This window comes from Glycine soja, chromosome 2 (genome assembly GCF_004193775.1).
Source record: "Glycine soja cultivar W05 chromosome 2, ASM419377v2, whole genome shotgun sequence".
NCBI lineage: Eukaryota > Viridiplantae > Streptophyta > Magnoliopsida > Fabales > Fabaceae > Glycine > Glycine soja.
The window spans coordinates 7,232,749-7,519,333 of record NC_041003.1 but is presented as its reverse complement, the minus strand read 5'-3'; the positions used below and the strand labels follow the sequence as shown (position 1 = coordinate 7,519,333).

General features: G+C 32.5%; 28 protein-coding genes and 2 long non-coding RNA genes across 45 annotated transcripts; 12 read left to right on the top strand and 18 right to left on the bottom strand.

Annotated features, from left to right (window-relative positions):
- The first annotated feature begins 28,687 nt into the window (after positions 1-28,687).
- Positions 28,688-31,891, top strand: LOC114384738 (pentatricopeptide repeat-containing protein At1g31430-like). Its single transcript, XM_028344498.1, has one exon. It carries the CDS (start codon positions 28,941-28,943, stop codon positions 30,714-30,716), a length of 1,776 nt encoding a protein of 591 aa, XP_028200299.1. The 5' UTR covers positions 28,688-28,940; the 3' UTR covers positions 30,717-31,891.
- Positions 31,892-32,590: 699 nt separating this feature from the next.
- On the bottom strand, positions 32,591-33,849 carry LOC114370677. The gene is made up of 2 exons (XR_003657905.1): positions 33,678-33,849; positions 32,591-33,171 (listed from the first exon to the last, which is right to left on the bottom strand). It is a non-coding gene; the product is annotated as an uncharacterized LOC114370677 (long non-coding RNA).
- Positions 33,850-40,251: 6,402 nt separating this feature from the next.
- LOC114384715 (histidine kinase 4-like) lies at positions 40,252-48,265 on the top strand. 4 transcript variants are annotated; one of them, XM_028344462.1, is made up of 12 exons: positions 40,252-40,932; positions 41,636-42,053; positions 42,255-42,488; positions 42,569-42,738; positions 43,422-43,640; positions 43,732-43,918; positions 44,008-44,059; positions 44,170-44,399; positions 44,610-44,708; positions 44,968-45,680; positions 46,407-46,892; positions 47,510-48,265. In XM_028344462.1, the coding sequence occupies exons 2-12, from the start codon at positions 41,712-41,714 to the stop codon at positions 47,835-47,837; spliced, it is 3,060 nt and encodes a 1,019-aa protein (XP_028200263.1). In that variant the 5' UTR covers positions 40,252-40,932; positions 41,636-41,711; the 3' UTR covers positions 47,838-48,265. The 4 variants fall into 4 exon arrangements, with proteins under 4 accessions (XP_028200263.1, XP_028200288.1, XP_028200281.1 ...); XM_028344487.1 differs by having other exon boundaries at positions 40,257-40,932; positions 47,603-48,265; XM_028344480.1 differs by lacking the exon at positions 40,252-40,932 and adding an exon at positions 40,963-41,180.
- A 2,042-nt stretch (positions 48,266-50,307) lies between these two features.
- LOC114384709 (probable pectinesterase 29) lies at positions 50,308-54,385 on the top strand. The gene is made up of 5 exons (XM_028344452.1): positions 50,308-50,663; positions 51,079-51,238; positions 52,546-52,755; positions 53,022-53,269; positions 53,877-54,385. The coding sequence occupies exons 1-5, from the start codon at positions 50,431-50,433 to the stop codon at positions 54,034-54,036; spliced, it is 1,011 nt and encodes a 336-aa protein (XP_028200253.1). The 5' UTR covers positions 50,308-50,430; the 3' UTR covers positions 54,037-54,385.
- Positions 54,386-56,017: 1,632 nt separating this feature from the next.
- On the top strand, positions 56,018-58,908 carry LOC114370088 (probable pectinesterase 29). The gene is made up of 6 exons (XM_028327375.1): positions 56,018-56,314; positions 56,881-57,040; positions 57,263-57,287; positions 57,410-57,549; positions 57,721-57,968; positions 58,719-58,908. Exons 1-6 carry the CDS (start codon positions 56,040-56,042, stop codon positions 58,879-58,881), a joined length of 1,011 nt encoding a protein of 336 aa, XP_028183176.1. The 5' UTR covers positions 56,018-56,039; the 3' UTR covers positions 58,882-58,908.
- Positions 58,909-58,978: 70 nt separating this feature from the next.
- On the bottom strand, positions 58,979-60,801 carry LOC114384701 (putative pentatricopeptide repeat-containing protein At1g12700, mitochondrial). The gene has a single exon (XM_028344439.1). It carries the CDS (start codon positions 60,798-60,800, stop codon positions 59,031-59,033), a length of 1,770 nt encoding a protein of 589 aa, XP_028200240.1. The 5' UTR covers position 60,801; the 3' UTR covers positions 58,979-59,030.
- A 3,421-nt stretch (positions 60,802-64,222) lies between these two features.
- LOC114384690 (binding partner of ACD11 1-like) lies at positions 64,223-68,209 on the top strand. Of its 2 annotated transcripts, XM_028344418.1 has the most exons (6): positions 64,224-64,420; positions 65,460-65,543; positions 66,080-66,183; positions 66,288-66,363; positions 66,564-66,647; positions 67,340-68,209. In XM_028344418.1, exons 1-6 carry the CDS (start codon positions 64,415-64,417, stop codon positions 67,916-67,918), a joined length of 933 nt encoding a protein of 310 aa, XP_028200219.1. In that variant the 5' UTR covers positions 64,224-64,414; the 3' UTR covers positions 67,919-68,209. The 2 variants fall into 2 exon arrangements, with proteins under 2 accessions (XP_028200228.1, XP_028200219.1); XM_028344427.1 differs by lacking the exon at positions 65,460-65,543 and having other exon boundaries at positions 64,223-64,420.
- Positions 68,210-69,225: 1,016 nt separating this feature from the next.
- LOC114384685 (cyclin-SDS) lies at positions 69,226-74,879 on the bottom strand. The gene is made up of 7 exons (XM_028344404.1): positions 73,633-74,879; positions 73,307-73,474; positions 71,518-71,684; positions 70,855-70,983; positions 70,342-70,519; positions 69,899-69,943; positions 69,226-69,614 (listed from the first exon to the last, which is right to left on the bottom strand). Exons 1-7 carry the CDS (start codon positions 74,785-74,787, stop codon positions 69,582-69,584), a joined length of 1,875 nt encoding a protein of 624 aa, XP_028200205.1. The 5' UTR covers positions 74,788-74,879; the 3' UTR covers positions 69,226-69,581.
- Positions 74,880-78,728: 3,849 nt separating this feature from the next.
- LOC114370667 (homeobox protein knotted-1-like 12) lies at positions 78,729-80,613 on the bottom strand. The gene is made up of 3 exons (XM_028328064.1): positions 80,395-80,613; positions 79,595-79,711; positions 78,729-79,019 (listed from the first exon to the last, which is right to left on the bottom strand). Exons 1-3 carry the CDS (start codon positions 80,551-80,553, stop codon positions 78,900-78,902), a joined length of 396 nt encoding a protein of 131 aa, XP_028183865.1. The 5' UTR covers positions 80,554-80,613; the 3' UTR covers positions 78,729-78,899.
- A 9,439-nt stretch (positions 80,614-90,052) lies between these two features.
- Positions 90,053-95,063, top strand: LOC114384676 (alpha,alpha-trehalose-phosphate synthase [UDP-forming] 6-like). The gene is made up of 3 exons (XM_028344394.1): positions 90,053-93,005; positions 93,101-93,374; positions 94,401-95,063. Exons 1-3 carry the CDS (start codon positions 90,997-90,999, stop codon positions 94,680-94,682), a joined length of 2,565 nt encoding a protein of 854 aa, XP_028200195.1. The 5' UTR covers positions 90,053-90,996; the 3' UTR covers positions 94,683-95,063.
- A 2,367-nt stretch (positions 95,064-97,430) lies between these two features.
- On the bottom strand, positions 97,431-107,800 carry LOC114384657 (RNA-dependent RNA polymerase 1). Of its 3 annotated transcripts, none has more exons than XM_028344367.1 (6): positions 107,672-107,800; positions 107,174-107,241; positions 103,808-104,358; positions 100,723-102,599; positions 99,148-99,298; positions 97,431-98,483 (listed from the first exon to the last, which is right to left on the bottom strand). In XM_028344367.1, exons 3-6 carry the CDS (start codon positions 104,330-104,332, stop codon positions 97,659-97,661), a joined length of 3,378 nt encoding a protein of 1,125 aa, XP_028200168.1. In that variant the 5' UTR covers positions 104,333-104,358; positions 107,174-107,241; positions 107,672-107,800; the 3' UTR covers positions 97,431-97,658. The 3 variants fall into 3 exon arrangements, with proteins under 3 accessions (XP_028200168.1, XP_028200177.1, XP_028200184.1); XM_028344376.1 differs by having other exon boundaries at positions 107,174-107,238; positions 107,672-107,797; XM_028344383.1 differs by lacking the exon at positions 107,174-107,241 and having other exon boundaries at positions 107,672-107,796.
- A 6,936-nt stretch (positions 107,801-114,736) lies between these two features.
- Positions 114,737-120,327, bottom strand: LOC114384641 (phosphatidylinositol transfer protein CSR1). Of its 2 annotated transcripts, XM_028344352.1 has the most exons (6): positions 120,011-120,327; positions 119,444-119,699; positions 117,287-117,323; positions 116,282-116,399; positions 115,958-116,068; positions 114,737-115,056 (listed from the first exon to the last, which is right to left on the bottom strand). In XM_028344352.1, exons 1-6 carry the CDS (start codon positions 120,080-120,082, stop codon positions 114,907-114,909), a joined length of 744 nt encoding a protein of 247 aa, XP_028200153.1. In that variant the 5' UTR covers positions 120,083-120,327; the 3' UTR covers positions 114,737-114,906. The 2 variants fall into 2 exon arrangements, with proteins under 2 accessions (XP_028200153.1, XP_028200160.1); XM_028344359.1 differs by lacking the exon at positions 115,958-116,068.
- Positions 120,328-121,608: 1,281 nt separating this feature from the next.
- Positions 121,609-126,564, bottom strand: LOC114384604 (two-component response regulator ARR14). 3 transcript variants are annotated; one of them, XM_028344324.1, is made up of 6 exons: positions 126,248-126,564; positions 125,188-125,340; positions 124,714-125,106; positions 124,455-124,531; positions 123,367-124,279; positions 121,609-122,294 (listed from the first exon to the last, which is right to left on the bottom strand). In XM_028344324.1, the coding sequence occupies exons 1-6, from the start codon at positions 126,363-126,365 to the stop codon at positions 122,278-122,280; spliced, it is 1,671 nt and encodes a 556-aa protein (XP_028200125.1). In that variant the 5' UTR covers positions 126,366-126,564; the 3' UTR covers positions 121,609-122,277. The 3 variants fall into 3 exon arrangements, with proteins under 3 accessions (XP_028200125.1, XP_028200114.1, XP_028200119.1); XM_028344313.1 differs by having other exon boundaries at positions 123,119-124,279; positions 126,248-126,563; XM_028344318.1 differs by lacking the exon at positions 126,248-126,564 and adding an exon at positions 125,825-126,035 and having other exon boundaries at positions 123,119-124,279.
- Positions 126,565-127,162: 598 nt separating this feature from the next.
- On the top strand, positions 127,163-128,166 carry LOC114384625. Of its 2 annotated transcripts, none has more exons than XM_028344335.1 (2): positions 127,163-127,716; positions 127,836-128,166. In XM_028344335.1, the coding sequence occupies exons 1-2, from the start codon at positions 127,354-127,356 to the stop codon at positions 128,055-128,057; spliced, it is 585 nt and encodes a 194-aa protein (XP_028200136.1). In that variant the 5' UTR covers positions 127,163-127,353; the 3' UTR covers positions 128,058-128,166. The 2 variants fall into 2 exon arrangements, with proteins under 2 accessions (XP_028200136.1, XP_028200143.1); XM_028344342.1 differs by having other exon boundaries at positions 127,183-127,716; positions 127,878-128,166.
- A 2,993-nt stretch (positions 128,167-131,159) lies between these two features.
- LOC114384594 (dynamin-related protein 1C) lies at positions 131,160-146,280 on the bottom strand. The gene is made up of 16 exons (XM_028344303.1): positions 146,085-146,280; positions 145,930-145,993; positions 145,031-145,138; positions 140,440-140,541; positions 139,734-139,784; positions 139,568-139,629; positions 137,924-138,014; positions 137,742-137,806; positions 137,422-137,616; positions 137,177-137,296; positions 137,016-137,086; positions 135,799-136,024; positions 135,304-135,354; positions 134,467-134,716; positions 133,999-134,138; positions 131,160-131,554 (listed from the first exon to the last, which is right to left on the bottom strand). The coding sequence occupies exons 1-16, from the start codon at positions 146,214-146,216 to the stop codon at positions 131,426-131,428; spliced, it is 1,857 nt and encodes a 618-aa protein (XP_028200104.1). The 5' UTR covers positions 146,217-146,280; the 3' UTR covers positions 131,160-131,425.
- A 1,819-nt stretch (positions 146,281-148,099) lies between these two features.
- On the bottom strand, positions 148,100-149,592 carry LOC114384586. Its single transcript, XM_028344294.1, has 2 exons — positions 149,537-149,592; positions 148,100-149,285 (listed from the first exon to the last, which is right to left on the bottom strand). The coding sequence occupies exon 2, from the start codon at positions 149,215-149,217 to the stop codon at positions 148,465-148,467; it is 753 nt and encodes a 250-aa protein (XP_028200095.1). The 5' UTR covers positions 149,218-149,285; positions 149,537-149,592; the 3' UTR covers positions 148,100-148,464.
- Positions 149,593-151,152: 1,560 nt separating this feature from the next.
- On the bottom strand, positions 151,153-154,814 carry LOC114384566 (probable mediator of RNA polymerase II transcription subunit 37c). Of its 3 annotated transcripts, none has more exons than XM_028344267.1 (3): positions 154,606-154,814; positions 153,072-153,294; positions 151,153-152,961 (listed from the first exon to the last, which is right to left on the bottom strand). In XM_028344267.1, exons 2-3 carry the CDS (start codon positions 153,289-153,291, stop codon positions 151,319-151,321), a joined length of 1,863 nt encoding a protein of 620 aa, XP_028200068.1. In that variant the 5' UTR covers positions 153,292-153,294; positions 154,606-154,814; the 3' UTR covers positions 151,153-151,318. The 3 variants fall into 3 exon arrangements, with proteins under 3 accessions (XP_028200068.1, XP_028200075.1, XP_028200082.1); XM_028344274.1 differs by having other exon boundaries at positions 154,636-154,814; XM_028344281.1 differs by lacking the exon at positions 154,606-154,814 and adding an exon at positions 154,329-154,380.
- Positions 154,815-156,330: 1,516 nt separating this feature from the next.
- On the bottom strand, positions 156,331-161,654 carry LOC114384558 (microtubule-associated protein 70-2-like). The gene is made up of 11 exons (XM_028344260.1): positions 161,084-161,654; positions 160,881-160,966; positions 159,432-159,497; positions 159,174-159,344; positions 158,885-159,055; positions 158,636-158,791; positions 158,375-158,521; positions 158,152-158,223; positions 157,540-158,073; positions 157,245-157,438; positions 156,331-156,891 (listed from the first exon to the last, which is right to left on the bottom strand). The coding sequence occupies exons 1-11, from the start codon at positions 161,283-161,285 to the stop codon at positions 156,852-156,854; spliced, it is 1,839 nt and encodes a 612-aa protein (XP_028200061.1). The 5' UTR covers positions 161,286-161,654; the 3' UTR covers positions 156,331-156,851.
- A 4,297-nt stretch (positions 161,655-165,951) lies between these two features.
- Positions 165,952-178,304, top strand: LOC114384540 (cleavage and polyadenylation specificity factor subunit 3-II). 3 transcript variants are annotated; one of them, XM_028344242.1, is made up of 13 exons: positions 165,952-166,075; positions 166,162-166,339; positions 166,428-166,500; positions 166,774-166,891; positions 167,248-167,321; positions 169,790-169,926; positions 171,057-171,120; positions 171,988-172,053; positions 172,482-172,551; positions 174,261-174,365; positions 175,185-175,326; positions 176,524-176,608; positions 177,463-178,304. In XM_028344242.1, the coding sequence occupies exons 1-13, from the start codon at positions 166,051-166,053 to the stop codon at positions 177,910-177,912; spliced, it is 1,587 nt and encodes a 528-aa protein (XP_028200043.1). In that variant the 5' UTR covers positions 165,952-166,050; the 3' UTR covers positions 177,913-178,304. The 3 variants fall into 3 exon arrangements, with proteins under 3 accessions (XP_028200043.1, XP_028200036.1, XP_028200048.1); XM_028344235.1 differs by having other exon boundaries at positions 176,524-176,620; XM_028344247.1 differs by lacking the exons at positions 176,524-176,608; positions 177,463-178,304 and adding an exon at positions 175,719-175,899.
- Positions 178,305-179,950: 1,646 nt separating this feature from the next.
- On the bottom strand, positions 179,951-181,626 carry LOC114384530 (40S ribosomal protein S2-4-like). Its single transcript, XM_028344226.1, has 2 exons — positions 180,882-181,626; positions 179,951-180,262 (listed from the first exon to the last, which is right to left on the bottom strand). Exons 1-2 carry the CDS (start codon positions 181,548-181,550, stop codon positions 180,104-180,106), a joined length of 828 nt encoding a protein of 275 aa, XP_028200027.1. The 5' UTR covers positions 181,551-181,626; the 3' UTR covers positions 179,951-180,103.
- Positions 181,627-182,962: 1,336 nt separating this feature from the next.
- Positions 182,963-188,115, bottom strand: LOC114384520 (E3 ubiquitin protein ligase RIE1-like). The gene is made up of 5 exons (XM_028344217.1): positions 187,416-188,115; positions 185,949-186,068; positions 184,828-184,960; positions 184,581-184,739; positions 182,963-183,514 (listed from the first exon to the last, which is right to left on the bottom strand). The coding sequence occupies exons 1-5, from the start codon at positions 187,913-187,915 to the stop codon at positions 183,353-183,355; spliced, it is 1,074 nt and encodes a 357-aa protein (XP_028200018.1). The 5' UTR covers positions 187,916-188,115; the 3' UTR covers positions 182,963-183,352.
- Positions 188,116-188,632: 517 nt separating this feature from the next.
- On the bottom strand, positions 188,633-194,259 carry LOC114384510 (probable UDP-3-O-acyl-N-acetylglucosamine deacetylase 2, mitochondrial). Its single transcript, XM_028344208.1, has 7 exons — positions 194,133-194,259; positions 193,635-193,943; positions 191,424-191,630; positions 190,185-190,286; positions 189,893-189,957; positions 189,326-189,470; positions 188,633-189,065 (listed from the first exon to the last, which is right to left on the bottom strand). The coding sequence occupies exons 1-7, from the start codon at positions 194,181-194,183 to the stop codon at positions 189,012-189,014; spliced, it is 933 nt and encodes a 310-aa protein (XP_028200009.1). The 5' UTR covers positions 194,184-194,259; the 3' UTR covers positions 188,633-189,011.
- Positions 194,260-197,857: 3,598 nt separating this feature from the next.
- Positions 197,858-213,777, top strand: LOC114384509 (protein VAC14 homolog). 2 transcript variants are annotated; one of them, XM_028344193.1, is made up of 20 exons: positions 197,858-198,275; positions 198,403-198,516; positions 198,607-198,672; positions 199,921-200,010; positions 200,095-200,214; positions 200,390-200,418; positions 200,532-200,674; positions 200,776-200,870; positions 201,191-201,277; positions 201,431-201,538; positions 201,685-201,776; positions 201,980-202,061; positions 204,851-204,916; positions 210,187-210,302; positions 210,382-210,502; positions 210,623-210,784; positions 210,950-211,078; positions 211,918-211,986; positions 212,798-213,088; positions 213,328-213,777. In XM_028344193.1, the coding sequence occupies exons 1-20, from the start codon at positions 198,186-198,188 to the stop codon at positions 213,430-213,432; spliced, it is 2,175 nt and encodes a 724-aa protein (XP_028199994.1). In that variant the 5' UTR covers positions 197,858-198,185; the 3' UTR covers positions 213,433-213,777. The 2 variants fall into 2 exon arrangements, with proteins under 2 accessions (XP_028199994.1, XP_028199983.1); XM_028344182.1 differs by having other exon boundaries at positions 213,316-213,777.
- Positions 213,778-215,424: 1,647 nt separating this feature from the next.
- Positions 215,425-219,574, bottom strand: LOC114384498 (ankyrin repeat-containing protein At2g01680-like). The gene is made up of 4 exons (XM_028344170.1): positions 219,455-219,574; positions 219,061-219,382; positions 217,793-218,202; positions 215,425-216,625 (listed from the first exon to the last, which is right to left on the bottom strand). The coding sequence occupies exons 2-4, from the start codon at positions 219,356-219,358 to the stop codon at positions 215,756-215,758; spliced, it is 1,578 nt and encodes a 525-aa protein (XP_028199971.1). The 5' UTR covers positions 219,359-219,382; positions 219,455-219,574; the 3' UTR covers positions 215,425-215,755.
- A 9,360-nt stretch (positions 219,575-228,934) lies between these two features.
- LOC114370662 lies at positions 228,935-229,568 on the top strand. The gene is made up of 2 exons (XR_003657899.1): positions 228,935-229,312; positions 229,388-229,568. It is a non-coding gene; the product is annotated as an uncharacterized LOC114370662 (long non-coding RNA).
- Positions 229,569-236,878: 7,310 nt separating this feature from the next.
- Positions 236,879-239,445, bottom strand: LOC114370653 (nudix hydrolase 17, mitochondrial-like). The gene is made up of 5 exons (XM_028328046.1): positions 239,249-239,445; positions 238,576-238,681; positions 238,014-238,097; positions 237,766-237,894; positions 236,879-237,238 (listed from the first exon to the last, which is right to left on the bottom strand). Exons 1-5 carry the CDS (start codon positions 239,320-239,322, stop codon positions 237,134-237,136), a joined length of 498 nt encoding a protein of 165 aa, XP_028183847.1. The 5' UTR covers positions 239,323-239,445; the 3' UTR covers positions 236,879-237,133.
- A 6,590-nt stretch (positions 239,446-246,035) lies between these two features.
- Positions 246,036-248,882, top strand: LOC114384486 (zinc finger protein VAR3, chloroplastic-like). Its single transcript, XM_028344161.1, has 6 exons — positions 246,036-246,575; positions 247,149-247,266; positions 247,408-247,745; positions 247,853-247,984; positions 248,064-248,162; positions 248,260-248,882. Exons 1-6 carry the CDS (start codon positions 246,190-246,192, stop codon positions 248,771-248,773), a joined length of 1,587 nt encoding a protein of 528 aa, XP_028199962.1. The 5' UTR covers positions 246,036-246,189; the 3' UTR covers positions 248,774-248,882.
- A 2,242-nt stretch (positions 248,883-251,124) lies between these two features.
- Positions 251,125-253,141, bottom strand: LOC114370077 (1-aminocyclopropane-1-carboxylate oxidase homolog 4-like; the record flags this gene model as incomplete). The annotated part of the gene is made up of 3 exons (XM_028327364.1): positions 251,125-251,556; positions 252,257-252,631; positions 252,698-253,141. Coding segments are annotated over 3 exons (1,068 nt in total), but the record flags the coding sequence as incomplete, so codon positions are not given.
- A 6,437-nt stretch (positions 253,142-259,578) lies between these two features.
- LOC114384478 (protein MITOFERRINLIKE 1, chloroplastic) lies at positions 259,579-260,979 on the bottom strand. Its single transcript, XM_028344149.1, has one exon. The coding sequence runs from the start codon at positions 260,886-260,888 to the stop codon at positions 259,794-259,796; it is 1,095 nt and encodes a 364-aa protein (XP_028199950.1). The 5' UTR covers positions 260,889-260,979; the 3' UTR covers positions 259,579-259,793.
- Positions 260,980-273,797: 12,818 nt separating this feature from the next.
- LOC114384468 (PH, RCC1 and FYVE domains-containing protein 1-like) lies at positions 273,798-282,905 on the top strand. Its single transcript, XM_028344140.1, has 9 exons — positions 273,798-274,285; positions 276,519-276,605; positions 277,419-277,508; positions 277,642-277,728; positions 277,830-277,949; positions 278,698-280,791; positions 281,056-281,202; positions 281,596-282,128; positions 282,419-282,905. The coding sequence occupies exons 1-9, from the start codon at positions 274,235-274,237 to the stop codon at positions 282,570-282,572; spliced, it is 3,363 nt and encodes a 1,120-aa protein (XP_028199941.1). The 5' UTR covers positions 273,798-274,234; the 3' UTR covers positions 282,573-282,905.
- The last annotated feature ends 3,680 nt before the right edge of the window (positions 282,906-286,585 follow it).

Sequence of the window (286,585 nt, the reverse complement as noted above, 5' to 3'; positions counted from 1 at the left end):
TCAAGTGAAGCAGATGGAAGACTCCATATTCCTCTCACAAAGCAAGTATGCAAAGAACATTGTCAAGAAGTTTGGGATGGAGAATGCCAGCCATAAAAGAACACCTGCACCTACTCACTTGAAGCTGTCAAAAGATGAAGCTGGCACCAGTGTTGATCAAAGTCTGTACAGAAGCATGATTGGGAGCTTACTATATTTAACAGCTAGCAGACCCGACATCACCTATGCAGTAGGTGTTTGTGCAAGATATCAAGCCAATCCTAAGATAAGTCACTTGACTCAAGTAAAGAGAATTCTGAAATATGTAAACGGCACCAGTGACTATGGGATTATGTACTGTCATTGTTCAGATTCAATGCTGGTTGGGTATTGTGATGCTGATTGGGCTGGAAGTGCAGATGACAGAAAAAGCACTTCTGGTGGATGCTTCTATCTGGGCAACAATCTTATTTCATGGTTCAGCAAGAAGCAGAACTGTGTGTCCCTATCCACTGCAGAAGCAGAGTATATTGCAGCAGGAAGCAGCTGTTCACAACTAGTTTGGATGAAGCAGATGCTCAATGAGTACAATGTCGAACAAGATGTCATGACATTATACTGTGACAACTTGAGTGCTATTAATATTTCTAAAAATCCTGTGCAACACAGCAGAACCAAGCACATTGACATTAGACATCACTATATCAGAGAGCTTGTTGATGATAAAGTTATCACACTGGAGCATGTTGACACTGAGGAACAAATAGCAGATATTTTCACAAAGGCATTGGATGCAAATCAGTTTGAAAAACTGAGGGGCAAGCTGGGCATTTGTCTGCTAGAGGAATTATAGCAGCTACTGCTATCTGAACGTGCTCAAACGTCTCACTTAACATTAATAGCACGTTCACTACTAAACCAAAGCAAATTCGACCGTTGCTTCACACGCCCCTCTACATTCCTCATTCAAACTTATATTTTCGTGGTAATCTCGTTTTCAGCATTCCCTAACAGCTCTCTGAGATTTACGAAATCATTCCAAACGCTCTGCTTCTCCATGGCTACCTCACCAAAAGAAACTTCAGCTTCTGGTTCACCCTCTGTACCATCATCTCCGCACCAGGAACGACCTGAATTCAATATCCAGCCCATACAGATGATTCCTGGTCAAGCCCCTGTTCCTGAAAAACTGGTTCCCAAACGACAACAGGGAGTGAAGATTTCTGAAAACCCTAGCATTGCAACAAGTCCTAGGGAAGTAGACCCGGAGATGGATAAGAAGATCCGCAGTATTGTGAGTAGCATTTTGAAAGACGCCTCTGTTCCTGATGCTGAGAAAGATGTTCCAACATCTTCCACCCCAGATGTTGCTGTTCCTGATGTTGATAAAGATGTTCCAACATCTTCCGCTCCAAATGCTGAAGCCCTCCCTTCACCCAGTGAAGAGGAATCAACAGAAGAAGAAGATCAAGCCACAGAGAAGACCCCTGCACCAAGGGCACCAGAACCTGCTCCAGGTGATCTCATTGACCTTGAAGAGGTAGAATCTGATGAGGAACCCATTGCCAACAAGTTGGGACCTGGCATTGCAGAAAGACTACAAAGCAGAAAGGGAAAAACCCCCATCAAGAGGTCTGGACGAATCAAAACTATGGCCCAGAAGAAGAGCACTCCAATCACTCCTACCACATCCAGAAGGAGCAAGGTTGCAATCCCCTCCAAGAAGAGGAAAGAAATTTCCTCATCCGATTCTGATGATGATGTCGAACTAGATGTCTCGACATCAAAGAGGGCCAAGAAATCTGGGAGAAAGGTGCCTGGAAATGTTCCTGATGCACCATTGGACAACATCTCTTTCCACTCCATTGGCAATGTTGAAAAGTGGAAATATGTGTATCAACGCAGACTTGCGGTTGAAAGAGAACTGGGAAGAGATGCCTTGGATTGCAAGGAGACCATGGACCTCATCAAGGCAGCAGGACTGATGAAAACTGTCACCAAGTTGGGAGATTGCTATGAAAGTCTAGTCAGGGAATTTATTGTCAACATTCCCTCTGACATAACAAACAGAAAGAGTGATGAGTATCAAAAAGTATTTGTCAGAGGAAAATGTGTTAGATTCTCCCCTGCTGTGATCAACAAATACCTGGACAGACCAACAGATGGAGTGGTGGATATTATTGTCTCTGAGCATCAAATTGCCAAGGAAATCACTGCCAAACAAGTCCAGCATTGGCCAAAGAAAGGGAAGCTGTCTGCAGGGAAGCTAAGTGTGAAATATGCAATCCTGCACAGGATTGGAGCTGCAAACTGGGTACCCACCAATCATACTTCCACTGTTGCCACAGGTTTGGGTAAATTTCTGTATGCTGTTGGAACCAAGTCCAAATTTAATTTTGGAAACTATATATTTGATCAAACTGTTAAGCATTCAGAATCCTTTGCTGTCAAATTACCCATTGCCTTCCCAACTGTATTGTGTGGCATTATGTTGAGTCAACATCCAAACATTTTAAACTACACTGACTCTGTGATGAAGAGAGAATCTCCTCTATCCCTGCACTACAAACTGTTTGAGGGGACACATGTCCCAGACATTGTCTCGACATCAGGGAAAGCTGCTGCTTCAGGTGCTGTGTCCAAGGATGCCTTGATTGCTGAACTCAAGGACACATGCAAGGTGCTGGAAGCAACCATCAAAGCCACCACAGAGAAGAAGATGGAGCTAGAACGGCTGATCAAAAGGCTCTCAGAAAGTGGCATTGATGATGGTGAAGCAGCCGAGGAAGAAGAAGCAGCTGAGGAAGAGGTAGAAGCAGCCGAGGAAGAAGAAGAAGCTGCTGAGGAAGAGGAAGATGCAGCAGAAGATACTGAATCAGATGATGATTCTGAAGCCACCCCATGATCATCAGACCTTTATATTTTTTGCTTTTTACTAGCTATAGGGGCATGTCCCTTTGAACAATTGATTACTATTGGTCTGTAATATTTGCACCTTAAGTTCATGCATTCTACTTTTGTCAAATTCTGTCTAAAAAGGGGGAGTAATAGTATTATGCTTGCTATTATGCATGATTGATACGATGTATGGCAGTAGGAAACGATGTATGCATGATTCATGATTTTGAGGGGGAGTTGTATGAATATGATCTTGAGGGGGAGACTGCTGCTGCTGAGGATGACTGATGTAAGCTACTAGAAGCTGATAGAAGATGCTGCAGTAAGAGCATGAAGACAGGGGGAGCAGAAGCAGAAAGCTGATGTCACGTGAGATGTCTTGACATCCTGGAAACGATTTGCAACTTACCAATTCCGCTGTGCTTGATTACTCTGATAATGAAAGTTGCTGATCCCACTTGCATAACTGCTCGTACCTGCTCAGGAAGTGTCTAAGTATGTTTTAGACAAAATTTGCCAAAGGGGGAGATTGTTAGTGCTTAGCTCTACGGAGTTTTAAAAGATTGGCTAAGATTTTGTTAAAACATAAGCACTTAGACAATGAAGGAAAGCTGGAGTTGCTGCACATGATGTCCAACGTTATGTCAAGGAATAAGATCGGGCTGCACAATGCACAAGGCAAGATAAAATGTCAAATGAAGAATTGAAGTTGCAGGATCCACGATGTCGGATACAATGTCCTGACATCCTGCCCGAAAATACTGGAGTTGCTGCACAATGCATAAGTCAAGATAAAATGTCAAATGAAGCATTGAAGCTGCAGGATCCACGATGTCGGATACGATGTCCTGACATCTTGCCCGAAAATACTGGACACATAAATCTGTTATATCTTTAACAGATTATTGTGCAGTTAGCAAGAGATTAGATGATCTATCTTTAGGAACGAATTAAAAGATAATTAAAGTTCGAATTTCAAAGTAGAAGAGTTCGTTCAGGGATTAAAGATTAAAGATAAAAACTAAAAGATCAAACTGTATCTTTTAGATCTTTAAGTGCAGATTTTCAGGAAAATGATAGATCTCATCCAGCACAAGCAGTTGCAGCCCAGAAACGCACATTGCTATATAATCATGGAGGCTGCACGAGTTCTGCACCAAGTCCGGGATTGAAGAGTTATTTTGTGAGTTTTGGGACTTGAGTGTTTTGTGAGCCACCTTGATGGTACCCTAACATCAAGTGTTGGACCTGAGTGTGTAGAGTTGATCTCTTGTGTGTAGAGTTGATCTCTAGTGTGTAGAGTTGATCTCTATTGTTCAGAGAGCAATCTCTGGTGTGTCTTTGATTTGTCTGTAAACACGGGAGTGTGATTGAGAGGGAGTGAGCGGGGTTTCTCATATCTAAGAGTAGCTCTTAGGTAGAGATCGCACGGGTAGTGGTTAGGTGAGAAGGTTGTAAACAGTGGCTGTTAGACCTTGAACTAACACTATTTTAGTGGATTTCCTCCCTGGCTTGGTAGCCCCCAGATGTAGGTGAGGTTGCACCGAACTGGGTTAACAATTCTCTTGTGTTATCTTCTTGTTTAAACTGTACACACTGTCAAATATAATCTGCATGTTCTGAAGCGTGATGTCGTGACATCCTGTACGACATCTGTCCCCAGTATCAGAATTTCACTTTGTTTCCTTTTCATTAATTTTGTTATATTTCCGGTGTTTGTTAGATGCCCATATTTGAGAATATCGTACCTTGTAAGAATTCAATCTTATTTATAACATTTGAGGTATTTCAGACCATTGTAGTTTTTTTTTTAAATAAATTATTTATGCTTTAAAGATGTTTTTATTACAATTTGTTTTTGTAACGAAGGACGTTATACCCTAGAAGTTTCATAGTATCCAAGCAATATTCCACCTTCACTCTTAGAGTCAAACTTTTCCAACTTGTCCTTTGTGTTTAGGATAAAACATTGACATCCAAAGGGATGAAAATTTGATATGTTGGGTTTCCATGCTTTCTACAATTCATAGGGAGTATCTTTAAGAATGGGTCTTATTAAAATTTTGTTTTGTAAATAATAAGCAGTATTCACTGCTTCAACCCAAAAGTACTTAGAAGTAGAATTATCATTAAGCATGGCCCTTGTCATTTCCTGTAATGATTTGTTCTTCCTCTAAACTGTGGAAGCAAAGTTACCATGATGATTCACCAAGATGTTTTGATGATGCCAAAGCTCAAAGAGTTGTTTCAAGATTAAAGAATCAAGCATTCAAGATTCCACTCAAAGATTCAAGAATCAAATGAAGAAGTCAAGAAGCATCAAGCCAAGTCAAAATAGGTAGTAAAAAGTATTTTTTCAAAAAACATCAAATAGCACACTTTTTGTTTCAAAAAGGATTTTCTGAAATCTTCTAAGTTACCAGAGTTTTTACTCTATGGTAATCGATTACCATTTGGTATTAATCGATTACCAGTGACCAGGATGGTTTTCAAACTGTTTTCAATGCTTTGCAACGTTCCAAAATGATTTTCAAATAGTGTAATCGGTTACAAGTAAATCTGAACGTTGGGGTCAATAAATTATGTTTTAACCCTTAAACAAATAAAACATTATCAATAGGTGGATATAGAGGTATACCTATCTTACCTATTCCTATTATCATCCCTTGTTTATTCCCTCTAAAAGTTACAATTCCACCATACATAGGGGTCAGGCATTGAAACATATGTCATGTGTTGTGAGCTGCTACTGTTCGGGTACCATGATAGATGTGTCTTTCCTATTGTCAAGGACATTTGCATCAAAATAATCTTGTCCTTAGGTATCCAAATCTTTTTGGGTCCTCTCTTGTTAATTCTGAATGCATTGGATGCACCCTTCTTAGGTAGATCCTTGCACTTGGACATCATATGTCATACTTTACCACATAAATTACAAACAACTACATCCTCATCATGAACATATATGCCTCCTTCATACCCATGACTAGATTTGTTTGTAGGACATCCGCTATATCTTAACAAGTTGTCTTTAAGGTATCAATATCCTTATTAAGTTTTACAACATCTTGAGGTTGATCCTTTAAGACCTTATTCTTTAAAAGCTTGTCATTTAATAATTTCATAAACTTTTTGTCTTTTTCACACTCTATCTAAAGGTCCTTTTTACTCTTTTTCAAGTCCTCATAATCTTTGTATGCTGGTGCACATTCTTTCTAAAGATCATGCCTCTATTTAGTAAGGTGATCTTGAAGTTCATTGAGTTCTTTTAACTCTTTTTTTGAAGAAATTCAATTTTACCTTCGAAAATGTTAAAGTCCTTCATTAGAATATCTCATTATGTGGAGACTTTTTCATTTTTTAGACAAAGCTTATTTTGCAAGGTTTCATAAGCTTCATTGTTTTGAGTAGTTTCTATCAAAGAATTGAGATCTTATCATTGACGGACTTCTTTTAGTTCAGTATGATCTTTGGATAGTTTCTTAAATTCTTTTTGTAAGCTTTTGAAATGATAGATGAGTTTGAAAGTAGTTTATGATAGGTTTGTCTTAATGATTTAGGGTCATCAAGATCTACCTTCTCTTGTTCTGATTCTGACTCTTCAGAAGTTGTATCATCCATCAGACATAGGTTGGCTTCCCCTTCTACTTTTTCATTAAAGGGGGTGTTGTCCATGTCCTCCCAACTGCTCATGAGACTTTTGGACTTGTAATGCTTGTACTTGTCCTTGGACTTCTCTAGTTTTAGGCATTTTGATTTGAAGTGTACAAGCTTCTTACACTCATATCATATTATGAAGCTCTTTTCCTTGTTTTTATTCTCTTTGAACACCTTTTTGGAGGAGTTCGGTCTTAACCCACTCTTGTTCTTCCACATCTTTCAAATCTTTCTTAAGATGAAGGCCAGTTCCTCATCCTCATCAAATTCTTGATAAGAAAATTTGTCCACACTCAGTGCTTTGGACAATGACCAAGATGAGGGTTCCTTGGACAAGCTTCTTACACTTAGTGCTTTGGACAATGACCAAGATGATGATCTTTAAGGTTCCAAAAAGTTCTTCAAGGGACATGTTGTCAAGATTCTTCAAAGATCTCAACATTGTAACATGTGGTCTCCATTTTGTTGACAAACTTCTCAAAATTTTGTCAATATGATCATAATTGATAAAGGTTATACCTGAAGATCTTAGTTCATTTAATATGGTTTTGAAGCGTCCAAACATGCATTGTATGTCTTCACCTTCTTCCATAGTAAATAACTCCATACTTACGCATAATGAGACTCAACTAGTTCCTTTTTACCTATGACGACCCTTCATACATTATGGCCAGTGTGTCCCACATTTGCTTTGAACTTTTGAAGTTGTGAACCTTGGTATATTCCTCTTTAGATAGAGTACACTATAGAACATTTTGAGCTTTGAAGTTGAGCAAAAATCTATTTTTTCTCTTCCTTTTATGGGCTTCTAGTGATCTCATTTTTTCCTAACATCATATGGCATATAGTTTCCATTTCTACAATGCCCCCACACATCAATGTGTATGGACTTGAAGTGTGCAATCATGATTTCCTTCCTGTAGTCATACCTGACTCCTTTGTATAATGATGGTTTGTTGGTGGCATATCCTTATTCCCTTTCTTTCTTTGATTGGATATTTTCCTCTGTATTATTAAATACTCAACCAGTGAGGCCAAACTCTAATGCTTACTGAAATAACAAATATCACACTAGATGGAGGGGTTCAATAGTGAATTACATAAATATAATGTTTTTTCGCAAAAAGAAAGTTTTCACATAAAGATATGATAAAACCAAGTTATTGAAAGTATCATTCAGTGAGTGAAAAACAACCAATGCCTGATAAAACAAAGTTTTCACAAAGATTTTTCAAGTGCAATTTTGTGTGATGATGTGTATCAAAACTAGCACAAGAGAATACCAATAAAATAGCTTATGAAAGAAGTAGAAACACTTAGGTTTCTACTGATTCACTCAAAAAGAGCTACGTCCAATTCTCCTTTACAAACAAGTAAAGGGTTATACTAATCAAAGCTTGATTACCACAAGTATTATGCCATGTTACTCCTAGCTATGACAATATTCTTAAGGTCACTTTTGGCATACCCTTAGACTCTCTTGAATCTAAAACACCCAAGTGTTGGACAAGTGGCCTCAATAACTTAAGAGGGGGTGAATTAAGTTAAAAAATTTATAGTTTTAAATCCCTTTTTAAATCTATATGATAAGAATATTGAAGATGAAGATGAAAATTATATCAATAGAATACTTCAAGTGTGCAAGATAAATAAAATATGCAAGATAAACTAACCAAGATAGGGAAGAGAGGAATGCAAACTCAGTTTATCCTGGGTCTCTCTTGTTTCTAGTGAAGGAAACTGCCTATTCTTTGTCACCGATCTTTGGGTTGGCCTTGGTAGCCCTTGTCTTGACCCGCTATGGAATGGTTGAGGGAAGAACGGATGCTCCTGGTTCAGCTACAGGTTGAACCTTCTTTGCTTTATTAGGAGCAGGTGAGTCAGGAGCAACAACTTTCCACTTTTAGAGGGCCACCCGTACCGGTCCTTCATCATCATCATCATCAGTCTCACTCAAGTCTTTCAACCTTTGTGATTGCATTTAATATGAGTGGATGAGCCAGAGCAGACATGGCAAGCTCATGCCTTCTTTTGGTCAAGTGCTCCCTAGCCAACATCTCTTTTTCTTCTTCCTTTTGGGATTGTTTCCTGGCTTTCTTCTTCTATTTTTCAACCATTATCTTCTTGATTTTCCTTGTAATGCTAATGTTGTCCAGGCGAAGGTCTTTATTAGTAATAGATTTGGCCAATCTCTTTTGTTTTCACTTGTCGATGGCTTCCACGTCAACTTCTAGAGTCTCCTTCAAGGTTTTTTCCAAGGCCACCTTCATAGCCTTCAGGTTAGTTTTGCTAAAATTTTGTTGTTTAGTGACTACTGAACCTTTAACTATTAAGGTATGCTTGGATTCCTCGTCCATCTTGTTGAACACATGATAGACTCCTTGATCCTATAGAAGCTTGTTGATGAAGGTTGCATAGTAGATGTCATCCAGACCCTCTAAGCCCTTGAGATTCCTTAGAATGTTGATATATATTATGTCTAGAAGGTCAAATGCCAGGTTCTCCATCAAGTGAAACAACACAAACTTGTGGAGGCCAGAGAAGGTCATCTTGGAGCTAGCTTTGTGAAGTACACTTTTGCTCAGAATGCTGGCCCAACATTTCACCTTTTCAAACATCAAGTTGTAAGCGATGGTCTTCTGATCATCAACCTTGTCAAAATTGTCACGGTAGAGAGCTATAGTGACATGGAAGTTGTAGTTCTTCTCTTAACCTTCTTGGTATGTACTGCCCTAGCATAAACACTCTGTTACCTTAGCAATGGTGTGACTTGACAGTATGACCTTCACTACCAAAACCTCGTAGGGTCTTCTTGTTGATGAACTCAACATGTCGCCAGAAGATCCTTTATCAGCTCTGGGTAGATGGTTTGGGGTTCATTAAAAAAATTTCTTGCACCACAAAACAACAAGGTTTCATTCAACTTTAGATCCACTTTTGAGTTCTTGAATATAAAAAAAAGTGCTCTATGTGAATGGAAGGTTCATTATCAGTATGTGTGGTGGTCATTTCCATGGTTGGGATGGCTTTAGTGATGGAGGTGTTTGTAGAGACTGTCATACCCTAATTTTGTCCGGGGATGATCATTTGCAAACATTTGGATTCTTGCCTACCGAATTGAGCTACTTAACACCAATTGTCGCGTATTCCATAATATTTTTCGACGTTTCAGAAGCAAATGTGCAAAATACTCAAAAGGAGGGCAAAAGTGTCACTTTGGGGCATTTTTCAGCCCATGAACCACCTAGATAACTTCATAACAAAGTAACTAGCTCGCCTGGGCGAGCAGGGTTGCTTCATTTTGAAGTTATCAGCTCGCCTGGGTGACCTACCTTCATTCCAAGTGTCTTGTTTTGCTATAAATAAGCGTGGGAAGGCTGAAGTAAAGGGTCCTTGAGTTCCCTATGGTCCGAAGGTCCAGAAAGAAGAAGAAAGAAGAGAAAGGAAGAAGAAAAAAGAGAAAAAGAAGCTACAGCGCTACCGAATTGCGACTGCAACCGATTCCTACACCGTTCGTAGTTCATTCTTCGTTCATTCTTTGTTCGTTCATCATTCGTTCTTCATTCTTCATCTGGTTAGTGCTTGCTTTAAGGTTTTGAATTTGATTTATGGACCCTTAGGGGTCCCCTTTATTCTTTGTGCATCTTCATCTCCTTCTTCGAGCATCGGTGATCTTTTTCTTTGTTTAAAGCGAGTTTTGACCGACCGTTCATACCATAATCTCGTTTAGTCACCATTAAAATAAAATTTGACCGATCGTTTGCGTTGTAATCTCACTTAATCACTGTTTAAATAAGTTTCGACCGATCGTTTGTGTCATAAACTCTTTTCATCAATGTAAAATAAGTTTTAACCTGTCATTAGCGCCGCAAGTTATCTCTAAAAAAGGATTGAAGATTAATGAGCCAAAACCAAATAAAACCAACTCATAACCTTCTTCGTTTCATAAAAAAAAAATCAAGAGATCATTTAAAGGTCCAATGCCTTAACGATTCTCTCCTTTCAAACTTGAGAAGATTGTTTCAAGGTCCAACGCCTAAATGACTCTTTCTCCTCTTTTCAAAAATCAAGAGATCGTTCAAAGGTCCAACGCCTTAACGGTTCTCTCCTCCTTTAAAAAAATCAAGAGATCGTTCAAAGGTCTAGCGCCTTAAAGATTCTATCTTTTCAAAAATCAAAAGATCGTTTCAAGGTCCAACGCCTTAACCAACATTCAATTCTTAAAGAACTACATACGTATGATTTCCTCATTGCACCCGAGGATACGTAGGAGCAAGGGCAATACCCCTTGTCGACCCCAAATACATAAAAAAATATAAAAAGGGAAAATACATAAAAAACATATAAAGGGAAAATATATAATTTTGAAGTCATGTTTGCATACTTGATTGAAGGCTGTCGTCCCTTGTGATGGGCGCGTGGGGTGCTAATACCTTCCCCATGCGTAAACAACTCCCGAACCCTCATTTTCAAAATACGCAGACCTTTAACCTTTTCCATTTTGGTTTTTCCGACTTTTTCCTCGAATAAACGTTCGTGGCGACTCCACGCGTTTTCCTTCAATGGAAGATGCACCTTTGGCCCATCCGAGAGGCCCTTTTCGCACCCCCGCAGAAGGGTAGGTTGCGACAGAGGCCATTTAAGAGAGAAGTAAGCTAGGGCTTGAAAAACTTAGAGAGAAGTTGAAGTGTTTGAAAGGAGAGTGTAATCCCAAGAGTTTCAACATAAGTGTGTTTTTATAATATGCTTTTTGGCTTTTTCAAAAACAATCAGTAGGCCCGCTTCTCAAAATTGATTCAACATGAAGTGTTACAACTTTTCACGAAGGAAAATGCTACATTGTAAAAAAATGACATATCGTCCTGAACATTGTGAGTGTGTGGTAATGGCCAGTGGACAACATATCCTTAGATGCACTGATGAACAACATATGGATTTTTTAAATCCATCATTAACCATTCCAAGATGACTCCTTAACATAATCAACCTTTCTTCAGTTAATGGTTTTGTAAAAATATCAGCAAGTTGTTTATTAGTGGGTACAAACTATAAATCCATTGTACCATTTTGAACATGATCTCTTATAAAATGATGTTTAATTTCTATATGCTTTGCTCTGGAATGCAATGTTGGGTTTTTCAAAAGACTTATAGCAGCTCATTATCACACTAGATAGGAATTTTACTGTCATAGACATTATAGTCTTCAAGCTGGTTCTTTATCCACAGAAGTTGGGTGCAACAACTTGATGCTGACATTTGTTCTACTTCAGTAGTGGATAATGCAGTTGATCCCTACTTCTGACATATCCATGTGACTAATTTGCCTGCTATTAAGTGACAACTTCCACTTGTACTTTTTCTTTCGACTTTATCACCAACATAGTCTGCATCGCAATATCTTATGAGCCTAGAATTTCTCTTCTTTTGAACAAAAGACCAAGGTTAGGAGTCCTAATTACATATCTGAATATACGTTTAACTACAGTTAAATGATCTTCCCTTGGTTTCTTTTGGTATCTATCACATAAGCAAACGCTGAACAATATATCAAGCCTAGACGCAATAAGATAGAACAGTGAGCCAATCATTGCTCTATACTGGGTCTCGTTCACCTTTGTTGATTCCTTGTCCAGTCCAAGATGTGTAGTGGGATGCTTAGGAGTCTTCATCTCTTTTGCATCACTCATGTTGAACTTCTTTAATAGTTCTTCTACATACTTGGTCTGATGAATATAAATACCTTGTGGTGTTTGCTTTATTTGCAATCCTAGAAAGAACTTGAGCTCTCCCATCATGCTCATTTCGAACTTAGTTTGCATTAACTTAGCGAAATCTTCACAAAGTATTTCATTAGTGGGACCAAAGATGACATCATCCACATACACTAGTACTAATATAAATTGAGACTCATAATTCTTACAAAAGAGAGTTGCGTTAACCTTTCCTCATTCAAAACTATTTTCTAAAAGAAATTAACTTAGTTTTTCATACAAGCTCTAGGAGCTTATTTAAGTCCACATAATGTTTTGTTGAGTTTAAAAACATGTTGAGAAAGGCTTTCACTTTAAAATCCAGGAGGTTGTTCAACATAAACTACTGCTTTGAATAAGTCATTTATAATTGTGCTTTTTACATCCATTTAATACAACTTCATATTACTATAGGCCACAAATGAAAGTAAGATGTGTATTGCTTCTAAACGTGCAATAGGTGAAAGGTTTTTGTGTAGTCTATACCTTCTTGTTGTGAGTAACCTTTACCAACTAATCTTGCCTTGTTTCTCAAAACCTTACCATCTTCGTCCAGTTTGTTATGGAATACCTGTCAGACCCTAATTTCGTCTGGGGACTATCATTCACTGATATTGTGATTCTCGCTAGTCGAACTACGATGTTCGACACCTGTTACAACACGAAGCAAGGGATCACTCAGTGTTTTGATCAAGAATCAAAAGGATACCATAGAAAGGGGCAAAAAGGTCTTTTTATGGATTTTCGTAGACCCCAGCTCGCCCAGGCTAGCATCTGGCTCGCTTGGACCATGAAATGGCTTCGTGGCTAAGCGGGCTTCAACCACCCCAAAATGGCTTTTTCTCTATAAATAGCATGATTGGGGGGGGGGGGTTTAAGGGGTTGGAAGGTTCAACACTTGAGGGAATAGAGATAATTGAGAGAAGAAGAAGAAGAAAGAGAGAAAGAAGAACAAAAAAGAAGAGGAAACAAAGCTGAGGTGCTATCGAGTCGCGATCGCGATCATTCCCTACGTAGTTTCTTATTCTATCATATGAAGCATATTTTTTTTTATCATTCTTATACAATTACTATGAAGAGCTCTTTTAAGTTTTCAAAATTGAAAAGACATTGACAAACAGTGGCTAATGACTTTAAATAAAACTTCAACATTAATGACTTCAATGAGTGATAGATAGTAAATGTGGAGTGTTGTCTACAGTGATCAACAAGATAATACTATTCATAACCTAAACTCTGGATTCATGGCGCAAGTCAAAATTAAATTCTGGAAACTGTATTTATATATTACTGTGGCTACTAATTACTTAGGGTAAGAAACTACAAATGACAGAGATGACCAAACAAATTGTCAGCAATTTTTTCATTTATGACTAACCTGGTAACAACTAACAAAAACTCAATCTTTATCCTATCAACAGTGCCATTGGAAACAAACTTATATAAGCCCTGTAAAAATGTTTGGACCAACTTATTTTGCATTCAGAAAGTTAATTATTCCAAACAAGCACCTACCTTCCATTATGTCCTCATCAAATGCTTGTTGATAGAAGAAATAGCAAAGGCCATGTCAAAAATAAAAGTGCTTGGATTTTAAAGACCAAACTCTGCAATTCTTTTTCTTTTGACAACTTTATGAAAAATACACTTTTGTTTATCCAAAATTTTGTAGTGGTTTAAAAAGGTACCTTTAAGCTTACACACAAATCATATTTATTTTTGCTTAACTACTCAATCCAGCCACTGCTAGGTTGCTCGAGCTAAACTTTCATTCCACATACTCCATTTTAGGGCTGTTGAAGGGTATTAATTTGCTACTTTTACAACAAATGAAAATAGACCACTCCAATTTTACCCCAAAATAAGAATCACTCAAAGAAACAGAAAATAGTATCCACCAAAATCACAGAGTAATGCTACTGACAATCTCTTTTCTCAAACTGTTAATGAGACTGTGTCTATGTTCAAGTGTTCCTTCTCAAACTTTTTTGCATCATATTCATATGCAGTCATATCACTAGTTTTCACAGTTTGGTGGAAGAGTTTGTGTATGCAAAATTATTTAAACAAAAATATCCACAAAACCAAGAAAAAGAAAGAATGAAGAAAGAAAACTAAAATCCAGGTTTCCAACACCATTCCAAGGCATCAAAGTTACAAAGTTAAGGTTTTGGCACAGAAGTTCATTTAACAAATTTGGATTCACTTTTCAACAATAACATGGAGTAAAATTTACCAAAAGCACTAGAGAATATGTAGCTTATAACAAGACCTAAATAATCATCATGTCTCAATTTCATCACTGGTCAACATCATGTTATCTTTTCTTCTTTTTTTGTAGGTGACTAGAACATGGCCTATCTATTGGGGTTGAATTACACTTTGAGAATGTTATATGACAATCCCACAGGCTAGTTAGTAACAAATAGACAACTACAAACATTACATTGCATTGAACAACATAGAAATTACACTTCATATTTTCATAATACCAAAGAAAACACATAAAGAGCCTCTCATGCATACTAAATAGTTTGAATATACAGCATTAGATTCTTTAATTTGTTGTTGGGACCTCCTAGACATCAATCACAAATTGGGGAGTTGTCCTTCACAAACCATGAATCTCAAGGAAGATTATTCTCCCAGATGTACAGCCTTACAACCTTTATTTACTGGCAAAATAATTCCTCAAACTTTTGTAACCTTTTAAGGAAATAAAAAATTACAAGTTTACAATTATTCATCTTAAAATCAGATGGGTTTTAATATAACACTCAGAGAACCATAACCATAAGTTTGAGAAACTTAGGACTTGCTTGGCTTGAGAAAATGTTTTCTGTTTCCATTTTCGGTTTTTCCTTTCAATTCTTGTTTTCATTTGGTTTTATGTTTTTAAAGATTATATAGAACACAGTTGAAAACAACAAAATTACTAAAACGGCTTACAATTAAAAGTGAAAACAGAAAACATTTCCCAAAGTTATCTGAATATGCTAACTAACAGATTCCTACATTACTCATCTGTTCATTTGACATACTGTCTCACAAAAAAATCTCTTGCAACGGACCAACCACCCAAGGCTTGTTCAAATCATTCATATCAAACAGGTAATTGAAAAATTGCACAACTTCAAAGGAAAGAAGATAAACATCCACCCCCCCCGCCCCCCTCCCCCAATACTAAGTTTATGGTTCAGACTAGGAAAACAAACTTGAAGAGCAGCTAGAACCAAGAGCACATCTAAAATTAGTAAAGCAAATAAAAAGGAAAGACATGATGCTAGTACATCAAATTAAAGAACTCCCATTAATATTTTCCCCCTTAGATCTAATTTTTACACTAAAATACCAACCATAATGCATCTTGTCACTACAAGAACCGCTTCCATAATTAAAAAACAAAATAGAAGCAAACACAAATTCCTCAAATCATCAACCAAAAGTTTTTACTTGGACAAGGTAGAGTGAGCCTCCACTAAACTCCACAACACAAGAGAAGCAAAAACAGACCCCAAAAATAAAAGCAGCAACAAAGCTTCAAAAATGCATGTACGAATTATAGAAGAAAAGTGTGAAACGAAATGCAAGTTCTTTAGGTGAGATAAAAGATGAGTGGAAAGAAAGAGGCACTTACCTAGTACTGTACTATAAAAAAGGGAAAGAATCAGCAGTGAGAAGCGACTTTGGACTTTGAAGAATAGGAACAACACACAAGAGGGGGTAGTATTATACTAATATACTATTATTAGTACTTACATAAAAAAAATTCACCACTATGAAGTGGTGATGAGAGACAAGCTAAAAGGAGATAAGATTACAGAGAGAGAGAGATGGGAAAATAAATAATGGGAAAGCTGAGGAAAGAGAAATGGGGAATGACGAAAGAGAAGTCAGAGAAGTGTCAGATAACATGTACAAACTACAAACACCAGCACCACTTCTTTTGTCCAATTTTGAAGTTTCTATAGGTAGTTCCATTTTCCCTGTGCTTTTTAGCACTTAATTAATAATCAGGGAGTGTCTGTGGGGATAAAAAATAACGACAAACAGAAAGACAAGGAAAATTAATGGGGTGTTTTGTGTGAAGCCCCACACAACCAACCAACACAGCAAGACATGGCCATATATCATATTATAGTGCTTCTGCGGCTTCTACTAAGAAAAAGGAACATTCAATAATAATAACACCACATTTTCAACTCCTTTGGGTTATTAATAAATTTTCTGTTGTTTATATAATTGGAAGATCTTTCTCCATGCCTATCATTAACCTAGCCCCCTTTGTCGTACTCAGATATATCATATGGACCCCCATAACTCCTTCCACCCTTTCTGATTTCCCAAGCTTTTTTATTTCTTTTTAAAATTGTGTTTGCGCCAATAAGCTATAAGCTAGTACTTCTTTTTAGTTCTTTAAAAACACAATAATCTTGCATAGAAGCAAGGTATATCTTTGTGAGCAAATAATTTTTGTTTTTCCCCCTATGATGATACCTCTCAAACTTACAAGTGCAATTTTTTAGGTCCAATTTAACATAAGAACTGGTTAAACAATATAGTGCTTGTTTGAAAATCCGACTCAGTCTCCAAAATTACGTTTGGAACAAAAGTAACATCTTTGTAATTTGTTACTCAACCTATGTTTGTCATTCACAAATGATTTTTCAAATACGCTGATATAATGGATGTTTGATTCTGCGATAAAAGTTAGAGACATGTACAAAAACTGTTGGAAAAAAAACTATATGGACTAGCTTCTACCTTTAAGGTGAGTATTATTTAAACTAACATAAAATCAAATAGGCTGTTAAAGACATTTCTTGTCACTCCTTTAGACGTAGTGATATATCTTTTTTTCAACTTTTATGATAGAAATATTTTTAAATTGATCTTCTAAAAATATTTAGGACATCAATTTGGTTCTTTAAAAAATTTAATATATCCAAATGGTCCTTCATAATATAGAATAAGCACCAATTTAAAAACTAAATTGAAATAGACGTGTGTGTCTATATATATGTGTGTATGTATTAGTAAACTCAACTCAATATATGGTACGTATATTTAAAGGCCAATTTGATTAACACTATAAATAGCAGCTTTAAGTGATGATTTGTGTACTTATGAAATACTGATTTGGTGTTCACAAATGCACAATAAAAGATAGACATGAGTGTTATCCTCCACATGAGTGACACAAATCGTTGCACAATAAACAACTTTTAGGTTTTGTGATTTTGTTATCTTGTGTACATATGGAAATAGGGTGGAAGGAGGAAAGAGATAGAGGGAAAAAATGATTGATGTAACATGTGATATAATAAAAAAAAAAAGATAGAGAGAGAATTGGAAAAGTGAAAGTGAATTGGAAAATAATGAGATGTATAATTATCATATCCAACATCTAATATAAAGTACAAATTTGACTTGTACAGTGAAAAAAATCCTTTAGGTGGGGGGTTATTTCTCTTCTTATCAAAGGTGACAAAAGTTGTCGCTTAAGACCCACCGGGAGGGGAATTGAAATTTGTGGAATGAGGACAAGAGCTTTGTTAGTCTGTATATGGTCCCCATAACTTCTCCTATCCTTTCCAATTTGTCATGTTCTACAATTGTTTCCTTTCAAAAAAAATTTTGCACCAATAAGCTATAATTAAGCTAGCTAGTACCACACTTTTATGTTCTTCAAAACACAACAACAGTGTATATAGAAGCAAATTAAGTACATCTCGGTGATGGACACAAACAGTTACTATTTTTTCCTGTTTTCTTGTGACGGCACCTCTTACACATACGAGAGTAATTTTCTAGTTACCGTTAAACACAAGAACTAGTTAAACAACCGGTTGGATACTAACTAGGAGTTATAAATTTAACTTAATGATAGAAATTAAGAAAAGGAAGAATAAAAAAAGACCGTGAGTTTAACTCTTCTATCAATAAAATACTAATAATTTATAATTAACATTTACTAATAGAAAAGAATGATCGGATCATGCTGACCGGTAAAGGGATCAATAATTGAAAGTTTTTCCTAATATATGGTGGGCATTTGGTTCTGCGCTAATTACAAACTGAGGACCTGCGTAAAAAATGCAAACATCAGAAGTTACTATTGCACTAATTTCTACTTAGACATGGATATTTGATGTGAGTATTGTTTAAACTAACACAAAATAATAATGTAAGAATTAATTATAAGGCTGATTTGGTTGTGAGCCATTAGCAAAAAATTAATATTTGTCTATAAAAATATGTAATAAATATATTTTTATATTATATTTAAAAATATTTTAGCTATTACTCTATTATTGTGTATATTTTGGAAAACCAATTTTATTGACAGTGTAATAAATAGCATCCTTAGGTAGTGTTGATGTGGTGCATGTATATTTTTGGAGTACCAATTTGGCCTCTACAATAAAAGATAGACATGCAATATGACTATATGAGTGTTCCCCTCAACAGGAGTTACACAAATTGTTGGCTTGTTGCACAGTGAACAACTTTTAGGTTTTGTCGTTTTGATATCCCGTGTATATATAAATTAAAGTACAAATTTGGTTTGCACAGTAAAAACATATACAGTTGTGGGGTTATTTCTCTTTATATAAAAGGTGGCAGAAATTGTGGAAGGAGAGCAACAAGAGCTACCTTTTTTTAACTTTTTCTTTAATTTTTTGCATAGAGACTTGTTTTATTCTGTTTTAATGGGAGGAGCAGAATTTCAATACTAAAAGATTTATAACTATTCACACAATCAATCAACTGAATTTAACATCTTAGATAGAGACACTTGTTTTTATAGAAACCAAAAGCATATGTAAGTTGTTAACAAGGTTTAGGTCTTGAATAGGATTATTTTCAAAGAAAAATATTTATGAAAAAAAATCAATTTAATTTGTTTAAAATGTATAATAAAATAAATGTATATGTTTTAGCTTTCAAAACACTAGTTATATTAATTAAATATTTTGATTAAAGTTCTTTATATAATCGAAAGTCACCTTTTATGGTAGTATAAAATGAATATTTACTCCGTGTCAATAAAAGCAAGATATTGTGACTAAACTTGTGGATATTTTGGATGCTATTATTGGATTGCGTTTTGGACAAAAGTTGCGCTGCAACTCTCTTATTGTAGACTTAAAGAAAAGCGTTTCATAATTGACAATGCTCATACGTGAATGTTGCCTCTGTCCAAGATATGGACTTGGTAAATTTTGGTCCATCATGGTCCCGATGATTCGCAACCGTCAGATATAATTTAACGATCAGGATATAATAAAATTATGTCTGAAACCTATACAACCATCGAGGTTAGTTGGCGTCATCCAGATTGATCAAATTGATCATATGTCTCGGGTTCAAGATTTTAACTTAAATATTTATGGTGATTTTATCCGATTCAAATTAACATAATTATTTTCAATAAAAAAATACATGCAATTTATGTATAAGAAAAAAAATGCAACATCAATATTTGTGTTATAAGTATAAATTAACGAGAACAATGGCCGTATCTTATTTAATTTTTTAAAATTATCTTTGGTTTATTTATCCTCACATAGTCACATGTTCTTTTATTACCGATTAGAGAACATTTTGTTGTTGCTAAAAGAAATTAGTCATTCCCAGTGGTACTAAATGATGCTGCTGGTGAGTGGTGACTGACGAATGCAACAAAAGATGAACTAAAAATATTGGTGGGAACGATGAATGGATCAATAAACATTTTTCAAATCAGTGTGTAACATAAGTGTGGCTCAGGTTTCAGGCAACTATAAGTGTTCCCCTTTATGTTTTTCTCTCCGATTTTGTGACAGGTTCAGTGCTACATATGGATCAGTCTCTAGGGTTAAGTGCTAACTTTCAGGGACCATATATATAACATATTTTAAAAATTCTGGATACTGTTATAAAATTGGTAAAAAAAATATATAATGTGAGCTTGGGGGATCATCATGATCCTGCTGTCTAGAACTAGAAGTGCGTGATAGAATTCACCAATCAATCTAAAACCGAAAAGGATTTCGTTTTTCAGTAATTAAATGTTTTCAAAAAATCTTCTCAGATTTCACCTCGGTAGCACCTGCTATAGGACCCACACAACTACTTGTTGTGTTCTCAGAAAACTTCATAAGCACCAGCCCCCTAAGTGTTATAGGACACATACTCTTTCATATTTGGTTCTACTGATTCCACCTAAAGTGTTTTGGCTAACCAGGTTCCTTCTAATAGGGGGTTTGTTTTACCCTCTTCTTTGGCAACCCTTCCTTGGGAGTTGCTCCTTGGAATTTGATCAATTTATAGGCTTGATCAGGAGTTAGTTGTTGGAGGTTGAATTCAACTTTCGAATTGTTCCATGTGTTGTCCATGTTCTTGTAGCCAGTCGTTTTGCACCAATTCAACCTCTGTCATACAACTCTTATGACTTGTTGTGTCTTCATCTATACTCTTGTTTCATTGTTAAAAAGATTGCACAATGTGTTCGTTGAAGGATCCGTTGAGTACTAGCTACGTTGTTGTCTGGGTTTCCTCATGATTTTGAATTTTGAATCATGGAAAGTTTTCTAGAAATTGTTTCTGCAATATGTCTTCGGGAGATGCAATGGTGTTGTAGTGCAATGTGCTACGACCTACTTTCTTCTTGGTTATTGGTTATTTGACTAGGACAATTGTCTTCCTTGAGTTGCTAGAGTTTCTAGTTGTGACTTGGATGTTATCAAGGATCATTAGGAACTCACAGCTTCAGAATCGGTGTTGTTCAAGCATGATGCATGTCTTAACTGAATGGTATATGTTTTTGGATTGGGAGACACGTCTCTCATCACATTCTAATTTGCAGTGATGATCCTTAAACATGTGTTGGCTCAAGTTATCCCCATCATCATGCTTCTAATATCTCTCCGTTGGCTCAAGTTATCCCCATCATGCTTCTAATATCTCTCCTTCTAGTAGTTTTACTTTTGATTGTAGAATTTATGTCTGAAAAACTTCCACTGCAAGCAGGGGCAAAACAACAGAGATGGGATAATTTTTTTTTTTCAAAATTATCAAATATGAGTAAAATTTATATTAATACCCAGAAAGGGGTAAATCCTATTGAAACTTCTGGATTGAAAGTTGTAAACTGTGATACAACTTTTTTCTTCCTTTTTTTATTGAAGTCATAAAAAAATTTATGACTTTAATTTTTTTTTAACACGACTTTGAAGTCGTAGGAGAGTTATTATTTTTTATTAAAGTCGTAAAATATTTTATGACATTAATTTTTTATTTTTTTTAATACAACTTTAAAGTTGTAGGAGTATTTTTTCTATTTTTTAGTTTTTTAAAGTCATAAATTATTTACAACTTCAGAATCGTAAATAGTTTTTTATTTTAATTATTTAATGAATGTATGTTTTCTTTTTTAACTTTATTTAATATTTTCTATATATTTTTATATGGTTTCATTTAATGTTTTATATTTTTTATTTAACATATTTTTATATTTAATAATTTTAATACTTTTACTAATTTTAAGGATTATAATTCATTTTGTAAATTTAAAAATAATACAAAAGATTTAAATTTAAATGAAAATGTTAAAATGTTCATACAAGTAAGTTGTCGGCTAGTATTGTTTCTAAATAATTGTAAAATTAAAAAACAAGATTGTAGTAATTATATATACAAGCAAGTGGATGGCTAATATTATTTCTACTATTTAGTTTTATACTTGTGTTTAATTTATGTTATTCATTTTATATCAATGTATTATTCTATTTTTACTTTAACAACTACTTTTATTACTAAATTATTTTTTGTTGTTAATATTAAAATAATTTATAAAATAAAAATTAATTAATACTGCCATACAAAATTATTAATTTACTTAATGATAACTACAAAAATTAATTATTTTTTAAAAAAATAATATTATTTGATAAATTATAAGTTAATATTATTTTTTAATATTAGTAACAAAACATTTTAATATTTTTTTAAATAAAGTACATTTTGATATTTTTATTTAAATTTAAGTTTTTTGTATTATTTTTTAATTTATAAAACAAATAATAATCCTTAATATTAGTAAAAAAATATATAAAAATATTAAATATAGAAAACATATTAAATAAAAAATATAAAAAATATTAAATAAAGCTAAAAAATAAAACATACATTAAGTCGTTAAATAATTAAAATAAAAAATATTTACAACTTTGGAGTTGTAAATAATTTACAACTTTTAAAAAACAATACTCCCATGACTTTGAAGTGGTAAATAATTTACAACTATTAAAAAATAATACTCCCACAACTTTAAAGTCGTACTAAAATAAATAAATAATTAAAGTCATAAAATATTTTACAACTTCAATGAAAAAAAAAACTCTCATACGCGTTTAAAGTTTTGTTAGAAAAAATGGAATCATAAATTTTTATGATTTGAATGAGAAAAAAAGTCGTAATATAATTTATGATTTTTAATTTAGTATGATAATTTACGACTTATCCATTAATTTAAATTTTACTTCCATTTAATAATTTTGAAAAATATCACTCTCTTTCTAAGGTTTTTCCATGAGTAGGTGTGTTCATGAACCCATCAAAAATTGATCAAAAATCAAATAAAACAAAAATAAATGAATCAAAGTTTAAAACAACCAAAAGACAATTATTGATCTGGGTCTAATTTTTTATTTTATATTAAAACTCAATCTAATCCAATCCAAACCAAAGTTATATATACATATATATTTATTTCTTTTTATATATTTATTAAATTATCACATGCCTTATATTTATTTGTGGAAAATTTATTTGATTGAAGATCATTTTTATTAAGTATTTGATTAAAGGTACATAATTATAGTTATTAATTAGTCATGTAAATTTACTTTTAATAGTACGTATTTGAATAGTTATATTACTATTAATTGTTTGTTGACTTATAAAGAAAATATTTATTATCTTAAAGTATCTTATACTATATTTATTATATATATTATTATTTATTTAATATTTTCTGCAAAGAAAAATAAAAATAAGACGAAAACCAAAAACCAGTCAAATTCAAATCTCTTTAAATTAAATGGAATTTAATTTTTCAATCAAACTCAATTAATTATATTAATCACATTGATTGATTAATTAATCAATATTATTATAAGGAAAATATTTTTAAAAGTCAAATCCAGTTAGTCAAACACCTTATCGTATATTTCATTTTTTTTTTCAATTTGTTTTTCAAATCCATTCTTCTTTTACTTTTTTTGACCTTTTCTTTTCTTCTTCTTCGTTAAAAGGGACAAAACTATTAAAAAAAACGTAAATAATTATATTAATTACATTTATTATTATTATTATTATAAGGAAATTGTTTAAAACTTAATTATGAATATTAATTTATAATATAAAATAGATACAAATAGTATACCAATTTATTAGATTTACCAAAAGTAAAACAAATAAAATAAAAGTGAGTTTCCTTCGCTGATTAGTTTGTTCTTTCAAAAAAGAAAAACAGATATAATCTAACCATAAAAATCAAAACGCAATCAAGCCACGCGCATTTCACCATTCTATCCGATAATGGGGGAAAAAAAATTCTATGATCTGAGAAAAAAATGAATAAATCGTTATTTTGAAGCATAATAGAACAATAACGGATAAAAGAGGATGAAGTTATTAAAAAAAACATTTTAAGAGAGTTATTCATTATCCTTAATTATCATTCATTTTATAAGAATAAAATATAATTATATATAATAAATCATAAAATTATTAATTTACTTTCTTTTCTATCAATAGTTAAAATCTTGCATTATTGTTTCTTTCAAAAATGAACTCTCACACTTTAAATGAGTCAATTTTTTAAAATAAATATTAAATACTTATATATATATATATATATATATATATATATATTTGACATAAAATTAAATTTAAGAATAACAAGTGATTGAGAACAAATGATTAATGTGATGAAGTTAAGATTGAAATCATTTGGTTACTACATGAATTTGATCTTTGATAAAAATAATTCTTGATTAGTTAATCTTTGCTTCAACAATATCAATCTAGAAATTTTATTAGGCATTAATTGTTTACTTTGTTCAAAAAATAAGTTAATGACAATATTTAATTTATAAGTGACATAATTACAGTATATCTCAATAAATTGTATTTAATAATGATAAAAGCTTAAAAAAGCAAGCAAATAAAAAAATTATTTTGTTGTTTACTTTAATAATAAATTTAATCAAAATAATATTAGAGGAAAAAGTAAATTTAGTATGAGAAAATAATCTATACACTAATAGTATAAAGAAATTTTGCAGTATCATTCAATAAAAAATTATCATGTAAGATAAATTTATTAATTTTTACAATTTAAAAATAGTATAATCATCATGATTTATGATTAATTGATAGTATAAATTTTTGTACACTAACAATGCATAAAAATTAAATTCACTTAGTATTAAATGTGTTTCTTTAATCACCAAAACCTACATGGTGTCTGTTAAGATAAGTGTCTCTTAAGATAACCGACTTCTCTGTATCTCGGTACTATAAAGTTGGGCTTTGCCTGTCTCCAAATATTATAAATTCAACCATGAGACTTGGTTATTGTACATTCGAAAGTTGAGAAAATCTAATTATGTTTTCGAAGGCTATGGAGAATGGAGATTCCTTCTTCCGTCATGGTCAACCTACAAAATCAACTTTGGGTAAGCACTCACAAAAAAATATATATACACCCATAGATATGAGTTTTTTTTGTATAAATATATCTTTGCAAACTTACATGATTGATAACTATATGTTAATTAGTTTCTGTCATTCTCAACTAGGATTCTTTTTCTTAATTTCTTTTTGAGTTTGCTTTCTATCGTTGATATGCATAACTTTGATATACAAACATCACAGACACGTATTTGTTATTGTACTTCTACTTGTTTTTTGAAAGAAGCATGTAGGTTACAACTTTAATTGTGTAAAATACACCAAAAATTATAACTTGTTAAAAAAAACTAAAAAATAAGTAGGTGTATATTAGCAATAATGTTTATTAAGGTGTTTAGCTTAACTTTTTTAGTTTGAAAGATAAAGATTAGAGAGGGAGAAAAGAAAATGTTTAATCGTCATTTTGGTAACTTCATGTATCATAATTGTATAGTTTTAGTCTCTCGGGTTTCAATTGTGTCAATTGGATCCTCCAAATATTATAAATGAGTGATTTTAGTCCCTCCCCTGAGTTCTAATTAAGCCAATTGGGTCTCCTAGGTATCACAATTGTGCAAGTTTGAAAGATAAAGATTGGAGAAGGAGAAAAGAAAATGCTTAATCGCCATTCTCGTAACCTCATGTATCTTAATTGTGCAGTTTTGGTTTCTCAAGTTCCAATTATGCCAATTGGATCCTCCAAATATTGCAAATGTGTGATTTTAGTCCCTCCCCCGAGTTCTAATTAAGCCAATTGGGTCTCCTAGGTATCACAATTGTGCAAGTTTAATCCTTAGGTATATGTTATTTCATATATATTAACAAAAATCATGTTGGTCTATTATATGAAAGGGCTTAAATTTGCATAATTGCAATACCTAAGGACTCAATTGGCTTAGAACATAAGAACTAAAATTGCATATTTGGGATACCTAGGGGACCTAATTGAAATCTAAGGGGGTCAAATGGCACAATTCGATACATGAGGGACTAAAAGTTCAATTTGGCCAAAAGGAGAAATTATTTTTAAAAGTCATTTTTTTTATTTTATAAAAACATAAGGTTCTTTATTTCTTAAAAAATGTATTTGGTTCAATTTTATAAAAAGAGAAAATAAAAAATAAGTTACATACTAGTGGCCTATTTGATACACATTGATATTTTGTGTAGCAATATGCAAGGGCAAAAAATGAATGACAACAAAAAATAAACCCTAAAAATGTGTCATCCTCTGTCATTCTTGAACCCTTTGGCTTCGCCTCTCTATCCAGATCTCGTGGCTATTGTTCACCTACCTTATCGACATCTAGATTATCCCCCTTACCCATCAGAGAATGAGATAATCCAACTTGAACACCCCTCACCAACATTCTTGATCTTCACACAAATCATTATAAGACAAGCTTATATGTCCCCCTTTTCTCCATTGGTCGCCTCACCCTTTTCAAATCCCTTCACAACACAAATTGCCTAACGTGCTTGATGGTTGTTTTCAAGAAAGACGGAATCTTTTTACGAGTGAGGGAGGTGGAGTAGTAAGATTGGTCGATTAATCATGAGAGAGGGTAAATGAGGGGAAAATGAATCAAAAGGTGGACAATGACAAAGGAAAAGGTGAAAGAGGGAGAATATGATGGGAAGGATCAACACAAAGGGGAGAAGGATAGGGTGAGTGATAAAGGGAAGTGTCAATAAAAGAACATAAAGAGGAAGAAGAGGGTGATGAGGACGGTAACGAGAAAGGGGTAAGAGAAAAAGTTTTTTATTTTTCAAATTTTTACTATTTGAAAAGGGTGGGTGATAGGATGAGTGTCATATTTGACTCGTGTAGAATGTTTCATATTATATTATTACATGTTGTCATATATGTATATTTACTATTATACTTATGTCCCTTTTGATTTGTACATATTTTTTTCGTATACAATGATTTCATTGATGTTAGAACCTACAACCCCATGTGTACTCTCCAATAATGGGTGTCTTGATAGGTCCAACAATAATCACTAAGATGGGTTTTGATACCATTTTAGAATTTAGGTTTGGCGTAATTTGATCCCAAAAGTTATTTTAAGATATAAGAATTATCCTTCACTTGTATACTTTATTTTCATTATATCACTGGTCAATATGTAATCTCCAACAAATTCTATGTGTATGTAAAACATATATTGGAAGATGTTAACTCCTTAAATAAATTACCTTGAGATTAGTCTCTGCCTATAGACTAAGATACCCTTAATCAACGAAAAAAGTAAGTCATAAACAAAAGAAGAAGAAGAAAACGAAAAGACAAATCCTTTTCCCCCACTATTTGATACAATTTTTTTCCCATTTGTTTGATACAAAATTGTTATACTTCTCTATATAAATTCTTAATGTATTGAATAATGAAACTCTTACTTTGGTTTGTTCAGGTTCAATTATCCCTTTTCAACAAACAGACACCTATGCAAACACAACAATTCAACCACCAATCAACTCAAACAATGGTGGTCCAATTCCTAGTTTGGTTCTGCGAGATAAGAGTAAGATGCCAATTACAAATGTGACAAAAATCACAGGTCAGATTCTTCCAAATAATGCAAAAATTTCATATGATGCCATGGATATGATTCAACAAGGTGCTACAAAGTACATAAACTTTGTAACGAGAAAAGCCAAGGAGCAATGCCAAAGTGAGTATAGAAAGATTATGAATGCAGAGGACCTATTATGGGCCATGAAGAAATTGGGCTTTAATGACTATGTTGAGCCTCTCACTGCTTTTGTCCAACGCTATCGTAACATTGAAGGAAGTGATCTCTTCACTAGCCATAAGGAGCCCATTCCTCACATTGAAAACAATGAGCCTAGGCCTAACCCTATGCCCACTTTGGAGATACTTCACTCTCCAGTACCACCGCCAGTTCATTCTTCTAAGCCATACTTTTCCATTGACACCAGCCATAGGGAGCTCATTCCTCACACTGAAAACAATGGGCCTAGTCTTGGGCTTGAGCCTAACCATATGCCCACTTTGGAGATGACTCCACTATCACCATCAGTTCATCCTTTTGAGTCATACTTTTCCATCGATCCTGACACAAATTTAGAAATACTTGACCCAAATGACATCAATGAGATCTACCTAGATGAATTTGGTGTCGGTTGTTCAAATGATGCTTTCAACAATGTTGATGTTTCCGCTCTCTTCAAACATGATCAACCGTGAAATGATAATGGAAGAGATTCAAGTGCAATTTAATAATTATGGCAATGAACTATGATACATGTAATAAGTAGTAAAAGAACATGTGCTTTTGCTTGTCATCACTTCCTTATCTATGATTTAAAACATAGAGGAATTATGGGATAATGTTTGCTTGCTTTTTGATCATTTTAGTTTTATGAGGTTCACAAGTAATCGTCTATGTTTCTAAACATACAAAATAGTACCTGAATTGTCATTTTCATTATCCAATTATATATAAAATTAATTGTTTGTTGGGAAAAAATAAATTGTTAAAGCTTTTTTTATCGATCAAAGTATTTGATATGATTCTGCTAAGTTGTTGTCTCGTATTATGATTCCACCTTCTTAGTTGTTAGTAGTAAAATTCAAAATAAATAGATAAAATGTTTAAAGTTATTTAAAGTCAGGCTTTTGTTATGGATGTAGACAGATTGGTCCAGTACAGTTGGGTGAGCAATTCATTCATGTACAATCTTTTACAAAGTTTAAACCTAGGTAACAAGGTGTTTGTGTTGTAGTTTAATTAATTAATTATACGCAGTTCAATTTTGAATGAAGCCATGACAGTTTACGGATCAATAGCGTGAAAAAGGAGGAAATGAAATTGCAGCCACCGTACACCAAAATCTACACGCGCCACCTTTCAAACATCTCCATATAAATATATGTAACTTCAAATCAGAAATTACCAACACAATGCAGTGTTCAAAACTACTGAAGGGAACATACATTTCTCTTCTCAAAAGCTGCAAATCCATGTCCCAATTGAAGCAAATTCAGGCCCACATATTCTGTTTTGGCCTTCAACAAGACAGAGACATCCTCAACAAGCTCATGGCCTTTTCCATGGACTCATCCCTAGGGGATTTTAACTATGCAAACAGAATCTTCAACCACATTCATCACCCCTCCTTGTTTATCTACAACCTCATGATCAAGGCCTTTGTGAAAAGGGGTAGTTTAAGGAGTGCCATTTCTCTTTTTCAGCAGCTGAGGGAACGTGGGGTGTGGCCCGATAACTACACCTACCCTTATGTTTTGAAGGGTATTGGTTGCATTGGGGAGGTTAGGGAAGGGGAAAAGATTCATGCTTTTGTGGTTAAGACTGGCCTTGAGTTTGACCCTTATGTGTGTAACTCCTTGATGAATATGTATGCTGAGTTGGGCCTGGTTGAGGGGTTCACACAGGTGTTTGAGGAAATGCCTGAGAGGGATGCGGTTTCTTGGAACATCATGATTTCGGGTTATGTCAGATGCAAGAGGTTTGAGGAGGCTGTTGATGTTTACCGGCGGATGCAGATGGAGAGCAATGAGAAGCCCAATGAAGCCACGGTTGTGAGCACTCTGTCGGCTTGTGCGGTATTGAGAAATTTGGAGCTTGGCAAGGAAATCCATGATTACATTGCAAATGAACTGGACCTTACTCCTATAATGGGGAATGCTTTGTTGGACATGTATTGTAAGTGTGGGTGTGTGAGCGTGGCCAGGGAGATTTTCGATGCAATGATCGTGAAGAATGTGAATTGTTGGACCAGTATGGTAACTGGGTATGTGATCTGTGGTCAGTTGGATCAAGCTCGGTATTTGTTTGAGAGGAGTCCAAGTAGGGATGTTGTTCTTTGGACAGCTATGATTAATGGGTATGTGCAGTTTAATCATTTTGAAGATGCAATCGCATTATTTGGGGAGATGCAGATCAGAGGTGTGGAACCAGATAAGTTCATTGTGGTTACTCTCCTTACAGGTTGTGCTCAATTGGGAGCTCTGGAGCAGGGCAAGTGGATTCATAATTACATAGATGAAAACAGAATTAAGATGGATGCTGTGGTTAGTACTGCCCTTATTGAAATGTATGCTAAATGTGGTTGCATAGAGAAATCTTTGGAAATTTTTAATGGATTGAAGGATATGGACACGACCTCATGGACTTCAATTATTTGTGGGCTGGCCATGAATGGTAAAACAAGTGAAGCACTTGAGTTGTTTGAAGCAATGCAAACATGCGGATTAAAACCTGATGATATTACTTTTGTTGCTGTTTTAAGTGCTTGTGGTCATGCAGGATTGGTCGAAGAGGGCCGCAAGTTATTTCATTCCATGTCAAGTATATATCACATTGAGCCAAATTTAGAGCACTACGGGTGTTTCATTGACCTTCTTGGTCGAGCCGGACTTTTACAAGAGGCAGAGGAGTTGGTGAAGAAGTTACCAGATCAAAACAACGAAATAATAGTTCCACTTTATGGAGCTTTGCTAAGCGCCTGCCGAACTTATGGCAATATTGATATGGGTGAAAGGCTTGCTACAGCCCTAGCAAAAGTTAAATCCAGCGATTCAAGTCTTCATACACTTCTTGCTAGCATTTATGCTTCTGCTGACAGATGGGAAGATGTGAGAAAGGTGAGAAGTAAGATGAAAGATCTAGGAATCAAAAAGGTGCCAGGATATAGTGCCATTGAGGTGGATGGCTAGTGGCAAGAGGTTAGGTGAGGGCCCTTTCCCTTTTCCGGAGAAAAATTGGTCTTGGTACGGGGGATAGGTAATCCACAATTGATTTTTAATTTGAATCATGAATTTTTAACTTGTAAATGCAATATGGCAGTTTCACAATTCAAATGTTTTGTTTAGACCATGCAACTATTCAATTCCATAAACTTTGCCTACAATCCCTGAATACTCAAAGTTCCATGTTTATGGACTATGGAGGAAAATGAATGAGGCTACTAACTATTGGGGTGAATGGAGAACTCAAATAATGCCTGCTATCTTACTACTAAGAATCTGATATTGTAGGTGAAAGTGCCAGATTTGAACATAGGCTCCTATTGTTTTATACTTCACTCTTCTTGCCTGGAGTAAGCTTATCTCCAAATGTTAGCTTGTGTACTCGGCAAATACCATCCTCAGTTCCACTTTGGCATTATAACACAGACCCCAGTGTCTTCTTAAACAGGGTTTATGCTGAAGATGAAACATGCGAAAGTTCACCTTTGACATCAATAAATGAGGTACCTTCCATAAATTGATACAGATTCTCAGGATGATGAAGCAGAGTGACGTTGAACCTCAACAAGAAAATTCTGCATCAGAACTTGAGAAGGTTTTCCTTGCTTCTGATAAAGCAAACCCCCCTCAATCCAGGAATGTTGTCCATGTCTCATCATTTAAATTCAGTTTCCTTCACAAGCATGTATGATACAGAAGTTGGTTAAGCATGCGTGTGGAGCCTGTGCTTCCCCCTGCTGTTCCTAGATTTCCTCTATTTTACAGAACCAACTATACTTTTCACATGAAACATAGCTTTACTAAAGGCCAAACCTATATATCAGGGAAGCCAATGATGCCAATTCAAATGTGTTCAGAGAGCATAACTCTTTATCTGAGGTAGGCATGGCAGATAAAAATAAGGTAGATGAAAATTTTGTTGAAATCAAGGAAAGTTCCACAAAAAAAATTATTTCTGAATCTTAGGTCCGTGATAGCTGGCAGATATTGCCCAGTTTCCTAGTGAAATCTGTCAAGCAAAATATGGATTCTGTGGATGAATCCTATCTCTCTTTTTGTTTATCTTCTTGTAGAAAGTATTGCAAAATAACGAGAATAGCATCAATCCTCCAGTTTAAGATTTTTTTGTTGGCATGATATTATTATATGTTGCAATATTTGTAAGCCTGTACATTTAAATATTGTTCTCTCTTATGATAAGGACTCAAATTGAGCTTATTTTCAGCTAGACTCAAAACTATGACTTTGTGCTAAAATAGAATCGACCACGATAATCAGCGAACTTAAACGATATATTTTTATTTTATGCATTGAATTGAATATAATTCATCATGTTTATTTTTTTAATAAAAAAAAACTAAAATATAAACACAGATAACTTTTTTAAAATATAATTGTGTGTCAAAAAAATATATAATTAGATTTTTATTTTTTTATCAGCAAATATATAATTAGATGACTAAATTAAAATAGACTAATTCTAAATAACTTAAGTAATATGTGTGGATATACATATATGTTAGAGATTTATACATGAATATTATTTTTATTATAAGAGTAATAAAAGTAAAGCAATTAAGATTATTTTTTAAAAAGTTTTTTTTTATTTTAAAAAAAAAAGTAGTGTACAAGATTAGAGCCGATAGATCAAAATATATTTAATTGCTCCCATACCCAACCCAATACCAAAAAAATAAAAAATAAAAAATAAAACAAACTTCTCTCTTAAATAATCCTTCGTTAGAGTTCCAAGTTGAAGAGGAGAAACCAATTTCCAATTTCACATATAACTTACCAACGACAGGATGTTAGATTACCTAAGAGATGGGAATTTACCAAAGTTTGATCATCAAAATTGCTGTACATAAGATTATACAATAACAAAGTCTCTTATCTCACCATGTGGGGAGGGGCCATGGGTAATTTTAAGAGCACCCAAAGTAAGAATCATACAACTAAAGACCACATGTGCTAATTATCCATTTTGATAAAAACATGTAAAAAAACAAATTATATTTGAGTAAACAAAAACAAAATATGGAAATTTCCTTCTGAAGTTCATGCACACAATAAACTTCACGAGTCCAACTCTTTAAACAAGGGATACCAAATGGTAAATGGCACAAAAGTTTGTTTGTGTGATTACCAATGAACTCAACCTGTGTCACTGTACCCATGATTTTCTCCATGATCACCATGACATCTAGCATGGTTTTGTTACTTTGCAGACTTCAAGTGTAAGGGTAATACACGCCACAGCTTTGGCATTTCACATACAGCATAACATGGTGTGGCAAAGAAGGTATACTTCAACATCAAATCTATTTGCCTGATTCATTTTTTATGCCTGACTCGGAGAATTAGATGCACTTGCTTTTTGAAAATGGACCTTAGCTCTTCATTGGCTTCAATTCCTATTCTCCTGTATTAAAGAAACATCAATAAACACAAAAGTTTGCAACCTCATCATAATGAAACCCAAATAAACTATTCATCTGAAGGAAGCAGGAAAGGAAGAATGAATCCAAAGCATACACTGCCTCACACGAGATGGATAAGGGCATGCAGGTGGAGATTCAAACAATAAACTGAAATAAAATAGGAGGTCTGTCCTAAGATGAAAAGGAACAATCTACAGAAAATGGAAATTTTCATGCATAAGAAGCTTATTGATTCTATTGGAAGAGAATCATGATGAACCTATCTAATCTAAATACTCAAAACTTCAGCAGATAGAAAGCAGACAACTAAATCTCAATATATAACAACACATAAGAAGATGGAGATACCCCCAGTTTTTCTCATATGCTTTGATTGAATTTAAACCACAGCATTCCAATCTTGTCATATTATATTCAAAACAGGAGAAATTGAGAAAATAGCAATAGCAAAATCTGGTTATCTACATAAAGGAAAGGCTAAAAATACAAGTTATCCAATTTTTGAGCCATTCTTCCCCACAAGAATCTTGCATTGACTTAATTTGCTAGTGATGAAGTATTGTTCAATCATAAGAGAACCATCTCGTAACTCTTTCCGGTCAATCAATCGATGCTGAACATCATATGGAATTTTCTAAATTGATAAATATGCTTGTCAATATATAAAATATTGTAACACTATTAGCCAAAAAATATATTTCTTACAAGTTTTAGTTATATATTAGAAGAATCATTGGATTCAACAACTACCTGATCTACATGGTCCAATAACCTTTCATGCACAACTTCTAATGCTATCGTCTTGGTAATTTCCTCGCTCATGGTAATTTAACTGCCTATGCATAAGAAACAATTAAAAAGTTAGAATTAAGTCAGGGACCATCTAATCAAAGATGTCTGCAAGAATTATAAAAAAAATGTAATTGTAAAAGAAAATAAATGTAAATATGCATGGAAACAAAAACAAAGCAATTATGATCGTAAAAGTAATAACTAAGTTTTATCCCACCAGGTGGTACAGTGGCAGTCTCATTCTATGCCCCAAAAAACACACTGTTGATTCCTTGGAGGAACCATTAAATTATTTTTTTACACCTAGTAGAAAGTAGAAGTTGAAAGATCCACGCCTATTTCATCAAGTACTGATTCGTCGCCTTTCGCATTTCTAAACAGATTAATATTTAACTAAGATGAATAAATAAAAAATAAAATGAGCTCATTATATATATATATATATATATAATATGATTTGATTTAAAAAAATAATTATATAATTTGGTGACTCTAATCAATATTTAAACAATATATTTAATCTTAGAATAGAATTACATTTAAATTTGGTAATTAACTCAAAACAGTATTTAAAGTATAAATTTTTTCATGGATATATCTCCTAATTACGTATGAGAAAAAAACATTTTGGCATTAAGAAAAAAGGGTCATAATAAGTATGATAATTTAGCCATTCATTCAATTTAGTAGACTTGAAAGGCTTACGTGGCTCAATAACAAGAAGTTCAGGGGACCACACCAATTTTAGGGAGGGAACATCCTCACACAAAAGAGACACCTGCCCCATGTGAAGGAGGCTACTTAGGCATGGACAAAGAAACACACTTGCTTGCTTTCTAAGATGTGCTATTTTAACCACTAGTCTACACATGACCAAGGCCACCACAAATGTTGAAATACACGCACTTTAAGTGCTACATATCATAGTCCTTAAAAAGTCTAATTCTTATAATAAGAAGATCTGGTTTGATTGTTTGAATAGTACATGAATTGTTGAGAGTGTTACTAATATTCATCTTATTATAAAATCTCTTATGACCTAAATTTAATTCTTAAAGATAAAAAAAAATATATGTTGGTGTTAGTCATGCAGAAACAATCCGGTTTTGTCGTCCCAAGATGCTTTCCTTTTTCAGTCAAGATTCATACATTTGTCTCAAAACTTGTCAATTTTGAGCCGGGACCCATTGCCTTTTCACTCAAAGGCATTGATACTGCCTTGACTACCCGTTGCAATTTGCAAGTGCATTCTTTTTCTACCTTTTGCTATAGCAAGGATTTGACCCATAAAAATTGACAACCTAAACAGTAAAATATTTGAAGTGCTAACTAAAGTAATGATAAAGTGCAGTAAAGGATAAGAAGAAAACAAAGGAAAAAACAACTGAACAATCCTTAACCTTACCTATGACATGCAAGTTTACTATAGTCTACAGTTTCTTGAGCTACTAAAGATGAACAATACGCTCCTCTTTTTCTTGCAATAAAAATAAGTTTCACATATGTATTATGTTTAGTTACACCTTCTTATCCCAACAAATCTTTGGATAACTGATTGGTAAAAACAAGCCCTTGGTTGCTTGGTCAGGAGTTTGTTCTCCGAAAAAAGAAGGGGGTTTAAGCCTTTTTAATCTCAAGGACTGGAACCTTGCGCTTCTTTCCCGTATCCTGTGGGACTTTCATTGTAAGAAAGATTCTCTATGGGTTCGGTGGGTTCACCATTACTATTTCAGAGGGAGCGATATGTGGAATTACAATACTTCTTCATCAGATTCAGTTTTGATAAAGAAAATCATTCAAATAAGGGACTTTATTATCTCTAAAGAGCTAAGTACGGAAGAGGCCAAAAAGAGGATTCAATCTTGGAGCACCAATGAACAATTGCTTGTTGGCAAAGTCTATGAATACATTAGAGGTGTCAAGCCTACTATTAGTTGGTGTTCTGTTATATGGAACCCAGCAATCCCCCTACGATGTCTTTCATTTTGTGACTTGCTAAAAGGAATCGGCTGCTTACTTTTGACAAAGTTGCTTTTTTGAACAAGGGTTCCATCTGCCCTTTATGTTCAAATGAGCCTGAGTCAAATGCTCATTTGTTCTTTTCTTGCAGGAAATCTCTTCAAGTTTGAGCTCACATTCGTGATTTGGCTCCTTTCCGCAGGCGTTTCACTTCTTTACAACGTATTACTGACTTTTTAATTAGGGGCAAATCCACATCAGGTGTTAAAGGAAAACTACGTTGTCTGGCTATAACAATTACAATCTACTGCATTTGGCTGTCTAGAAACAAGCTGATTTTTTAAGATTATCAATTTTCTGTAATAGAGGTTATTAGCAAGTTTAAGTTTCTTATGTTTAGACAAACGCACCTGTTGCATTTGTTTTAACATCTTCATATAGGTCTTCTTGTATTATGGAGACTTTTGATTTTCTTTAACTGCGGGGTATACCCCGTTTATTATTGTATCATTTTGGGTTTAATATAATTTAATTTTTTTTTTCCAAAAAAAATCTTTGGATAACTGAAATTAGATTTCATCTTCTTAAATAAGAGATCCAACTTGAGCCTTTTGAATAAAAAAGTTCTATTGAAAATGATCATATAGACTATTCAACAAAACTTAATTATTAGTCAAATTAATGAATATTTTACATTAAATAACATGATTAACAAAAAAGGCACGATACCTGCTTCTTATAACTTGCTACAAATGCTTAAGAAAATTTGCTAATATACTCTTATTTATTTTATAAAAAAAGTATGTTAATAAATTATATTTTAAAGTTAAGATTAATTATAAATGCTAATATGTTCTCTTTCTAACCCATTGCACTTTCAATGTCTTATCTAGAATTTTCTTAATTTCAGTTCAGACACAAAAGTCATAGTTTCTTCAAACTTTTTATGTACATTAATATTTGAGTATTTGACGGGAAGCTAATTCTTTGTAGTCGAATATTCAACTATCATCCATCAACTGTAACTTTCTGTATTGTGTATTTATATTTTTATAAATAAAATAGGTGTTTTAACGGATAACAGGATTTGAAAAACAACTGTAGACAATCTGAATCCTATCGATGATAATTGATTCGTCTTACAAATATAATACTAGATACCTATTAAGTTAAAAATATAATAAATAGTCGAGGCTGGAAAAAAAAAGTAATAACTCAAGATCATCCTCTTCCTGTTTTCAAGCAAGAAATATTGTCAATCACATACTAAGGAAGCACCTTTATTTATTATTGTTTAATTATTCACTGTGAGTGACAAATATATATATCTGTCAATTTAGAAAAAATAATTCATACATTAATGGTTTAAAATAATTTTATATTATCATCTTATCATAAATTATTATATATAATAAATTTATTAACTTTTATCAAATAATCTTAATAATTTATAATTAATTTGCAAAGTAATTTTTTATATTGATAATACATAATCATTAAATCCTTTAATTTATAGCTAAGAAATCATTTTTAGATGTAAAAATCACTGATGTAAACATAATTACTTCTCTAAAAGTCCATTCTATACATAAGACTCTCGAATCTTATTCGTAGTGCAGCTATCTATCAAATTGGCCTTTGCTATTAAACATTTTTAAATAATTAGAAAAGTGAAGAATCCTAGGTCTTCAGTCCACTTAATATTATATTAAAAAAGGTGGGTATATCTTGCTTTTTGTTGGCTTAGGAGATATGTTGCTATGGCTTGACTCGATCACTCAGAAAAGCAAAGGGAGCTCTAGATCATGAACTCAATTATTTGAATTTTGATCCTTTTCAATATGATTTTATGTTTATATTGGGACTTCGAAAGCTCGCATTTTCTCATTACCATGATCATTATTAGGACACGATTTTTTAAAAATATATTATACAACATCACATATACAAATTTATTAAATATTAATATTGAATTTAAAAATTTGATTTTTTTCCATAGGAATAAAAAATATATATATAATTTTTTATATTAATTCATAATTTTGTCCAACCAACTAAATTAGATTTCTTTAATTAAAAAAATGCCGGACATATAAAATATAGATAAGGTGCTTTAACGAGTGATTTAATAACACGTGTGTTGAAGAATAAAAAATAAAAGTCTACACACAAAATTGACTTTTAATAAAAGTCTTATTTATCATCAGTACACAATAATGTCCTATAAACACCTCCGAATATTAAAAATATTAATTATTAATTTTAATAAAATTCTTATTTATTAGTAGAAAATATTGTTCTTATTTCTTATTACCATACTTATATATGAATTAAAAGTTTAATTAATGTGTATTGACAATTTAAATTTTTTCGACCTCATTAGTTAATTAGAAATTATCTATTACATGATTTTTAAAATAATTATTATAAAATTTAATAAATTTATTGTATATCATGATTTAAAATTAAATAATAATATTAAAGAGTCTTAATTTTCCGTTCATGTATTATTTGTTTATTCATTCGTTAATTCATAATTATATTATAACATAATAATAATATTTCAATAAAAATCACTTTATCATGATAATTAATATGCTTTTGTTACAATCATGATAATTAATATAATTACTAATGTTATAAACATTTAAAAGCTAATAATGCATAATATGACTGTATGAGATGAAACTCATGATAGGAGTATAAAAGAATGTCAAAGTGGCTGATGTACACTTTACTCTTCACTTTAAGGCAACACATTTTCAAAAGCGTCCATAATCCATATTTGTTTTTTGGTACATTACAAAACCAAAAGCATCCATAATCCAAATGCCATCAAAGAAAGGAAGATTAATTTATTTCAAAGTGACGGTAGATGCAAAGACTTGCTTACTTTTTTTATGGTTAGTGTAAACCAGTTAGAATTAATTATGGACGTAATTTTTAAAGTAATCATGATGAAAAGATAATAAATTTATCATTCATTTTATTAAATTAGAGTGTAATTAGATAAACTATTTATTTATTGTTTAACTAATTAATCAATGATCAATATGATTTGGTATGATTGACATATAAACTTGTCTATTAAACATGTGGTTTAAAATATGTTTGATCAACATGGTATTGTTTGAGTTAAATTGAATTCGATTTTTTAAATAATGTCTCAATTTAAATTTTGTAGATGGAAAAAAACATACAAAAAGATAAATTTTATTATAAGTGAATTAATCAGATTTTCTTATAGAAATTAATTATTAATAAAATTATTATAAATACCTTACATTAAAATCTGTTTTTTTTCTTAAACTTCGGTAAAATTTAATTTTATTTCTTACACTTTCAAATTGAATTTAGTTCTCTAACTTTTTTAAAATATTTAAATTTAGTCCATCTTTAAGCTTGAACTAAATAGTTATTGACATTTTTTTACTACCACGAAGTTAAAAGATAAATTAAATTTACATATTTTAAAAGTTAAAAGACTAAATTTATCAATTAAAAAAGTATCTTACTAATCAATGTAGAATATCAATTAAAAAACTAAACAGAAAATATTTATTATAAAAATCATAAGTAGCACAAAAAATATTATGAATAACATAATTTTTTCATTTTAATAAAAACTTATCTACTTTAACTTGCTTAACCGTACTCAGGACACACGTGACATTGATGACGTTAGATACCGGTTAGTATTTATAATTTAAAACTAAATTTAACTGAGAGTTTCAAGGCAATTGGAATAGAGATTATTGAACTCAGTGTTCGTTGTTTAATGCAAAGAAGAAATACCATGATTGCTCATACTTGTTCATTCTGATGCCTTACCCAATTTTGACTGTGATATAAAGTTCATGAGTTTTGAGCATTCACCTGCTTTTGTAGGTCATTTGTTAAATTTTGATGTAATGGAATTACCACCCTAAGATTTATTTATCTATAATCTCCTTTTAGGCTTTTTAGCCCGCTATAATAATAATAATAATAATAATAATAATAATAATAATAATAATAATAAAGGATACGTTGGTTTCACTCAAAACATTATTAATCAACGTTGACACCTGATAATTCGCCATTATCTTCCAAGGGCATTTACGGAATCTACAAGACAGAGAAGGGCATTTCCGGTAATCCACATGGGAATAAAATCCGTGCCTGGCCGCCATGTCATTATCACAGAGATTTGTGAATGGCATTTCCCAGTTTTTTCTTTTTTCCATTTTACTCTCTTTCTCACTCTTTTCTGTGTTTTTCCAATCCCTCAAAATTGGACACACAAAAAGGTAAAGAGAAAAAAAAAAGTGAGAGAAAGAGACCCAGGTGAGAAAAAGAATGATTCATTTTCAGAATCAGAAAACCACTTATAGAATGGACCACACAGAAAAAAATTGCAGTTTAGAGTAGTAGTGAAGTGAGTAATATAGAAAAAAATAAATAACAAAAAAAAAACAATGTTTTTTGTGTTTGGTTCAGTTTTTTGTTGGTTCATCACTCACTGGTCAACAAAGGTTGCTTTTTTCCACCATCCTTGGAACATGGTGTTGCTATTTTCAGCTTCTCATCTCAGCAATGAGAACTGAGGAAGGGGAGATACTGTTGGTGTGAAATGCATTAGTGTTAGTGCCATAAACAGAAAAGAGAAATGAGAGTTGCAAGAGAGAGGGTGAGAAAAAGAAGGGCTAGTACTACTGGTGTATAGAGTAATAGACTAATGTATTATTTAACTAATTGATAATTATTTTTGTGTTTTTTTTTATTATTGTGAAGCTCATGGGAGACAAGACAGTATCAAGGGAAATCCTAAAAATTCGATTTTTTTTTCTTATCTGTTAAATAAAAAAGTGACAACAGAGAAAAGTAGCATAAAAAAGTATATAAAATAATAAGCAGCAGTGTGTAGTGTAGAGTGAGTGACACAGATTTGGACCAAACAAAACTTGGTTCCTCTGGTTCATTGTGCATCCACCCTTTCTTTCCTGTTACAGGTAAACAAACATAAACATTATTGTTTCTTTCTTTCTACAAAAAGACCTCGTTCATTTAATACTATGACTCTCTCTCTTTCATTGGGTTGTGTGTGTTTGTGTTTTGGGGTCAGTGTCTCTGGTTTGGAATATTATATGCAAGAGGGTGTGTGAACTAATTTCACGCCTACATAGCATGATTATTGGTTAGAGTTCTCTTATATTTTTTAATGTGATCCTCAGTACTCAAAAGTGTGAAACCAGGCCAGGTATTGGAGGGGTGTGGTGAGGGATGTGGCTCTTTGGAATTTGAGCTGTTTTCCCATCTTTTGAGACCCATGCTTGTGTGTTGAGCTTGGAAAGTTTCATTCTTTTTGTTATAATTCTGGGTTTCTTGTCTCTCTTTCTCTCTCTCTATGATTTCTTTTTGTCTTGGGATTTTTGTTGAAGTGGGTTTTGCTTGTTAGGAGAGAGAAAGAGAGGGAATTGGTCAATCCTTCATCATGCTTAGTGTGTTTGTGCCTGCCCTTTCTGATGTTTTGAATCACGCAAAACAATGCTATGATGATGCTTTTACATGGAGTTTTGTTCTGTGACCCTTTTTCTTTTCTAGCACCATCAGAGAAAAAAGTGTCTGCAATTTTGTCATAACTTTAGTGAAAGTTAACTCTACTATGTGAGCACTAACTATAAATTTCTCTCATCGTGGCTTCTCTAAATATAGATATGAAGGGGGAAGAAGGTGAGCAAGGGAACTTAGCAGCCCAGGGAAACTAGGGAGAGTGTGAATTTGCTTGCTGATGGGTCTTAGCTTGAAGATGCAGAACCACCATCCTGTGGCTTTGAGGTTGCATGATCAAATGGGGTCTAAGAGAAAGTACACTTTCATTCAAGCTCATAGAGCTTGGCTTCCAAAGTTTCTGCTGCTGTGGATCCTGCTAATGGCTTTGATCAGTTGGTGCATCTATAGCAAAATGGATGATGACACTAAAGTCAGAAGGAAAGAGGTTTTGGGTAGCCTCTGTGATCAAAGGGCAAGAATGTTGCAAGACCAGTTTAGTGTTAGTGTTAACCATGTCCATGCCCTTGCCATCCTTGTTTCAACCTTCCATTACTACAGTTACCCTTCTGCCATTGACCAGGTTAGTGCTTGATCTTCCACCCTAATCTTGATTTGACACAAGCTAAGCTAAGCATGATAATTTATGTTTTGGTTTGAAAGAAATGAAATGCTATTTGGGATTTTTCACACTTTTACTTATTGTTCAAATTGTGTAAATAACTAAATATCTCCATCCATTTGCATGTATCTTGACTATTAGTCATTGTTCATAATAAAATAGGAAACCTTTGCTGAGTATACAGCCAGGACGGCCTTTGAAAGGCCATTGCTGAGTGGTGTGGCCTATGCACAAAGAGTTGTTAACTCTGAGAGGGAGAGATTTGAGAAAGAACATGGATGGGTCATAAAGACAATGGAAAGAAAGTCTTCACTGGTTAGAGATGAGTATGCGCCGGTGATCTTCGCGCAACAAACTGTCTCATATCTTGAGTCTATTGATATGATGTCTGGGGAGGTAGATTACAACACTGCAGAACATTGTTCTATTTATATATTGTTAAATTTTCACTTAAATTTTTGCCTTTGCATGTTTAGGAGGATCGAGAAAACATTTTAAGGGCTAGAGCCACTGGGAAAGCGGTTCTGACTAGCCCTTTCAGGCTGTTGGGTTCTCACCATCTTGGTGTGGTTTTAACATTCCCCGTGTACAAATCTAAGCTCCCCCAGAAGCCAACAGTGGAAGAACGCATTGAAGCAACTGCAGGGTCGGTTTTAGTTTCACTTCTACTTTGTTTTTCAAGTTTTCTTCTGGGATATACATGGCGATTCTTTGTGTTGTATGACATGTAGTGTATAGTTTTTAGTTGTTATCCATGTCTGTTATTTTCATACCCTAAATAATAATGACAACACTTTGTGTGTCAAATATCGCATTTTTTCTACTAATTATTGAAAGCCGCTGCTGCTTCTTTTTCCATTAGATCACAACTCTTGCTAATTATTAAATGTGTGACCACCACATTTTAATGGTATCAGTATCACAATACCCCTCCACTTTGTGCTACCAGTTTTATTTGCATCAATACCACCTTAGGTGACATTGCCATTTCCCCTGGTCACTATCAGTGAGTTTCTGGACAACTGTGGTCTATGCAAATGGCTCAACCATTTAACTGGTAATGTTTATTAATGAACTTTTTATTTAACATTGAACATAGTTAACGAATTGAATGTTTATTATACCTAGTTTACCAATAATTCCTCTTCTTTAAAATTGCTTGTGTTGTGTGGTTTGCATCCTATCTTGTCTAAAATATAGTTTTAACTTTTAGTTTTGTAGTTGCTTACATCGACAAGCCTCTTAACCTTGGTTCAATCTTGTGGCTTTATGTTTACTGTAAGCTTCTTAGTGTCCTAATGTATTGAATAAATTTCTAATTGACATCAGATATGTTGGAGGATCCTTTGATGTTGAGTCCCTTGTAAAGAATTTACTTGGGCAACTTGATGGTAACCAAGCAATTTTGGTGAATGTATATGATGTTACAAACTATACTAATCCCCTAATCATGTATGGCAACCAATATCAAGAAGGCGATATGTCTCTTGCCCATGAAAGCAAGCTTGATTTTGGAGATCCATACAGGAAACATCAGATGATATGTAGGTAGGTGCTTCTGGCTGCTGTACTTTTTCCTTAAGGAGCTTTAATGTTTTCACTTGTCAACTGATGATGGTTATCATCAAATTTTGAATAGGTACCATCAGAAGGCACCGACAAATTGGATAGCTCTTACCACGGCATTCCTATTCTTTGTGATACTTTTTTTAGTGGGTTACATTTTATACAGTGCTGGAAATCATATTGTTAAAGTCGAAGATGATTTCCATGAAATGCAGGAATTGAAAGTCCGAGCAGAAGCAGCTGATGTTGCCAAGTCCCAGGTAATTTTCCTGGCATGTTGTTATCACAGTTCATTATTTCCAGGATTACTTGCTGATCACAATTAGCTAAATTTTGTTTTTATTTTCAGTTTCTAGCTACGGTCTCTCATGAAATTAGAACACCCATGAATGGTATTTTAGGTAACTTCAACAGTCTGCCTCTCTATCTCATTAACAAAAATGTGGCATACGCTCCCATAACTTGAACATTTCCATTGATGTTGATATCATTTAACTGGAAATTACTGTAGGAATGCTTGCTCTGCTTCTGGATACCGAATTGAGTTCAACCCAACGAGATTATGCTCAGACTGCTCAAGCATGCGGCAAGGCACTGATAACATTAATAAATGAGGTGCTGGACCGTGCTAAAATTGAAGCTGGCAAGTTAGAGCTGGAGGCTGTTCCATTTGATCTTCGGTCCATAATTGATGATGTCCTTTCTCTTTTTTCTGAGAAATCTAGACACAAAGGTTTAGAGGTATGCTTCATTTTTTATTAACTTACTACAAATGCCATCGCATTGTTTTGCTTCGTCCAAGTTTACCATTCTATTTTTTTAATTGATGAACTTATACTGTTCTTTCATCTCTTTTTCACCTTTTGGTGTCTTATGCCACTCGATGTTCATGTTCCTGATGCTCATACTGAACCTCAACCTGAACTCATATTGTCAATTGTGGAAGTAAAGCTGGCTGTGTTTGTTTCTGACAAAGTTCCAGATATTGTCATGGGAGATCCTGGGAGATTCAGACAAATAATAACAAATCTTGTTGGCAACTCTGTTAAAGTAAGTGGAATTTTCACATCTGTCAGATGTTATTTGCATTTGGAAATGCCATTCTAACTGTTTCAATCTTCTTATCTTCATTTTTAGATTTAGCCTTTTGTTTTCTTCTTTCCCCCACAGTGGGCAGTTGTGGAAGAAAAAATTGATATTGATGCTTGTATCCTTCATATTTATTCTTTCCCTTGTATACGTTAAATTTATTCACAAGGTACTTGTTGCCTTGTTGATAACATTACTAATTAATTTGCACATCTTGAAGTTTACTGAACAAGGGCATATATTTGTTAAAGTCCATCTAGCGGACAACCGAAAGTCCATGATGAATGGAAAACACGAGACTTTTCTAAATGGAGAATCAGATGAAGTTTTCTATATATCTGGTGATTATCATTTCAAAACCTTAAGTGGATGTGAAGCAGCTGATGAACGGAACAGTTGGGATAATTTTAAGCATCTAATAGCTGACAAAGAATATGGCCTTGATTCTTCTAGAGAAACAATGGCTGCTTGTGAATCTTCCGAGCAAGTCACATTGAGGGTATGCGTGGAGGACACTGGAATTGGAATTCCTTTCTCAGCTCAGGATAGGATATTCATGCCATTTGTGCAGGCTGACAGCTCGACCTCACGAAATTATGGGGGTACTGGAATTGGCTTGAGTATCAGTAAATGTCTGGTTGAGCTAATGGGTGGTCAGATAAACTTCATAAGTCGACCCCAGGTTGGGAGCACCTTTTCTTTTACTGCAGTTTGTGGAGCATTTAAGAAAAGTTCAGTTACTGACAAGAAGGAAAATTTGGAAGATCTGCCTTCAAATTTTAGAGGGATGAAAGTCATTGTGGTTGATGGGAAGCCTGTTAGAGCTTCCGTGACTAGATACCATTTGAAGAGACTAGGGATACTAGTTAAAGTTGCAAATAGCATCAGTAAGGCTGTTGCTTTATGTGGTAAAACTGGTTCTTTGACATCAGGGTAAGTTCTATTTTTCCCTCTCTATTTTGATTTTTTTTCCTGTGGACAAAATTGGTGTTAATTATGAAGAAACTGAAAGTGATAATAAACAAAGTGGTATCATCATTTTGCTATTGTTGCAACATATGCTTGTGGTTTTAATAAAAAAAAACCCTTTAAACTGATTTTGCAAGTTTATTGGAAAACATATTCTGCAGTTTTATCAGGGTGTATATCCCTTGCTATTGCCCCACTACTAGATTTTAGGGTTTTTGTTCGATATATAAAAAGGCATAATGGCATAGTCATGTCTCAATTGCTAAGTTTTGATATGGCTATTTTTCAATCCTGGCAAGGTTTCAAATGTATTTTGGTTATGTTTCAGTTATCTTCAATTTGAAATCCATTCATGGCATATTTCTTGGGTGACTTTACTGAGCTTAATGTTGATTTTGATATTTTAGTTGTTCTAGTTTTTCCTTTTTAAGGCTTGCATCATTCTTTTAAGTTATATTTTGGAAACTGCTTTTGACTATATTTTTTTTTCCATGGGGGAGGAAGAAAAGAAAAGAAAATGGAAGATAATATGTTTCATTATTTTCATGTCTATTCAGACATCAAATGCTAAGCGGTTTGTTTTAAATAAGTGGATGACATTGGAAGAACATATGCTATTAAGTTATTTATTTTTTGTTTAAGTTGCTTGGTTCAGTTTATTCACTGAGTGAAAATACTTGGATGTGGCAGAATGTTCCAGCCCGATATTATCATGGTTGAGAAGGACACATGGATATCTGGAGAGGATGGCATTTTCAATATATGGAAACAGAATGGTCGTATGTTTAAGATGCCTAAAATGATCCTTCTGGCAACCAATATTATTAGTGCCGAATTTGATAAAGCTAAGGCCACAGGTTTTACTGATACTGTGATCATGAAGCCTCTGAGAGCTAGTATGGTGGCTGCTTGTCTTCAGCAAGTTTTGGGGATGGGGAAGAGGAGGCAGCTAGGGAAAGACATGCCTAATGGTTTTCTACATAGCCTTCTCTATGGAAAGAAAATTTTGGTGGTCGATGACAATGGGGTAAACCGGAGAGTTGCAGCAGGTGCACTAAAAAAGTTTGGTGCTGATGTGAAGTGTGCTGAAAGTGGCAAAGCCGCGCTTGAAATGCTTCAATTGCCTCACAATTTTGATGCTTGCTTCATGGACATTCAAATGCCAGAAATGGACGGGTATGCATATTTATATTGATTACTATTTGTTCTTTTCCTGCTTTATTTGTTTGAAATATTTATACTTAATGTACTTAGGAAATTGTAGATTCATGTATCACATGATAAATGCAATTAGTGTCCACCAGTTAATTGTAGTGTCTAGGAAGTTGCACTCAGTTAATATTAGCCTGGGACATAGCCTCCACCAAGTCTTATCTACACTATTATTTGTCAAGAAGCATCATATATAACTTAGGATTGAGGCTATTATTGACTATTATGTTAACATAAGCTCAAATATAATTGTCCTTTTGTACTACACAGTTTTGTCTTCTTAATTAATCTTGGTTGTTAAGAATTTAGATTAGATGCCTCAATTAATTTACAATGAAAAAAGGATGGAGTAGAAGGAAAAAGTGGGTTTGCAAAATAAGATACTGATCTTAGAGCATTCTATATGGTTCTTCTCCTGAAGTTCCAACCATAAAAGATGAACCAAGCTGGCAAGATGTGAAAGTTTGAATACATGGAATTTTATACTTTTAATCCATATGTATTCATAAAAGTTTGCTACATATTATATTAATGTTTTTCGTTGTTGGTTTGCACACTTGTTAATAATCCTCAATGCTAAGGAGAAGAAAAGGTGCTAGTTCATGTGAGGAAAATTGGGATATGCTTGCATGGACTTGGGGAAACCATCTAAATAGAGGCTACACATTTTGCAGATTTGAAGCAACCAGCCGAATTCGGATGATGGAGAGCAAGGCAAATGAGGAGATGAATAATGGGAATGAGTGGCATGTGCCTATACTGGCCATGACAGCTGATGTGATCCATGCTACATACGACAAGTGCATGAAATGTGGCATGGATGGATATGTCTCAAAGCCATTTGAGGAAGAGAATCTGTATCAGGAAGTTGCAAAGTTTTTCAAATCAAAAACCATGTCAGATTCATGACAAATGTGCTTCCTTACTTGGCAACCAACTAGATGATTGGATTTGGAGACAACACATTTTAGTTTGATCACTGCTAGCACTTTCATGTCACATGTAACTTGTTACTTTTGCTTTCTTGCATAGAGTAACACTTGTTTTTGCAACATATTTGAGTTGAGTTCGTTGAGGGATCATTACTATTACTAATCGGCTGCAGTTTGGCATTATTAGAGTAAAATGTATACCACGCCACACCCCCCAATTGTGTACAGATTCTGGGTAAGGGATGAGTGAAATTATGTAAATTCAATGTTTTTCCCCATCTCGTTACTTCCCCATCAGAGAAGGTTTTTAATTTTTATAGCAATAGCTTTTTATGTAAAGGGATCTTGTATTGTAATAGATTTGGTCACTATGTTAAAAAATGCATGTTTATGTGTAGTGTAGGATATCTTTGGTGCATGGAAAAAGGCAGTACTTACTGACAGATAGAATCGTCTTCCCCCGTTATGAAATGAGTAATCATTCATCTGCATATAGTTACACATTTTATGTAGCTGAAATGATTTTATATAGGTTTACATTAGTGCTCACTTAGCCTCGTAATCTAACATGTTTGTAAACATTACTTTTTAAGGTGTCTGGTTTGGTGGTAAAAAATCACGATGAATGCATAATATGGTAAGCTTACCGAAAAAAACAACTATTTGTTGTCTCTGAAAATTGTGGTCTTCAACTCACCACCAATCCAATATACACACTTGGAAGTTTAAGAAAATCACAAACTTAATAGAATTAACTACTAGTTTAGGCTAATACATTTTAAGAGATCCAATACGTCCTTTTTTTTCTTTATCTCTACTGAATTATAATTTAGTGCACATTCAATTGTTGTTTTATTCACATTATCTAATACGAATATGCACGAAACAGCGAGGTAGGTTCATTTAGGCAAGCTTGATGTTAATAGTTTCTTTTAGGAAAACGACTCCAGTTGTTACGTGGCAACATGTTATTATCAATTTGAGTTTAATTTAAGGCTTCTCCTCTCTTTGGGATGTTTTAGTGCGTTTTGGGCAAACAATTTGAGCCATTGGAGACATTCTGGTCCAGATGCACCTGATTGAGGGCGATGGTGCCAAAGTCAAATGTAGAATATGTAACCAAAAATCTGCCTAATTTTCCAAATTACATGAAGATCGTTTCTTCCTTACGAATCAAATTATGAAGGTATTCAATATTCATGTTTTGGTGAGTTCCTGACCAAAACAATTATCAAGGTATTAGTGAGTAGTACGAAAATTGAATTTCAAATGAGAGAAAATATAGCATTGAAATATATTCGTTTGGTGATTTATAAAAATATAATAAATAGACATTGGTAGGTTAAAAAGTATATTAACAACGGTTGGACAATAGTTTGTGCCCTTAATTAAGTAATCTATGGTTTGAATTCTGATTGTCCTTTAAGAAATTAAGTAAGTTAAGAAGTGTTATATTCTTGTGTTATATAGGGAAAAAAAGTATAACATAATCTTTTCATTTTATTTCATTCATTTTGGTGCGTGTACCAATTTTTTTCTTCTGTGCATAACTTGATATTTACTTTCTACTTATGTAATTTTTTCTGAATGTCAAATAGTTTGTCTCATTAATTTATATTAAAATCACAACTGTGAACTGACAAAATAAACTTACACTGAGAAAGAAAATAAAATAAAATTGAAAATTCCTGAAATGAAAGACTGGTTTTTTCTATTTTGTCATCTTTGTTAGAAGGTGGAAATGAAACAACCATTTTAAGAACAAGACGACCAAAACAAACTTATACAAGAAAGTTCGTTCGCAAAATCCATTGGCATTCGTTCTTGTAACAGCATAAAATAAGAAAACAGAGAAAGAGAAAGTAAAGTCAATATTCAGTTATACCATTTCTGGTCCAAATGCAAGTGCCTGATGCTATTTAATCTTTAAAAAACTCTATGTTTTTCATATGAAATTTGAAGTCAAAATTTCATTCTAATTTCAAAGCCTTTATTTTATTTTAGATAATAAACGGGGCACACCAAAAGCATATTTTGATGTCTCTCAAAGTTGGGAATCAAATATATGAATACTACCTAACATCACATTCATTCTCCCACACTCGGACATGTACATCACCTTTTAATTAGTTGCTTTTTGCCGGCCCTAATTTCGGTTAATTAGCAACATATCATTGACATAAAATATGATCACACAATGGGGGAACCAAAGAGGCAAGTGAATCAATTAATGTAAAATTTCATAACATCGAAATAAACATGTTTACATTATTCCTAAAATTCACAAAATGTGTATTATTATTTATTTATAAGAATTAAATAAGATCCCCATGATTGAATAGCCTTGTAATTGCATTACCCTCCCGGCCTTTGACTTTCTTAACTTACCATCCACAGAACAGAGAATTTTTATGGTCTTTAAATACAGACATTATTTTTTGTAGATTTCAATTGATTATTGCAAACAAGGTTGGACCTTGTCTCCTCTTGTGTGAGGGCTCTTACTTTTACTTCTTAATCTTCTCAGCATTCCATCAATTGCTTGTTTTTTATCTTTTTGATCCATCATCATGTCTCTTCATTGGTGTTGCTTTGTGTGTCTCTTTCTTTTGGTGGGATTGAGAGCAGAGGTAGCTAATGCTCAGTTTTATAGAAATGTTGGAAATAAACATTTACCTTACTGGTCAATAGTGGTGGATCAATCAGGGCATGGAAACTTCTCTACCATACAATCTGCCATTGATTCAGTGCCTTCTAATAACAGGTATTGGGTTTCTATCAAGGTGAAGGCAGGTACATACAGGTAAAACTAAATTCTTCTCCTCCATTAACAAAAAACGATGACATATATCCTAAGGCATTGGGAAATTGATGCTTATTGTTTTGGTTTGTTATATATCGTTGGTATAATGCATCATATTTTGAATTGAATTAGAATATTCTAAAGTGCTATCTAACTATATAAATTGTCATGCAATTAGAAATTATTGAGTTTTGTAATAATTATTTTGAAAGTTATATAAAATAAAACTATACTAATGGAAACGATTTTAAAATATATGTCTATCATTGTTTTGCATTGGTAAATGCGTTTCTTTTGTAGTGTAGTTGAGGTATATATGATTATAATGTAATAATTTAATTGAATTGATTGTGACATTAATTCCTTGAATCTCAATGGACTGAAAAAATAAATGTTGTTATTTTGTTTGTTTCAGAGAAAAAGTGAAGATTCCTTACGATAAGCCTTTCATCATACTAAAAGGGGAGGGAAAGAGGAGAACTTTAGTTGAGTGGGATGATCACAATGATATTTCTCAGAGCCCTACGTTTGCAGCCATGGCTGACAATCTTGTTGTCAAATGCATGAGCTTTAGGGTAAGAATGTTAAACCTAGCTAGCTACTGTTTCATTTAAAACCTTAACTTTCTGTATGCCATCAATGGACAAATTAATATGTATTGTTGCCTCTTTTTTCTTAATCGAATTTGCTTTTTTTTTTTTTCAGTGAGGTTCTTATTCTTACTTTCAAATCCTTTTCCTTTTAATTTATTTATTTATTATTTGTGAATATTTTTCCTGATTTAAGTCATGATAAGCAAATATTTGGCAACGAATTTGTTTAATTCATCATGTGATATTTGATAGATAAACAAATATTAGGAACCGAATCGTCTATATATTAAATTATGTGATATTTAAGTTAATTCAAATAATAGTCATCCATCTATCATTCAAGGATTGAAATTTGCTTATTTCACCTCAGTCAATAAAACAATATTGCTCTGAATTTTTTTTTTATCCGTCAATGTTGCTCTGAATTGAAACTCCTTCCTTGAGAAAAACAAAATATAAAAAGGAGATGGTATATAATCCTTTTTCTTTCAAATATACTCTTATTTTATAAATTAGTAACACTCACTTTTTTTACCCTCTCAATTAAATATTTTAATATTCACCCACTCACACCCACCCAGGCATCCATCCGTCCGCCCACACGAAATAAATAAAATTTATATATTCAAAATAATTATTTGTTATAAATTTTAAATATAAAATTATATACTAAAAACATTTATTTACTAAAAAAATCAATTATATAATTTTTTTTATCTTATGTAAGATAACAAATCTAATTATCAACAATATTTTTAATGAATGGTATGTCCTACCACGAATTTATGTGTCCTTGGTCCTTGTTTTTCCCATCATGGCAACTGAACTGAAAATTGGACAAAAAACTACAATTTATTTGACCAAGGTCAGTTTTGGTCTTAAGTGTTTGGGGGCGGGAGTTTGTTCGAAACCCGATGCTGATTTCTAACGAACTCATTACTATCTTAGAATATTTTTAAGTGTAAAATGTTATTTTGCTTTTTACAAAGAATTGGTCTCCAACTGATTATGAACAATTTGGATTAAGAAGCTTTAGAATCCTTGGCAAAAAATCTAATACTTATTGTTTAGACTTTCATACCTATTGCTCTGTAACAAGTGGTAATTAATTAAATTTGGTAGTTTTCGTATATGCACATGACTCTTGTACATAGAGTTTATGTTTTTCCTTTATAGCACACATTTGTCTTTAGATATGTGAGCCTTTACATCAACCAAAATAATGAGATGGGATAGAGGTATTGAGATATAGTATTTTTCTTACATTTGAATTTGTGTATGTGGAACAGAACTCATACAACAATCCAATAAATAATAAACACGAGAATGTGCCTGCTGTGGCTGCGATGGTAAGTGGCGACAAGGCTTATTTTTTCAGAGTTGGTTTCTTTGGTGTACAAGACACTTTATGGGATGTTGCAGGAAGACATTACTACATGCTTTGTACCATGCAAGGTGCTGTTGATTTTATCTTTGGTGCTGCCCAATCTTTATTTGAGGTAATAATAATTAATTAGTGGCATTGTTTATCTTCTTCTCGGTGATGATTATTATGTTTAAATATGGCGAACAAAAACAACCATCCATGGAAAGATGAGGAGTATCGTGGTTGTTAAACAAAGGTGAAATCATGTATCGTAAGAATAAATTAGAATATCCAACTTAAAATGGAATACTTTCACTCACTTGTTTCAAATAAACATTTCACACGCTATTCTCATAATTCATAACTATCATTTGTTTATATAGTAAACTTTTTTGGCAGAGGTGTTCCATATCTGTTATTGGTGGGGCCCTAGCTCCGGGCCTCTCGGGTTTTATTACAGCACAAGGCAGAGAAAATTCACAAGATGCAAATGGGTTTGTTTTCAAAGACTGCCATGTGTTCGGAAGTGGGTCGAGTTACTTGGGGAGGCCTTGGAGAAGTTATGCCAGGGTTTTGTTCTACAACACCACCATGACCAACGTTGTACAACCTAGTGGTTGGACTTCATCGGATTTTGCTGGATATGAGTAAGTTCAATTCTCTCTTTCCTACCTCAATTGTATACATATGGGTATAACGGAATTTATGTTCAATATAAAGTAATGTAAGAGTTACGACTTCTAGAAGAAAAAAAATGAATTTCTTTTTTAGATGATATGAAGAAGTTTTCTGATATAGTTTTCTTAAAAAAAATGAAAGAGCTTTTACATATTAACATATGAAAAATTTAATTTTAATTTCGTGATTTATTTTTTTATTTTCCCCTTCTAAGAGTTCTTAGGAAAAGTTTATCCAAACAAACCACTTAATAATGAGTTTTTACCAAATTTATTAAAGTGATTTTCTCTTATTTTAATAAGTTTAATACTTAAATTTGGAAGTATTAATGTAATTCTTAATAAATTATAATCATGTTACTCCATTTATTATGGAGATCTAGTTCAATTAATTAAAAGTGATATGTAAGTCATTATAAATTTTGTGACACTAAAAAATACTATGAATTTTCTGAAAAGAGTTATAAGATTATTTAAGTGGTTGAAGGAACTAGGAGAGAGAGATCATGAATTTCAGGAAGTGATTCGAATCTCTCTCACAGACATAAATTTCATATATGGGTATCAAAATTTGCAGGGGTCGCATAACATTTGCAGAGTATGGAAATTTTGGGCCAGGTTCTGACCCTTCTAAGCGAGTGAGTTGGACCAAGAAGTTGGATTTGAAAACAATTGAGAACATGGCAAGCCTCAAGTTCATTGACACTGAAGGTTGGCTTCAAAACCAACAGTTCTAAGGCTGATATCGATCTGAAAAAGGAATTGCAGGCCCAAAAATTTAATAAACAAATAATAATAAAAAAGCATCAGCAGCTTCAACTGTATGAGGAACAACTGCATGATCAAGTAGTTTACTACCATCATGTGGTTTTGACGATGAATCTTCGTATGATATATTATTAACTCTTTTTATATATTAAATAATTTAGTTACGTGTTATATATGTAAATATTAGCCGAAATATGATGCTTATGATAGATATATACACTATGGTTGCCGTGTATTTATATGATGTGTGTATAACTCGTAAATATATTTGTAGTGAATTTTGTTATAGGCATATGCACTGATATGTGCTTAGATTTAGTTCATGCACTGATAGAGAAGGGGGATTATGTTTACGAGTTCTATTTGTAGTATAATTTCTTTCCTAATCTTGGTCACTCTTTGTGCTAAGGCTTAATATATATTCTCTATTATTTGCTGATAATAGAAAAAAGTATTAGCTGATCGAAATATAGTCTTACTAGTATTTTTGAACTAACAAGTGTGGATTGGAAGCTCCATCTCTAGAAGGTGATATTTGAAAATCCTTTGTTAATTTCTCCTCACTTTCAACTCGATCAAGTGTGAACAACTTTGATAGATAAATTGCAACTCTTGGCATTAGAAATTGCAGAAGTTTGAGTGCATTTTTTGGACCATTAAGTAGGTGAAAGGTATGATGCTTCAATTGCTGCAATTAATTAACTAGTCTCATTTCCTTTTGCTGCAATTGCTAAATAATTTAGTATTTAAGAACAACTCAATAAAATAATTGATATTAATATTTTTTTGGAATAACCACCATAATTATAATCTTAGCTTTTAGTGACATTCTGAAATATTCTCGCAAGCTTTGATTTCTTGAATTGACTATGAATTTAATCACCAGTCCAAAATTTACTCACACTTAAACTTTAGTCTTTTTCTAATGATGTATTTTGTGATTTAATCCAGATCTTATTCCACAAATTCTGTGTGTATATTGCATACTTTATGTAACAAAGTAATTTAAAAAATAATTTATTGGTGGATTTTTTTATCATTATTTAAAAGTAACTGATTGAAAAGTCGTAAAAGGAAAAAAATATTTACAAAAAAGGAAGCCGTTGCATAACATAAAGAAGTCTCAACGGTGTTCATCAAAGTTTTGTATTGACTTCTGTACATTGAGACTTAATTCGATGATACTCTTGATATTTTAAATAAATAAAAATTAGTATTTATTATTTGATGACAGTGAAAAAAATTTGAAAATATAAATTAAAAATATACTTAAGAAAGAATATTAAAATCATTAAAAAGTATAGATAATTAGAAACATGAAAGTAACATATAATAAGATTTGAAAAATGAAATCATGATAAGAAAACTATTTAAATTAAGATATATTAAATATCTAACTCAATTAATTGAATAAAATGTGAGTGTTGTAAAATCTTCTTAGTGTTTAATTCTTATTCTTAGTAATAAAAAAAAATAGACCTGGGCTCTACTTTATTAATTAAAAATAACTAATTTTTGTCATTAATTAAGAATAACTAATTGAGAAGCAGTAAAAGGAAAATATATTTAAAAAAAGGAAGCTGTTTCATAGCATTAAGAAGCTTCAATGAGAAGAATTAAAAAATACCAAAGTCAATACAAAAATTTGATGTACATAGAAACTAAATCATATTTTTATTTATAATAAATGATTCTCTTGATCTTCAAACTATGATTCCTCTGACTAGAAAAGCAAAGCATTAATTGAAGAAAATTCCTTATACGACCCCATATCATAGACAAAAAAAATATTTCTTTTAATATGAGTATAATATTTATTTTTGGGTGAGTGGAAATCTTTCCCTAAACCTTTCACTTTCCTTTCTTCTTATTAACTCCATAAATAATTTGCCTCTTCAAATACAAATCTACATTGACACAAGAGTTGAACTTCTCAGCTCTCAAAAAACTTGTGTTTTCTCTCGCGATCACCATGTATCTTGGTTGGTATCTTTTGACATTTTTCTTTTTTTTGACGAGTGTTAAAATAGTGTTAGTGCATGCTAATCACAATCATCATCACCATCATCATCACGAACAAAGAAACAATAAACAAATTGCAAACAAAACATCCCATTCTTCTTCCGGGACAATTATTGTGGACTTATCGGGGAATGGAGACTTCTCTACGATACAATCTGCTATTGATTCAATTTCTTCTGACAACAAGAATTGGGTTTATATCTATGTGAAGGCAGGCACCTACAGGTAAAAATTAATAAGCAATTTCCTCCATTATGTTCAATCAAATTCAGGATTTAATTTATAATTAATATTTGTTACATATATACAACATGTCATATTTTGATAATGTCATTACCAAATTTAAAAGATTTTACATTAGTATTTTCAACCATTTATAACAATTTTGAAATTATGTTTGATTCTCTCTATTAATAAATAGTTTTGCTTTAAGAAAATTATGTTTGATATTCAAACAAAACTTTACGCTATCAGTATACATCTTATTTTCTTATTTTTTATTTTTAATTGCAAGCTTTTAAAATTGTCCGAGATTTAACGGAAATAATTAAAATTTGACTAGGATATGAAATAGTTTAATTAGCTGCAATTTAGGATTTGACTCATGTTTGGTGACCGATGATATTTCAATACATGTTCGATTTGTTATGTATGTGCATATATAATATTAAAAAAATTCTCTTGAATGACTGAAATTACGTTATGAAATGTAATGTAATGTCTACCAATTCGATTCCAATATTAATTTGTATCCTCAAATAATACGAATAATATGTGTTACATGTTGAAAGGGAAAAGGTGAAGATCAGTTTTGACAAGCCTTTCATCGTACTAGAAGGCGAGGGACAAAAGAACACTTTTGTTGAGTGGGATGACCATGATTCAAGTGCAGAGAGTCCTACGTTCACAACCATGGCTGACAATGTTGTCGTCAAGTCCATTAGCTTTAGGGTGAGAAAACAAATTGCTTTATTTATTTATTTCATTCTTTTGAAGTTTTTTTTTTTATATATATTTCAAAACATTAATGAAAACGTTTTTCTTTATACTTTGGTCATTCATATTCTTCTCTCCCATTCATTTTTCCATGAACTGAACTGTAATGAATAGTTTTATGTTATTTATTTATGCTAACTCGTTGCTACCTATGAATTTATGCCATTTGTTGCAAAGAAGATCCTGATTGATCCTGTTAAATGTAAATGATGAAAAGTTCTTTCGTCTAAAGTTTTAAAAACCCTTGTTAATGTGTTCTCTATTTTGCTGAGAATACATGGCAAATCCTAATCTAATAGCTGTAGCTAATTAATAATCAATAAGATAGTGCATACTTCTATGACGTTGGCTTCTTTGGTTTGCAAGACACTCTGTGGGATGAACAAGGAAGACATTACTTCAAGTCTTGTACAATTCAAGGTGCTGTGGATTTTATCTTCGGCACTGCCCAATCTTTATATGAGGTGGTAACAATGATTTTTATTTTTTGGTGGATATATTAAGATATTGGATATAAAAGGATGCATCCCAATCCACAATGCACAACAATATAATGTGAATATTAAAGTGTGGAACAATTGTTTTGAATATAATAAATGGAAAGATAATTTTGATTATATAATTTATTTTTTCAGGACTGTACCATATCCGCTATTGATGCTAATCTTGGTCCTGGCATTATTGGTTTTATCACCGCACAAGGGAGAACAGATCCAAACGATTCAAATGGGTTTGTTTTTAAGCAATGCAATATCATTGGAAATGGTACAACTTACTTGGGAAGACCATGGAGAGGTTATGCTAGAGTTATTTTCTATAATACTAAAATGTCCAACATTATACAACCATTAGGTTGGCAGCCATGGGGCTTCGCTGGCCAAGAGTAAGATCCTCCTTCTTCTAGACTCCATTTTCTCCACATAAACAAACACACGTCACTTATATATGCATGATCAATTTAGAGTAATGCTAGCTAGATCCATAGAACCTAACCTATAATTAAGGTTTTAAATTCTGGCCACATTCACTAATGGTCACAATTTTGATTGAAAAAGCCACAAAAACTATCATGTTGCAACCCTAATTTAGGCCGTAAACAATTTTTCGAAAAGCCTTGCTACAATATGTCACTTGAAATACTTGAATTGTAAAAGCAATCTAGATTTGAAAAAATGTATAATTTATCAAAAATTGTGATTCAACATTTGTATTTCTTAACTAAGAACCATGGTTCAATTCATGACTTAAAAATAGAGTCGTGTGATGAGAAGTGTGGTTGATTGTTTTAAAAAAAATAATTGAAATGCTTTAATTTAAATCATCAAAATTGAAAAAACAAAATACATATATTTTTTGAAAGCGTGTAGTTATAACCATCTTTTAATTTAATCAACATCCATGTACAATTATATTTTTTTTATTCTAAAAAATCAAAGATCATCATGTCCAAATCAACTAGGATAAACCTTTTTGGTATATGATTCTAATTTTATTTCTCATATTTTTAAAATAAAAATTATTCTCATTGTACAACCTTTTGTGTTTCATTTATTTGATTAATTAATTATTTCGTTTATTTTGCTTGCTTTGGGTTTTCATCTATAATAACTAATCCATTAATTAATTTTTACAGGGATCACATAACATTCGCTGAGTATGGGAATTCTGGACCTGGTTCTGACACTTCCAAGCGAGTAAGTTGGTTAAAGAATTTGGATTCATCAACCGTTAGTAAGATGGCAAGTACTAGCTTCATTGGCACCGATGGTTGGCTAAAGACCCTGACGCAGCTCTAAATCACTTTCAGAAAGGGACCATAGTTAAGCAGCATGTTAATTAACATGCATGAGTCATCAGATGTATATGATTGTTTCTTTTCCATGCACCTATTTCAGAACCAGTTGGCCCTAACGAAAATGTTGGTATTTCAACCACTATTAAATACTCAAACAAACTTCTGCAAAAACACTTGTAATGCACTATTTTCTTTATTAGCAGAGAAGTAGCTGATAAGCAATTCTGTTGTAGTAGCATCTGCTGATAAACCTTTGCCTTTCATTAGCATAAGGTATTTTGTTGATCTTGAAATATCATATCTTTGCAGCAATCCTCGGACTAAGACATTATAAGTGAACTCATTTGGGGGACAGCCATTCTCTTCCATTTTCATCAATAAGTCTTCAGCATCATCCAATAGTCCTTCTTTACATAGACCTTTAATCATTGTGGTATAAGCAACAACATCAATTTGTATGCCTTTACTTGGCAAACACGAAAAGAGTTCTCGTGCATCATTGAATTTTCCAAAACTACACATTCCATCCAGAACAATGTTGTATGTTACGATATTAAGTTCCAAATTCATCTTCTCCATCTTCCTAAACAATGATATTGCCTCAGAATGAAATTGACACTTGAATAGTCCATCCAAAATAATGGCACATGTTTGGAGATTGGGAAGTTGGTGATGCTCGTGCATTGTACAAAACAATTCTATGGCAGCTTCTGGTCTCCCTGCTTTGCAAAAGCCCCCAATAAGAGTGCTCCAAGTGACAACATCCAGATTTAGTCCATTATTAACCATCTCATCCAACACAAAGATAGCCTTATTTATGTTTCTAGTTTTACACCATCCATGGATTAATGAACTATAAGTTACAACATTTGGCAAGAGGCCCTTGTGAATCATCAACTCAAATACTTTCACGGCATCATTCATTTGACTTAGCAAACAATGACCACTAATAACTGAATTATACGTGACAACATCAGGTTCCACACCCACATGGACCATGAAACACATTATAGTTTTTGCCCTTGAAATCTTCCCCTCTTTGCAGAAATTGTCAACTAAAACATTAAAAGTTTGCACATTTGGTACGATTCCCTTTGTCATCATGTTACCGAAAAGAGCTGCAGCCTCATTCCATCTACCAAAGCTGCAAAGGCCATGAATCAATGAATTATAAGCGACGAGATCAGGTTGAATACCTTTACAGGTCATTCCCGAGAAGAAATTCAAAGCCAGGCATAGCATCCCATCCTTGCAAAGGCTGTCCATGATTGTGCTGTAAGCTATAAGAAGATCGAAACCGCGATTTCTTCCCTCGATCTTCTCAAGATACGAGATTGCACCAGCCGTGTCACCGACCTTACACAATCCATTAATTATGGTGCCATGGGTGTAACTGTTAGATTCATAGCCCATGTCTTCCAAACTATCGGCAAACCTCGCTGCTGCACCCACATTGCCTTCCGCACACAGCCCATTAATCAGTGTGGCAAAAGTCACCACTGTGGGCTCCACACCAATTTTAAACATGGCTCCTAATACAGAGAACCCAAACACCGTGTGCTTCAGATGGCACAAACAATTGATGACAATGGTCAGAGTGTGCACATCGGGTTTCACCCCTAATGAATACGTGTGTTTGATCAGGGAAATTGCGGTTGCGTAATGTTTCATCTTCACAATGACTCCGAACAGTGTGGCGAAATCCTTGTCGGGAGGGAGAGGGTTCATGGCAACCATTTTGTGGAAGAAACTCAGAGCAGACTCTTCACTTTTGAGGCTTCTCATGGAATCGAGGAATTGGGCTCTGTTTGTGAAGGTTGAAGAAGAACGAAAGTCTGTTGGATTGGAAAAAGAACCCAAGTGTCGAACAAGAAGATGGAACCAATGAAGGGAAGCTCTTCTTCCTCTTGCTCGCAACATTATTCCCAAAACTAAAACCTAAAAAGTGCACTGTGCGACAAATAAATAAGAAAGAGAAGAGAACAAATTGGCTGACAAATTTACCCCAAAAATAAAACCTAAAGAGTGTAATTTGTGTTAAAGTAAAATGGATAAATACTTATTTTTGTTTTTCAATGTGTAAATTGTTAATAAATTTATTTCTGAAAGATTAAAATTTAAAATTTAGTCACTAAACGTATAAAAAATACGATAAATTTATTCGATCATTAACTTCCGTTCATGATTGTTAATCAAATAATTTACGTGACACAAAGAAATAAATTTGTTACAAAATTGATTGTCAACGTGATTATACTAAATAGATTGGATGAAAATGTCAATAAATTATCATTAGTGAACCTAAATGTCAATAATTTTTTGTTGGACGAAAATGTTAATAATTTTTTTAGATGAAAATGTCATTACGTTTCCATTGAAAAAAAAATATCAATAAATTATCATTATTGGACCAAAGTGTTAGTAATTTTTAATTGTATTAAAATGTCAGTAATTTTTTATTAGATTAAATGTCAGTGATTTTCTATTGGACCTAAATATTTATATGTTTTTATTACACTAATTTGTTAGACCCTAAATTTCCTTTCAATTAAGGGTAAAATATCTTTTTAGGATAAATTTTTCCCAAATTTTGAATTTTAATCTTCCAAGGATAAATTTTTTAACCATTTACACATTTAAGAACAAAAATGACTATTTATCATTTTTTATTGGTAACTCAAAAGGTGTGTCTCATTCCATTTGAATTTGTGGAAGTGATATGATATACACTAAACAAACTTGAAAATAAATGAAAAGTCTTAATTGTGATTATATTTAAAACATAATTATAAGGTTATTTTTTAAGAAATAAGATATACTTGTGCATAAAAAAATTGCCTAAAAAATAGAAAAAAAAACAAAATAGTTTTAACAAATTTATGTTTATTATCATTTAGAATGTAAACATATTCATTTATTTCAAGTAAATTAAGATGATAGTTAAAAATTGTAAAATTTAAAGACGAATTTAATATACAATTATTTTATGAATTGATTTCATCCGTTACACTTTCATTAAAAAAAGAGGGTTTTTTTTTTGTAAATATGTAGTTTTAATATTTGTGTCTATATTATTTAATTTATTTCAAAATTTACAATAATATGAAATACCCAAAGAAAAGTGTTTGATGCCGTTAATTGGAATTTTATTAGAAAAAGTCTCTTATTTAATATTTAATATCCTATCATATTTTAATTTTGTGTTAATTTTTTGAACGGTTTATATAATCACGTTAGTATACTTGTTTTACTAATAAACAATTGGGGTCTAATAAATTAGTCTAATAGAAAAATAATGATATTTGAATTCAACAAAAAAATTACTGACATTTACGTCTAATTAAAAATTACTAATATTTTGATACAATAGAAATTGATTGACATTTTGATTCAATAATAGTAATTTATTGATATTTTTGTCCAACAAAAAATTATTGATATGTAGGTTCAATAATAGTAATTCGTCTAATTTATTCACCATAATCACATTATAGATAAATTTCGTAACAAATTTGTTCCTTCTCCTCTGTATCACGTAATCGATTTTATTAATAGTAATGGATGAAATTTAAGCGATCAGATAGACATATTTGTCAACAATTTACCTATTCAAAAATAAAAATGACTATTTAGGCTAACAAGAAATCCAAAAAAAAAAAAAAGATTAACCATGTATTTTGTCACTCAACTTTTTTAGTCCCTGATAAAAAAAAAAAAAAATGAAAGAGTCTTAATCCTCATATCTGAGTCTCCGCTTTAGATCCGGCAACGTTGCATATTCATGGCACTTACAGGGAGAGAAATATGCATCTCGTGCCTCAAATCTGGGTTTTTATGGGGCCTTTGACGCCGCAACTCAAGGAGTACGAGAAGACCATCAATACATCAACTTGATAATTTCTGTCCAATTGACACTGGTAGTGGCTTTCGATTATGGATAGGGGAGTTTCAGTTGTGGTGTTTGCTATGTAGCGTTGAAAACATAAGCGAGCCAACAAAGAGCAATAGTGGTACATCCTTGTAATTCCGAAGATGGAAATGCTTTAAAGATAAGTGTTGCAGCTGCAGGTTCGGGTGCAAGTACTGGTGTTGATAGTGATGGTGGTGGTGCTGGAGGAACTGGTGTATTTAGTTCAACTAATAGTGTTCAACATGTAGAAGCTGGTAATATGGTGATTTCAATTCAAGTTTTGAGGGAAGTTACAAACAATTTCAATAAGGGAAACATACTGGGGAGAGGTAGTTTTGGCATTGTATACAAGGGAGAATTGCATGATGGAACAAAAATTGTTGTAAAAAGGATGGAATCTCGGAAGATGGGTGAGAAGGGGCTAACTGAGTTTGAGTCCTAAATTGCTTTACTTACAAGGGTTCGACATGGGCATCTGGTTGCACTTGAAAGCCATTAACCAATCAAGTAGTACAAATTCAAACACACCACTAGAACAACAAAGGCCTGTATTGGATTGGAGCACGAGGAGTGTTTGGAGTGGGTTTTGCATTGAGACATAAAGCCTGAGAACATTCTACTAGGTGATGATTTTTGTCCCAAGATATCAGATCTTGGCCTTGATAAGTTGAGGAAAAAAGAGGACATAGTGACCATGTCAAGGAGGAGGGGCACACCAAGGTACATGGCACTTGAATGGATCACTATAGACCCAATTACCTCAAAAGCTGATGTGTATAGTTTTGGCATGGTGCTTTTGGAGCTTGTGAATGGGATTAGGAACTTTGAGATACAAGGCTCTGTGGTTAGGAGTGAGGAGTGGTACTTCCCTGGTTGGGCCTGTTGAGGAGATTTTGGATGGGCAGATTAGGGATGCTTATGATAGTAGGGCACATTTTGAGACGGTTAATAGGATGGTGAAGACTGCAATGTGGTGTCTTCAAGATAGACCTGAGTTGAGACCCACTATAGGGAAGGTGGCCAAGATGTTGGAAGGGACTGTTGAGATCACTAATCTGAACAAGCCCACTATTTTCTTCCTTGGTGAAGAGGAGACTAATGATAAAAAGTTGATGTGTTGTCATGTTATGAAATGAAGCCTCTTATATTTAAGGCTCTCTTTGTTTTGTTATCTCTTGCATGTGACAAATAAATTAGGTGATCTTTTTTTTAATTATGGTGTGTTTTGTAATTTGACACTTAGATCTCTTAATTAAGATCAGTGATTTAATTTCTAGTTTAAATATAAAATTATAATTGAAAGTATTACTTTATTTTAAAATAAACTAATTTACTAAAAGAAAATTAATTATTAAAAAAAATTAGAAAATGATGGTTGCAATGTTGATAGAAAGCATAAGCCAGTTTAGTCTGGCGTCGGTTGCAAAATTACGCAAGAGCCACTCACATCATCACATGTACAATGACAGCCAAATAACAGTCACATGATGACTCATTACACCCTAACCAACGAACGACCTCCCTCAACAATAATTCTTCTGATCCGTTTCGTTCAAATCAAAATAAAAAATCGCCTCTTTGGAACGCTGCCTCCTTCTGACAAAAAAACATTGTACCATCCGAAATGTCGGTGAGTCTCAAAACCCTTTTCCTCAGATCCACTTTTCGTTTCAGATCCTATCTGGGTTTCTTCTCTTCTTCTTTGTTTATGAATGCCTCGTTGTGTTGTTTTTGTGCCTTGATGCTCACATTTCCTTTTATATCTTTAATGGGAAGTGGGGACTATACTATATTACTATTACTTTGATTGATATTTATTTATATTAAGTGATATGCAACCTTTAGTGGTTTAGATGTTGTAGTTATGAATATATATATAAGAAGTACTACTTTGGAATTTTGGATCTGCAATGTTTGCCAATGACCCTTTTGGATCTAATGGAAATTGTTTTGGGGATGGTTTGTTATTTGGCCAATGCCCAAGGAGAGTGTACCGGGTGAAAACTCGATCTTGGTTAGCGTGAGAAATAAGAATTGTAAATTTGGACTATACAACTATACATGGATGGTCAAAATTAAGTTAGTGGTCTTACAAAAAGGCCTGTATTTATCTTTTAATTTTGACTATTCATGTATGATTGTATGTCTCAGATTTATAATTCTTATTTTCTACGATGATAAGAGTTTACGTTAGATGCACTTCCATGCCTAAGAATGGTTGTTGTTGTTGTCAAGTCATGAAGTTTCATTGCTTGAATTTATCATGACTAATCTTCATGCCATTTGAATTGCTTCTTTTGAAGTCGACACTATCACATTGATGCTGTCTGTTGGTATAACCTTTCCTCTTGGCTTATTGACTCTTTGTTCATGTGTCTTGCCTTCTGAGCTGTGAGGGTACTACTTATTAGTCATTAGGCTTTTGTATCTTGTTGTTCTTTCTTTCACTTAATTCCATTGTTGCTTTCGTGATTAAAATATGACCATCTATTTTATCATTGGATATTCTTAATTCTTTTGAAGCAAATTGATAAAAGGGATCATTTTTTCTGTTTGTCTAGCTGGGTTTACATTATGTCCTTTTGTACATGTCATTGCTTCTTCCACTCCCTACTGTACACAAATACAAAATATCATCATAGAAATACCTTAAATTAACTTGTGTGCAGGCCATGGTGGAACATACGGATCAAAGAGCTGAAGCTATTCCCCAATCCACAGCTGCACCAAATTGGACTATTCATGTGTCAGACGTGAGGAAGAAATTTTTACATAGTAACATTGGTTAGCATTGTGATTGTGGATTGTAGAATACATGATCCAGCAATCAATATGATGTTTCCAGGGTGAATTCCTGGTCACAGCAATATGAATTTGGCCACCTTAGCAGTAAAACCTGTGTCAGAAATAATAACAACATTTAAAAACTCTTGATAGATGTAGTTAAGGAATGAAAAAAGAAATTAATTAATGAGAAGTCGAAGCATTTAGTGCCTTGAAAAAATTCCAAAAGCATTTAATTAGGATACACCCTCACAATAATAGAGATTCAAATTCTAATTCCAAGTTCATACAATCGGGGACCTAAAATGACTTGAATATAAAACTATTTCAGTTTTGTTTTGTTTGGAAAATTGTTTTTCTTTTCTGGTTTATTACAATCTTGGTTAATTTAGTTAATCCTTCAAACCAATTTATCTGTTTCCCACTGTCCTTTGTTGGTATTTTATTAGTGACAAATCCCATCATGGAGAAATTTCCACATTCACTCCGTTGTGATTTCTTACAGATAAAAACAGTTAAGGTTAGCAACATATCATTGGTTACTTTCAAGAAGGACATTGAAGAATTCTTTTCATTCTCAGGTGATATTCGATATATTGAGATGCAAAGGTCAGAGCACTTGTAATGCTTTATTCATTTCTTATGATTGTTATTGTTTAAAGTTTAAACATTTACACTAGATGTCTGCCTAATCTTTGTTTTTAATTCTACAGGGAAAGTGGTCACACTCAGGTTGCTTATGTTACATTCAAGGATACACAGGGAGCAGACACGGCAGTTCTCTTAACGGTATGTTTTTATGCAAATAATTTTTAGTTTTGAAAATGTTACATCACATTTCATAATAATGAGATGGGTTGCACCAATGTATCTTATTAATCCTTTCCATTCTATCCCTGAAACTGATAAAAACATCATAAAAAGAAATTGATACTTTTAGATGATTTTGTTTTAAAAATCATGTGCTTAATCTTCAATTTTATATATAGGGTTCCAAGATAGGTGATCTATATGTCACCATCACACCTGTGGAGAAGTATCAGCTGCCCCCTGAAGCACTTCCCTCAAGTCCAGTAAGTACTTAATTGTTAATTTTGTGTTATTTTATGGCGTGCAACTGAGGTCATCATGCACCGCATGCTGCCACTAGTACATTTATATGTAGTGAAATGTGAGATAAGAACACTTTTGCTGAAAATGTTAGTGCGTTGTATCCCAAATATCTGTGTCAATACTAATGTTTTATATATGTCTCATTAAGTTGATATTCTTGATAGACTCCTAAATTTGGGGGTTTGAAATTTTTGGCTTCAATATTGCAGACAACTTTATATGCTGCTTAATATCGTTGTGTGGGTAAACTAGAATTTTAGATTTTTTTTTTTTTGTTCTGCTGATGATTTATCTTGCAGCAATAAAAACAGTTCTGGTATTAAAATGATGCTGCAAAATCAAATTAACCACTTGTATCTTAGCAGATCTAACCATGCCCTACTAAAACATTTTCTTATGACATTAGATTGATAACTTAGTTTAAATGGCTATATTTGGAGCTAAAGTCAAATATACTGTAGACTTTGCTGCTGCACTGATCTAGAGGAGACTTAGATCTTCAGTTAGATCTAGATACAAAATCTATGCAACTCTGCGACTAAAATACAAATTCTTCCCTCCCAACTAGTTTGGAAATTTTAATTTTTTTACTGTTAAATTGTAAGCATCTATGAAGCTTCTAATATGCATTTTACAATGGTCTTCTCAATAGACAAACCAAAGCCCTGATGCAGTTAAGAAGGCTGAAGATGTAATGAGCACCATGCTTGCTAAGGGTTTCATTTTAGGAAAGGATGCTATCAACAAGGCAAAAGCCTTTGATGAACATCATCAATTAACCTCAAATGCTTCGTCCACAGTTGCTTCCATTGATCGTAAAATAGGTTTAAGTGATAAACTAAGTTTTGGAACAGCTGTTTTCAATGGAAAGGTGAGAGAGATGGATGAAAGGTATCAGCTTTCTGAAATGACAAAGTCTGCTATGGCTGCTGCAGAGCAAAAGGCAAGTAGTGCTGGATCTGCCATCATGAGCAATCCTTACGTAAAAAGTGGAGCTTCATGGTTTTCTAGTGCCTTTACTGCTATAGCAAAGGCAGCCGAGGATGTCAGCACGATGACCAAGGAAAAGGTTGAACAGGCTGTGGTGGAAAGGAACGAGATCATTTATGGTGAAAGGAAAGGGACTGTTGATGAATTTGCAAAGACGCACTTAGAGGAGGCTTCAGACATTGGCCCTGCAGTAGTTCCTGTTAATTCAGATGATGACAGAAAGCTGGCAACAATTTTATAACTCAAGTTAATTCAGAATCCCTTATTCCCACGTACACAGTTGGATTTATTTAGTTAACATAGTTATTGTCAGATTTCAGTTCCTGCAAGTTTGCTGTACATTGATAAGTCTTCTTGATTGTTATAGTGATGTAAAGGTTTGTCTGACAGATGTGGTGCCTAAATATGGTCAACATTCATTTCAAAAAATTATTTGTTATTTGTTATTTTTTGAGTTTTTTCTTCATTCAATTCTCCCTGTAGGTCATACGTTTACGGAGGGATTTTAATACAAACAGGACAATCAATATAATTTAATATTGCAGAACATTATGTCATGGAGAGCGTGACAGATAAGTTCATGTTCATTGTTTTTGTTTTCCTTTCCAATGAAAATATTGAATAAATATATAGCTTTGCTTTTTCACATCTATATTTGCCTGCTGTGTTGAATGGCTTGGATGATTTTCCATTTGCGAATTCTTGAGTTCTTAGCTACCGGGTGACAGCTTAGTCTATGTTCTTGATGCAATGAAATTCGCTTTAATGATCCTTGATGCAGTTGTTTCAGACTAGTGTCTTGTTGGTTTACTGTTTTCAGAAACATTTATCTTTAGAACATTTGAATGTGTTTGTCTCCTGAGCACATTTCTGTTTTCTGAAAGTTTATCCCTTGAACATTAGATTTAGAGCATTTAAAAGAGGATGAGAAAACACCTCCCAGCTGTCTGTTTTCTTGTTTTTAGTTTTGGAAAAAATTTCAAAACTTACATAGATTTTGGAATGAGAAATTGATTTGCTAAGAAGGGTGAAATTGTTTAAAAAACAGTTTTTAAATCAAAAAATTGAGAAGAGAATCAAACAAGCCCTAATTTTTTCCCCATTTTTTTTTTCAAGGGGTGATGATGGTGATCTTCATGATTTTCACATCTGTTTTAAACATACAAGGCCTATACATTGGTGCTATTTGTTTAAGTTTTACAAATCACAATTGTTTCATAGTAGTTTTAACAAATGCATGTCTCTTGGATCTTGATATGGTAACAACTCGAACTGCAACAGATATTAACCTGAAATGCTTTTTGCGTGCAGTGAAATATATAATTGTCATTCTCTAATTAACCTAAAGTCATCCACTTTCTGTATTAATGTGGTTAAAAGTTATAAACCTGCACGGGCAAACATATTTCTCTCTTAACTAATTCCTAAGCATATCTTTAGAAATAACTTTAATAGAAAATCTAGACATTTTTAACAAAAGTGCTTTAATGTTATGTAATTAAAATTCCTAGTGACCAAATATGATAGAGGTTGCATGGAGGCAACAAAAGACAAAAGAAAGAATTACATAGTATAATGCTAGATAACTTTTGTATAACCCTGTAATATCTTTGTAGGTCATTAACAGTTAACAGCTGAGTTTCCTGTCTGTTGTAAGGTTCTCACGGCTTCTGAAAAAATGTGTATATGTTTTTCTTCTATATCGATATACTGAAAAATCAATATAGTTACATAGGAAAAAAAAAATAGAATTCCCTTCCTCTCAGGTAGGGAAACAAATGGAATTTATTCTGTATTAATGAAGAATCAACCAGGCATAAGAAAGCCATTCTGTCTTCTGATGGTTAGGAACCATCGTCACCAAACTGAATTGTATAACTAATGCCTCCACGCCAACTAGTATGCTATCCAGGAAAGCGTAACACCCACTCCAGGCTCTGTTGAAGTGAATATAAGTTTCATGTTAAATACATGAACAATACTGATAATAGGAGAAATTGAATGATAATTAACGAAAATGATATATTTCATCGATCCTAATCGTGGTGTGGGGTTTTTCTCAGCAAAATAAATGAAATGATTTGATTAATTTCATAATACTTGTAGTGTGAGGCGCTTTTTCATTATGGTATTTCAGTTTTTTTCTCTATTCTTTTTGTTAGTTTAAACCTCAAAAAAATGTACACTGACAAATTACAATAAATATATAGGACTAGCATACCTCTATGCATTCGTACAAATTCTCATCTTTTGATCTAACGTGAATCTGCAAAATCACAAGATTAATTATCTATACGGCATTCTATTCACAATCTAATATGGACATTACAGGATAATCCAATCTAAAGAAAATAAAGATATAAAATAGAAACATTGAGCATTCAGGAAAAAGGAATGCACGCACAACTCTGCATTCAGTGCCAATCTTTTTGAAACTCCAGTGCCAATCTAGACCATAAAAATACTATTGTATTCCATTTTGATTGATTTTGTGTACTAAAATAACAATGATTTATTAAAATATCAAGGAATGACCAAATTAAACTGATATCTATGAAGCAAATCTGTTCTTGCCAAATCGTGTCATTTGATGTTAACCTCCCTGACTCTGTTAACTTAAGATTCAAATAAAGAGTTAGTTCTATATCGCAATAATGTAATTACCCCTATGACTTTGTGGGATGAAATTTGATTGAATTCAAGACAAGCCAGGATTACAAGTGCTGCAGCAACTGTTGAAGGCCAGTAGCACAGTTGCTCATGACCTGACAGTGCCAGCACTGCCAGATACTTGACCCTCTTCTCAACGACTGCATCAGCATTAGCTGCTTTTAGGTAATACCTGAAAAATTATAGAGTGGAGTGTTATTTAGCTGAATTCATAAACAAAAAGGCTTATGAGTTTTCTTATTGAGGCTATGTGAAGTCACAATTACAAAAGTTTGTTTTAATTTTATAAATTATGCAGAGTTTTTAAGGCAAAAAGAAATCCCTTATTAGAGAAATGATAGCAAGTCTTTGCTTCAACCGTTCATTTTAAAATTCAAGTTGTTTCCCAGTAAGAAACAGATTTTTTTTTTAATGATGAATGGAGACCTTGAACAACGATTATTAGCTAACCTTTAATTTTTGCAGAATTTCAGGTCATATTCGTGCTGAAAGAATAAAAAGTTATACCACAAGAAATTGTAGATGGTAGGCAGAAAGCACTGAAACTTGAGCACCTCCTGCACCACCCATTCCATAGCTACCACCTCGCTTCTACTGTACACATTGCTTCCTATGTAGAAATTTTTTTGCCCCACTCTGTACGTAGTACCCACAAAAGAGTTCAATTATTCATTGAATATGGCTTTCATGAGTTTAATTGGAAGAAAAAATTATAAGTTCTGTTAATTTTCACTTTCCCTAGTTGTACGAAAATCAAGAATATGTAAACGAAGAAAGTAAAAATTTTTACAAGCAGCTTTGGCTAACTTTACACATGGGATATTAAAACTTACAAACTTTATGGTTTTTTTTTTTTACCTAAACTTCAAGAAAGTTCATGTGTAAGAAAATAAAATTTATGTGAAAATTGGATAATGTTTGAACCATTAGGGAAAATTTGTTATTCTTTTAATTAAGGCACAATGCATGATTAATGAGGATATATAAACTCAAACTCTAGAAAAATTAAATCATAATCTATTTCCATTTTCCTTAATTCAAGACCGTCACTAACAATCACTTCACAATCGATCAACCAAATACAAGTAAAGAGAGGGATGATTGAAAACGACATTTTTGCCCAAGATAACTTGGAGGATGGGGAAGAAATGTAAAGATTAAATGATGAACCTGTTGTATTGCTGATTTTCTTCGATCCTGGTCGCTAACGTGAGGCAAGCTATTCCAACAATTAGAAGGTTTCTTTTGGCTTTGAAGTATCCTTTGCTTAGGAAACGATCAAGTAGGTTGACTCCAAGAAACAGAGTCTCTTGCCGAAGCTGTCTTCGACAAGATTGCTGCCAATTAAGTTTCAAACATAAAGCATTTTAAAAAATATTCAACTGGCAATTCAAAGTCCACAAATGCAGCAATTAGAAATGACAGACTCAATACCTGAATCTAAAAACATTGTTATCCAAATCTAAATAGGTTCGCATGCATACAATAGTTTTTTTAATGTAAATTGGTAGGTGACGGTATGTTAGCAAAATACATAAGCTTTATATGGACAAAAAATAAAAAATGACATATTCATGATTAGTGTCGCTGTCTGAAACAGGTGGAAAAAGAAAATGGATTCCCTTCATCAAAAGGAAAGAATGTTCTTATGGTTATTCGATCATGAAAGATGATAACAACAATAAAATAACCACATTAATAATTTCTTCAAATAAAAAACACATTAATAATAATAATAAATTAATAATTAATAAGAGAAACGGCATGAGTTGTTGATTGATGCTCCGAAATATTTTCGCACTATGTACAATGCTCAAATAATAAAAAATATAAATAATATTATATTCATTTGTTTAATTTATGAAATAATTTTATTAAAATTTTAAAAAAGAAATACTCCTATTTTGTAGAAACATAACAATTGCATATTCATTAGAAGTAGCGTTTATTTTATTTTTTTAGGCCGTGGCCTGCCATTCAATTAAATCTTCTGTCAAGCTCCTTTAGTCCTTGCCATTCCAATACAAAATGTCGAATGCATCCTACCTATATATGAAATGTTAAAATAATGGTGAAACTGGTGTAATATATATATATATATATATATATATATATATATATATATATATATATATGTGTGTGTGTGTGTGTGTGTGTGTGAGTGTATGTGTATGTACCGCAGTAGCATCTATACTTGTGTAACATTAGCTAGACTCGCAAAAATTGAATGTAAGTAATTTTTGGGGGACGACTAACTAGAAGGAAATAATTTTTCCCTACTCCAATGCTCCTCAATGTTTTGGGTTCTAAGTGAAAAGCAAAATGTATCATCCCTTGTGAAGTAACTACCCACATGCACGAGCACGAATACGAGAAAAGTGCGTTGCATGATTGCATCATCAAAAAGCATGACGATACAGGGATTTACTCAAGTCCGCCGCGATACTAGCGTAGAGGCTTTCGTCTTCCAAATGACTCTGACGTGTCACGAGACAATTGGACGCCATTCAATATTACTCCCAACAACTTGTTGTACAAAGTGTTTACCTTTTTAACCGAATCAAGTTTGATTCTCACTCACTCTTCAAACGTGTTGTTCTCTCTCGCTCACTCACTCACCATCCAAAACCTGACTCAATAAAGAGCGACTATCTATACACCAATAAATAAATAAAAATAACAACTAACTAATAATCAAAGCACGAGCTCTCCTTAATCAACTTGTTTAATTTTTATACTCGGTCATTAATCAATCAAAAATCATGAAGAAATAAATTATATATGATAAATTGTAACTAAATTTTAGTACAATTCATAACATATACTGTACTTATTTACTCTTTTTTTTAAGGCGTACTTATTTACTCAAAAACTATATAAAAGTGAAATTAATCAAACGACAAGAGTAACAGCATATATAATAATATAATGAGTTGGATTTTGTTTTAGACAAACCTACCTCAATGATCCAGTGAACCATTTGCGCACGTTGCTCAATCACGGTGTCTCCGAATTCAGTGGTAGAGAAATATCCATCACCATAATTCAACACATAGCCTTGCCTCCTCTCCCTCTTCCTCAGCATCTGGTAGCTGTCTTCGTCATCCAAATCTTCAAATCTCACAAACTTAAATCCACATACAATAAATTACACTAACATTTAATAATTACAAACTATCATATAATAAGAGCTAGGCTAAACAGATAATAATTTCTAACAGAACAAGTAATAATAATATAAATATAATAACTTCGAATTCTGAAATCGAAGCAAGCAAAACCTACATTGACAACATCTTCAACGTTTGAAGCGTTCTTCAACGGAGGAGCAGAAACTAGCTCTGCGAACTCCTTGCTGTACTGAAGGAACAACAAATGCGTCGGCGAAGGAGTTTCTCCGACGGATCCTTCCGAAAACTGGCTTCCGGAATCCACGAACAGCGACGACGGACAGTAATCCGAAAGCTCATTCTGCGAGCATTCGCCGAAAAGCTCGGAATGAAATTCGGATAACACGGTTCCCTGACTCGAACAGTACTCCGATTCGTTGTCGTCGTCGTCGTCGTTGCAGTACGAGAAACGCAGATCCTCAGAGCAAGCGAGATCCGCAACGACGTCGTATACATCCGAATCCTCCTTCGTCATCGATTGCGCTATTAAATCAGCGCAATTCTCTTCCACGTGGAGGCTTCTAGAAACTTCAGAGTATTCAGATTCCGATGCTCTGTTTTTAGTGTTTTCCTTGTTTCTGTTCGCTTCCTCATGAAACGACGACGCGCGAACACCGGAACTAAACGACACGAAGTCGTTTGCGTTTGAATCCGAAGAGACTTTTATGTTTCCGTTACCGTTACCGGAGGACTTTGAGTTTGAATTGAACTGTTCCTCGCTACAAGTAATCTCTGACTTCGCGCACCAAACGTCGTCGTCTTCTTTTGCATTCTTAGTCTCGCTTCCGCTTTTGAACTTCAGAACAGTAGTAATCTCAGATTTCGTGCACGCTTCCGAAACGTCGTCGTTTTCGTTTAGATTCTTATCTTCTCTTTTAAACTTCAGAATCAAGCTTCTGTTACGTTCGCTCGCGAACGAAGCAGAGTCAACGCACGAAGACTCCGACACCTCAACTTCGTTCTCGTTCCGCTTCTCGAATCTCCGATTTCTCGTTGAATCGGTCGAGAATTCGTTTCTCGAGTTTATGTTTCCCTTGCCGGCGACGGAGGCTCTGCTGGAGTTGCACGAGGCTTCGCCTACGGCGAAGTCGGAGACGGAGCTGGAATCGACGGAGAAACGAGGATTCTGGGCGGAGATGCCGACGAGGAGCACTGGCGAGATGTTTTGACGGCGCCGGCGAGGGAGCTTCTGCCGGAGCTTCTTGGTGATGACGAGCGGATGTGGCTCCGGCTCGAGCTTGCGCTTCGATTTTCTCGATCTGGATGCCATTGGAGTTCGGTTAACGAAGAAACGCAGAGAGAAAATTGAAAATCGTTGTTGTTGTTATGATTGAATGAAGAGAGAGTGTGTGGGAAGTGTGCTTGAACGGTTACGGGAGTTGAGGGAAGGAAGAAAAAACGAGGTTGGAGGGGTATTTATACGGTGCGGTCCCACGTAATGCGTTTTCCGTGCACCACGTCCACGCTTGTTGATTGTAAAAATTGTTTTTGGAAACTCATTAATTAATTATTTAAGTTGACAAATACTAGTATTTTGGATTTACAAGTATTTTTTTGACTGGGAATTAACAATATTTTAGAGTAAATAATTTGGGATTTGTGATATTAATCTCAAATTATGAAATGTAAATGATCTTTGCGCATTTGCAAGACCTAGCTAGAACCGAATTGTGGAAGAAGGTTGTTGTGCTCGAGATCAATTAATGCGACACAGAAAATTGAAATGATGTGTATGGCTTCGAGGGTTTCAAGAGGTTCTGTGAATTGTGATTAGTTTCATTAATTGAGTTGTTGAAACAAAAATATATTTTGGGTAAACATTTGGTTTTTAAAGAGATTTGTGGTGTAGGACGATTATGAAAAGGGGTAGGTATCGTTGAAGTGATACGTACCACAGTAAAAAAAATGTTTAAACGAAATATATTGTGTAAAGGAAAACTTTACAATTTATACTTGTTTTGATTAGGAAAAATAAGCAAAGAGATGAAAAAGTGAAAGCCCAAACCGATGTATCCTGATTTATTTCAGAACACATGTTTATGTCTAGTTCATGACCATTTTGCCAAGTTTTTCACTGATTAGAATAACGCATGCAAGATAAGCATAACCACCATGTTCACTTCCCAGGTGTTTTTTTCAAGTATTTTTTAATTTAGATTTTTTCAGCCTCCTCATGCACTTTTCTATAAAAAAAGAAAAATACATCACATTTTCAAATAAAGAAAAAAAAATACAACTATCTTCTTCATATATTTATATTAATAAAATAAAGATTTTCTTTTTACAAAACTAATAAAATAAAGATGGTTGCACTAAATAACAGTAATGCCTGAGCAATATTTTTTGTACTGCTGCAATAAATGCACTTAAAATATGACCAAAAAAAAATAATGATGGCTAGAGTAGAAAATGCGGTTTCAAAGTAGTAGCCAACATTAGATGTTTTATTTTCTCTATTTATACTTGTATTCATGGAGAGATAAAATGTGTAGTTTGAAGTTGTTTCTTTTTTTTTTTTAAGTCATGAAATTAATCTGAAATATTTATTAATTTTATTAATAATTAATCTTTGTTAAGAAATTTAGTTTATCATTTTTAGGGAAAATTTTCTTTTTAATTACTTTTTTCTTTTATAAAACGAAGAAATGACTTGTTGGTTAAAAATGTTTCTTTTAAATACAATATAAATATTGTGTCTTTATTAATTGTACATTTGATGTATTTGAACTTTGTTGTATCAACAATTTACTCGTTTAGAATTGGCAAGAATGCATAACAAGTATCAAATTTTATTCCAGGGAATCTTTTTTATATAGAAACTAAGAAAAGAAAGGAAAAAAGAAGTATTATTTCAACACAACTAGTTCACCTCAACCCAATATTTAAAGTATATTTATAATAAAATAAAATTGATTATTACTTCCTCATAGGATTTCATGTCTCAAATGAGAGAAATCAGGGAAAGAACAAGTTCAAAATCTGAATCAATTCATTTTTCAAATCCTGCGACAACTTCAGCAGGTTTTATGCGTGCCAAAAATTACCTACAAATAGGAAGAATCCTACAATAAAATGAGAAATGTCACGTGGAGTCATATTCATAAAAGTCATCATTAAATTTATAAATTAGAAAAAACTTACCCCTCTCAATTTTTTATCCAAACTTTAATTTTAATTGACTAACTATGCTAATATATGTTTAGTTTTTTTATCTTTGATGTTTGACATATTATGGTCAACCAAAAGCAATAGAACTGCTTGGTCAGTCCAATTAATAGTTTAATTAATTACTAATAATATTCAATAAAAAATGTATTTACTGCAGTACAATATTATTTTATTAAATATTAAAATAATAATATAGGTTCAATGTTATTCTTGTTTGGGTCAAATTTACTTAATGTAGGCCAACATGATGTTATAAGGAATTTCCTATAAAATACTTAAAATATCATATATATATGCTTAATTGTGTTGTTGGTCCTGGTGTTTATTTTAGTATTTCTGCTTTTAATTGTTCAAATCAACTTCTCATACTTTTAAAATATGTTTAATAAAATTTAGTAAAATACTTAATTTATCGTCAAATTTCTAAAGACATTAGGTTCTACGGATTTCATTAGAGATAATATATATGACACTAGCAATATGCTTACTAGACACTCAAAAAACAAGGTTTGAAAACTGTAAAAAAAAAAAACAATGTTCAATGTGTGATTTGAAATAACTTGAAAATTTAAAATCTCGTTGATTTTGACCTTTTAGATTTAGAAATGCAATGTTTAATGTAGTTTTTAAACTCTCGTTGACTTTTACCTTCTGAATGTAGAATATCACTCAAATAATTTCTAACTCCTAATTTCTAGTCGAGGGTACATTTAAATAATTTTAAAAAGAGCATATATTGGTAAACATGGGAGGTGTAAATAGAAATTTCCAAAAATTAACATTGAAATTGTGTTATAAACGATTTCAGTTTTGTAACACAAGAAGTATATTTATAGTGTTACAAAAATACTGTACGTATAATTTATATTTTTGTAATATTACATACATTTTGTGGTGCTCTTTGATTGCCAAAAATTAAATCACCTTAACTCTAGTTGATAGAGTCAGTAAGTGGAATAAATTGTTACATTTATAAAATGAGAAACTAAAAAGCAACAATTTGGTATAAATATACTAAAAACGAACTTTTCTATATTTAAATAGACTAAAAATATGTTTAACCCAAAATTTAAAGGGGAAAATTTCTCGATTGTGAGCCAGAGAGGTTTGATTTGTGAGTGAGAAGCATTGATGTAGAGATAAGCAAAGAGTGTGATCATGGCCTGCAAAGGCTTCGGGGTTTATAGCTGCTGGATTGAAGTGAAATAGAAAGAAAAAAAAAAACTGATATACTCATTTGTCTCTGTTGACGATTATAACCCACAAATTCATGAAGAGCTTCGTGCCTTGCTAATGAAAATTGAAGAGATTAATTAAGGTACTTCACAATTGATGGTACGTAATCAGAGTCTCCCCCGTGAAATTAGATAGAGTAAAATGCATATAAAACAATTTAAGGGCCATTGTTCAAAATGGTTCCTGCATTCAATGGGGCACTACTGAAAAGAGCACATCCCTGGAAAACAACAGCAGGAATTAATCAAATTTGAACATGCAAAAAAATGATATATAGAGTGAATTGATCTTTTACGAAAACCGTGTTACGAATGGCTTGAGTTGAATATTAATTGTATTGGAAAAGTATATTAATTAACCAGTGTGAATCCTGTAAGAGAAGTAGAGCTTCATTATCATGAGTTGCATTCGTAAATTACATAAAGATGAATATGCCAAAAACTGTCGGACAGTATTCATATTGTAACACAAAATTGTTTATGTATCTTTACTTAACCATTTCATCTTTAATTTGGAGATAATTGATTCATAATGAAAAGTTGAATTTCAATGAAAGATAGATAAACTGTATTATTTATGCTTAATATTCTTTCCATGCCATTATCTTACTTTTGAGATAATTTCATTTCATGCATGATAAAAGCATTAATTAGTCTCATTCATAGTCGTTTCCTGTAAATATAACACCACTCTAATGTACACCATATAATTGTCAACACCAATATAATATAAATACAGTAGCTATAGATGTAGTAGAAAACGAGTTATTAATTAAAGTAGCTAAGTTTATACGTACCCGAGGTAATTAAAAACTTGTGATTCTGAGTCTAGCCAGAATTGAAAGCGATTGGCTTGAGTTAGTTTCTCATCAAAATGAGAGATAATAAGCAAATTGTACTTAGTAGTAGTAGAAAGAAAGGACCAAGATGATGCACTAAGGGGACAAAAGCATCATCAAGATTCGAACTGCTTATTGGGTCAATTCAGTTCATTGAGCTCCTTTAGTTGAAGATACGTAGCTCTGATGAAAGCATTGGTTTCTTTTGTTGGTTCCTCTATCGCTTCCTGCAGCTTGCTCAGTGCCATGCAATACGCTTCCTATCCATTCAAACATGTATATAATAAGGTTATGATTCATTTTAAAATAATTCATGTTATTTAATTTTGAATCAGAATTTTTAGGACATTTTTTATAATTTATTTTTTACTCTATATATAAATTTTTCTATTAAACCACTCGTACGTATATATAACGTTATAACCTCGCGCTTACCTCTTTTTTCTTCCTATTTCTCCTTTATACAACTAGTGTGGTAAATTTCAAATAAAAATGTCTTTACCATCTCTATATCTATATCTAATTATATCTATACATATTTATATCTATTTAGTTATCTAAAGGCACGTAAAATTTTGTATGGGTTGTGGAGATTCTGGTTGTTATGCCACTAGTCATTAACTTATCATTGTTATTGAAAATGGTTTAATTACAAATTTGGTCTTAATATATATACCTTTTAGTTTCTACTCTTATTATTTTACCAACAAGTTTACCTCATCAACCTGACAACTTTCTGTGAAGTTCATTTCTTTTGTAAATCGTTTTATATATATGAAGACTTTCAAAAATCAGAGTCACACGTGTGTGTATATTAATTTACTAATTGTGATACCATGAAGTGATCTAACTCTGAAGTGTTTGGACTTGGAGTTGCTTTGGACTTCGAGTTAACCAGCTTCTTCCATGCATCACTTGTTGCATCAAACTCTCCAGCTTCAATTAATCCCACCTGATCGAGTAATAGAGTAAAATGCACCCACAGTCAAATATTGACCCATCTAGCACTGACTCTAGCTAGAGTCTAGACCCATAGTTGACATTAATCTAACAAAATTCTTATATATGCATGCATTTACGCAAAATGTCTAGCCTTGTTTACTATATATATAATTAATAATTATTTATATTTATCTTTTTAATATGCTCATGCATTTGAAAAATACTTTCCAAAAAATTAAAAGAGCTAACAAAAGTTGCTGTTGGTCCACTTTTAAATTGGAAAAACTTTTTCCTTGCAAAAGTCATACAATTTACAGCTAGACCAAAGTAAGAAATTGCATTTTTCTGAACTATGAGCTATTCTACTCCACGATTGTCATGTTTACTATTGAGGTTTTAAACTGCGCTAGCTCTTACATCACCGAAATTTTATAGCCAATTTTAAATCATATTTATCACATAAGTATTTTGTATAAATTATTTTAGAGAAAAATGTAGCCATGTAGGTATTCCTATAGTGGTTATTAGCTAGGTTACTATATATGTTTATTTAAAAGTGAGTTTTAATGGCATGTGTCCTTTTCTATTAATTGTTGACCAGAATAATTCCACACTACTTAATCTTTAATATATGGTTTTAAGTGGGGAAAAAATAGCAAAAGGTAGAAGAAAAGAAAATGGGAAATTAATTACCTTCAAGCAGCTGATGTGGGATTGAATCAAAACTTCATACAAAGGATGAGTTGCAATAATCTTCTTTAGAACCTCTTCATTTTCTTTGATCTCTACATGATCACTTCCCTCAACCCCCTTTCTCCCTGATCCATTTCCTCCAATTTGTCTAGCTTCCATATCTCTAGCTAGCTTTATTATCTCTCGCACCAATTGAATATCACAAAACTTGGACACAAACTTAACAAAAAAAAAAAAAAACTAGCACTATTATATATAGCAACTTATCTTGGATAAAAGGGGTTTGTATTATGGTTATTGACCAACCGGTGTGCAAGCTAGTAAAGTGATGAAACGTAGTTATCAAGAAGTACTTGTGGGGTTACCCTGCCGTATGGGTATTTCTGTTCTTCATGTTGTTAACCACTGGAGGTAAAAATATACAACACAAATGCATGGGAAAAAGATAAAGGGTTAAAAACTCTGTGTTCCCTGTTCCCCTTTTTTGCCTTGAAAGGAACTTGTCAACGTTTTCTTGCTATGATTAAAGCACCTTTCAGATCTTCGCAACTTGTAACCCCGCTTCTGGCATTATTCTATAATTCCCCTCCCAAGATTTTTTTTTTTATTTCATTTAACTATTTCTGCCTACTAGTGAAAATTATTTTACAATATGATCTTTTTTTTTTTTATTTATTCTTCTCCATCACATTGCTCATTTTATCAAATCTATTTATTTATTTATTTCGGTTTTTCCATCTTTTGTATAAACTACACAAATATATTATACAAGTAATTAACATTTCTCTTCTTAATTAGGCAATTTTATAACATGGACTTGGATAGTTTTGTGTAACTACACAAATATGATCATTTTCAATATAAATTTTTTAATTAAAATGAATGATTAAGAGCATCTTTAATACATAATTGTTTATGAGTTATTTATCATAATTTTATGGGTCTTACAATTTTATATATATTGAAGTGGTTTAAACAAAAATTCACTTTAATGTTAAGATTGTTAATGTAAGTGCTTAAATTAATTTTATGAATCTTTGATACTTGAAAATATATTGTTTATGATATAATTTTGTTAAACAACAGTGTTTATATAAACAACTCTATGTCATATGCTTCAGTAGAAAAAAAAACTTAAGGAACTTTGTTTAAAATTAAATAATTCATGTAAACATCACCATTAAAAATGTTATAAGGTGAGTTAAAGTTATCCTATATAGAGCCGGTTTCACTAACCAAAAAATTATATCACCAGTTTCAATGACATTTTGAGAAGTATGTAAATAGGAAAATGCGGGTTATTACGAAATATTCATCCACGATTTTCGTTAATTAGCCACAACATTGTTTTAATTTTTTAACTTATATTTGAGCCAATTATATTATATAACATCGGTTTCATTTTGAAGGCCTTCGTACTAGCGCATGTGCATAAGTTTAGTTTGTATCGCTGTTGTAATTGCAGGAATTCCCATGCCCTTTCTACTCATAAGTAAGAAGATCCACTACTACAAAAAGGCTTTTTAAGAACGGTTAAAAAGACCTTTTAAGGACGTTAATGATAGGGGATGCTTTCGAAAATATAGGTGAGGGCTAACCCAGTAATGATATAAACATGCACTAAGTGTCTTAGTGTGTTTGAATTGCAGTTCGAAGATTATCAAACGGAAAAACGTCATTCTAACTACTAAATTAAAAAAAAAAAAAGCAAGTATTTAGTCTCATCAAAATGAAAGTCAATTACGTTGAATGTAACTTTTATTCAAGCAAACCTTAAACCGTTTGTTTGATGAAAAGTAAAAGTGAAATTTTGTTATTTTAGTGTTGGTGGATATGGTAGCTAGTTCTCAAGTAGCATTTGTGGGTGAGTTACTGTTTATAAGGAAGACTTAAGGTTTTGTTGCTTTCCATTTTCTTTTTTTTTTGTGAAGTCTCTTGAATGACCTGTAAACATAAATAGATGACTTTTTGTGGAAGAATTTTGGTACCTAGCTACAAATGGAGTGGACAGGCGAGGTTGTTCAGCAATCTCTAGCCAGCAACAAAATCAACAAAGACCTGTATAGACACTGTAAGACTCAAGTAAGCAAATATATAAGATGAATAATGAGGCTTTGATATGTCTCTATAGGCATTAAAGTAGTTAGCACGGGTCGGCCCAAAATAGGTTCATGCACTTTATGTTTTTTGTAATATGTTAATTTAGATTTCTTGGGTTGGATTTCTCCCTCTTGTCATGAATAATGGGTTAGTTATTGTGCAGATGGATTTAATTAGACCTTGTCTTGTCAGTGCATTGGTCATGCCTGGTTATTAGAAAGTTAAAAGATGGACAAGGTTAATTTGTCTATTGTGCAGTTTTATGCACATTGGATTTCTTTTTGAAAAAGAAAAACAAACTCAAAATGGAAAAATGAGGAAACCAGTTTATATGATTCTATTTATTTCTTTTGCAATGGGTTTGTGCTATTATATACTCCTGTCAGTAAATCTAATTACCAAATTAAATATTTCTTATGTACTGGCAATTTGAATCTTGACTTATTTGCAGTATAGAAAAGTATATTGGCACCATTGTTGATGTACTTGACTTATAAATTTTAAGCTTTTACTTCACATTGAAAATTAACATTTACAACGCATGTATTTTGTTTATATATATATAAATAATGAGTGAAAATCACATGTTAAAATATACATTATATATGTGTTTATATAAGTTAATTATATTAATTATGCATAAATAGAAAATATTATGTTTCCTTTAAATAAAAAATAATGTGCCTATAAATCTTTATTATTAATGTAATATTCCGATTTTCAACATAATAGGGGTATATGTAACATGTTTTACCCAATAAAAAAAAACAAATAAAGACTCAAAAACCTACGTCCAAAACTCCAATAATTGTGAATCCCTGGATCCCTTGTCTTTATATTCCACACACAGTAGATTGAGACTCTATAGTATAAAAAGCTAGGTTGACCACTTGTATTAACATGAACATATGCTAATAGTGCCCACTTAATCATTTATTTGAAAGATCACGCCATCATGCACGCTGATCTTGACCAACATGTCAACCTCTAAAAGGAATCTGACCAAGAAATTTAAATAAAATAAAAAACGAGTAGGGAACAAGCCATAATTAACTCCTCTACCTAAGACAAGTAGGAGTTATATAAAAATAAAAAGTTACACGATGAATAATATGAACACTTATCTTAAGTACTCGAAAATCACATTTCATATTTTTCAAGCAGTTTAAACAAATAATAAAGTACCAACAACCTTCACACAAATCATACCAATTTATATTTTTTAATCAAGTTATCCTGGGATCAAATCCTGATTTTGGGTATTAAATAAATTATATTAAAATAAAAAGATTTATATTGTGTGTGTTCACCTTCTTTGACAATTGTAAATTATAAAATTTAATTTTAATACTTAATTTATCATATACATAGTTGAAAAAGGACATGGATTAAGAAAAATAAATATTATATTAAATTGTAATTTTAATCTCACTATAATTTCAAATTCACAATTTTTATCCTCCTATTTTTATAATAAAATATTTAGTTTAATCATATATTTTAATAGAAATTGAATTCATGATTATTCACAAACAAGATGATAAAATCATCAACGCACTTGTTTGTTTAATTAATTACATTAATATTATTTTATCTGTCTTATCAGGCAAGAGTAATTAGTTTTTTTTCCCTTCAAAATATCAAAATTTATAATTTAAATAATATTTTATATAAATATTTTTAATTTTATTTTATATTACTTTTATGTTGAATACTTTACATATTTTATTTTACCAATTTTTAATTAAATTTCATAAATAATATGTAAATTATTTATATAATTTTTTAAAATTGATTTTAATATATAAATTATTTTTACTCTAATTATTTAGGTAAAATTATAAATATTTATATATTAAATATTTTTTAATTTATAAATTTTGATAATTTTAAAATAATTAATAACATAAATATAAAAAATAATGTTAATATAGTTAACTAAACAAAGTAAGTGTTTTATTACCTTGTCTATGACTAATTTTATGTAAATAATTAGATTAAAATTAAAATCAATTTTAAAAAAATCATGTAAATAATTTTCATGTTAATTTATGAAATTTAAATAAAAATAGTAAAATAAAAATAGAAATATGTAAACTATTTAAAATAAAAACATATAAAATAATGTAAAATAAAAAAATATTTATATATTAAATACTTTTTAATTTATAAATTTTGATAATTTAAAAAAATTAATAACTCTTGCTAATGATACATATAAAATAATATTAATATAGTTAATTAAACAAAGTAAGTGAGTTAGTAATTTATTGCTTATTGAATGAAGAATCATGAATTTAATTCTTATTAAGATATTTTTTAGTTTTTACTCCATTTAATTTTTTTATATAAGCATCTTGTTAATAGTCTATATAAATTTCAGATTATGTAACATCAAAGTCAATAACAACCTACGTATGTCTTGATCTAGAAATATGATAAACAAAATCACACATTTAAAATTATAAAAAAACTAAAATTAGAATTTAACCCTAATATTATGCTAAATTGAGTCTTTCATTCATCACATGCTAAATGCTCACCAATCAGTCTACTCTTGGTGAAAAAGATGCGAAGATAATGCGCTTCCTTTTAGGCTACAAATAATGGTTATCAACTTGATATTTTAATTAGTTTAATTTGTGGCTTTTGGGTTTTGGTGTTATTAATCTGCACGCCGCAGTACGAAAACGCAAAGGGAGCTTATTATGACATACACATCGAATTAACAAATTATGATAGGGCCAACAAGTTATTTGGTCAGTTGCAATGGCATGATTGGTTTGTTGTGGAAATTATCCGTTCCAAAGTAGAAAATAGTAGAATGGAGATCAAAATTAACATATTCTTGTCGTCTATCTCAGCTTTTGTGGAACCTTTTGTGAAGCCAAGAGCCACAATTCCCAAATGCCTGCTTTAAAAAATACAAAAAAATATAAATTGACATGACAAAAGTTAATTGGTCATGGACCTATGTCATAGGTCAAAACAATTTGCCTCACCCCAAGATATAGAAATGGACAAATTATTGATTTGATTCCAATAATTATTCTGTTTTAAATTTTAAGTATTCTATAACATCAGTAATTATAAAGTCTGTATAATATCTTGTATTGTACTGATTTGTAATTGTTAATGTCATGGAATCTTAGTCTTTTTTCTTATTTTCCAATAAATTTTTCATTAGATAGCTTTAATATGGATAATTTGGTCTATTCAACTGTACACTAATTGATTGAAGATAATCATCCTTCTCCCTAATCATATTTGATACACCAAAACAATAATAGAGTGCAACAATAAAAGAATAACACAATAAAGGGAATTATTAGAATCATCATGTTGAAATAGAAATAAAGACTATGTATGACAAAACTAACTAAAAAATTAGTTGGAAGTTAAAAGCTAATAACTAGAAATTGAAAAACTAACTTATTAAATTATAAGTGTTTAAAAAAATATTATTTCAAGTAGCATTTCAAAAAATGCTAGAAACTATTAAAAAAAGTTTGTTTATTGACCAATTCAGCTAATAAAAAAAGATAAAAATTAACTAAAATATCTTATCTAACACAACTAAAACCGCGACAAAACTGAGAGGACTGCAACAATCCGATGATGCGCCAATCAAAAATATAATGAAATTGGAGTTGTGAAATCACAAAGATAAACACAACAGAACTAAGTCACAAACAAATATAAATTTAATCCCACAAAAGTTTTACATAATACTAGAGTGAGTAATTCTGCATTACAAATTAGACTTTTTGATATCATGTTAACATAATAAAAAAAAGAAACATGAAGAAAAAGGACTAAGTTTCCATAACATTAACAAGATAAAGTTTATACAATACAATACCCAAAAAAGTTATATATATATATATTATGAAAGAATGACTAAATTAACTTTAAATAATATATCTAATACTATATGTATGACTAAATTTTAATTAAAATATTTATTTAACTGTATAATTAATAAATTTTCAATGTAAAATCTCTCTATTATATTTTGTAAAACTATAAGTACATTTTAATTAAATTATTTTACTCTATTTTTCTTCAAACAAAATTTCTAGTCCAAACTAGCTTCATATTCTAAGCCCAATTAATAGAGTTGTCAATTTTGGTGATCTTGCTTAACTTAACTCGATCTTTGTGTCCAAGCAGGTTGACTAAAAAGCTGAGAATTGTTTAGGGCAATGGTGGCCCTAGCCCGACCGTAGCATTATTTTAAAAAAACCTATTAGCCATTTTTTTTCCTTAAAAAAACAAGCCCATTAATTTGGAAAATTCGAAGTTAATCTTAAAAAAAATGATAAAAAATAAAGAAAATCTCATAATTTTGGAGGAGGGAAAATAAAATTGTGGGTAGCTTGAACTCTTCACAGCTGCCCGAAATCAAAATCGATTATGATACGTGTATAAGGGTGGTTGTGAGTATTTTATTTTTGATTTTTAAATATAATTTTTAGAATAAAATACATTTACATTTAATTTTTAAAAACACACTATTATCTTCACCTCCAGTCCACCATTATTACCACCATTTTTTCACTATTATTATCATTACCATGAACATGATATAAAATAAAATGATTGATTCATTTTACCATCTTTAGTCTATAATAAACTTTTTAAATTTAAAAATAAAAATTAAATTGAAATTTAAAACTCAAAACGAAAACAAAAACTGGTTTTGATTTTTAGAAATTTCTAAACTAAAACATCAAATTTTAAAGGTGTTTTACTGCTAAAAGAATTTGTACTGTTTTAAATTAAGATTGTAAAGATTGATTTCACAGGACCAAAATTATAATGAATTTTTTTTTTGTTGCTAAAATGCAATTTCTGTCCCTCTATTTTCTTAAATATATGCTTTTAGTTTTTTATTTTTTAATTGAGATATTTAATCTTTTATTTTTAAAAAGTTTATAATTTTAACTCTTTATTTTTTAATTAAGATATTTTATCTCTCACTCTTTAAAAATCAATAATTTCAGTTCTTGTAATCAATTTTAAATATTAATCTAATATTTTTTTAAAAAAATTATTTAATTGTTAATAAGTTTAATTTAGTAAAAAAAAGAATTAAAAATAAACCGTTAGTAAGTTTAAAATTGACTAAAGAGATAAATTATTTTTTTTTAAAATGGAAAAAAATATCTCAATTAAAAAATGAAAAAAATTAAATGATAAATTTTTTAAAAATAAAAGATGAAATGTCTTAATAAAAAATAAAGCAACTAAAATTACAAAATTTGAAAAATAAACATGTTAACTCTTTTTAACATGATATTGATACAAAATTTTCACCTACTTTTTGATAATAATTTTGATCAGAATATCTGATTCATCAGGTTTAGTTCAATTTTTTCCTTTCAAACATATTTTTTTCTTCTGAGACTGAATTCGAAATGATTGATAATCTTATAACAGTATTGTGATTTATCTGTAATCCGACGGCCAGGGAGTTTCGGTTGATGATGAGGGCATGATCTGTGGTGCATCGCCATCACACCGAAGCAAAACACTGTGATCCTTATCTTCATCGAAAAAGGTTTTTTAATTATACATTAAAAGTGTGAAATAGCGAAGACAAGTTGAAAGCCTTATCCGCGACTATTTGAAAATTTGTGAAATTGCCGTCCTGTCCCTGTTCGGTTCCTCTTGTCTCTTTCTCTTCATTTCATTTTTTCCAATAAAAGCAAATTCAGAAAATGAATACCACGTGGTATTCTAGGAATCTACCGCGTGCCCATATAGCTGCTCCTTGTTTGGTCCTAATCCATGTTGCACTTTTAATTCAACCAATTTAAGGACATCCAACATTAATGTTTCTTAAAGTTTTGTTCTGAATTATATTTTCAGAAAAAAAATTATGTACTGGAAAAATTTTCATAAAATTATTTAATCACAACATAATTTATAATATATAATAAAATTGTTATTTTTTAAAATAAATAAACTTTTTTTAATTAAATGACTGTCGATATGTAAACATTAAATTTTTTTCTGTACATTTTTAGGTTTTTAATAGTAATTAAAGACTATATTTAAGTAGTCATCCTACACAAGCTGTCATAATTATACCGTACCAAAGAATTCATTAGAATTAAGCAATAGCCCCTATTTTAAAAGAAACTAAGTTTTCTAATGAAAATGCAATATTTATTTTGAGTTTTGTTATAATTGGTTTCTGTGACCTGTGATCAATTGCCAATATCATGTAAAAAGCTATTAAATAATGAAGGGAAAATTGTTGGTAATTAAAAAAAAATAAATTTGGATCATTACTAGTTACAAAGTCTAGCTGCAATTGTTTACTTTTTAATTACATTAAGAGTCACTACCTCTATTTTTTATTTATTCATTTTACTAGTATATTTAATTCTTATTTATATTTTAAAATCAAAGATAAAAATCATTATAGTTTTTAAATTATTTGATTTATTTATATAATTATTTTTTAAAAATATTTATATATGTCTCGTAAACCAAATAAAAATTGAATAATTGAAAATAATTTTTAATTAAATAAAAAGTATATTTCTGAACTTATACTTTATATTTTAAAATAAAATTAAAAAAAAAAATCTTCTATCCTATAAATATTTTTTGTTTCGAAAAATATTTTTTTCCACTATTTTTAGCCTTCTCGTAAAATAAGATAAAAGATCATTACCATAAGATAAGAAATACAGCATGTTTTATTTTATGGTTTTAAACGTTAATTTGGTACATTTAATGAAATACTCACAAATAATTATTATCGTTAATAATTTGTGTTTTTTAATTGTAAATTATTTAGGCAATAGTAATACTAGTATTATTATTATTATAAGTAATGGCTTCTTGGACTGAGCACAAGGTCTGGGTCCCATCAATGACGTGGCACAGAGTTCAATGTGACATCCAGTTGTCCACTCTACTGAGTCGGGGCTCCATTTTTCACACTTTCAATGTTATCCTCTCATGCCACACACAACCAATCACCCTTTTCACGTTGCCACGTGTCCAATTCAGATTGGCCCATTCCACAGGCCCACGCTTCTTCCGGTGCACCGGAGCACCGCACCCCAGTGTCGGGGACACAAGATTAGGATGACATGCAGTGAGTATCAAAAACAGTTGACGAATCTCAATGCGGCGATGAACGGACATGAACACGCCACGTGTCCCGAGGGGTGATTTGGAATCCAATGAGCGCGCGAAACGTGGCGCCACCAACGAGCCTTTGCAACTAATTTCAGACAACCCCTCGCATGTGGGTCCCACAGCGAAAACATAATCCTCGGTGACGGACTTGCCGAAGGACAAAAGATAAGGACGAACTCATGAGAACATTACACGCTACTTTCCATGCATCTGTCTAACAATGTACGCCGCATCAGGCAAGCGTTGATCTTTATTACTTTTAAGCCTTTTGACTAAATCCAACGGTGGAGAGCATTCAATCTTCGATGAATAAAAATTTTAAAAAAAAGAAGTTAATTTTTTAGTGGTTGACCCACGAAAACAAATGAGCTTCCAAAAGTATCACACTGTTGCATGCTGTCTAGGCTCAGTGGGAAAAGAGTTATCATGGGGTTGTGTTGGGTGGCCATTGTGGATCAGTGAGAAAGCTCTCCCAAAGATAATTCAACATTTTTTCTCTTTATTTTCTTGGTCATTTATATTACTACTACTATTATTACTATTTTTTTTTCTTATTCTATAAGGTGGTTTATTCTTGAATGATTTATCTGATATTGATGGATTCTGATTTTTTTATTTTATTTTTTACATTCACTGAGTGAAAATGAAATTGGAATTCAAGTCTCTCAACCAAACTGGTAATTTTCTTGAACTGTTAGTTAAATTCCATTTGGGTTTCCTTGTTTTTTTTTTTTTCCTTAGCTCCTTTGGTCTTTTAGGCCATCTGGTTCTGACTTCCCAAGTTCAGTACATTTATGACATCAATCTCCGGGGGGTTGTTTGGTTGCTGTTTGTTGTTGTAGCTGTTTATGTGATCTGAATCTATTCCATTCCTTTTGTTCCTCTCTCTCTTCTGGATTGCTGGTGGCAACTACATGTTTCATCTGTCGCTTGCTTTGATCCCTTTCTCAAAACTCATGCTAAGACAAGTTCTTCTGCTCTCCCTTTTGATGCTCTTCATTGTTACTCACCACAGATTCACCACCTGCACCTCTTGCCATTTCATGCTTTGTAATTTCTCTTTCACTCAATTCAGGACAAGTATAAGTTGACCCTTATCTCAAAAACATAGTCTTTTGGTTTGTCCAGTTCAGTGGTTCACCTCACACCCTTTTGTTCTTCATCCATTTGGTTTACCCTTCGTGGTGTGGACCTTGTTTGTGAGATGAATATTGGTGGTTATTATTGAGGATTGACTACCTTGGATGGAACTTGTTTGTTATGTGGGTATATATTGTCTCAAATCAGTGTGAGTTAGCTTGTGATTGATTGATTGATTGCAAGGTTTACAAGGTCACAAGGATGGTGTCAAAATCCTATTCAAACCTATTGGAGTTGGCCTCTGGAGAGGCTCCGTCATTTGGGTACATGAACAGGAGAATTCCAAGGATTATGACTGTGGCTGGGTTGATATCTGATGTTGATGATGACCCAGTGGAGAGTGTGTGCTCTGATCCGTCGTCGTCAACCGCGCACCGAGACCGGATAATCATGGTGGCTAATCAGCTTCCCATAAGGGCTCAGAGGAGACCAAATGGGAATAATAGGAGTTGTTGGTCTTTTGAGTGGGATGAGAATGCACTTCTTCAGCTGAAAGATGGGTTAGGGGATGATGATATTGAGGTCATTTATGTTGGATGCCTTAAGGAGGAGGTTCATCCAAGTGAACAAGATGAAGTTTCACAGACACTTCTTGAGACCTTCAAGTGTATCCCGACTTTTCTCCCCGCTGACCAGTTTACTAAGTACTATCATGGTTTTTGCAAGCAGCAGTTGTGGCCACTGTTCCATTACATGTTGCCCTTGTCACCTGAGCTCGGTGGCAGGTTTAATAGGTCACTGTGGCAGGCTTATGTGTCAGTCAATAAAATTTTTGCAGATAGGATTATGGAAGTTATTAACCCTGAAGATGATTATGTGTGGATACACGATTATCATCTGATGGTGTTGCCGACTTTCTTGAGGAAGAGATTCAACAGGGTGAAACTGGGCTTCTTCCTTCACAGTCCATTCCCTTCATCAGAAATATATAAAACATTGCCTGTTAGGGAAGAGATCCTGAGAGCCCTCCTTAATTCGGATTTGATCGGCTTCCACACTTTCGATTATGCGCGGCATTTCCTCTCCTGTTGTAGCCGGATGCTTGGCCTTACCTACGAATCCAAGCGGGGATATATTGGGATTGAGTACTATGGTAGGACTGTTAGTATCAAAATTCTTCCTGTCGGTATTCACTTGGGTCAGCTTCAATCGGTTTTGAGGATGCCTCAGACTGAAGAAAAAGTTTGCGAGCTCATTAGACAGTTTTCTGATAAAGGCAGGACATTGTTGCTTGGTGTGGATGACATGGATATTTTCAAGGGAATAAGTTTGAAGTTGTTGGCCATGGAGCAGCTTCTCATTCAGCATCCTGAGTATCGGGAAAAGGTGGTGCTGGTCCAGATAGCTAATCCTGCGAGGGGGCGAGGGAAAGATGTGAAAGAAGTGCAAGCCGAGACGAAGGCCACGGTGAAACGAATTAATGAAACATTTGGGAAACCCGGGTATGATCCCGTCATTCTGATCGAGGAGCCTCTCAAGTTTTATGAGAGAGTTGCTTACTATGTTGTCGCGGAGTGTTGTTTAGTCACTGCAGTAAGGGATGGAATGAATCTCATACCGTATGAATATATCATCAGTCGTCAAGGAAATGAAACCTTGGATAAAGTTTTGGGTCTAGCTTCCTCCCCTAAGAAGAAAAGCATGTTAGTTGTGTCTGAATTCATTGGCTGTTCCCCATCTTTAAGTGGAGCAATCAGAGTGAACCCCTGGAATATTGATGCAGTAGCTGATGCAATGGACTCGGCGCTGGAAATGGCTGATTTGGAGAAGGAGCTTAGGCATGAAAAGCATTATAGATATGTTAGTACTCATGATGTCGGGTACTGGGCTCGAAGCTTCTTGCAAGATTTGGAAAGGACCTGTAGTGATCATGTGCGACGAAGGTGGTGGGGGATTGGTTTTGGATTAAGCTTTAGAGTTGTTGCGCTTGATCCAAACTTCAAGAAGCTCTCAATGGAGCACATAATTTCAGCTTACAAGCGGACGGCAACTAGGGCAATCCTTCTTGACTACGATGGTACACTAATGCCTCAATCATCCACCATTGATAAGAGTCCAAGCAGTAAATCCATTGAAATTCTTAGTAGTTTGTGTAGAGATAAGAACAACATGGTTTTCCTTGTTAGTGCTAGAAGCCGAAAGATGCTTTCTGAATGGTTTTGTCCTTGTGAGAATCTGGGAGTTGCAGCTGAGCATGGTTACTTTCTAAGGCAAGTTACTTATGCTTCTTGCCTTTTCAACATCAGTGCTTTCCTGAGGTATAATTAATGGTTGACTTTGCTTTTTATATGATGTATGGTTTCAGAATGAAGCGAGATGAAGAGTGGGAAACACATGTTGCGGCAACAGACACTAGTTGGAAACAAATTGCAGAACCTGTAATGAAACTTTATACTGAAACAACCGATGGATCCACCATTGAAGACAAAGAGACTGCACTTGTTTGGTGCTATGAGGATGCAGATCCAGACTTTGGATCATGCCAAGCTAAGGAACTTCTCGATCATCTTGAAAGTGTGCTTGCAAATGAACCAGTAACGGTCAAGAGTGGCCAGAGCAATGTAGAGGTTAAACCACAGGTGTGTACAACATTCCACTTCTAGGAATTTAGTTGTAACTATATATATATATATATATATATATATATATATATATATATATATATTCATTTTATATCTTGGATATTGATGTTAGCTGCCACATCATCAGTTAAATTTTTGCATAAACTAATTCCAAATAAGAAACTGGTGGGTAAGCTTGCAAAATTTGTTTGAAGATGCAACATTCCTACTTTGGTCTTGGCTTAGGAGTTTTGAGAAAGATTTCACAGTCCATTTTAATCAATGGTCAAGTAGCTTTACACAAAGTTTTGTGTATCAGCAGAGGATTGCATAGTTACGAGCCTAATACATGTAAATTTCATATGCAAACTATATCCATAGACTTGTTCCCTTTCAGAATATGAATGTCTAATTGTGGAACCATTTGTATGGTACTTTTCTGTATTATCAGTACCTCTGGTACTCCAATCTATATATATAATATTATCTTTGCTGATCAAAAAAAAAAAAAAAGCTTGCAAAATTTGTTATGCATTGCATTAAGGCATAATTTGAAAACAAAATCAATTACTGGGGTTGGAGTGATCAATAAAGGCACAGTAGGACTGTTCAGCATAAAATCAAGGGTAAGTGTCTTTTGTTCAGTGAATTTCGGGTTTAATTGATATTAATATATGTAAAAAAAGGTAGGCATCATAGATCAGAGAAAGGACAGAATTGAAAGAAAGCTTGTCAGTTAGTCAATTTTTAATTGGTGAATTTTTATCATAATTTAGAAATATTCATATGTACTGTAGATACTAGTTAACATGTTCAATTTCTTTTTCTTATTTGAACGTGTTTGTAAAACAACTGTAAAAGGAAACATGTGAATTATTGTTGAACTGTCATGTAGATCCACTCTTTGGAAGATATTCTTTTTTCTTTTTGATGTGGTTATGTTTTTAAGAAATGTCAAATGTTTATAGTATCCATTTTATTGTTCTACACTTCTACTTATAGCCTCTGAATCTAATAAATACTTGTGTATGTGTACCCATGCAGGGTGTTAGCAAGGGACTAGTGGCCACACGCCTACTTTCTGCCATGGAAGAAAAGGGGATGTGCCCTGATTTTGTTTTGTGTATAGGCGATGACAGGTCTGATGAAGACATGTTTGAGGTAATCACCAGTTCGATGGGGAGTCCGATCGCGGCAAAGGCCGAGGTATTCGCGTGCACGGTTTGTCGAAAACCCAGTAAGGCTAAGTACTACCTGGATGATACAACTGAAATAGTGAGATTGCTTCAGGGCTTAGCCTGTGTTTCAGAACAAATAGACAAATAGTTTCATTTTCTTCGGAACAAAAAATAGTTTGTTAAGCTCTGGGAACAAAGGTGGTGGTGGTGATGAGAGGTATTATAAATACATTGTACTTTGCTTTACTTTGTCATTGAGGATGTAGGCTCAGTTGTGCTGCTCTTAAAATCTTAATACACAATTAATATTATTGGTTTCCTTGATATTCCATGTATATTATCCCTAGTTTTTACTGAGAAAAGTTCTGTATCGGATTCTGCTCCTTAAAATGCTTGATTTCTATCAGGAAAACTTGTACATATAGTATTATAGTTAGTTGGTTTCTTTCCAGCCATGAACTCTTGAACATTCCTTTGACCCATGGATGTTTAGATGTGAACATGATGCTGTGAAATGGTATGTGTATTAGTTTTGTTTGCGGTAGTAATCTAGTGAATTTGACTTTCACTTTGTGATAAGATACTTGTTTATATAATAAGTTGGGAAAAATCATTCTTTTAATTTTTTTAATTATTAGTTACAATTGTATATTTTTTAAATATGAAATCCACATCTCATTTTAGATAGTCAAATAGGACAATTTTTAATGGGGGCTTAAGAATTGTTTGTTATAATATTATATACTGTAAAATAATATTATGTATTAAAATTGTATATGACATTATTATTATATATAATAAAATAGTAGATATTATTATTATTATTATTATATATTAAAATAGTATAATATATTATTTGTTTCTTACTTTTTTTTCACTTGGTGCTTTATAAAAAATTGACATTATTTTTATAAATAACTTTTGAAAATTAGTAAGCAAATGAAAATAAAACTAAAACTAAGAAAAAATAAATAATAATAATAATAATTAAATAAAGATTATTCAATTTATATTATATCATAGTAAAATTAATTAATTCAAACTTTGAAATTTTAAAAATATTACACAAAATTAATATATTCAAAATAAGTAAAAATATAGTTTTAAAAATAATTAATGACCATATTTATTTAACAGAATTCATATTATTTCAACAAATTTAAAAATATTTAAATTTTTATCATAAATACACACTCAAATTTAAATAAATATTATACATTATATATATATATTATTTACTATTCTTTAGCTTCTGTTTCATATTAGTATTTTATTAATATTATTATTTGGAGAAAAATAAATTATAATGAAATTCAACACACTTAATAAATTTATATAGAACACATATTTATTAAAAATATGATATTTAACATTATTTTTTAATTTTAATATTTTAATATTTGTTTCACTACTAAAAATATTTAAAATGGATAATTTTATTTATGTACATTTTATTACTTAAATGAACAAAAAATTACAATAAATTTTAATATACTTAATTTTTAAGATAAAATTAACTCAATTAAAAATATAATTAATCAATTTTTTCATTAATAATATAATTATGTTTAACATAGTACTAAATTTATATATATATATTTAACAAAGTCTAGTTTTTACTTAATAGCTTATCGTTGTTAAATGAGCTAAAATTATCACCATGGCATGGTAGTTTGTTAATTTTTTTATGTACATCTTTTAGGGGATCCATACTCCTTATATGTGCCTAATTTCGTCCAAGTATTCATGAGTGGTTAGATCAAGTTGAGTTGCTGGTAATTTCAGACGTTTAGAGAATCCATACACCTTTTATGAGTGGGGCGATGGATTTGAGACGATTTAAAGATTATAGACTCTTTCTGGTTGTCTCGTTTTTCGGCACAAGTATTTGTCTCATTTGTATCCTAGTACTTATGTTGGACCACTCATTAAACATGGTAGGATATTATATTTTGAAAATTTTAAGGGACAAAATTTTTATTTTTGTGGTAACATATTAGGTATAAAATTTGCGAACCAAAAGAATATAGGTGGAGATTTTTTTTTCTTAAATAAGTTTACTTAATTTACTAACTTTTATTTATGAAAATTTAATGTGACTTTGGTATTAAATGAAAGTTAGGATACTGTCGTTGGCAAAGCTCCAAGGCCCTTTTCATGAAATCGTACATTTTATTTGGTCCTTTAACATTTAATATATCAATATTTTTTTTTAATTTAATACCAATTTTGTTATTTAAAGGTTTGTGGCACAAAAAACGGCATAAAAAATGGTTTAAATTAATTAATGTCATATGAAACTTCACGAAAGGAGTATTTTGATGTTAGTTCAATTTTCAGGAAGATTGACATTAACAATAAGAAAATGTCAAAGGACCCCCAACCATTCCTGTGTGTGCAGTTAGAGCTTAACCAGTGAACGATATCATGGTTATTAAATAACACTCGAATTAATAGGATTTATTCATTTATTTTAATATTCATAAATTTAAGCTCATTTCACTAGAAATAAAATTTCAAATTTATAATACTCAAGGTAGTCGGCATTAGGAATTATTAAATATTGTTTTTAATTTGTTTTTTAAATCAATTTTTTTGTTTGGAATTTATTATAAAAATTGAAAGATGAATGAGCATACAAATATAATTGTTTATTTATTAAAAAAAATCGATGTTATATCACTTGTATACTTGATTATCCTGTTTAAATGTAAATTATAATATATTTTTGATTTCTTATCTTTTCAATAAAATTTATTTTTGTCTTTTATATTTTAGGCCGTCACAGATGTAAAGATCTTAAGTCACATGTGACAATCTATTTAAAAAATAAAATTAATAATTATTATGAAGGAAATAAAAAATTAAGAATAAGATGTTCAAATATAAAAAATTGGAGAAAGACAAAATCTACACATTCAAAATATTTATATATAATTTTAAAAAAAGCAAGGGAATGGAAGTGCACACCCTCATTCCTTGATAGAATATGTATATATTCACTCATACATGTTATATAGCGACATTACCATAGAACATACATGCATAGTTACTATAAAAATATAAACAAGCTGCCTGGCTCAGAAATCCAACTGGAAAATAGGGAGTGCAAAGTCCAAAGTTGTCAACTCAAACGCAACCCACTGAAACTGTATTCCAAAGAGGACCTTCTAATGCTGAGTTTCTCTTTCTTGATTTGGACAAGAAGAGGGTAAACACACCATGAGAAACTTAGATAATGATCCCTATTCATGCCTTCATTATAGCAACCCCAGTAACTTGGATGATAAGTAACATGGTACCAAGCAGAAGCTTTTGCATACACATCACTACTCCCTGAATCTACATCACCACTGCTGTTTTCATTGAACCAGGCCCTGGCCTCTTTCCTTAGGGACCTCACAGCCATATTGATTGCTTCTGCATCCCTCCTTTTGTTGAAAGATTTTGACATTTTCATAATATTCCCACCGAGGATTTCAGCTTCAGTTTTGATCCCATAGTAGTCCATCAGATTTCCCAACTTGTAGTCATAATTGGTTTTGTGATAGAAAGCATCATCAACATAATCCATGAAGCCATCAACTTCCATTTCATGGTCGTAAGAGTCTCTCGCAACCAACTTTGTGAAGGATGTAATTGAGCCGGCACTTGTTGATATTTCTTTCACTTCCCTAAAGAGCTTTCCTATCACGTTATGCGATTTGTATGTGGGTTTGTCAGGCTTCTCCATGAAGTCAGGATATTCTTTGACATGAAGTTCAGGAGGTATAACAGCTGGAACACCAGTTTTAGGAAAGTCAACTGCTGTTGAAAACAACCTTGCAAGCTTAACACATTGATCAGACATTGCTTTCAAATGTTCTTTATCTGCAAAGACAGTGTGTGCATTGGCAATTATTCCCAGACTGTCATTGACTATGTAATTGGCAAAATACTCCTCAACCTCCTGCATAAGGAAAGCATGTCACAAACATTCTCTAAAATATCATTCTGCAGAATAAAACAAATACAAGAAGAAAAAGGGGGTCTAACAAATACAATTAATTTTATATTGCATTAGTCATTACTAAATATAGAGGCATGTTAGAGTGGTTACTTTAAATAACAATGACACCTCAAAAACAAACAATTCTTTGAATTTCAATAGAGGAATATAGAAAAGGAATCATTGAAGATAAAGATGTGGGGGTCCATAGACATGAAGATAGTTTTAGGAAAAGGGGTGAAAAATTTTGGGGATAAAAATGTGTGGTTACTAATATAAACATGGGAGTGTAGTAAAAGACAAACAATGACGGTTAAAATAAGTCTGTTCTAGCCAGATGATGGAGTTATGAATCTAGCACATAAGGCATTCTAACAAGTAAGCATCCATTACAGTATTTGCATGGGTGGAAGGGAAAACAATGGAATATGGAAATCCATTCAACATTTTAACAAAACCAAAGATATAGATATGACAAAATGGCAACATAATCAAAGCAACAACAAAGAATGCAAAAACAACTGCAAAGATATTTTTCAGTGGAAACACAAAATTATAAAACCAAAGACAAATGCAAAGAATACATGAAAGAGTGCCTATGTTAGCCAAGCTCTAAAAACAATACCTCGATCATCACATCATGATCCAATTCCACAGTTGCAGGAGCAGTATAGTCCATTGGATCAATTGGGCGAGAAGGAATCAATTCATGGTCCCAACAAACAAAGTAGATATCTCCATCCAGATCACTTCCCGAACACTCATTTGGATGAGGTCTGATATAAAAAATTAGTTACTGGTGTCAGTAGATAACACAAAAACAACAAAAGCCTTATCTAGGTGAGTTTATCAACATCAACACCAGTCTATTTTCTGCTGACTGGTGTAAAAAAGTCTGTTAAAAGAAAATTATAAATCATTTGACTACCAGAAAAATTAACATTTCAATTTTCCAGGAGAAATCTTCGCAAAATAACATTATAAATGACAACAAAACTTGCAAAACAATATTAGGTACTTGCAAATTCTCTGGAACTCAATCTAATTCTCTGGACATTTCACAGGGAACAAAACTTACAAAACAAGTATTATGCCAAGTGCAGGCAGAAGTCAGAGCATTACATTAATGGATGGAAATATTTTTCAGAACTCTATTTAGATAAGATGTAATTGTATGTGTGATTTCATACTCATAGTTGCTTAAGTAACATTGCCAATAGAAAAAAAAAGGATGATATTACAGGAAACTAATAAACTGAAATTGCCTAGCAGTTTATACATTCAGCCGATTTTCTAGTATGAAAGAAAACCTAAGAAAAATTAACTTTACAGAGTAACAAAATATAGATATTAGTATCTTGACAGACTAAAAGGTGCCACCATCTAGGGTAAAATAGCAATGCTCCATGAAACAAAGAAATTGACACCTAGTCCAGAAAAAAAGAAGAAAATAAAACAATTTTTTTGAATATGGATGCATCTTTGGTTTGAAGTAGCAGCAACACAACAACAACAACAACAACAACGCCTTATCCCACTAGGTGGGGTCGGCTACATGGATCAACTTCCGCCATAATGTTCTATCAAGTACCATACTTCTATCCAAATCATCAAGTAGCAGCAACACAGCACATCATATTTATTTAGAATTATTTTCAATATGGAAAAGTCATCCATATTAGGCAGTAAAGTCATGTATCCATTAAGCACACTAATGGCTAGTCTCCTATTTCTAGAGTCTATCAGAGGAAAAATAAATTGAAAGGTTTATGCGAAGGTATTTTCTTGTATCTTCCTAGACACACCTGGCAGTGGAGACAGGAGTGTTAGTGAGAGGAAAGTGTTCGGAACAAAGATGCAAAGATTGAATTAAGATTTTTAAAGCCTCTGCCTCTCTCAAGCTTGGGTTATCTTTAATTTCTGTTCCTTCTCTAAATCCTTTTAATTCCAGTAAATTCTAAGTTCTAGTCCCAGTCTTCAAGATATATAAAAGAGGTACCTATCACATACATATTATTAACACCCATAAACATACAAAAGCAATGTAGACAGTAGCTAAGTAACCATTATTTCACCAGTTTCATTTATTTCAATTTCAGAGACTAATTTTTTTATTGGATAAAACTTTTAAATGTTAGATCACTCTATAAAATAGTGTTGAACATGCATAAAAATAGAAATATTTAAGAAGCATATTTACCTTGGTCCTTTTTGAGGGAAAACAACACAGTCCACCATGTGGTACAAATCTGGCACATCCACAGCTTGTAAAACACGCACATCACCTGGGTGCAAGCAGGGGTTTTTTGCTACAACTACCTTACCTTTAACCATATAATTCTTTGGCAAATCATATGAAAAAAAATCATCAGATAGATTCTGCAGCCTATTGTTAGAGAACTGAACAAATACTTGACCATATTCTAGGGTTCTAGTTTCATCTAGACATCCCATCATTGCTCTTCCTTTTGGAATAAAGATCCTAGATTTAAGTCGCAATTCCAAAAGTTTTGATGCCCTAAATGTTTGAAGCATCATTGAAAGGAATGGTTCTTCATTAGGCTTGTATCCACAAATGAGCATCTCCTTCAGAACATTAGTGATCTCTCCAGCAGACATTAAGTCCAGAACTTCCTGAGCCTTTAATGAATCTGTTAGTATAGTGTTCAGTTGATTAACAGTTTCTCTTTGTTTTTTCTCAAAAACATCATCCTTGATACCAAGAGTGGATAAGAGAGAAATTAACTGCCGATTCAGATAACATGGCTGAAACTTACTACGGGCCAAAACATCTAACTTTGTGTTATCTGAATCATACTTCCGCATGCTCTTCCTCAGTGATAACTTGTAGCATGATTTAGGGTCAACAGCCACAACTCCTTTGTACCCACCATATCGAATCTGAAAGGCAGATGGAGTGCAATCATAACCACATTTTTTAGCCACTTTCTGGGCAAATTCAAGAGATATTTTCCCAATTCCATCAGAGAAGACATATTCGTTTCCATCATATGTAAGCTTCTTCACATCAGGAATAATTTCAACTTCATCCCTATGGACACTTAGAGTTTCAGTAGATGAACCAAAAGATTGCCCCAGCCTAGCAGCATATTTAGCAACATTCCTAATCTGGCTAAAATTTCCCATCCATTTCCTTATGTAAGCAGCAGTACATCCAGTTTCTGTAGGAGCAAACATCCAGAGAGAGTTTTCCCGCAACTGACTTGATGAGAATGCTAGAAATTCAAACTTCTTATCACCAACAACTATGCCATTCTTAAGGATGGAAAGAATTCTGGTGTATATCTCAGTTTTCTTGTTCTGTGAACGTGATGATAAATCAGTTGAAAACAGTTTATCCAATTCTTCATCAACAAATGAAACACGTAGAAAGTTATCAATATGTTCACGGAAATGACGGAGAACACGATTTGAGACATTCATCTCTGGACCACAAAAGTATACTTTGCAAGGCGTGATCTGAACCCTGCGAACGTATACCAACCCTGTATCCAAGGATATTGCAGGTGACCGAGGATGATTTTTTGACTCAAGGTATGTTTTGTACTGATCAGTCAGCCACTTTGTGGGTTCATAACAAAATTCCTTTGAATAGTAAATCTTTTCTAAAGCATATTCAATAAATTCACGGGGCATTCTACGTGGATCAACCAAGCGATAGAAGTCACCATCAAGTGCAGGTCCTGCAAGACATGCATGTTGAACCAATGAATTGACTTTAAACAAGATGTCATATGATATTTTAACACCTAGAGGAGGAGCAACAATGGGGACAAGACCCCAATTTTGAGAAAAGGGAACTCCTGTCTGTAAAGTGTATTGCCTCTCACTTTCCTCATAATAAGCAAAGTTTTCCCTGAAATTTGGAAGTTGTCGGCCATTAGGAAGCTCCAGACATATGGCGGAGGACTGCCCAATACGACTTTCTGGAGTGAAATCAATTGCTCGGATCCATTGCTCATCAGGGGCATCTTTGAAGAAGTTGAACAAAGGATCATCAAAGATATTTGTTGATGTAGGTACATCGTTCTCAAAAACCCGGGGAGCACCAAGTAACTGACAATTGAAGCGAAATGAATAAGATTCAGCATATGTCCATTGCAGCAATCATAGTAAAATACGATTATAGAAAAAAGACGATCATAAAATTCGATGATAAGAGTTCATATATTAAAGATGAAAACGTTGCCTTTCAGTAAAAGCTAATGCAGTAAATTTTTAATTTGCATAAAATTTTATCTCTGATAAGTAATAGACTGTAACTTATTTAGCACAAAACAAAATTTCTTAAACCCATTATTGCATAAGATATAATATGGAATAATTTCAATTAGGACAACTTGCTCAACATGAAAGGTAACAAATATCATAATTGAAAATTTGAGAGACAATAAAATAACTACTTTGATTTCGGAGATAATCTTACGTTTACTAGCTGAAAGAAAACATACATGAAGACAAAATGTAGGAGAAGATTCAGAAACTTATGATTAAGAAAACAACTAATTACATATAAAATTGCAGAACAGCTAATTTTCAAGATGTAGTGTGAAATGTAGTGGCCATAAATGTATTTCTTCTTCTATATATTATTTAATGTAGTAGCCATAAATGCTCCAAGTTCAATAAACTTTGATTTTAATTGCAGAACCATTTCTAAACATTAAAACCACCTTTCCTTATCATCTTGAACAACAAACCTAAAAATATTATCTTAGTTTTTGTATGAAAATTCTATAGTAAACCAACACAGTTTAATAAAAAAATAAATTCCAAAGATAAATTTAATCTAGGCCATAGAAATAAAGGAAAAACTCTTCTAAACTAAAAGAGTAGATGCCTACTGAAAACAATCCAAAACCAGATATAACATGATAAGTTAAAAAGAAAACACATGCAAAACATTCAATATAGTTCATTCAACAGATAACCAAGACTGCACTATATGCTTTGTTGTTGTATATTTTGTTTTTTTAGTAACTGAGTTCTGGTTTCACCAGGATGCTTAGGCATATAATTTAATTGGTAGCCTCTGCAATTGTCAGTTTGGTAGCATTTTCATTTTTGGTAAATGAAACCCAGTCCAACGACAGGACAGGCCACAAGCTTAGCAAAACTTACAAGTTAATACTTAATATTTAATATTGCCATACTCCAATTGCAAACTCCTGGATTCAAAGCCAAGCTATGTATTTGTCATGATTCAACTCCAATTGGAAGTTTAACATGTTCATTAATTTCATTCAGAAATCAAATTTAAGAACCTGAATCAACAGATAACGTGTAGTCTCATTCCGTGGCCGATGCAGCTCAATCTTCCAAATGTTCTCATATGAAAGCTCAAGTTTGTATTGCACATTGTTGTGGGAAAATAAGAAATGCATCTTTCTCATTCCACTCCCAAAATTTACAATAACATCCTGCTTTTTCCATAAAACAGAGAATCTTCCCTTTGAGATCTGACAGCCAAAAGACAGTTTCACATCATCCAAACTATGCAAAAACACCCTTGGCCTTGGCACAATATCTCTTTCCATTTCCCGAGCTTTTAAATAGGAGGTCCCATACCGCAATGTTCTCAAAATGTTGTTAGCTCTGGACATCATAGATGTAGCAGAATTTGCGGTGGTGAATTGAATAATTGCAAATGCTCTTGGAACCCGACCTTTTCCATGTCTTAATTTAATGGCGAACACAGTTCCTTCACCAGTATACTGCTCTACAAATGTCTTTACATCAGACACATTCACAGATGTAGGGAATCCATACAACTCAATTGTTTTTCCCATCCTAAATGCTAACTCTTTTGCCTTTCCTGGATAAAAGAAGAAAAAAATTATAAAAAGGAAATAATACAGATGTGGAAAAATTATAATTCCACAGCAAGTAATTAAAATATATCAATTTATATTAACAAGCAGATACAACAATTTGTGATAATTAAAGCAGATTGAAGTTCACGAACATTATCCTGGTAAATATACACATTATACGCTGAGCATATCCACCAAATTTGTTAAATTTATGTTCGCTACATTTGCAACATGTTAATCACTTCTTAATGATAGAAATATCACTGAAGTCTAAACGACTAAACATAAGTTCACAGTGTAGGCTTAGTTTTAACCAAATATTGAGAAATAACTGTGTTCCACATATTCATTTCTTACTGCAGATAACAATCTAAATATTCTACTCATAGAAACTGGAAAGTGTTTTGAACTAATGAACAACATAGAAATCCAGCATACTCGCAACAGGAAAGTGGAAAGGTTCAACTTCAAAATTTATTCACTTTACACTGAATGTTAAGCATGTAAAACTTAAATATGCAACAGGTCCTTATAGTCAAACCATAGTCAGCAAAACTTAAAAAGATTCATAGTGTCTTTTGAAAATGGCAACATCCCTAAAAGGAAGAAAACAAGTGCAAGATTTATTTGCGGCGTAGCAACAGTTTTAGAAACCATATGGAATCTACATAGATATTATATTGCATTCTTTTTTGTCCTCAAGTAAGTTTCCTAAAAGTAACTGAACCTTTTCCTTTTCATACTTAAATATGTAAAGCGTCCATATGGTCAAACCATATTCAGAAAAACTTTGTAGGCACATTGATATAACAAAACATATTTATGGTGCCAGAAGAATAGTAGTTATCCCTTATATCTTTCAAAAGCAGCAAATATATCAAACAGTTGAAATAATTGTAACACAAATTTGCAGGGACAGACAACTTTAGATACAAAATAGAATCTACATAGATAAATACTAGTGGGTCTGTTTCACAGTCATCACAACGGAAACCAACCTTCACCTGGAGAAACAAAATCTAGCATCTATGTTTTGTCTCTTGGAAAGTGTGAACGGACTTAAAAGTGCATTCCAATGGTTTTCCAAACATACCATAATTGTATACTTCTACTGAATTTCCTAAAAGTATTTTAACAATTTGATTCATTTGAAGAATGCATAATACCTCTCAACAAATTTCTGGACCTTCCTTTTTTGTCAAGCCTAGATTATGTCTAGACATAAAAAAAACAAAAGAGAAAAAAGAGAAAACAACTCTTAGCAACTCAGCACTACTTATCGAAGTCCCTCATAAATTTCATGTCTGCCATGAATGAATGAATGCAAAGCTTGCAGAGGAAGTTAGAGAGAAAAAGAGATGAAGGAAGCAATGAATTGCATAGAATGAATCAGCTTACAAAGTTAGTTATATCAGTTGGTTATATGGTTAGTTACAAGAGTAACTAACTCATTAACTCTGGCTACATAGAGATTAACCAACAAAACTAATTCTAGTTACATAGTAATCTATGCTAAGAGTCCCACCTCCAATTATTTATATAAGTAGGAAGGTTGTGGCAGCTGGGATAAAACATTGAGAAATTATTGTCAATAGAAGATTGTAGCCTAGCATCATAATACCTAATACTATTTCATTTGTTTCACATTAAATAACATTCAAGGGAAAATGTTCCACAAGAGAAAATGAATTTTCCCTTGCATAAACTGATTGCCCAAAAGAACTAAAAATAAAGAAGAAAATAAAAAAAGATGTCAAGAACTTGTTCAACCTTTAGCCTGCATTTTCTAGAAACCTTTGCTTTGAATGTAACATGTCAGTTAGATCATAAATTCAGGAAAATATTCAGATTCAAAATACAGATGGTTCATTCATAAAAATATGTAAAGGCAGCTTCCACTTATCTCAGGAACTACATAATCGATGGATTACAATGTCAGCAACTTTAATTGTCCTCCAGCTGCTATCAATAAGTATAAAGGAGTAAAATTCAAAGAATTTAAAGCTACAGAAATTACACAAAAAGAAGATTAAACAAAGTCTATGGTATACACAAAACTGTCAAACCTTAGCATTACATTTCTTCTTGATATCTAGTAAATTATGCTACCTCATTTTTCAAAATAAGAAGCAGCAATAGAGCCCTAGTTGTAGTTCGTGATGTGGATTCAATCATAAAAAAGTTGGTTAAAAACTAACAAACAAGCTATATAGGATCAACAAACATTGCAAGAACCCTTTGCTGTCAGCCATTTGGACAAAGAAGTAAATTCAAAGGAAGATAGAAATCAATTAAACCTTTTTTGTACACGGTATAAATGTAAAATTGATAAATTTTGAGTTCAGTCTTAATAACAAAACTAATCGATGGATTTTTTTTTTCTTTACTTTTGTGAATTACAAAATAAATGATCCAAGAACTTTTCACACACACCCTTCTCCCCCCCCCCCCCCCCCCCGGCTCAGTTCTACTCTATTTCCAAACTGACCCTTAAAAAGGTAAAAATTCCTAACACCTCTAACAAAAATAACTTCTGATAAAATTCATAAACAAAACACGAGACCATGAAGAAGATGGATTTTGATAATCATACGACAACTATCACATCTACCACTTTTATCTCTCTACCGTCTCTCTCTTTTTTTTTTTATTCTGATATCTCACTCTTCCTTCCACCCAAAATGTGATTTACGTTTACATTTTCTTCCCAAAAAGACGTCCTAGTCAAAGAAACCATGGAAAGAAAAACCCATTTAGTTCGTAAAAACCTGCCCAACAAAGTAATTGTTAGACATAAAAATATTCATATGTGCTCACCTCTTCGAAAAATATCAGAAGCTCTACGATCGTGTGGTAAAACTCAATCAATGCTGTTCTCCAATCTTCTAAAATACAAAAAAAAAAGAAAAAGATATGATCATAAAAAAAACAAAATAAAAATGCAAACTTGACAGAAATGCAACATCTCTGTCAAAGAAAGACAGAATTCTTCCACACCAGCAACCATTAAGTGATTTTCTTTGCCCAATGCATCAAACAATAACAAGAAATCACACATGAAATTAAAAAAAAAGTATAATCGTAAACAAAAAAAGAGGCAAACTTGACAGAAAGGCAGCATCTTTGTCAAAGAAAGACACAGAATTCTTCCATACTAGCAACCCCAATAAGTAGTTTTCTTTGTTCATTACATCAAACGGTAACAATAAACCAGACGTGAAAGATAAATTTTCTGTGGGTATAAACATGATGAAGTGATCATGAACACCCACCATGTGAAAAAATGAGCAAAAGAATGAAGAAACTGAGACTAACCCAAGATTGAAGATTGAAGGTATGAGAAATTGGAAGCAAACAGACAGGAAAAAAAAAGGATCGTCAATGTGAAGTCAACAACACTCACTAACCCTCCATTGGATATGCAGTGACCCTGAGTGAAGGAGTTCCAAATTCTTTTATATATATAATTTTAATTAATCAAATTGATATCATATAAATTTTATTAATTGATATCATATAATTTTCATAAATTGATATCATATAATTTTTATTAATCAAATTGATATCATATAATTCTTTTATATAATTTTCATAAATTGATATCATATAATTTTTATTAATTTAATCTTTAAATTATATTTACATATTAAAAATATTATTTATATAAAATATGGATGATGATGATGTACTAGTCCGTACAAATAGATTCATTGAGTGCAGCAAGAATTCACCAACGTGGACAAGGAAGTTTCCAAATTCCAAAGACATAAAGAATGGTTGTGGACCCACTTCTATCACTTTGCTTTTCCCCCCCACAAATCCAAGACGACTCCTTCTTCAACAAGCACCATTTTTTTCTTAGAAAACTTTTTTCTGCACCAGGACTTGCTTGACTTGTTGACTTGTAATTTTGAAGGGAATAGTTCCCTCAAAACATTATCGGATAATGCTTTTTATTTTATTCGAATAAGTTGTAAATATGTAATTGTGTTTAGACATGTTGGGAGTCATTTTTCTTGATATGCACCAATATGTTGCACTTGAAAATGACTACCGATTATAAGCAGAGTCATTTACTTTATTAAATCATCATTTCTTTTCTGTACTCAAACTCTTTTATTTTATTTACATTTTGCCCATTTTATATTCTGTTTCTTGTACATTTTGTTTACTTCTTTATTCATTTAAACTTTGCATTTCGTTTTATTTTTGTATTTACATTCTTCTTTTGCATTCAAATGCATCTTTATTTCTGAAGAACACTTATCATATAATCTTCTGATTATGATTGCATTTGAAGGATTTATGTCATGAACTTATATTTGATCACATCTTTATTTATAAAGACATTTAATTTTCTGCATAACATTTTTTAAAAGCATTGACTATTTGTTCGATGAGTAAGTCCTGTCTCGAATTGATGTTGAAAAATAAAATAAAGATAGTGGGTTGCGGAACACTCATACGGTGGGGGCTTGTCCCTTGCAAATTCCAAGTCTAGTATTTTATTTTTCCTTTATTCTCCCGCAAACCAACGACGACTCCTTGTTGCCTAAGTATGAAAAAAATATATCTTTCACTTGGGACTGGAGTGTTGACTTCAAAAGGATAAAGGTAAAATAACTCAATTCCTCATCGGAAGAAAGTATCTCAGAACAACTTCCAATATGTAATAGTAATTTTTCTAGGTACAACGAGTAATTAATTAATATCAGTAAAGATAAAATTTAGAATGAAATAATCATCTTATAAGTTATAATATTTTTTTTTTCTAATTCTTGTATTGGATCCTGTTGGATTTTCGGTGAGTATTTGGGTTTTTTTATTTATCATTATTTAGGGTGTGTTTTATATGAAAAAAGAAACTTGTGTTGGAGTTGTTATAATATCTTCTTACTAATTTTTGTATTGGAGTTGTTTTGTATTGCAAGTGCGAATTTGAATGCTTTGTTCAATTGAGGATCAAATGGTGTTGCACTCTCTATCTTCTATATTTAGCTTTTGGGTTTAAGCGATATGTTATTTTTTACTTCCTTGAATTTGACATCATACTTCAAAGTGTTTAAAATTTTACTTCAATTATTAAGATAAAATAATTATTTGAAAGAATTATAATTTTTGGCATGATCGAATGCTATAAGAGAAACAATCAATTTTCTATCTTTTGGCATTATGAGGATAAATTTTCAAATTACAAGGTAATCCTAATTATGAAATCAAATTCTAAATTTAAAATCAAATAACGAACAATAAATCAAATTCCATGCATTTGAATTGTCTTGGACATAGTGTTCAATTGATTATGTTACCTGAAATTTATATGATAATGTCAAATAAAGGCACCATTCCTTTTTTTTTATTTTTTAAGAAAAACATGATTTACATTTGATGTTTAATGAGAAGATTACCTTGTAGAACAATTATAGAGAGATTGGTTACATTTATTTTGCAATATTGCTTAGTTTTGCAAATATAACATATATAAGCTACTTGCTTGGAATAAAAGAAACAAAGAAAATGGAAGGGAAAAATTGTTAGGATACATTAAGTTATTTCATGGAGCATGGATATATGCAGTGTGCTTTTTGACTAGTCTCAAGTACTGTATATGAAGCATCTTGTGCAGAATCCATATATCAAGGTAAAAGTACCAATATATGCAGCAATATTTAGAGGTGAAAGGTTTCTTAGAATGGCTCCAAAAGTATGGTTAATAATACAATTGATGGTGAGAGAGACTAAGTTCTTCAAAAAGAAATTATGCTAATTTTGTTAAAGTCACAAAAAAGAAAGAGCATGGTGGAAATCTATTTGTTTAGCTTATGTTACATTATTTTTTTTCTTTATATATATATATATATATATATATATATTCTTCCCTTAGGTTGGAGAAGGTTGAAAATTATGGCATATTCATACAAAATTAATTAGGTTGATCATAGAGGAATCCTTATAATTTGAGATGTGATAATGTGATGTCTTGAGATTATAAAAATGTGATAAATTGTGTATAAGTGATAAGTTGAGTGTGTGTGTGTGTGTGTGTTAAACTGTGAGATCACACTTGTATTAAAATGTTGTGTGTATTGAATTGTGAGTTATGAACCATACAATCACATAACTGTAAGACTCTTTAAGGACAACAGGTTAATGTGCGACGAATATTGTGATGTAATCTACTGTGCGAACTCGACGAGTTCAATCATTTTGACGCGCAGCGAGTTAAAATTATTTTGAGAACAATTTAGAAGTCATGTGTTTTGTATAGTTCATAGATAAAGTTTCTGTGTTAAAATATTTTCTGAGTTGGACTTGAATCCGGAGGAAGGAGGTCCTAACGAACTTTTTGGAGTCTAGGCCTTAGGGGTAAATACACTCGATTTGAGTGTTCCTTTAAACTTGTGTTGATCCCACATGATTGGAGCATTCTCGCAAAATAGTGTGACCTTAAATGGTCTCCCTATGATTTTACCTAATAAGAGTGATCATACTTACCAGTCTATGGTTTATCTTGTCAAGTATTCCTAGGCGTCCGACAAGGTTTTTCACATACATGTTACCACATTGCATATAAGATTGAGTCTTAGTGTATTTGTTGCATAATGCATGTGTAATGATCATTGTGACTTATTACTTGATGGTGAGTAATGAATTGTGTGGGATATTCTGTTGTACTTGAGATGTGTTGTTCTGAACATTGATTAATGTGAATGTGTCAAATGTGATTTTATAACTAAATCCTTGGGACAAGTGATGTTACTCAATGAGTGGTAAAATGACGTGAATTGTGCTAAGTTGAGCTTGTTATACTTATGTGTGTGTGCGCGCGCACTTTTGCTTATCTCTACCTCTTTAGGAATACATAACTTACTCCCCGTGTGTTGTTTATGCTTGGATATTATGATGATCTCGAACCTTGTGTTTGTGGGAGCAAATTGTAAGGTGAATGATTTTAAAAAATCTCATACTAGAGGACGCTGAGACACAACACTCTAATAGGATGACATTGCCACATGGGTTTTTATATTATTTGTATAATGTTTTGAATATGTTACTTTATGTTGTTCCGCTACTTAATTTATTTTCCTTTTGTAAGAAAAATTGGATGGCCTTATTTTGGGTCGAAGATGCTTTCATACCCTTGATGATTAACGTGGATGTGAACCTTTTATTCATGTGAGTTCTTTTATGCTTAGAAAATAAAATTTATTTCATGTAATTCCATATTTTTATGTATTTTATTATATAAATATGTATATCGAAAAGAGTATCACATACTGCATTACTCCTTGGAATTATAGTTACCTATCAATTTAATTTCCAAAATTATAAAATTGACATTTTTTTAACTTGGAGCAAATTGCTAAGGATTAGTAAGGGTCTTTTATCTCTAGTTGGTGAAAGCATCGTCTGCATTTGACTACATGATTAGCGAGAAATTTTGCAAAGAATTTGCAAGGGAAATGTGCGAAATTAGCGAAGGAATTGCGAGGAAGCACTTTCATAGCTAATTTGCAACTTAATTTTTAGCTAGGAGACATATCCCTCGCAAATGCCTTTTGTGAGAGAATTGTGATAGCTAATTAGCAATTTGTTTTGTAGTGGCCATTCCTCACATAAGAGGTAAGAATCAATCCCTAAGGGGTGTTTGGTTTGATTGTTTCCTATTTTCATTTTCACTATAAATAGAAAATGGTGATGAAAATGTGTTTGGTTGAATTTTTTAAAACAATTTCAGTAAAAATATTTTCCCAAACGAACCAAAAACTGGAAACAATAAAATCTCATTTTCAATTGAAACCAGGAACCTCATTTTTGGGTAAAATGAAAATATGGTAGAAAAAAAATGTAATTTTAAGCAAGAAACTGAAAACACATTTTCAGTGCTTTTATTTCTTGCAAACAAAAAACAAAAAGTCAAACCAAATATATTTTTAAAATTGTTATCTTTTGAAAATAAAAACAGTTTTCAGAGAATGAAAACAAGAAATGAAAATAGAAAATGAAAATGTAACCCAAACACACCCTACAAGTTTTAAGATTTACTTATGCGGTAGATTTTTTACCAGCAAATGTTTTTTTTTTGTATACACGGCTGTGAAAATTGAATATCTAAACCATATGTTTAATGAAAAACATTATTTGCTAATCAGATTATGTTGGTACAACATTTTCATTTTAGTCATTCAGATTACTAAAGAGAGACATTTTAGTTCTTGATGTTATTAATGGTTCACATTTTAATCCGTAAATGATATTTTTGTAATTTTAAAATATAAAATAGATTGATTTTTGTGATTTCTAAGACTGTTTCAGTACATTACTCTAAAATAAGCTAAAATAACTTATTTTATTATTATATAATTACATTTTACAGCAATTTTTTTTTAAAAACCGTCAAAAAATATTTGACTAGAGTGCTTAAACTGTATTAAGCAATTTTTTGCGGTTTAAACAATCAAAAATTAATTCTCACCTTTTGCAGCGAGCACAAATCAAATCTCATAGATCAAATAAATAAAAAATGCATATTCAACACAATTTCCATAGACCAAATATTAAGTTTCACTTATATTCGAGACAAATATAGTAGTCCATGTTTTTTTTCTTATATGTAAAACTAGAATTGACTTAAAGACCTGCAAATTATCAGTGGGAGGGGGGGAGGAGCAGTTGGAAGTAAGGAGGATTGTTTTGAGGAGTTATGAAAATTAAAAATCCCTAATAAAATTGTTGTATTTGCTTGGAGATTAAAAATTTGGAGAGGAGACAAGTGCACATCATGGATTTGTCATGTCCTTTTTGTGGTTGTATGGAGGAGGAGGCTTCCCATTTATTCATTCATTCCATAAAGATCCAGCCTATCTATCTGGTGTGAAATCATGTCTTGGATGAATATTAAAAGTACTTTTCCATCTAACCCAAGACATCATTTCCTTCAACATTCATTTGTTCAAGTGGGTGTAATAACGGTCAAGAGATGTCAATGTTGGTGGATGGCTATAGCATGGTCCATTTGGCAGATGCGAAACAGAATTCTATTCTTCAATGCACTTTTCAATGGCAACAAGCTGTTCGAGAATGCAATATTCTTAAGCTAGACTTGGCTTAGAAACTTGGAGAAAGATTTCACAATTCACTTTAATCAATGATCAAGTCACATTTGACAAGGCTTTTTGTATAATCGCTAGTTGGTGAAAGCATTGTCTGCATTAATTTGACTACATTATTAGCGAGAAATTTTGCAAAGAATTTGCAAGGGAAATGTGCGAAATTAGCGAAGGAACTGCGAGGAAGCGCTTTCGTAGCTAATTTGCAACTTGATTTTTAGCTAGGGGACATATCCCTCGCAAATGCCTTTTGTGAGAGAATTGTGATAGCTAATTAGCAATTTGTTTTGTAGTGGACATTCCTCACACAAAAGGTAAGAATCAATCCCTAAAAGTTTTAAGATTTACTTAGGAGGTTGATTTTTTTTTTCCAGCAATTTTTTTTTGATATACACGGCTGTGAAAATTGAATATCTAAACCATATGTTTAATGGAAAATATTATTTGCTAATCACTGGTACAACATTTTCATTTTAATCATTCAGATTACTAAAGAGAGACATTTTAGTTCTTGATGTTATTAATGGTTCACATTTTAATCCGTAAATGATATTTTTGTAATTTTAAAATATAAAATAGATTGATTTTTGTGATTTCTAAGACTGTTTCAGTGCATTACTAAGCTAAAATAACTTATTTTATTATTATATAATTACATTTTACAGCAATTTTTTTTTTTGTTAAAAACCGTCAAAAAAATATTTGACTAGAGTGATTAAACTGTATTAAGAATTTTTTTGCGGTTTATACAGTCAAAAATTAATACTCACCTTTTACAGCGAGCGCAAATCAATTCTCATAGACCAAATAAAAAAATGCATATTCAACACAAATTCCATAGACCAAATATTAAGTGTCACTTATATTCGAGACCAATATAGTAGTCCACGTTTTTTTTCTTATATGTAAAACTAGAATTGACTTAAAGACCTGCACATTATGCAGTTGATCAATAAAACTATTTTAGATTCTATTTATTAAGAATACATTTTACTTGTAATATATTGAAATTATTAAAATAAAATAAATAATCTAATAAATATTATAAAAGGTGTATGATGTTTGCAAGATTTAAAATATTACCATTATAATTAGAAAAACCAACCTTATGAAAACATTTTAAGACCAGTATTTGAAAGTTAATATGAAATTTGAATAAAATAAGAGTTTAATGGTCATGTACTTTAAGTGTAAAACTTTTTATAGTGTAACTATATAATCTTTTTTCTCTTAAAATAAAAGTTAACTAAGCATGTTAATAAAACAAGGCTGTAAAATTGAATGGATAAGAGATGAATTATGAAATTATTATTTTGACAAGATTAGCTTTTATTAAACATGTTTCTGGGAAAGGAAGTTCTAATAGATGACAGGGTTAGACTTTAAGCATCAGATGCCCCCTACAAGACTCCTCAATGACTGTATGCGCAATCATATTAATCAGTTTGTTGTTCCGTTTTCTAGGGGTGGCAATTCAACATCTTGGATAGCTTCAAGCTTAGCTCTTCCACCATACATTTCTGGGAGAACTTCTTCACCAACCTCTCTTACAAACTCCCTTGTCTCATCCTCATTGGATACAATTACAATCTGCATCCACCATCCAAACCTCATCAAAGTTAAACATGTTTCATTTGGGGCCTTAAAAATGGGGAATTGATAGGTTTTAAATATTTTCCAAGTGGTCAAACAAACTTTTAAGCTATGAAGCCAGAAAGTATTTCTCTTCATATGAATAAAAGGTTGACTAATGTAGCTTATAAATTAATATGCTTTAAAATCATATTATAAGAAAATAATTACTCAAAGTATAAACCAACATACAAAACCCTAGGAGAAATAGACTATAATGATGGTCTGAAGCTGATGAAATGATTACTTTTTTGTGATGAATAGACTATAATTCTGAACCATTCAATTGCAGATGACTAACAAGGATCAGGGAAAATTTTTGTTTCCTCCTAGGAGAAGTTACCAGCATCAGGTATAGTGACTGACCTCACAAATGTGGATCCACAAAAAAAATGAAAGCAACAGAATTATGTTTCTGTTCGGGGGAACCCGCTATTTATGATTATTGTAAAGGACCTAGAAAGGGACCTTGCTTTTGTCTCAAGGCTTTGAGTGGTTTCCAAGGACTATGCTCACACTTATGTCGTGTAGTCCGAAACCTCTAATGGCTGCATTATCTGAGTTCACCTATTCATCTCTTTGGAAGCTTATCATCATTGGCCTTTTTGGATCGACACGATGTTAAGAATGCCTTTCTTCATGGCTATTCATAGGAGGAAGTTTATAAAATGGGGACAAGAAAACATCTAGCTTTCTTGCTCGGTAAGTTATGAAAAGGAGTAACTATAATCACTCTATCTATTGTTGACAATCTAATGAGACTAAAGACATGGAGATTATAGAAGATGTGGTGCATATAGCCAATTAATTACAACTGTGCACAAGCATAAAATTTCAACTTAAGATAGTTACTATGTACCTTTTCTAATGTAGCCTTCTCTAGGAAGCGAGAAACTAGTTTCCAAACACTCACAAAAAACCATGGCATGTGTAACATATAGCATTTTGCTAAACGTTCTGGGTAGTAAGCCTGAAGTTCAACCAATAACCGTCAAAAAGTTAAATATATGCTCTATTTACTTTTCCAATAAATGTTGATAAATGCCACACTAAATTGATGCTAATTCATACATGTTATGAAGATGGATTTTGACCAAAAATTCAATAAAGTGGAAGTATGATTTTATATATTGGCATTTGTGATATGCATGGAAGTATCAAGGAAAAACACAAGGAAAGTTACCTGTAAAAATTGAAAACCTGTGATTAACCCACGTGCATCAATATTTTTATATGAAATATTCTGCAGATCAATAATTCCAATCAACTTTTCAGTTCCTATCTCCCTTCCTTTGAAAGCACTGAAGATAAAAAACGATTAAAATGTTATTCTCTGAAATTTTATAAGATAAAGAGAATAGAAGACAGAACACAAATGAAAAATTACTATTTGATAATAAAACCCTTATTGTTGTTAGGATGTTAAAATGAACTGGCTTTATTGTGACAAAACAAGTACACACCTGCTTTCCCAAAGTGAAATTTCAGTGTGCAATCTTCATTTTGAATGAGGCAGATTGCCCTCTGGTTTGTTCCATTATATCATAACCATCTTATAGAGCCTCATGACTTAATTATTACATTAAGTTTTTTTATTTTATTTTATTCAATGTTGGACTCATCACATTGTCACTTCCTTCAAGAACCGATGTTCATAGCGACTTCTTTAATCCAGCCTATGGGTAGCCATGGCCACTCCCTTCAACTTCCTTAAGCTAGCATAGGTACTAACTCTTAGCAAAAGTACCAATTTTTATGACTTAAACACAAGGAAATGCAACCCGAAAGACTAGTCTATTAAGTGGGAGAACCTCATAATTCGTGAGTACTACATTAAGTTTCTTATTTTACTCAATGAGACATTCATAATTGCATGCACAATATAAAACTAAGTTATTTTAATGTGTTTCAACACCTAAAACAGACTTCGGTGAATATATCTGCCTATCCAAAGCTGTTTCTGTTAAACAAAATAAATTGAAAAAATGTAAAGATTGGTATATGATGATGGAACAAACCACAGCGAGGATTGGAAAGTGAGAAAGATCAAACTATGAGTGGCACACCAAATAGGGTTAAAAGCACGAGTTTGGGAACTCAATTTAGCCTTAGGTTATGGAAAGTAGAGATAAAATATCAATCTCATTAAGTAAAACAGATGCATAGGCAATAGGTAAAATTATATTACCTTGCAATTGTCTTGTCCAGTAGATATACAACAAATTCTGAATCAATAAACAAAACAGAGTATAGTCAGCTAAACTGGCAAAATTAAAAGGAATTAGTGAAATAATTTTATTGAGCTACACATGTTCAGTGCCAAAACCAAATCAAAACCAATTAAGAATCAATAAATTAATACTACTAATAATCAGATATGGACTTATGGGAAAATAAAAAGGAAGAATTGAAAAGAAAAATCTAGTATGATCTAAGTTATGTATTCAATATGACTCGGCTTCCTCTTCTTTTTCATTTACCTGATTTTTTATTTATTTATTTTAGGCAATGTTTGAAGGTCTACACCCTCTCAAGAGTCATCATCATGGTTTCTTTGTTTACATTTCTATTATGGCAAGGGCCAACAATTTAAGTGACCTTGTCATATGCAAATTCCTAGCTTCATGTCTATATTGAATAATTTTTCTATATTCACAATTTCATAGTCAATAGTGACACCGGATTTAAAACTGAACCTTTATTCAGGGCTTAATTCATACATCAACTTGTATATTCCCAGCTTATCTATCTTTAACCATATGCACATTGGATAAAGACATATATACCAACTAACAATTTAAAGGCGTGTCTTAATTGAGGGCAAAAATGTAAAGTGACGTATTTCACGAATCGTATAATTTGAAAGCAAGAGACAGATTAATATTAGGAGACAATTGGACTAGGTTCAATATATGAAGATTTTAAGTAGAACGTTTGGTTTATACCACCACAACCAGATGTCTAATTAATTCATTCCACGACTTTATATTAATCTTCAACCACAATACCACATTTCTAATGCAAATAGCTGGATGTATTTTCAGTAAAACTTGATTTGATTCCTGTATTTTTAAATTGACGAATTTAGTTATTCAATTTTAGAAAATATGTGAATTTAGTTTCTACTCTAACTTTGTGGAAATCAAAAAGTGCCCCTAGATGTTAAACTTAAACATAAAAAGAGATTAAATTTACATTTTAAAAAAGATTGATGGAACATATTTTTAATAGAGAACTAAATTCACCAAGTATAGGCATCAAAACCAAGTTTAAGCAAATGTATAATGACTAAAAAATATTATTCCCTTTTTCATATTTCAACAAAAAACAAGGACACTGCTCTTAAAGTGCATACCTCTAGTTATTATTATAATAATAATAATAACCATATATATATATATATATATATATATATATATATTTTAGGGCTTGTATATACCCATGAACTCCACTAGAAATCCCAACTAAAATCTTCTAATTATTAAATTTAATAATGACTTGATCGTGCGAGAAGAAGACAAACAGAGGCCCCGGCACGAGAAGTGGATCATACAGGGGGTAACCCTAAGCAAAGCATTAAAATAACCTTGATCTAAGAGGCATATCCAAAAAAATTGGATTTTGAGGGACCAATAATGTAGTTTAATTAATTTCTTGCGTGAAAAGAAAAGGTCAAAGAACGAGAACCAAGTGAAACCAATTGGTCACATTAATTAATTGAGTAGCTTTTCTCTTGTGGAATATTCGCCTAGCGGTCTCATTAGCCACTGAGACAAATTAAATGAAAATGCCATCTTTGAACTGAGTGTACTGTCATCAAACTCTCCACATCCAAATAACAAAAGACATTAACTTCGGAATTTTAGTTAGACTTTAGCAATTAAAAAAGACTCTACATATAACTTACAAAATAATTATTATACCTAGCATTTATGTTTGAATGACAATTTACACTGTCAGAATATTTTAATTGAATTCTTTTATTTTTCACCAAAAAAATATATAGTTCTTATATTTTATATTTTTTATATAGTGAATACTTATTTTCAATATAGGTTTATTACTTTTAAATGTTGTAAATCAATTACAAAGATCAATGCTAATAAAATCCTGAATTAAAAACGTTTTTATTATTTGTAAATGAGATGACAACCGTTTTTAATCCTTAAAAAAATTGTTTATTTTTTTTTATCATCACAAGAAATCAGAAACACAATTTCTTTTTATACAAAAGTTTAGATGAGTTCATTCATTCATTGCAGTTAGGACACACCTCTAACTTCAAAAGCAATTATGCTATAAATTTAAAATTGCAATTTAAGTAGAGTTTAAAGGAGGCAATTACTCTTGAATTGAATCTGATCCTTGGAAGCAAAATGTCTGTTGGTTTGAACAATCATGACAGGGAATTTATCCTGAGACAACCCCTGCAAGAAGATCTTCCTTGCTTCCAATTCATCCGGAATTTCAGATTCTGAAATGAATCCATTTGGCACCATGGCAGACCTCCACTTCTTCCACTGCAGAAACATCTTTGCTGCTTTATCCACCTCCATCGATCGAGCTATCAAAAACCTCATCAACGTAGGGTCCCCATACCCCTACAAAACATACATAAATTAAAACCCCTCCTCAATAATAATAATAAAATATAAAGTCCAAATTATTTTGGCTTCTATACTTTATCATTTTTAAAATTGAGGAACCTATAAAAAAACTTATAGTAAGTTCCAAAAAAATTGGAAGAAATTCACTAAAAAATACAAGAATTAAAATCATTATTTTATAAAAATTAAAAGTAATTTTTGCCAAAAATGGAGGAACCTATGACATTTTATCATAAGATAATAATAGAACTTGGAACACATGTTCGTATTAGTAGATTACATAAGAAAATAACAGATTGGGTTACCTCTGCAGAAGAACCAAGCTTCTCAACGGATTTCCTCATCTGGGTAAGTGCAGAATCTCTTCCTTGATCCATTTGGGTGAAGAAAAATTTGATGGAGTTGGACCAAACTGAGAACAGAGGAAAGGAGAAGAACTTGGAAGTGACCCGGTTTTGGTTTTCAGAGTGGTATGAACATAAATGTTGAAGAAAGTGAGTGAGTGGTGGATGGTAGAGGAAGAGAAGAATGAGTTAATTCCGTTGACAAAACGGAAGCAACAGTAAGGAAGCTTGGGACACGCCTCGTTGATTTTGGTTATTACTTGCTTTAAGGCTCACAACCTCCACATTTGTCTTTTTCTTTGTTAACAAAATAGATTTTTTAGGTGGTTGAGAAGAATTTTATCATTAAATGACTTCCTCAAACTATTTTATACCATGTATAACTCTTACTCTTGGAAGATAGAAAATAAGTTAAAGACTAGAAAAAACTATCGTTTTAGCCCATCATATAATTTGCACCATAATTTAATTAGAACGGTTTATAATTTTTTTTTAATTATGGCATTCGGATGGATGTTAAATTTATTAATTTTTATAATAATTATTTTATTTAAATTTAAAATCTTATTTAAATATTTAAATTCAATAGTCAAAACTAATTTTATTAAAATACTCTGAGTTTATTATTTATTTTATTTTATAAAAATAAACTTTATTTTACTATTTTATTAAATAAATAACCAATTAAAACATCTCTTTATTTTCTAAAACATCATCTTACTTTATTTATTTTTTAGTATTACGAAACCCTTATTTTAATTAACATTTTTTTCTCTCATTTATTTAATTTCTAAAAACTTAATTTTTAAATAAAATTCTTTTTATTTATTTTACGAAGAAATGAGATTTTACATTGAACATTGGGAAATGGAGTAGAATTGGATGAATTGAAAATGCCAATTCAATTGCAGGGTCACATTAAGGGTATAAGAGTAATTGCACAATTAACTTCATTAAGGTGATATTAAGGGTATCTAAACACAGCTTGTGTACTGTTATGATATGAATACGATGATTCGACACGATTTGGGCATCAACTGGGGTTATTTTTCTTTTTTTGGATATACAACTGGGGTTATTTTTCTCAAATGCAATGTCATTTTCTAAGTTATTGTGCCTTCTTTATAATCTTTTTCTACCTGGTGCTGCTGAACTATTCATCCTTCAACAACCTCTAACCCCAGTTAAGTGTGAACAGAGTGTCTATAGTTATAGGTGATAAGAGACAACAAACAACAATGCTGTGCTGTGCACCGGTGAAAGTGGAAGCATGCAGCAGTGACTACAAGCAGTGCATAATTTCTCTCGTCCGGTGATTATGTTTGCTCTTGTTTATTGATTGAAGACTGTTAGCAACACATTCTCTTAACACATTTTATCATTGGTTGAAATTTATCAAGAACTACAAAATTAATTAGGAGAGACAATCATTGAATGAGAAGTAGATCCATCAAAATTTATAATTTTCAATAATGGGGCCAACACACTCAAATTGGTGAATTGGAAATGAAAATACTTTGACCACAAATATAAAGAATGGAAAATACAATGGAACTTTCTAAGGGAAACAAATAAGGGTAAACATTGTAATTGTCCCTAAATATGACGAGTCTCAAGTCTCAACTAACAGCTATAAGCAGTTAATACGACATACAAAAGTACGATTAGACACCATACAACTTGGACAACTTTCATAATGGATAACTACCAAGTGTTTAACATTACAAACAAAGAATCCCTAGATAAAATTTTGATGGCAACAAGCCATCAATTCAAACAGTAGAAGTTAGCAGAAGATTTTACTTCCCTACAAACTAGTTTATAGATTATAGAACATCCCTAGATACATGTGCAGCTACTAACGAGCAAACGAACACCTATAGATACTAATCCTTTATACAGAGTCAGTCTTCCTTGGGCACTACAATGCACCAAATAATTGGTGAGAAGGTCTTTCATAATTTTACACATTGTTTCCTCTTCAGTTTTTAGAAGTAATGCAGACTACAGAGTCAGTTTTCATGGGGCTCTATACACAGGTCTTGTAGAGCTCCATGAAGACAAAAACTAACTACAGTTACTGTCCAAGAGAATGAAGCGAGGAAACAATCTGTACCTTTATGGAAAGGCCTTCCCATCGATTCTTTGGTGCATTGTAGAGCCCAATGAAGACAGACTCTAAAGGATTACTACTACTACTGACTCTGTACCTGTATAGAAAGGCCTTCTCAACAAATATTTGAACCTGTTGCAAACAAGATTCAGGCATTCACAACCAACGTAAATATAACAAGGACAAATATAAATTAAAATATATGAACTTATAGCAGGGAATTACAGAATCGAGGTATAACAATGACCAATGCAAACAAAATAATCAGAAGCACAAGGGAGGAGGAGAAAAGGAGCAAGCCCATTCAACTTTTTCTTTTTTCCTTCCTCTATTAAATTTTATGCAAAATGCAGATGAAGATAAACAAGGAACATCAAAAGAAGAAAGAAAGAGTGAGAAATTATAATAATTAACTTGTGAGAGCCCAAAGCTTGCAGGTTGGTACAATATCTTCAACTCCTAACCTTTTTTTTTTGAGGAACACTCCCAGTTGGTATTTAATTATTAGCATATTTTGGAAGAAAAATAAGTATGGTACTTGCCAAACATCCTAATCATGGTTTTATTAAACTTCGAACTCATTTTATTCTGCAGTAGTTATTTATTATATATCTATGTATGGAAAATATCGAAGACAATACAAATGCATGTATCCAGGCACCAAAAAATACGGATAAAACACTAATTGACAGGAACACTAATTTAGATGTTTAGATTATTAAAGAGTAGACAACTTATGCAGAGAAATAACATATACAATGGTTGGAAAAATAGCTAAATAATTCTTCAATATTTATTAAAGAAGAAATTTATTAAGAATTTAAGATAGATATAATCTTCATTATACTTATAATAAGCTCTAATAATATATAATGTTCAAATCACTAGCCATGTAGTTAAACTAATATTCACAATGTTATAAAACATAACACTCAAAGAATTAGTCATCAACTTACCTATTCAGTGAACACACGTGAATGATCACGAGATGGATATCTTTCTATGATAGGGTGGCTCACTTTTGGAATATTTATAAAATTTGGCTCCTGATTCCGTGTGTTGCCACTGCTATCTACATTGACTTTCATTTGACTAAAATCACTTACAGATGACTCAATTTCATTTTCTACAAACCTACTCGGAATGCAGGTACCTTTGCCAACAAACCCAAGATTCCTAAAGCATACTTGATCAAGTAAATCACCTGATTTAAAACCATAGGGATCTTTTCTGTCAGACATGGGCAAAAGACTAGGCAAAGGTCTTGCAGCACCAAATGTTAAAGTGGAGTTTTGAAGCTGTTGTCTATTGCCATTGCTGGAGCTTGTTGAACAAGTGGAGGGTGTAGAATACCCATAGAGAACACCTCGAGCTTTTGTGTCCCCACCAGGAAATTGAGATGCACTAAATGAATTCTTTGATTTTTGTGACAATAGACTATAATCAATAATGGCATTCCTGGCAAAACTGAAATCCTGGTTGACAGAAGCAGGACTATTTACTGCCTGGAAAGTGTCAGAGGATTGAGAGGGAACCACCATGCAAGATGGTTGAACATTGATTGAACAACTTTGATCATGTATCAGTGACTGCTGCTGCAGCTGTTGCTTTTGCTGGTGCTGCTGGCTTTGTTGGTGCTCTAATATATCCATCAGCATGTTGTTATTCTGAATACCCACCCTTTCAACACTACTATTGGGTCTCACTAAACCAATTGTATTATTAGATGATGGCCATGTACCATATCCTGATGACGTATCATTTACAGTTAAGATAGATGGAGAGAAATTCTTGCCAATGTTGGAATGACACTTTACAAGAGGCTGACCATACGCCACAGCATGTTCAGCATGGGAATGTTTTAGCCCCTGTATCGATGCTTGCAGTAGGGTAGTCTGGTCCACTGTAGACATCATGTGAGTTGCCGGGTGACCTAAGAGCTCAGCATGAAGGGCTGCAAGTGTTTCAGGGGGAACATGGCCAGCAGCAGCCAAAGCTTGTATGTCAAATCTTCCAGTAGCACCCAGCTTGGATTCTATAGTCCCTGGAATTGCATTTAGCATCCCATTCTGTTGCTGTGCCACTCCACTTAATCGCTTCAAGTAAAGTCTAAATTTCTGCAAATGATTACAACATTACACGTCCTTTTAAAAAGTAGAAAGGAAACTGGAAGAACATAAATACAGTTTAACTGAGGAGATCAGCTGTGTATCCAACTTTTGTAAATTAAAAGATGTAAATTCTGAGGGAAAATGGTAAAGTATCACTTCACATTTTGAACTAAAAACAAACCTGCAAATGACTTGCAACATTTTCTCTTGTCAAACCAGGGACATTCATCAATTCAAGTATTCTCTTTGGCACAGCCTCTGAAATACAAGAATAAGAAAAACATGTAAGCTAAATTGCAACAAACGCTTAAATACTCAAAATGAAAAGATTATACTTGTAAGGTTATGTATGTTTTATGCTTATTGTAATCCAATGAAGTCTAGTTACAGAATAAAAAAATAAAAGCAATAGAAAGAAAGATATTGTAGGAGATTCATACTGTCAAGCCCAAGTTGATTCACAGCACTGACAAATTGTTGATGCAGTTCTACTGACCACACTACACGGGGCTTCTTAGATGTAGCTGGATCATCACTCTCCAATTCAATATCTTCTTCTTTTAAACTGCTCCTCTTTTTTGGTGCTTTAACTACTTCTGCTGCATCAGCAACAGAAGAAGTATATTCAGCGTCATCATTCCCCCATTTATTTCGATCACTGTCCTCCATGCTGCCAGAATTATCCAGTTCTTTATTGTCATTCCAGAATTTCCGAACAACATGCTGCCATATATTCCTTAGTTCTTCCTCACGTACAGGCTTAATCAAATAATCACAAGCCCCATGCCTGATTCCCTTCATGACAGCACTTGTAGTACTATCACCAGACATCACTGCACCATGCAGAACATATATCAAAAGTTAAGCATTATTAACACACTTGTAATTCTAGGGACAAGAGAAACAACACTTACTAATTACGGGAAGGTCCATTTCCAGCCCAACATGTTCAAGGAGTTTATAGCCATCCATGTCTGGCATATGAACATCACTCAGCACCACATCAAAACAACCTTTCCTTTCCCGCAGAAGATTCAAAGCCACAGTAGCCTCAGTGCATGTGGTAACTGGAAGATAAAAGCATAATAAGAATTAAGAAGCAAAACATTGTTCAAATTAAGATGAGTTGCAAATCAGAAGCAACCCATGTCATACATTTACTAGATCTACAATATCTATTGAAATCATTTCCAAATTTTCAGGACATTATTTTTAATAGAAATTTCAGGTCATAGTTAATAGACTACAAACATAAATATTCTCCATTAGATTCAAATAAAACTTTGTTCAGCTCCTTAAGACATGCAAAAAAACCAAACCCTTTTCACATTCATTACACATAGCTGAACGCACTAAATAAGAACACCAAAAATTCAAAGAAAAAATCACAAATCCTATCCGCCGGTTTGTTTACAATTATCTTCATCAGAGTCTCAAACAGTGGGGATTCACAGAAAGGCAAAATTGCCGTCAACTGTTCACCGAAAAAACTATATAACAACAGGTCGAGCCTTATAGAAACTAGAAAGGGGAAGTATAAAAGGCACAAACCCTTTTGCCATAACAACTGTGAAAGCAAGAATATCATGCAAATCTTCCTAGGACATCCTTCTTTCCATAGGTACAAATCTATTAAACGATTTAGAAATGAAATACATAAAACTCTAAGCAGAATATTTAAAGGGCTAACTTAAAACGATAACTATTTTGCATTGTACAAATCAAAGTCAAACTAGGTAAATCCCGAAAGACTGGTGCATGGTCACTCATGAGTCATGACCCTAACAAAACCAAAATTGTCATCGTTTAAGTGACATTAAGCTCAGTTCCCCTAAAACAAAGTCAAAGTATTATTTTTTCAGAAAAAAAAAACGGATTATTTTTCAAAAGTGGTAAGCCAGTGAACTAGAAAAAAAAAGTGATTATTTTCTCAAAGTGACTTTCGTATACGAGTTGGAAAAAAAAGTAACTAACCGCGGTAACGGCAGCGAATGGACATTTGCTCGATAATCTTCAACGTGGTGGCGTCGTCGTCGACCACAAGAACCCGGAGACCCACCGGAAACTCCGCCGCAGCCGCACAGGGAGCCATGAAACGACGTCGTTTTGGCGAAAATTCAGAGTCGGAGAAGCGCAACACAATGTGGGAGAGTGTGCATGGACGAAGAATCGAAACAAAAACAGAACCCTAGAGGAGAAGGAGTGAGGGAGTGAATCAGAAGGAAGATTTGGAGGGGTTGAAGAAAAGATGAAATCGTAATGGTGGGAAAGATATTTAATTTAATAAATAAATACATCACGCCAATCAAATTAAACATTAAAATGATTAAATGCTATGTGATTCTTTTTGTTTAATTAATATTAAATGCTATTTTAAGACACTTGCCGACGTCACTTTATATTGTGTCGTAAAAGTAGTTTTATTAGTACACAACACAAGTGTCTAGTGCAGTTATGTCTCCCTCCATGTTAAGGTGTCTTGTCTAATGAGGTCCAGGTTAACAAATTAATTCTTTTTTTTTTTTCTTATTATTTGAGGGAAGACCCAATCTAATAGTATTATCGGAGATCGGAGAAGAAAGTTTATAATTAAATAAAAATCAATCAAAAATATTGTACCTCAAATGAGTTGAAGTGGTTTATTTTATGAATTTAATTAGTTATAATATATAGATTTTTATATATAATATAATAACTACTTAAAAAATTATAATTAACATAATTTTAATTCAATATTTTATATTGTTAATGCATGAAAGAAAAACCTTGCTATGTTATTTTTTTATAAATAAAAAAACATTTACATAACCTCCAATCTCCCGTTGGCATCCAATACACACATGACACAACATGCATAAACGGTCCCATCGACCCAGCTAATATAGGAGTGTTCTCAAACTAGCTTGTTTCTGAGCCCAAAAAGGTAATTTCTCAACCTCTAGAGGTCCGATAAGGCTTTCTTTCTACAATTGCCAACACACCAATTCCCACCCTTATCTTCACGACATCTCCAAGTGCTTTTGGTTGTTAGAGCAAACAAGGTAATTTGACAAATACAAGAGCCACCATACTATGCAAATATGTACCATACCACACATCCCATGAAAAGTGTGGCCAAATCATGGACAATGATGATGCCATCACCTATGCAGCATATACCATTACCATCTTCTCTAATGAATAATATTTCCACTCACAATTCAATCTTGTGTTGTGACTTTAACTATGTGAATTTGAGCAACCAAAGAGGTACAAGGCTTTTGTGTTCAGCAAGGAGGCAAATTAGATACCAAGATGATGGGGATGATAAAGATAGTGATGAAGAGTATGGGCACAATGAGGAGATTGCCAAGTTGGAGTCTTATAGTCAATCAGCAAAAGGAGAAGTACTCCTTGTGCATGCACTTGTGGACCAGGAGGAAGTTGATGTGCTTATCTTCAAGGTAAGTTTGTTTCACATATTATATGCTAATAAAATAATTGATTTAATTAGAGTCTTGGTTGGTCCCCAATGTGCTAATAATTGTTTTGCTGATTGTTAATTTGTTGAATTATTCTATAGAAAGATGTCTCCCAACAGAAATTTGATTGCAACACTTTTCAGGGGTTCTCTTCATGCTTGAGCTACAGTACCTCCCCTGACCCAACAAGAAGCATTCTTCCAGCTAGGGCAGTGATAGTGTCCATAGATAGAATCAAAGGACCTTTTAACCCTGCCAATATTGAGTATCTACAAAAGGGTGTAACATGGGAAGAATTCAAGACAAATCTCCTCTCTAATTAAGGAGCATTCTATTTTGTTCTCAATTTTTTTTTCAAACAAAAAAAATTGTTTGTTTTTGTTTTTATTTTTATTTTCATTTTTAATTAAAAAAATGTCACTCTTTTAATTTTGTTTTTGTTTGGAATAAAAAAAATTATCTTCTTTATTTTTTATGTAAGCATCTGAGAATGAAAAAATAAAAAAAATAAAGTGGTGTGTTTATAATAAAAAATTCTTAATTTAATTTTTCATAATGATTTTCACTTTATCCCTAACTATGGGCCATCTGTACATCAATTTCACTCCAAAAAAAAATTATATTCAAAAGTATGTCTAGATCCTTTGGTGAAATTTCAATCAAAGAACTAATAATGAACGACACAAGTGAGAACATGTGACTCATGAAAACATTTCAATGTCAAAATAAATCCTCATATATACTTCGAATAATATTTGCCAGCAGCCTTAAAATAAAAAAGAAAACATAAATGTTTATCCCTGATGGAGTGGCCTCGGCCTAATTCTCACTATGACAGTATCAAAGCATAGTGATGGCTTTTGATTTTGACGACCCTTCAAGGATTTCATCATAGACGCATTCAAGTTGGTAAAAAGTTAAGCTAGTTATGGTACTTCACAATATTTGAATTGTACTGGTCAGTAAAAGGAGGAGGAAGAGGAGCAATATGTGTTGCATTGGTTCACAAATGGGCTCTTAGCAGTGTGTGAATCTGTACCTGTAGGTGTAACATTACGAATAACCATACTCAAGATCGGAAAGCAGAATGCATTTTTACATGTTCAATCCTACAGTAGTTCCCTATTCATTGAGTTTGATTCCAATAAGTTGTGCATAAAAGTAACCAGATTAAGATATTAGTAAAAGACAAGTTACTTTTTAATATTTCCGTCAATACTCAAATAACCACTTTCACGTTGTAATTTTTGTTTTAGCAACTCTGATTCATAGGTTAATTATCTCATGACTCCATGAACTGTTCAGAACACAGATTATATCTGAATTGGGGCATACAAATGAATTTATGTTCACTTTTATATTTCAGTCCTTCCACCAAATTAAATATCTTTATGATGAGTATATCCTTCATTTTTCTGATAGGAGTGTGTATTCCTTAGGATAAATAAGATATCAGCTATTCTGACATCACTGGTTCAAGCCTGATAATTTTCAAATTTACTAGCATAAACATCTGATTGGCTGTTCTCTTTCATAATATAAAGTGAGGATTTAATTTCATGGTCAGTTATTCACGCCTAGAATTTGCAAAATTTGAAATAAAGATGAGATCATGTAATAAATCTTTTACCTAAGAAATCACTATTGTGTTTTGTTGGAATTAATGCTACCATAAATTTGTATTGTTGCAGAGTTCCACTGCAATGAAACAATGAGAATTCACCGCTTTCACAAACACTTTGAATTTGGGAATTACAGACATAGGTAGCCTCAACTTCTTTCCAGATCCATACTGCATGAATTTATCAATCACTACCACTCCCATCTTTATTAACACACAGTGACTGCCATGAAACTTTTCAATATCACTGTGGATGGGTTTCACAGCATGCATGTTATTTAATTTCTATTTTTATTCATTTTACCTTGTGCTAACTTTTCAATCTCACAGTGACTGCATGAATTTATAAATCGCTGCCACTCACATATCTAACAATTTACACATTGAATACTTTTTAGACTTAAAATTTTCATATATTTTTTTATTTAATTTATGTTTTATTCATTTTACCTTGTGCTAACTTGCAATTGCGTGTTTTTGGTTCTCTTTGTATGTAATATCATACTTTTAAACCAATGATTTAGATAAAACTATTTAACAAATAATACAATTACATGTCATGCCATAACTTGATGACGTCTATAACTGAATAAACATAAACTTAATTAGTATAATAAAAAAATTAGAAACTCATTACCAAATAACAGAATGTATTATATCACAAAAAATATAAGATCACATAAAAGTACACCATGTTAGTATGTTATATATTATTTTATTTTTTTGAATTTTAGGTCAACAAAGTTTTTATATATTGGATTAATCAGACCAATCCATCGGACTCATTAATTATAGTTAATATTTTTAAAATTTTATAAAAAAAATAGACTTGATCTACTTAATAATTTTTTAAAACTTAACGGTTGGATTAATAAAATTTAATAAGCAAAGAGTTATTAAAAAAAGTATATTATTAAGATGGGCATCTTATTTTTAATTTAGATCTATATTCCTTATTTACTTTCACAATGCAAAAGTTTCCAATATTTTGGAAAACACCTTTTACTACTATATATCCTAAATTTTAAATTAAATACATAAGTTCCAAAATAAATGTTATTTTAATTTTTTAATGTAATATTAATTATTTTTTTTCCTTTTATATCCCTAATAATATATTTTAGAATGTTATTTTTGTGTTACTTTTTCTTTTATACTTATTAAAAAAAAACTACAAAATGAGCGAAGATCATTAAATAAGAAGTATGACCCACTAAATTGAGTGTTTTTCAATAGATTCAACTAATAATAGTTTATGTTGCTAGCACTCCTTTGTTAAATTGACAGGAAGGATGGATCCTCCATAGCACAGATCTAGACTGCTGCTACTGTAAGTATAGTTTTGTGGCTGTTTTATTTTCTCTGGCTTTTCTTGGTGAATGTGGAGATCAAGAAAGGGCAGCAATGGCGGCATAGTTTTGTGTAATTATAGAGAGGCACTATTTTGGAAATATAAAAATAATGCTTTTGACCTATGCTTTTTTTTGCTGAATGCTTTAATTTTGACTAATGATAGGGAGGAACTATTTTGGAAATAAAAAACTAGTCACAGGTGATTATGCATTTGAATTCTACACCAGTAGTGTTACTCAATGTTATTGCGAAGCTAAGTAAATCGTCACCTCAGACTTTGTTTTGGGAGAACCTCCAACAAGAAATGTTAGAAACAAACTTTTAACACATTCTTTCCATAACCAATTCTTTACTCTTGATTAAATTTATTGAAAATCATAAAATTGTGTAGTCCTTCTCCTTATTTAAGGGTAAGTTGGAATAAATAGTGTGTTACTAATACAGTTAAATGAAGAAGACCTTGTACCAACATCATAATAAGACTTGTTTGTTATATAAGATGCAAAACATAACGTCCGATTTTTATACACTAAGGGCAAAAGAGTTACATGCTAATGTGCAATTACAACTTATTGCAGCAACTATGCTTTTTGCTTTCTAGTTTGATAAAAAAAAAAGGATCAAAGAATGAAATAATTAATCTTTGAAATCTTCATTAGAGTAGATGTGCAAAATTGAACCTATAGCATCCGGTGTAATGAATGGAACATATGTTGATTATTTATTCCAAGCCACAGAGTCAATATCATCCATGGCTTGCTTGTACAATTCAAGCCTTTTAGCTAGTTGTGCTCTCTTTTCCATAAGTGCAGGATCTTCATCCAACAAAGCCCCCAATTGATCCTTCTGCATACACAGCACAATTTTGCTTTAACCTTGTGACCAAGGTTGTCAAAAGTGGTATTTCACTACAAAGCACTTGAGAGTCCAGTAAAGTGAAGCATAAAAGAAAATCGTATGTTCTAAAAAATAACAGATAAGTATTGTATATAAATATTCTAACTCAAATTTGACTACTAAAACAGATAATTCCATCACTGAATAATTTAATAGTGGATTCTGCGAAAAGAACCTTCTCGACATTAACATGGCATCATCAATCATACTTATCCAGACTCAAGTCACTATTATTGATCTTGTGGAGATGCAGTAGGTGTAATGAGCATGAAGTTGTAAGTTCAATAAAATAACATGTTTGGTCTCGCCAATAATGTTGAAAACCAGTTTTACGGGTGGCTCACAGTATCATTGATGCAGTAGCAATGTTGTTGAGGGTGAGGGATAGCTGATTTGATTTTTGTTATAGCTAATGTTGGCCATTCACATATGATTGAAAGTTAAATATTATCCCCATCCGTGCTCTCAGTTCATTAGCTTCACACACATGCATGTGTCGTGTTAATATATCCAAAAACCAAGTGCTAAGAGATACTTACGATGGCTTGATGAACATGAATTGGGATTTGCCATTCGGACTTTTTGATGTATAGAAATAGTGAAGGGCCTTGTTGATTTTTTTCATCTCTCGTGATGTTTACACGAGGAACTATCAACATATGGGGTGGTAAAAGAAGGATATGGGAAAAAGAGTACAACTGATTTAGTTCTAGAGAATACTCAAATATCTTATCAATAAAAAAAGTATCAGTTTTAGCTTGAATGAATAATTGGTATTGACTATTAAGAGCTTTGTTTGTTTATTGATAAGTAGGAGTGGGAATAGGCCAATAGGAAAAATATAAAGGGACACATAAATCGTAATTAAAGTCACTAGAATGGAATGGAGGCGATATGCTCCGATACCAATTAGATTTCAAGTTAAAATCAATTAACTTGAAGTTGTCCAATAAATATATAAATTGTACCTTGAGAACTAAAACAGAAGATGTGGGACTTCTTAACACCAGAGGAATCTGTGAGATGAAATAATATATGTGTTTTGATTCAACAGATGAAAGGGTTTCCTTCAGATGGAATCACTCATAGTAAAGAATTAATCCAAGGAGAAAAGAGGGCTATTAACGAGATGGAGCCTTCAAATTTTGGTTCTCACGTGCGTGACCCTAAAACGTTAAAACCCATAACTTTATTATATATATGTTGTAAATTTCATCTTTACATTACATTATAAATTTCCTTATTTTTTATTTGTGTAGGCTGCTTGGATTCGATGTTCTTTCTCAGCATTATTTTGGTATGCTAGCTCCTTCCTTTGTATAGGTGGCATTTTTTATTTATTTTTGTGACATTGGCATTTTGTAGCTATACGAGATTGATTCAGAAATATCTTGAGATGTATTAAATATTCTAATTTTAAAAATCGAAAGCCATTGTTTCCTATTTATTTCTGGTAGGTGTTATATATATTTTCAGCATGTATTTATTATTTTGGGATGTTAAAGATATAAGGAAAAATCAAATATTTTGCAAATCTGAAAGTACAATTTGTTTTGGAATATAACTTTTCTGTATATACTTTGGTGATAGATAAGCTTGATAGCCTCACCTAGTGGGATAATAAAGCTTTGTTGTTGTTGTATAAGCTTGACATGCAGGTTACATGGTGTTAGTTAGCTTAACCTAGGCAATGCAGATAACAGCCAAAGACAACCCACTTAATACTCTTAGATGTTTGTCCCAAGATCACCACCAAGATGTTTTCCATTGCAGCTCAATGGAGGACGTAGGTATTCCATAAAAGTAACAGATATATAATATTTTTCATTATCACTTTTAGACTTGTTGGGGAAAAAAAAGAACAATTATAGCACAAGAAGAAAGATTTAGTAAGGACTGACAGAGTAGGAGACTTAGACCAACAAAAGCTGAAAATAGAAGTTATAGATTACATGAAAGTCAAATTTCATTACCCTAACAATTGATGATTGAGCAATTGCGAACAAATGAACAAAACAAACAAGTGAAATCAATTTTATCATCAACTTTTAGACCATTTCATTCCAAGTTAACTGTCTTTATCAGAAAACTTTGAAGAGTTCATCAAACATCATTGTGAATTTGTGATATTAGATTCATTATATCCAGCATTTGTTAAACATTCTCCATGACATATACAAAAGCTCAAATCATTTTTTGTTTGTTAAGATTACGACACTGTTTAGCAAATTTTTCAGACCCAACAGACATGTTGGAACATAAGTGAACTTGTGCAGACCCAACAAAATCAGAATTTATCATTCTTTTAACCATTTAAAAAACACCTTAAGGGAAAGAGTTGGAAATTGGATTGGATCTATTTGCAAAAATTTAACAAAAAGATAGACTCATACCTCTCTCCTCCCAACTTGAACATAAAAATGGTTAAGCAATGATCTCTTTGCCTCTCTAACTTGACAATGAACCACGGCTTTTGGTATCGAATTTTTTAGTGTATCCAAAACCATGTTGATATAGCCATTAACATTTGATCCTGAAATAACGAGTCACATAATATTTTAATAATCACAAATCTATATCTTATAATTTTTAAGGAAAAAATAAAAAATTGTCAAGATAAAACCCTAGAATTTACACAAATCTCCCAAACATGCATTCAACATCATTTAAATTCAAAAATCAAAAACGGATTCAACATGACACTTAAAATAAATGATTATCCAAGCACCCTATTCATAATTTTGTAGAACCAAGAATTTACACAACTGATATAGAAGAAAAAGGGTGAAATTCTGAAACCTTAAAATGTGGACTTGTTTGTGTTGCGAGAGCAGTGAGAATGCATGTAGAAAATTACTTACCAATTTTACTGAGGTGAGTATCTGTGTAACTGTCCACGGGGGGATTAGGATTATTCCGACTGGGGTTCTTTTGATCTGCATTCTTTTCCGGTTCAAGATGCATCTTCCGAAAAAATTCTACTGTTAGATAGGCAGACTCCATATCAACCATCCGGGTCACAGTCCTCCTACTTTCATCTCGGAATCGTTCCAAAGCATCATTTGCAGCAGCAGCTATATCAGCTTGAAGGGTTGGAAACCTCTTCAATTCCTACATGCCATAAATTTATAACAGTGTAAGATTTATTTCATCTTTTAATTTCTGAATCCTGAGTGGAATAAGGTGCATTCCAGATTTTTGTTTAGAGTCATAAATGGAAGATAGAGAATTACTACATAGCTCAAGTTTACATAACTTGTGTTTCCACTATAAGAATTTTAAACTTTGATATGAAAAATACACAAATTCAAAGATATTCTTTTACACAGGAAGTATGAGGTATTATGTCAACTTGAGCTCAACCAAATCCATCCCCAAAAGGAGCTATGTGATTTTATTATGAAACACTATTTCTTAAACCTTTTTCTCCTCCTACTTCCAATTTCATAACTCCAATTTCTCATTTCCTTGTTCCAACAGCAAAACAGAACACATCTTAGTATTTGAAGGGGATGCCACAGCAGAAGCATTCATTCACTTTTCTCACAAGCAAAGGAACACTAATATCACTCCTAACACAAAGTTGAATTAACTGTTGAATAAGATCAAGTTAATCCCACTAAGATGTGTTATTTGGAAAATTTTTGGGGCCTCTCTGAAAGAGTTATATTATATCAACTTAAAAATGCATTGCCTACCTCAGTTGCTGCAATTGACTTCCTTACAAGCTCCTTTAAAATGAGGTGGACCTGAAAAAGTAGATGACAGAAAACAATTTGTAAGCAAAACAAACAATGACTAAAAGATATTGAAGAAGATAAGCTGATGAGGCAATTTGTTTAGAGAAAAACAGCATGAAGTAATGCTGGTTAAAGAAATATATGTGTTGATTCCAAAAAGTCCCTCTGAACAAAGACACCGGACAATGCCAAAGTTCATTCGACATTGCAAGACTTGGACAGGACCTGCTCGTAAAAGTTCAACAGAAGCTTCCTGTTCAAGGATGACAAGGTGCAATACATGCAAGGAGATAAGCCATTCGGTTAAAACATAAATAGTGTATGAACAGGATGTCCAGAAATCATGTATATTACGTTGTACATAAATTCATAAACAAGTGTACTCGAGCATGTTAATATCTGCAATGTCCATCACATTTTAAACAGATCAAGGAATAAAGTCAAGAAAGTTACAGCATCCACTGAGGCTTCAGCTGGGCCTTTGAAATAGCCAATAGATCCCTCAATAAGTCTTCTATATCCTTGCTCTGGAGCAATTAGATGTGGCTGATAACCATCCGCTTCCATAACAACTTTTTCGACATTCTTTGAGGAAAGATGGCGATTAAAAGGGAGCTTTTTTAAAGCAGCTGGTAATTGGTGGTCGAAAACACCATATATCCGATCCCCGCCAGGACGTCTGAAATAGCAGTTGGTTACTTAATCAAATATGGTAGTTGCATAAAATTATTTCATGACAAAAAAAAAAATAGCATGCTATAAAGGTGTATCTAATGGAACTCAATTATTTTTTATTTTTTAATCACTTTGTGCTTCTAAAGTGAGTTAGTAAAACTTATGCCTGAAAAGTACTTGCATGATTTTGTCCCTATTGTCTTGAAACAAAAATAGGCAGCATCTTTTTAATTTATTTTCAGAGTCAATAACAACAATGACAAGCATTTTTAGTTTATTCATTGTCAAGAAACAAATCAAGTAATCAACCCAAAAGATCAAGTTAATTTAATTGATAATGTTTTTATGGATCTAACAAACCAGATCAAGCATGACCCCTTTGGGTTGAAGCATGGACAATGCACAGACCTATTTCACCTTGTAGTTAAACTCTAATTTAAAGGGAAACTGTGCTTTTAGTCCCTATACTTTTGGTCAAACGTGGTCAAGGACCCTATACTTTCATATTGATTAATTTGGTTCTCAAACTCTTTCTATAAGGATTACTACTAAATCAAAGCTTAGACTGCTTGTTTGAGAAACTTTAAGTGGTGTACTCCAATTGGCACAGCATGGGATAAAGAACTATTGTCCATTCTTCCTTTTTCATACCTTGAAAAACTATATTCAAATACTCAATTATCAAATAGTTATAGCATAAAAGTGAATTGCAAGGTGACTAGCTATTAAGAACAATATCCGTAAGGTGTAGCAAAGAGTTTCAGTATGAGGATGAAGAAATAAATACACACGAGGAAAATAATATGTTTCAGCAGAAAGATAGAGTGAAATTCTGTTGAAAGTTTCATATAAGCATATGAACCAGATCACCTAGAAGCATGGGATATCAAAGCTAAATATCATGTGTTACTCTAAAACAAGGGCACGGGCATTAAATAAAAGAGAAGCTTTATAAAAGTAGACAACTAAAATTGTAAATGAATAAGGGAACTTACCCTCCATCCAGGTGTTCTTTAAATACTTTGTCAAATGCTCGACACATCTGTAAAATAGTGTATAATTTGGCCTATATAAAAGAAACACTACTTAGTAAGAGCAAAATCCTAGAAGTTTCAAACGCAAGAAGATTGTTTTCAGCATTGATCAAAGTTCTGACCCCTGAATCCACAGCTATTGGCCTGCCAATTCGGTCCAACTCTGCATTAAGCTCGTCAATGGCTTTATTTATTAAGGCAATGATACTAGGTATCTTCATCCTAATAACATACTCCAAATGCTGCAGCGATGAATGCCGGTAAAGGAAGGGAAGGGAAATTACTCACAATCACTTTCAAGAAAGAGAAAGCAACACGACCACATCGTTAAGGACAATGATCTGAAAAAAAATATTATTGAGAATACCTCAGATAGAAGTTTGGCAAGATATTCTGCACCCATTTTATGTGCCAAATGTCCATATTCAGGACTAGTCTCAAAATATTCACGCTCCTTCTTGCGAGCGACAATCATGTCAACGTTTTTATTAATATCAGCTTGTGAACGATTGACAATTCCAACCCAAGGATGCTGCAACTTGTATTGCCTTCCTTCAAGAACCTTTAAGTTTCACATAAATGCATAACTTTTCACCAGTTGATAGACTCAATCTTAGTAACAAGCAAATCAATTTGGTATAGAACATCAAAACCGAAGATAACCATGCTGTTGTTACAGAATTATACCTCAACGGCATTAGTTCCTTTATCCATAAGATCAAGTTTTGTAACCACCCCAAATGTCCTTTCCCCTGAAAATAGAATAAAATAACAAAGGCCTTTCTAAATGGATCTTGGCTCAAACGGAAAGAAAAAGAAAGATGATCAGAGGAAACAGTGTCAGAATTTGAAAAATATAAAAGACAGACCAGAAGGATCAACTTCTCTTGCAATTTTTATTGCATCTGAAGTGGCAATATCTTGGTTTGCAGGAGAGATGGCCAATATAATACAATTGGGCTGCACAATCAAAAACTCAATTAGATAGATTAGGATAGACATAGAGAAGGAAAATGATAAGATGTAATACAGAGAATGAATTTGGACAAAGCATCTTTATTGGTTCAGTATGCTTAATATGACTGACCAAAATTACACTATTACTATTGTTATTAAAATATTTGTACTTTGGAGGACCAAATACGATGTTGAAGGACCAAATACATTTAATCTTGATGCATAAAATGCTTATATATATACGATGTTGAAGGACCAAATGCTTAGAGATTAAAAATGCATCATATCCTTGTTGCATCATTTTCATCTTGTTGGATTAAACACTAGGGTATTCATGCCATGTAACTCTGTTAGCTATAGTATTTCTATCACTATCACAAAATCAAAACTGGCACATAAAACCACCTAAATTTTTTTACGGTTGTTAAACTGCCAAACATTTGAAACTGAAAATGCCTCCACCAGCACCTTCGCCAGAGATGATTTCTGGCCACTGTGCATGGTGGAAGCATCATATGATCTAGAAAATGAATTAAATGGAAACTTTCATGTTTTCAAACATTTTACGTAGTAAGACTAAAATGATGCATCACTGCAAGGAATATCAACACAAATAGTTACTTGTAGCCACTACAAGAAATGTCAACACAAAAATTTACTCGTGGCCTATCTTGTCTTGTCCAAGAAGCGCGTCTGAACTCTACAACCTCAAGACTCTCTAATATAGGTCAATGAGAATTAGTTGATGTAAGAGAATGTAGAAGAAAGATAACCCGCAAAATAAAAGGAGAGAGGTGTTGACCAGGAAAAAGGAAAGCAGGAAACTGAGAAGGGAGAGGAGAAGAAAGGAGAGAGGTGTTGATAGGCATTGGGAAAAATCCAAGTCCCACATCGGCTAGAGATAGTGCTAAGATAAAGTATATAAATGAGGATAACCCTAACCCTATGACTTAAGTCTAAACCCATGGACTTGGATTTTTTTCAATACATCCCCCTCAGCACCACACCAGCACCAGGTCATCCACTCTTAAAGACATTAAACAAAACTAAATGCCTGTATAGGGACTAAAAGTAGGAATGAAAAGGTAAAGTTTTTGCTAACTATAGGGATCAAATGATTAAACCTTATTTCAAACAGGAGTCTCTATACAGTTTCCAAATTCTAGTCATGTTCTAACCATTATTTTCAAATTCCAGAATTCATATGAAAGCTACTTGATTATGCTAAAAACAGGTTAATAATGAATTTATGGTTGATTATAATTTATAACTTATGAGCAAATGGTGATGGCCACTTAGAAAGAGGTGATTGAAATAAACACTTCTTGTTAGGAACCCATAGTATAAGTTTTTATCTATGATTTCTAGTGTTGAAGTTTAATGACTGGTTACCGGAATATGGTACTTTCTTTGAGGGAGTTTATAGTATATGGACTTAATTTCCATCCTTAATAGCCCTGATTTAGTGAAGGTCATATAGAATGCTTGTTTAGTTGTTTAATACTACAATTTTCAATCAGATCTGATTTTTCTTCTTATATTAGAAGTACAATTACCTTCTCGACATAGGAACGGACCATGTTCTCAATATCTTGAACAATGGTGTCTGATTGTCCCTCTGTGAAAGAAGCACAAACTCTGTTATTCTTTAATCATTTAGATGAGTCCTCTCAAAATTACATCCAATTTGTTTAAAATAATATGAAATGTGTGAAACTTTACCTACAGCAACCTTTGTCAACCCAGGAAGGTCTATGAGGGTTAAGTTCACAACTGCAAGACAAAACCATGTAAAACTGTTATGCAACTAAAATCAAAGTGTTCAATGTAAGTGAAGGAGAATTTTGTGTTTCATATTCTCAATTAGGAGGTGTGTATTAGAAACATTTTATTTTGAAACCAAAAGAAAAAGTTCAAGATAATTTTTCCAATAAGGTAAATTGAATCTGAATATTCTTGCAGTGAAATATTCAGATTCAAGTGACACTATGGAACAGCAAAATTTAGAGTATCCAATTTCTTTTTACAATGTTGAAGTGAGTCCGACATGTGTTCACCATGTTCGGCTGACTCTTGACTATCGATGCTATGAATACTGTTCAATATCCATAATGCAAGCAGTTCAAAATGAAACTTACAACTTAAATTATAATGTCTTATACTAGAAAAAAAATAATCCAGCACACTAGTTCAAAGGGAAAGAAACCATATAGAAGAGAAGAATAGTTTAACTACACAAATTTTATCCTTACTTCAACCCACATGCTGCCATTATTTACCACAATAAAATGTTCAATAAGAAGGAGGGATATGGTAAAAGTAAGTTAAATACTCAGTTGAATTGGAAATCAATACCATTTGGAGAATATATGCTCAGTTGTGATGTTAATTACTTGTGATGTTATCAAGGGGTAATGGAAATAAATACCATTTGGAGAATATATGCTCAGTTGAATTGGAACGTTTGAGATTGCCTTTGTCTTGCCAGTTATACGATCTGTTTCATCTGAAATTTCCTGTCTCACAGCAGCTGCATGAGACAGAAAAGGAAATGAGAGCTCAGTTTTTACAGTTGTGAGATTTAATGTTATTGACATCCATAATTTCAATAGATAATGATAAAACAAAGCACACATCTTAAATTTATTATGTTCAAGATTCAACCTTTTGTTTTAATGGAATGAAAACAGGTTTCTATTCAGAAATTAGAGGAATCTAAACCGGTAGGATTTAAAGTATCCCCTCACTTGAATAACACTTGAATAACATTTAATTCCAAAGGTAGCTGACCCACAGTTTTTGAATGATTACAGACCTATATCTCTTATAGGCTGTATGTATAAGATTGTAGCGAAGCTATTAGCTAAGAGAATGAAGAGGGTGCTGCCAACCATCATTAATGAAGCCCAATCAGCTTTCATCGAAGGAAGACACCTTCTTCAGAGTGTCCTCATAGCTAATGAAGTGATTGATGAAGCTAAAAGGAGACATAAATCCTGCCTTGTTTTCAAAGTTGATTATGAAAAGGCTTATGACTCGGTGTCGTGGAATTTTCTGCTTTATATGTTGAAAAGGACTGGTTTTAGTCCTAAATGGATCAGCTGGATGGAAGGGTGTTTGAAATCAGCTTCTATTTCAGTCTTGGTAAATGGCAGCCCCACAGCGGAGTTTATACCTCAAAGGGGTCTTAGACAAGGGGACCCTCTAGCTCCATTTTTATTTAACATAGTAGCTGAGGCTTTGAATGGTTTGACGAGGACAGCGTTGGGAGCAAATTTGTACAAAGGATTCAATATTGCAAGCAGTGAAGTCAGTATCAGCTTGTTGCAATACGCGGATGATACGATCTTTTTTGGGGAGGCTACTTTGGAAAATGTAAAAGTTCTCAAAGCTATTCTAAGAACTTTCGAAGTGGTTTCTGGTTTAAAAATTAATTTTGCTAAGAGTTCTTTTGGTGCTTTTGGTAAGGATGATCAGTGGAGGCAAATGGCAGCTAACTATCTCAATTGTAGTCAGCTAGCTCTTCCTTTTGTTTACCTTGGCATACCCATAGGGGCCAACCCGAGGCGAGCTCATGTTTGGGAACCTATTATCCAAAAATATGAGAGGAGATTAGCTAGGTGGAAGCAGAGATATATCTCTTTTGGGGGGAGAGTGGTTCTTATCCAATCAGTTCTTACTTCTCTTCCTATTTATTATTTTTCTTTTTTCAGGGTTCCACAATTGGTGATCAACAAGTTAATCAAAATCCAGCGAAGCTTTCTTTGGGGAGGAGGTCATGATACCAAAAAGATTGCATGGATATCATGGGAGACAGTTTGCTTACCTAAAGACAAAGGAGGTTTAGGCATTAAAGACATCCATACGTTTAATCTGGCCCTCCTCGGTAAATGGATGTGGAATCTCATGCACCAGCAAGGGGCTCTTTGGGTTGCAGTTTTGGAAGCTAAATATGGGGGCTGGAGAGGTCTAAATGAAGAGGGAATCTCAAGTTTTCAGTCAATCTGGTGGAGGGATTTAAAAAGAGTTATCCATCAGTCCCATAATGGCAAGACTCTTCATCAGCATATTAAGTGGAAGGTAGAAGCTGGGGATAAGGTAAGATTTTGGGAGGACAAGTGGATTAATCATGATCAATCTTTAGCTGAGAAGTACCCTCGGCTATATTTGAATTCTGCTCATCAACACCAGCTGATTGGTCTCTTGGGGAAGCATAGTAACTTTGGGTGGGAATGAGACTTTAATTGGAGAAGACAGTTGTTTGATAGTGAAATCGATTTAGCCATCTCTTTTCTCTCTGAAGTTGAAGGTAAATCCATTCAGAATTTTGGTTCAGATACTTGGGTTTGGGCAGCAGATGTGTCGGGTATTTACTCTACTCGTAGCGCTTACTCATTGTACTCTACTCGTAGCGCTTACTCATTGTTTTGGGAGGAGGTAGCTGTTGAGAACCTTCATTATTGTTTTGAGGACCTTTGGAAGATCAAGATCCCGAGTAAAATTGGGGTGTTTGCTTGGAGGATGCTGTGGGACAGATTACCTACAAAATCTAATTTAAGGGCTAGACAAGTGCAGATTCCGGATATGACTTGCCCCTTCTGCAGTAGAGTGGAGGAGAATGCTTCTCATATTTTTATCCACTGCATTAAGATCCAACCTATATGGTGGGAAACAATGTCTTGGATAAACTTGAAAGGAGCTCATCCTTGGAGCATAAAAGACCATTTTATGCAGTATTCTTCCTTGCAGGTAGTTGGAATCAGACCTAGGAGGTGGCAGTTGTGGTGGTTGGCGGTTACTTGGTCCATTTGGCAGCTTAGAAATAGAATTCTATTCTCCAATGCAACTTTTGATGGAAACAAATTGGTTGAAGACGCGACTTTTCTAATTTGGACTTGGCTTCATAATTTGGAGAAGGACTTTTCATTGCATTTTAATCAATGGTCGAGTAACTTAAGACAGGGTTTTTTTGCAGTAGTAGGGTTTTCAGCTTTATTAAAACATGTGTATTTTTTCCATAATTTGGTTCCAAATCAGACTTTTGTTGTCTGCTTTTAGGAACCATTTATATGGAACCTAACTTTGTAATAGTACCTCTGGTACTTCTTTTATTTATATATATATTTATCTTTGCCGATAAAAAAAAAAAGTAGATTGACAAAAATAATGCGCATGTTCCTTTCTAGTATTCCTTTTCATCTTTTGCATTTCAGTTTGATAGGGCTCCGAAGACTCATATATTATAAGGGCCTTCGTATTGTGAAGGGGTGCATAACATAGAGAAGAGTAGTGATTTCTTCAGTCTAGGAAATTTTGTGTCCAAAATCACTGCTCTGGTGGCTAAATGGCTGTTGTGAACTAAGAAGGGAGATATAAGGTTGGCCCAATGGTTGGGGAAGGTTGAAGGCAGAAGGGAGGGGGGAGAGGTTGTGGGTTCGAATCTCCCAACTAATATTTCTAACAAAACTAACAAATTAACATTTGCAGTTAAAAAAAAAAAAAATCGATTAGACCACAATCACCATGTTTCTTTGGGGTTGGGTTATTTATCTCAAATAAGGTCAAAGGAAATTTTTCTGTGGAATATTCCTTTCTCAGAGACATTTCCTTATCTCCATATCTACTGTTCTTTACAAAATTCACCCATCCAAAATCATTTTTTCATATTCAGGGTCCTAATCTCGGTCGGAAGTTTACTTTTTTACCAAAACTAGAATGATTTACAAGGTAATAAATCAGAGCCCCTTATGCATTTACTTGATTCTAGACAAATTTCTGCTGACTGAGATAAGATTCTCTGAACTCCCAATTATTCCAGTACATAATCTTGTTAGTCATAGTTTTAGATTATGATTCTTTCTCCTAGTCAGAAGATGCTCCATCTTGACAAGGCAATTTGGGAGTCAATATGCTCTATATAAGATAAAACAATTATTCTGGATCGCAGTACTCAAATAGGAAGATAGGATTAACACCACTGACATGCTGCAAATTTACAAACCTCAACTATTCCTCCCCTCACCCAATTTGATTATAAGTTATAACATGCAGGACTAGTAGTTCAAAAATAGTTGCCAGTTTAATTTTGCATTGTCGGGAAGCAATTGAGAAGCAATCTATCTGAAATTCTTAGTAAGTTCTGGGTTTGTCCTCCCCCTTGGTTCAGTTTCTTAGTTTCTTACAAATCATTTTGCAGTTTGCAGCAAAGCCAAAAGTAAGAGGCTAAACCTTGATCTAAGTTAGTGATTTGTTCTGTTTTGTGATGCATCTGTTGGACTTGGACCACATTATATCACTTTCTAGAGGGACTTATTTCACTTACTTATGTTGTGCAATAGGGTTTTGAATTCTGATTATGGCCTCTCTTTGTTGCGCTATTCATGGATGGCAATCTTTAATGATTGCAAAGAAAATCTCTCTAGTTGAACCCAATATAAGAGTTATTAGCATTCTATCTATAGACAAATCCAATTTGTAATGTATTTGTTAGTTAAATATAGCAAGTAAATCCTTTAATTGGCAATTTAAAATTGAATTAATTGTTACTGCAATTGTATTAGCCATGCTTAACAATGGACATATAATATAAACTAGCATCATACCCATGCCAAAAGTGGCCCTGAGAGAGTCTATATCCCATCTGCTGCAGCCACAGCTCTTCTACTATATAGACAAATAATTCTGTATTATTAATTTAATTTAATGAATGTTATTTTTTAAGAAAAACTAATTCAATTGCAAATTATAGGTAAATCAGATGGATTTCTGTCTCATAGCAACAAATTCTGTAGCTCATGGTTAAATCTATCACCCTCTATGGGTAAGGCTGTGGTCCATTAAGCTCAATTAAGAATCTTCAGTCCTTGATCCCATACATCCAACAAACTTGAGATGGGATGATTAACATTAACTCAATTAAAGATTACACAAGTGGATTGGCCTGATGTCAGCTCATCATTAATTACTGCAAATCTTACTTAATTAGAAAAGAAATGTTCATAGTTAGAAACATCATTTACCAAAGTCAGTGAATCTCTTTCTTGATGCATGAAGAAACTCAGCATATTCCTGCTGCCCATCATCTGTCTTGTGAAGTTGAAGAACTAGTGGCCTCCGTGTAACAATACCTAATAATGAAAGATAATGTCATAAAGGCATTCAGATGAATAAAAAAATCACTCTTCACTGTCATCAACGGAATAATGAACAATATTTGTTTCAAATGAAAGGAAAATGGCCATTACCCCGTTCTAGCCATTGAAAATTTCAAAAAAATAAAAAATAAAATCCGGCTTACGAAGCAAAGCAAGAAAAACTAGACTTATTTTTTTAAATAACTATTTAGATATCAAAAAATCACTTTAAATTAAAAAAAACATGTTTAAAAAAAATAAAAAAGTTCAAATGATATGAAGTTACATATTTTTTGAATACGTCATGAAAGCATTTTCTTTTTCAAAGCTGAAACAAACATATCCATTCATGAGATGTGGCTAGGTTGACAAAGTAACCTCAGCAAGCCAAACTTTACCTTCCAAAACTCAATGAAACCCTTATCGCAAGATCAATTAAATGGTGCATCAAAATCTCTCGATCTTCAACTTACTAAAGAAAAAGAAAATTGCTACAGTTTTTTTCTGGATGAGCTCAAGCATCAATATACCTTTCCATGTCATGTCACACTTGGCATCACTTTAAACAAGTTGAATCATGGACAACCTAATAATTTTTTCATTAAATAATTTTATAGTACTATTCTCTAATACTAGTATTTTCTGATTAGTAACATACCACTGTAAAAAAATATATATTATATGTTAAGTTTATTAAGTCTTTAATAATTATATTAACAGTCAAGCTCATATAAATAGTTATTAAACTCCTAATAAGAAATAAATGCTAAGAAAGTGAAGATTACCAGATCCACGTGGCAGAAAATCCCTTCCCACGACACTTTCCAACACTGAGGATTTCCCTGAACTCTGGTTCGTTGTTCATCACAAACACAATCAATCAATCCCAAAAACAAAGAAAAGTCGCAACGAAATAGAAGCGATGGGAACGTAACAGCACCTGTCCTCCGACCACGGCGACGGTGGGAAGAGCCTCCCACAGCGACATTCCCTCACCGCCATGGTCGCCCAAGACGGTGCACGCACGTTGGATCTTGTTGATGAGTCCAATCAAGCTCGTCATGGTCGCCATTTTGGAACAACGACGAATACCAGAACCCGATCCCAAAAAACGGTTATGTAATGTAATGAAAAATCGTCCCTTTTTCAGTTTTCACAGGTTTCTATATCGAAAACTTACGCGTTGTGTTTTTGCATGGGTGAATGCAGCAACTATGGAGATCAACGTAACCGAATTTGCCTGCACTCATTATTATTTTGATTTTTTTTAAAATAAATATTAGGTGGAATAGAATGAACGTGACACGATGCATGGATTGCATTTCATTTAATAGTTTGAAATTAAGTTTTATTAAACTTTAAATCGAGCACATACTTAGAAATACATGGGATATAAATAATTTTTTTGAGTTTAAAACAGTTTTATATAATTATTTAATTATAAATTATTTTTTTAATCATTTTAAGATAATTTTTTCTCCTTTTATTAATAAAGTATGTATATCATGTTTTAATTTTAATGATAACAAATAAGTAATAATTGAATAATAGATATTTTACATGCGTTAATGCTTTAAGCCATGTGTGTAGTAAGATGTTTCCACGAACCAAGAAGTTTCGTCCTAACTACTTCATCTTATGTCAAGAATTGTTTCGTCTTATAAAGTGTAGAACAAAATAACCATATAATTTTTGAAGTATTTTTTTTAATTGATAAGAATTGAATTCAAGTACCAAAAAATTTACAACAAGCCATTAAAAAAATTGTTGTTTTAGTGAACCTAATAACATCACTATGATATTATCTTTCAAAAATCTTCACCTCCAGTACTGTTCCACAAGCCATAAATTGAGCCATGGCATTTCTTTAAACCATGATCACCTTCTCGTTTAATTAAGCTTACATGCATATGAATGTATGATCCACTTTATCCACATGCTATTTTTTTGTGTTCCTTTTGCTCCCCCAGTCCCCCCTTAAAATTGTTCCTTGAATATGAGTTATGATTTTCACTACACTCTCATAGGCAACTTGCAAAAAAAAAGATACAAAAAGTATAATGGAAGATTAGACAAGATAAAATTTATTAGACTACGTAGTTTTGCTTGCCCTACAACAACAGTAGTTACAACAAGATTGTCAAGCCAAACATAAGAACCTCACCATTTTATTATTTTTAAGATGTTTTTTTTAGAGATAACTAAACTATATTATTTTTTCTGAATTTTAAAAATCACACCATATATATATATATATATATATATATATATATATATATATATATTGGCATTATAACATCCAGATTATTACCTTTAAAACTTAAAGAAAAAAAAAATGGTTCGCTGAAGTTTTAAAGCTAACAATAAGGGTACATATATATCAGAACTTTCTATCATATTTTTAAAGTCTTAAAATTAATAATAAAATATTGAAAATTAGTCACTAATGAATAATAATAACGAAATTTGTTGTCAAAAGAAATTGTAGTGCTGAATACTTTTATTTCTTAGATATCAAAGAAAAAAGCGTAAACAGAGAAAAATTTAAGTATCTCTTAATTTTTGTCTTCTTTGCCTCATGAGGATATAAACATTACAGAGTTCAATCATCGTCTACGGATAAAGATTTTGAGACTTTTGAAAAACCTTAATTGGTATCCACGTGTATAGGAGCTGAAGGACGCACCTTATGTTTATCTCTCGCAAATATTAAAAATAGAATGCTTGCTGGTTTATTGTTTATTTTACATCACATATATACCAACCGTCATGAACTTTCGCTGTAGCTACTTAGAGAATGGCCGAATTGGTGGTGGAAAACAATGTGCATTAACATCAAATTTCCACGAAGTTGCTATGCATATGAACTGCTTCATTTTCATGCATATTTTCTTTCACGAAACCAAAAGAATTAGCTTAAATTTATATATATATTACATTCAAACCCAAAAAAAGTACCAGTACGATTATTGTTCTACACATATCATTATTGAACATATTACAGAAGCTTTATTCAATATGACACCAATCTAATATCAAAAAGCAACACTAATTAACATCAGTGACTATTAAAAAAGCAAACAACAACAATTAAACAAAGAGAAAACCTATATACAACTACTTTAGTATGCTTTTAGTGATGTTTAATTTAACAATCAAAACTAGATTTTCATTTCAATAAAAAAATTATACTAAATGTCAGCATAATTAAATTATCGAGGTGAAATTCTAATTTCAATCGAAGAATAACACTAAAAATAACAGATAAGTAGTTATATTTAAGTTATGTCCCAACAAAAAAAAATCGTAGGGTATCCTGATCAATCAGTAACAAGGGCTTCCACAAGAGCAGCAATGGCAGATATAGGGTTTCCAAAAATAGCCGAAACCACTAGCTTGAACACCAACACAGCAATCTTGGTGTACTTGTTGATTCTCCTTGACCTTCTTCCACTTGGAACAATCTCCATGCTTCTCAGTGCAACTTGAGTGTTCTCCCTGTCACTACTCATCCCAATTGAATTATTGGTTTCTTGAGAGAAATAACCCTTCTTCCAATTCTCAAGAATCAGTTCCTTCACACAAGACACATGGTAACAACAATCCCCCCCAGAAGACACATAAGACCACCCTTTAACTCTCTCCACAACATTCCTATGCTTACACTTCACGCACTTGGATGGAACCTTCTGGCACAGTTCAAGCGTCACGCGCCCCTCTTGGTCGGAAATGTTGTGTTTCAGCTTCAAGCAGCATGGATGAAGATCATATCCTGTGGTGGAGCAGTGGTACACAAACCCTAACACATCTTTTCCACAGCCATCACAGTACCTTGTGCGTTTCCCAGGTGCTTTCTCATGAAACTCGAAATTGCTCTTCGAGAAAAAGGGATGGAAGGCTATGGAAACAGCGTTTGCACACTCTTCATGGAGGACGTAACTGCAGTTGCTGCTTTCACAGTGGTAACTGGGTCCGAACCCCATTTGTTTACATCCACTGCATTTGAATGGTGCCCCTGGTTGCTTCAATTGCATTGCTTCTGCATGGCTTGGACAACCCTTCTTAGTACTCATTTCTATATCTCTTGTAACTTTTGATTGTGATGAAATTAAGGACAGGTGTGTGTGAATATACACAAACTCTGGTGAAACAAAAGGAAAAACAACAAGAATAGAAAATCAATGTAATGGTCAAAATTCAAAATGCAAAATTGGAAATTTTGAGATATATATGTCATAACTGATTATAATTAAATTAACAAACTATATATATAATTCAACTATGACTGTAGATAACAGGAGACTCAATAGATACGGTTCATAAAGATGTGATAGAATAAAAGAGGTAAATTCTACGATTATTGTGAAGATAATAAGAAAATGAAATACGTACCAGAAACACCACTACTGTTATATAGGAAAAAACGTCTATATATAAATGCCTTTTTGTTCTTAAACATTGATAATGTTACTATTATTTATAGGCAAAACCTGCAAGTAATGGCTTTACTTTTTTAAAAATAATACTATTAGATACTTGGAAAGTAAGGTAGGTCGGTTAATATTGTTTCCTTATCTTGTTTGATACGACAGAAAACGCGTAACTCAACTTGTTATTGCTTCTGATCCTTCTTTTTTTTTTTTTATAGGTGCTTCTGATCCTTCTGAGTAACCCTTTTATCATTTATTATTTTAGATTTTAGAAGGTGATTTTCCCTTTTAATTGGACTCGCAAGCATGCATAGGTATATGATGTTGTGGTTAGTTTTTACCTAATTACAACGATAAACATAAAATTGACATCTCTAATTACAACTATCTTACTATCACTATCACAATTCACATGGCAGTAAAAAATGCTTTTCTTTTTCTTTACCGTTAAAGTGAGAGACAATATTCTTTTCAATATATATTGAGAGAGAATTTTTTTATATGAATGTATATGGAGAAGATAAAAAAGAATGAGAGATAAAAGTATACATAATATAGGAAATATAATATTAATTGATAATTGTTCGATGTACAAATAATGCAACTGTGTTGCATTGAGGACAGCTGAATTGGATTAAAAATTGCATTTAACTTGTACACGTACATTGGCGATCGATGACGACTTACGGGAAAGTTCAGCTGCATTTTCATGCGTTCTATTTTATGAGATGACATCATTAATCTTTCTTAGATGCACGTTTCTTTCAGCAAATAATAATTTATAACTTTGTCTTGTACAGTAGTATTTTAATATTTAGTCTTGATTATATATATATATATATATATTCAGACATCAATTCATGCATTTGCGCAGAATATGACTTTGTGTCCTTCTCGATAGGTCCCCATTTCATAGAAAATGTGGTTGCGATATGATTCTAAAATCTTCTGCTTCATTGCTCAGAAAAAACACGGTTATTTCCTGTAGTTTCTTTTATATATATGAACGGCAAACGCGTGTTTCAACTTCTTGTCTTTCAAATTTATCCTTCTTATGTATATTTTAAATGATATTTTTCCTATGATTATATCCAACCGGGAGACATATATTAACTATATCTACGTTATTAACTATTGTATTATTCGAATAAAAATATAAATGAATCCATTTTATTTTTTACATTTTCATTCAAATACTTGATATTTTTTCTTTTACAAATTTATTCAAATCAATCTCAAGTGACACCTTAATTTCTTTACATTTTCATTGATTATTGGACTTCATGATGGCTTAAAAATGAGAGTCTAATTAAAAATGTATTTAAGCCTTAAAATTAAAAAAATGAAATTCTAATAAAAAAAATTAGAAATTAACCATGGATAATTTTTCCAAACATGTGAGCGTAAGGGTTTATAAGAAGCATATTACATCTTACATTTGTTAAAATACTCCAAATTGTCTTTCAATAAAACAAGTGTGTACTAAGGTGAGAAAATTAGTTTCTATTAACACCTCTGGTCTAGAAAGGTCAACTCTAAAATCAGCAAAAGAAAAATGAAATGTACGAGCGCAACTCATATTATGCAAAACAAGTCAGTAATAGCAATAAATTTAAAGAACATATCCTCTGCAAAGTTATCAAACTTCGGCTATTAGAGCTTAAGATAACATCAATCATGAAAGTTTGCATTTATCACACAAAAGTCTAAGTTAGCACCACAGAAAATTACAACTGAACAACAACTAACCAATTTTTCCCATGGCCTTCATGCGTTCAATGATGCTCTCAAGCTCTTTCAGATTATCCTCAAACACAACTATATCATCCTGCTGGTTATTATCCTCAAGCAAATCTGTGGCTCTTGCAATTGCAGAACTGACATTCTCCTTTTCTTTTGAGCAAAGCTTTGAGCTGATATCCTTTTTCTTTAAAGCATTCTTGATTTTGTAAACATAATAATCCAAATCATTCATTGCTTTGGCCTTCCTAAGGAATTTCTTATCTTCAGCCTTGTAATATTCAGCTTCTTGAATCATTCTTTTAATTTCTTTGGTTGACAGTCTTTCTTTCTCATTGGTTATGGTAATCTCGTTCTTATTGCCGGTGCTTTCTTCCTCAGCGGAAACAGATAGAATACCATTTTCATCTATGTCAAAGGTTTCATACAAAGGATGGCCACGAGGAGCAGGAGGAATGCCAGAAAGTGTGAAGAAACCCAGCAAATTGTTATCACTCGCTCTTGTTCTCTCGCCCTCATAAACCTCAATCATGACAGCAGATTGGTTGTCTTCAGTTGTAACATATGTTTTTGTCCTCCTTACAGGAATGGTAGTATTTCTAGGAATCACCACACTCATGAGATCTCCTTGTACCGATACACCAAGAGACAGTGGTGTAATATCCAATAGGACCAAGTTTGGAACATTCACAATGCCTTTACTCAACAAAGCAGCCTGCACAGCTGCACCATAAGCAACAGCCTCGTCAGGGTTGATGCTCTTGCACAGAACCTTCCCATCGAAGAAGCCCTGCAATAGCTCCTGCACTTTGGGAATCCTAGAAGAACCACCAACAAGGACAACATCATGTACACTGCTCTTGTCCATGTTAGCATCAGAAAGACACCTATCAACTGTTTCCATACACTCTTCAAAGAGCTCCATATTGATTTCCTCAAACTTTGCACGAGTGATTGAGGAGCAAAAATCAACACCCTGAAATAAAGCATCTACCTCAATGTTGGTAGTCACTGCATATGAGAGTATCCTTTTTGCCCTCTCGCATGCACTTCTCAACCTCCTTAGGGCTCTTGGGTTCCCACTAATGTCAACTTTGTTCTTCCTCTTGAATTCCTGTACAAAGTAGTTCACCATTCGGTTGTCAAAGTCCTCCCCTCCAAGGTGAGTGTTTCCTGCAGTAGCCTTAACTTGAAAGACCTTATCCTTAATTGTGAGGAGAGATACATCAAAAGTACCACCACCAAGGTCAAAGATGAAAATGTTTCGCTCTTCAACACAATCAGTTCTCTTGTCAAGGCCATATGCAATAGCTGCAGCAGTGGGTTCATTGATTATCCGCATAACATTGAGGCCTGCAATAGCACCAGCATCTATGGTGGCTTTACGTTGAGAGTCATTGAAATAAGCAGGCACAGTAACCACTGCATTCTCTACGGGTGTTTCCAAATATGCCTCTGCAATCTCCCGCATCTTTATGAGGACCATAGATGACACTTCCTCAGCTAAAAGGTGTTTCTCTTGGCCCTTGTAGTTAAGGGAAATCATGGGTTTGTCATTAATACCAGCAACAACCTTGAATGGCCACAACATTTTATCTTTTTGAATAACGGGGTCACTAAATTTCCTACCAATCAACCTCTTAGCATCTACAAAAGTTTGAAAAATTCTGATCAATCATTTGTCCAACTAAAAGTCCACAGAGAAATCATAACTGCAAATGTTTAAAAGAAAGCACTGATAAAAATAGAAAACTTACCAAACACAGTGTTCTCTGGGTTGGTGGCAGCCTGATTTTTAGCAGCTTCACCGATCAACCTCTGTTGGTCTGTGAAAGCAACACAAGAAGGGGTGGTATTGTTGCCTTGGTCGTTGTGGATGATCTCCACTCGACAGTGCTGCTCCAGCCACACTGCAACACACGAGTAAGTTGTACCAAGGTCGATTCCCACTGCGCATCCCTCATATTTTTTGGCCATGATCTTTCGAGTAAATGAAACAAGATCAAAATGGTTCAAGTCAGGACACGGAAGAAATGGGGCACAGTCAAAGAAATCATTCTGGTTGTTACAAGTAATTCCTAAGTATTAGAGTTGGATTTCAGCCAAAGAGAATTGTGGATTACATCTTTGTAACCAATTAACTCCACTGTTATAATTTATCAAAAGTGCAAAAGTGTTGTAGTACAATTCATATCAGAAAATCTTTCATGACAATTAGCATAATAACTATACTAAAATTAGATGATGCTAACAGTTAAAGTAGTTTACATTTACTTTGTAAAATGAACTACTTGCTTTTCTATCAGAACACAGAAGTCACGAATCACCTCCCATCAATAGACTCCCGCTAATACAAGCACATTATGGTTTAATCATATTTGTATGTAGAAATTAAAATATAAGTATGCTAAAAGATGAGTAATACACCAAATTAGTTCCTAAAATTTCAGTCACCAATTAATTTAGTCCCTAAAATTATGAAAAAAAGAAATTCAATTCCTGAATTTGACAACAATAAATCCATTTAGTTCGCTAGGAACCAAATTAACTGAACGGAATCAAAATCAAGGACTAAATGGATTCATAATTGCAAAACATAGGATCAAACTGACAGGCACTAAAGTAAAGATTAAATATTGGGCCAATGTCAATTTCAGGTACTAATTTCAGGGGCTACAATCACCGTTAGTATGTCAAACTCCAAAGCTTTGCTGGCTATCTTGGGCTAAGATTATTTGAGTATCACAGTGAAGAAGTGTTAGGTAGCTTTTCTAAAAGCTGTTTTCAAAACAATTTTCCTTTACTTATCATTCAGTTTATCATCCAAAATCTATTGAAAAAGAGTTTTAAAAACTAGAAAACAGAAAAACAGCTTAAAGAAGCTTTCCTTTTCAGTTCTATATGGAAGCAGATAGGTTAAAATAGCAAAAAACACTGTTGTGTTCTCAAGGCAAGAGAAAAGGAAGAAAGAAAAAAGTAGAAAAAAAAACCGGCATCGGCACCAAGTCACCAACCAAGAAAGGTTCACGGAGTGATACAGGTAAGCTGGAGGTCACAACTGGAAACCAGTAGCTATTTCCATTTTAACTAAACTAAAAAACTGATTTCACCAATCAAACAAGTTTTTCTTTTTGTTATTTTTTCTATTTTTGAGCTTTTGAAAACTAAGAATAGTTTTTTTTAAATGGTTATCAAACATACCCTAAGTGATGCACGGCTATTGTCATACAGAGAACATAGATACATGTTTAGGGGACAAAATAAACAAGGGTTCTGATTCAGGACATTTACCTTCTCAATCACACTCTTTGGATCCTTTTCCTTCTCAATCACACTCTTTGGAGAATCAAAATGAAAGCTCAGTAATGTAGTTCTTTTCACTGTCTAGTGTGTCTGTATTTTTTCCATTCAACATGAATTATGAATTATAACGCATTCCCAAACATGTTATAACTAATAATACTTCCCAACGAAGCTACCAATAGACTTGACTTGTGTTGAGGTCTTTTGCTTTAAACAAAAAGTTGTCTAAAAGTTGGAGGAGAAAAAAATCGAATAAAATTTTATGAATAGAGATGACTTGTTGCACACTCTGATTGGAGAGATGTCCAAAAGTTGGAAAAACAAAAGGACTGAGTAAATGTAACCGGCAATAGCAAGTTGTGAAAGGTTACATAAAAAGTGATAATTGTTAATAGGCTTAAATTAAATATGATTTGTTCCAGGTAAATACTTTTTCATTTTTTATTCATGTAAATTTATTTTTATAATTTTAATTATTGTAAGTTGATATTTTTTTAATTTTTAATTTTGTAAATTTATGTTTTTTTAATTATAGTTCTTTTAAAATTTTACTTTTTTATTTATAGTCTCATTAAGTTTGTGTTACAGAAATCAAAATTTTAAAAATTTAAACTTACCAGAACTAAAAACGAACAAAAGTATCTTTTAAGAATCAAAAATAAAAAACATAAACTTTAAAAAAAATGAAAAAAGATTTTACAGGAATCTAAAGTCAAAAAAATATAAACTTACATTGACCATTGACCAAAAGCTTAAATGGATTCACAATTTCTCAGATTTAAAAGAAAAGACTTGTATTAAAATGGTTTAGAGTATTGTTTTGTTAGCAAAACGGTGTGTTTAAAACAAAAAGCAGTGTTACCCGTGTCTGCTGCGAAGGAGGGATGATAAGTAAGTAGGGTTCGGCACTGGTGTTGATCGTAAGCACACACACACAAAAAAAAAAAAAAAAAGTGACTAGAGTCCAAAGGTTGGCGAAGAAAACGTGTGTAGTGTGCAAAGAGTAGAAATAGGAAGGGGAAAAAAAATGTATATTTGAGGAGTTGTTTACGTTGAAAGGAATGGTTAAATGAAAATAAAAAAAAGCATCGAGTGAGAAAAAATCACAAAAATATAGAAAATTACACTTTTTTAGCATTATATATATATATATTATAAAATATTTTCATAAAAAATATTATAAAATATTATTTTAATTCGTAAAAGGTTAAATTATATTTTAATTCTTTCTTTTCAATTAGAATTAGTTTGATTGTAGAATAAAAAAGATTTAATTTAATTTTTTATACTATAAAAAGTTTAATTTTATTCTTTATATTTTTAATCTGTCAGTTTAAAATTAACATCCTTATTTCAACCAAAAAAAATTAACACCCTAATATTTTTAATATATTAGTAATTAAAAATTCACTTGAAGTTTTAATTATAAGATAAATAAATAAAGAACTTAAATTTTACTCTGAGAATCTTTTTTTTATCACAAAAATAAAAGACAAATAAAAAAATTTACGTGTTACTCAATTAATGGAGCTAGAGTGCTATACTTCCTTTTTCTTTTTACCGGAAGACTCTATTTAACTTAGACAATAATTAACCTAAATACTCATTAAATTTTGATAATCTTTTATTAATTATCACACTCAAATTTATCAGCAATAATTTGTCTAAAATTTTTGCATTTATTTTCTATGAAAAATTGTATTTGGACAGATCAACCCACAAATTATAATCAATAACTATTTAAAAGAATTATTTTCAAGGTGTTTTCTCTAACAATTAGAAACATTGTGAATTGATATCATTTCACAACCAAACATATACTCCGTGCATGACAGTCACGGATCAACCGCTAGTACATATGAACAAGCCTGAACCATCACAATCACACTATTTGCGTATTACAAATTATAAGGAGTAAAGGAGGGGATAAAGCTACCTATACAACCACACCACTCAGAAATGCTGAAAGAGTCAAAGGTTAGTCCAAGTTAAATTGTCTTCCATTGGCTGCCTTCATAGCCGATCTCTCTCTCTCTCTCTCTCTAAGCAGAGAACGTAACACTAGGTCAGAAGATGCATACCGAATCCTGCAATTGTTTTCTTATCCCCAATCCATGGCTAATATCAGCAGTAACTCAATTGGACAAAAACACAAGGGAAAAAACAGAGAAGGGCAAAAGAATGATGCCTATGAAAGATTACTACTCCCAAGCGCCACTGTCATAGACTAACTGTCATTGGGTGCTGCGTGTTAATCCACCCCGTGTCACGTTTCTGTGCAAATGAGAGACTCCGTTAGTCATTCCAAATTAAGAGGGAGAAATCGGGAAAAAAAAAAAAAAAAAAACTGACAAAAGAAAGCAAAAGAGTGCATCATACTGGAAGAATTTGTCTATATTCCAAAAAAGTCCAAATAACAAATATTTCACATTCTGAACCTAACATTCCCCTTTAAAAAATTTGAGCGTTCTAAACTTCAAAATTAGTTTAACTAATCAAAAAAACAAAACAAACAGCAACAAAACTCGAGGAAAATTCTAGGCTCAACTATGAGTGTTGAAAACTCAGTCACAAGTCAGTAACTGCATATTAAGGCAAGAAGGGAGAGCCCCAAAAATAACAATTACCTTCCAGAAATTAGCTGTTGCTGAGCAATGTTTACAGGGCCCTTTATATTGCTGAACCGCTTTGCTCTGTTCTCGTGTTCTTTCTCCACACGCATAGCAGCTACCTCCTTCTCCATAGCAGCTACTTCCCTTCTCATCTTCTTTGCCTCAACTTCCATGGCTTTGGTCAATGTATCTACCTTCTTTGCTAACATCTGATAGATGATGACCATTGGAAACAATTAGCAAGGACTATCATTTATACATAAGAAGTCAAGGATTATATCCAAACACAATAAATAGACCAAACACTTACCTCAATAGCATCATCTTTATCTTTTAGGCTTTGATCTTTCTCGTGACCAGCTTTCCTCAAGGCTATGACCTCTTTTTGCAGAAAGTCATATAAAACACTGGGAACACTATCCACTGAATCCACAGTTGGGAAATCATTTGGCTTATCATCTGAATTTCCTTTCCAATTATCACTTGCCTCTCTCTCTTTGGTTTCTTCCATAGATTGGTTAAATGAGTAACTTGGAGGTGTTCCATTCAACAGCATTTTACTCCTTTCCAGTGACCTTGTACCACCATCAAAAGATTTAGATGTTCCTTTAGCATGCTTCAAAACTGTGCTAGAGGATAGGGATGACCTCAGTTGAGAGGATGGTGATCTTTTAGATAAAAACCCATTTGAGGTTAGTTTTGAGAAGTTATCAGCTCCACCTAGGGATTGACGACGAGAAGGGCCATTGCTCATACTTCTTCCCTCGGGGGTACCGCGATTACTACTGTTAGAATTTCCTCTCAAACTCTCCTCTAGCACTTTAAGTCGTAAATGATATTTTTCCTGAAAAATTTTAAAAGTTCACCATGAATAATGGGAGAACTAATCACCTAAGTCAATAGATAAGAACCAGATTATTACTTTCAACTGTGCTTCATATTTTGCAGCGCGCTCAACTATAGCAAGCTTGTCACGAAGTTGCTGCATTTCTCCCTATAAGAATTCAATTTAATAATAAGTGGAAAGCGAAGCCAGATGCGGGAAATTACTATAAAAAAGAAATATAAGCAGAAAGAGTAATGGAATTCAAAAACTCAACCACTAAATTCAGATGAATTGGCAGAGTAAAACAAAAAAATATTACCTGCAAGAATCGGCGTTCTTCAAGCCATTGTTTGACAGGCATCACTTTATCATTGGCATCTTTCCATTCATTTGCAACCACAACAGCTACTCTGTTTGCTGTTACCTTGGCACGGGCCAACTCCCTGTCTAGAGTTTTTCTTTCTTCCTAAAGAATGTCAAATAAACCATGCAAAAATAAATATGATCTTAACTAGAGTCAATATAATGAAGAATAAAGCAAATGGGAGTTTGAACATGCTGAAGACTTTTAACAAGTTACATTCATTTCTTGAACTTTCCGCTGATAATCCCTCACTGCATTTGCAGCTGCACCACCTGCAAGGACAGCCTCTTCTAGTTCTCTAACAGTTTGGGTGAGCTTTTCAACCTCTGCCACCTTCTGTCTATGCATTTTGTCCAAAATTTTATTTTCTTCCTGAGGAAGTTGATGGCAAAGTCCGAAGATAGAAGTTACATATTATGGTTCTCACACACCTGGAGAGAGAATAATCATACAAGATTGCAATACCTGGCAAATCTCAATCTGTTTAATTAGCTCTTGATTTTTGTTCTGCAGGTCATCCACCATGGAGGCCTTAGCCAAGGCAACCTGGACAGTCCTCTCAGCTTCAAGTAGTGCAGCTTCTTTAGATTTGGTAAGACGATCTAAAGCTTTGTTATCATCTTGTAGTTTAGCAATCTGCAAGGAATAAATGGAAGTACAAATCAAAAAATTACTCATTTTAAGCCAGTTTAAGTCCTTCCATCAGCTCTTTCTCCAGGGGATTACAATATGAACTCCAAGAACAAGGTAATACCTCTTGCCGAGCAAGCTTGAGTTCAGCTTCCAAAGGAGCAAGAATTGCTTCTATTGGAGGCATGTCATCATCTTTCTGGGCAGCGTGGACCCTTCGAAGAGTGGCTTCAGCTGCAAACTGAGCTGCCATTGATGCCTTCTTTTCATCGTTGATTTTTTTTATTTCAAGATTCTGCCAGAAATATTTAATTCAGAAAACATACCACCTAACCTGGGAAAATGACTATTTACTAAAGTTGATGGAGGCTTCAAGAAATACCTTGCTTTCTAGAAGAGACTCCGTTAGTTTTAGCTTCTCGTCAACCTTTGACAGTTCTTCTGTCAGCTAAACACAAACAAAAGACAGAAAAGTTACATTTCAAGTTTACCTAAAGCATACAAACGATAGGACGAAAATGCAAAACAGCTTAAGAAACATGAACATGTGAAAGCATGGTAGAGGGTAAAGCTTCAATGTGCTACAGTTGCCTCATAAAAAATAATGTAAAGAATTATTAAACTGCAAAAGGAAGGAAGAAAAAAAAAGCATATCATGACAATTGGGGTAAATACAAAACCCCCTCAAAGAAATCACCTGCAATCAAAATATAAGGACTATTTTATATAAGAAATATTATTATGGAAAGAAAGTAAGTACAATAAAACAAGGATAAAATTAAGGCATCAAGCAATTCAGTAGGGCAAAATACAATTGATGCACTAAGATTTATGACATAATAAACTACTAATGAATCAAATATGAATTAACAACATTAGACAACAAAACTATTCATTCTCATGATTCGAGTTTATGAGAGAAGAAACTTCAATGGACAAACATCGGACGGATCATAGCATCCCCAAGCTTTGTCATATTCACTATTGGATAATGACTTATTTAAACAAAAACAAAAAAACAAAAAATACTAGGCATTGAGTAATGCACTTTCTGTTATGATCAAGTCAACCCAAAGAGTTCACTACAACGACTTTAGACTTTTAGAGTGAATGCCAAATTTAACTGAGACAGATTCTTTCAAAAGTCCAAAAAAAAATTAAAGGGTAGCATCAATGCAAATGCCAAAAGGGGATTGTTCAACAAGAGAAGCATTCTCTAATGCACTTTTGTAAAACAGAGTGTTCATTATTTAATTAATAATGGATTAAATTAAAAGAAAAAATAAAGAGTAAATTAAGCATCCCTTCCCTAAGAGATTCTTTAATTATATACTGTCCTCTCCTCTAATTTTAAGAAGTACACTACCCTTATCTAAGATATGAACTGTGCTACACTTAGTCCATCTTAATGTAACCAAACTTCTTAGTAACAGAGAATAGCTATAAACAAGCCTCCCTGAGACATTTTTCCTATATCTACAATTATTAGTATAACCTACAGCTAATTTAGAAAAAATCAAAAGTATTAGAAAAAAAAATGCAAAAGAAATTGCTACCCATAGCTAACATGAGAAAGGTAGCATCGATGCAAATTAAAAATAAACTGAAAGAATTGAATCCATTTTTCTCTCTCACACTAGAAAATAATACAAGACTTCATTTAACACCAACACCACAACCAACATCTAATTAATTGGTAATTAGTAACTACTAGCATAATAACATAAATACAAAAACGGATAATTCATGACAATCTTCACAAAAAGACACCATCAATCAATGCAAACAAAGAACAGCAATAATTAACAATAATTGAAAAATCAGTGGTAACCTCTTCAACGGCTTTTTCTCTAAGCCGTTCAGAGAGCCTCAAGGCTTTGATCTCAGCCTGTGCTTCCGATAATTCCCTGTCCTTGTCTGCAAACACAAACACACACAAAAAAAACAAAAATTCAAAATTCAAAACTCAAAAAACACAAAAAAAAAAAAAAAATCACGGCGAAGAACACTTCGGATCGAGCTGCATTTTCGCACCTCGAACTTCATTCTCGAGGCGATTGAGCTCCACCTTCACCGGATCCGAACCGTGCAACAAATTCATGAACTCGTCGGCGTCCATGCTCGGCGGCCTCACTCCTCCTCCGCCGCCGCGCCGCCTTGCCGAGCCTCTCCCCTCCTTGAACGATCCCGACACCGACAGCGCGGCGCCGCCGCCGTCGCCGGAAACCTCCGCCATCGCCGATCTACCTACCGCGAATCCAAAAAAAAATCAAAAAATCCTCTCTCACATTCAAATGCCCCTCGCACCACCAGATTCCAAATCGCACGCGCACGCAACAACGAAACACGGATTACACACCATATAAATAGAGCCAGAAAACTCGACCTCGGAAATGGTGGTTTTTAGAGAGAGAAAGTGCGAGTGTGTGAGAAAACGAGAGAGAGAGAAATAGATGCTTTTGGTTCTTGCTTTCTTTCTCCTTATGTCTCTTTTGTCTTGTTTGTTTCTCTCTCTATATCTGCGATTTAAATCCGTTTTCGCGTCTTAAGGCGAGATTTAACAAATCAGTTAAAAAAAACACAGTGCGTTAGTGATGAGTGAGTGAGGTTTGTTTAGTTGTTTTACGCTTTTTGGCTTTGTTTGCGGATTTTTAAGTTAAATAGTGCGAGTGAGAGAGTGTGTGAGTGAAACTTCACTGCGATTTAAACTTCGATATTAGTAATCTAATCTTAATTAATGGTTTGGGCTTAACGTGAGCTTGAAGCGTCGTGCGCACCCCGTGTTTTCTTTTGCGGACCAACTTATCCGCAAAAGACTATTTTTTATATTTTAACCTTTGTTTCATTAAATTTGAATAATAATTATTTAAATCAATTTTCATTAAATTTAAACCAATTAGTTACTTCCATAATAAATTTAAAACAATTTTCATTAATAATTTCGACGAATTAATAACATTTGTAATTTAGTTATTTTCATTCATAATATTTTGATGAATTTCGAATCAAGTAATTTAAAAATAACATTTAAACGTTAACACTAATATTATTAACCAAAATAATTTAAAATATACAAAATTTTTAATCAAATACATCGTCCAAAACTGATATCTAAAGTGTGAATAAACTATTGTTGATCCGTATGCCGCCTACATCAAGACCTTATGTACATATTGTCATCTTCTGTGACACCTCTGGTAATCTTGAGGCATTTTAGGATGACATCATGTGTCGATGTGTCTGGCATGACTTCATTTAGGGTGAGATAATGCTCCAACGTCTTAGCGATCGCACGGCAAGCCTCTTGTTAAATAGAAAACAAACGACTTATACAAATTAGTATTAAAATAATTGAAATAAATGACACATCTAACCAAATAGTAACACTTACCACTACATGTCTGGGCTCGTCCACATCAGAACTGACAGGTGTCGATGTTGTTGCTGCCTCTGGGATATGTGGCTCTCGCGGAGGATCTGATGTTTATGTCGCGGTCATGAATGGATGCGAAATGTGGAATAATCAGTTGATGTAGTCGGGCGCACACTGACCTGGCACAACACATATGTCACCTGCTGGCGCCAGATGGTCTGAGTAGTGCATTCACCTATCGTCTACGTCATCAAATGACACCCATGAATTGACAGGGTGTGCTGGAATGCACTGGACGTATCTGAATTGGTGCATAACCCTCTTCGGTCTGTATCTGACAACAACAGGCCCCCAGCGGAGCTGTCCTGAGAAACATGAAATCGGATGAAAGTCTTGGACCGATCGGTGTTCCGCATATGGCATCCAACAGACATCTGGAATCCTGAGACGATCCAAGCGCTGCCTGTACATCGCTGTAGATATCTTTTTGATAGTCTTCTTTGTGGCAATCCACTAACACGCATGTGGTGACACCTCGTCGTACTCCGAATCAGCATTGTACTCCGCAACTGACGAAAATTGTTCATATGTCCAACACTACAGAGCTTACATGAAAATTATACAAATTTCAAAATGAACATCTGAAATAAAATACTCTCATTAAAACATTTTTGTAATTAAATTATAAAAAACATGTTAATTACCTGTAACAGCGTGATGTAACCAACAACCTGTCGGCGGGTGCTGATATTGGCATCATTAAGCTGATCGTACAAATGGACGAGACCAGAAGCTCCCCATGCATACCTTCTAGTCTGAGTGAGGTCAAGCAGGGCGTCTAAGAACACAACATGAACATGGGTTGCACTCTTATTAGCAAAAAAAGTGAAACCCAGAAGATGCAGAAGATAAGCACGAGCTGCAGTTGTCCAGTGTTGGGTCTGACATCTGCGTTGATAAATGTCTCATAGCCAAGACAGGCGTACGTATGGTCCAGTACAATGTCATGTCTCGACCATGGCTACCTCTGGTGAGACCATTAGTAACTTAACCAACATCAACACCGCCTCGTCGATGTGCAGAGGCTGAAAGGCGAGGAAGTCGCCAACGATCGACAAATGAAGAAGATAAGCGACGTCGTCCAACGCGATGGATACCTCCCCTACTAGAAGATGAAAAGTACTCGTCTCCCGGTGTCACCTCTCGACAAACGAGGATATAAGTCCCCGATCGCCGATGTCTATTGAACACGCGATCAGAAGACTTAATCATGTCCCAGCAATCATCTCCTCAATTGCAGGAATAGGCCTACCTAATTTATGCACCTTCCTCCCATGGAAGGATAACTTCAACTCAGGTCGTTCCTGAATTGAAGTATAAAGGAATAGACAATTTATTAAAATAATATTTTAAAGTAACCAAAAACTCAATAAAAAGAATACTTAACAAATATTGTAACAATCACAAAAAAAAACAACTAAAACAAGCCTCAAAACCAAACCAAATAGCATTTTCTAAATTCAACCTTACTCTACTTCATAGAAAAACCCTCAAAACTAACCCTAAATACTAATAAAAACCATTTTTCACAAATTATAATTTTTTTAAAATTAAAATAAACATTTACGGGTCAAGTTGATCCGCAAGAAGCTTACAGATCAACTTGATCCGCATGAATGGTGGGGTGCAAAACTCACTACGGATCATGTTTTTCCTATTGCGGATCATCTATACCCAAAGCTATCTCAACTGCGGATGACCTAAATCCCCTATGCGGATCAATGAAATGCCTACAAACTAACAACTACACTAAACCAACAACAATGGAAGTATGAAAGTAGACGCTTACCTCGATGGAGCAACACCAACAGAGAAGAAGAACACGCAAAGTTGAGGTGATGAAGAAGAACACACAACAACAATATTGAAGAAGAACGCACAAAGTTGAGGTGATGAAGAAGAACACACCACAACAATATTGAAGAAGAACGCGCAAAGTTGAGGTGATGAAGAAGAATGCACATCAACAATATTGAAGAAGAATGTGCAACAACAACCACGTCGTCGGCAGCTGAAGAACGCTCAGAAGAAGATGAAGATGAACGACAGTTGCGAAAGGAAGAAGGAACGCGCGGAAGAAAGAGTGTTGGGTACACTAACATTTTTAAAAATATTACAGAGGTAATTAGGTCTTTTCGCCTTAAGTGCTGGGTGCACCAGCAATAATGTTGGGTACACCTAACAACAGCCATAAAAATAAATTAAAAATAAAAATGATGATATTTTTGCAAACTTATATTTACCTCGAATGTACGTTTACAATTTTTTATCCAAACTCTATTCTACCCAAACCCAAACTCTGACCTTAAGAAAGGTTAAAGTAAGTAGCTTTGGTTCCTAGCTAAAATAAGATGTGATTTTTGTAGTTGTGAATTCCAAAATAAATTCAATGCTAGTGATAGAAAATTTGCTTTCAGCTAATTATTATCTGAAATACTATCCCTTGTTTTTGTATTGGTATTCATATTAACAATTTTTCATTCCTATTATGACCATCATCATCGTATGTATACCACACACTCACAAATTTGGAGATGGTGAATCTTGTGTCACCTTGTTGCAATACGTAACAAGCTAGGTTGAAGGTGTAGATAGGGACAGACCCAAAGTTGGGTGACAAAAGACCAACCATAAAAAATAAGATTCATCTAGTAAATATATATCATTAATATTAATTTGTAGACAGAATCTTCAAATATGATTTCTTTTAATAAAATATAAAATTAATATTGAATTTATAATTTAAAAAAGTCAGGAATAAAAACTTACCGTATAGCGACTAAAATTCAATAAAATATATAATATTTAAATGAGATTTCTAAAAAGAAATATAACATTACTATTGATTTGATAGTTTAGAGTGAGAAAATGGTCAAGAGATAAAACAGAATATAGAATTACTAATATTTAGTTAAATATACTTTTTTGATCAAACTTATTTTAAAAAATAAATGATAATATATTTTTACAGGAAAATTGACACCTTTCAATGATCTCACGCTAACGCTGCTCTACTGTAATTCTATCATTATATAAATAATAATAAAATAAGAGTATATAATGTAAAATAAAAAGTATGAGACCAATAGAATCATGCCTATACGTGCCTTTGATAATATTTGAAGAATTGAATTTGACTAATTTAAGGGCAGGCTGTCATTTGAAACTTTGCAACTGAAACTCTAATATCCTATTGAACTTTAAAACTTACAAAAAAAATCAGGATCGCTTAAACGTGGGTCTGCCACTGGACGTAGGAATAAAATTTTTCTTAAGAGTTACAAAGATGACTCAATGATAAAAAGAAAAAGAAAAAGAAAGAAAAAAATATTATATGTTTAATGGTCACACAAAAAATAAATTGATAAAAAATATTTTTTATATAAAAAATGAAAACTTGTTGGGCTGTCATGGTTTTAACTTTTAACGGTGGGTAACAACAACGAAAAGTAAAATTAAATTTGGGTGAAAATAATATAAAGTTTATTTTGTTTATGCATCAGGAAACAAGTGTTGTGTTGGCGCCCCTTCTTTCTGGTGGTGTACGTTGTTGTTGCCGCTAGCATCCATGGCGATTGAAACGCTCGTGCTGGGTATTCCCTCATTCCTTTTTCTGTTTTTCCTCTCCCTATGGTGCTAGCGCATTCAGCAATCTCACACTTACTTGGTTTGTTTGCAGGCGCTGGTCAAGAAGTTGGCAAGAGCTGCGTGGTGGTAACCATCAACGCCAAGCGAATCATGTTCGATTGCGGAATGCACATGGGCTACTTGGATCATCGTCGTTACCCTGATTTCACCCGCATCTCCCCCAGTAGAGATCTCAACTCTGCCCTCTCTTGCATCATCATCACTCACTTGTATGTGTCTATTATTATTATTATTATTATTGTTGTTGTTGTTGTTGTTAGTATTTGATGTTGCGTTGTTGTTTGCAAAATGGGGCAGTCACTTGGATCACGTTGGTGCTTTAGCTTACTTCACTGAAGTTTTGGGGTATAACGGACCGGTTTACATGACGGTGAGTCCCTATCCTGCTACGTGTTTGATGAAATGTTTGCCTGAACATATGAAATGGTTTGTGGAGTTCCACAAAAAAGCAAGTCTAGGGACCAAAATTATAATTTAACCAAAAATCAGAAAACAAATTTTTGAAAATATATTTAAAATGTTGAAAATAGGAAGGAAAGGTGTCATTTTGTTTTCTCAAACTAAACAGGTCCTTAAGCATAGGCTTCCAGGTCATAGTTTTACACCAGTAAATTTAACTTGAGTTTTATTTGATTTTAAGCAGTACCCGACAAAAGCTTTGGCTCCTTTAATGTTGGAAGACTATCGGAAAGTGATGGTTGATCGCCGGGGGGAGGAAGAGCTATTCTCTTCTGATCAAATTGCTGAGTGCATGAAGAAAGGTAATGTTGGATCCTTTTTTTGTGTCAGGGGTTAAGTTGAAATTGTGTGCAGCTGTTGTGTCAGGGATTTTAAATGAAGAAAAAGTATTTTTTTTTTTGGGATATATAAATGTTTCATCTAAGTTTTTTTAATTGATAAATGTTGGTAGATTTCAATTACATGATTTTACATTTTTTGTGTGCATTTTAACACTGATTCATTAAAAAGATTCTGCTATACTTATCGGTATTTTAGTGTTTGTTTTGAAATTTTGAACACAGTAGGTTTCCATCGAAAACCACCATGCTTCTGACATTACATCTCAATTTTGTATCACTATTATAAAAATTGTAATTTAATTTGATTCCCTGTGCAGTTATTGCTGTTGATCTGAGGCAGACTGTACAAGTAGAGAAAGACCTGCAGATACGTGCCTATTATGCAGGACATGTAAGGCTTATGATTCATCTCTGAAGTCATATTTCATTTTCAGCAAAAAGTATAACTTCAGATGTGTTAGTGTCTTGGTGATAATTTTCCCCATTAAAGTTCTTATTTCGTTTTTTTGGTTGTAAGATGAAAGAAAATAAGATGCTGAAAAATTGGAAAATCAAATCTTTATTATAGTAATCAGAATAAAATGAAAGTGTATGGTAATCCATTTGAACATCTGCAAGAGGTAGCCTTCTCAAAGTTCTAGAATCTAGATGGATGTGTCTGGTAGCATTCAATTTTAGGGCTTAAGGACTAGCAAAGGTTGAATGTCTGGTAGCATTCAATATTAGGGCTTAGGGCTTAAGGACTATATTAACATTTTACTAATTTGCAATGGTGAAAACTAAAATGGATTATCGTGGAGGGTTGGCTGCGGTGATAGGATAAAATTTTGGGAGGATATTTGGATTAATGATGACATATCTCTAGTAGCAAAGTATCCAAGACTATATTCCATTTCCAATCAGCAAAACCATCTTATACAGCAAGTGGGAGTGCACACGGATTCTGGGTGGGAATGGGACTTTAGGTGGAGGAGATCATTATTTGACAGTGAGGTTATCAATGCTGACAGCTTTTTAAATGATATTGAGGGCAAGACAGTTCACCCATGTAGAAGAGATGAGTGGGTTTGGAAAGCGGAGCCAAGCGGCATCTATTCGACACAAAGCGCGTATAATCTGCTGCAAGGGGAAATCATAGAGGCCAGCGATGATGGAGTTTTTGCGGAGCTATGGAAATTAAAGGTCCCAAAGAAAATTTCAGTTTTTGCTTGGAGATTAATTTGAGATAGATTGCCAACAAAGACAAATCTGAGAAGACGACAGGTTGAAATGAGTGATTGCTTGTGCCCATTCTGCAGGACCAGTGAGGAAACTGCAGGGCACTTATTCTTCCAGTGCAGTAAAATTATTCATATCTGGTGGGAGTCATTATCTTGGGTTGACACCATCGCGGCTCTACCAGAAAATCCCAGGATGCATTTCCTTCAACATACACTTGGCAGGGCTGCTGGAATAGGGGCTACTAGATGGAGGTGTTGGTGGCTGGCCTTGACTTGGACAATTTGGAAGCAGAGGAACAACTTACTTTTCTCTAATGGCACACTCAATGCCAACAAATTGCTGGACGATGCACTGTTTCTGTTGTGGTCTTGGCTCAGAAATTTCGAGCCACATTTTGTAATACATTATAATCAATGGTCTTCTAATCTTAGAGTATGCTTTGGATAGGATATAGGATATAGTATATCTCTGGCTGTCAATTCATGGCCATTTACTCAGTTTGGTTCCCTTTCAGACTGTCTTTAGTCTGATTTGGAACCATATGCTTGACAACTCTTACTTGTAATGTTTGTACCTCTGGTACTTCTTTATATATATATAATTATCTTTGTTGATCAAAAAAAAAAAATGGAAGTCTTAATATATAAACTGATTGTTTTTCCTTCCTATTTCCTATTTATGCAAGTATAACTGCCTAACTAACTAGTATGAAGTATCTCTCTCTCCATCTCTTACAAAGACTCATTAACAGAGACATGTTCACGACAATTTGGCCTTTACTCTATTTCTCCTATGGCATACCTTAACGGGAGATGGTGGGTAGCATTGACTAGCTCCATATGGCAGCATAGGAACCAATTGGTATTTGAGGGCAATCACTTTCAACCTTCTAAAGTAATGGATGATGCTTTATTCCTCAAATGGTCATGGTTAAAGACCAGAGAGAAAAACTTTAGTATTTCTTTCAATGCTCTTCTAACCTTGTGGAATATTTTAGTTAATATGGGCTGGGTATATTTATCCTATGTAGTGGGATTAATGTTGGGTATTTGTTTATGTTGGAAGGCGACACACTAAGTGTCTTGTATTCATGTATACTTCACCAGTACCCCTGGTACTGCTATGATTCATATTAATAATATATATATTTTTGCCTTCCAAAAAAAAAATACCTTAACGGGAGACTGACACAGTATGCTACAAGGCAATAATTCCTGAAAAGATATTAATTACATAATCCACTCTTAAGTTATCCTTCAGTATTGTGGAATGGTCTCTAAAGTTATCCTTCTATGAATATCTATTCCACTTCCATCGTATACATGATTCCAAATCTTATAGTTAAGCATCAAATTGAAGCTTGTCCTTTCTTCTAGCCATACCAAAACTGATTCTGTAATATATCATTCATGATAGCCCTACCTTAGCTTTATCAATCATGCGAGGTGATGTAACATTCCCTGTAACATAATTTATCATTTTATTTCATCATGTATTTGACCTTTTTTTTCACTTTTAGGTTCACTTTTCCTATGTAATCTGTATCTGTATCGTTAGAGTATATTTTTGTTCTTTCAATGCCTTAGAACTGCAATGTTTTAGTACTTAAGCTTGCTATTAATCATATTTTATGCGAAGGTTATTGGAGCTGCAATGTTCTATGCAAAAGTGGGAGACGCAGAAATGGTTTATACAGGAGACTATAATATGACACCAGATAGACACCTTGGAGCAGCTCAAATTGATCGACTACGACTTGACCTTCTTATAACTGAGTAAGAGCATAGTCGGTTGTATAAATGTACCTTATAACAGTTATCAATATTGTAGTGAGGGTGATAACTGATCTTTTCTTGCTTGTTTATTGCTAATTTTCTACAATAATTTTGAATTTTGAACTTACTTTTCATGGACTATTTACCTGCATATATCAGTTATCAAATTGATCGACTACAACTTGACCTTCTTATAACTGAGTAAGAACATAGTCGGTTGTATAAATGTACCTTATAACAGTTATCAATATTGTAGCGAGGGTGATAAATGATCTTTTCTTGCTTGTTTATTGCTAATTTTCTACAATAATTTTGAATTTTGAATTTTGAACTTACTTTTCATGGACTATTTACCTGCATACATTACCATTAATCTCATTCCTTGGCTAGCACCTAATAGCCTAAAATTTTGGGATGTTGGTCCTTGAATAGTATAAAACTCTTAGAATGTGGGCTTGGTCCTACCTCAACCCCAAAAGCTAGCTCATAGATTTTCAGTTATGTCATTTAATCTCAACACAAACCTTACATGACCAAGAGGTCATGTGATCAATTATTATTTCCTTTTTTCACTATTACTATTTTGAGGCCAAAAGCATTTTATTATTATAATTTCCAATACTGCATTAGTTGCATGATATAATTTTCAAAAGGTATCATTATAAAGCAACATTGGTCTTATGGCTATTTTGGTAAAATTTTCCTTAGTGCTAGAGAGGCACCATTTAAATTGTACAGGAACGAGTTGCAGGTCCAATATCAAATGTAAACCAAATTAGTGAAATTTTTTAATCTTTAGGCTAATGTCTTAAGAGTGTACTCCCAACATAAACAGCTCTCTGTTAATTGCTAATAGTTTGGATGAAGGATTTTGTGCCTAACTGCCTATCTCACATACAATTTGATAGATTGGTACAGTGCATAGTTTTGAATATACATTCTACATTTGTGTCATGATAACAAGGCACAGTAACATTTCATCTATGTTATCATAGTTTTTTATCTTCCTATTGATTAATGGTTCAATCGGGTTTTAAATGCATGAATCCTATTTTAGATTTACTGCTTGAAGTTATAAGCCAGATTTTCTTGGATACATTTTTATATGATTCTGAAAAAATTCATTTCAGATCCACATATGCGACTACAATACGTGATTCAAGATATGCTCGAGAGAGGGAATTCCTTAAAGCTGTATGTATTTGCAACACTTTGTAGAACTGATGCAATGCTGCATATGTAATTTGGTGTCTTGTTTTCTTTCTCTCATTTTCTCAGTCCTTTCTTTTCAGCTAATCTTGTCATACTTTTTCTGTTTACATTTTACATTGACCTGTCATTGGTTATATTCGAATTGGGCTATTTAGTGTTTTTGGAGAATCCTTGATTTGTACTCAGTGTGGACCAATTTTTATTTATTAGATTAAGAGGTTTTGACTGAAGTGAAAAAAGGCAAGGTCTTGTGGATGAGTGCTATTTATGCTCCTATTTGGTGCATTAACATTTGATTGGAATAGAATATTAGGACTCTTATGGTTTTAGGAAAAAAATTTAGTGTTACTAGATTGGGCTTGTTGACCGACCTATATTGGCTAGACGAGCATGTATATATTGGTGTGAATCAAACCCTAAACTATTGATACCATATTATGTATGGTAATTATGTGTCAAATGTTGACCCCAAGCATGTATATTTATACTGACAACAATAACTGCAAAATGATATCCCTAATAATGCTAATTGTAATCAAATAATACAGATATAGACATTTGCTAAAACTAATAGTTTACAAATTAAAATATTTTATGCAATAAAATTTATCATCATTAATTTCTATGTTAGATGTGTTGATAGCTGTAGTGTTACTTTTGTTTTTAATGAGGACTTCTTGTCTTTTTTTGAAAGAAAAAAAAAAAAACAGGATAGTTACATGCTGTGTTCTTGGGTCAGCATCAAGTTATATTATTTTTTCTTTTAATTTTCGGCTTTTGTTTCTCAAAATGAACCTGATCCACAGTTATTCTTATGTTGGGTACTAAGTTTCAAATTAAATGATTTAGGTTCATAAATGTGTATCTTGTGGAGGAAAGGTGCTTATTCCAACATTTGCACTTGGAAGAGCTCAGGTATTCTCATTAAGATCGCCATTCATCTCACTGATTGTAATTTATCTTTCCACTTGTTATAGCTAATGAGTGAAGTACAGGCAACTATTTCACTTATAAATTCTAAGTGTGTGTTTGGTTAAACTTATTTTGAACAAATAATCTTATTTTTTTCCTGCTTTTTGGGAGATCTTTTGAAAAATAAATAATAATTTCCTACAATTTAAGCTGTCCCAAACAAGCTTTTTATCCGTTTATATATATATATATATATATATATATTTAAAAACATAATTTTAAAAACCAATTTGACCAAGGTTAGATTAATAAACTGCAAAACACTCAAATTGCTGATTAAAATTATCAGTTTAATTTTCAAAACCTTCATTTATATGTAATGCTAGTCTTATATTTACCAAGTTGTTGCAACTTACAATATCTAGATCTAGGAACTATGCATTTTGTTGGAAGACTACTGGGAACGCATGAATTTGAAGGTTCCTATCTACTTCTCAGCAGGTTTGTATCAGCTTGTAACTTTGACTCAATATTCTTCATTTCTTCTATTATTTTGCATATATAAACTATACATAATCATTTCAGGGTAATCTTTCCCATTTGGAAAACAAGATTTTCTCTTATTTCCTAAGCTTTACACTTATTTGTGTAAAGCTAAGTATGTACAATAAATACATTAAATAAGGAATTGTCTTCCACACTGCACAGCACACAAATTTGTTTGAAAACTGCCATGAGGCTTAACGGACCCGGACTGAGGTTGTTAGTGTTCCTTTTTCAAAGATATACTCAATTATGCCAAATATCATCACATGTTTTTTGCCTTGTCACATTCTTAAATCCTGCCCAGAAATTTTGCTGTAGGGGCTTATCTTGTTTTTAAAATCGAAACATTAAAGGAATATCCGTATGTAAGGTTCTTTTAACAGTGTGTTGATAAGAAGTAGCCATTTTAATACAGAAAAAGAGATAAACCTCAGTTAAAAGATCATAATCATGGATTCCTTACTCTCAAACTAACAAAATTAGAAAAATTAAGATAGAAATGTTCCAGAGCTTCTACAGAGCCCGAACAAAATGTGAGCTGACCTCGGTTTGTTAGTTACTTTGAGATGGAGAGATGACAGAGTATGATAGTGTATACACAATAAGTTTTAGACACCAAGAAAAGATTGAGAGGGTGGGCACAGGTCTCACAAATACGTGGAGTAGTAAATTCTAATTTTGATTGGATGCTATTAATTGGTATTAGAGCTCCTCCCACGATCCTAGGATCTCATGGTTCAATAAAAGATGGAGTCTTTTGAAAACTGGAGAAGAGAATTAGAGCTAGAGAGAGAAATCCAAAAATCATGAAGGGAGCTGAGAGAAGCTGAAATAAGAAGAATCAACAAGCTTTGATGAGTGGGGCAGTTTCAGGTGAATCAGAAAATGGAGATGATACGGACATAGGGTTGGATCTTTAGCGGTAGACCTAGTGGAATCAGCGAGGGTCAGTGGAGAAGGTTGACGATTCCTTTGATGAAAGCTCCCTGAATGATTTATTATGGAAATTTGTGCATTCTGATTCAGTGATTCTATAGAAATTGCAAAAATAGAAATTTGTTTTGATCGGTACATATTGTTAGAAGACGAGCAAAATATTTTAAGGGAGGGAATGGTGTATGATAGATTAGGATACCTTTTGTTAGTTTAGGGATTATTATGTCATGCACCATTCTACCCCTAGTTCTTAGATATTCTAAAACATATTATTGTCATTATAATGATAACTTTCAATGTATAATAACATGATTTCAAATTTACACACAAGTTATCATTCTGCCCCTACCAAACGAATGAAAAGTTATCATTGTCAAATTCTGTAATTATAATGATCTTTCATTTAATTTTTTCTGCTTTAGAAGACAATTATAATAACATAATTGCAAATTTACAATTATGTCAAATAAACTATTTAAAAAGACATACAATAGGTAGGAGTAAGGAAATGTCTATTAGGATCATGGTATGGATTTAATTATGCTTTATTCTTTAAACGAAAGCCTCTTGTGCTACACTCTATGTATGCTTGTGCAGAATAATTTCCCTTGTCCTGTGCAAAACAATCAGATTAAGATAATACAATGCGGCTTAGTTTTGTAACTTCTTGAGGTATCTGTGCTTTTATTAAATTAACTAGTAGCTGCTTTTGAATATTTTTTTTCCAGGTTTAACAATCCAAGCTAATGCATATTACAAGATGCTTATTCGTTGGACAAGGCAGAAGATTAAAGATACATACTCTAAACATAATGCTTTTGATTTTAAGAATGGTAATTTCAATATTTTTTTATATCTTGTCAAAATTTCTGTTTTGCATCATTATGCATTCATATACCCACTCACATTTGTGTATGTAGTTCTTTTTTTTTTTTTTTTTGATAAATTTTAGAGTAAATTATAGTAACACTCCCTAAGGTTTCTTGAAAATATGCATAATATCCCATTTTTTCACCTACACTAAACCCCCTAATTGTTTGAAGAGCATTACATTGACGCCCCTCATACATTACATAACCCCCCTTAATTGTTTGCAAAACATTACATTGTGAACCCTAATAAGGGTGGTTGCTGTAATGGTAAAAAAAGCAGGGGGTTTAGGTGTAGTTTCCAGAAACCTCAGGGGGTGTTGCTGTAATTTACTCTAAATTTTAATTTGTTAAAAAAGAAAAAGGCAATTTGTCTATTTTTGGTGAGATTTTTTCTTTTCATTGTGTTATAATAATATATATTATATAATGATTCTGTGTCCTTAAACTTTGATGGGCAAGTTGAAGAATATTGAGAAAATTGTGACCGTTATTATGTTAGGCATTTATCTTTCGTCTCTAATCAAACTTATATATTGAGGTTTCAAGGTCAGTTGGTAAAAGTTGGAAGTAAAAAAACTAGAAGTCCTAATGGAGTATCATGTCAAAATATTTGAAATTTTGCTGATATGGCGTATATTAGATCTATTTTTGAACAGCAAACTTATTCAAACCTATCCATATTGAAAATTTCATGAGAAAACATATAGAAATTAATTTTGTGCATGGATGTGTGTCATTTGATAAGTTTGATGCCTCATTCATCTGGTTTGCATGTTACAGTTCAAAAATTTGAAAGGTCTATGATAGATGCTCCTGGCCCTTGTGTTCTTTTCGCCACTCCTGGGATGTTAAGCGGTGGATTTTCAGTTGAAGTTTTTAAGCACTGGGCAGTGTCAGAAAATAACCTTGTCAGTTTGCCTGGGTACACCCCTATTCTTCTCTTTCTGTTTTTACATTACATTTCTTCTCTTTCTTTTCTTCCTTTCTCTTTACATTTTCCATTTGATAGCATGATGAGCAAAATGCAGATTAATGTTTCCCACAATTAGAAGTCACGTTGAAAAGTGTATGGATATCAAACTATTTTAGTACTGTCCTCTAATGATAAATATCACGTTTGTCTAAAACTTAATCAATTTGGTACAGTTTTCTCTTTTGGATAAAGTTTAGGATTAATACATTGGTGATAGCTGCACGTGTAGGAAACCAACAATTAAATCCACCCAAAAAGTTAATGAATTGGATGTATTTGATCACCGTTTATTATTGAATGGTTAATATACCAACATATTTTGTTTAATCTCTTGGGTCTAGGTTCATTGGCTGGTTGATTCTTGATGAGGCGAGCCTAGGTGAGGTTTTAGAATTTAAAGTTGAATTAGGGATTGAAATTTTCCCCATTAGAGCATGCTTTTTGCAACTCCTCAAACCAATGTTTAGAGACTATCAAAATTCTTACTTTGTTGCTTGTTATGCTTGACAAATCAAAATCCAATGCCTCTTTGCTTCATTTCAATAAATAAATCAAAATGTGGATTTCAATTTCTATAATATATTGTAAGTTACTGAAGCTCGTATTTAAGTAAAGAAAATTAGAACAGAAAACATAATAATTCACTATTTATGGAAAGCAAAGGGTTTTAGTAAAATAAATAAACAAGTAAAAAATGAAAAAACAGTGACAGAAAATTGTGGAGGGAAAGAAGCACAAGGGAAAGATTGGTGACAAAATAAACACGACACTCTGGTTCTACTTGAGTGCAATTTTATTAATGGTGGATGGTGGCAGCACATAATGCTGCCATAAAAAATATGGAAGATGATGGTTACCAGTTACAAGTGAAGTAACTATGAATTTTGGTTTGTTCTCTTATGTATAGTTTTTTATTTCATGGCCTTGCCTTTCTGCATTGTACACTATGTCCCAACATATACTGTGTTCATGGAGAGGCTTTCCTTACCCATTCCTTTTACTTTCTCTTCCATAGTTCTCTTTTTCTTTTTAAGAAAAAATATGTATAAATAGTACCCAAAAAATAAGTGTAAGTGATCTATTCTATTTTGATGTACTCACATACCAGTTCTGTTCTGCTAATCTGTTACTTTGTTACCCTTGTAGGTATTGTGTGCCTGGAACAATAGGTCATAAATTAATGTCAGATAAGCATGACAAAGTTGACCTGGATCCTAATACAAAAATAGATGTGCGTTGCCAGGTACATATATCTACTTTTAATTCAGTATTTTTATGAACTTCAGCTTATACATGTTCTACCTGGGTTGGGAAAGGCGTTAGCAAAATGTACATGTAAAATAGTAAATAAAGCCGCTTAGTGATTAAAATAATATGATAAGTATATTGAAAGCAGGAACATAAACATCTTGACTTTCACAGATTATCATTACATTAGTCTAACTTCCTGAGTTTGGTGTTTGATGTGATGAGTTTGCTTCTGAAATGACTCAAGTCTACAACTGAAACCACTGGTCTACCAATCTTGTGGAGGCCCTTGGTTAAATGATATCTGTATTGGTGTCCTTTGTGTGGGGCTCTGTTGGGGTTTTGTTATTTCTGTTTTTGGAAGGTGGCACCTAGTGCCTTGTAATTGCTATCTTCAGTACCTCTGGTACTGTTTAGTTTATTAATAATATTCCTAATTTTGCCTTCCAAAAAAAAAAAAACAAACTCTATCCTTGTCTGCTTGAGTTGATATTGGTATAGTGGGTAATGCTTATAAACTGATTTTAAGTCCATGTTCCACTTCAACTAATGCTTGTATCGCTGTCACCCACTGATGTTCCTCCATTTGTCACGAGTTGTTTTGAAAACTTGTGTTTTAGAAATAAAAGCAGACATTGCAATTCTGTTTAAATTATTGTTTTTCAGGTCTTGAAAAGCTTGAATATCCAAAATCAAGAAAGGCATGTAGTAAAGCCTACATTCTATATAAATTTTTAATTGAGAAATATATTGTACAAATTGGCATTGAAGGGAATTGAGTCAGTTCATTTAGTTTCTGCCTTTCTGGAATAACTTTGATTCGTCTTAAATTGACAGATTCATCAGTTGGCTTTTAGTCCTCACACGGATTCTAAAGGGATAATGGATCTTGTAAATTTTCTCTCCCCGAAGCATGTTATACTAGTGCATGGCGAGAAGCATAAGATGGCTTCCCTTAAAGAAAAAATTCATTCTGAATTGGGGATTCAATGTTATGATCCTGCAAATAATGAAACTGTAACCATTCCTTCAGCTAACTATGTATATGCAGAGACCTCAGACACTTTCATTCGAAGCTGCTTGAGTCCGAACTTCACATTTCAGAAGTGCAGTTCGGTGGACTTATGTAACTCAACTACGGTAGACAGAAACTTAATGCCTGAGCTTCAAGTTGAAGATGAAAGGGTAGCAGAAGGAGTTTTGGTCTTGGAGAAAGGAAAAAAGGCAAAGATTGTACACCAGGATGAACTTTTGCTTATGTTGGAGGAACAGAAGCACGATGCTTAGTTTGCATACAGACGTTCTGTGCATATTGGTGACTCAATGGATAGCTTAAACGACGAATTCTCTTGGCTCCTAATTTAAGGCTCTAATTATTGATACTATGTGCTCCTAACATAGACTTACATAGTCTCCAGCGTTATGATGCAGGATAAAGGGAATTACTGTGATTGTTCATCTGATCCTTTACGAGTTTTGTACAATTAATTTAGTGATTTATATTTTATTGGGTTATTCTAGGCAACCACATATTCGTCAAGAATTCTTAATAGGGTGTATTCAGTGATCAGTATTTCAGATTGGTTTTGTGTTGTGCTAATTTTTTTAATAATTATCATTTTTGAAAAAAATTAACGTCAAGATCTGGGGTTATGTTATAAAGTGTGATTATTGTAGTAGGTTGCTGTCGAAGTGAATTATTAAATCCTAAATAAACTGTGATTATTATGGGTATTAATCTTTTAGTCACCATTTATTTTACTTAATCACCACGCCTAACTCGAGAGGTAGTGCCATAGTTATGCTTGCGAGAATTTTATGATTCATGAAGGTGTTTCTGTACTCTAGACATCAGACTTGGTTTGGTGTAAAAAACAACAAAAAGAAAGTAAAAGAACGGAAAATGCAGATTTTAGAAATTATTCCATGGTTTTTGGGTGAAAGTTAGCAAGGAAAGAAAAGTTTTAGTGCGGTCTATATATATAACGTTTTCCCCATCAGAAAACATGAGTATTTTTTGTGATTTATCTAAAATATTATTTGTTACCTATCATAGTAATAGTACTTGTGTGATTTAGAGTTCAAATTTATGTTACCTTTTGGATATAAAATTAATTGTTTTAAGAGAAAAATACTTATTTTACGTGTTTAAGATCTCCAATTAAGACTAATCACTACTTTCAACAGAAATTATTTCTTATATATATTATAATGAACAAAAAATAATAACAATAATATAATATTATAATTTTTTCATACAAGTTTTCTCTACAATATATAATTTACTAAAAGGACAACATTACCCTATCTCATTTTTATGTGTAAATATTTATCATTTTATTAGCTTATCTTTCCTTTTTATAGAATTATATAAGAAAGAAAAAAAGCAATTTTCTTTTTCATTTTATCCTCTAGCTTTTAGTTTTAACTTAAAATGTATTTCACTCCATTCTTTTTCTTTAATTACTGTTTTCTTTCCTCATGAACCTGGTGCCTGATCTTCTAGCTTATCTTCTTTTACTTTAAACTATACTCTTCCCCACTCCCCCACCCCCTAAATTGTTGTGGTGTGAAAATTTAGCCATTTGACTAAACTTGCTCCAACACAATCCCAAAATAATTATCAAGTAACAAAAATAATTATCAAGTAATTTGGTATTGAGAATGGGACTTTGTTTTTCAATAAATGCATTTCCAAGCTACTTCAGTAAGTGTTGTGTAGACGAACGAGGAGGAACGGATTTGTGTGAAAATTAAAGGTTGAAAAATAAAAGAATTAAATGAAAACGATAAAGAAAAACTGTAAAAAGGCAAAAAATATAAAATGCCAAGTAAAAATAAGTTTGATTGTGTCCCCTTTACAAGTACATGACCTGTATACATTGCTAGGAACTACAATAATCTATTGAACCGTTTTTTTCCATCTATAATTGTCTAAAATGTGGCCTCAAAATTCTGTTAAGTTAAACTCTCACAATAATAAACGAATAAACTAATTTAAAAAATCAAACCATATCACAACAATTTTATTTCAGTTTTAGTTTTTAATTTAACATGTAGTTTAAAACTGGATATAAAAAGAATAACGAATTGTTTTAATTTTCTATAATAGTGATGAGAATCCAAAGATTCGTGTAAGCATTACATTGTTTTAAGCGGTTCTTCATTTTTTTGAAAAAATAACTTTTAACTGAAATCATTATTTATATTTATACTGTATTTCTACTGAAAAGCTTGAAAGGGCATCGCAGAAACTCATTTGCTCCTCTCTGCAATCTGTCACTTAGCTGCAACAACCAAATAAAACAGGTAGAAAACTATGGTGTATTCAAAACTACAGTCAATTAAATTAAAACTTGAAACAATCAAAATCCATACAGAGACATACCACCGTCTATCAAAACCAAAAGTAAAGCACAGAACCAACAAAGGTAAATAACAATGTCTCTAAAACATCCATAAAACCAAAACTAGCAAATCAAGCATCCACCCTTTCCTCCTCCAAGATTAGAGTCTTCCCTGTTGGTTTTGCCAATAGATCTGTGTACTCTTGGAATGGAGATTTGGAGAAGCGAGTCTCCTTCCAGAATTCTGGTGTCAGGAATCCATAGGTTTTCATCAAGCAATCAAAAGTAGCCTGTAAATAATACAAAGCATCATCATTATTATGGGTACTAAAAACAACATCATAGCAATTCTTTCATGAACATTAGCCTCTCCACCAAAGGATCATGCACACAAATACACATTAGCCTCTCTAACAAAAGATCATCCACATAAACACACATACACAAGTAACAAATCACACAAGTGATGATACATGTTGAATGCCATCAATTGCAGCAAAAACACCATAGACTAACACATATTAAGTAAAATAACATAGGTACTAAGTGATGAATATTCAATACTGAATATTTTGAAAATTACTTAAATAGTTCTATTACCTTATAAACAACTTAGAAGAATCAAGAAACAGTAGCACTTTGGAGACAAAATTGGTAGATTGTTCAAATACATTCATACACAAAAGGCCACAAAAAAAATGAAAGACAAAGGGTAAATTAAAGATTGGACTCCACAATTGCAACTGTTAAAGCATCAACAGTTCGTCCCTAAATTTAAAATTAATAATTTACATAAAAAGCTTAAATTAATTGTGACATTGGAATTACAACCTTAATTCGTCCATAAAAATTTTCATGATAGTTGAAAATGTCAAAAGCAGCAAACTTGTAAGAATACCAAAAACAAACCTTAACGAAGTTGCCAAGGGTCTTGGTGGATCCCCTGGAGGAGGTGAAAACATCATCAATACCAGCAAACTGCAGCACCTTCTTGGGAACCCTAGCCGCCACAATCCCGGAACCCCTAGGCGCGGGAACCATCCTAACGGTAACGGACCCACACTTCCCCGTAACCTTGCACGGAACGGTGTGGGGCTTCCCAATCTTGTTCCCCCAGTAACCCCTCCTCACGGGAATAACCGAAAGCTTCGCGAGAATAATCGCGCCACGAATCGCGGTGGCCACTTCCTTGCTGCACTTCACGCCTAGACCCACGTGGCCGTTGTTGTCGCCGACGACCACGAAGGCCTTGAAACGGGTTCTCTGCCCGGCCCGGGTCTGCTTCTGGACCGGCGTGATCTTCATCACCTCGTCCTTCAGGGTGGGGCCCACCAGCGTGTCGATGATCTGGTGCTCTTTGATGGGCAGCGAGTGGAGGTAGATCTGCTCCAGGCTTCGGATTCTTCCTTCCTTCACCAGGCGCCCCAGCTTGGTCACCGGGACCCACTTCTCCTCCTCCTCGCGGCGGGGGCCTCTACGCCGGCCGCGGCCCCTGTCGCCTCCGCGCCCTCGCCCGCCGAAGCCGCGTCCGAAACCGCCACGGTCGCCGCCACGTTCGCCACCTCCGCGCTCTGCCATTAGGGTTTCTGAGAGAGAAGAGACTGCGGCGTTTTTAGAAGAGAATGAGAAGCACAGTGCGGGATTAGGTTTGCGTGTGTTTTTGTAGGGTTTATGTACAGAGAGAGTTCTGTGTGTTTGGTTATAGGTTTTGATGCAAACCGGGATAAGATGTTCCTAATCCTGTGAAATGAGAAATTTTCGTAAGGATCGTTTGGTCGTTTTTCTATAATTATTTATTTATTTATTTTAGGAGTATTCATTCATGAATTAGGTTGGATTGGTTTCATCAATCCCATGACCCAACAAAACCAAATTTCTTCAGGTTGAATTGGATTATTTTTTTTTGGAATTTTCTTGTAATATCTAACTCAAACAAATTGTTCACCAATATATTGATTTGGATTGGATCAACTAATAAATACATGTAAACTTGTTTATTATTTTTTTAAAAAAGTTAGTATTTTATAAATAAAAATATAATTAAAATACACTTGAATTTGACACAAAATTAGTATCATATAACATGAGAGTATAATCCTCTATCAAAATCTAATTTAATCTAATACTTTCTTTTTCATAAAATAATTTTTATTCTAAGTTATTTTACACAAGCAAAAAATAATAATAAATAGATAAATAAGAATACTAATTTTACAAAATTAGCATTGCATCATCATTAATTTATTTTTAGATTTTGTAACTCGTTATTATGCATATGCATAAGGGACACAAGTAACAACACATAATTATATTGAAACACTAAAATCAGAATTACATTTAACCTAAAAATAATACAAATAATTAATTTTAATTGATTGACAAAGTAATAGTGCATACCTGGTAAATTCTTTATTTATTAAATTAAATAAATATAGTATATGTTTTAATACTTCAAATATGATATATTAATTATGATATTCATTAATTACAATATATTTATTAAATATTTCAAGTATTCATAGACGGTTGCTTATAATATAATAATCGACTGCATTAAATAAGTTTGACCAAACAAGCAATAAAGTCTAACACATTATGGTGTCTAACACATTATGGTGAAATCATATATAAAGATGATGCAAATATTTATTCTCTTTAAGCAAAACAATTTTTTGGCCAAATTTGTGTGACTCAATTGCAGCTTTTATATTGCTCTCCAAGTTGCTAGTTTGAAGGGAAATCACAACTTAGTAATTTAGAATTTAAGTGAGGTAAGCCATGAACCAACTTCTTTGATTGCATATTCAGCACAGTTGCATGATGAAAATGAGCAAACCTCTATCTTTTTTATAGTGACCGGATAAGCTGCTTGCTCCTTCTTTATTGGATCAAATGAGAAACTTTTCTCTCTCATTTTGATACTTAAAATTTTATGGGGGGCATTCTTTCTGTAGTTTCCATAGCGTAATCAAGAAACTCACATCTTAACATAAAATAAGAAAGTTCATACCATAGTCCATAAATAAACAAGATACATAGATGGATTAATGTAACACAATCAAATTAATAAAGCCTACGATTACTCAACCAGTAGCAAATGAAACAATCCAGTTTCCGTCAGAAAAGAAATGAACAACCTACAAATTGGACATCTCTGAATCTAACAAAGGTCGAAATAATTCTAAGTAGACTACAGTTGCTAACTTATTCGTCAATAAATGCTCTATATATCTTTTCTCTACAGAAACAGCTAAACGAAACAACCATCAAAACCCAGCGAGTAGGGAGGTAAACTCTTTCTTGTCTTGAAATTATATATACATATTGCACAACAGTTGTTGAAACACCCAGTTGGGACTTGGTAGGTTCTTCGTTTTTTGTCACACTTGTTCGTTTCCCTTGAGAATATTGTACTTGCAGAGAGGACAAGTTGCATTCATCTTCAGCCATTTCACAATGCACGAAGAATGGAAATGATGGTTGCAGGGAAGAGCATGCAGCTCTGCTCCATCCTCGTATGAACAGAGGCATATACAACATTCCTGAAAAGCAACAGCAGATAATAATAAAATAGACTCCTGAAAATCAAAAGTTGAATTATAGCAGACTGTTTTTACAGTCCACAAATGAAGCGTTCTAATCTAAGTCAAGTGATTTTTTTCTAATGGAAATAATTTATTGTAGAGGAACGTATTCAAGCTCGAATCTTGCATTAAATAAAAAATCATAATAATTGAGTTTAGACTACAAAGCAACATACTAGAAGAGCTCAGGCCTACATACATTTTCAACTAGGTTCCTCAAGAATAGTTTAGCAATATCTTCATTAAAACTATCTACACAAATAAGTAGCACCTAATAAGAGCCTCCTTAGCTAACCCTTTTGTTTCATTATTATTATTATTTGCTTGGTGACTTCATCTATAATAAGCGTCAAAGTGTACACTTCTTTTCTCCCCTCCTTTAATGCCAAAAGAACTCAGAATAGAGCAAAAGAAGCGCACCATAAAAGCAGCTAAAGATAAGCATTTTTCCATTTACTTTCAATGAGATCCAGTTGAATGCTTCATGGGCCATTATACGTGGAGAATAAAATGCAAATATAGTTTTTTTCGATTTTCTCAGACTTCATTCATAGTAGTGCATGATAATGAATAAATTATTTTATTTCATATAAATCATTTTTTAACCCAGGTACTAGGTTGTAACCTCTTTGGACCTTCTAAACTTAACATATTAAATTTGGAAGGGAAAAAAATATAATATCACCAGTTCAGATGTTTAACGCAAACTTTGAACCTCTATCAATTATTTCACAAATTTCTAAAATATCAAGGATTATAGAAATTAGCTCATGAATATGGGACCAAAGTAAGAAACCACGGAACTACTATTTGAAGTTGGCAACAACAATTTCAGTACTAGTTGTAGAAATTGCATTTATTATTTTCCCTCCTGGTTAACCAGATTCACACACATGAACACAAGAAGCCACGGTATAAATCTTTGTGCATTGACCAAAATAGAAAATCAGAGAATTATCAGTTTCTATTTCATAGAAGTGATGAACATCAGACAAAAATAAATTGCATTTTGAGAAGAGCATACCGCATCCTCGAGTAGAAGTGTTCGTTCATTTTCCAAGTAAGCACTGCTGGTTTCTATGGGAACCATTGATCCAGCTCCACCACTAGGTTTATCCACATCACTTAATATTCGAAATTTGTATTTCGGAAGCATGCTAAGATCTGCTTCTGACGCACCTTCCTATGTCATCCCGAAACAATAGGAGAAACATTAGAAGGTTCACTATTTTGAAATATTTTAGTCAGTCTAAAATATTTTTCGTTCATACCTGTCCTGCAACAGCATAGAGAATAGCAATGATGCAGGGCAAACAACAACAGAGAGCAATGCCAATCAAGCATGCCAAGACAACACAAAAGATGGCAAAAAAGACATCAAATGCCAGAAAGACAACAGCCAACCTGTAGAATTACAAAAAACAGATTTTTTTTGTTAGTAATGTTACAAAATTCAGCAAACAATTTATCAAATAAAAAGAATTAGCAAGTATCCATACATTGCATGGATATTTATGAATATATGCAAAAATATATAACTTCAACATATATTTTAAGAAAATATAGGTTTAATTAAAAGATTATTTTATAGGCAAGAAAAAATAAAATACAATATAAAATGTATTTGAAACTCTTAGAATGTGAGTTTGGGCCTAACTTAACCCCAAAAACTAACTGAAAAAAAATGGTTTCTTCATTACACTTAATGTTGATTGGAAAAAATGGGTTTTGATAATAAATAAAAAAACTAAAGATGTCCTTTGATTGAATAACTAAAGAGACAAAAAGAAATTTGATATAAAAGTTTGAAACACAAGTCACTACACAATATGAAAAAACACATGGCTGCATGAGAAGAAGGATACAGCACAACTAAAGCTTATCTTATTTTCAAAAGTGGAATACAGTAAATGCCCATTTTGATCCTCCACAGTCCACACGACTACACGCAGCATCTCATTTGTTCTCCATTTATTGGGGACATCAAATTAATCCATCAATAGCAAATAATGAAATCAATTTTAGCCTTTTACGACCAATTTGATGGCATCACTTGTATTTGAAAGACCATAGTGATATATTTATGAATGTCCACAATGAGCATTTAATAAAAAAAAAATTAAAAAATGTGTAAAATATGGCTAAATATTAGTCACTAATTGCTATGGGAGCTAGTACCCTCTTAAAAACAATAGGTACCCAAAGGAATCTCCATCCTTCTGTTCCTCAAAAGAAATAAATGAAAAATGATCTCATATGTATATGCATTGTTCAGGCACCTGAACAAATAGCAAATATCATCTGTATATGTGACTCTACATGTATAGATAGATATCAGAATATTAAAATTAATATACAAACATTATTTTAGATGTTAGAAATAAAGGCTTACCAGTACAATCTTGGGGCATCTTGCAGAAGTATATCGCCACCAGAGACAACCCAATAAAAGCCCACTATCCACCAAATGAATGAAACCCCGGTATTTAACGACTCACATTGTTTTGCGAATCTGTTTTTTAAATAATCAAAATCAGTGTCAACCAAACTTAATTATATAGTACAATCCAGAGAAGTATCAAGTAAAATATAATAAGCAAACATTATATAAGGCTATAGCAGATTAACATGCTTCATCAGCCAAGGTATTTGGGATAAGAACAGATATCTTGTTTCCTTTTCTCAAAGATATGATAGTCCTGTCCTGTGGACTGCGGTAAGTCCTCACATTACAGTACACAATCTGAGGTAAAGCTTATGTGCCAAAAATATCTACAGAAGAATAACATTTACTGAAGCCTAGATCAAACCATAAATTCTTTCAATATTACCAGACATATACTAACAATCTTTTTATCAACTATCAAGACTAACCCTTATTTAGTCAACAACATTATAGTGACTGCAATTTATACCATTTCTTAACTACCCATGAAGTCTTGGAAACTTTATATACTTAAAAGCCTTTAGCAGAAAGAACAACTATTCCTCTATCACATTAATTAGGTCCAAAGATGAATCTATCACATTAGTAAATAACCACAAGAATAAACAATCACAAGAATACAGAAAATTTTATACCAGAAGGCTGATACAAGGGGGAAAATAATGAATATTAATTGCAATCATATCTGTAAACCTACAGGTAATATGCAAAGCAGTAAAAAAGTCGCAGTAAAATCTAAAAGAACATGTATAGCATAGTACACTATGAAGGAAAGCCACATTCGATTGGCTATCTTGCTCACTCCTGTATCAATTAATGTTGAAAGAACTTAATTTACATAACTATAACATGCTTCAATATCTTCAAGAAATCCATGACACCTAAACAACTATACTATACGCTTATGTTGTCAAGTGCAAGCCCACAAATGATCTTATCTCTTACAAAACACCAATCCATCCAAAACTTGAGCTGAACTTAAATTAATGAATGAAAAGTGGAAATAAGGATTGAACACTACTCTACTGAATTAAAGAGATTATTCCATCCCAAAAACCAAGTCCCCTTAAATCTTAAGTTGTTAATGTTTCAAAGGTACAGGTACAACTAACTGATACACTGTGTATATAAAAAAAAATTGAAACATCAGGATACAGGTAAGACATGTCATGTTTCTATCAAATATTAAATTAGTTAAATATAAAACGAAAACAAGTTCGAAATTAAAACTTAAAACCCTAGCATCCAAAAAATTCAAAATAAATTAACAAATTTACTGACTAAAGAAAAACCTGCTCAGTAAAATCAAACCACTACAATCAAGTTGAATTGAACAGAACCCACTCAGATAACATCGAAACCAAAAGAACAATTCAGCTCAATATGAACAAAATTGAATTGAACTGAACGCACCTGGAGCGAGACGTGCTGCCAGAGCTCCCATCTCCGTCGTCACTGTAGTCGTCATCGTCGCCGCTGCCGGCGTCGCTCTCCACGTCCCGCGCCCTCTGGCTGCCGCTGCGAGAGTCCCTCCGGCTCCGGCGCCGGTACTCGAGCCACACGAGCAACACGTGCACGAGGCACTGCAGCGCGTACCCAACGATCCACACGCGGATCGGCGTGGTCGGGTGCTCGGAGGTGGTGCATGCGAGCATAGCCGCCGAGACGACCACGAAGGCCATGTTCCACGACATGTCGAGCGCCACCACCGGCTTGGAGTAGCCCCAGTCAGCGCGGCGCTCCTCGAGCTCACGCGCCGCCGTCTCACGTACCAGCATGGATGGGCCACGGCGGCCGGCGCGGCCGAGAAGGAGCGCCAGCGCGGGGGCGGGACCTCGGCCGGCATCGGTGCGGGAGCGGAGAAGCGGCGTATAAGGCTCCGGCGCCTCCGTGGGCGCGGTTTGTGATGACATGGCAGGGCGAGGTCTCTAGAGAGGGAAAGAGTGAGAGCGTTGCATGATTAAAGAGGGGAGTGGTGTGATAAGAATTAGAAGAGAAGAGTGATTTGTGTTTGGGAGAGAGAAAGGAGAAGTATTAGTAGAAGGCGTTGAACGGTGGATGGGTGTGCTTCTTACTTCTTGGTAGAATACTTGCAATTCTATTCTATGGACAGATGCCCTTTGCTTTTATCGATGCTACCTGGGACCAAAAATATTTATTGTTTAGTGCGATTTCTTCTATACCTCTCTTATACACATTTTCATTTTTAACGTACTTATTAATATTGCTATTTTATACAATTAGAAAGAATAGTTTTGAATAAAGCTATCTTATAATTAATTTCTCATTAAATATAGTTTCTTTTGTTATTAAATATATTAACGATATATACTATATAGTTTTAATATTGAAATGATAAACTCAATTAAAAATGTATGAATATTGATATTATAAACAACTAATATAAATACTCAATTGTATAATAATTTTACTATATTGCTAATAATTGCTAAATTCATTTAATCAACCCTAATTCCACGAAGGACTAAAAACATACCCAAAAAAATTGCAGGAACAAGAATCAAACTTTTCCAATTTTATAAGAATAAAAAACAATATTAGCAACAAAATAACACAAGGTTGGGGAGTTGGAAGATAAAAGGAGGGAGGAGGGGGGTTTACAAAATTCATTCGAGAGATTTGAAAGATGGATTCCTACTATTAGCATAAAAATTGAATTAAATCATAATTCCATCAAATGTTGTCGAAGCATCTTTGAGCTTGATTATGGCTATACGGCTTCCCTATAAAATCTGAAATGATGGAAAATTGAATGGCTTTCTTTTACAAAATGGTTTGCTTGGATGCTTTCATTACAAAATTGATGACGATAGAAACAATGAAGAGACAGAATAATAATACAAGATGTTTAGGAATTTCAGCATTTCTTCTTCCACCTTGGCTGCACATAAATAAGAGCTCAGAAGCATCAGGTTGAACAACTACTCCAACGAAGTCACCTAAAATACCAATAACTTCTTAGTAAACCACTGGCAACATGATAGCCTCTCAAATCATTCCTATCAGGCGGCGTGCCAAATCAGTATGCAATGCATGGCCACCCTGCATCAAGGATAGATCAATTGCATTAAAAATCATGCTCATCGCAGATCTTGAGCATAATTCAAATCCGGAAATAGGATTGTAGAACATGAATAGCATGTTTTGCTTCATATGAAGTCAACAAAAAGCCAATTTAAATATTTCAAAAGGGAGGAATTGAATAAATTAGGTTGCACAAAATACATCATCTTGACACAATGAAAGTCAAATTGACAAATGAGAATATTAAATATAGGGAAGACAGAACCAAAGGCACATGCCTTGTACGCAACGATATGAGCCACTGGGAGTCCTTGATTCCCAAACTGGGCAAACAGTGACAGATCACCAATAAGGTCTAAGATCTTGTGACGACATGGTTCATCACTGAAATGCAAAGGTGGATTCAACCAACCTTTACTGGCACTGCAAAAAATAAAATAAAATAATAATTATACAATGAATAACATAAAGCTAGAAGCACATCTGGCAACATGGGGATCATCAATGATTCAATGCATAACTTTCTCGTGTATCACCAGATCCCATAGAACTATCTACACAGTTTGCAACTTTGTACCAACATAATTTCATTTGGCCAGCATATTACTGAATCAAAGTTTCATGTGTACTCCAGCCTAATCTACAGATTCAATGTGATTAATTTCATCTCAAAGTAATATTTTATGTTAGATATGAACAGTTGACAACAACCAAGTCTGGAATCTCCACAAAATTATTTGTGTGTTGTTTCAAACTCTTCTTAAGTAATGCTGCATAAACTTATTTACTCCGGTATCATAGGCTATCAAATTTGTTCACTATCTATCATATAGCAAAATATATACCTGCACACAATGGCATTTTCTAGAGAACCTCCTTTGATAAGTCCAGCATTGCGCATTTGCTCAACCTGCAAGAAATTTTAAGGCAGAGAGAGGCATATGAGTAAACTGCAATTGGGTACACTACAATGTGTGGCTACCCTCATATCTAGTTAAACATAACACCAAATGTTCAAGTTCCACATACAAGTGACATCTAACATCTTAATTGGTTTTCCACTATATGATATATAGTAAAGAAAACAAACCATTATGTGAATAACTATATTATAAATGGAAAAACATTAGAACTAACCTCTTCATAAATGCAGAAGGTTCTTGACAAAGCTATCTGCATGGAATACACCAAATTATCCAAGGGGGGTGTAGAAAACCACTGGCAGCCAATAACAGGTGCCTGCAAAAGAAAGGAGGGAACTTAAGAGTACAGTTTGGTATTTATAGACAGTGCTGTTATTAGGACAGCTGTCATGGGGAAATAACTACCTTAGTGAACTAACTAACTAGCTTAAGTCTACCCGAGACTGCGGTTGAATAACTGCAGCTCTCTTACAGTACTCTAATACACATGAATCCGTGGAAAAGCAGCCTAAAAGAGTGTCTCATATTCCCCCAAGTTCCAACAAAGCAAATATGTTTAGGTGCTGCGGGCTTCAAGTGGTACATGGAGAGGCTGCCAACAACGAAACCTTCGAGTTTGGACAGTTGAAACTTGGCACTTAGAGGTGTTGGTGGCACACAAACATAGACATGGACACAGACACATAGACATGGCTAATGTACATAATACAAGACATTGGGACATAGCAGCATGTGTGTTTGGGTGTCTGTGTATTAAAGTTAAATAAAAATAACATACACAAATATCTAAATCCAGAATCAGGATTTATATATTTAACTTAAAATAACTTGCCAAGCATTACATTTCCCTTGGATAATGAGCCCTACAAAAAAAATACTAAGGCATCATTTTATAGTGTAAGCATCATTTTACATTTCCTCTACAGAAGTTTATTTAGCATTTTATATCTTTAAAATGCCTACTTCAACCAAATGTCCAAATGTACCCAGTCAGCAACCAAGTTCCTTTTATCTGTAAAACTAAAATACTAAATGCTATAATCTTGACTTTAGACACAAATCTAGACATTGTTCTCATGATGGGAAGCAGATTAACAGGGGTAATGCTCAAATCCATGAAACACGATCCCTTTGTTTAATAATAGATGTCTGGTAAGAATAGTATAATAAAAAAAAAACATAAAGACATAGGGCCAATCTAGATAAACTTATTGAAAAGTATTTATAGGAGAAAAGAGGAGGTAAAATGAACCAAAAAGCTGAGGTGGATAAACCAATTTTAACTTATACGAGAAATTTTATTCTTCTTATCTCTTAATTTTCTTCTCCTATAAGTGCTTTTTGAGAAATTTATCCAAACTAGCCCATAGAAATCTCTAAATGACATGCCAAAAAAATTTTGATGATTGATATTCTCAAATCTCAATCCAATGTATCATCAGCCTATCTTTACCTGCGAAAAGTTAATGCCATAAGTTATTCGAACCACTTCTGAAGGAAATGCAGCAACAAAAGAATCATTTCTCCAAGCATACACTGGTTCATTCACATGTGGTGCCATTTTCTCAACACTTTTGCCATCAAGATCAGTGGCCACTGTCAAACCAACTTCTTCCACTGCAGCCACCCATTCCCTTGCTGACCCATCAAATATAGGAATCTGTATGAGAATTAGAAATGACAGAAACACATAAATTTCTAATACAAACTATTGGTTACAAGAACTAGATAAAGGGGAGTGGAAAGGAGGAAAGAAAAAATATTCATCAATATTTTCCACAAAATACTTTATCTTTATTATGATAAAGCTGAGCAAAGGAAAATATCCAAGAAACATAAAATAAACCAATACTATACAATAGATTAGAGGGAATCCATTTCATAACCAGTATCTGCAAACTGGGACAGTTAGCGAGTTTTCGATGAACTAATTATTCTGTTTGCCACTTTGCCAACTATAGTAGAGTGTACATTTGTTGATATAAGTCATTCAAAATGTAGATTAAGGACCTGTTTGGATAAACCTTTTTATAAAGACTTATAGGAGAAGAAAATAAGAAAGTAAACTCAATTGAATTTTTCCCATAAGTTAAAATCAGCTTATGCACTTTAAATTTTATAGAAGTTCTTTCATCTAACTTCTCCAAAAGCTGAGGTGATTAGTTGATTTTTACTTCTGGAAAAAAAAAACTCAAAATTCATTTTATCTTCTTATTCTCTTCTCCTACGTGCTTATAGAGAAATTTATCCAAACGGACTTAAGAATTTCTAGTCTAATCTAAATATTACAGGATCAAAATTTTACACTTCACTTTCTTAAAAGTAATTAGTAGCTTTGTTTTAACATCACCCTTTTTATCAACAACATATAGATAACCTATACGAAATCCTAAATTCTTACATTTGTTTAGTAACAGAATATCTATTTGGTAAGGTGGAATGTAAATAAGAGGACAGAAGAGCTTGGAATTTGAATGGAAGGAAAATTTTGAATATTTAGCAACTTTTCCCTTTGTTTCCTTTTCACTTCTTCTCCAACCAAACTTACAAGAAAATACATCTATATTGTTTTATATTTCTTCTCTATTTTCTTCAACTAAACTATCAATTTGGTCATTAAAGTATTATTGTATCCTAAATAGTCCTTAAAGTAATAAAATTATATAAAGTATAAAGTAATCCCTAAAGTAGTATTGAATATCCATTAATTTAGTCCTTATATTGATATATTTCACTAATTATTTAGGAATTAATTTGAAGAATTTTCCAATACTTTGAGAGACAATTTAGCATGATATTCAATACTTAAGGATTTCTTCTATACCTTTTTCCTTCATTTAACTATTTTGAATAGAAAATAGTACTCTTGGGGCATTTGGTAGGGGAGAAATTTTTCGTTTTCCGGAAATTCTAGGATGGGAATCTTAAGGGGTGTTTGGTTTAGTTCTTTCCGGAAATCCTAGGATGAAAATCTTAAGGGATGTTTGGTTTGATTGTTTTCTGTTTTCATTTTCACTGAAAATAAAAAATGGTGATCAAAATATGTTTGGTTGAATTTCTGTTTTCATTTTCAATGAAAATATTTTTTCAAACGAATCAAAAACTGGAAATAATAAAATCTCGTTTTCAGTTGAAATCATAAAACTCATTTTGGATAAAATGAAAACGCGGTGACAAAAATGTAATTTTAAACAAATTTAAAAATATATTTCCTTCTGAAAACACATTTTTAGTGTTTTTATTTCTTGAAAGCAGAAAATAAAAAGTCAAACCAAACATGTTTTCAGAATCCTAATCTTTTGAAAATGAATTTTCAAAAAATGAAACCAGGAAATGTAAATGCAAATGCAGACCAAACACAGTGTTTGTTATTTATCTTACAAAATAAACATTTCTGAGAAAGAATGTTTCCCGTAAATGTCTTTTTAACTATTTTTCCACATAAGGTGAAATACTTTTCTGAGTTTAATTTTTGTATGTACTGTAGTAGAAATGTTATGTTACTCATTTAAAATAATTAAAATATCATGTTACTCATTCTATTCATTCCCAATAATTGAAACATTCTATTCATTCCCAACCCAATAATTCGAACCATGATTGCCGGGAATAGAAAAACTGTTTTCCTACCAAACACCCCCTAAGGATAAAATTGATAGGTTACCTCTGCGTCGTGTCCTTGAGTATCCGAATCCTCAATCTCGATCCTGCAATTATCGACACCCGAAGCCTCCAAAGCCGAAAGCAAGTGCTCCACGGTTCGAATTCGGAACCCGCCTTTGTACAGAGTGGTGCAGAGGGGCGAGACCTGAGCGAATTCAACAGAGGCGGGAACGAAATTGGAACGAAAATCGAAGTACCTGCCTCGGGAAGCGCGTTCGGGACACAGTCTCACCGTCGAAACCTTTCCCGAATGCAACGCCTTGCCTTGCCGCTCCACGCAATCCGCTAGGGTTTGCTGCAGCCTCCCAGTCTGCATAAAGGCGTCAAAAGAGCTTAAGAACGTCCTTTTGGAAAACTCCTTGTACATATAAAAAGCGTGAATCCAAATGCACTATAAGAGTAAATGATAGTCTGAAAGTAGAGTATGTGCATGGTTGAATTAAATTTGGGAACTAAACAGTCGATAGTGCATAAAGAACATGAGAGAGAGAGTACGAACTCTATTCCATGAGACCAGTTTTGATGATCTGAGAGCGTTGGAGGAAGACATTATGCATGAGTCTCGCGACACTCAATAGTGAACATAGAGCAGCGGCAGGTGGCAAAAATCTTGCATCTGATACCATATATCTGATGCACCTAAAAGCAGTGTTATCATATAATAAGGTAATTTTTGTTTGGATAACATATTGAAAATTGATTTTGGACTAAAATGTTGTTTGGAAACTTAGTATCAAAATAGATTTTCGATGTGCAATTTTCAAAATAAGTTTTTTTTTCTTTTTCTATATATGTATTTTGTTTTATAATTTATCATATCATAATTGTCTTAAAAATGCATTTCAGTGTATAAAGGTATTTAAGATTTATTAAATCTAATATTTTATTAGATTCACACTTTTATTTAGTTTTTATTCATTGTTAATATTTTATTAGATTCACACTTTTATTTAGTTTCTATTCATTGTTTATCACAATGAATCTTTGTTAACACAATAATCCTTAAACACATTAATCATTTTCAAAGTCATCATACAAGCATATACTAATTTCTCAAACCTCAATCCAACAATGATATTTCAAGAATAACACTTAAGATACAAGGAATTCATACTCAATTTAGTTCAATTCTTAACTTATCAATGCTTAATAAAAGTAAATTATTCTAACATAACATTAAAACTTACTCATGTTATTTTGAAGCCTTTATTCTATAAGAAAAATCCAATTCATGTCTATTTGGAAGTCATTCAGGACATGTATTGGAGAGAGTGGTGCTTAAGCATAGTCTAATTGCACTTTAAACGTGACTGGCAGACTAAAAAACAAGTCAACTTGTGCTTAAGTACCACTTATCTTGCCTTTAAGCATCATTTGCATGGCAAAAACACTTGTGCTTGCATTTTTTTTCCTGAAATTGGTCATGCTTAAGTGTGAGTAACCCCCTACTTAAGCCTAAACAAATGCAAAGCTTAAAAAAAAAAAGAATTTTTCACCTTCAATGGCTTCCAAAAGAACAATCTCAATCATATCAACACAAGTTGTCATACCATTGAACACCAAAAATGACAAATATTTACAAGTTATAACAATCTTAGCAAAAAATTTAAAGAAAAATTATCTAAAGTAATGATTTATGGAGAGACATTACCTAAGCTCCTACAATACACTTAAATTGAATACTCCATGGGCAAGCAAGAACAAGAATGAATAACTCTTCCATACCTTAGTTGGTGCACGAAAAATGAGAAACGATGAGTGGTAAGACTCAAGGAGACAAGCAAGAAACAAGAACTTTGTCTCCTCTTTTGGGTGTTTTCACTATTCAAATTTTAGCCATAAATAACTAAAGTGGGATTAAACAAAAGAGACAAATTTGTTTTTACCAAATGAAGTAAATCCCAGGTTAATTATCATGGGTAACTAGATTTTAAACCCGTACGATGTTGGAGTTGGTTAAAATTAGATTTATTTATATTATATTTATTGTTTTATATGTACATAAATAATATTTTGTTTTTAGGATTTGGTAGCATTTTAAATATAAATTATATAATTATATTAAAATTGAAGAAGATTATATTAGTTATATTTTAACTGAGCAAATGTTGCATACACAAATTAATTGATGGTCTTGATGCATTTCAATTTTAATTAATTATATTCATTACATCAAAATATTAAATACGCACACAAAATCAACATACAAAAATTAGTTATAATAATTTTTTTACTGTATTTGTTAGTCCTAATATTTTTAATACTAATTTGTGTAGACATAAATTGGAAAAAATAATATTTGCATGTTAATCTTTTAGTATTAATATATGTATTTGCAGAAGATATTTATTTATTTTGTGTGTGTAATAGGAAAATTTTAATTTAAAAATGAAAATTAATTAATAAACAAACAAAAAATATATGTCATGTTGTTAATGAAAATAACTTCAGATAACGATGATTTGTTGAATTTCATGCTCCCATAGTATCTTTTGTCCAATTTGATTAAAATGCTTCATGCAGGGGCTAGCAATATAACTGTAAATCATAATGTTAATAAATATTCAGACAACATGAGATAATACAAAGAAAACAAAAATGAGAGAAAGAAAATAAAATAAAAACTAATCACACGCTCCCGATACTAAAAATGTCAAGCATACCCAATACTACAATAGCCAAAACAAAAAAAAAATCAAATAATCCTGAAATAAAATGCACATAACAATGAAAAATGAACATTAAGAAAAAATATTTCATTTGTTTTAAGGGGAAAACTTCATGTACATCAAAATGGAAATCAAATGAGAAAGATTCCAAATGTTACTAAAATAGACAATATAGTAATTGTAAAAGAAAAGAAAACACAAACAATGAGCATGGAAGAAGAAAAATGATTTGAGAATGAAATAGATGAGAAACTTTAGTGATGCAATATTGAATGAAGAGAAAATAAAATGCGGAGTGTGTCAAATTTTAAATAGAGAGTATAACAGTTACGCAATAGTAAAGTTGCTAATTGAATTTAAAAGGACACATTGAATACTATGTAATACAGTTTTTTCGTTTAATGATAGCAAATACATGCATGCGGGTTAGAACCAGAAAAAATAGTTTAGAGAGGAGAAAATTTAACATATGATAAGCACGATTAATAATAATTCTGTCATTTAAATTAAGCGTGATGTGGAATTATCGATTACATAATGAAAAAACATCTATTGGAATATGTTAATTTTTTAAATGAATCTCAGAATCTCAATAAATTAGTTTATGATCACTTTTGATTAAGAAATATCTTGATTAAAAAAAAAATTGTCTCATAAAAATGTAAAGTGATATCATTTATTTTATGTGAATAAATAAAATTTAAAATATTTTGTGACTTATAGAATATAAAAGATTAAATTGTATTTTTATTGGTCCATTCATTATGTAAAATCAGATGATACAACGTTTATGTAAACAATAATATCTTAATAAAAATTAAATTCATAATTTTTTATTGAAAGAAAAATAATATACCACTAAGATACTTACTTTATTTAATTAATAATATTAATATTATTTTTTTATATATTATTAGTTAAGAATTATTATTTTTTTTTCAAATTATTAAAATTTATAAATTAATATATAAAATATTTTTATTTTTATTTTATATCATTTATATGTTTTTATTTTAAAGAGAAGAAAAATATTTTTATTTCATCAATTTATAATTAAATTTCATAAAATAATATGAAAATTATTTTCATATTCTTTTTGTAAATTTATTTTACTATACATGATTATTCTTACTCTAATTATTGATCTAAAGTTATTCACAAACAAGATGATAAAACACTCACTTTTTATTTGGTTAAATGTATTAAAACTTTTATTTATATATCTTAGTAAAGAGTTATTAATTTTTTAAAATTACCAAAATTTATAAATTAAAAAATTATCAGTATATAAATATTTTTGAAAAATAAAAAAGATTAAATATTTTGATTTAAAAATAAAAGATGAAATTATGAATTTAAGATTATAAGAGATCAAATGACAGTTTAATTAAATAAAATATGCATTTTACTAATTTTATGATGAAAACCAAAAAATGAAGATACCATTGCCCCCAATAAGGACATTTCCGTGATTTCCCCTAAATTCTTTGGTCACTGACAGCTTAATTATGTAATTATTTACTTATTAGTAGTATCTTAAAAAAACTCCCAATTTCATTTCATTTTCACAAATAACGGAAACTCTTCAAGAAAATATTATCAAACTCTTCAAGAAAGGAAAAGTGAAATTCTAGGTTTCAGAAATTTCAGTTCCAATTTCAATTTTCGTTTTTCTCAGATCCGATTTCCAATTTTTCCCACTCAATCTCATTTTCCACGCGAATGAAACTCAAAGAAAACCTCGCCATTTCCAATTTTCCAATTTTCACTTCGTGATTTCCGTTTCCTAAGTGAATGAAAGAAACGACAATGTTGCGTTTGGAGCAGGAAAAGATCCGCAAACGAATTTGATTCCCAATTCGTTCTTCGAATTTTTGATTGCCATGGCCGACGCTCTCTCGGTGATTCCGGCCGCCGTGCTTCGCAACCTTGCCGACAAGCTCTACGAGAAGCGCAAGAATGCTGCACTTGAGGTTTCTTTTTTCTCTCTTCAAGAATCTTGATTTTTCTTTCCTTTCTTTTTTTGGTCGTTGTTTCCAATTTAGTGAAATTTGAGGGCATTGGTGAATTTTAAAGGACCTTTTGTTATTATTATTATAGGTTGAGGGGATAGTGAAGCAGCTTGCTGGTGCTGGGGATCATGATAGGATAACTGCTGTGATCACTTTGTTGACTACGGAATTTACTTATTCGCCACAAGCAAATCATCGCAAGGTAGTGCTAATTATGTTATTTATCTTTAATTTGGGTTAATTATAGTTTGAATTCAATAATTTGAGCATTTTATTTTTAAATTAAATGAAGGGAGGGTTGATAAGCTTAGCTGCTGCTACTGTTGGGTTGACTACTGAAGCTGCTCAGCATCTTGAGGTAAGGGGTTGCCTATCGCTAGTTATTTTTGTCATGGATTTGATTGAACTCTTCCCACTTATTAAATATTTAAATTATGCAAATTTCATTTTGGGTGGTGTATCTTAGAAGCTTGGTAGTGGTCATTGGGTTTTAGTGGAAGAGAATATTCATGGTCAGGGAAGGATCCAGGAGTATATTAAAGGGGGGACCGTTTTTTTTTTTTTTTACATAATTATTTAAATATTTAAGTTCTAATAAATAATGATTTAATAAATAATAAGTTTTAAAAATATTTATTATTAATTTTATGGATAATATTAGAGATATGATCTACTACTAGAAAAATTTTAAGCAAATATCAACTCAAAAACATACTTATCTTATATATTTTACTTTATTAATATTTTTTAATTTTAATTTTTTTTCCTCATATATACACAAAGGGTCCTAAGGGAGGGGGATTAAGACCCCTACTTGCCCCCCCTTGGACCATCTGTGGCTACATGTTTCGTCAGTTAATTGTTTAATATGCTGTTACGTGTGGAAATAATTATAAAGTTCTTAAAAACCCTTTTCATGTTCTTTAATTATGGATTAATTTTGATAGTCTTTGATTTTCTCTTAACATTATGAGTATGGACAATTTATTATTTGGACATGGTGCTATTTTCTGCCTATGGTTAAGATAAAAATAGGGTACTGCTTGATAGTCACATTGACTTGATAAGTTATGTCAGCACTGCAGATAATTCCATCTAATCAGACCTATGTGTCAGAAGCTCCCTGGGGGATTTTTTCAAATATATTGCCATAAAAATAGTTCCTTTTCAGTTTCAGAAGTTGTGTTTACATTTTAGCTGTATATCTATTTCTGTAATATTGGAAATGCTATAATATTCAGCAAAAACTATTTGTCTTCTAATTCATAAGCAGATTTTTAGTTTTTACCATAGTTTGAACCTTCTTTAGCCTCATTTTTGTAGCATCTATAGCACAAGGCATTTTGAAAACGAAAGCAATATAAAACTGCAATTTCAAGCATGTCAGTGAATGGAATATAATAGGCATAATTTCACTGTTCTTGTTATCAACATGAAATATGCTAATTACTTTGGATGCTAGTTCTTTTCTTTTTGTTAAGCTATGTTAACATGGTTCAAAATTTTAGGACGAGGTTTAAAATAACAAAATAGATGATTTCACCTAAAAGTATGAAATTGGTGTGTATTCATTTTCCTTCTTACCTACATATTTTGTATTATACAGCAAATTGTACCACCTGTATTAAATTCTTTTGCCGATCAAGATAGCAGAGTTCGTTATTATGCTTGTGAAGCATTATACAACATAGCAAAGGTGAAGATCTAATTCTGCTTACCCTTATAAACCTTTAATATGATAATGTACAATCCTCCAATGTCAATCTTGTTTTGATGGTAGGTTGTGAGAGGAGATTTTATTATATTCTTCAACCAGATATTTGATGCCTTATGCAAGCTTTCTGCAGACTCAGATGCCAATGTACAAAGTGCTGCTCATCTCTTAGATCGACTTGTTAAGGTATAATATAATAATAATTTTCTCCTGAACTCCAACAATCCTTTGAGCAGATTTGCATGTGAGCATAACTGTACATATCAGATGTTTTCCAAATAGGTATTGATCTAATAATGATTTGAATTACTGTTCCATTATCATTAACAAATAATGATTAAATGTTACTTTATTCAAACAGGATATTGTGACTGAAAGTGATCAGTTCAGGTGCCCCTTCTTACTTCTATGCTATACGTTTCTCTGTATCCTGTTGTGAGTACAGAGATCTCTGACTGATTTGTAATGCTTCATGCCCCTCCATTTTATCTTTTGATTGTCAGTATTGAAGAATTTATACCATTGTTGAGGGAGCGCATGAATGTACTGAATCCATATGTCCGTCAGTTTTTGGTAGGATGGATTACTGTATTGGACAGTGTCCCAGATATTGACATGCTTGGTTTTCTTCCTGATTTTCTTGATGGTAAGTGTATCAGCTGAAGAATCAACATTTATGTTTCTATTCACTTGACATGTTATATACAACATCAATGTAAACCAGCTAATCATTCATAAACATCTCAGGTTTGTTTAATATGTTGAGCGATTCAAGTCATGAAATACGTCAACAAGCTGATTCAGCTCTTTCTGAGTTTCTTCAAGAGATTAAGAATTCACCAGTAAGGCTTCTACTAATGTATCTTTTTTCCTTTTTGTTGGAGTAGCAAGTCTTTCGAAACTATTCAGACCACAATTCTGCTTTTAGGGCATTGTTTTTCGTGTTAGCTTCACGGGGAGGGTTTATTACAGCCATTGTCTGCTTTCATATGTTTCCCATCTTTTGGGGTTCATCTCTTTGCTGACTCCTTTCTGTTTGTGCATTTTGTGTTGATTAACTCTGATGTACAAGTGTGCATCATTTTCATCTAATATATTGAAAGAAAAGCAAAATGTTTTGTTCATTTGTCATTTTCTGACTCGAGCAGTGCTACTCTTGAAGTCTGTAGATTATGGTCGAATGGCTGAAATACTGGTACAAAGGGCAGGTTCTCCAGATGAATTTACTAGGTTAACAGCTATCACATGGGTGAGTGGTATTGCAATGTTTTGACTTGTTAAATAAGTCTTTATTCTAATAAACTTTCATTTAGTGTTGGCATCTAGTCAAAATTATTATGTATTGTTTGCTGTTGTTCATTATTATTTTCCTTAAATAATGTGTGTTTTCTTGTTTTAACAGATAAATGAGTTTGTCAAACTTGGTGGAGATCAGCTTGTTCCATATTATGCTGACATTCTTGGAGCTGTTTTGCCTTGCATATCTGATAAAGAAGAGAAAATTAGAGTGGTAGGCCTACTTGAGCCTTCCCTGTTTCTCCTCCTCTTTACTTTTTTTTTATTTTTAATTTACCTTTTTAAATTTTCTGTTTTGTATGATGTTTAATTTTGTTTGGAAAACAATGCTTTGGAAATAATTTCTGGCTCATGTATAAGGTTGCTCGTGAAACCAATGAAGAGTTACGTGCAATCAAGGCCGATCCAGCTGAAGCATTTGATGTAGGAGCAATCCTCTCCATTGCTAGGAGGTGTAATTTTTTTTTTTTTACCCGGGAAATTGGCTAGGTTTCAATTTGAAAATACTTTCTATTAAAAAATTATTGATTTGTATAGTGCTTTGGGAATCCAAGAATATAAAGGGAAATGATTATGAGGGTCTGTTTTGTTTAGCCAACTCTGTTTTGCATTTATTATTCTGTAGAATGATTTTGGGAATGGTTTGACTGGTTAGGCAACTATCTAGTGAATGGGAGGCTACTCGTATTGAAGCTTTGCACTGGATATCAACCCTTTTATCCAGACATCGTAGTGAGGTGATTCAATTTAATTCATCTTTTATTTTGATATATTTTTAGGCTGCTATTAATATTCAGACTTTTTTTTTTGCTCAGCAAAAATAAGTTAGATATATATATATATGAGTACTAGAGGTACTAAAGTTACATGTTTGGGATTGGGTAGACATTTGGTTCCTAAGATCAGACTTGACAGTCTGGATAGGAACCAGAAGCTACTTACAGTATAATCTGTATACTACTTAGATCCTATATCTGCTACCCTCTCCTGATTACAAAAACCTTTTCTTAGGTTACTCGACCATTGATTGAAATCTGTTACAAAATCTTTTTCCATGTATCTGAACCATGTCCAAACTAAGAAGATTGCATCATCCATCAGTTTACTTCCATTGAAGGTGTCATTTGAGAAAACTATCCTGTTCCTATGCTGCCAAATAGTCCATGTTAGTGCTACCCACCAGCACTTCCATCTGTTGGCCCTTATTCCAGCGTCCAACACATTTGCATGGTGCAGAAAATGTTGTCTCGGATTATGCAGGAAGGCACCTGAGATGTTTACCCAAGTCAAAGACTCCCACCAAAGAGGAGGGTTTTACTGCAGTTGAAAAATAGATGAGCTGCATCCTCCTCCTTGTTCCTGCAGAATGGGCATAGTAAATCATTGATCTCTACATGTCTCCTTCGTAGGTTTAATTTTGTTGGCAATCGGTCTCTAATTAACCTCCACGCAAAAAAGGATGTTTTGGTTGGGATCTTTAATTTCCACAATTCCTCAAAAGCTCCATCCAGATTCTCATCCATTGATTCCCCCATCAGCCAGATTATATGCACTTTGTGTTGAGTATTGGCCATTTGGATCTGCTTTCCACACCCAGTTATCTCTTCTATGTGGCTGGATTAGGGTCCGCGCTATATCCCCCAAGAAGCTGTCAGCCAAGTCGATTTCATTGTCAAACAAGGATCTCCTCCATATGAAATTCCACTCCCAACCTGCATCTGTGTGACTTAATCTAGTCTCTTAATGTGTTCCTTGGAGTCTTTGTCATATAGCTCAATTCCATGCCCCTTTCTGTTGTTTATGCCCTTATATGTCATGACCGACCCTTGATTATAGGTTTTCTTGAGAGTTTTATTTCTATTGATTAATAATAGAATTTACTTGGCTGTAACCAGTAACTAATGCTATTTTGCTCTTTTTATATTTTTACCCTTTTGCTTGAATATCAAATGAGACTATTCTTTCCGTTTGGTTATTCCAGGAATAAGGGATCTACTTTGATTTTATTTGATATGGTTTAATTTATTATGGTTAGAAAAGGTCTTAGCCATTAAGTGAATGCTTGTTTGTGCTTTTCCAGAAAAAAACTGTTTTTGTTTTTTAATTAAAAATATCTTAAAAAATTCAGAATAAATATGCAATGCTTTTGAAAAAACCAGCAAAAGCCTAAAATAAAAATCTGTTTTACGACTTCCTCAGAGGTTGAAAATAGCTTTTAGAAAAAAGGAACCTTTAAAAAAAATGCTGAATTATAGAATTTTAAGTTTTCTAAGCTTTAACAGCCAGGCCCTTCACTCAATTCTGCAAATAATTATGATGTTGTCATGACAACCAAACTGAATAAAATAACATAACTTTCTTTCTTTATCACAACAACAATTGTTTTATCCCATTGGATGAGGTCGGCTACATGGATCATGTGACATCACTAGGTTCAGTCAACAATCAAATTCCCTGGATATTATTTACTCTGTGTGATTCCTTTTAAGGATCCCCTTCAATGTCTTTTTTGTTCCCCCATTATCACTTTTTACAGGGCTAAAGGCCATGCGATCTACTTTCCTCTCCAGTGCCTTTAGTGGCTTTCTTTGCATATGTCCAAATCATCTTAAACAATTTTGTGTCATCTTATCCTCGATGGGTACCTCACTAATATCTCCTCATATTTAATCATTCTGTACCCTATCCTTTCTTGTGTGGCGGTGGCCTGACCACATATCTTAGCATTCTCATTTATGCTAATTTTTCTTTGTTTATTATCACACAACACACAAATATAGTTTGTGTACAAATTTATTGTTTGGTGTCAAGAAAGCATGATACTTCTAATTAGTAGCCATGTGTCAAACATGCATTAATGTTGGACATGGCATGGGCACTTAAAACGATTTTAGCTGCATTTTACAAATTTTATTACTTTTAGTTTTTACAACTTTGATACCAATACAAATTGGAATACTACAATATTAAGATAAATTGTAGCAGTTAATTAATTATGTTTAGATGACTCATGCTCTTTATTAGAATTAATCCTCATGTATTTTAAGAATTTTATTTTATGTTCATTTCAGCTTTGTTTTGCGGTTTTGTTAACAACATCCCTTAGAGCTAATTTGAAGCAACTTCAAATGGAAAGTTATTTCTTGGGAAATAAAGTATTTATTGCATTGGAGATAGAAAAGTTGAAATAATGAACTCTTTCCAGAGAAAAACTTTCCACCTTTAGTTGCTAAGGACTGATGTATACAAATCAGCTCTAAGGACTGATGTTAGCAAAACTGCTAATTTTATGTATATTATAGAAGTGCCATGTCCTGCAATTTTTGAATTTTGACGTATATTTGTGTCCATGTTGTGTTGTATCCGAGCCTTCTAGTTTGGAAATCTTTTTCCTTTTGTGCACAACTTTATTTTTCTTAATGTCAGCCCCTTTGAATAATTACTTTTTCAATTTGCACAAAATATTTTGTAAGGGTGTGATTCCATTACGTCCATGTTCACTGAAGACTTTCCTTGTCTGAAACAGGTTTTGACATTTCTGAATGACATATTTGAAACCCTACTCAAAGCACTTTCAGATTCATCTGATGAGGTAGTGTCCTGGTGATGACATGTTTTTCTTTCTATTTTTTATTTCATCAAACCAATCATTTATTTCTTGTGATCTTTGTGCATAGTGTTTATCAAAATATTACGTAGATAAGTTATAGTGCATACATATCCTTTCAATTTAAACAATCACAAGTAGTTGAGATGCTAAGTCTAATCACCTACCTTAGGTGTTTGGAAATTTGGAGTGGCCTAGGATTTCTATTCTCTAATACTATCTCCAGTCCTCTTAATATAAGAAACAAATGAGTACATTTTTTGTCCTAATTATAAGAAACATAGACCCACTTTTAGATGTATGAATTGCTAATTTCCTTTTATATCCTCAATGTATTGTGAAATCTATTAATAAGACACCCACTCATTCCCTATGCAGGTGGATATATTTATTGGTTTATTAAGTCACAGTAATTGGTGGGAAAAATTATCTCTTGAATTATGTAGTGTCATTAAGTATAGCTACTATTTAAACCATTTAATTCTATGGGTATTTAGGGAATACAATTTAGTTCATGACATTATTAATTAAAATTAACTAACTAAACTAATTTCATTGGTCTTGATAAATTAGTAATTTGTTTCTTATATAAAGGACTGGAGGGAGTATTTTTTTATGGGTCTATACATTAAATTTGTTCTAATATTAGATGATATGCAAAGAGATTGGACTTTTTTTTTTAATGGTTGGGAAGACTTCATATCCCTTTTTAACTGCCCGTGCCTCCTTTCACAATACATCCTTGGACAAAATGAGGAAGACCATTCAGCACATGCCCTATTGGCTAAAGGGGTTATCTAGGTACTGCAAGCCATATTATACTGAGAAACGATGATGTTGGTTGTGCTTCAATTACATAGATATAGTGATTGAAAGTTGGCAGTTGCCATTTCCCATTCCATCCTATTATGGTTCTTAAGAAGTATCATCGTTTCTATAAGATATGTAGTTTTCTTGAGAGAGAGAACATGGAAGATGATAAAATTTGAAGATCAGAAGGATGAAAGCTCAATGTTGTTGCTTTATAATTTAATTTTTACTTTTTACTTTTTCATTAGTGAAGCTTGATATCACGAGCAATGACTTTGATGCGTAAAAATAGAACTTGCACAAGGGAAAATGTACCCTATGCAGTAGTAATAGTGAACTAAAAGTCCGGATATCGAACCCAAAGGATCAGTTTTGTTCCCAAACAATTTTGTAAAGCTAAACAATTAAAGTTAAATTAAATGAAAGATAGTCGTGATCAATTACTCAATTTAGTAAATAAGAATCAAAGATAGTTGATGTGAAAACAATTATAATAAGCAACCTAGGATTGTGATTTCACACTTAACCCAAATTTTCCCAATTTTAATTCTAACTGTTGGAACAAATATTTTGAATTTTTGGTCCCCTTAGAGATTTTGTAAAGATGTCTGCTAGTTGATCATTAGAACCAATGAATTTAGTAATAACTTCCTTAGAAAGGACTTTCTCCCGGACAAAATCATAATCAATCTCAATATATTTAGTTCTCTCATGGAATACTAGATTAGAAGCTATATGTAGGGTTGCCTGATTATAACAACATAGCTTCATTTGTTGAGTTCAATTCTTGAAGAAGTTGTTTAATCCAAATGAGCTCACAAGTGGCTACAGTCATAGCTCTATATTCAGCCTCTGCACTAGACCTTGCAACAACATTTTTCTTTTTACTCTTCCATGAGACAAGATTTCCTCCAACAGACACACAATATCCTGAAGTGGAACGCCTATCAATGGGTGATTATGTCCAATCTGCATCGCAAAATCCAACTATTTGAGTGTTTCCTTTGTCTTCATAGAGTAGTCCTTGTCCTGAGGTCATTTTAATGTATTTCAAAATTCGAATTACTACATCTCAATGATCATTATGAGGAGACTGCATGAATTGACTCACCACTCCAACTACAAAGGAAATATATGGCCTTGTAATAGTGAGGTAGATAAGCTTCCCAACCAATCTCCGATATTTTTCAGGATCAGAATAAGGCTCCCCCTGATTGGGTAGCAATTTTTTATTTGGATCCATGAGACTATCAATTGGTCTACAATTTGACATACCAGTTTCTTTCAATATGTCTAACGCATACTTTCTTTGTGAGATGATAATCCTATCTTTTGACTGAGCAACTTCAATTCCAAGAAAATATTTAAGTTTTCCCAAATCCTTAGTCTGAAAATGACTAAATAAATGTTCCTTCATTGAACAATTTTTTCTTGGTCATTTCCTGTGATGACTATATCATTTACATAGACCACCAAGTAAACACATCTTCTCGATGAGGTATGACAATAAAAAACTGAATGGTCTGCTTCACTTTGTTTCATCCCAAAAGCCTGAACAACTGAGTTGAATTTTCCAAACCAAGCTCGTGGGGATTGTTTGAGTCCATAAGAGACCTCCAAAGTTTGCAAACCAAGCTAGACTCCTCCTGAGCAACAAATCCCGGTGGTTGCTCCATATAAATCTCCTTTTCTAATTCCCCATGTAGGAATGCATTTTTAATATCCAACTGATACAGTGGCCAATGACGGATGGCAGCTATGGCAAGAAAGAGTCGAACAAAAGTCATTTTAGCCACGGGAGAAAGTATCTCCATAATCTAGGCCATAAATCTAGATATAACCTTTGGCTACCAATCGAGCTTTGAGGCGATCAATCTGTCCATTGGCCCCAACTTTTATAGCATATACCCATCGACAACCAACTGGTTTCTTGCCTGGGGGAAGAGGAACTAGCTCCCAAGTACCATTATGCTCCAAAGCCTGCATTTCATCAATCATGGCTTGTCGCCATCTTGGATGATCAAGTGCTTCAAAAAGATTTTTAGGAAGAGAAACAGAAGATAAAGAGGAAACAAAAGAATGGTATGAAGAAGAAAGACGATGATAACTTAAGAAGTTATAAATAGGATAAGGATTATGTGTAGACTGAGTACCTTTCCTAAGAGCAATAGGCAAGTCAAGATTCTCTTCGAGTAGGTCCATGGTCGGGTTGTCTACTGGAGTAGGACATGATTCAGCTGGTCTTTCATTACCTTCAAGTTTTACGTCAAGAACTCGAGGACGACGTTGATATACGATGGGTGATCTTTGAGTCTGCTCAAGTGGAAGATTGTCAGGAATATCTATGGTAGAATCTGTGGGTGTCCCAGATGTTCATGAAGGAGCTTTGGTGATGTGGCAGCACTGCAAACCCAAAAAAGATTAGGCTTGAGGTAGTAAAGACCATGAGATTCATGTCCTACGCCAATCGTCTGACTCATATCACGTTCCTGTATGACAAAGGAGTTAGCATCAAATGTTACTGAACAATTATGAGAACGAGTAAGCTGACTAAGAGATATTATATTGAAAGGACAACCAGGTATGAGCAAAACAGAGTTTAAAGACAAAGAAGTAGGTGATACATGACTGATTCCTGTTGCTGCAACTCTAGAACCATCGACTATAGTAATGAAATGAGGAATTTTAGGAGGAGAGAGAGATGAAAATAAAGAACTATTACCAGCAATGTGATAAAAAATACCTGAATCAATTAACCATGGACTTTGATTATTACCAAATTGGGAAATGCTGGCAGTGGAGTTATGACCACATATAGTAGATGATGTTAGAGATTCCTTGGCAACTTTTAGCTGGAGATACTCTTCATAGTCAGCCTTCGAAAACTCTATCTCAGATGTTTCAAACTTTGAAATATTCACTGATTTTTCGGGGAATCCATGAATAGAATAACAGGTGTCTTGTATGTGGTCCACTCTCTTACAGTAAGAACATTGAGGGCGACCTCCTCTTCCAGCTCGTCCTCCTCGGTTTCCACGATCACCTTGTCCCCCTCGATTAGATACCATGGCAGAAGTTTCAATACCGTCACCTGAATTTCCTCCTATTTGGAGTTTTTGATATTGAGGCTGCAGTTTGGACAAAGGGACAAAGATGGGACTTTAGGTTTTGCTGACCAGATGCAGAAACCTTTAAAGAACAAACAAGGTGGCTCTAGATACCATATTGAAGAGACTAGAGGTTGTGAAATGCTTGAGTGCTTAACCCACTCACTGATCTATATTTATATAGACTTTGGGAGTAAATACAATGTGAAATTTACAAGAATATTAATGAAGTTCTAGTACCTATGTACATGCATGTGAATTCCTAGATACATGAATATGTGACTAACTAGGTACATTAATAACTATTCTTTATTGGAACAAGTACCCATGCAATGTGTGGAAAAACTACCCATACAATGTGTGTAATTCCAACACTAACAAAACCCCAAATATTGTCGATCACTAGTATTCTCAAATTCAATTATTAACCTTTGGTCATGGTTTAATAGAAATATTTAATTGACTAGAAAACATTGAGGTTTTCATTAAGATCAGTGAATGGTAAGAGTATGATTACATCACAATCCCGAACTAGGGAGACTAGCCGCTCATCGTCATGGCAAAATTAGAAATCCGAATAAAGAACATAGACATACCGAAAGAAAAGGAGACTTGACCAAAATTCGTCCTAATTGTGATCTTTTTGCTTCTTCGCAGCTAAGAGACTTCTGCACGACCCTTTTCTTTCTCAAAATGTAAATAGAACAAAAAACACTAAAAAGAGAGGCTCTCATTTCTTATTTATAATATTCTGCGGAGGCCTCCTTCTACCTTTCCTTAATTAATCTCATCAATTAGGATTTAAATCTGACAGGTGATCCTTGTAATCTTTAAGTGATAGGTGATGCAGGTGGATCACAGGCTTACAAAATTACCACATGCACACAAAATTACCATAACCATAGTCTTCTGATTGACTCCAAAAATCTAAGAGTTTAAATTCTTTCCCACATAAAGCCCATAAGCACCTGTCTTTTACAAACTTATACCAAATCGTGAGTTTTATCAAATAAAATATACCAAAATACATGATTATGACATGAAAACTCACATCAAAATATAGTCAAATATGGGTTTATCAAACTTCTAACAAATTGTCCTTAAGAACACTTTCAAGTGGTTTTTTAAATGAAAAATTGTTTCTGAAAAATGAGTGTGATTTTGTTAGAAGGCCATCAAGATAGATATCTTGTATATGCCTTCTTGACTGTTAAGCAATACTTTGAAAGTTGTATCAAATAATAGGTTGTGCTTCTAGTTCAAATAATATCTTGTATATGCCTTCAATAATTCACTTTAATTAACCTTAATTCATTTCAATTCGGTAATATTAAATAGGTTGTGCTTCTAGTTCTTGATGTTCATGCATGCATTGCAAGAGATCCCCACCACTTCCGGCAGCTTGTTGTTTTTCTAGTGCACAATTTCCGACTAGATAATTCTCTTTTGGAGAAGTAAGCTATTTTCCTTTATCCTATGAATTCTTCCAGTTTTTCATTCATTAAAATTTTAATTTTATATTATAAATTCCAGGCGTGGTGCTTTGATAGTCCGTCGCCTTTGTGTTCTTTTGAATGCTGAGAGAGTCTACCGTGAACTTTCTACAATATTAGAAAGAGAATCTGACTTTGATTTTGCGTCAATTATGGTTCAGGTTTGTGACTTTTTCAAGTGCTTAAAATGGCCGCAATGGATTTTCTTTTAATTAGGCTGTCCTATGTAATGAAGCAGTATTCATCTGCATTTAATTTTTTCCCTTTTTAAAATATTTCAGGCTCTGAATTTGATCTTACTTACATCATCAGAATTATCTGAGATTCGAGATCTTTTGAAGCAATCACTGGTAAATCCTGCTGGGAAGGACTTGTATGTTTCTCTGTATGCCTCTTGGTGTCATTCTCCTATGGCAATTATAAGTCTTTGCTTTTTGGCTCAGGTAGGAATCTATAACACGATTCTGATTATTGGTTTCCTTTTCAAGTTTTTCTTTGTCTAGCAAGTGCCCACATGCCACATACCACGGGCAGACATTGTAAACAATGTCTTTTCGTGGATATGAACCATATGACCTTTTTTAAAATAAAATTTTCTTCCCCGACAGACTTACCAACATGCCAGTGCTGTGATTCAATCAATGGAGGAGGAGGATATTAATGTCAAATTTTTGGTCCAACTGGATAAATTGATTCGCTTGATGGAAACTCCAATCTTTGCTTATCTTCGATTGCAGGTGCTTAATTAAAACAGCATGTTTCATCAGCATGTATCTTTTAATAATGTATATTTTGTACTTAGTCTGGTAAAATATGATGGATATGGAGTTGATGAATGGTTGATTGTGCTTATTTTTGTTAAACTATAAAACAATTATTTTAATCCCATATATGATAATTTTTCTTTAGGTTTCATTTATCTTACCACACACCAAATACTAAATGATTCTTGTTTGGATCAAACCTCTAGCTGACAATTAATCTGTGATAAACATACTTCTGATGCAATCGTTATCCTTTTTTATTTTTTAAAACTTAAAAGGTGGAGGTTAGCATATTAATAGGATGAGTTCTCTAATAGGCATTACTTGCATTATCTAACTCTGTTAATCCTGTATCATAATTTGAGAGAGCATTATATAAATATGGTATTGGTAAATACTAAATATTATGGATTGAATATCAAGGGTGGATACTCAGAAAGATCCCATTTTTGTAATTGATGTAATATGTAATATATGTAATATATGTAATATAACTTATCGTAACAAATGATAGAATACATCAGCTGTTATAATTTGAAATCTTGATTGTTTCTATAAACATAAAATCATATGTAGGAATATTTAATGTGGTTCTCAATCTCTTTATGGTGCCCTTTATTGACACTCTCATCTTATACTATTGCCAATCCTCATGTTAGTTTTTGCCATTTCTTCATTGTGTTTGATATGGGTAATTTTCTCTTGCATTAGATGAATCAAGTAATGATTGGTCCTCTTTTAATTGTGTTAAGGGATAGTTATCCTTTTAAATGGTTTCTCTCATGTGCTGAAGTTATTACTTAATTTTGCAGCTTCTTGAACCTGGAAGATATATTTGGCTATTCAAGGCATTGTATGGTCTTCTGATGTTGCTTCCTCAGGTATCTGCAAACAATTTCTTCTTACCTATTGAGAAGTTGTTGAGGCATTGATTTCCTTGTATGAATGGGATGTGTTCAAATACCCTTCTTTGGAGGTCATTTTTGAGACTTGCATTGGTTACAATACTTGAATTATCTCCTCTCTATATTCTTTTCTTTGTTTAGAAGTGGCATTTTGCTTTGCTTTATTTTTTTTAATAAAGCCAATTTTCTTGTTTCAAGGCACTGTTATGTCAAAAGAAGGAATGTGGTATATTACATATGTTTACTTTCCTTTGCATCCATCTCATTTTTGAGGCATTTGCTATTTGGGATTAATACGCCGCTGGACCAAATTTGTTCAATTTAGATGTTATACGCCTGAATACATTTTTAAAAGGTATGCCTAGTTTTTAAGCTGTTTTTTAGAATCTATTGGTACAAGGTTTGACACCCTTGTGTCATTGAATATAATGCCTTCTGCAAGATCATTTTTATGTTTCACTTGCATGTTTTCTTAACCATTGTGTCAGTAATATATATATATATATATATATATATATATATATATATATATATATATATATATATATTTTCCTGGAGATGTTTGTCGGGCCAGTAAGACTTGTGATTCTTATGATAATAACTATTGTTGAATGTATCAACTTGATCTTCCTGCCAGTTATACCCTCTACTATCTACACTTAATGAATAACGAAGACTTGTGGGATGGGGAGGATAGTTTTGTTAATTATTGTTTCTTAGGCAGGTCGTCTTTCAGGAATACATGGTTTGATGTTTATATATTAACTCTTTTTATACTACTGTGCAGCAAAGTGCCGCCTTTAAGATACTAAAAACTCGTTTAAAAGCTGTGCCATTGTATTCATTCAATGGAGAGCAGTTGAAAAGAATGCCTTCAGGGGATTCCTACCAATTTCGTAACGTGCCGGATGGATTTCGAACCATTGAGGATGGTGACGTAGCCAAAGATGGTGGTAGCTCACGCAATGGAATAAATTTTGCTGCTAGGCTACAACAGTTTCAGCAAATGCAGCATCAGCATCGGGTGCTTACCAAAACACAGGCAAAGTTGCGCAATATGTCCACTTCATTGTCAAAGGTTGCTGACCTCTTCATTCTGCCTGTTGATTTTGTATTTTTTGTTTTTATGTTTCACATAAATTGTTGTGTAAAAATCCATAGAATATAAAGAATATTGGAAATGGAGAGGAAGAGGGAGATGGTGCCTGATTTTTAATCGCTCAACATAGTATATTTTCTTTTATGTATTATTTTTGTCATCATTTGAGCTATTCTGCTTTGTTCAGTTTTATGATGTTATTACAGCATTACATGCAGGAGCCACAAAGAGAGGAAGAACCAAGAAAACCTCAGTCTATTGAAGTTAATGTTCCTCCTTCAAGATCATCATCAAAGAGAGGTCCAGGGCAGCTACAATTATAATTTTATATTGCTTCTGCCCATGGGGTCTAAGTTAAAGTATGTCAACTTTGAAAGGGTCGGTATGATTTGTAAAATTGTAAATCATAGTAGCTCGTATTATTCCACTTGTTATAGAAGTTGGGATGGCAAAAATTGGGTTTTTGAATCAAGATAAGTTTGGGCTTTTCCTAGGCTATTCTTTTGACTTTGTACAACGTGATTCCCACGTGGTTATGTTATTTTTTATTTATTAAAAACCATGTGGGCTAGAGGGAGATATTTGATTTAGTAAAATGTCTTTTGTCTACCTGTTAATCATATACTGCCATATGAAAATATAAGGAATTAGCTACTTTCACGAAGAAATCGCACAATTGGCTAAAGTATACTCTGCAAGGGATTATGTTTATAGCATTTGATTAAATTTCATGACATAAAGCCTGTGATTACCTGTTTAATTTGGGTCTACAGTTACAAATTTCTACTTGACTAACTTGAAACGGCGAGATTAAACCATGGCTAAGGGAGCTCTTGTTTGATTGTCTCGTACTGGTGAAAAGCAAGCAAAAATTATTAGGGATGGAATGATTTAGTTTCGTGTTGTAGAGAAGGTGCGAAAATTGTTTGCATCTTTTGCCTGATTTAAGTTTTATTTTTTAGTGTGTTTTTGCAAATTGTCTTTCGCAAGGAATTTTCTTTTCGGAAAGGAGTAATTTTTGTTTTTCAACTTGTGGGTTAGGACTAGTCAAAACATTTATTAAAATAAGATGGTTTTGCTGAGAAATTGCCTAGCATTTTAAAGGGATCAGATACAACTTAATTTCATCATTTGTTGAGTTGATCACTATTCCAGTATTCCTTGATACGCAATTGCTTCTGGTTTGATTTGCGTGGGACCTTTTTTCCCCTTTCTAATCATTAGCCACGACTAGTAAAAACATTTTTTTAAATAAAATACTTTGCCAGGAATTTAAGAGCTATCCTCTATAATAAAACTTTCATCATTGTTGAGTTGATCACTGTTCGTTGATTCACTTTCGGCTGTGACGTGACTTTATTTGCTGACGTGTACTTAACCAAACAAATATGGAGAATATATAGTTTTTGGTCACTAAATGATGTTAAATTCACGCAAAAAGATTAATTATAGTCCCTTTTATTAGGATTATATTTGATTTTGGTTCCAAAATATTTTTTTAAGTCAATTAAGTCTTTGCTTTTCAAATCAAGCAAATTTGGTCTCTAAATTTCTTATATTTGAAACTCTTAAATTCTCATTTACTATATGTTTATGATGGATTTAGGATATAAAATAATTTTAAAAGTTTATAAATTAGAAATTTGGTAAAAAAAATTGATAACATTTGAAGAATTTTATAGTAATGTGAAATCACGGTTTGAAGAGGAATTTAAGAAAAAAATGAGTAGAAAATAAAAGCTTAAAGGTGTTAGGTAGAAGAAAATCAATACATATCAAATTTGCTTAATTTTAAAAATAAAGGGACTTGGTTGGTTTTTAAAAAAATAATAAGAAGACTCCCATTTTTGGAGACAATGGAAGCATCACTTCACGGGATAATCTTACCAAACTAGTCTTTTATAGTTTAAGGACATAATACACTTACTTTGCTTAATATTAGTAGAAATAATCAATGGTGGATAAATCGTGGTACGTAGTGAAATATGAAGAGTGCCTTTATGGAAGAGTAATGCATACAGAGAAAACGATATTCCAACATAGGGGTATGTATGTTCAACCAATTTGTAGTTTTAATTATGTGTATCTATACTTGTCCCCAACTGAACAATCCTCGAAATCGTAAAAAGGAACATCTATCTAATCCTCTACCAACCAAAAAGTGCTGTATTGGAGATCATGCTTCAAAATGGAAAAGTAATTAGGGAAGATGCAGTGTTAAGCAATATTTCAAGACACTAAATTACCACATTGAATTCCCTTGCTTAACCACAACAAACTCCTAAACACCTAAATAATTTATTTTCCATCTCAACTTCATAGCAAAGAAAAGCCTCTCAAATATGCTTAATATATCATTAGTCAACAAATTAAAGTCCAACCCCAACCAAATTATGCACTGGATCCATTTTCAAAAATCCAGAGCTAGATATATAAGCTAAAGAGAACGTCCTTTCTATATTTTTTTTACCATGTACAAAAATCTGCATCCGACTTCGGATTATCAGTCACATGTATTAGCCTATCCAACAAATTTCTCGTGTAAAACTTGCTAGTCAACTGCAAATTAAGCAGCTGAATCCAAGTGAGTGAACATTTCACTTTCCATTTAGGTGGAAGGATATCAGTTCAAGTTTACATACTCACTTATAGAGCATATATCTTCACATGATCAGAATCATAATCATCCACATCTGATATATTAACTGAGTAGGACCATGAGAATGACTTGCTTCCACTTGGTCTCTTGACTAATCCCTGGGAATCACTGCGGAGTCCAAAGCGTCGCCTAAAAACAAAGTAGCACAAGTATGCTAGAGTACCAAGTAGAATTGGTGCCCCCAAAACTGTGACACTAATAGCCAGCCATGTTTCATCTCCAACAACCACAAAAGATATAGCAAGAAAAGCACCACAAGTGCAGGCACATGCAGCCCACATTAGCTTGTTAATCACTGACACAACCTGCCTTTGAGACCTTGTATCCCAAGCCACCAAAGTGATTTGAGCAACAACAACTGCAAGTGAAAGGAAAAGAGCTGTAGCGTTCAAAAGGCAGAAAGCACTGAAGGCAGCATCATCGGCTATATTTGCCTTCCCTGCCTCTGGTTGCTTCTTTCGATATTGACCGGGTAGACTGAATAAGGCCATGAATGCTATTGAGCCAAAAAGGACAGCTACTACTGTGACAGAATTGATGGTGTTTTGAACTGCCTCTCTATGAATTTTCTTCAATTCCTTAGCAATACCAGAAACTCGTTTGCGAGTCTTTTCATTCTGTATGAGCTGTGACTGCACCTCATGCTTTATATCACTCACGGCTCTTTTTAGTTCCATGGCTTCATTCACTTTCCCGATATGCCTGGCATGCTTGGCACCACATTCTGCAAGGGCCTCCTTGATTTCCAAAGCTGAATCTCCATATCGTAGTTTATCTGCCAAATCCAAGGCTGTTTCCTTCTGATTATTGATGGCATTGACATTCAGAGCTGTGTAGGTTAACAAAATGCTTACTACCTGAAATAAGGAGGACCATGTGTCAGTGGAGGCAGGAAAAATTCATTGCAAGAAAGGCACACTGCAATTCTGAGAGATAAAAACAAACACATGCATTTTGTTTATTTTAGCTGAATATCAATTATGTGTAACTGATCCACATCTTGTATCACATGAACTCTGAGTTTGGTTTTGTGTCATGTAAACACGTCACGTAACAAAATTGCATCAAATACAGATAAATGAGGTAGAAGCTACAAATTCTAAGTTCTGTTTGACTTGCAGCCAAAAATCCTTGAACATAACATAGAACCAAACATGAACAAAGACAGTTTGGAGATAATCAATGACTTAAAGTTACATAGCCCATTCCTCAAAATCCAAGATTGGCAGTGTGGTGGTGGTATTTTATTGTTACTATTTTACTAGCATACAAAATCACAGGATTAAAATCCCTTGCTAGGTCATCTATGACCAAAGTTGATTAAAAGATGTTTGAGTTGCTTCTCCTTGAATTGGATTCTGCACCATGTTATTATTTACACAACTGATTCCAGGGCATCAAGAAAGTATGTCCTACTATTGCTAGCTGATGCACCAATAATATATTAAAAGGGTATAACAAATTTTGATTACAAGTATTATGTATTTTATGGTTTGAAAAATGCATTGTTATAGAATGAACCATAGATTTACAGTAGAAATAAAACCCTGCACCCTTAAAACCAGTCGGGGGAGGGGAGGGGACAACGACACTGTCTATAACCTAACATTTTTATCACATCTGAACAGGTGAACTCTCACTAACTTTCAGCCCATGCTATCTTCATTTGCATACTGTTGAAACAAAACTTTTAAAAAAACTCCCTGTCATTCTTATCCATTAAACCACTCAAACAAGGCTGAAACTAAGTTTCTGAAAAGACAGATATTAGAATCAACCAAGTCAAGGTGAGTTTTTTCTTGAGTAGTCAAGCTGAGTGTTTATTCTCAAGAATAATGAGCAAATGCAATAATAGATGCTTATACAGGACTCTTTGCAAGAGTGAACTGCCACCTCATACTGTTTATGGCCAAGAAAACTAAGAAGCTAACATAAACACAACATCATGAAAGATTGGATGGACCAGTTTATACTAAAACTGAAGCAAACACGGAATAAAAGAAATCAATTACGGTTCTATTGACCTGAGGACGGCATTTCCTGGTAGCCATGTGAAGAGCTGTGTTACCCTTCTTATCTCGTTCATTCAATATGGTAAGATCAGCTTGTAATATCTCATCCACCACTGAAGTACTTTGTCCTTTCACAGCCATATGCAGTGCAGTTTGACCCTTTCTATCTTTGATGCAGACTATTCCGGGATCCCGGGCAATCAGTGCTTTTACAATGCGAAGGATGCCATACCTAGCAGCATTGTGCAATGCAGTTTTGCCATTTTTCCTTACTATCATCATTGAACTCACATCAACATCCAATATTGCATTCACTACATCCAAATGATCTCCAATAGCAGCAAAATATAGGGGACTAGTGTTAGAGGAGTCGCATAACGTGCAAACCTCAGGCCAAGTACTCAAAATTTCCCTTACAATATCTGGACAAAGATTGACAATCAAACATATCAGGATTCAAATCCTGAAATTCATGACTAACTTGATCAATTTAAAAGCATACTCAATAGAGAGAATAAAATCAACATCAAATAAGGCATATCTGTAGGCTGCAGCAATTAATGGTTCAAGTAGAATATTTAATCCTTCTAACTGATAATGTGTTGAAAAAAGAAAGAACGGAAAGAAAAATGTCACCTAGAAGGTGGAATATTGAGGTCTGGAAGGTGTTTTCCATGAAGTTTAATACTTGAATATTAAGATTGAAAAAGCAAACCCAAATTCTTAAAAACTCAAATTTGGAATGCTGAGGTATTGCATTTTCATCCCCGGGAATCTTTACATGGGAATGCTGGCTTACCAAGTTTGATCAGAAAAACTTCCCAATCCAAAATTGATAATTGGGAATTAGTGCTATCATAGGGACTAGGGTGACGTCACAGATTTATCCAAAAAAAAGTGAAAAGATTTATAGTCTTTTGAATTCCCTCTAAAGTTCAAAAGCTGTGAAACCATGGAAGCTAAATGCATATACATACTATCACCCAAAGCTGTCAATCTCATCTTTTTTAATGGGTTTTAAAGTGAATTGGATTTAACAAACCATCAACAGCAATACTCATTGAAGATATAAGGTTGATTGGGTGGTTAAAAAAAAGGAAAGTAGGAAAAGGTTGCTGGTTCGATCCCCGTGCTAACAAGAAAAACTAACAAATTAACCATTAACATTTGCTGATAATAAAACAACAATACCCATAACCAACCCCTAGAAATGACATATACCCAATTGAAGAGTCAAAAATGAAACAAAAGAACCAAAAAATCAATTAAAGGAAACCTACCCAAATGGCCACCTTTGGCTGCAACGTGAAAGGGGTTCAAATCCGATTTGGCCCTGATCTTCAGCACCTCCATGTCACATAAACCAAACAAGAAGCTGAACACCTCACGAAGACCAATCTCAGCAGCTATGTAGAACATGGTTTCCCCTGCATCGTTCTGCATAGACATCACCTCAGAAACCCCCTCTTCACCCTTGTTCTTCAGCTGCTCCTTCAGCCCTTCAAGGTCCCCACATCGAACCGCGTTGAAAATGGCTTGGTGGGTTATGAAGCACACAGCCTTTGAGTTTGAGTCCATATCTGCACCAGCAACACACAGGATTCAACTTTCAATTCTTGTCAACCTTGGTTGTGTTGTGTTTGTTTACTTGCACTTAAAGCTTGATATGTTGTTATTGTGTTTGTGTTTTGGTTCCAAAGCTGAAGAGATAGAGATAAGAGAAGAACATGTGAATGAAGAGAAGAGGGAGTATCTAAGTGGAAGAACTGAAGTCGATAATAAGTTGCATAAGACACGCGTTATTAGTTATTATTATTAGTTATTTATTTATTTGGTTTAGGAATGGTGGGGTCGTGTTGCACAGAGAATCCATGTGGGTGTGATGCTGATGAGGGTATTTACTACTATTTAGTGGGTTTTTTTAAAACTTTTTTTCTTCATATAAATCATAAATCATTTTATTAGGAGTGAGAAGTAAATATAGACTATACATATATGTTTAAAATTTAATGTGACGTGATAATTTAGAAAAATAAAATTAGTGACTTTTTAAAAAGTGTTATGATTGAATGTTTCCACATTGTCAGTGCACCTTGATCCCCTCTACTCATTCACTGCTCTATACACAAAACTTGAATACTAAACGAAGAAATATCTTTATAATGAGTTCTACAAATAGCTTCCAGAACAAAGAAAACCCTTGGGAATGATTACAGGCTTTACTGTTAACATAATGCTGAGGCCTCACCATCTGAGTTGTCTGAAACTCTTAATTGTTATGCACCAGACAATAGCTCCATAAACTCATGTCCAGTGAAACTCTTAATTTATGCTGTACGTACAGTAGATAAACATGAACCACATTAATTCTGGGCTCTCTTCAAATTCAAGAAAACTTGGGAAAATGAGAGAAAATTTAAAGAGATAAACATATCGATCCAATCCTCCAAATAAGCAAAATCACATAGACAAAGACTTCTCTAAAGCATGGTAATATTTCTCTCCAAGTGTGTAGTTACAGAGCGGTGTCAATCTTCCTTTCTTTTTATGTTTTCCTCTATTTCTTGAAGAAAAAAAAAAAAAAAAGAGGTAAAGGTGAAGCTAGCTAGGCAGAAAGAAAGAAGCACAAGCAAAAGCAAGAAAAAGAAAGAAAGAAAGAAAGAAAGTATAAAAGTGAGCTAGAATTAACAAGCATGGAAATACAAGGCGTGATGAAGTTGGCCATGATGATGATGATGATGTTGGTGGTGATGGGTAGTGGATTCTTTCTCGGAGATGAAGAAAGTCATCAACTGAACATGGAAGTTTAAGAGGACCCTCGGTGTGGTAGCCATTATCCAAAAGGTGCTTGAAGAGAGGGTGATAAAGATACGAAATAGGGATCACAAATCTTTGAGACCCTTCTTCTTCCACTTGAATCGCGAGCCAACCTTCTTCACCTTCATCTCCTTTCTTGCAAAGTGAGAGAGCAAAGCAAATGAACCCTATTATTATAGGTGAGAGCTCCCTCACAATGGTAGGAAATGTGGTTTTTCTTTTTTATATAGAAAAAACAAATAAATAGGGTTGTAAAATTGTTGTAGTATTGCAGGAAGAGTGTAAGAATGTTCAAATTGTTAGGTGAATAATAAATAAATCTGCACCCACGAACTTTTTTTTAGTAAATTGTTTTTTCAATTATTTTTGTTCAATTTTATTATGTTTTCTTTCGTATTGTCACAATCCGAGGAAAAACAAAATGATAAATTTTCTTTAAAAAAATTAGATAATCGCTTCCGAGGTTTATTAATGAAAACATAAATACTAATTAAAATTTTAACTAAATTAATGATATATACAATATGATAGCTGCTTCTTCTTCTATATGTGTTTGCGGAATCCTGAAATTCTAAAATTAGTGAATATAATGTATTATCACACGAGGACTTCTGCCAATATATTAACTAGCACAAAAAGTAAAAAAAAAGTTTGTATTTATTATATATATATATATATATATATATATATACTGTGTGAATCTATATGTAAATATTCTAATATATACTATTGATAATGATTAAAAATATGAAATAGGTTAGACCCATAAGAATTAACTTGAGTTTCTATAACATAATATTTAAGTTTACTGTTTTCAATTCCTAAAAGATTTTTAAAGATATTACATGTTCATATTTTAATTGCTTACATAAATTTATTTTATAAAATTTCTTTAACTTTTTAGGATAAAAAGTCATTTCACATAAGGACGCATAAAATTATTTCTTAGCGCTATTGTATTGTTGATTAAGCCATTTCCTCATAATAATTTGATGTTCATGCTTCAATTACAAAACCAAAAAAATCAATTTTAATTTATAAATTGATTTAGTACAACTAAATCATCTTGTTGTAGATCAAATTATTAAAAAGAGAGATATCATATTTTTCTTGTGTGGAATTTATTTTGGCACAAACATCTTGGCCATATGGTTCACAAACAGTGTTCGAGGTAGAAGCTATATATAACACTGTTGGATGCAATTAATCACTTGGATCAGACATTTGAACTTGCAGCAGGTTATTATTGAGGTGGAATCCAAGCATATTGTTGACTGCTTAGCCAATGACAGTTTGTTTCACAGAACTTGGGTCCATTATTCACTTGTGGGAGCTGCTAAAAAAAAAATCAAAACGTTGCATGTGGTTCATTATTTTGTTTGGATACATGCTAATCAAGTCGCTCATATCATTGCAAGAGCGTCTAGGTCTTTTGATAGTCACCATGGTGTCGATTTCATTCCATCATGTATTGAATTTTCAATTCTGAATAAAAGGAGATAATCTGCTTCTTCAAAAAAAAAAAAAAAAAAAAGAACTGATGATGACACAAGGATAAACATGATGAATATTTCATGTTAATTACCATCTAACATCTTTTAGAGGACACGACAACAAAGAAAAGTAGAGCACAAATTTGATTTTCTTTTTTTATTGATCTCACTCAATCCACACATTAGGCGCACCATCAAACCGATGCACTAAAACTAATATACAAGATGCCAAAATTGAAATATTTAACGCAAGTATTTGGTCTAACACCTTAAACAAAAGCAGTAAGTCAAGAGAATTAAATAAATAGAAACAAATTTATAATATTGAAGAGGAAAGTCGCCATTGAACCATATTCAAATTTAGGTATTCTAAAAAAAAAATCAAAGGAAAAATACGAGACACCAAAGAAATTGAAGGGGTTAGTGTCGTTAGATTTCATGGCATTAAGTGAAATTGGCCCATGAATATATAAGTTGCAACCTAAGAATTGAAGCATAGGATGTGAGACCTTCTAATATCTTGTCAACATGTCACAACAGGCTAGCCTATGAGAATAGGTTATTGGTCTTGATATCATATTAAATTTCATCTTAAAACTGATATTAAGTGAAATCTTTCATTAAAAATTTATTTGCACCCCAAGAATTGAAACAAATGATATGGGGTTTCCTAAATTTTAACAAGCCAAAGGAGAAATCAAAGAAATGGAAACTAATCCGTTGAAGTCCGAAGGTGTGCATGGATACGAAATAATCAAGAAACTGGTTATTCTTCCATCTAAGAGGAAGTTTAGGTTTAGATTTTAAATAATTTAATTACTCATTTATTCTTATAGTTACATAATCTTCCACTTAGTTTCTATACTTTAACACCTATCTTTTTATTTCCTATATTGATATACATATTATTTTTCATTTCTTTTAGGTGATGTTTATTTCATGAAATCTTATTGGATTTTCAAGAATGTAGAGATGATAATATGTATTTACATGTTTGTTAGAAGGTAATAATTTTTTTTTGGACACGACACATTCCTAGCTGATATCTATATTGTACATGTTTCTCCACTTCCTACTCAATGTAGAGGGGTGAGAATTTGACATTCTCATGAGAATGTTAAATAATTTCTCAGTTTCATCTTATTCAACCTAATTTATTTATTTAAATAATATTTTTATTTTTAAATTGAAATCAATTTTAAATAAATTCCCTAAATTAGAAGTATGTAACATGGGAATAAGATTTTTAGTAACATCATTCTCATGAATATTATTCCCATAAATATAATTAAATCCGTGAAACAAGTGTGCCCTTAGTCTACCAGGAGGACTAAAAAGAGATGTCCTTAAAAGTATAAGTGTTAAAAAAAGATGGTTTTTTGTATATATAGAAATCAAATGAGTAATTAAATAATTTTAAATTAATATGGTCTTTGTGTCTAGCAAACATGTCTCCTTAATTTATTTTTCATCAATTCTTGTTTAGGATTGTGTTTGAAATGATATTTACAGTTTTACATTTAGCAAATTATTAGTGTGATGAACAAATATCAAAGTCATTGGTTACATAAGAAAACTAGGATTTGAGTGTTGTGAATGAAAAAAATAATTGAAAGAATAGACGTACTAAAGGTGTCTGAACAAATTTCTAGACAAAGATTAATTATAAAAAAGGCCCATGATACTTCGCACAAATATTATAGTTACAAAAAAAATCTCAAATATATTTAGTCAATGTAATATATGATTTAAATTTAATGTATGTATTTGATATATGTATTTAGTGTATGTAGTTAATATATGTATGTAATGTATGTATTTAATATGTGTATTGGATGTATGTATTTAATATATGTAATTTATGTTTTATCCTATGTATATGATATTATTGATGCAATATTTATTATATTTATTAAATATTGATGTATTTAATATATGTAATATATGTTGATGCAATATTTATATGAACTAAATGAGTAATTAAATCGTTTTATATTAATCTAATCTTTGTACCCAACAAACATGTTTCTTAATTCATTTGTCATCAATTCTTGTTCAAAATTGTGTTTGAAATGATAATATAATGATATTTATAGTTTTACTATTAACAAACAATACCACATTTCATTTTTTTGTTGCCTTTTCAATGGTATGATGAACAAATATCAAATTCATTGGATACATAACAAAAGTCTCGAGTTTCAGCATTGTAAATGATTAAAATAAAATACCTATTAAAGGTGATAAGACGAATTTCTCGATAGAGATAATTGAATTAAAGTAACATAAATATCTCTGGAATATATTTAATTAAAGTAACATATGATTTATTGTATGTATTTAATGTATGTATTTGATACATGTAATATATCTTTTAACATATGTACTCTCTTTGTCCCATTATACTCAATAATTATTATTTTATCCTTTAAATGTAACATTAACTACCTTCTTTAATTTATATCTCTTGTAATATTAATGGTGAACAACAAAATCTATAAATGAATTAGTGATGATTTATAGTTAATTTGTAAACTACTATTTTCTTTCATATATTTATTATTTTTTGTTAGTCTATATAAAATAACCAAAGACCACAATTATTTTGGGACAGAAGGAGTATATCATGTTATTGATTTAGTATTTATTATATTTATTAAATATTATAAAAAATAGCTTTAATAATATTATTGAAACATTGTATTTTATTTTTAAAGAAAAAATTAAATTCCTATGATGCAAAATCTTGAAGGAACTTGATGCACAATTTATAGTGGAGTCAAAGATATTTTAAATGCATATATTATTTTGTATCTATAAAATGATGTTTATTTTCTTGAAACCTAATAAATTTAACAAAATGCTGAAATAGTTTTTAAAGATTATAAAAGAGTTAAGGCAAAGAAAAAGATGAAAACTACAATAGTGTTTATTATGATCATAGTTATGTTGGGTTTCGCACAAACTGATAACTACAATCTTCCATTTGTACAAGTTGAGTCAAAAAACGAGTCTATTAATGTTGGGTTGTGCTCACAAATGTGAATTGATATGCTCACCTTTGGTAGAAATTGCTCCTACATATTTTGTATGTCTAAACAATCGTAATAAAAGATGTTCTCCCCTGTTTTCTGCTTCGACCGACAATTGCGTGGCTGAGTGCGACTTAATAAAGTTCATTGACATCAACATTAGTATTTATAATTATTTTTTATAATTGAGTTAATTATATTTTTTACATGTGTCTTATAACTATCTTTACTTATTAGGTGTTCGTGGTCTTGCGACACATGTGATGAATTCTTGCTTGCAAGAGTGTCGGAAGAAGAAATAACTTGTTATACCAATGTTCAAGAAAAGGTTGTTAGGTGAGTATTCATGTATTATTGTACTAAATAAATTTTATTTAATGAGTAGCACCTATGAACTTTTATTGTAAATTCTTTTTTCAATTATTTTTGTTCAATTTTATTATGTTTTTCTTTCACATTGTCACAATCAATATGAGTAAAAACAAAATGATGAATTTTTTTAAAAAAATAGATAATAGCTTCTAAAGCTTATTAATGAAAACAAATAAATAAAATTTTGACTAAATTAATGATATATATACAATATGATAGCTTCTATGGATTTGGTTTTTTAGTTTAAAGAGTATGATATGTGATAAACATAAAAATATAAAAATAAAAATAACGATTATCTCAAGTTCTCAATTTTTTTGCAATTTTGATTATAAGAAAATTTAAGGACAATGAAAAATAATCAATTAACGTCTCTCTCTCAAGTAAGGAAAGTAATAACAGTATTATGTTGAAGCCACTAGTTAAACTTTATCTAAATATACAAATATATCAAGCTTCATTTTTTCCTTTTTTAAAATAATTTTTATTTTAATTTATTCTAACATAATTTATTATTGAATTAAAGTCATTACTGCATTTTACGAAAGAAAAAAGGTACGGCAAAAAAAAATCCATTGCAACTTTATCTATATGTAAATATTCTAATATATACTATTGATAATCATTAGAAATATGAAATAGGTTAAACCGTTAAGAATTAACTTCAGTTTCTATACCATAATTTTTCATTTTACTGTTTTCAATTTCCTAAAAGATTTTTAGGGATATTACATGTTCATGTTTTAATTGCTTACATAAATTTATTTTACAAAATTTTCTTAAATTTTTAAGATGAAAACTCACCTTGACAGTACCTTACAAAAGAATCCATAAAATTATTTCTTAGCGCTATTGTATTGTTGATTAAGACATTTTCTCATAACTTGATGTTCATGATTCTAGTATAAATCCAAAAAATCAATTTTAATCTATCAATTGATTTAGTACAATGAAATCATCTTATTCTAGACCAAACTAAAAAGATAGATATCATATTGTTCTTGAGTAGAATTTGTCACACCCTCTACCTAACATGCATATAAATGGAAAAAAACACATAAAATACATAATCTAATTAAATAAATTTTATTCAATAAAATCGTAAGTAAATATATTTAATAATTCACACTAATGTTACATTGACAAAAAAAAATTTTGAAATATATTTAATCAATGTAATATAAGATTTAGTGTGTATTCAATGTATGTATTATATGTATTTAACATGCATATTCAATGTATGTATTTAAGATATGTAATATATGTTTTGATGTATGTATATAATGTTATTGATGTATTCATTACATTTATTAAATATTGATGAATTTAATTTATGTAATATATTGATGTAATATTTATAGGAATCAAATAAGTAATTAAATCATTTTATATTGATTTGAGCTTTGTGTCCAACATTCATGTTTCTTAATTTATTCCATCAATACTTGTTCATGAATTGTGTTTGAAAAGGATGATATAATGATATTTACATTTTAAAATTAACAAGGAATAGCACATTTCAATTTTTTGTTGCCCTTTCATTGGTGTGTTGAACAATTATCAAATCCATTAATTACATAAGAAAAGTGTTGAATTCAAGGGTCGTGAGTAAAAAAATGGTTTAAAAAATAGACGTTTTAAAGGTTATAAGACATATTTTTAGATGGAGATTAAGCAATGACAAAATCGATGATAATCCGTACTAATGTTACAATGACAATTTTTTTAAGCATATTTAATCAATGAAATATACAATTTAATGTATGTATTGTTTGTGTTTAATATGCGTATTTAATGTATGTATTTATGATATGTAATACATGTTTCTATGTGTATAATGTTATAGATGCAATATTTATTATATTGATGAATTTAATAATGTAATATGCTGATGCAATATTTATAGGAACCAAATAAGTAATTAAATAATTTTAAATAAATTTGATCTCTGTGTCAAACAAACATGTTTTTTAATTTATTTTCCATCAATTATTGTTCATGATTATGTTTGAAAAAAATGATATAATGATATTTATAGTTTTAAAATTAGCAAACAATACCACATTTTATATTTTGTTGTCCTTTCATTGATGTGATATACAAATATCAAATTCATTGGTTACATAAGAAAAATCATGGGTTCGAGCGTCGTGAATAAAATAATGGTTTAAAGATTAGACTTACTAAATGTGATAAGACATTTCTCGATGGTGATTAATCATTGACAAAGCCAATGATACTTCGAACTAATGTTACAATGACAAAAAAATGTTTTTGAAATATATTTAATCAATGTAATGTATGATTTAAATTTTGTGTATGTATTTAATGTATGTAGTTAATATATGTATGTATTTAAGATGTGCATTTGATGTATGTATATAATGTTATTGATGCAATACTTGTTATATTTATTAAATATTAATGTTATTGATTGGAATATTTAAAGGAACCAAATGAGTAATTAAATCATTTTATATTAATTTGATCTTTATGTCAAACAAACATGTTTCTTAATTTATTTTTCATCGACTCTTGTTTAGAATTGTGTTTTGCAAGGAAGATATAATCATATTTATAGTTTTTAAATTTAGCAAACAATATCATATATTATTTTTCTATTGTCCTTTCATTGGTGTGATGAACAAATATCAAATTCATTGGTTACAAAAGAAAAGTCTCAAGTTTGAAAATTGTAAATAAAAAAGATTAAAAAAAAGACCTATTAAAAGTAATAAGACAAAATTCTTGACCGAGATCATTGACAAAGTCAATGACACTTTGAAATAATGTTATGGTAACTAAAAAATTACATATCTCTTAAATATATTTAATTGAAAAATATGATTTATCATATGCATTTAATATATGTATTTAATGTATGCATTTAATATACGTATTTAATGTATGCATTTAATATATGTATTTAATGTATGCATTTAATGTATGTTGTGTTGTATGCATTTAATTACATGCACGTTTAATGTATATATTTGATACATCGTGTAAGAGGAAAAAAATTATTCCAAAATAATTTGCATTTTAACTTTTCTATATAATTTTAATTATTTTTTCCTCTTATATCTCTTATAATATTAGTGGTTGATAACAAAATCTTTAAATGAATTAATGATGATATATGATTAATTTTATAAAACTGCTACCCTCTTTTATATATTTATTATTTTTTTCTTGGTGTGTGTAAAATAACCTAGAACAATAATTATTTTGGGATGAGAGAAGTGTATCATGTTATCGATGCAATGTTTATTAAGTATTATAAATAATTAACTTTAATAACATTTTTAAAAGATTATATTTTATTTTAAAAAACACAAGTTAAAGTCGCATGATGCAAAATATTGAAGAAACTTGATGCATAATTTTGTAGAGGAGTTAAAGATATTTTAAGTGTATGTATTATTTTGTACCTATAAAGCGATGCTTATTTTTCTTGAAACCTAACAAATTTAACCTTTACAAAATCTTGAAATAGTTTGTAAAGACTTAAAGAAGAGTTAAGGCAAAGAAAAAGATGAAAACTTTTGAAGTATTGATTATGATCATGGCTATGTTGGCTTTCGCCCAAGCTGATCACTACAATCTTCCATATGTGCAAATTGAGTCAAACAATGAGTCTATTAAAGTTAGTTGTACTCGCAAATGTGAATTGATATGCGCACCTTTAATAGAAATTCCTCCCGCTTATTTTCTATGTGTTGACAATTGCACTAAAAGATGTCCTGAAATGTTCTCTACTAGTCTCAAAAATTGCATGACTGGATGTGGCTCAATCAAGTTCATTGAAGTCAATATTGGTATTTATAATTATTCTTTATAATTTAGTTAATTATGTTTTTTACATGTTTTTTATGATCAACTTTACTTGTCAGATGTTCGTGGTCTTGCTACACATGTGGTGAATTCATGCTTGCAGGAGTGTCAGAAGAAGAAATAGTTTGTTATAAGAATGTTCAAGAAAAAGTTGTGTGAATATTCATGCATAATTGCAACAAATAAATCTTAATCAATAAGTAGCACTTATCAACTATTTTTCATAAATCCTTTTTTCAATTGCTTTTGTTCAATTTTCTTATGTTTTTCTTTTGTATTGTCACAATCCGAATAAAAAAATGATAAAAATAAAAATAAAAAGATAATCGTTTTGTTGCAATGGAAAAAAATCAATTAACTTCTCTCTCTCTCTAAAGTAAGGACAGTATTATGTTAAATACATTAGGTTAAACTTTATCTAAGTATACAAATATATCAAGCTTCTTTTTCTCCATTTTCAAAATTATTTTTATTTTAATTATTCTAATACAATTTATTATTGAATTTAAATCATTATTGCACTGTACAAAAGAAAAAAGGTATAACAAAAAATCCATTGCAACTTTATCTTAATCGATAAGTAAATATTCTAATTTATACTAATTGATAATAATTATAAATATGAAAAGGTTAAACCCTTAAGAGTTAACTTCAGTTTCAATAACATAATATTTAAGTTTACTATTTTCCATTTCCTAAAAGATTTTTAGGGATATTACACTTAAAAGGGTGAGACATAATGTCTCAATGAATGCTCAAGGGACTCTAAGGTTGGGTTAGAGTCTTCTATCGAAATAATCTAATCTTTTGTCTTTGAATGGGTCTTTATCAAATCTTATCATTTCTAAGGTTGGGTCTACATCCTTCGATCATAAACACTATCCTTTAACTTCATCTTCACTAATATTTTGAGATTCATTCTTTAAAGAGTAAGTTACTTATTTTTACAACTATATCTCTCTCTCTAACGGTAACTTCACTTTCCTTACTCAACTTTAACTCACAAAGACTTACCTTAAGTCAATCTATGTTAAATAGAAAAACAAAATGAATACTTTTTTTTTATCATCTTGACACCCTTTGGCGTTTAGTGTTATCACTCAGAACACCATTCTATCCACACATTAGGCGAATGAGGGAGAAAAGCCACCACCAATCTCAACTTAGACCATTAATCAGATGAGCTAAAACTAATCTATGGGACACAAAAATGACAAATTTAATGCAAAGATTTGGTTTAATACCTTAGAATAACGCAATGAGCCAAGAGAATTGAATAAACCAAAACAAAATTTCAAAATGAAAGAGGAAACACACTGGTGGGACAAATTTAAATTCGGATTTTCTAAAAATCAAAGAAATCAATGGGATTAGAAAATGGAAGACGAAACCGAAGAAATTGAAAAGGTGGGAAAATAAAAAGTTGAATTACATTTTTGTCCTTAACTCATTTGGTAGGTTCAATTTATGCTCTTTTATTTTTAAAAGGTGCAACTAAGTTTCTTAGGGTAAAAAAAAATACGGACCCATTTAGGGTGGTTTTTAGTTTTGAGTGTTGAAATTTTCAAAAATATCAAGTAATTTTTAGTTTTAATTTCTAAAAAAATTTGAACCAATTTTTAAAATATGATTAGTTTCAGGTAAATTTATTTTGAAATTTTTATATCATATTAAAATTAGTTTAAAAGTGTTTTTTGTTGTGGTAGTGATGACAATGATAATGATACTGATGTTAGCAACAACAACGCCAATAAAAATATCAGTAGTGATCGCGATGTAGTGACAATGATGACAGTAGTGACGGTGATTCAAATGGTGATGGCAATGACGATGTGATGGTTGTAACAGTGTTGGTGGTAGCAACAAAGGTGGTAGTGGTTGTAGCAATGTCGATGATGTTGGTGATAATAGTAGTGACAATGAGTCAATTACGGTGGTGGTGATAGTCGTGGTGGCTACTACACTAATGGTGATGGTGGTGATAGTAATGTTGGTGATGCCAATGATGATGGTCGTGGTGGTAATGGTATTTGTGGTCGTCATGGTGACAACTAATTATGGTTGTGATAATGATGGTGATGGTGATGATGGTGTCGGTGGTGACAATGACAAATATGATATTAATGGTAGTAACAATGGTGATAACAATGATGACAATAAAAAGGTGATCGTCAAATGTGGAAAATGTGTGATTTTTTAAACTAAACTTATAATTTTTTTCTTGGTTTTAAAAATGGGTATAAAAGTGATTACAAAATAATTAAAATTTGTTTTCAGCTTCATTTTTGTCAAATATGTTTTGTTTTAAAAATTAAATCTGAAACCTAAAAATAAAAAACTCACAGCAACTCCAAATGAACTCTAAGTTTCTTTTTTTTAAGGTTATAAATATCACTTTTAGTCTTTTATCTTTTTTTTTCAATTTAATTTCTCATTTTAAAAAAATCATTTTAGTCCTTTCTGTTTTTAAAACATTCATTTTGTCTTTAATGCTATTAATAATTTTAAGATATTAATCATTAAAAATTATCATAAAATATAAATATTTATATATTTTTAAAAAAATATCTTCATACTATACTATAGTTAATACATATATCCACCACAAAATGTAAAACATAGAACACAATAAAAAAAAATTGGATTCACAAGGGAAATCAAATTGAAACAGAGAAATAAGTGAAATATGAGAAATGGAGAGGATGGCATCGGTGGCAAAACACCAAACAACTATAGATGATGTGACAACGAGGCCTCGAACTTGTGGAGGATGATTGACAAAATATTTAAACCTTTTTTAATTTGAGCAATTAATGTTGGTCAACCATTAAATTATTGTCCAAATTTTAATAAAAATTGCGGAATGCTTGAGATAATGTTACACTAAAATATTGACAAAACAAATGACCTAGCATACATTGATAAGTCACTAACATGTGTGTTGGCATTTTGACATGATACTTAGAGATTAAAATTGCATAATTAATATATTGTAAGGACATTATGCAATTGTGATGCTTTAGAGAATAAATTTTTTAAAGAATGAATAACTACTTTTATTTATTTTATAGTTGGACGATTAAAATATAAAATTTAGTATTCTAAAATGTAAAAAATGTGATAAATATATTCTAAAATTTAGTATATTTCTCATATAATATTTGTTTACTTTTCTTCTCTCCACTTTGCTCACGATGTGGGAAGAAAAAAAAATAAAAATATATTTAATGACAAATATGTTCATATGCTAACAATTAGAGATAACCACAATGACAATCATTTCAATGATAAATTTCTTTCTCTGTATCACGTATGTTATTTTATTAATGGTTAATGGTGATGACGAGGTATATTTGTTGCACTTTTTACATGTAGGGGGATTGAATTTTATATTTTCATCCTTCATAGACCCATTTGTTAGTGAATTACATATTCATAAGTGATTATTTATCCAATTTTAAATTTTAAAATAATGTTCATAAATAAAGACATAGATAATGAGAAAAAAAACAATAATAAAATGAAAAGAGAGGAAAATAAAAATAAGAAGAATATATTATAAATGTCAAGAAAAGAAAATATACAAAATGCATGACACATGAATTAATAAACAAAAATTAATCCTTGTTTGTTTGATTCTTTTTTAATTATTAGTTAAAGATGTTAAAACTGAGAAACTTCTAAAAATATATAAAAATCCAGTGAGAAAAAGGAAGACATGTTTTTTTTTGTTAGGTCATGTATTTTTATTCTTCATTTATTTTTTTTCTTTTGGTTTCCTTTTGCTTTTCTTCTTTCTTTGCGTTTTTAATTAATTATTTATTTATTCATGAACTTTATTTTAAATTCTAAAAAAATTAATGTGATTTTTATTTAGTGATTTATCGGACATGTATTTATTTCTTTTTTTAATTTTATTTTTGTTTATTTTCTTAAAAACAGGTTATATAAATAAAAATCAAATATTTAGATACATTAAAATTATGTTTATTTTTACACATGTACATTAATTAAATTAGATACGTGAAAATTATGTTTATTTTCACACATGTACATTAATCAAATTATGTTTATTTTCACACATGCATGCACATTAATTAAATTAAATACATTAAAATTATGTTTATTTTCTCGCTTATAGTTAATTTGTTGAAAAAAAAAAAAAAGACTTAACAAAACTCTGTTTAAGGTAACAGTTCCGGTGCTGGAATCACGCGTTAATACTTTATATATAGAAAAAAGATGCCCCTCTCTTTGCATGCCAATAATAATAAATCAAAGATTCTCTCCTTTGAACACGACCCAGAGTAGTTTCTTTGATTTTTCTTTAGCTTTTACGTCGTCCGTCCCTTAACCCATCTCTACGCCAAAGCCAAAGAACGATGGCAACAAAATTGATTATTCTGGCGAAACTCAACTGTTCCCGTTTATCATTACTGAAATTCTTCGAAATTAATTATGGGTTTCAAATCCCTTTTTAAGAAGAGGAAGAAACTTCCCAATTTCAAAGGATTTCAGGCGATGATGATCAGGAAAAGTATGAACAAATAAATAACTACGTCAAAAAAGGTACTTCAATTTTTTTTGGTGGTCATGATCGTCTTTGTTATTGTTGTCATGCACTCCTCTCCTATTATTCTCTAGCTTCTTTTCTCTTTTCCGTTAACAAATTAGGGTTTCAAGAATTAATGGTGTACGTACGCATTAGGTTTTCAAGAATTGATGTTGTGTGCAATTCCGTTGTAATTCACTTTTTTATCTTGTTTACGGGAAATGAAAAGTGAGTATAGATTTCCAAGTTTCTGGATCCAATTTCTTTGATGATCGATATAAGATTTTCTGTGCAATTCCTTTGTAATTCACTTTATTTTATTTTTTGAAAATTCTGCGTAAATGGTGTAGTATCTTAATTTCTATGGATTAATTTTATTCAATATAGGCAATTGAATTGTACTGTTACACGGTTATGCATACCATGCATTATGGTACCGATCATCTTTCATGTAGAAAAGGCGAAATATTACCTCGCTTATTTAGTTATAATATGCGCGTCATGTAATAATTTTGCTATTTCAATTATTATAGTATGATTTTAATCTGGTATTTCAATTTTGGTTTTAATTGAGCCGGGAATGGAATTTTCTTACTTGGGATTAAATATTATATTTGTTAATGGAATGATATTTTTTTATGTAAATGGAATGATTTATTTTTTTTGGACTGAAAATGGAATGATATGTGATATGTAAACATTATTGTATTACTATTGAATGCACCTATTTTGCATATTCTGTTATGCAATTGTTGAAGAGTGTTGTGTTTCGGTCTGGGAGGTCGGGGGCATAAGAACTTGTACATAGTTGGCGCAGTTAAAGGGGAATGAAGGAGAGGTTGAACCACGTGTGTTTCAGCCGCAAGGGAGAGTGGTTGGTGTTCACGGCGAACTTGGGTGGTGAGGTTGGATGGGAGTGGGTTGAGGAGGTTGACGTGTAGTGCGTATGAGAATGGGGATTTGGCGGCAGAGGACTGGGATAAGTTGAAGGGTGAGTTTCAAGAACCACTTTGATAAGACAACTATGGTAAGGTGCCATACCATATGGTTAGTTTGATTTCTATAATCCATCTGTTCATGAATTGGCAGGTAGAGAATGAATTCATAATAAACATTTGGGTAACCTTAATAGCTGCACTATTTTTTTTTTCCTAGGGTTCATGTGACTAGCTAGCCTTCATAATCTTTCAGAACGACCTTAGTAGCTGCTTTCTATGCTTGTTACATGATTCTAAAATTAATTAAATGTTACTATCATTGCCTATAGTTGCAGCAAAAGCAAAATTCAAACGGCCAAGAAGAAGCACGCCGCGTCATCATGAGTCACCTCAAAGATTCTGCCACGCCACATTTACCCTATGCATTTGTATCACTATTTGGTTATTTATTGAAATTGATAATGCTGTGCAGCAATTGCATTTTGTAGGGTTGGAGGAAGCATATCGAAATTCATTAAGAGGGAGTACAATGATTTTTGCCCTTGGCGCATGAAAGGATTCTGAGTCCTGCAATTGCACAAGCTTTCTGAGGTTGGGGAGATTGAGCGTGTTTCAGTTACAAGCATGTTGTCAATGTTAGGACATGGTCTCCTAATCAAACCATCATCCCCACTTCAAACACAAACACAAACACAACTGCATTTCTTCAGTATGGTGTTGGAAATAAATCTTATCATTATCACTTCTACCACTAAAACTATCAAGTTCCCCCAATCACCATGATCGCTGTCATCGTTAATAAACTGTGTTCCATCGAGTTGTAGACTTGTAGGCATGGGAAAGTAATCCACCTTTCATATATATTTCTTCTTTTAATTAGATTACTGCATGCAAAATTTGTAGTTGAATGACTTGAATCCCATTACTTTACTCTTTTTTGTATGTTCAGAATATGAATTAAATGATTGGATTGTAACTGTACAAGGTTTGATGATGAAAGGGAAATGATCTGTAATCTGAATGGCTATGTTTAAACAAACCTTCATTGCGTCAAATTGGCATCATTTGACTTGTGAAACTGACAGTAAATATTTATCGATTGATATTTAATTAGTTTAAATTACTAAAACATCAGTGTGATAACAATAAGAATAGAAAAGGCAACGAATGTGATTATATTAATTTTACTTTAGATGAACATAAAGTTCAATCTAGATTGTTTGTGGCACTAAATTCTACATGCATGATTGGCTTTAAAACACTTACTGGTTATCTTCTAGGAAACATAAAAGGAAAGCATAGTTAAAATGTAAAGTTGTTCATACTTCAACTCTACTGAAATCTCCACTAACATAGTCACTAGTTTGTACTAACACCAATGTTATAATATCATAGATATATATGCCATTCTCTTCCAATTGCTATTCTTGATGTTATTAGTGTCACCAATTGAAGGAAATTAAACTGACATCAAGCTAACAATTGGCTTACAGGAAACAATGTGTTTATTCTAGATGTTAGAATATTGATCGACATTCTCTTAAGAATTTACCAGTGAAACAGTGATATGGTAGAAATCCTAACTATCATGGCTTTGTGAGCAATCAAGACGTCAAATATTTTATCCATGCAAGGTAAATTGAATCCTCCACTACCACCAAATCTTATGTTTCCATGCATTTTATTTTAAAAAGATTTAAATATATTTTTAATTTTTTAAATTTGAATAAATGATTTTTAGTCCTTGAAAAAAAAACAATCTTATATGGAGCAAAATATCAATATATTAAAAATATAGTTGGTGTGCTATATCTTATAATATAATGGCATAACCGTTGACATAAGTAGCGAGGGTTTGAATAATTTGACAATTTCGTGCTTCATCAATCATTGCATGAGTCGGTAAGCGCCAAAGGTCAGTTAGCTTAGCGTTGAAAAACTTCATGGTCTATAAATATAATAATCAGCTATATATGTTAGTAAAACATAACGAAGGACTTAAAATGTATTTATAAATAAGAAGGACGTCATTTCAGTTTCCAAAACACAAATACAAAGAATGGCTGTCTGAGTTTAAATTTGTCATGGGTTTGATCCCAGGATATATACATATATTTGTGTGTGGAAAAATTCACTAGAAAAAAAAACTTGCTTTAACAATTTATTAATTATATTTAGAGATATTAATCTCTCATTTATCAGCTGAGAAAATGGCCTATATATTGCTTAATTATTTTGCGTATTTGAATTATATATTAGAAACGCTGACAAATTTTTATCTATAAATTAAATGTTGCAACAAATATTAATTAGTGTTATATGTTCCTATTTTGCTGTAAAGTGAGCCGTTCAACGAGGATGTCTAATGCTTCCTTCATCCACCAATGCTGACAAACTTCTCGGGCTTCATTAACACTCATCTGCATAAAGTGATCACAGAAGAGAATTAGTAAAATACTAAAATTCGTAATTGTAATTTAATTATATTCATTAGTATCACTCGTTTAGTTTTTCCACATCCAAAACAAGGTGCAGTCTTGAACTGCAATTACAATCAATAATGTTGTTTGAGGTCATCGCATTCTTAATTATATTTGAACCAATCACATGAATTGTTCACAATTTTTGTAATTTGGTGCAACTCTTACGTAGTACAACCGCAACCTCTCAACTACGTACAGTTTAAGTCATAAGTTTTGTACTAGATGTTCGATCGTTCCTATCATGATCATGCTTACGTTTTTAAAAGAACAAATGCTGATAATAACAGATGTTTTTTCATATACATGCACTAACATATTCTTTTTTATTATTTCATTAAGTTAATACACATTTTAGAAAGTGATGAAACAATCATGAGTATATTAAAAAAAATGTTTCACTAGCTAGTCAAGTTGAAATGGACTAATTCAATCAAACGTATTAGTAATAAGACTCTTGGACATACCCATATTCTTCTCCGTAGATCTTTCTCAGGCCACGAGTCAAGTTGTTCTTCGACAAGCAAAGGAAACATGTGCCCTTCATAGTATGTTCCATGTCTTTTGCTAATGAAGCTCCATTGGCCCAATTCATGCTGCCATAAGAAACCAAACAAATTTTCAATTTAGTTTGTTTAAAATTATTAGAACATAACAGAAGAATTAAAGAGCTAGCTAGAGCTAGATTGACATTAATTAATGTATTCAAAAGTACCTGAACGAATCCTGTAACTCCTGCTTCTTCGAGGGACTCCCTGCATGCTGCTTCTTCTACAGATTCATCGAGTTCCCATCCTCCCTGAAATGGACAAATATAAGATGTTCATGTTATATTACTAATATGAATCATGATGAGGCCAAAGAGACTTTTTTTAATTTATAGTAAACACCAATTTGATTTGATCCATCTAAAAAAATAAATAAAAATCACCCCATTTCGTAAGACACTTTAATCATTTAGTATATGTTTAGATATCAATTAAGAGATCTTGAAAGTATTTTTACTTTCAAAATAACAGTAGAATTCCTAAACACATGTTTCCAAATTTTATCCAAACATAACCCCAATCATTTTTGCTTGTTCTATTTTTTAGTACATACTTAGTGAAAAAAATCATTAGTCACCCTGATCATTTACTAAAATGTTCTACATTTATAAACTTAATTTTAATTTTTCTCTTTAGAGATTATTAAATTTCGTCGATTTTTTTTTTCAGAGATGGAATTGGATATTCACTATATTTAATTAGTATATGTGCAAGAAACGACAAATGTACCTTTGGGAACATTAATGCTTGACTCTTTTGTGAACTAACCATAAGCACCTCCAATTCATTGCTCACATTGCCATCACTATCTTCTTTATATCTGTAAGGTATGCACCTGCACAATTAGACATCGGAATGAATGACTCAATAAAGAAGGCACTGAGTTGGGGATATAAGAAAGGAAGAAACCAACAAATTAAGCAAATTTATCCAAATTTTGTAACCATTGAAAAAACTGAGTGCAACTGTCACCAGACAGGCATGCAGACACCAAAAAATATATAAAGGCTAACGCTAAAGTGTAATAATAAAGAAAAATATAATGAACATTTGGCAGACTTTAGCATTGGATTAATTAGCTTGTTATGAGCTTCTCCTTTAAAAAATAAAGTTTCTCCATATAGATACCCCATGGTAGTAATTAAATACCTGGATAGAGAAAAAGATAAAAGATAGAAAAATGTAGATGCGAGATGATAAGTAATACGATTTTTTTTGTTACCATAAGTGATATGATATGATAAAAGGAAGATATGAATAAAGAGAAACAAAAGTGTCATGGGGATGTTTACATCATGCAGATATCGAAAAATTAGAACTCTAAGCTTTTAGAAAAGCTCTATTTTTTAATAGATTTTATTGATCATCATGAAAAAAAAAAAAAAGCTTCAAATGAACTCACCCCACAACTTGACGACCACCACTACTGTTGTATCTCTGCATCTCTCTTCCCGTTCGAGACACCATGCAAGGCATATCCTTCTTAAACCACTTAACTTCAATATTTCCACTTTCAGAAATCTTAAACAAAAATCAAAAGAGAGGAGGACCTATTAATTATATACTACTAATAGTAAGAGTAATAATACGATAGCTACAAGTTATTTATAACTATGTATATGATATGAGATATATGTATGTGTTAAGTTGGAACTTGGAGAAGCAATAGGACGAATTAAAGGGTTTATATATAGGATTATAGGAAAGGCTGCTTTTCTAGAATCGTTTATAAAGCGCGTAGTTCTCGCATATTGCTCGATGGATCAGTTTGAACGGAGAAAGAAAAATACAACATGAATATAGAAAATAAATAAATAATAATAGAGAGATATTATTGTATGAGGTTGAGGCTTCGATGAGGTTTCGCCAATTATATTGGCTATTTATCATTCGGTGTTAATTCGTTGCTTTAATTTGCCGAGTCAATCAACTTGCTAGCTGAAGAAGAATTTGATTGAATTCTGAGCTACCAAGTCAGTTTATTATGACGAGAGAGAGTAAAAAAGGGTTAGTTGACTTTTTAGAATGCGTCATATCATATTGGTTTGTGCATTTCATACTAATCCGGTTCCGGTCTAAAACATCAGATTAATTCCTTGTTATAATTTTAGGGGGGTGCACATTTGTTTTCCGGAGATTTTTTCTTTCGAAATTTTAATAGCATGGCTATATATGAGACTATTCCTTATTTAGGTTGGGGTTGATTTTTTTATTCTTTTTAGATCAAATATAAGTTTTTATACATCTATTTCAACCTCTTACTATCAGGCCGACCTTAAAAATATATAAGTCGAAGGGGAGGAGATAATTGTATAACTTTTGAATATGTTTGTTTCAAGATATCTCATAAAAGGATTTTCCCAAAATGAGGTTGGAAATATCATATTTTTCCACGTCTAATACAAGTTTTAGAAAAACATTCCCAAAAATTCTTGATTTCCGAAAAATACAAAATCTTCATATTTATCGAGCTTCGGATTTCCATGATAAAAGGTGAATATGTAGGATTTCATGAAAATGGAAGTTTAATTTCTAGAATAACTACATTTTTCCCAATTTATTATTTACATTTTTTCGCTTTCCTTTTTTTAAAAAAATAATATCAAGTGTGTTCCTATGTATATGTGCTATGATTTTCAAATAAAAGAGAAGATGAAATTTGACCGAAGATTTCTCACTTAAGCAAAAAGCATGCCAAACCGTCTATCCATAAATAAATTAATTCAAAACAAAGATAATTATAGAGATATAGTTCAAAGATAAATAAAGAAAAACACTTTAAAGATAATTACAACAATTAAATACATATTATATCAGTTGAAGAGATAATTTTATTATATAATTATATTATTTTGTAAATTAATGAGATTATTTATCTCTATTAAACACATCTATGATTAAACAAATAGAAAGGCATAAGCATATGCACAAAAAATCTCTGCACCATCCTTTATTGAAAAACTTTCTCCTCTTCTCTCTTCTTGTATTTCATGAGTGATTAGTTTCTTTATGGGAAAAGGAAAGAATTGAAGCTTATTTGATATAATTTTCTTATATTAATATATTGTTTGAATTCATTATTTGCCTACTATAATTAATGTTTCGTGAGTATTCACAACTCATAGATGATTCCACGAATTGACATGCACTTTAGTAAGTCTTATTGAAACCCGAACTAAGTTGCATACTTAATTGTGGTTATTTCTAGGGATAATAATTTTGGTTAAGTCTAGTTAATTCTCAAACAATAATGCTAATTACATGTGTTGGTTTACCAAGGGATTCAAAATCAAGGCTAACAATTTAAAATCTATCACATAAAGGATTAGGGGTAAAATACATTCAAGAATTTGGGATGAATAATATAACAACATTACATCAAATATGGGAATTTTGAATATAATCTTATCATTTCAATGCTAGTGCTTCCTTACCATTATTATTGCGTTAATAAATAATTTCTCACCTTTTTTTTTAATTTTTGTTATTAAATTTTCAGCAGGTTAATCTTTCTAGAAAAATATATATTTTATTTTCTGTTTTATTAGTTTTAATTTTAAGTATTTAAAATATAAAAACACAAAAATATCTTTATTCGAACAATTTTAATTTAAATATTCACCCTTTTACTATTCGATTGGGAGACAACTAGCCTCGATTGGTTAAATATTACAATTGGGATTTAGTTAGTTACACTTGAATAATTGCTACCTAAGACATGTTTTAGCAGTATCTGATATTTCGTACCAGTCTCTTAGGATACGGCAAAAACACCCAAAAGGGTCACTTTTACATTTTATTTACCAAATAGGGGCTGTTTTACAATTATTTACCTGGGGGGTCTGTTTTTTTATTACAAAGCGCCCCCCAGACAGGCGCTTTCATGGAGCACGCGACACGTGACACAGCGCGGTGCACGAGGCAGCAGCAGGGTAGCGCCCCTGCGTCTGGTAGCGCCCTGCCACTGGGCGCGGCTGGTAGTGCCCAACGCGTGGGCGCGACTGGTAGTGCCCCTGACGCGGGCACGACCCAGACGCCTATGTATTTTTTAAATATATTTTAATAAATTAAGTTGATTAACGATTAAATAATTTAAAAAATATTTGACATGTACATAATAAATAAATAGTTATCACTTAAGGTTTATAGAATACTTATGTCAACATTTAAAATTGATCACAAAAATTAAAATTGTTGATTTTTTAAAAATAAAAAATAAAATATCTCCATTAAAAAATAATGGGACTAAAAGTACAAATATAAGAGAATAGAGGAACAAAAATTGTATTTTAACAAAATTAAACATTTAAATTAAAAAAAAAAATACACACCCCCCTTCCCAGTTTCGTTGAGTCTGGGAGAAAATGTATTTTTTTAGTGGGTCTAAATCTAATTTCTTTTTTTTTTTTAATGTTAAGAGACGTTTAAACTCAACCAACGTATTGAATCAATGTTTTACTTATCAATTCAATGAGTCATCTGTTATATGCTATAAAGTTCCAAAAGATCATAACTTTTTTTTTTTTGAAGAAACAAAAGATCATAACCTGGAAATTTCATATTTTATAAAGTTATAAAATTCATATTATACCATAGAAAACTTAATTAAATGACAATTTAATTGAGTTTCGTCGTAAATTAGAAAACTTAATTAAATGACAAATATTTTTTTAAATTATTTAATCGTTAATCAGCTTAATTTATTAAAATATATTTAAAAAATACATAGGCGCCTGGGTCGTGCCCGCGTCAGGGGCACTACCAGTCGTGCCCAGCGGCAGGGCGCTACCAGACGCGCCCGCGTCAGGAGCGCTACCCTGTTGCTGCCTCGTGCGCCGCGCTGTGCCACGTGTCGCGTGCTCCATGGAAGCGCCTTCCTGGGGGCGCTTTGTAATAAAAAAAACAGACCCCCCAGGTAAATAATTGCAAAACAGCCCCTATTTGGTAAATAAAATGTAAAAATGACCCTTTTTGATGTTTTTGCCCTTAGGATACTGCATGAACCTCTTAGACTTGTTGAGACTACAGAATTGGTCAAGGTGAAAAGTCAAATCTAGGAGCCGAGCAAGAATTTTAGAAATAGAGGAAAGGACTTTGTTTTGGTGTGTAAAATGGAGTCAGAAAGAACCGACGTATACATAGCAATGGGGCCGGCACCTTGTGACGGTTTCAAATTAGAGGCTAATGCGTATAATAAAATCTTAAGGCAGAAATATCATGATTTTCGTTTTTGAGCCAAATCAAAATCTGAGACATTAAAAACAAATTTTTTTGTATAAGCTTCAAAATAATTCTCAAAATGAATTTAATTAAATAAAATGGAAAAAGATTGTAAAATCACAAGATCCAAACTCATATGCACGAAACTTCTATCTATTTTAATTATTTTTTATAACACATTTCAATTAGATTTTAGTTTTATTTATTAGTTGGAAAAATCATTTAATTATTTTGGTAAATAAATTTTTTTTGGAACTTTTAATATTTTTTAAAATGTTACTTAAATTAGATTTTTTTTAAACTCTAATTTCTAACTTTTTATATTTTTTTTCTTTTTATCCTTAGTATATTTATTAAATTATCTATCATTTTTAAATATACCCACGTTTTATTGCTTTCTTTTTTAACTCATTCATATGTTTGATGTATCAATGTTCATTCGGTGCATTTTTTCCTCAAACTTGCAAACCCTATTTTTTATTATTTTATATTTTTTTATGTTACATTATTTATTTTAACTACTGTACCACTTATAATACTTAATTTCTTATTTTGACACTATATTTTGTCTAATTTTTTAATAATTTTATATTAGATTATTTATTTTAACTATTACAATAATTAACATAATAAAAATATAATATCTACTTAAGTGTATTTTTTTACATTATTTTTAACAAATAGTATAAGATTAATAGTAAAATACTTAACATGAAAATATGTAACATATAGAATATAAATATGTCTATTTCTATCATTTTATAATTTTTAGTTATTTCATATTTTCAACCATTTTTATTGAGTATTTATAATTTAATAAGTTAAATTTTCAGTTTTTAACTTTCATCTCATTTTTCAGTTAATTTTATCAAACATATTCTTTATATCATTTGATAGCGATATGACATACTTACGCATCATGTTCAACCAATTAAGCCAAAATTTTGTTAATAATATTCAAAAGTTAACTTTATAGCTCAAATTTACTTGAAAACCTAGCAAGCTACTTCCCTTAGGATCAAGCAGTAATTCTAGGCAATGACTTGAGTTTTAATATTATAGCCATTCTTATGAATGACTAGGGTGCACAACTGAAATAACTTAGTATAATGGAAAAGTTTCTTTTTTATCATTAGATACATTATTTCTTAGATCAAAGGTTATGATTTTTTAAATTTTTTCCTCTTTTTTTCCACTTTGTCCCTTGCCCTCATCTCTCCCCCCGCAACCATCACATTCTGGCGTCACCAGTGAGAGTCGCCATCAACGACACCACTGTAACCAACACAATGGCGCCATCAAAGGAAGTGCAACAATGAAATAATTAACTACTGCAACAATCACGAAGACAGCAAAAAAAAATTAAATTTTAATTATTGTAGTCACAAGTTTCAATATTGACAAGAGGTAAATGTACTTATTTATTATGTTAGTGATAATACTACACTTCATAATATTTAGGTGAGACATGATGTTTATTAACTATTTGTAAGTATATATTGAAAAGAAATTTGTTAAAAATTAGCATAAACTCAATTGTTAGATTATTTTTGTGACATATATATAAGAACGAAATTTGTTAAATAATTTAACGTTTTTATTTATTAACATATTAGAACATCAAATTATAAATATTTTTTTATATAAATTGATGCTATTGAGTTGTCTGGATGAATTTTATTTTTTATAGTTGGTCCCTTATGATTTTAGTTTGGGTCCGCTCGGGTGAAAATAAATTTACTTGTTCCATGAATAATTCTTTTAGAATTATTTTTAATTTCTCATAATTCATTTTCTTATAATCTAATGATTATAATAAATAGTCAATGTTAATCATTAGATCTTGAACTGACATTTTGGTGGATATATATGTATAGAGAGAGGAATTTGCTTACTTAATAGAGGTGAGTTAAAATAAATAAATAAAATAATACATTAGGACTTATAGATTTTAAACTTATTTTTCTTCAAAATGTGAGGTACCGATCGAAACCAAATACACTCAGTTAATTCCATCCACTTAATGTTATTATTGCTAATATTATCTTCTTGAAAATTAAAAAAATGTTAATTAACTATATATAAGTGATGTCTTTCATCTAATTACGCACCATATTCCTAATCAAAAACTATATACGGTTTTTAAAAATTATAACAATTTTCAAACAACGTAGATATAAAGCAAAACAACATGTGGATGAAAGCTCTTTACCCCAACTCAAATACTTCCAAGTTTAATCAACGTAGAGATTAATCGACTATCTAATAACTTTTCCTTTTGTTTCTACATATCATAAATCACAAAGACAAAGACGTACAAGACTGACCGATGTTTTGTCGATGAAAAATACAAAAAGAAAACTCGTGAAGCAGTCACGCCCTCCAAAATTCCACGGTACTATACGTAAAGAATAGTATGACTCTTTCGTTGATTTTAATCTCTAGGGCTTGCATTTGGCACACCGACAACTTTCTTCTCGATCTCCTTCTGATTTCGCAAAGAGAGACCACACAGAGTATATAGTTGAGGCTGAGATCCATGTTTATCAATTAATGCATGCATGGGTGCATTATCAGCTTGCAATAACGAGTTCAATCTTTACAAACAGAATAACTAAATATTGCAATAAGGGCAAGATACCAATTAGCATACTAATACAGAGAGGCTGCAAGCCTTACATTTTCTTCTCATCATCATGTTGCTTTAGTTTCTTCTGCGGATGCACTATCAGTAGCAATTTTGAATCACTTTTTACATCAGTTATATTTAAAACCGATATAAAAAGTAAATTTTTATTTAGTTTAACAGTAGATAATTATTTTTATTTCTCAATTTCAATTGTTATAATTATCATTTATTTGTAATCTCCATAGAGATGGAGTACGCTCCTTTATTGAATAAATAAGATTCATTCAATGTATCTATACTAGTATAAGAATGTCATATGTAACATGAAGAAATTTTGCAAGTAAACTATAATTTACTGAATGAAATTAGCCACTGACTAAAGTTTCAATTTTGCTGACTACAACTTCAAAAAAAAAATAAAAATCTGCGGACTACGGAAAGGTGAAAAAAAACTTTTGCTCCGAAACCTTTGACACGAACAAACGAACCACAGAATGCTCCGAAACCTTTGGAAACGTTGTTGTCGCCCACGTCTGGGTCCCACCACGTTCCTCTGCTCCGCTTCACCGTTTCACAGTGCCACCTTCACCCTCGCGAGGCGATACTTTGTCTCCAACGAGGTGGAGAAGGATCCCGGTTGGAGATGGAGGCTCGAAGAAGAACCCTCGGGTTTCGTTGACAAGGAAGAAGAAGAACAAGAATCAGCGCTTCAGATTTCGCATCCCTGGCCCGAGTGGCTCCAACTCATGAAGTGCTTGCACGACAAAGGACACTTCAGTCACGAAGAGAGAAACATCAACGCTGCTATGGGCGCCAAGGATTGCAATGTCGTTAGAACCGCATGCCTCAATTTCGGTAGAGACCACTTTCATATTTTAAGGTAAACATATATGTTTTAAAAAAAGAAAAGTGTTCTTTGGGCTGGTTATGGCATATGCTTTAATTTTAGTTTAGGTGGTTAATTATTTATTGGTTTGGCCATCATAGTTATATTGTGCATGCAAGGTGTTTGAGTTGAGAACTCTGTGACAGACTGTGATATCCAAATGGTATTGGAGATGAACCTAGGCATGATTTATACCTTTTCTTCTATTCCATATTTGATGCTATGGGGACCAAGGGCCTCTTTGAATGAACTTTTTATATAAGTACTTATGATAGAAGAAAATAAGAATAAAATGAAATGACTTTTTCCAAAAGTTAAAATTAGTTTATGCATAAACTAATTTTAGCTTATAAAGAAACTAGTTTCATTTTCCTTTCTTATTTTCTTCTTCTATAAGTGATTATAGAGAAGTTTATCCAAACTGACTTTAAGTCAATAAAGTTTCTCTATCTTTGGTTTAAGTGGCAATGGTAATTCTTGCACAATATTTTTTTTTTAAAATTCCTTCTTGTTGTGAAGGAAACATGATTTGCACAGAAGTTATTTTGAAAATGACTTTGTTCTCAGATTCTTGTCTCGAAAAGATATAGGAGTTACTGTGGCACTTGGATGTCCGAGCTTAGATAGGAAAGTGATCAACTCAGGAAAACGTCTGAGAGCATATATTGGTATTGATGAGGGAAATGTAAGTGGTGACCGAGTTTCTACTATCATTTGCTTTTGCTTATAGTATACTTCACAACTTTCTTTCTTTTCTATATCTAAATTTTTTTCTTTACCTTCAATCAATAACTAGAAATTGTATGTACTGGTGCGCTTCAATCAGGTATGCAGTTCCTGCAATTTGAGGGGGGACTGTGAAAGAGCATTCGTGAAGGCACGTGAAGATGAAGGTGGAAGAACAGTGGACATTATGCGTATTGTTTTAACTTACGGACTTGATCCAATTAATGGTTCAGTGGAGAACAAACCATGTCTAACAAAAAGGGTAGAAGAATCTGTGAGAAGACTGCTGAAAGAAATAGTAGAGCACAGTAACAAAGAGGAAAATTCTAATTTTCCAGACAGCACAGAGGTTGTCACTGGACATGTTCATCCCAATGAGCAAGACAAGGGAAAAATAGATGTTTCAAAGATGAAGCAAGGCGACTGGCTTTGCCCGAAGTAGAACTTAATTTCCATCTACTAATTATTTATTATATTAAATTGAAATCTTGTACTAGTTTCTCCTGCACTTGATTATGTTTTCATTTTCAATTTTCATTGGCCAGATGCAACTTCATGAACTTTGCTAGAAACATCAGGTGCTTGCGCTGTGACAGCTTCTTTGAGGAAAGAATCAAGCAATTGAAGGAGGATAATAATCACATGCCTTTGAAGAAGGGAGACTGGATATGCAATAAGTAATGGCTGTCAATATCATGTAGGTTCATATGACACTAGTATTTAATTTTAAATTATAATCAATTTTGATTTCTGCAGATGCAATTTCCTAAATTTTGCAAAGAATACAAGATGTTTGCAATGCAAAGAGAGGCCTTCCAATCGTCAAATTAATCCCGGGGAGTGGGAATGTGACTCGTAGGTTCTTTTCAACTATACTGTTATTTTGTTTCAGTTTCTGTAAGAAATTTTGTATTTACTCGCTATTGAAATTATTGAATTCTTGTCTGTGCAGGTGCAACTACGTCAATTTCAGAAGAAACATGGTTTGCCTGAAATGTGACCATAGACGCCCTATAGTGTCAAAGGCTTCAAGCTTTTCCTTTGAACCTCAACCAGAAGATCTAGACCACTATAAGAATAGCAAATTTTCCTTTGTGGCACGTCAGGGTGATAGAATCGATGAAACACCAATGGTGTTTGAAAGAAAAAACAGGAACAGAGATTCACCTAAGTGGAGATTTGTAGAGGATAGAAATGAAAATAACAAGTGCTTAAATAAATCAAATGATTCTTCTGAATTTATAGATTTTCCTATTGTTGGAGGTAAGACTCACTTGACTAAGGTACAAAGGAGAGAAGCATACAAGACTGAGTTGCCAAATCAGTGCAGAAGGCCTTCATGGCAAAGTGAAACTGAAAATGAGTTTTGTTCTTCAGATAACCTGAGTACTGATGATGAATTTTGTTCTGTCAATAATCAGAGTACTGATGATGAAGAAATGGACGAATGGTTTGGAAAAAGGTAGGATTCTAGAAGAGTTTTATTTCTATGTACTGTCTATGTAAACAATTTTTCATCGTCTAACTAATTAAAAATCATGATAAATATAGTTTTTTATTTGATTTTTAAGGTTAGAATGTCATATTTTTATTTGTACCTGAATGAGTGACACAAGTTTGACGGTAGAATTAGACAATGTTCCATGAAGGCATCGAAAGGTGAGAATATATTAAGGTTATTCAATGATAGTTGAGTATTTAAGTCGTCGTGACCTTTGTTATGAGTGACCATGTGCCGTTTCCTTAATTTCGGGTTTCTACCTGTTTTATGAAAATATGTAAAACGAACTCACAAAAAAGTTACTAATAATTAACTAATTCTTTATTGTTTTGAAACAAGGCCACAAGATGAACATGGATTGATTTTATTTCAAGATGTCATCATTTTCTGTCAAACCTGACGGCAAAAATGATTTTATTTCAAAATGCTTTCTGTCAAACCTGACTGCAAGAACAGAAATTGAAGAATGAATATGAAGGGCTTGTGTGTGGTTTGAAACCGTTGAAATGACAAAAGCTCGTTGAACTGCCACCAAAGTGAAGTGAATAACAACACACTACGTGTGTCGTGTAACTGTAACACTATAGTCACCTTTTTTAAATGGTAAATAAAGGAGGAAAAATATATTTAAATAACTTTTTAAGTATTTGAAATGATGTTAAATTCCCTCCAAAAACAATAAGAAATGATGTAAAATATTCTCTTCAGTATTTAAAGAATTGTTCAAGTTAATCTATCATGAATTTTATTCTTTCCTTCCGTGTTATCAAGAAATAAAACAAAAAAAAGAGTACATTTTCATATTTTTCCTTCTTTCTATTTTCCCCTATTTCAAAGATAGTGTAAGTATTATTTTGAGTAACTTGCATTTTACTACTTTAAGGTTTACTTATATGATGTCAAACTCTAAACTTATTTACATATTACATTTTTCTACCTTTAGTTTTATTTATATGACATTAAACTCAATACTTATTTGAAAATTACACCCCACCATATTTGTATCGACTTAATAACAAAACTTTTAGCCTATACTAACAAAATATTCTATTTAACCAAAGTTAATTAATTAAATACTATTAAAAAAATGTCAAATAATTTCCACTAGATATATTCTTTTTTACCTTTATAAATTTTTGTAACGAGGGTACTTTTGATCGAATTTATTTGCTCGTATTAGTATTTTAAAAACTTAAATGATATAATATATAAATAAATTATATAATAATCTCATTCATAAATTTGTTGTTGGTTAGAACATACTAGAACAAATCATGCATTGAATTTCCAATACAATTTGAGGAAATGCCCCATTTGGTCATTTATTTTTATTTGTATATTATAATATGATATAATAATATAAAAATAAAAATATTAATATTTATAATATAATTAATATATATATATATATACTTAAAATATAAGTCATAATAATTTTATTTTCATATAAAAATATTTTAAATTAAAATTATAAACCTCTTTAAATTTTTTTAAAGAAATTATTTAAAAATAAAAACACATCCTATAAAGCTGTTATGAGTAGTTTGTCGTGATCACCAATCTCGTGTGTTCTGAAATTTCTACTATAGAATTTTATTTTTTAAAAAAATTAATTTACTCATTTACTTTCTATAATTTTATGATTGTTACTTTTTTAAATTTTATAATTTGAAAATGATTTTTTAGTCTCTATAATTTATATTTTAATTCTCTTTTAGTCCTTAGTAATTTTAAAAATCTATAATTTTATAATTCTTACTTTTTTAGTCCATATAATTTTCAAATTATAAAAATTAAAAGAAAATTAAAATACAAACTATAATGATTAAAGAGAATACTTCTAAACTACAGGAGAATTAAAATATAAATTATAAAAATTAAAAAAATCATTTTCAAACTATAAAGACTAAAAAGATAAAAATCATAAAACTATAATGACCAAATGAGTAATTTAACAAAAAAATATTATGACACTTACACTTTATTCTTTTGAAGAGAAAGAATGAGAAAAAAAAACAGTAAATTAATATAAGCCTTACTTTTATATTTTATTTTAATTCAAAAAAAATTATTTTAATTTATTTTCTTTTTATTTTTTTTTCACTTTACCGAACAATCCTTAGATAAGAGATATCTTTCTATTAGACGTGACACTCCTAATCCAACTCACTTCCTACGTGTCACAAACAAGATTAGAAGAACCATTAGAATTTGTTATTCTTAATTTTGCCATTAAAATTTTTTCCACTCCTTTTCCGCCATTAAAGAAGATCTCAAGAACCATTAGAATTTGCTATTCCAAGAGAAGCTAGCCTATGAATAAAAGATATCATGAACTGAGGGAAGAACAATTACGCTTTTGTCAAACATACATATAGCACCTTTTTATTCACAAACGTATTAACATAAAATACCATCATCATCACATCAACATTTTTATATATGTACCTTCAACAATGATATATCACCCGAAATAGATGCTATATATGTGTGTGTACATCACTGCCTGAAGAAATTTGTCAATGATTTACCGTCCAACTCTTTCGTGAAGAACCTTTTCATAAATTCATCGAAAGTGAAGTTCCTATAAAGAGCTGGTTTCTCTGTTGATGTTAACTCTGGCAATGGTCCAAAAAGTCTCACCCTATCACTTGGGTTGAGGAAAACAGCAACAGAGACTCGTGGCTCATTAGAGTAATTAGCTAACACCCTATGATGAGCACTCTTGTATGTTTCATTAGAAATTATCTGATACACAAAAAGATGAATATCAGAAATTATAGATCTAAAACGGGATCACGATATTTATATAACAATTTCTATATAACCAATCAGTTATTGCAATTTATAATGTTATATGATTTACATAAGTTGGTGACAATTGACAAACATTTAAAAACTTCAATCAGCTAAAGAGTAAAATACATTAATACTTCATAATCTAAACAACAATATTTCCTTTTAATCGTTAGTTTATTTTGTTAGCATATGCGTTGAACCTTTTTTTCATTTTTAACCATTTAATCAATCTTTTATATCTCTGTTATTCACTTTTGTTTGTAATCAGTTAGCACCATACCCTTTAAATTTGAGGCAATGAGTAAACTATTAATTTCATCTTTAAAACATTACTTTCTCTCCTAGATAATCTTTAAAGTAATAGGCTTTCAATACTATATAATTTTTCAAGTAGTGAAAGATTCTTCAAATGAGTCTCTCAATAATTATTAAGATTTATTCCTTTAAAAAAAAATCAAGATTTATTCCTGTGAAGAGAATCTAAGTTGTATCCGGTGACTTTGAGAAGATCATATAGTGGTGACATTCTTGGCTGACTTTTAATGCAATATTCCTTGGCTAACACTACTACTTAAACTCACAACAATCATTATTGATCGAATTAAGTAAGACTAGTCTTTAATTATGCAGTATGACATAAATATGATACCTGAAGAAAATCTCCAATGTTAATAACCAAAGCGTTAGGCTGAGGCCTGACATGAATCCAACCCTGTTTGGTCTCAACCTGCAACCCCCCAATATGGTCCTGCAGCAACACCGTAAGAGCCCCTGGATCCGCATGCGAGTTAAGCCCCACCGTCAGATCAGGCTGAGGGCAAAAGGGGTAATAGTGCCCCACCATAACTCTTCCTTCCACCAGACCCATCTCCGTGAGCCTCTCCGCACCCAATCCCAGCCCCTCACTGAGTAAAGCATACAACACACGTGCCACACGCACCACCTCCTTATCCCACTCCATCACCTCTTTCCTACACACTTCTGGAATCTCGCTGGAATCCACTACGGTTGGCCCCATCCTAATCTGAAAATAATTAAGTTATGAAATTAAATGATAGGAAGAGAGCTCGACGTTCATTGTGTTGTTTACCTGGATTGTGTCGCGCCAGCTGGCGGCTTTTGATTGGAAGAGGTCCACGTTAGAAATATACGACACGCCCTTCCCTATATCCCTACGGTACACCCGCGCCCTCTCCTCCGCGGGCTGCTCGTGGAATGCCTTCACCGCCGCCAGTGTCCGCCGGAGGAGTTCCTCCGGGATGCCGTGGTTGACCACCTGGAAGAACCCCACGGTGCTCGCCGCCAGCCGGACCTTCTCCACCACGCCGGCGCGGAAGTCCTCCACGCCGGCGAGGTCCACCGTGGGGATCTCCTGCACAGATCCGGGTTCGGCACCCCGCTTGAGGTCCGCTAGGGTTTCGGGCGGATGGACGAAGAAAGGGGGGATGGTTCTGATTCCCGAATCGATCAAACCTTTGACTCCGACCTTGGTTTCGTCGACCTTGGTTAAAGCGTTAATTTTAATTACTGTATTTTATTTTGATATCAAATTTAAAGAATAAGTAAAAAAAAAAATATTTTAATTAAGATTAACTTTTTTTCCTTGATATCAAGATTAATTAAGAAGTACTCCAAAAGAATAACAAGCAATTGATAGTTGAAACCGAAAGTTCCAACACGCTACGTCTGAGTGAGACCTCACTCATCTTTGTCCATGAAAAATTGAAATTTTCGTTTTTAGAAAACATTGTACTATTACTTAATACTACAGTGTATACAATAGTTTAACATAATTTTTATACTATATTTTTTTAATAATCATCTAATTCATCAGATATTTAAACGATTTAATCTTACCTTAAAGACAATAATTATTTGTGCTCATAATTATTTTTACACTATATATTGTTGAGATTAAAGATAAAAATGAAAAACCTTCCCAGCACCACATGGTTCATCTTTTGTTCCCAACTCCAGTGTCCTACCAGACTCTTTGATCGATGCAGAGACCTTTTTTTCGGAGAAATCAATGTTAGGTGATTTTGCATTAGTTTATAGTGTTACTTAATCAATATATATATATATATATATATATATATATATATATATATATATATATATATATATATATATAAATTCTATAATTTAGAAGAAAGTTAGTAATGCTTGATATATATTATGAGTAAATTAATAGACACCATGATAATTTGTCTCATAAATTATAAAATTTAAGTATGTGATGTACTACTATTAACATTGCTTGGAACCATTAACAAATAATTTATCCTCTTTGAAGCATATCTCGTACGTAAGTCACGATGCACCTGGTTTTACAAATGACATCTTTTCTACAATGCAGAGAAAATGCGTGGCTCTGATATTTAGTGCGTAGACTAGTTTCCCACCCCCATGCAACCCACGGGCGTTAATTATATAACGTATTTTTAATAAAGATTAAATTTTAATAATAAAATAAATCACATATGTTTACCTAGGTTGCAATATAAATTTAGACTTTTATTTGAATTAATGTTTGATTTATATTATGGTTTTGACATATGCATGACATTTGAAAATCTATGAATTGTTAATAATTAAAAATTAAAAAATTGACTTTTCTATTCAATATTTTAAAGGTAATATCTAATTTAATTTTTAACTAATTGACAGTAAATAAAAAATAAAAAAATCTTTACACGGACTGAATAATAAAATTAAACACGCATCTATCCATTATGCAGCACACAGACGCTTCGGTGTAACTAAAAGAGTGATTATATTGTTCAATATCTACGCGGAACTTTAGATATAATTGTCAACATATATTCATAATTCAACTATTTCTTAATTTCTGCTAATGCGTAGGCTACGACTTTAGACAAAGATGGTCTAATCTACCTATGAAAACACTAACGAACTAGTATGTAGAATAGTAGAGTGGTTTTAAATTCAGAGCATTGGACACAAAAAATGAAGATACATATAGCTTCGAGATGTATGTGAGACACATTAATTATATATCTTGTTGCTAGCAACTCGGGGTGTGAAAAAATTAATTTGGTAAAAAAATTGAATCCAATTAGTTTTGAACTATTTTAACCACTTTCATTTTATATCTAAATAGTTAAACTAATTTAAAAATTGATTCAAAATTGAACTGGTCAATGGAGTTTTAACACAAGGATTGTAAATCACATGAAAGAGTATATCTCTATCTCAGGGTTGGTACATGCTCAACTCAAGAGTTGATATGGCAAACTGCTCAATTCACGAGACTAATTATGAGCATCCTGTATGTGACACACTTGGATATTCATGCAATTTGCATGGAGAAATTCACGTGCCTTATCTAAACAGATCTTATAAACAGAGATATTTTAGTTACCATAACGTAAAGAGATTATTACTTTATTATATAAATAATAGTTGTAATTATTTTAATCTGTTATATAAAATTATTATAAATATTTGAAAGGTAAAAGCCCCCCAGAAAAATGTTTTACGTATCATCAAGCTTGAAAGTTGCAATTAAACTCCAAATTCAACATTCATAAATATTTAAAAAAAAGGACATAAAAACCTCCAAAGTCAACGTAATTCATGGCCAGCTAAGTAGTAATCAAATAAAATCCAAAAGGAAACTTCTGCATGATCATCATGTTTTGGAAAAGCAAAAATGCGGCACCTTCCTCTTCAATTTTCTTTTTTCTTCATTTTGATTGTTTGACTTTCTTACATCATTCATTCATTGAAACTTTCTTGCATGCATGCTTGACTTGGATCCTGCTGCTCCGTTTTCCATACATCACAAGTCATAATAATTTTGAGCGATAGTTCTCAGTGCAATGTGCATTTACTTTCTCAAAATCCTGTTTTCAATATTATTGTTCTTTCCACTTACCGAAATATTCATACTCAGATTCAACTCGCCGCCATCACATGTGAAATGCATAGAGAGGGAGAGACAAGCGCTAGTGCAATTCAAATATCTATGGAGAAAACCCTTACCAGTTTAGAAATCTCTCACAACTGCAATATCTTGATCTTGGGGGAGTTTATCTTTCTGGAGCAATTCCTTTCCAAATTAGGAATCTTCCTATCTTGCATACTCTTGGACTTGAGACAATTTGGATCTTCAAATTAATGACGCAAAGTGGCTTTCTTCTCTCTCTTCATTAACAACTCTTGGCCTGGATTCACTGTCTAATCTTTGCTCCTCTCCTTACTGGCAACAAATGGTCACTGAGCTTATTCCAAACTTAAGAGAGTTAAGTCTAAATGATTGTAATCTCACTGATAAAAGTTTTCATTTGCCATCTGCTTCCATTAAAAACTCTTCATCTTCTCTTGTCACTCTTGATCTCTCCTCTAATCTATTGAAATCATCCGCTATATTTCACTGGCTTTTCAACCTCACCACCAATCTTCATTGCCTTTCCCTTTATGATAACTAGTTAGAAGGTCCCATTCCAGATAGATTTGGGAAAGTAATGACCTCTCTTGAAGATCTATACCTCTTCGATAACAAACTGCAAGGCAAAATTCCAGCTTCCCTGGGGAATATATGTACATTGCAGGAATTATACCTTGACAATAACAACTTGAGTGAAACAGACATGTAGTTCAGACTGGCATGCTACCTAATCATTCAATTTTCACATCTTTGAGGTTTATAGATCTTTCCAATAATCAGTTAACTGGAGAAACACCTAAAAGCATTGGGTTGCTACAGGGGAATTACTTGGAGGTGATATCACTGAATCGCATCTATCAAATTTATCCAAATTGAAGGTGTTAGCATTAACAGACAACTCAGTGTCTCTACCTGGATTCCACCTTTCCAGTTATTTACTTTGGGAATAGCTTCTTGCAAACTGGGTCCTAGTTTCCCAAGTTGGCTTCAGACTCAAAGTTGCTTAAGCTTTCTAGATATTTCTGATGCTGGGATTGATGACTTTGTACCAGATTGGCTTTGGAACAAGTCTATAGGTGAGATGAATATGTCTTTCAACAGTCTCAAAGGTACAATTCCGAATTCACCTCTCCAGCTTACCAATTAATTTGAAGGTGAAATTCCAGTTTTTTTGTCACAAACGCTCACATTGGATCTTTCTCAAAAAAGATTTCAGATTTAAATACATTCTGGTGCAGAAAAAACACAGCCACAAAAATGTGCACTTTGAATTTATCGAATAATCAAATAATGGGAGAGACAGCTTCCCGACTGCTGGGAACATCTAAGTTCACTAAAATTTCTTGATCCAAGAAAAAACAAATTATCAGGGAGGATTCCACAGTTCATGGGTACTCTTGTTAATTTGGAAGCTTTGGTCCTACGCAACAACAATTTAATTGGAGAACTACCACTCACATTGAAGAACTGCACTCGTTTGGTTATATTAGATGTGAGTGAAAATTTGCTGTCTGGTCCAATTACCTCATGGACTGGAGAAAGTCTACAACAATTGGAAATCTTGAGCTTGCGAGTAAATCACTTCTTTGGAAGTGTTCCTGTACTTCTCTGTAATTTGAGGCAAATTCATCTCTTGGAACTTTCAAGGAACCACTTGTCAGGAGAAATTCGGTCATGTCTGAGAAATTTTACTGCAATGATGGAAAGCGGAGGAGAGATTGCAAGTGAAAGAAGAATGTTACGAAAAAGAATCTGATATTGTGTTGTATGACCCTAACGTTTTATTGATGTGGAAATGTGTTTTTCAAACCCGAGTATCTTCTAATGAGCATTGATCTCTCAAGTAATGTTTTAACGGGTGAAGTACCAAAAGAGGTTGGATATTTACTTGGATTAGTTTCTTTGGATTTATCAAAAAGCAACCTAATAGGTGAAATTCCTTCTGAGATCAGGAATTTAATGAGGTGTTTGATTTGACTGTTTTTTGTTTTCATTTTCATTAGAAATAAAAAATGATGACAGAAATATGTTTGGTTGAATTTCTGTTTTCATTTTCAGTGAAAATACTTTCCCAAATGAATCAAAAACTGAAAACAATAAAATCTCGTTTTTAGTTGAAACCATGAACCTCATTTTGAGTAAAATGAAAACGCGGTGGCAATGAATGTAATTTTAAGTAAATCTAAAAATACATTTCCTTTTGAAAACATATTTTCAGTGTTTTTATTTCTTGAAGGCAGAAAACAAGAAGTCAAAGCAAACATGTTTTTAGAATTCTAATATTTTGAAAATGAAAACAAAAAATGAAAATATAAACCAAACACACCCTAAATTCTCTAGTATTTCTTGACTTGTCAAGAAACCAGTTCTCTAGCAAAATTCCTTCTACTCTTTCCGAAATTGATTGTCTCTCGTCGCATTAGACTAATCAAACAATGATCTGATTGGGGGAATACCTTGGGGAAGACAATTGCAAACCTTTGATTCCTCTAGTTTTGAAGGAAATCTTGGTCTTTGTGGTGAACAACATAACAAAAGTTGTCCTCGAGATGAGACAACAGCAAAGCCTCAAGGAGCTGCAAGTCACGGTGAAGATGACAATTTGGTTTTCTGTGAAGCATTATACCTGAGCTTGGGGTTAGGATTCTTCACAGGCTTTTGGGGATTACTAGGGCCAATATTACTTTGGCAACCATGGAGAAATGCTTACCAGAGTTTATTGAACTGTCTGACAGACTACATTTTTGTAATGGTTGAAGTGAACCTAGGGTGGCTCAAAGACTAGCAGATACTTAATTCTAATGGTAGTTACTTCTCCAAGACATGATTCTTTTCTTGTTGTGAAGAAGTTATAGGTGGCATGTTCTGCTTAGAGAATTCTTGTTTTCAAATGACTTCTCTAATGTTTAAACCTTCTCAAAAACGCTTACAGATATATAACTTTTTGCTTTCTAATGGCCAGCTAGACTTTGAGCTTCATTTACTTTATCACTTAAATTCGGGTTTTAATTTTTCTCCATCATTAATGTTTGTAATCTGAATTGTGGCATAATTTTTGCAGTTTATGGAGGACTAGCTTAAAAATTCTAATCTGGGACGAAAGCTTCATGCATTACTGGAGTCTAAGATTACAATGAAAAATCTAACAAAAGACATTAATTATATCTTGAAGTGATAACTTGCAAAATCACTGCTTCAAGAAACTTATTATTGATTTGATTGTCTTTTATTGTATAATCTAATTGTAATTTGTAATTTTTTTAAGCCATGACTATTATCCTACTACTGTGTCAGCATCCTTGATACTTGATACTAATCAAATAAAAATAAACCATAAAAATACCTAAATTGAAAACTAGCTAATAGTTCGGCTAGAACTGAAGGCCAAAGTCTGAAAGGTAAAGTCCATTGTGATATATGTGCAACATTGTTTTCTTCGTTAGAACTTTAAGAATAATTTTCATTTGAAATTAATATTTTCCTATTTGAATATATCTTTTTTAAAATGAAAGGAATAAGAATAGAATAGATATTACCATGTAACCTTCCGATCAGCCCTTATTCATTTTTAATACACAAATACAATTCCTAACTCTCACTTTAAAGCAGAATTAGCCTTCCCTTCCCTCTCCCTATCCAAACATTCCCTAAAAGAACAAAACGTTTGCACATATTTAGCCACTATCCTTAATCCTTGTAGATCCTACACATTATTAGGATCTAAGCACAAAAATAGTATATAACGTTTTAACAAAAGGACTGTATGCCACATGAATGAGTGTCTGTTGGAACATGATTCAAGAGATGTTATGACAAACTGCTCAATACACAAGACTATGCTCAGCCACCAATATAAAAATATAATTGTCATATCAACAAAGGAACGAAATGAGTAGCGTTGGACTAATAATCCGAGAGAAGCAAAGAACAAATAACAATAAACACACCAATAAGCATCCAATATGTGACCATATTAATATTCATGAAGTATGCAGGGAGAAATACGAAATTCAGCTGCCTTATCCTAAACAAAATCTTAGAAACAGAATATCCTAAACTTCCGACACCAAGAACAAGAATCAGCAAAATCACTTTATTGTAACCAAGATAAGAAACATTTCAGCACCTACATTTTCATTTTGTTTATGCCACGGTAGTAGTACATTTTCCATAACAAAATACTCCTTATCTACTGAAACATTCAACATGGAAGTAAGTAACTGTAATTCAAAACCCAAATAAAAAAGAAGCAATAAAGAACAAAAGCACAAACTCAACCAGAGGAGACAGAGACTTCACGCAACTCCTTACTCCTAAGATACTCCCGCAAAATGGAAAGCCTGGCCGTCTCGAAAGCAAAATAGCCCAACGCCGAAAAACAAGCACTATGCAGGACCCGGGGCCCCATTCCACGGGTAAGCCCTACCCACCCTTCCTCCTTCAAAATCTGCTTCACCGTGGCCGAAACCCCGTCGTACATAACCGCAGCAACCTTGCTCACCCCCTCGCCCCGAACCTGCGTCATCAACCTCGTCTTCACCACATCCAACGGCGTCGTGAGCGACGCCGATATCGCCCCGGCGAGGGCCCCACACAGAACACTCTGCACCGGTTCCATGTAACTCTGCTTAGTCTTCTGAAGCACCGCGGCTTTCAAATACTCGAAAGAAGAGTAACTCAGAACTCCCGCGGGTAAGTTTCTCAGCAATGTCGCGGAGTAACCAGCGTAGAGGCCCATCACGCCGTCGTTTTGAATAATTTCAGCAAACACTTGCCACGAGCGGCCCTTCGCGCCGGCCTGCATTCGCTGCGTGATGAGCTCCTTCGGGACCATGATCGCCGAAGACATGATGTTCCCCATGGCGCCGGCGGTGGGAGGGATAAGCACGGCGGGGAACGCTTCGAGCTTGGAGAGGAACGATTTTCCGAACTCGCAGGTGCCGAAGTATACGGCGGAGGAGGCGGTAGAGCCGACGACGACCGCGGACACGCCGCTGTAGAAGCCGAGGATGCCTTCGGACTGGAAGGTTTTCACGATTGCGTCGAGGGTGTTTTTGTAAATCTGTGCCGCGCCCTTGGTCTGCATCTTGGTTTTGATGGCATCGAGGGGGAGGAGGCAGACGTAAGTGAAGGCGCCGGCGAGGCCGCCCGCGGCGGCGCCGATGAGGGCGCGGTCGAGGACGGAGAGGGTTTTGAGGAGGGGCTTTGGGTTGGGCTTTGGGGTGGGCCGGGCCCATTTGGAGGTGGAGGCGAAGGGGAGAGTGGGGGTGTGTGTGAAGAGAGAAGGGAAATCGGTGAGGTTTGAGACTGAGAATTGGTGGGGTTTGGGGGAAGGGAGGCCGAGAGAAGATGAGACCCTGGCCTCCATTTTGGAGAATGAGATTCTGCGGTGGGGAAAGCCTAAGAGGAGATCAACCACAACGTATTTTCTTTTAGGTGCTCTTTGCTGAAACCAAAATGTTACTTTTATCAGTTGCTACTTGGAATTTAGAAAAGGTATTACAGCTGGACTTTTTTTTTTTTTCTTCACAGATAAATAAATAAACAAAATTGATTTTTTTTTTAACTTTAGTCTCTAATAAAAAAATAGTCTTCTCGTCCTTGGAAAAAAAATACATCAAAGATCAAAAGAATAATTTGCCTTTAGAACTATTACAGTGATGGTTAAAACTTAAAGTTGCTACCATATTTAAATCAATTATTTTAAAATACGAAACAATGTGAAACTGAAGGAATGACAAAAATGAGCTAAGTTACAAATGTAAGGATGGAAATTAATTTTTTTAAGACAAAGGACTGGAACAAGAATTATTAAAAATAAAAAGGAGAAAAAAGAAATTTTAGCTGTTTATTTAGAAAATCTAGTTGAGTTAGTTGCCCACAAGTTGTTTATATGTTTTAACAATTATTATAATTAATTTTGAATTTAATTAATATTCAATGATACTAATAACTTTTTTCATTTAAAACTCTAAAAATATTAATAATGAACAATAAAAACTATAAATAAATTAATGATGATTAATTTAATTTTACAAAATTATTATCCTCTTTTATTTATTTACTAATTTTGTTTTACTTATGTAAAAAAATAATCTAAAATAACACTTATTATGAAAGGAAAGAAGTAGTTAACCTGTGATCCAATTATATATTATTATTTTGCATTTTTTTTCCCTTTATTGATTGTTGGCAATTAACTAATTATTAATTGAATGACTAAGCACAATATAAATATAATTAGCCGTAAAAATAAGTCATGTTCCTAATAAGAGAATATAACCCAATCTACATCAAATCCGGCCATTTTTTTTATGAAATAAATTAGTTCAAAGTTTTTATATAAAAACTTATTTATTTTAAAAAAAAAGTCAGGATTTAAGTTGTTCAAAAAGTACATTTTAAATCAATTCTGGAAGGTATTATACATTCGTATAAGAACCAATGTAGGATAACAAGTGTAAAATATATGGCACATTCAACATCAACTTAAGAACCGATGTAAAATCCACATTCTCTGTATCATTTCCTCCAAAACTCGATGTAGAAGTGGCACATACTACATGTATCAAGCCACCTTCTACATTAGTTATTAGCTAGCTGTTCAATTGTTGGTGAATCTAAAGATGGTTTCTTTCTCCCTTTCCTCGTCCAATTGATAGTTAGATTTATTGATAGCATAAGAAGAAAAAGAAATGACAAAACTACATAAGACGAAGTTGTGTTTCGGAATGCATATATGATCCTTTTCCAATAACATTATTCCTAAAATAAGAACTAAGTGAAGGGACTTTATTGGGTCTCTTATATCTGTACAACACAAAAGCGATACTCCCAAATTCCCATTCGGTGGTAGACTTGCATATACAGATACTTGATGGAAATTGTGAGATAATTTCATTTATAACATAAGCCTAGCTTGATGGTTGGGGGGTTTTGGCAGAGCAGAGAAGTGTATCAATAGGGGTATAACACAAGGGATGCAAATGTACTTGTAGGCCATTAACTAGCAACAAATATTCTTCAATCTTTACATGTATAAATATGCTTTAGAGTTGTTAGATGTGAGAACTAGCAAAGGAAGCATTGTTGAAGATGAAGTATAAAATGATCACACTTTAGATCTCACAATTCGAAGCACTTGAATTAAAATGAAACAACATCACAAATATATTATACAATACAACCAAATCATAGAAAGTTTCTGAAAACAAGATTTTGCAATTCATTACATAAATACAAATTATCGTAAACTCCAAATACTAAATATATATCTTCCACTTGTTGCAACCAACTAAGCTTTTCATCCCAGATCAGAATTGTGTAGCACAACTGCAATAAACTGCAACTTTTTTTATACAAGCATTAATGCGGTGGATTATAAGATAAAGACAGAAGATAAAACTAAAGCAGAACATAAACCATGAAATTGAAAAATAAAATCTATAGCATACCTTTATGCCTTCGAGCGATCAACAACACTTGGCCACATTCGGCATAACCATACATATATGTAGTCTGTCAATCTGTTCAAGAACCTCCCATAAGCATTTCTCCAAGGACGCCAAAGTAGTATTGGCCCTAATAAGCCCCAAAATCCAGTGAAGTATCCAATCCCCAAGCTCATGTATAATCCCTCATAGAAAACAGAATCGTCACCATTGACTGCTGGTTCTTGAGGCTTTATTGTTGTCTGATCTCCATCTCCAGGACAACTTTTGTTAAGTTGTTCACCACAAAGATCAACATTTCCTTCAAAACTTGAGGCTTCAAAGGTTTCAAAATGTCTTCCTGATGGGATTCTTCCAGAAAGACAGTTGTATGACAAGTCTAATTTCCTAGACCATCAATTTCAGAAAGAGAATATGGAATTCTCCCAGTGAAATGATTTCTTGACAAGTCAAGGGAATCTAGTGAAGTTAAATTTCCAATCTCAGAAGGAATTTCTCCACTCAGATTGTTTCTTGATAGATTCAATGAAACTAACCCAAGCAAATATCCAACCTCTTTTGGTATTTTACCTGTTAAGTTATTGCATGAGAGATCAATGCTCTTAAGAATCAGTTCAGTATCCTTGAACCCCTGTTCCACACCTTCCACATCCATGTTATGACAAGCACATATTCACCAAAACCAAAACTACCATAAGTTTCATAGTAAGTTTCATTGTACCAATATACACCACTTGTAGTTTCACTTATGTTGATGCTTTTTTCAGACATTGCAGTAATATTCTGTAAGCATGTAGGAATCCCTTTTGATAAATTATTCCGTGAAAGATCCAACAATTGAATATGCTTCAAATAACAGAGTTGAAAAGGAAGATTTCCAGTGAAGTGATTCACTCGCATGCTCAAGATTATCAGTTGCTGCATATTTTCTCCAATCCATGATGGTATTGGACCAGACAATCTATTTTCACCCACATCCAACATAATTAAATTGCTGCAATTCTTCAAAGTGGAAGGCAATTCACCCATCAAACTATTGTTTCCTAAAACCAAGGCTTCCAACTTAACAAGAATTCCTAGGGATGTAGGGATCTTCCCTGACAACTTATTGTTGCTGAAATCAAGAAACAGTAATGAGTCAGTAGATTTCAAACAATCTGGAAGTCGTCCCTTCATTTGATTGTTTGATAAATCTAAAAGGGCCAAGTTTGCAGCTGTGATTTTGTCACATTAGAATGAAAACAAATTTGAAAATTAATTTTCAGAGAGCTCCAGCGCCGAAGCTTGTAGCAAAAAAGACGGAATTTTGCCCTCAAATTGATTTGAATTCAGAATTATAGACGGTCTGTTAAGAAGTTTTAGTGGTAAATTTGGAATTGTGCCAGTAAGATTGTTGTGTGACAAATTCAACATTCCCATATTTTTCATGTTTTTCCAAAACCATTCTGGTACCGAATCATTAAGCCCATTATCTGAAATATCCAGATAAGTTAAGAAGGCCTATGTCCGGAGCCAACTAGGAAAAGCCGGACCCAACTTGCAAGATCTTAGTTCCAAGTAGTCTAAATTGAAAGGAGGAACCCAGCTAGGGACAAATTTTAGAGACAACGAGTTCTCTGATAAGTATAACTTTTCTAATTTGGAAAAATTAGAAAGATGCAATTCAGTGACATCACCCTCCAAATAAAGTTCCTCCAACTCTGATAACAGTCCAATGCTTTTAGGTAGCATGCCAGTAATGTTGTTATAAGATAAAGACAAACTCTTAAAAATGTGTCTGTTGCACCATGAAGAATTTTGAAAGAAGCTAGAAATTTCCCCATTCAACTTGTTATTTGAGAGGTATAACCTCTGCAATGTGCACATGCTCTCATCAAATATAGAATATGAGAGATTGAGATATCTTAAGTTGGTGAACGAGCCCATGAGTCCTGGAATGTGACTCCACTGAAATTCATCATAGTTGAGATCCAAATATTCAATACTTTTCAAGTCAACCAGTGAAGTGATGTTGATTGTACCTAACAAATATTTTGGATACTTACCACGGAGATGAAGCATGTGTACAAGACCAGTTTCATTGTTGCATTGAATGCCTTTCCATTTGCAACAATCTCTGTTATCGTCACTGTCCCTCCACGTAGACAGCATGCCAGAGTGATCTATGAGGCATTGTTTGAAGTTGAGGAGTGCTTTTCTCTCACTATCTATGCACTATTATTGGAAACCCAGTGGAATCCAAGAATGGATCCTGCAGCATGCAATAAAAGCAGCACAAATGCATAAAACAGTTTCAGAAAACAGCTACGCATTATATTTTTTGCTGAAATGAAATAACTGAGTAAAACAAATTCTGTGATCAGTGAAGTATGAAGATCAATCCAACGACATGATTTATATAGCTGATAGTATGGCTAAATGACAGACTTTTATGCCCTTTGGACGTGTTGTGAGGGTCTGGGTATAGTACTACAACACGTGTTTTGTATGTGAAAGGACATGTTTGGGGTGTAATCTCAAGGGTGTCCGCAAATGCTGAAATTTTAATTAATTTTTAGTTTTTTTAATAATTGAAAAAAATTAATTATATAATAAACGAGTTTTTTCATAGTTCTTAGCATTTTTTTATATATATTTGGCTTGAAGTAGTTTTTATCTTTTTATATTTGTTCTTTTTTAGTCCTTGAAAAATTATTAGATTTTTATTTAATTTTTATTATTTAAGGTAAAAATTTATTATTTTTAATCATTTTTACATATGATAAGATTTTTTTTACCTTTTTTAATATATGATATTGATAGTGAAATATCACAAGAATATGTAATCTTTTGTGGATATTTTATAAATAAAAAACTACAAGTGTTCAAATTATTTTAATACTAAAACTTTAAATCCTACAAAACATATTTTTATCAAGAAATATAATTAAAATTTGTATTAATACATTACATAAATACGTTTTATGTAATTTTACATTTTCAATTACTTCAATATATAATTATACTAAATACTTTTATGATTCAATAAGATAATTTTTATTAACCCCCGCTTAAACAATGAAATCATGATTTTGCTATGTATTTTTTTACAAACCTTGTTACATAACAAAATCTTGATTCCACTACACTAGAGGGGGATGGGAAAAAAAGTATAATGAAATCACAAATTTGTTGTGCATTGTATAACAGAACCACACTTTTGTTACACAATATTTTTCGTACCTCCATTAATGCAACCAAAGTGTGTTTCCATTGAGGATTGTGAGAAAGGGTACTTTTGGACATTTTGAATATTGATAGGGGCCAATAGCAAAGGGGTTGGGGTCAATAGCAACTCCTTTATTTGGGATACATAGTCAAGGCTTAAGGAATAGAATGTTATGCTAGATCATATGACTTAGGGATAAGTATACGGATCTAGATTCACGAACTAGTCCATTGAGCCCATGAATTGGACAAATAACGAGCCCTTTTTTAAAAAAATTCATATAATTATATCAAATTTTTAAGTTTGATTCGCTACATACACTTGTGGACTACCTGTTTAACCTGTCCAAGTTCAATGTACAAGTATTGTTAATTTGTTATATCGATTTTGATCTTTAATACAGGTTGTTATTATTAATTTGTTATGTTTAAAATATTGGTAAATTTCAATATGATAGATTTTAGCTTAAAAAATGAAGTAAATTTTTTATTTTTATTTTAAATATTTTATATTTTTTTCAAATTAATATTTGGGTTCATAAACCTGTCTGTTTATCCGCAGACTTTTACAGGTTGGATATGTACCTTAAAAAAGATCAATTTATTTTATAGATCAGACTTATTTAATTCGTCTAAAACACAGGTTTTACGAGCCAAACAGGTCGGTATACCCACACCATGTTCATGCTTACATTTTTTTTTCAATTTCGGTTAGATACATATGGTGATTTTTTTTTTTGTTATTCACACCTCCTTCAGTTTTTAAATTTCTGATAATGCCCTTAATATGGATTATCGTAGTTTAATTTATTGTTGCATAATTTAAATTCTGAAACTACAAAAGAAATCCAAAAATTAAATTTTAAAATTATGTAAAAAAAACAATTTTTAATATACATTGTCGAATCATGCTCTGAAGTTACTATATTCTAATTTCAAACAACGTATGCTCAATTTTGCTTAGATAATTGTTCTGCCTTCAAAAAATAGGAGAAATATTAAAATAGAAATTTCTATTTTGTTTGAATATATGAAGTTAGGATGACTATCGGCGCCTAGCATGAGACACTAGGTATGAAACTTCAACAGCAAGGGTAAGTATGAATTAAGGAGATGTTTTTAAGGCTATTTTGTCGATAACTTGTTTTGCTTTAAAATCTTAGTTTGTGTGTGTCAACTTATACTTTTGCCTCTAGATTGGAATATGCTTTTATGATTTTCTTTATGACAATTCATTTGGAAAACTGCTAATCAATTGTCTTTCGTTGTTATTTTAGATGCATTTATTACCTCAATAAATAATACTATATTGAAAGTTAGGAAGAAAAAAAAAGGATAATGATAACCTTTGGTTGAAGCCGAAATGCTTGTTTTACGGCGTTGCTCTCAACTTTAATTTGGACAGAGATTACTGTGTCATAACAAGATAAATGTAGTTAACTATAACAACACTTATTGAACTATCTAAAAGATTAAGATATATGGGACTGGAAGAGATCACAAACAAAATCAAGTTTAAACCATGAGCATTATTACGAAAAGTTTATTATCGTTGTTAGAGTGACAGATTCGAAATCTGGTTATATTATTGTCCGGCATTGCTTTCATTTTATGTTTCAGAGATTCCAATTTGGTGGAGCCAAATTTTCAGGTAAGGTGGCAGTGGGTGTGTATAATATTTTGTATGGTATGGAAAGAAAAGAAAAGAAAAGAAAGAACACAATAAAAGCCAAATCTGTCAGACTGATGAACTGTAACAACCATGGGTGTCACGCTTTCAGATCTTCATTCCTAATAACCCTTTAATTTTTTTTATAATTATTATTCCATCATGAATCATATTGAAAATGTTGAGTAGTTGAGTTACATGCCGTTAAAGAGGTTTAGTTTGCGAGGTACAAATGCATGGGAAGGAAAAGAATGTACGATTGTTATCAAGGATATATAGTAGCAAATTGTTATCATATCTATGATTTTAAACTGTAGTTGTGGCCATGATTGTAAAGTCCTGAAAAATCTTTAAGAAAGTAAAAAAAAAAAATGTAGTAAAATGTAGTTAGGGTTGTTGTTGAAACGTGATTTTATAGACCTTGAAAATCTTGATATTATGACCATTATTGCATTAATTTTGGACTGCAATTTAATTGAAGCCTATACGCAAATTGATAAAATATTGTGTTTTTAATTTCTTCTCTTTCCACACCATACAATATATTTTACACCCACTACCACATAACCTGAAAATTTGGCTCCACCACACACTTTATTGGAGTCTCTGAAACATAAAAGCAATGTAGGACAATAATATATCTATGCATTCGAATTTGTCTAACTAGCAATGCTAAAAAAAACTTTTCGTAATGATGCTCATGATTTAAACTTGATTTTGTAAAAACTGTACATATAGCCATATAGGGTGGGAATTCAATATGATGTGAACATAAAGATAAGTCAAAGTCACAACTTGAATAAATCAATATGCAAGCATATATATCAACTCTTCCCATCCCATGCTAACCTATAATTTTGTCCCACCATCATATTTAATTAGAATGCATTCAAGAAGAAATAAGCATATTTTTTTAATCCAAACTATATAGTTGACAATGACAAGGGTCACCAACAAATGAGACAATAATCAAAGGCAGGCAACTAGTTGTTCCTTTAAAGTGTAGTAACAAACAAAAGTAGGGTTCATGTGTAGGGAATGTTGCAATCACGCCAAGTTTGCCCCATATCAAAACAAAGTTCAATTCAGTCTCTCTCTCCTTTTCCCTCTCTTAAGAAAAGGGAGTTGAGGAGCTAGGCCAGGTGGGGTGCTGCAAAGCCAAAAACCAAAGTAGCTTATTTGGAAGACACTTTTCTTTTTGGTACGTGTAATGCATGTATATGATTAAAATTGTACCTACAAAGTTACTTTGTTTAAGAGGTCTAGCTTATGTCTAATGAGTTGCACAAGAAATAATCTACTATTTTGTTTTGTTAGTGTGTGTAAATTTGGCACAGCGCATATATGTGGTCACATGCATTATGTAATAATCGACAACAGAAAAAGCAAAAAGGAAAAGGTATAAAAGTGGCTGACAAGATTATGTCCTTAATTAGTTCATAAACTTTATTAAAAAAAATACAAAAATAGTTATTACACGTGAAAGACATATTCACACCATATTCACACCAAAAATAGTTATTACAAAAATAGTCATATATATCATTGGCGCCAAAAGAGAAAAATATTACTTCAATTAAGTTAACGTATCTTGAAAGACATATTCACACCATGGCCATTACCATATTCAAAGGAAGCAGCATATAAATTTTATTTTGTGCACATATATATAGGAGGCAGTTCTCATTTTTCTCATAATTTAAATTATATAGTTATATTTTATATATTTTTAATTTGATTTTTTTACGAAAAAAAAGTTGGGAACCGCATCCCCCAATTCATAGAAATCAATAAACGATGATTATTTTTTCTTACAGCACCGTAGGTTTACTATATAATCATCCTTTCAAATATGTCGATAAAAAGAAAATGGCAACTATTCTTTTGCCACTAGAAATTAAATGCGAACAATTCCAAAACTCGTGCAAAACGTAGCTAGAGCTCCAGGTCCAGGAGTTGTTGGATTGTGTGATTTTATTAAATCTAGTGGGGACCTTACATTTCGCCTCACAATTTTGGCATCTTGTTGGCAAATATTTTGAATTTGGAACCCCTAGCTATCTTTTTCTTCTTCTTCTCTGTTTTAACTTTATATTTTACATCATTGGAAGCTTTGCTCTTCTAGGATCTAGATTTTACTCACTTTTTCACCCAATAAAATTCACACCAAATTAACAAAATCCGCTTTCCAGGAGATATATTCCCTATTGTTGTAGTTGTGTAATTATTGGTCGCATTTTTTTTACCACTAAATCCCTAGCTAGCCTATATATATAGTCTTTTATGAACAGTATTTAATTGAAATTTTTCATTAATGTCTACCCTTAAATTACATATATATAAAGAACATGGGACTAGATGAAGTAACGATCGAGCACCCAATAAAATATGCTAATCTGTACGAAAATGATTTTGTCAAGTTGGCACAAACGTGTATTCCGTCAAAAAAACATGTTTCATACATTTTTTTTAATATTTACTTAAAAATGAATTCCATCTTTCTATGTATGAATTGGTATTTGGTGTTTTCATGCTGAATAGCACTGCTCAAATAAACAAATATATTTATTTTCAATTTTCTTAGTTTATTATATAAAATGTAATTAATGTTTTAAAATTAAATATTTTTAATGTTGTTTGTAAATTTTAATTTTAATTTATTAAAATATGGCCTATAGGTTAATAGTATTCATTGTTAAATTGTTAATTAAAAGGAAAAAAACAATTAAAGTATTGTGATAAAAATCATTCTTCAGTCGCTCTAGAAAAAAAAAGCGACTAAGAATGTAAAAGATTTTTTTTTATAATGTTTTTCGTAGGACAAAATTCTACAACATAATCTTCTATAGAATAATTATTTAGCACCAATACGTTGCTGTTGAAAGGAGTGGAACTTAACTCATAACACTTAAGTAAAAATTTCAGATTTGAACTTTACTGATGAAAAATGTGATTAAGAGTATACACTACACACTAATAACTTAATGACTAAAAAGAAGGATCATTATTTTGAATGAGAGTGTCTTTAGAGATTATTCTTCAATAATAGTATTTTTAGGAAGCTTTTTTTAACAATTTTTTTAGGATTTTTTTGTTAATATTTTATCTCTTTCAATCTATTATTTTCATATATTTTTAAATTAAATTTCAATATTATTTTTAGAAGAGTGTTTATTTTTTACATTCAAAATATTAATAAAAGTTTGTCAAATTTATAATATTTAGGGCATTTTAGTGAATTCAAAATCCTATAGATTTTGTGGTTTAAAAAGTATGAAATTGATGGAAATTTATTTAATTTAAAATACTAAATAGATTCAAGTGAAATTAATTTAAAGGCTTACATACGACTTTCTAGCATACATTATTTATTATTGATGGAAAACGTTAAATAGTTGCAGGAATTGTTGAAGAAAAAATTCAAGAGATTCTCTTGAAAAATTATATCTTAGTGCATGTTTGGTAAAATAGAAAGAAAAAAAGATGAAAGTAAATAAAACGTAAAATTTTTGAATTGAAGTAAATAATAAAAAGTGTGACTCTTACAAAATTTTGTTATTCATTTTACTTCTTTTTACCTTTACCAAACGAGTCATTAGATGTTAAAGATTTAACTTTGACTTAGTAGCCTTGTGGAAGGCCATGATGGTGTGATGGTATTGGTAAACATAGTGTCATTGCATCTAATCCATGAAATGAGATTTAAGTAACGAAATTTTGTTGTATTCTACAATTAGATTTGTGTATTGTGGTAGATACATGATTTCTTCCATAAGTTACAATTTTAATGCCAATGAACATATATATATATATAACATGAAGAGTTACTTTTAGAAGAACCTTTAAGTTGGTGTTGAAAAGGTTAAAAAACAACCCTTTTGATAATTTTGGAAATTGATAGATGGGTGATTCTGTCTAAAAACCAAGGCCATTACAAATCTTGTGTTATGTTGTAGTGTGACATTGTCTTTGTATGTCTATGTTGATAATGTTATTAATCTATTTTGTTGATTAGATCATGCGATGTCATCCTAATAATTTAGGATACATGTCATTTTTGTAAGGTTCATGTTTTCATTTATTTTAATTATTAAAATATTATATTTTTAGTATAATGTTGTGAAAATTATTATACATATGAGTTTTATATTAATTGTGTATGATATAAATATTCATATAATTTTAAAATAATTTACTATTTCAATATTATTTAATATTAAAATAATTTTGTATATATAATTTCTAATATATTTAATAAAAAAATAGCTTTATACTTAATGAAAAGTTATTTTAATTAATTATAAATTAAATTTATTCTTAATACTACTTTTTAGTTATTTTGTATATTTTAAACAATAATATCAATTAATAAATATGTTAAAGGGAACATGTGTGTGAGTAGAGAAGTATAAAAAGAAAATGTGTTAGGATGAATATAAAAAAATGACTATAAAACAGAGTATTTTTTTTATAAAAAATAGTATGATCTTAATAGTGTATAGATTTTTTTTTCTGCACTCAAAAAAATATTTTTTTCTTCTTAAAAGCGTAACAATCAACAAAAAAAAAGTATTAATAATTTTGATATGTATCTCACCTCTTGCAGTTGCATAACACACCTGACAAAATCATTCCATGCTGATAACTTTTTAATGTATATTATTATTTAATTTAATATAATAAATTATTTTAAATTTGATATTAATTTAGTAGAAAAGCCCTTTATCATAAGTTCATATATTTGAATTTATTTTTTCCAAAAAATTAAAGTCAGGATTTTCTTGTCATTTTCTCATTTATTACAACCTTAGCCAAACATCAACATAAAGTTACCTGCTCTGTCCCCTTCAAAATACGAAAGCATCCTCATCATTCCTACGTATTCCTTCCCAAACATAAAAATCCTTTTATAAAATTCAAAATTATGTCACTTTTTAATCAACTGATAGTTTTAAAAGAAAAAGTCAGAGTTGTGTTTTAGAAAATGTTATCTGATTTCTTTTCAACTTCAATTTTTCTGTATAATTTTTTGTTGTTGCTAGTATTGCATAAATAAATCAAATTATTATTTTTTATCTGAAAAGTCCCCATCACAAAAGTAAGCATGATTTGTCCAAAAGAAAAATAGATAGAAAAAGACCAAGTACTTGCCACAAGGATTTTTTATTTATTTATTTTATGTTTACATGATTTATTATATAACAATTTAATTCATCCTTTTTGATAAATATCAATAAGTGTGATTCTATTAAAATTTATAAATAAATATTTTAAATCTATAAACACAACTTTATAATAAGTTTATACTTGGTAACATTTATGTTCAGGGAAATAATTATTTTCTTTAATTTTTAAAAACAAAAAAATGAATATCTTTTTTAAAAAAATAAGCTGCCCACTAAAAATATTGAAAATTTAACTAAAAAAAACTGTTTTGATGATCTATGTTGAACTTTTTTTAACAGTTACGCAGCCTGAGATTCACAACTCTAATATTACAAGAGAAATGAAATAAAATTGTTATTCTAATTTCTTTATTTTATTATCAATACTAATAATAATAAGAGGATATTTTCATTTGATGTGCACATTTTATTAAATTATTTTATCTTTTTTTATTTTTAAATTTTTTTCTGTTTCTCCTAATAATTATCTACTACTCTCATTTTGTTTTTATTTTTTTATAGTTAAAATAGGTAGAGATACTCCACTAGTTTTAATAAATTAAAGATAAAAGAAATATTTGTATTTAGTGTACACATTTACTAAAGTATTTTACTTTTTGTTAGTTTTTAAATTGTTGTTATTTCTCCTAATATTAGTTTTTTTAACTTCTATTTTTTTCTCTTTTTCTTTTTTACTTTTAGTTAAAATATTTCCACTAGTTTTAATAATAATAATAATAATAATAATTTCCGTCTTTCTTAATCTTTGACTAGGTGTACTTTTACATCCTTCGATTCTCAATCTCTCTTCACCTTTCACTGTCTTTTTCTCTGTCTCCTCTGTCTCCCCGCCGGAGCCAACATTCGTCGCCAGAGTTTCCCTTCGGAAACCACTCTTCCGCCGCGAGCCACCGCGACCATTTTGAGCTCGAAAGTCCGGTTTTTTTTCCCGGTTCAGGAAAACTGGTTTGGTCTTTGACTTGGAACCGTGAGTGGAGTTTCTGGGATTTTGGGTTCTGCGAAGAGGTGCGGATCCAGGAAGGTTCTAGAGAGAGAATAACAAGTGGGCTTTGTTGGTTTTTTTTAGAGAGAGAGAGGTTTTGTTTTGATGTGAGGGTGAATGGTTGTGGAGAGAAGAAGAGGTTGGAGTTTTCTATGATGACCGGAGCTCCGGTGAGTGATCGGAGAGGGTGGTGGCGCGTCGTTGAATCTCTCACATGGAATGGCAGATCTTGGTAGCTACGGGAATGCCAACCGTGACATTGAACAACAAGTACGTTCTTTCTCTCTCTCTCTCTCTCTCTATGTATTGGAAGTTATAAGTTTGGTGTGGAAAGTACAATTTTTTTCTCAAGTTTTGATTGTTTGTATCAGTTTTTGTTCTAATGTGGGAAATGTTTATTTTTTTTTAAATTGCTTTGTGGTGGTTAAGAGCATCGTCAATTGAAGTTACTTTTATGAGATTCTTCAATTTGAGAACCAGTTCTTATGTTACTTCACCCTTGGAGTAATTGATGTGGTAGTTTTGCTTATATAAACAACTGTTCTCAACAGTTCTTAAGAATTGCGAAACAATTGTAGAACCTATTTTAAGTTCTTTAGAATTTCACCATAGGAGAAAACTTGTTAAAGTTCTTAAATCTCAAGTGACATTATAGAGTTCATCAAAAGTGAGTTAAGCAACTCTACCTTGATTGTGCCTTTGGAGATTCTCAAGGTTATGAATTATGTTCATGTGTGTGTGTGTGTTTCTCTTCTTTGTTTGGAGTGACACGTGGGAAATTGGAGGGAGATGAGAAATACACTTGTGTACTGTCGTTGTTTTTTTTGAAAGTTTCATCTTGTGAATAAGAAGTGTTATTTTTTACCCTTGTAGAGTTTTGTTGATTAAACGGGTTAATGCTCCGTGGAATGGGGAATATGGAAAAGGGAGAGATGCTTTCTTGCATGTTTGTGTTTAAATGGAGGGGTAACTTGTTTTTGAATTATTGACAGCTAAGTCAGTGGATGCCTTTTGGGACCATGTTTTAGATATAAGATGTTGATACTTGATAGTGCAGCATTTTATAGCTGTCTTGGATCGTTTCAAGCAGGAAATTAAAGCGTCCATCAATGTTATTTATTTTTACTATTTTTTAGAACCTTAAATCTTCATAGGAGCTATTGTGCATGTCTAGGGTTGATTGCACTGGCTGAACATTTGATCTAGTTCTAAATAGAAGCTGACTAAATTAAAATTCATCTGGTGAAATTGAGCCAGCAGCCACTGTTTATGTATTTTTTGGACAACACTAACAGTTGTTGTGTACCTAGAAATGTTGCATTTTGGTTTGGGCAAAACTAATGTGGTCCAGCAAACTCTTAAACTCGTCCATGCATAACCCAAGTCTACTAACCAATGAGTTATCATGCAATTCAACTCATTTCATCCATGTGAAAAATTAAAATCATTCAACTCTATGAGTTTACTCGGGAGTTTTATAACCATGTTGGGACATGCTTCCAACACTGACACTTTTATGTCATGTGTTGGACATTGATCATTTCTTTAACACAGAAAAAATCATTTCTTTAACACAGAAAAAATCATGTTAAAATATTAACAATTATTGCCTTATTTGATTTCCGCTAACTAAAATAAAGTTTTCTCCTAAAAGTGTATTTGACTACAACAGCTAGCCTTATTCCATTAGGTGAGGTTAGTTGCATGGGTTGCATGAGACCATTGTTGGGTTTGGTTAAAGACCAAATTCTCCAGAATATTTATTCCCCATGAGATTCTTCTTAACAATTTCCTCTATTTGTCCTTCTTGGTTTCCTTCTACCCTTTTTCGCAGGGCTAAAAACCATACAGTATGCTCTCCTTATTGTTGCTTCTAGTGACTTTTGCATATATTCAAACCACCTTAGCCAACAACAAAGTGTATTTAGAAATCTGTTGTTTCAATGTAACGCCAATCTACCTTTAGATTGCTTCCACCTTTGGTACATTGGAATCTGTAAACTTCCGTTTAAATGGATGCAAACAGGTTTCTGAACACACTAAAAATGTGTTTACTAGAATTGAAAAAGGTAGCTTTAGCATAAACGTTAAGTTGAAGATTTTATATTATGTTTTACTATAAATTTGCTTTTGCAATAAAACTTTCAAACATAAATCACTTCATTTCAAAATCAATTTTAACAAAAACAATTCTACACAATTAAGGTTACCTAAAATCAAATCTGCAAACACTTGCTCAAAAAAATAATAAATCATCCTGTTTTGGGATCTTTCGTAATAAGAGAAAGTGCCCAGTCTTTTGTAATAATCAAATTTATGCAATTCTACCCTTTTTTTTTTGTAAGGCTCATGACTCATCATCATATGAAGGTGAATATGCAAATCTTGATTATCCATATAGATCTTTTAACTTGTTGCTCATATTTAGTTTCATTTGACTATATATACTACTGTGCCTGTTTGATCTTTACTGCTGTTTATATTGTAACTTTTGATTCTGCAGGCATTGATTGCTTTGAAAAAGGGTGCTCAACTTCTTAAATATGGTCGTAAAGGAAAGCCCAAGTTTTGTCCATTTAGACTTTCCAATGTAAGTTAAATGAAAATCTTTTCTAGAGTTTTTTGGATTCTCTACTTCACATCTTTGTTAACTGCCTGGTTGGACAGTTCTTAATTGATTATGTGCTCATGACAAATAGCTGCTATTTCATGTTTTTGATGCTATAACTATATGAGCAATATAGTATGGAAAGACTGTTAATTTGTGTTTTCCTTATTTTATATGCCCTACATCTGATAAGGTGTTGTTTTGTTCTTTATGGGGATTGAAATTTCGACACACTGTGTGCTGTGATTCCATTTCACATAAGGAGTGCCCATTAAATTGTAATCTCTAACTAACTTCCATGTGTTGACTGTTTGTCTAGCCTGCTCCTAAACATTTTACCTATTTTCTGCAACCTTTTAATGCATAGGAAATAGATGACTACACCTTGATGTATTTTACTTTTACTTATATGCCACATAAATTTCACTGTGTGGCTAAAATTGGTACTTACCTGGGTTAGCATTGGGAATTCTCTGAGTTCACTGCATTATAGCGGCACAATTCAGGTCAATTTGTATTCTTACTATCCAGATTTTTATGATTTTGCATAGATTTTTACTAATATTCAGGCTGAATTTTCTTATTTTAGTAATTAGTGCTACTGCAAACGATTAGTGGTAGTGTAGCTTTATCGCTGGGCAAACATATTTCTTATTTGGCGTATGCCTTTATGGTTGTATTCATAAATTCTAATAAAGTTGTAGACTATAAAGTTGAGCATTCATATATAGTAGGCTTGAAATTTTACACTCGAGTTATTTCTATGTATACACATTAAATATCTGTAAACTGCAGGATGAATCATCCTTAATCTGGATTACAAGTAGTGGAGAAAGAAATCTGAAGCTATCTTCTGTCTCTAGAATTATTCCTGGACAAAGAACTGTGAGATTTCTTCCCTTAAATCTAATTGCATACAATACCGTGACATTCTTTGTTATTAATAAAGCGATTTAAAAATTGTTTCACAAACTTACTCTTATCTGTTCTTGTTTTCTTTCCCTTAATCTTTTGGCAGGCTGTTTTCCAACGTTACTTGCGTCCTGAGAAGGACTATTTGTCTTTTTCACTTATTTACAGTAATGGAAAGCGATCACTTGATTTGGTTCGTGGCAAATTATCCAATTTCATGCATCACTAAATAATTATTTGTTTTCATTTTCTGTATTTTCATTATTATAATAATTTCTGTGTATTGCTATTCAGATTTGCAAAGATAAAGCTGAGGCTGAAGTGTGGATTGCTGGCCTCAAAGCACTGATATCTTCTGGTCAAGGTGGTCGTTCCAAAATTGATGGATGGAGTGATGGGGGTCTCATTCTTAATGTAAATATACTGACTTGTGGTTTTTGTAGTTAATTGCATTTTGGTCACATTATATTTCTTGTAAGTTGTACTACTTCTATAAGCTGGAAAGGTGATAGATCTTAGTATTGGGTTAATAGTTGTTTGTTGCATCATTTTCCTTGGGCAGCATTTGATAGACATGCTAGAATGAAATGGGTGTTGTTCTATGTATTGTGCATTTTTAAAATGGAATGGTATTAGACATGAGGTTAAGAAGTGGTAGTTTTGGTTCTACTAAAAATGGTGGTACCAAGAACTAAATAAAATAGAATCATTTCATTTCGTTCTGTTTTGAATTCTTTTCTGTCTGCACACCAATGCTACGATAGAGTGTATATTTTGAACAAATCAAAATGGAGAGGACTTATTTGCTCCATTATAAGAGTGATTATTTGTTGTTTCCTATAAGGAAAGCTAGTCTTTGTTTTCTGACATACCAGCTTAACCTGAAAGGATATAAACTGTAGTTTATTTATTTATTTATTTTTATCCGAAAGAGATTGCCACTCACTCATTCTTTGCTTCGGTTGCTATTTGGTGTGACTGCTTGTGCTGATTAACCTACTCTACTTTTTCTATGATGTAATGTATTTTTTTGTGAAAAGAGGAACTGATTTTATACAAGCTTTACTAATTCCTGTACCTTTGCTGTTGCCATTATGCTTCCATAGCTACTGATGAAATACATGATAAGTTGCTTATAATTCTGTGGCTCAAATAATATCAGGATAGCAGAGACTTAACATCAAATAGTCCAAGTGAAAGTTCGGCTAGCACATCACGAGGCATTAGTTCTCCTGACATTTCTTCAACTCTTCCAAATACTTCACCAAAGTCCTATCGACCTGACAATACAATTTCTGAAAGGTCACATGCGTCACCAGACCCAACAAACATGCAAGTGAAAGGATCTGCTTCAGATGTATTTCGTGTCAGTGTTTCAAGTGCCCCTAGTACATCTAGTCATGGATCTGCACCTGATGACTATGATGCTCTGTGGGATGTATACATATGGGGAGAGGTTACCTGTGAAAATGTTAAAGTTGGTGCTGATAAAAATGTAAATTATTTCAGCCCGAGGGCAGATGTACTTCTCCCTAGACCACTGGAATCTAATGTAGTTTTAGATGTACATCATATAGCATGTGGTGTTAGACATGCTTCTCTAGTCACTAGGCAAGGTGAAGTTTTTACATGGGGTGAAGAATCAGGAGGACGTCTTGGCCATGGTGTTGGGAAAAATGTGGTTCAACCTCGTCTAGTTGAAGCACTGATTTCTACAACTATTGATTTTGTTGCCTGTGGGGAGTTCCATTCCTGTGCTGTTACAATGGCTGGGGAGCTATATACATGGGGTGATGGTATGCATAATGCTGGGCTTCTTGGTCATGGCAGCAATGTCAGTCATTGGATACCAAAGAGAATTGCTGGTCCATTAGAGGGACTTCAAATTGCATTTGTTGCTTGTGGTCCATGGCACACAGCCTTGATAACTTCAACAGGGCAGCTGTTTACGTTTGGTGATGGAACATTCGGTGTCTTGGGCCATGGAGATAGGCAAAATGTTTCATATCCAAGAGAAGTGGAATCCTTATTGGGGTTGAGGACAATAGCTGTTGCTTGTGGAGTGTGGCATACTGCAGCTGTTGTAGAGGTTATCGCAACACACTCCGGTACAAGCATATCATCAGGTAAATTGTTTACTTGGGGTGATGGAGACAAAAATCGCCTTGGACATGGGGACAAGGAGGCACGTCTTAAACCAACTTGTGTGTCTGCACTTATTGATTACAATTTTCATAAAATTGCTTGTGGGCACAGTTTGACAGTAGGCCTGACAACATCTGGACGTGTTTTCACTATGGGAAGTACTGTTTATGGTCAGCTTGGGAGTTCTCTATCCGATGGAAAGGTTCCATGCTTGGTTGGAGACAAGATTGCCGGGGAATCTATTGAAGAAATTGCGTGTGGTGCATATCATGTAGCTGTATTAACATCCAAAAATGAAGTTTATACTTGGGGGAAAGGTGCAAATGGGAGATTGGGTCATGGAGATATTGAAGATCGTAAAACGCCAGCTTTGGTAGAAGCATTGAAGGATAGACATGTGAAATATATTGCATGTGGTTCGAACTACTCTGCTGCCATATGCCTTCATAAGTGGGTATCTGGTGCCGAGCAGTCTCAGTGCTCTACTTGTAGACAGGCATTTGGATTCACTAGAAAGAGGCACAATTGTTATAACTGCGGACTTGTCCACTGCCATTCGTGCAGCTCGAGGAAAGCATTAAGAGCAGCACACGCCCCTAATCCTGGCAAGCCGTATCGTGTGTGTGATTCTTGTTATGCAAAATTGAACAAGGTTGCTGAAGCTTGCAATAGTAATAGAAGGAATGCCTTGCCTCGTCTGTCAGGTGAGAACAAGGATAGGCTAGACAAGTCTGACCTAAGATTGTCCAAGGCAGTAATTCCCTCTAACATGGATTTGATAAAGCAGCTAGATAGTAAGGCAGCCAAGCAAGGAAAGAAAGGTGATACATTCTCACTGATTCGCCCCTCACAACCGCCTTCTCTGCTACAGCTGAAAGATGTTGTCTTGTCCACTGCTCTTGATCTGAGACGAACAGTTCCAAGACCAGTGGTTGCACCATCAGGAGTAAGTTCCAGATCTGTGTCCCCTTTCTCTAGAAGATCAAGCCCTCCTCGTTCAGCTACACCTATTCCAACAACTTCAGGACTTTCCTTCTCAAAAAGTATTTCTGATAGTTTGAAGAAAACAAATGAACTTTTAAATCAAGAAGTGCAGAAGTTGCATGCTCAGGTGCATTTTGCTATCCTTCTCATGTAAATCAAGTGTTAAAAGTTTTCTTCTTTGACAGAGAGTACAGCTATTCTCCATTTTAATTTCTCCTGCCATTTTTGAGCCTGACAAATGAACCTTGCAAAATTTAATGTTACCTTGCAAAATGACACTCACTTTGCTCAAATTGTTGGAAAAGTTAATGCCAGATACATCTATATAAATATATGTTGTTTCTTTCACTTTTTATGGTATCAAGACAAATCTAATTATAGATATCATTAGGTTGAGAGCCTGAGACAGAGATGTGAACTGCAAGAATTAGAGCTTCAAAGGTCAGCAAAAAAGACTCAAGAAGCTACAGCACTGGCTGCAGAGGAATCTGGTAAAAGTAAAGCTGCAAAAGAAGTTATTAAGTCACTCACAGCACAGGTTTTTTTCCTGTTAATTTACTTGGAGTCAGATGTCTTTGAAATGGTTTATTTTCATGTGGTGCTTTAATGTTTGTAACTTGGTTTCAAATTTTTCGCATTGAATAAAATGGGCATCCATATTAAGTCATCTATCTAATATAAGTTTATTTTTGTTAAATTTCTTAACTGTAATAGTAAGAATTGTTTTTTTTTTTTCAATTTTGTTTGTTTTGCTTTTGGTTTAACTTTATATTAAAAATTACATTATTTTATCTGTTGGGACATATACACACAGGTTTGAATCTCACTGCATACTGTTTACCCTTGTCTTTTTCAGAATAAATTACCCCACATTTCCCTTATACTGCTGTGTTTTCACACTTACACTTATTGCTCATTAACATTTTCTCAGCTCAAAGATCTGGCTGAGAAGCTTCCTCCTGGAGTTTATGATGCTGAGAACATTAGACCAGCTTACCTACCAAATGGTCTTGAGCCAAATGGGATCCACAATCCAGATTCAAATGGGGAGCAGCACTCCAGAGCAGAGTCAATCATTGGCTCTAGTTTGGATTCCATGGGACTTGAATCCGCTCTATTGAATAAAACTGCAGGGAACTCGCCAGGAACATATGGAACTAATCTTCACCAGAAAATTCGGAGCCCCGTGTCCTCTAATGGGACCAATAATTATCCAGGTGTTAAATTGCCAAATGGTGGTGGTGTAATTCAGGCAAGCAGCGGTACTGTGTCAGATACTGCTGATGGTAGGGATTCTGGGAATTTCCACGATGACGAGAGTGGTTTGAAATCGAGGAATGCTGCTCCGACTGCTGATGGTAATCAAGTTGAGGCAGAATGGATTGAACAGTATGAACCTGGTGTCTACATAACACTTGTGGCACTGCATGATGGAACAAGAGATCTGAAGCGAGTGCGCTTCAGGTAATAAAAAATCCTCCACATGACCAGGTTATCTCTATCTGGTTCTACTTGCATATTTGGCTGTTCAACTGTAGATGGCTCCAGCAATATTTAGCTAGTGATAATTATTAGTATTGATGGAGGATATGGAATTTAAAAATATGAACTTTAACTATATTCTTCATCTTTATATGACTTAGTCTTTAACTCGGTCTCATACATGATTGTTATTGCTTAAAACTGAGATGTTTAAATTTTCTTGGAATCATTGTTTTTATATGTACTCTCTTTGATGGTGAATGCAATTGCAGCCGAAGGAGATTCGGAGAGCACCAAGCAGAAACCTGGTGGTCCGAGAACCGTGACAGGGTATATGAAAGATACAACGTTCGCAGCACGGACAAGTCTGCCAACCAAGCAGCACGTAGTTCCAAAGGTGCTGGTTCACCTGTTTCCCAAACTTAGGAGTAGGGAGAGGGAAGTCCTCCATTAACACATTTTGTCACACTGAGCAACACTGTAGGGAATCAAGAATGCATATGAAGAATCCTTGTTTGTTGGTGGTTCTTATGTCTATCCTTATTCTCTTCTCTTTCTCTCTTAAATTAATTGTCTTCCATTTAATTTGGGCAGATGCCCTTTACATGTTGTAGTGTAGTGTATATAAAATCATCAGTTCTGATAATTTTGGCCAAGGAACCATCCTTACCCATTTATCCTTCCGTTTACTTGTTCTCATTTGTTTCCATCACACCTTTGTACATGGTGATAGTTTTTATTTCATTCATTTTTTTCATAGGTTTTACTTTACTTGGTGTTGAATAGTTGGTTGATCTTTCCCACCCTTAAAAAATATAAATGGCTCCCAATTAGGAAAAGCACCTGTACTTATCACCCTCAGATACATGTGTAAATGCTGCCTTAGGGAACAGTTTTAATCTTACAAGAGTCATTGTATGTGTGATGATTTTACTTAAATGATAGACTAAGGATCAAGAGCTGACTTGATGATTCAATACAATTTTAATAAAATTTCACAGATAAACATGGATGTTTGACTTTTTTAAGGTGATTTTTTTTTTGAATTTTTGGAAGTATTTGGTTTGGCCTTTTCCCTTAATATGTTGGGGATACCATACACGATTCATTTGGTTTGACATTTGGAAGACAAGTAATAGAATTATTTTGTGGGGTGAATTGGATGAGGCATGTATTTATAAGAGATCAAAATTTGGTTTGGGTTTTCTTTTTGAACTATTTGTTGGTTTTTTTTATCAGCCAATAGTAGGTGTTATTTTATTGTTAGAATGTCAGTGGAAAGATTCAAATTCATCATCTTTCTCTTCCCCTCTTCCCATCAACTCTTGAACTCTTCTTCCTGATCACTAAATAAATCTTATATAACGCCTAACTGTTTGTTGGTTAACTATAGATCACTTTTGTTGGGCTAACTATTTTAGTGTAGGAATGTATTACATTTTATTAAATGGATTATCAGAAGTTACATATAGGAGTTTAGATACTTTGTTGATGCCATAGTTTCAAATTACATTCTTTGTTTTACCCAAAAAACATGTAGATGTGAGTAATGAAGATTGATAAGTGAAGTTGAGTTATGAAGAAAGCATTTGATAAATATTATCAATGAGCCTAAAAGGAAAGGTTAAAAATAGAAAGATAACATTAATTGAATAATTCTGTTTTTTTTTAAAATAAAAATAATGAATGAAACTTAGATGGAGTTCTGCATATTATTGACAATAAGTTTTTTAAAAGGATGAAACTTAGGATGAAAAGTAAAGGATAACATTAATCACGTTTTTTTATAATTTTTTTTAAAGAAAGCTATTTAATGCCTGCAAAATGTTTAGATATCAATATTAAAACGAGAAATTTGGCGACAAAAATATAAGAAAAATTTATCTAAAATTTGTTCTCTTCCAAATTTATTATATGGAAAATCACCTGTTGGGTTTAAGTTCTCCAATATAAGTTCTCCCATAACGGCCATACAAAATGTATTGATACATGCGATATTATTTTGCAATTATTATCAGATTATTTTCCATGTCTGTAAGTTTTTTGTTTTTGTTTTTTATTTTACTAACATCCATTTTTTTTATTGACCTTTTTTTTACTGCCTTATTTGTAACTAGCTACAGTATTAACTACGTAGGTATGACTTCACGAATTAAGAGGTAGGTGATCGGTATAATCTTTATCTCTTAATTTCAACCATAAAAAACAACTTAAGTCTGAATGACCCTTCCAACCTGGTATACCTTTGTGCATAGTTTTGAAGATAATTTTCCACTTTTATTTTAGATGAACTTGAATTTCATCCTGAGCTCACTAAATGGAAAACAAGCAAGCACAGTCTGTCAAATTCAGCATCGCTCTTGATAACTTTTCCTGTAACTATAAAATTGAAGAACTAAATCATTATAAAAAATAAGAATCATATGTCTCTACCAAAAAACAAAATCGAATGAATCATATCGAGTAAAAAACTTTATAAATTAACATGTCCCATTTCACATATGGACACATAAATCTTCTTGGCCACGGCAATCAATAGTAATGCTACATGTCCACCCAATTAAACAGTTGCATAACCCCTAAATTTCAATGAAAGGTTCAAATAACAGTGGAATCTGAGCATTAGGGACTACTATATATATGTTTAACCAAAGCCACGTGAGACATGAAATTTGCCTCCCTCAAATCACCAAATGTTTAAGTATTAATTAACCACCATTGAGTCGGTGTTTTGTCTTTGAAAATGACCATTAGTAATGGTCTCAGATGGTCACATGGGTTCAAAGATGGGTTTGAAATCAAGACATGACATAAGACAGCTTAACCACCCAACAAAGTTATATCATTTTCAGGAGCCAATTAATTTCAACCGTTTTTCAACTCTTTGCAAATTACTATGCATGTCCGCTCTCTCCCTCAAAAAATAAATACTTGTTATATATGTCTTATATATAGGAGAAAATTACCTAATTCATTTAGATTAAAGTTGATAATAATAAATTTATTTTAAATTTATAACTTTTTTAAAATTATCTTTGTTATAGATATTTTTCTTTTTTCTAATAATCTGGTAACATATTTTTTTCTTCTTTTAATGAGAGATATTTATACTCTAAAAAATAATTAATAAGAAATATTATAAATAGGATCAAAAGAAGTAGAAAAAATAATTAAAAACGACTACTAGAACCAGCCCGTTACTTGTGACCAACATGGAACACGTCTTATATTTGGAGTATATTAGGAAATGTGAACTATAGTATATTGGAATTTAGACATAAATAATTGGGGAAACAATGTAGAGATGTAAAAAAAAAATAGTGTAAAGAAAATTTTAATTGTTATGTACGGTAAGCTTTCCATATATATATATATATATATATATATATGGGGCCTGCAAAAATCGATTTGAGAAAAAAACAGCCCAATCAAATTAATTTAAAAATGGTTTAAATGGTTTGATTTTTAAACGAAATTTGACAATCGATTTTTAACTCCATTTTGGAATCGAATTGATTTCAAACCAATTTAAGAATCAAATTGGTATTGAACTAGTTTAGAAATTGTTTTTTTTTTCTTTAAAAAAACTAGTCCTATTTTAGAAAAAATAATTTGGTTATTAAGTGAACCAAACCGGTTTTAAAGTAGTTTAGTTCAAACCAAACTTATTTAAAAAATTAATTCAGTTTTATTTAATTGAACCAATTCAGTTTGATGCAGTTCACAAACAATTAAGTTCGAACCAATTTATATGCATACCCTTATCATATACTTCCTCCGGTATCGAATACAAGGATAAAAATGTTTTTTTTTTTTTTCTCAAATAATATAAGAAAATTTCAACTAACTTTATCTTATCTTATTTAATATGATTTTAATATCTATGCATTGATTGTATAAAGTGTTTTACACCATCATCCAATCATAAATTATCATTTAAATTATTTTAAAATAATTATTTAAAAAATCAATAAACTTACCATACATAATAATTATAATTGAATTACTATGAAAAACTTTTTATACTATCTGTATCTAATTTTTTTTTCTCATTTAATATTACAATCTTTAAAATACTATTAATTTAATTATGGTTTTAGATTCAATAATTTATTTTTATTCTCGATACCAAGTTTTAATGAAGAGTAAATTGAAAAAAATTATTTTTTAATTAAAATTTATGTAATTAAATGTGATTAACTAATTATCTTAGTTAGTTTAAATCAATTTTTTTCTTAAATTTGAAGCTAGAGAAAATATTTTTTATTCCTCAATTTTAATTTTCTTTTTAGTCCCATAATTTCAAAAAATATTCTTTTTAGTTCTTTATAAAATAAAAACATCACAAATTATGCATTCAGACCACCACAAATTACTCAGGATAAATTAAAATAAGCATTTCTAGAAATTAAGGACTAAAATAAATAAATTTAAATTTG

Coding starts and splice junctions, on each gene's coding strand:
- LOC114384498 (XM_028344170.1), bottom strand. CDS start 219,358: ATGGACTCAAACTCAAAGGCTGTGTGCTTCATAACCCACCAAGCCATT. Junction 218,203..219,060: donor AGCCAAAGGTGGCCATTTGG/GTAGGTTTCCTT, acceptor ATCTTTGTCCAG/ATATTGTAAGGGAAATTTTG. Junction 216,626..217,792: donor CCAGGAAATGCCGTCCTCAG/GTCAATAGAACC, acceptor TCCTTATTTCAG/GTAGTAAGCATTTTGTTAAC.
- LOC114384566 (XM_028344267.1), bottom strand. CDS start 153,291: ATGGCCAAAAAATATGAGGGATGCGCAGTGGGAATCGACCTTGGTACA. Junction 152,962..153,071: donor CCCAGAGAACACTGTGTTTG/GTAAGTTTTCTA, acceptor AAACTTTTGTAG/ATGCTAAGAGGTTGATTGGT.
- LOC114370653 (XM_028328046.1), bottom strand. CDS start 239,322: ATGCCTTGCATGGTGTCTCGAACGGGAAGAGAGATGCAGAGATACAAC. Junction 238,682..239,248: donor GGTGGTCGTCAAGTTGTGGG/GTGAGTTCATTT, acceptor CTAATTGTGCAG/GTGCATACCTTACAGATATA. Junction 237,239..237,765: donor ATCTACGGAGAAGAATATGG/GTATGTCCAAGA, acceptor CACTTTATGCAG/ATGAGTGTTAATGAAGCCCG.
- LOC114384709 (XM_028344452.1), top strand. CDS start 50,431: ATGTCTCTTCATTGGTGTTGCTTTGTGTGTCTCTTTCTTTTGGTGGGA. Junction 52,756..53,021: donor CTGCCCAATCTTTATTTGAG/GTAATAATAATT, acceptor CTTTTTTGGCAG/AGGTGTTCCATATCTGTTAT. Junction 53,270..53,876: donor TCGGATTTTGCTGGATATGA/GTAAGTTCAATT, acceptor CAAAATTTGCAG/GGGTCGCATAACATTTGCAG.
- LOC114384701 (XM_028344439.1), bottom strand. CDS start 60,800: ATGTTGCGAGCAAGAGGAAGAAGAGCTTCCCTTCATTGGTTCCATCTT.
- LOC114384690 (XM_028344418.1), top strand. Junction 65,544..66,079: donor GGACTATTCATGTGTCAGAC/GTGAGGAAGAAA, acceptor GATTTCTTACAG/ATAAAAACAGTTAAGGTTAG. Junction 66,184..66,287: donor CGATATATTGAGATGCAAAG/GTCAGAGCACTT, acceptor TTAATTCTACAG/GGAAAGTGGTCACACTCAGG.
- LOC114384604 (XM_028344313.1), bottom strand. CDS start 126,365: ATGGCTCCCTGTGCGGCTGCGGCGGAGTTTCCGGTGGGTCTCCGGGTT. Junction 124,532..124,713: donor GAATCAACTTGGGCTTGACA/GTATGAATCTCC, acceptor CTTGTATTTCAG/AGGCTGTGCCAAAGAGAATA. Junction 124,280..124,454: donor ATGTTGCAAGTCATTTGCAG/GTTTGTTTTTAG, acceptor AATCATTTGCAG/AAATTTAGACTTTACTTGAA.
- LOC114384738 (XM_028344498.1), top strand. CDS start 28,941: ATGCAGTGTTCAAAACTACTGAAGGGAACATACATTTCTCTTCTCAAA.
- LOC114384685 (XM_028344404.1), bottom strand. CDS start 74,787: ATGGCATCCAGATCGAGAAAATCGAAGCGCAAGCTCGAGCCGGAGCCA. Junction 73,475..73,632: donor ACGTTGAAGATGTTGTCAAT/GTAGGTTTTGCT, acceptor TGTGGATTTAAG/TTTGTGAGATTTGAAGATTT. Junction 69,615..69,898: donor ATTTGTACGAATGCATAGAG/GTATGCTAGTCC, acceptor TCACTTCAACAG/AGCCTGGAGTGGGTGTTACG.
- LOC114384486 (XM_028344161.1), top strand. CDS start 246,190: ATGCTCCGAAACCTTTGGAAACGTTGTTGTCGCCCACGTCTGGGTCCC. Junction 246,576..247,148: donor GACCACTTTCATATTTTAAG/GTAAACATATAT, acceptor CTTTGTTCTCAG/ATTCTTGTCTCGAAAAGATA. Junction 247,267..247,407: donor TTGGTATTGATGAGGGAAAT/GTAAGTGGTGAC, acceptor CGCTTCAATCAG/GTATGCAGTTCCTGCAATTT.
- LOC114370667 (XM_028328064.1), bottom strand. CDS start 80,553: ATGGAAGCTAGACAAATTGGAGGAAATGGATCAGGGAGAAAGGGGGTT. Junction 79,712..80,394: donor CCCACATCAGCTGCTTGAAG/GTAATTAATTTC, acceptor TTACTCGATCAG/GTGGGATTAATTGAAGCTGG. Junction 79,020..79,594: donor CAGAGTTAGATCACTTCATG/GTATCACAATTA, acceptor TTGAATGGATAG/GAAGCGTATTGCATGGCACT.
- LOC114384594 (XM_028344303.1), bottom strand. CDS start 146,216: ATGGCGACCATGACGAGCTTGATTGGACTCATCAACAAGATCCAACGT. Junction 137,807..137,923: donor AAGAGAAGTTGATCCTTCTG/GTCTGTCTTTTA, acceptor TTCTATTTTCAG/GGGAAAGGACATTTGGGGTG. Junction 131,555..133,998: donor TTCAAGTTGGGAGGAGAGAG/GTATGAGTCTAT, acceptor CTGTGTATGCAG/AAGGATCAATTGGGGGCTTT.
- LOC114384641 (XM_028344352.1), bottom strand. CDS start 120,082: ATGGATCAAGGAAGAGATTCTGCACTTACCCAGATGAGGAAATCCGTT. Junction 119,700..120,010: donor AGCTTGGTTCTTCTGCAGAG/GTAACCCAATCT, acceptor TATGTTTTGTAG/GGGTATGGGGACCCTACGTT. Junction 116,069..116,281: donor CAGGTTTTCAATTTTTACAG/GTAACTTTCCTT, acceptor GTTGAACTTCAG/GCTTACTACCCAGAACGTTT.
- LOC114384520 (XM_028344217.1), bottom strand. CDS start 187,915: ATGTCATCACAAACCGCGCCCACGGAGGCGCCGGAGCCTTATACGCCG. Junction 186,069..187,415: donor GGCAGCACGTCTCGCTCCAG/GTGCGTTCAGTT, acceptor TTTAAAAAACAG/ATTCGCAAAACAATGTGAGT. Junction 184,740..184,827: donor TCTATGCTGTTGCAGGACAG/GTATGAACGAAA, acceptor GGGATGACATAG/GAAGGTGCGTCAGAAGCAGA.
- LOC114384586 (XM_028344294.1), bottom strand. CDS start 149,217: ATGAGTACTAAGAAGGGTTGTCCAAGCCATGCAGAAGCAATGCAATTG.
- LOC114384478 (XM_028344149.1), bottom strand. CDS start 260,888: ATGGAGGCCAGGGTCTCATCTTCTCTCGGCCTCCCTTCCCCCAAACCC.
- LOC114384676 (XM_028344394.1), top strand. CDS start 90,997: ATGGTGTCAAAATCCTATTCAAACCTATTGGAGTTGGCCTCTGGAGAG. Junction 93,006..93,100: donor GAGCATGGTTACTTTCTAAG/GCAAGTTACTTA, acceptor GTATGGTTTCAG/AATGAAGCGAGATGAAGAGT. Junction 93,375..94,400: donor ATGTAGAGGTTAAACCACAG/GTGTGTACAACA, acceptor GTACCCATGCAG/GGTGTTAGCAAGGGACTAGT.
- LOC114384468 (XM_028344140.1), top strand. CDS start 274,235: ATGGCAGATCTTGGTAGCTACGGGAATGCCAACCGTGACATTGAACAA. Junction 274,286..276,518: donor ACCGTGACATTGAACAACAA/GTACGTTCTTTC, acceptor TTGATTCTGCAG/GCATTGATTGCTTTGAAAAA. Junction 277,729..277,829: donor GAAAGCGATCACTTGATTTG/GTTCGTGGCAAA, acceptor ATTGCTATTCAG/ATTTGCAAAGATAAAGCTGA.
- LOC114384540 (XM_028344235.1), top strand. CDS start 166,051: ATGGCGATTGAAACGCTCGTGCTGG. Junction 166,076..166,161: donor GATTGAAACGCTCGTGCTGG/GTATTCCCTCAT, acceptor GTTTGTTTGCAG/GCGCTGGTCAAGAAGTTGGC. Junction 171,121..171,987: donor AGAGGGAATTCCTTAAAGCT/GTATGTATTTGC, acceptor TAAATGATTTAG/GTTCATAAATGTGTATCTTG.
- LOC114384510 (XM_028344208.1), bottom strand. CDS start 194,183: ATGTCTTCCTCCAACGCTCTCAGATCATCAAAACTGGTCTCATGGAAT. Junction 193,944..194,132: donor AACTGGTCTCATGGAATAGA/GTTCGTACTCTC, acceptor GCCTTTATGCAG/ACTGGGAGGCTGCAGCAAAC. Junction 189,066..189,325: donor CTCATATCGTTGCGTACAAG/GCATGTGCCTTT, acceptor TCCTTGATGCAG/GGTGGCCATGCATTGCATAC.
- LOC114384530 (XM_028344226.1), bottom strand. CDS start 181,550: ATGGCAGAGCGCGGAGGTGGCGAACGTGGCGGCGACCGTGGCGGTTTC. Junction 180,263..180,881: donor CCCTTGGCAACTTCGTTAAG/GTTTGTTTTTGG, acceptor TATTATTTACAG/GCTACTTTTGATTGCTTGAT.
- LOC114384509 (XM_028344182.1), top strand. CDS start 198,186: ATGGCCGACGCTCTCTCGGTGATTCCGGCCGCCGTGCTTCGCAACCTT. Junction 198,673..199,920: donor AAGCTGCTCAGCATCTTGAG/GTAAGGGGTTGC, acceptor TGTATTATACAG/CAAATTGTACCACCTGTATT. Junction 213,089..213,315: donor TGTCCACTTCATTGTCAAAG/GTTGCTGACCTC, acceptor ATGTTATTACAG/CATTACATGCAGGAGCCACA.
- LOC114384625 (XM_028344335.1), top strand. CDS start 127,354: ATGTACCATACCACACATCCCATGAAAAGTGTGGCCAAATCATGGACA. Junction 127,717..127,835: donor TTGATGTGCTTATCTTCAAG/GTAAGTTTGTTT, acceptor ATTATTCTATAG/AAAGATGTCTCCCAACAGAA.
- LOC114370088 (XM_028327375.1), top strand. CDS start 56,040: ATGTATCTTGGTTGGTATCTTTTGACATTTTTCTTTTTTTTGACGAGT. Junction 56,315..56,880: donor GTGAAGGCAGGCACCTACAG/GTAAAAATTAAT, acceptor ACATGTTGAAAG/GGAAAAGGTGAAGATCAGTT. Junction 57,550..57,720: donor CTGCCCAATCTTTATATGAG/GTGGTAACAATG, acceptor TTATTTTTTCAG/GACTGTACCATATCCGCTAT.
- LOC114384715 (XM_028344462.1), top strand. CDS start 41,712: ATGGGTCTTAGCTTGAAGATGCAGAACCACCATCCTGTGGCTTTGAGG. Junction 42,054..42,254: donor ACCCTTCTGCCATTGACCAG/GTTAGTGCTTGA, acceptor ATAATAAAATAG/GAAACCTTTGCTGAGTATAC. Junction 43,919..44,007: donor CTGATGTTGCCAAGTCCCAG/GTAATTTTCCTG, acceptor TTTTATTTTCAG/TTTCTAGCTACGGTCTCTCA.
- LOC114384558 (XM_028344260.1), bottom strand. CDS start 161,285: ATGGCGGAGGTTTCCGGCGACGGCGGCGGCGCCGCGCTGTCGGTGTCG. Junction 159,056..159,173: donor TCAAGCTTGCTCGGCAAGAG/GTATTACCTTGT, acceptor TATTCCTTGCAG/ATTGCTAAACTACAAGATGA. Junction 158,792..158,884: donor AACAGATTGAGATTTGCCAG/GTATTGCAATCT, acceptor CAACTTCCTCAG/GAAGAAAATAAAATTTTGGA.
- LOC114384657 (XM_028344367.1), bottom strand. CDS start 104,332: ATGGGAAAAACAATTGAGTTGTATGGATTCCCTACATCTGTGAATGTG. Junction 102,600..103,807: donor CACGTTATCTGTTGATTCAG/GTTCTTAAATTT, acceptor TTCAATTGTCAG/TTACTTGGTGCTCCCCGGGT. Junction 99,299..100,722: donor TTCCCTCAAAAAGGACCAAG/GTAAATATGCTT, acceptor TTTTTATATCAG/ACCTCATCCAAATGAGTGTT.